The sequence below is a fragment of the Apteryx mantelli genome, chromosome 12 (genome assembly GCF_036417845.1).
Source record: "Apteryx mantelli isolate bAptMan1 chromosome 12, bAptMan1.hap1, whole genome shotgun sequence".
NCBI lineage: Eukaryota > Metazoa > Chordata > Aves > Apterygiformes > Apterygidae > Apteryx > Apteryx mantelli.
The window spans coordinates 9,387,302-9,663,024 of record NC_089989.1 but is presented as its reverse complement, the minus strand read 5'-3'; the positions used below and the strand labels follow the sequence as shown (position 1 = coordinate 9,663,024).

At 37.8% G+C, this 275,723-nt stretch overlaps 2 protein-coding genes and 1 long non-coding RNA gene across 7 annotated transcripts; 2 read left to right on the top strand and 1 right to left on the bottom strand.

Moving 5' to 3' along the window:
* Nucleotides 1-105,046: 105,046 nt before the first annotated feature.
* On the bottom strand, nucleotides 105,047-106,828 carry LOC106486672 (uncharacterized). The gene is made up of 3 exons (XR_001292932.1): nucleotides 106,760-106,828; nucleotides 105,735-105,805; nucleotides 105,047-105,222 (listed from the first exon to the last, which is right to left on the bottom strand). It is a non-coding gene; the product is annotated as an uncharacterized lncRNA (long non-coding RNA).
* Nucleotides 106,829-108,878: 2,050 nt separating this feature from the next.
* HRH1 (histamine receptor H1) lies at nucleotides 108,879-130,041 on the top strand. Of its 2 annotated transcripts, XM_067303863.1 has the most exons (3): nucleotides 108,879-109,140; nucleotides 123,689-123,823; nucleotides 126,119-130,041. In XM_067303863.1, the coding sequence occupies exon 3, from the start codon at nucleotides 126,239-126,241 to the stop codon at nucleotides 127,664-127,666; it is 1,428 nt and encodes a 475-aa protein (XP_067159964.1). In that variant the 5' UTR covers nucleotides 108,879-109,140; nucleotides 123,689-123,823; nucleotides 126,119-126,238; the 3' UTR covers nucleotides 127,667-130,041. The 2 variants fall into 2 exon arrangements, with proteins under 2 accessions (XP_067159964.1, XP_067159965.1); XM_067303864.1 differs by lacking the exon at nucleotides 123,689-123,823.
* Nucleotides 130,042-136,223: 6,182 nt separating this feature from the next.
* On the top strand, nucleotides 136,224-261,728 carry ATG7 (autophagy related 7). 4 transcript variants are annotated; one of them, XM_067303859.1, is made up of 19 exons: nucleotides 136,224-136,260; nucleotides 140,808-141,003; nucleotides 141,258-141,312; nucleotides 143,111-143,228; nucleotides 144,575-144,652; nucleotides 145,194-145,310; nucleotides 147,288-147,437; nucleotides 149,725-149,813; nucleotides 151,011-151,132; nucleotides 152,870-152,960; nucleotides 155,667-155,811; nucleotides 156,436-156,594; nucleotides 162,719-162,913; nucleotides 168,463-168,666; nucleotides 168,920-169,035; nucleotides 169,779-169,854; nucleotides 174,183-174,263; nucleotides 192,664-192,786; nucleotides 259,345-261,728. In XM_067303859.1, the coding sequence occupies exons 2-19, from the start codon at nucleotides 140,826-140,828 to the stop codon at nucleotides 259,375-259,377; spliced, it is 2,130 nt and encodes a 709-aa protein (XP_067159960.1). In that variant the 5' UTR covers nucleotides 136,224-136,260; nucleotides 140,808-140,825; the 3' UTR covers nucleotides 259,378-261,728. The 4 variants fall into 4 exon arrangements, 3 of the variants coding, with proteins under 3 accessions (XP_067159960.1, XP_067159961.1, XP_067159962.1); XM_067303860.1 differs by lacking the exon at nucleotides 192,664-192,786; XM_067303861.1 differs by lacking the exons at nucleotides 192,664-192,786; nucleotides 259,345-261,728 and adding an exon at nucleotides 175,375-175,412.
* Nucleotides 261,729-275,723: the final 13,995 nt, after the last annotated feature.

The following is a 275,723-nucleotide window of genomic DNA, read 5'->3' as shown; positions in this document are numbered from 1 at the left end:
CTTCTTCAAGAGGTGCATGCAGGAGAAAAGAGCGTGCTCTGCTGTGACTACAGGTGTTTACGTTTAGCCACTTTTCCTTCAATAAAAATCAAACTGTCAGGGCCTTTATTTATTTATTTTTACAGAACTTGCTTTGCAACTATCTCTGCTGAGCACAGCACAAACCATTCTTGCTTCTGTTTCTCCTGCCATCTGTCTTACAAGCAGTGACAGCCAGACCTCGTGCCTCGCTTCGGGGCTGGCACTGCTGCAGGAAGCACCAGGGCTGGGGACTGCTGTTCTGTGCAGGAGCGGAGACTCGAGGAGGCAGTCCCAGTTCCCACTGTGGTCCTTTCAGGCCTTCAACCTGGGGGGTGCACCCCACAGAGCATCAGTTACGCTTTGATATTAGAAGGTACCAACAGATTTGGGGGACCTTCCTTTTTGTTGCCTGTCTTGAAATATGTGAGGTTGGAGACACAACATTGATGAGGACTTTGGTACTGAAATGTCTGCGAGCACTTCACAGCTCTTCAAAAAATTAAAACCAACAATCAGCAAAAAAAAGCCTCTTCTTGTCAGCCTCCAGAGGTCTAACAGGGCAAACTGATTTGCAGTCAGCTTTTTTCACACCGTTATCTCATGCTATTTGATGCTTATACTAGAAACACCGTTATTAACAGCTTGTTACAGTGGTACCTAAGAATGAGGCCTGAGCAGGCCAAGCAATATACAGACCTAGAGCAGCACATAAAATACAAATGTACAACACAGACAACGGCACAGACATAATCTGTGATCAAGGCAAACAGCAAAATGGAACAAATGGTTTGTTAGGAACAAAGACAGAGCTAGCTAGTGAGAAGGGAAATAATAAGAAAGGGGCATGCAAGGGGACATGCTGGTAGGAAAAAAACCCTGCAGGCACGCAGTTAGGCTAAGATTCCATATGAAACACGGCACAGCGCTATCTTTTGTAAAGGCACCTACTCTGTCTTGGGTACCAGAAGCAGCAGAGCCACCTCTGCTTCAAAAAAACTGAGCAAGTGGACACAGCAGTGCACTAACATGGCAATACCCCTTCGGGGACCTCAGCTAGCACAAATACTCCGGCATGTCACTGCACACGGTCATGCAATGTACCTGGAGGAGGAAGGGGCTTCAAGGATGCATTCAATCAACAACACTTTTTATGCCAATTGAGACTAAAAAACAAAACTGCCTCCTTCAAAATTCAAATAAAGGCGGGATCAAGCAAAAAATTTCAGAGCAATCTTATTTTATCAGACACAATTCAACGTGAAGAAACCCATAACACAGTGTTGCTTACATAGCCCCTGTCCGTGGTCTCTAGGTGCAAGATTGTTTACACGAATGTGCAGCAGTTCCTCAGGGTTACTGGCAGACAGGAGAATCCCCAGAGATGCTCCTTCTACCCCACTGCTTGCTTGTTTTTCAAGTGGCTTTTTAAGAGAGAACACTCTACTGTGTTTGTATTTAACTGCCATCACCTGCCCACCCAATGGATTGCTGCTTCTCCTGCTTTTTTTTTGTTTTGAAGAGAAAAAAATTCTTACCCTGAATGGGCTAATTTAGGAGTCAATATACATTTGAATTGCTGCTCTTTGCCCTACCCTCAAAAATTCTGTTTAGCACAGGTGCGCTTTTCAGGTTTCAACAAGTTGCCACAAACTTCTGAACTAATCCCTGCCTCTTTTTCTCTCTCTCCACTCGATAACTCTTCCTTTAGCCTCTTTTATTTGAGCACTACTAAGATATTTTATACTCCCAGAGGGACACAGTGTTCTACTAGTGTTTGAAATCAAGAAAATGCTTCTTAATTCACAATTTTATAATACTCATTTCTAAGCGGGGAGGAAAAGCCCATCACTCCATCACAACTGATGACTTACCAGACCATTTTTGTCCCTGATACGCATTTACAGCTTAATAGAGATAAAAAATACTCTCCTTATTAGCATTGCCAAGCTCACTGTATGTGTACTCACCACTTTCTCCAAATGCCACTGCAGCTAACTGCAGTTACTAACTACTTAAAAAACAATTCCCAAGCCCTCTTCCTACTGCTGGAGCCAACCAGAATTTACATGGGCAGAACTGTCAGTGTAATTTCACAAGTTTCCTTTAAGCTAGGTCCAGAAGATGCATTTTTGTACATATGCAGTTTGCAAGCACATATTCCTCATATACATATGAGTTCATATATTTGCACATATGTTTTAGGGTTGTTCACACTTAAACAAGATACATCAAACAGTGTATTTTTTCTAAGAAGATACTTCTACAAATATCTGAACTTGAGATCATAAAAACCACCTTAGTCATGCCCTGTAGAAAAGATGTGCTCCCATGTCCCAAGATGATAGGTAGTACAGCTTGGTACCTCGCAGCACTATGTTCCACTTTTTCAAATAGCAAAAGATTCTTGCCCCAGTTAACCCTTGCTAACTGTGTCCTTTTAGGACTTGACTCAACAAGACATCTGCCACCAGACTGAATGCTAGCACACGCACAGCCTGGCCATTAATCAGTAAAACTGGAACATGTATGTGTCGATTCAAGCCCAGAGACCTCAAGCAAACTTCTGGCTACTGCCCGTATGTTCGAGCCAGATTCCTCTTCATTTGCTTTTCACCTGAGTCAATATTTAGATCATAAACTGCTCAGGTCAGGGGTTGTCCTCTTACAACCCATCTCCAATGCACTTAATATAATGGTGCTTCACTCTCATTTGTGTCTTCCTACTGCTACTGTGGTACTAACAAGCACTGCTTGCAAAGCCAAGACAAGAAACTACTTACTGTTCCTTAACCAAGTAGCCCTGTATTATGGTATTGCTCTTGCTTGTAAGAGGCCATAAGCTTTGTACTGAATTTGCAAGGCCTCAGGAGTGAGGCTCATCAGGCTCCCTGTATGTGAACTTTTCTTGATCTGCCTACAGCTTTGGTTTATTTGGTTTAGCTGTGACAGCAGTTTCTCTAACTGACCAGGTGTCTATGACTAATTCATTTTATTTTTGTTATCTTTGTACGGTACAAGCACAGTTTTATATAGATGGCACTAACAAGCAGTTATTCTACATAGAATGAGATATTTATAACTCTAGCATCATATTGTAGTGTAGAGAAATACAGGTGTGACACAACAGCAGGGGCCTTGAGAAGCGGAGACACAGGATGAGGAGATGTGGAGGAGTACAGGCACGGGATGATAAGAGAAAGGACACAGGGTTGGCATTGGAGACCCCAAGGCTATAAACAGCTCACCAAAGAAACGCAGACCTGGAGCTGGACAAAACTGGTTTGGGGCAAAAGAAAAAAGATAAAAATAGCAAAGAAATAGTATCTAACATACACAAAAGGCTCCATATATAGTAAATTCAGATGTCATATAGAGCTGCAAATCAATGAAAAAAGAGCAAAAATGTAAAAACATGTTAGCAAACATATAAAAAATGACCACAAGTGGATTCTAGAGTGAGGAAGAAAAAAATCATCAAAAACAACATCATCTAGACTCATAATGATTCTTGAATTAGACCATTAAAATTCAGTTATACTAACAATAAATCCTGGGCTTTATATATAAGGTGCATTTCCCCTTCGCCCACAAACAAGATTTTGAGTATACCAGTTCCACCAACCCCTTCTCACCACAACAAAACTGCAAACCAAGGCCAGTGCATCTCAGCGTTCCTCTTCCTTGAGAATCACAGATTATGCTGAAGACTCCCTTAAGTCCTCCTCAGTTCATGCTAAAGCATGGCCACCGTAACATGTCATCTGTTGAAGGACACAGATGAAAAATCCTTTTCTCAAACTACAGTGAGCAGACAAAAGGCCAAGATACTCTCTTCCATGCTCACCCTTCTTAATGATTCAATGAAAATTGAGGGGTGTCTGGATTTAATATTTCAAAATGTGTTATGGGTCCCCATACAACTAAATTTCAGAACAAATTTGGGGGGGGGGTAGGAGGTAGGAATTTGTGAAAAGTATAGGTTTTCTCACATGACAGTCCTCTCCGCATGCTGAGTAAATCCATTTCGCAAAAAGTATGTTAAACCAGCCCCTGCAACACCATAATTTACTACTTTAATCTAAGATCCATCTTGTTTTGCCTACCAATCAAGCTAATAACCATGTCACATGAGTTCTGCAGCTGGGACAAATTTAAGGTCTTGGGAACCAGCTGGAGTTGAAAACCAAACACTACAAAGTTCCTGAGGATACGTGCCTCAGCCCATTTTGTCCTGGAGTTTAAAAAAAGTCCAAGGACTGAAGAATATCCATTTTCTCATAATTTCTCCTAGCCTTCTACAGACGATTAATATACCCAGTTTCATTCACAGCACGCTCTTCAGGGAAACAGAGAATTTGCTTTGACCATCAGATATTTTCTGGAATTCCAGTCAGTCATGTAATTTTTATCCCACCAGTTTCTGCCTTGGATCAAAGACAAGAGGCTGGAGTTAAAACACTTGCTGAGCAAGTATCATAATCAGCTTCAGCAGGACATCTGGACTTTACAAGACCCAAAGTTATTTTCCACAAGGACATTTTGCTGCAATCTCACTCAGATACACGAGGTTAAAGTCATAATCCATTTAGGGAGTAGAGTGAGAGTTCTGCTGTAGACAAACACTAAGTATTTTTCCTATGTTTCTGTTCAATGGTATTTTTGTAGTAGCAACTAATTCAAGTAAACCAATGATACTGCTTTATAGATTTCTACAGCAAAAGCTGGCCCAGTGTTCAAACAAGATGCTGTAGGTCTAATACATCAAAGTGCAGCCACTCATTGATTATCTTGTCTCTACCTTCCTCTTTCTCAGAAACTGTCATTTGGTTTTCATGTAAATGATAGCCTTCTTTCGTAGTGGAAGTGCAGTTATTCAGACAGATAACAGTGTTTTGCTGTATTTCATTGCATTTCATATTTATGACGAGCAATGTGCAATACAGAGTATGAAATACAGAAATATGTTTCCTAGAAAGGTCAAAACTACTGAGGCGGTTAAGGATCAAGTTTTAAAACTGGATATATAAACAAGATTTCTATTTACATGAACGGGTGTATTTTGTGTGTTTCTGAGTGCAAACATGAAATGAGACCATCACTAAAGCTAAGCAATGACAGCTTCATTTTGCTTACATAAATATTTTCTTTAGTGCTTCCTTAACATACCTTCCTCTTATCATTAAAGCATGATTGTGATGATTTGGCATCCAGCTTCTCTTCAGGATTCTCTTTGTTCTTTAGAGATTGTTACTTGATGGGCCTGAGAAAGCAAACACCGAGACTGAGAAAGCATCCACTTGATGTTATTTTCTATGCTGAACACAAAAAACTCCATTAATCTCACTCTATTTGAGATAAAAGTCAGGTTTGAAGTTAAATTTTACATACAGAAATTTTACAGTTAAATTTTACATACAGAAAGGCCCAGATTCATTTGAAAACTTCATGAATCCCAGTAAAATATGAAAATTTTGAATTCCTAACAAAACATGAAACAAGCAAATCTATCAGTGACTTCACTAAATTTACTGATGCTATTTCACATAACTGTTGTTATTTTTTATGTAAAACACTCAGCTTGTAATGACCTGATCCAAGGGTACATAAGAAGAAGCCACTGTAGCTGTATGACTCTCCAGCCGTTGTCTGAATTCCACTAAAATTTTTATATTTGCTAATGTTCATTTATTTCGTTAATCTTTACTTATGTTTCTGAAAACATAAACTCAGTACTTCAAGACATAAGACCAAAAACCCATATAATTACCCACTGTGTTGTCCTAAACCAAAATTCCTGCAGTATAATAATACAAGACTAAAGCAAATGGCCACACAGTTAGAGGACAGAAGGCCCATCTCTTTCTTTCCAAGATCAACTGTGGATAACGGCATAACCACCACACTATATGCTCACAAATCTATCAGAGAAAAATTTCAGTTGGGCAGGACCTCCAAAGGACAGTTAGCCTAACCTGCTCAAAGCAGGGCTCCCTGCAAAGTTAGATCAGGTTGCCTAGGGCTGCATCCGGTCAAGTTTTGAACATCTCTAAGGACAGAGATTCCACAGTGCTGGGTGACCTGCTCGCTCCAGCATTCAACCGTGCTCACTGCAAAGACTTTGATGAGTTCTCAAGGGTGTACCAGCACAAGTTTTCCCTTATATTTCATGATTTATTTAACACTTTTAGACTTTGGGCTTACATCAGCTTTTGCGTTCCTAACCATACAGTTCTCGCCAAAGCCACTGCGGAGCAACTGAGTAGTTGCAGCTATCCAGCTACCTAGACTCAGCATTAGTGAATCAGGAAGGACACCAGGAGAAGCGGTGCACTGGGGGCCATCAGGGTTGAATGAAGAGCAGAGGCCTGTCACAGAGTTCATCAGACAAGCAATAATTTTTGGATCTTCATCCAGTCACCCAGCTCCAATGATATTCATGTTCTTGCACACACATATGTTTATCCACTCTAGATTGCAGCAGTCATTTCTGGCACAGCTTCAGACTGGGTGCTCATGTTTAGTTCCCAGTAATCCAAGCCCTACTTTTGGGTCATTCCCCTCCATGCATAACTTTGGGCTTATATAAATACTTTGTGCTTGAATGGGACCATCTAACCACACAATACAGATTACTCTGCTCAAGTACCCTGTCCTCATCAATATTTAACTCACCACACATCTTTACATCACAGTTCATATTGACCCTTGTAGGACCCCTCTAGAAATAGCTCTAAAATAATGATTATTGCCCATTTTCAACTGCTTTTTGTGCTCTCACACAGCTGCAAAACATCTTAGTGGCCCAGACCACGTTATTTCTAATGCAGACAAAGTTAAACCAGACAAAAGTAAACTGGTGATGTTTCAATAGGCACGCAAACCCTTAAGGGAGTTTTTCTTTCTTTCAATACCAGAGTGAATGTCTGCAGAAATAAGGACTCCCAAATAACGCTTGAATTGTCAGTACCTGTAGAGTGAACTACCTCACTGCTACTGAATATGCAACTCATGGCTCTGTGGAACTTGCACAAACAGCCTCTGCCTCCTGCGGCAATACCCTGCCAGAACACGGTTCCTTTCTCTGATGCATTTAAAATCAATTTTCCCCATTACAAAGTGCTTTACCACTGCACTCAGTGGAAACCCCACTCTAGTATGAATTTTATGGAACATAATCTTACAAAGCATCATCTGGCACCCACAGCTCAGGTCCCAGGGCTCCAGTTTAGAAAGACTCTTCCCTTCCCTCCCCCAGCGAGTGGGTTTCTGCATCAGCTGCAAGTCCTGTGCCAAACACTCTGCACTGTCTGCGTCTGCATCACATCATTACTCTGCACATGGGCAGCACATCCAAGCAATATGCAATAGTGACAACTTCAAATCGCATGTGCACTGAGTCTCTCTGCAAATATGCACGCTGAGCCCCGAGCATCCCTTCTTCTCGCAACAGCCCTGGAACTACACCAATTACACAGACGGTGTTTGCTTCATGTTGGTATCCAGGGCAGCAAAACTGTATGTTGTTGAAAGCCTTGTTCTCTGCTCAGTTTGCTGCTCTTGCCAGCGCCACAAAATTCAAACACATGAATTCTTTTTCACTGTCACTTGCCATCTTGCTCATTAAGAGAGAGGTAATTCCACATAGTTTATCACAAATTAGGGTTTTGGCATTATCAAAATTTGTTTGGATGTTGAAAGGAAAATAATGCAGTTATTTATTAGAAGCTAAACAGAACTGATACCACAGTCAAGCATTAATAAGCACAACCTTCATCTAAATGAAGATGCAATTCCCTAGAAAGCTTAGAGGACAAGCAGGCTGTGTGGGCAGGATACTGCCCATACAGCAGGTCTTAAAGGATCATAAATTCCACATGTTCACACACCACAGGCAGCCTTCATTTGGAATTTGTAAAATCTACTGACTTATGGCTTATGCCTTTGATTTTAAACCAAATTAATCTATTTTTCCTGACAACCCTTTTGCTTTAGGTAGAAACCTTAATATGACAAATCGACATGTATTTAAATAAATAACAGATTTAATTAATCCAAGCTAGGTTTATGAGCAGAGCAGGTCACACTTTTTAGCTCTCATTATTTGATCAGTCAACTTAATCTGAAACAATAACGCTGGCAGCTTCTTACTGCATCTTTTTTTTTTCTTTTTAATCACAAGCCTTTTGTGCTTTACACCCTTTTCTGCTAAGCAAATTATAAATATATGGGTGGTTAATGCCAAGTCCTTTCTTACCAATCTTTTCTCTCACTGTTTCCATTTTGCCACTGATTTCCTCTTTCCTCTCTAAAAAAAAAAATCCAAAACACAGCAACAGAAATTTTTGTTCTTATCAGAAGCAAACATTTCCAGAAAATCCTTTAGAGCAAAATACAAAGTGTCCTGCACCTTTCAAGCCTTCTGGTGTGTAGCTGACATAGTACATACATGGGAGTCTGCACTGACACTAGCCTTCCAGCAATTCAACAACATTTTCAGCAAAGCTTAAGGACACACCAAGGTCATATACACGATACCAGTAAGACTCTCCCTGTTGAAAGATTTAACTGTAGACAAACATTTCTAAAACCTGGACAAAATTATATGTGGATTTTATCAGATGCAGTATGCCTTTTGAGAAAAATTTTCATGCTTAATTATTTTAAATTAAAAAGGCAGTTTTTAGATAAAGCACATCACATCACTGATCTAAATCTTTTAATCACATCAGCTTCAATATTTAAAAAATATCTTTTTAAATAGAAAATACTGGGGATTAAGCTTATGTACTGAAATTATTTTTGAAAATATATTGCGTGAATTGAAATCTAAATTGTTTATATGTAAATCTGGAAAAATACCTCAACAACAAATATAAGCATTAGCCCTTAGTGACATCTGATATCACATCACAGCTTTTAGATAGCCCAGAGTTAACCACTCCATGCATTTAGGCACAGACTGCTTATTAATTATATGTTGAGATAACAGGCCTTAAAAAAAAAAAAATCCCACAAATGACAAAGCAAAATATTCAGGTAAAGCTCTCTTGGAATGACAGTCAGGTACCAACAGCTTCCTTCCACCCGCACTTAAACCCCTCGCAGCCTTTCCAAACTCCACCATTGCCTCTGTTTAGAGCTCCAAAGCAGACAATGAATCAAACGAGAAAATAAAACGGCCGGTAATCACATGCCCTTTTCCACCTTTTGCACCTCTTCCATTCCTCACATACGAACATACAAACACAGTGGTCTTTCTTCTCAGTCCTTGAATTATACAAAAATCTCAGTGAAGAACTAAATACCATTGTGCTTTGTATTGTCTCTGCGGCAAACCCCAAATCCAAGGGTTCCCACCAGGGATAATTTTCTGGTGTCAACTGTGCTTCAAAAATCAGTCTGTAGGAAAAAGTTGTGAGGGAGAGAGAAGAAAAAATGACTTGTCATTGACATCTGGTTGGCATGCCACTCTGGTGCTCTGCCACCGCTCCCCCAGAAAATACAGGAAGGTCACAAGCTCTGCCTGCACTAACCTACAAATACTATTTGCAGACTCTTTCTCCATCCCCTATTTCTGCATATCAAGGTAGAGCACCTGTATTTCAGCATATGCATTTAAATATGGATACGCATTCCAAAAAGCACCGTGCGGGCTGTGCTCCATGGACGGCACTGCCCACATAGCCCCTTGAGAGGAATCTGCTATGCAGGCATCTTCAGGGGCTTTCAAGGTCAGTGGTGTTCTCTGAAATCAGAGGCCAGCTTGAACTTAGTGATTCTGCGTGCACCTATAGAAAAAACAACCCAGAACAGACAACTCCCCTGGCTTTTCTCCTGAACTAATTCATAAGAGGCAAGCCAGACTTTTCCTCTGCCCAGAGAAGCTGGCAGAGTGATACACAACTCCTCTTCTTGGTTCTTAACACAAAACAGAATAGATTGGTGAAGACAAGTTACTGAAATGAAGGTCTGGAGACCATATTTTTAATATGAGACTTCGTTATTAAGATTTGTCTTCTCTAGTATCCTCAAACCTCAAAAGGACTTGTCCCCCACTTCCTCAGTCCGTGTTTTGACTGGAGGGACTTCCTCCCTCGTTGTCCCAATTCATTGCAGATGTTGCAGAGGTCAGCCCAAGCACTCCATGCCCTAACCGCTTGCATTCCAGCAACCAAATTTTCTGCAGAACATCTTTGCATTTTATTCACTCTGGGGATTGTAGATATTTGTTGTTTCCAGGCCAACAAACTCCTTTACCACAAAAAAACATATGCTGGGTGCATCCTGCTTGGTGAAAAAGGCAGAGGGTGCTTGCTTGGGGAAAGAAATGTAGAAGAAGAAAAGAGCCCCATCAAGTGATCTCCTGTCTCACTTCTAAAGCAAGCAACTGCACAAGGGCCGTATATATTCATTTCCCTCCTCTCATCCTGCCGCTATTTCTCTGCACAGGTTGTTCACCTCCAGTTGCTAAGCAACATGCTTGTCTCCCATGCTCTAAATCCTAGTGCACAGCAGAAAAACAGATATTCTGGTGCAAAATTATGCTGACAAGTAAGGAGCATAAACTTTTTCTCCCCTCCCCTCTTTTCTCCTGTGCTAAATGTCTTTCACACTACATTAAATCTCATCTCACCATTTTGCACTAAAGCAAGCAGCACAATCCTTGATTAACCGGAGCATATTCCCAGTAGGGCTCTTAAAAAAAGCAGAAGAAAGGAGATCAGGTCATGAACCATATTCTTTTCTGCTGAAAAGTACTGAGATTTCCTCTGAACAAACAGCCAGACTTCCAATGGATTGCTGCTGTTACAAATATTTAAAATCCTGCATATGCCAGAGTAGTTCAGGGCAGGTTACTGACACGGAATATTGTGTATTCTACAGCAATGTAAAATACGTTTTCTCTACTTCTCTTATTAACAAAGGCTTTAAAATTTGACCATAAAGCATAATTCCTCCAGGCTACAATTTATTTCTAATGCAAGGACTCACTGCTGCCTGAACTCCTTTTTTTCTCCTGTTACCCACCCACAGAGACTGCAAAAATTTTAAGGAAATAATAAAATTCACTTAAGCTATTCAGCAAATACAAAAAGTTAACATTTTTACATGTTATCCTGCCATTCATATGCAATCCAATTATTTGAGGGGACTATCACAGCAGTAAATTTTGAAAAAAAAATTATATATATATATATATATATAAAAATATAGTGATATGTTTGTTTACAGCAAAAAGCATACCTCTGACAGATCAACCCTAATTTTCTACTTTTCTTTATTAATCTAGGATTATGATTCCCACCTTTTTTGGTCCACAGATTACTGACAACCCTCAGCATTTCCCATCAGCTACCTCGGTATCAAGCTTTTATTAAAATAGCATAAAGTCCAATATAGCACTGTACTTTAGTAATATACATTTGCCATCCAGAATTGGTGCCTCGTTTCTGCCAAGTCAATAACAAGAGTCTAAAGAGTCCAAACATTTCATTACAGAATAAAGCCATGAGCATATCTCTGAAACAAAAGATCAGAGACAAATTGAGCTAATTCAAACTGGAATTTTCTAATTAAACTAAAAGATTTTCAAACCTTTTGAAATTCTGAGTCATTCAAGGTGGAATGAAACATTTTATTTGACTCTAAATTATTTTTTCAAGAAAAGAGAAAGAAACGGTACAGCAATGGCAGTCAACCTACCAATACCACAGTGGTTTCAGAGTCTGGACATGTGTGACACCATCATGAGTAAGCACTATTACTACTGCAGAATCTCTAACATCAGACATGCATCCCACCCTCTGAGCCCCTCTCTTTGGCCTAGCATGACCATGGCACACTTTCCTATCACCTTTGCCTCTTCCCAAAACAAACTGTAAGATCTCTCCATCCCAGAAGTGAGGAAAGACAAAAGTAAGTTATGAAGGGATGGGCTCTCTCCCCACTGGTCACATTTTTTCTCCTAAATAAAATGCCAAAAATCAGCAGGCACCTGAGACTCCCTAAACCTAAGCAGGGATCCTGTAGCCCCTGGGGGTTGAAGAGCTGAGGAGCTCACTTCTCCCGACTTCACTTTGCCCTGCAGGGTCTTCTTCAGTCTGAAGTCCCTCAAGAACAAGCCCCAGCGCAGCTATCTAATCCCACTCTGTGCATGCAGGGAAACTATTATCACTGCCTGCCATGCAAATCTTAAACAGATTTACAGTCCATGAGATTTTTAGCTATACTAAAAGTTTTAGCTATGGTAAAAAAAATTTTAGCTTCGCTAAAAGTTCTCCAAGAGATTTCAGTCAGTCCATTCATAATCGTTCCTCTATGAGAAGAGAGGTTTTCTTGTAACACAGTATCATCTTGACAACAAAATGGAGTAATTACAATCTTGTATTGAGTCACAGTATTAAAAAAAAAAATCTAAGTAAAAGGAAATAATAGAACCATATAATGCACAACAACATGAATCACAGGAGACACTTGATTTTCCATGCAACAGGAAACAATGAGGAAAGAAAAAAATCGAGAAAGACTTAGTGTGCTTTGCCCACACTTGTAAAAATAATGTATTTTGTTTTCAATTCTAGCTAGCGCTCTCAGCTTGCAGACCTAGAGAAAGGTCTGGCCGTATAGTAGCCATTGCTCTTCAGTACAAAACTATTTGGTTTCACCTGCACATTCAATGAGAGTGTAACACATAAATCTCGCACGAGAGGGCAGAAATAGGCCTTCAGTTCGGACAGTCTAGCAATTGAAATTGATGTATTTGAAGGAAAAATGAGTTTTCAGAAAAGCCAGACTTTCAAAATAACAGTGCAATGCATTGAGCAATCTTGTTAGAATACTTTTTAAAAGCATCAAAAGAACTCAGCAGAGAAACAAGAGCTTTTGAGCTAATTTAAGGTGATTAGAGGATTAGTGGGTTTAGGCTGAGAGAACTGTGAAATGCAAAAAGCAGATTTTGAGGGGGTGAAAACATATCTTAAAACTGTATTTCCCATACAGCCATTATGAAAACTGAAAATCTTGCCCTAGCTCTGAACTACTCTATAGAATTCTTGAAGAGACCTGTTCCTCCCACAGATCTCTCGCTAACAATGCACACAATTTCGAAGGGTAACAATTGTTCACTGTTAAATTCATTAGGTAAAGCTATTCCTATAGCATTCGGCCTCTACAAGACTTTTCTGTAAGGGTACATCTTCTATAAGAACCGCATCAGAAACTAAATTATCCAGAAAAAGGCAGGCAGGTCTGCTGAAAACATTCACATCACAAAACAGTAATTTAACAGACCAAAAAAGTCAAACCAGAAGGTGTCTTCTATCTAGTATTCTATACCAAAAAACATTGAAGGAATACACCTTTACTTACATAGTAAATTGCCTTCTCTCTACTTATTTCTACAGGAAAACAGCTTATCTTGCCTATCTTGCTTAGCAAAACATCTAATGTGTTCAAAATCCACGATATTTGATCACAGCAAAATGTCTTAGCAATCAATAGCACTTGGGTACAAGCCTGCGAGCCAAAGAGAAACAGAAGAAAACTAGTACCAACCAAGCCTTTCAGACCCCACACCTGCATTTTCACTTGTATAAACAGCAGCAGAGGACACACAAGAAAGTCTCCCAGGAGAGCAGCAGGAAAACTCCAAGCACAGGGACAGGAGGAGGTGTGCTTGCTGTAGCAGCTACTGCCCCCCGGATTAACAAGCATTTGGGTTGCTACAGCACTTGCAGTCAGCTGCAGAAGCCCTTGGAGACAAGAGTGGACAAAATAACCAAAAACCCAGCTTTCTTAGCAGGACAAAATAGTAGCAGCAGGTCAAAGTTACTCTGCACTATATATAGATTTGGATGCTGTTGTGTTCAGCATGAGGCTAGAAGGAGACTATTTGGATGCCAGCCTCCCAGGTCATTCTAGCTGTGACCAATTAAGCTTCCATAGCCAACCTCAGGGTTCAGTTGTCTGCGATGCCCAACACTATGTGATTCAGCACATCTCTAAAGAGAGTATGCAATACGCAGAGTCAGGCAATGCTCATTGCTTCAGTGCTTTGGGGGTTAAGATCAGGACTGTAATTATTATTCTCATATTATTTTATTGCAGCTGCAGTAAGGATATATTTAAATTCTCTTTATTTCACTGAGAAACTAAAAGCTAACTCTCTCTAAATATATGCCTATAACCTTATTTACTTCATATAATATTCAAGAAAATCACATACCAGTCTCTGCATTCTGTATTCCCATGCAATTATCCCATTTATTTGAACAAAACTGCGTGGACATTATATCTATGGAAGTTGCTTCAAGCCCTTTATCTGTGTCCTGTTCTGGTATACTACTCATATTCATTAAAGGCTCAGAAATGGCAAGCAAAGAAATCCTGAGCAAATTTCTCAGCCCCTGAAGCAGAAAGAGGTAGGAGATTTGGCAAGCTCTCCACTCTGCATACAATAATTCTGTCCCAAAAGACTTGGCCTCTGACAACCAGTTGTGGTTCCACAAGAGCTTTTGCGTTCTATCACTTTTTGTAGTAGTGTGGAGAAGAGGGATGTGATGGGGGGGGAGGAAATGAGATACGTCATGATGTCCTGAAAAGAAGCCCTTTATTATTTTTGCTCTTTGTTATTTGCATATTTATAGCAGCCAGGAGCCAAAGGTGCAGACTGGGACCCCATTATGTTAGATGGCTGCTTTATCCTGTGTGCAATCTGAGGAAAGGGTGCTAGGGTCAAGCAAGAGAGAATGAGATCAAAATAGATGAGGCTCATTCCCACATAACAAAAGCCTGTATGGCATTGGTGCATTTTATATTAACTATTCCACAGACCAGCTGTGCATGGGCTTCTTTCCCCCACCCCATCCCTTTTACACTGCCAGAGAAGCACGAAGTGTTCAGCAGTGCTCTGCGAAGTCCCGGGGCATCCTTCTGTTACACCCTAAGTCTACACGTTGGGCCTCCTGAAACAAAGTCCTTCTCAGGTCCTTGCAGGGGGTGATACAAAACTTGAGTACAACATCCCTGCTCAGTCCAGTGGTATATCCAATACAATATTGTATCTCAAACAACAGCTAGGGCCAGAGTCATCTGGGAAAGGAGCAAGAAATAGCCAAATAAAAATCCAAACTAACCATGTCTATAGCAGAAGCTCATTTCAAACATCTTGTTTTATCCTAGGCCCTACAATTGTACATGTTTCTCATCTAGGAAATATAAGAAGAGGTCACCGCCTCTCTGCTTGGCCCCTTGTCTTGATGATTAATACAGCGGAGCAAAACAAGTCCTAATATTTAGCAGATTGCAGCTCTCCAATAAAATATTTTTCCAGATTCTAGGCTATTTTCTAACACAGAATTCTTTTCTAATCTATGATAGGAATTTTCCAGTAACTGCTTAATTTTCTTAACAGCCTGTTGAGCAAAAGCTTCTTGAACATGTACTTAGATACAGGAATCGTTCATTATCATCTAAAAAATCACTGTCATATCCAAAGAATTCTAGACCAGACAGGCATGATTATCCTTTTTAAATTAATACTTAAATGGCATTAATGCTGCCAATATGATTCTGAAAGTCCTGACAAAATAACATTGAAACACTGTGCTTCAAAGATAGGTAGCTCACAGAAACAGACAAAAACTGTTTCCCACTGTATATCCACGTGTAGCTCTGCTACAGGGAAATTAAGTAAAACTGGGAATATCTAACTTTCAAGTATATTCTAATTTCTACATTGGCATCCATTACTTTAGAGACTCCCTTTCGTGATTTTTTCCACATTTACTGCATTACACAGCAACAGAATATTCATATATGTGCATGTGTATATAAAACACATGACTTCATATGGACTGACAGGTTTTGTAGTGAATGTAGACAAGCCAAAAATCTTTGGAAGGAATGTCCCTAACAAACGAATGCCCAGGCATCTGAGGAATAACAGGCCAGGTGAAAAGGACCGAAAAATAATTAAGGTTTGTAAGGCTGGCTAAGACATGTAGCAGCCAAAATATTCGCTAGCCTTTGAGATATTGTGCTGTGGTTTCTAAGACTCTCTTTCCTCTTGAGCTGACTGTACGTCCAAGACAACAGGCTCTGCTCCACAAGTGCAGTGGGAGGATGGGAGTATTTTTATGGTTCCACAGAGCCATGAGATTCCCTCACAGGCAGCACTGGCACCCACCCATCTTAGGTCCCCTGTACTCTCATTCTGGTTTAAAGAAAATAAAAAAGTATGAAAGGCTGCTAAGCAGCTTTTCAGTACATGCATATCTCAGTCTGTTTGGCCTACAACCAGAGGGTATTAACTGAGGTGAAAAGACAATGAAGAAAAACTTTGGAAAAAGTTCTGGTAATAGTCGACACAGACTCCAAACCCAAACTTTTTTTTCCTCCAAAAAAGGATTTTAAATTAGAGCTTTCAGTATCCCAAGGAGCAATCTCACAGCCCAGCCAAGGCTAGGTGATGACAGTACAATATTTAACTGGCAAGAGTTGCCCTTTCATTCGCTGATGTCACTTTATTTAATAACAGCTATTAATACATGCTGGCATTTTATTTCAAAGGTGTCATAAAAAAGGTCAGATTCCATCATCGCAACTTGTGTATGTAAGGACGGGCTCAGCCCTTAGGCAACACTGAAATACTCCTACATGTAGCCTGCTTACTCTCTGCACAACTTCATTTTGCCAAGTACTGCACCCAGGCAGGTTGATGTACCCATCTGAGCCTGTCTGAAATCAACAGCGCGATGGGAGCACCAGGAGCACCCAGCCATCAGGAGTCACTCATGGACCAGATTACATTGACAATGTTTTCTTTTTATATAATCTTTTCTTCTGTAAATAAACATTTGCAACTACCATACATCTCTTATTTCCAGGGTAGGTCCAGATGATCTATCAAAGTCAGTCAAACTATTCCTTAAAACTACTAGTTATAAAAGTCTCTTCTTACATAAAGGACTGTTAAAGGGTTCCTGATATTTGTTTTTGTTAGATTTACCTGCAGATTGTTCAGATGACTAATTCCCAGCCTAAAGGCTGTGGACTGCGTGGTTATCTCATCTCCTTGTTGTTTACTATGAGTTCTTCAGCTGGTCATTTAAAAACCCTCTGTATTAGCCTTGTTCTCTTTCAAAGGCTTTTAAAACAGCAACTTGAAATATTCGAAATTGGTTGTAATGAGTAGCACTTTTGGACTACTATTCCTATTAAATTTAACAAAACATTACATGATTGTGAGTACCAAACTGATGTTTTAATATGTAAATCAGAAACTCTAGAACAGAAACTGAACTCATCATTTTCATGCACATAAATATCCACCAAGGTTTTGGGTTTGAATTAATTTGCTAATAAATATCATGAATAAATACCATTGTACCTCTTCCGACACCTTCCATATTCTTTCGTAATCCCCAGAGTAGGTTTTTTCCCCCCACCTCACCCCGTTAATTCATCTACCAGTAATTTCAGTTTCGTGCTTTGATTTTTTCCAATCAGGTTCTGCTGAGAAGATGATTCTTTACATACCATTGATTAAATAATAAAGTCAAGAAGTTTTATTTTATATTTAAAGAGCAGTTGGATAACCAAGAGTTAGCTAAAGCAAAAGAAAATACTCAAATATTTGTATGCACTGATCTGCAATTTAGTTCACATATGTCTGGTGGTAAATGTAATAGTATTGCAGGGCGGCTGACACTGGTCATAGATACAGCTGAAAAACTTTGCCATAAACTATTTCCCAAAGGACTTACTACAACCTTTGCTTCCCCCACTCACACAGCCCTCAGAGTAGGTACTCAAAAATGGCATGCAGGAAGCAGCAATAAGCGTAATAGCGATAGCTTTCCCTCTTCAGAGGCAGTGTCTGGATAGGGACAGGCTCATACCATCTCTGACACCTCAAAGCAAAACGCAGCATTCAGACACCGCTGTTCCCGCTGTGTTTGAGCGCAACACCCAGGAAAATTATCCTCCCCTTCCCATATGAGAGCCAGGGCAGTCCTCACTCAGCCCTGCCTGAAGCAAAATGCTTCACCTTTAGCATTTGCTACCCCTTGCAGAAATAGTTGAGGAGCACTACATTTTAGGAAACTAAATCAGAAGGAAAACTAACGAAAAATTAAGCATACTAATTACTTAGAAGGATTGGTTAACAATATTATTTCATACATTGTCCGGTTCATAGAGTAGCTAAATTGTTTAGAGTTGAAAAAGCAGCCCACTGAAAAGCATTGTTTCTCGTGACACCGTGGCATTACAGAGACGAAGCACTGCTGAGGTTAGGCATTCTCTGGAAACTAAAATCCATAGGCAAAAAACGATTTTGTCTAAATATGTCCTGGTTTGAACCCTTCAAGAGAGCAAGGAAAGGGCTCTGCAGTTCCACACCAGCTCAGCTAGACGTAAAGGAAGCGGCGTGTGCCACTTCCAAGGGAGAGCCCCAGAGAAGCGGTGGGAACTCAGCAGCCAGTGGAAAGCAGCACAGCAGCTTCAGCAAAAGCAGTCTTGACGGCACTTTATTTCCTCTGATCTGTTTGTTCCACCTTCCTCTGTCAATAACACTTATCCAGGCAATGAAAAGAGGGGGGAAAAAATATGCAAGCAAGCAAACTGCTTATTCTATTCCAAAAAGACATTACATAGATAAGGACGGTAGCTGCACCAACAGGTGAAAACAAACTCTACTGACTATATTAATGCTCTGATTTCATTTGGCAGAAAATCACTTGCAAATCAAGCAAATGTGAATCAAATATTTTCCCCTGCCTTTGGACACCTCCAGAAACTTCAGCCACAGATGTTTTAATTTCAGTGTTGTGTGCCACAAACTACTCCAATACACTGTCAGAGAGAGAAAAAACCCAAACTTCTGTCATTACAGAAGACTAGTTTCTCTTTAAGAGAGGATTTGTTTGAATTTTTCTTCCCTTCAGGCTCAGTTTTCACTGGTCATAATAGCAACAACAACCCTGACCAATGTATCTTCACTACAAAATTTGAAATTGCTGCATGATCTTGCAGTGCAACACGCTGTGCTGTTCATGGTGTCAATTACTCCATTTTAAGCAGTGCTCAGCTAAAGTCTTGATTTGTGAATGACCCATGAATACAGTACATGGTGAAAGGTTGCCACTAACGCGGTCTTTGGCTCATGTTTGAGACACAATTTTTGAAGTGATGGCTCACAAATGATGCTCACAGCTTCTCAGGTTTTAGCAAAACCTTTGACACCTGATGAAGCATTACACTGATTGAGATCCATACATAACATTCAAACTGACTGATGCCCCCATAATTACATGCCAGATGCAACTGTAGGGAGATGATTGAAAAAGCTAGGAGAGATTTATTACTAAGTGTTGATTTTATATATATTTATACTTTTAATAAATGTTTTAAATACCAACCCTCATATCCTTCTTCTGGTTTGTGTGTCACCTTGTGTTTGAACTGTCTTCTGCTTTTGCTCAGCGCTGCAAGTTGACCTTTTATTGCAATGAGAAACAAGGCCTTGGGCAAAGGAAGTACAAAATAAATGGACCAAAGTAAAATCTGATGGATTGCTTGAGTCATAACCTCAAAACTGCTAATGCAAACATTATTCTTTGTAAATTATTTCACTTCCTTAAACTTCCTCCATGTGAAATAGCCTTTACATGTTATAGCATTACATTCACTGATGATTTACATACTCTAAATTAAAATCTCAACCTGACTCTTCTAAAGGATGGTTTAATCCATCCAGAAAAACTGTGAAAGCGTTAAATTCCTTTCTTCAAATAAAAGCTATGCCCTCCTTCTATGAAACTAGAAAGGCAACCCAGAGATGCATGTCATTGATGGGTTTGCATCAGGGTTGAGCTATGATGCAGCCACTTCAAAGTGGGTACTAATGAATGCTGCTAATTGGGCAGTTCCTTGCAACAACAAAAAAACAAAAAACAGAACAAAAAAAATCAAGTGATTTTACCAGCAGACTTGTTTCTGAGCTAGTGAATAAAAACCACCCTGGTCATAAATTCCTGCCAATATTATCTCCCAGGGATTACAGAGGTATTTATCGGACAACATTGATCAGATGTTCTAGGCATTATTTCATCCCTTTGAGACATCAGTTCAAAAAGCTCATGGGATATGTTCAATTTGGCAGGAGCGCCTGTAGGGGAGACTGCATGGCAATAACCAAAAAGGACAGCTCATTCTTTCATATGCTGATCCATAGGCCATGGGGAGGAGGGACTAGTCCTGCTGGTGCAGGTTACATCAACCAGTCAACTCTCTACTTCAGCAAGTCCATAAGCATGTGCTGAATTAAACAGTAATACAGTTTTCATTGATCAAGTTAGGCATCATCTTTTATACTTTGCTAAATTAGGGTGGGAGGAAGAGAGAAGGGGCAGGAACTATGTCAGCATTATGTAAAGCATACTAAGTAATTGCCTGCTGACAATTCAATGAGCTCTAAGAAACTTTTGAGGGGACCATCCCCAGGTCAAATCCTGAGAAAGCAATTTTAAGCAGGCAAAAAACGGAGCAGCAAAGGAGTTCTGTGAATAGGAGTTTCCAGAAAGTGCAGCTCTCCAGAGGGCTCTTCCCTCAGTTCCTTTTGCAGGACTTCACAACACTATTTCCAGTCTTCCGGTAGTATCACAACAGCTCCCTTTATAGCCAGCAGAATTTCTCAGCTGGGAACCTCTGAGTTCAAAAGGCAGCACTGTAACAGATCCAGTGTTGCAAGACTGAATCTTCTTGATCTCAGGAGAGGCGCTTTAATAATGAAGCCTATTCCATGTATATAAAGAATTTCATCATTAGTACCACTGATTGCTTAGTGCTGTGCATGCTCATCAGCCTCCTGTCCCAAAGACTTTGTTATCTAAGTTTGAAACAGCTGTTTTCCACTAACACCACTCAAACTTTTGTTCTCACAGACCAGACTTGTTCTCAAAAATGTTAGTTGATTTGTGTGTCTCCCATGATATAAAAAGGGTTGGGAGCTGGTGTAACCTGCTTGCAACAGGGGTTTTCCCAGCAGCACAACTAAGGGAAAAGGGGCACTATCCTTTCAGGGCCATTGCAGTTCATGGCACCCCGTGCAGAATGCCAACCCACCCACAACCATTGCTCTCTCCTGCTACTGGAGCAGCCACTTCAACTATCACTGGGTGACAACTGCGCTGGAATACTACCAGCTTTCTAATAGTCCTCAAACTTACAATACAACAGTTTAGGACAACGACTGAAGCTTCTGACCCCTTTGGAAAGAAGAAAATTTCATTTTGGACTCCAAGTAAATTCAGTGATGCCACAAGTATATATTCAGTGTCACTTTCAGTTGAAGAATCTCAGTAAAGTAGAGAAATCAACTAGCTGTTCAAATACAACGGAGTTTAGAAATTGTTCCCTTCAGGCCAGCAAAATTCAAATGTAGCTGGGTATATTACTCATTTTAAAATTTAAGTAGGTCCAGAGAGGAGATGCAAAACTAAATTCAAAGTACATTGTGGACATGATTTAGTCAACCTCATCAGCAACTTAAAAATCAGGTCACAATAATAACAGTTGCATTATGAAAAGATCCATTTCCCCCTCCTTTAATATATCAAAACCGCCACAGAGAGAATTCATAAGAAAGTCAGAAGAACTGGGAACAATTCAAAAATTTTTATTTGATACCAAAAGCCAGTGACCCCTTCCCTTTTCTCCTCTGTCAGAAGTGATTTTCATATTATTGCATATGATAAAAAACACATTATTGGGCTCAAAACTGAGTTCTGTGTTTTCTGATTATTTGATCTTTTGTTATATCCCCTTGTGAACACTGCAACAAGAAAACACTCATTGAAACAGAAGGCCCCATTCATTTTTAAGTGGTTAGATTTTTAGGCAGAACAAGGAAGAAGCAAAAACAAGAAGGGATTGAGGAGGAGCAGGAGGCTGGAGTTAGTTCCTGGCGTTGGGAGGGGAAGCAGCAACAGACTGGAAAAGGCGGCAGCTCTGGTATAATCACATCTCACTAAGAAGGTTGGGAATCACTGTCCTAAGACACCATCTCATGGTCAGTGAGACTGACCATCTCAGTTTCACGGCCAATTTGTATTTCTCTCATATTGTCTTTCCCTTGCTTGTCCCAGTTAGATGTACTTGATACCGTTTCTGCTTGACCTGAGAAATCTTACTATTTTCAAGCTGTCCTTTCATGAGTCTGTAAAGGCACTTCCATAGTCTACTGGCTTTGCATTGCATGAGCCAAACCAATGAGGCTTCTACAGCCTGATAACCATGGTAATCATCCTTTACACTGATGAGCAGTGCAATAGTTTATGAACTGTGGGAGACAACTGCAGCACTTTCTCCTCACTGAAATAATTGCTCTTCCCCCGAATTTACTCTGAACAATGAAGACACTAATGGCCTCATTAACCTAATCTTTCCTTAACGCCTATATTATGTTTTTGGCAGACCATGCTTATTTTGTACTCAGTTGAACTCTTTGCTATCGCAAACAGCCATTATCTAACTTGCCACCTTATTATCAGCTCTTGGCATGAACCATGGGAAGAGGAGAGATACCACTATTGAACTACAGAGGAAAGAACTTCGAATTAGAGACAAAATTCCTAGTAAGTCCGAGGCAGAAATGGACAAAAATTGGACTCATTTTTTTCTAGGTTTCTACTCAGATGCCTCTAATTATATTTGGATTAGTGTCTCTCTCTCCACATACAGAGAGGCATATGTGAAAGACTAAGGTACACATCCACAGGTAGCCACAAATTAGAATATCCCCTCCAAAGTTTTAAGGGATTGAACTGATACAGCAAACAAGACAGACAGAAAATGGCCCAGAAATCAGCTGTGGGAAACAGCTAGCTAATCAACTGCTAGCTTGCAGGTACAAAGCAGTAAAGTGTAAAATAATTAAGTTATGGCAACTTTGAATTATTAGCTGATGCCAGAGTTGGTCTAGGTAAAAAAAACTTGATAAGCTCAAACTAGCTCTCAGATAATGCACAGTCAGTAAACTTTCCCTGATGCTGGAAAACCAAAGTACAAAGTTTAACAGAAACTAGATAAAGATTTGGCCTCTGTTTTATACACAGCAGTGCTGCTCAAAAAATGACTGATAAGATGTAACCTCCTTCTATAATGCTGATATAATAAAAGTAATTAAATACATGATGATTTAAGGAATGCAAGGATTTCAGGAAGAGGTAGTATACATCTGTATTATTTATTTTAGACTGATAAAGTTGGGCTAAAGGAAAAAGCTCATTTTGTACACCTAATGCTTTCCTTAGGACTGGAATAGAGGAAGCAGTCTTCAAAGTTAAATACAAATTGAGAATGCTCGTTGAACCTCATAACAGCCAACACAACTCTTATCAAAAACAACCCTTATTTTCCTACTAAAAACATGGTAAGGTGCATAAGATTCAGCCAATAAACTAAGGTTAGGATTATTCATCGGCCTTTACCAGGCTTTCAAACAGAAGATAATCGGCTTCCCCAGAAATCATCAAATAACTTTTCTTCACTAAGATGCTCCTAAAGCCAGAAAAATGTCACTTATGTTAATTTTCCTGGGACTGGTGCAGGAAGCCTAAAGGGCTGAAGTGATCTGCAATGTCATGCCTTCTGCTGCTCTGTCCTAGACACGCTGTGAGTACGAGTTCAATGAATTTTCCTTCTCTCAGTGCATTTAATGGAGAGATTCTTTCAATCAATTGCTTTTACATGCCCTTCCAACTTTCATATCATCCTAAACATGTCCATTTCTATCCTTTTTCTGGATATCTTTGGACTCTGACAAGTCCTGGCATATATAATAAATTCATTTCCTGTGATACTGGAAATTTCCTGAAGCATTTACTTCCAAAGGCATTCAGATGTCTGTCTGTATCTTTGGTGAATTCTTAGGTTATTAAGGTGGAAATACATGTGAGCTGCTGTCAGGGAACAGCAAATGCCCTTAAATTGTAGATTTTCAATGACTAAACCCTATTTAGCTGCTGAACTATCTTGCAAATTGTAGACATTATTTCTGAGTTTCTCTTGCTTGCATGTTTCTGCCAAGATATGTTAACTGATTCACCTCCTGTGTTCCTTTACCTTGGAAAATACTGCTACAGCTGAGGCTTTAAAGTTCTGAATATAATTTTAATACCTTGTCACAAATGATTATAATTCCTATAATTTTTGAAGTGCTAAATATTATTGCTGTTCCTTGTATGTTTAAGCTGTGACACTACGAGCTATCTTGTCCAAAAAATCTCAGTTCCCTAGCAATCTTCAAATGAGCCATACAAAGCACGGGTTGTATGTGTCTTTGCTTTTCCTCATATGAAAGCAACTTCAGTGCCAAAACTGGAGAGGTGAGAGAATGCGTGTGTTTGACATCAGTATTTCTGTTAACATAAATACAGACTGAATATGTGCTTTAACTGCAAAAGCTGCCCCTTTGTATACAGCCCTGATGACAACCAGTTTTGCTGGCATTCCCTAACTTCTCAAAAAAATCCCAGAATTAATTGTAACAGATACTGTCAAAACTCATTAATGTCTATGAAGTTTGTGACAAGACTCCTTTTGCCATTCAAAAAGGTTTTGATTATGCTTCTCAAAGGGGACATTTTTTCTACAGACATTCTGGATTGAAGTCCAGCCTGTTTTTCCCCTTCACTTCACCTTACTGTCCCTTTTGTCCCCCGACAACCCTGCTCAATCAGCTAAAGATTTTCACATCATCTGCCACCATATTTTGCAGTTTCTCAGGGCATACAAAAGTCCTTTCAGTCGACAAATGAACATGGCAAGAAAACACAGAACATTATCTAATTATAATTACCTCATTAAACACAAAAGCAATAGATTTAATATATTACTTTCAATTACCCAAACAATTAAATGGTACTTAATGATTTATCAGGGTAAGTGATTACCAGACAATGATTACTTTACAGCATATACTTTACTGCATTTAATTCCCCTTCTTCAAACCACATTAATATATCATTTGTCTTCCCCTGGAAATTTATCAACTTACCTTCTTAGAAGGATACTTATTCCAGATGTAGGCTTGCTCTAACCCACTTCTACATATACTTTTTCCAAAGTAATATAACTCAGGAATGACTTTTTTTGCAGGAAAAAAAAAGAAAAGCTTTCCCTCCAGAAGCTATGCTGGTCATCATCTCCAACAAACAAATTCATGAACATAGACTAAGAAAGTGGGAGCTCAGAAAACCTGACATCTATTCTTAACCCTACCACAGACGTGCTCCTGTGTGACCTACAGCTAATAAAACTCTCTGCTCTATTCCGCTTCTACAATTCTCACTTTTATGGGGATAAACGTACTCATGGCTATATGCATGGTTATCAGTGACAACAGCAATAGTACATCTATATAATATCTACAGCAATGAAGAAATCTAACTTACTTATACTATGATTTTCTTTTACAGTGCAACTATGTAAAAAAACCAGTCATCATTGCAACATTTCAAAAAACAAAAAACAGAAAAACACTGCAAGAGAGGAAGGAATTTGGGAACTATGCAAAGAATAAAATACATTCAATATTAATGGGCAAAATTATCTGGACAATGTTTTACTATTACTTATAATTAGACACTCATATTTGCTGTTTCTGTAATTCCGTTACCACCAACAACCACAAGGATTGCCTCAGCTGGTTTCCAGTAACTACCTGGAAGGGATAATGGAAGAAGGATGTTTCAAGTGACACCGAAAGTGCTTGTCAAGTGGAGCGGTATGTGAAAGCTGGAGAGGCACATTCTTATCTTTTCTGTTGTCTTTTCTAAGATAACAGAAACAAGAGTGTTTCCTCTCCAGTTTCCCTAGACTAGTCCATTGACTTTGCATTATGTACAGGCTACCTTCCATTTCACTATTTTATAGTTTTTTGGTTTTTTTTTAAACAATGCTTCACAATTACCCCTCTGATGTTTTAGAATAAATCTTCTTCCTTAAAATGTTCTAAAGGACAGAATCCTAGGAAACTCTGCCAAGCACAAAGTCCACATCCCATAATTAAAAGCAAGATATGAAGACAAACCCATGAGTTCTTGCACTCCAGAAAAAAAAGAATCTCAGGAGTTGGGATATACCTCCTCTGCTCAGCCACAAGAATCAGTTTGAGGGTAAATATCACCAAGCACCAGATCTTGGGGGTAAATCCACCATTAGACTTTAACCAGCACGTTTCTGACAAAGAGTAACAGAGGACAGACTGATGACTGAGTAATGTTGTATAATTATATCGTAATCTTTCCCAGCAACCTCTGTGCACATTGTACAATGGTTTTCAGATCTCCAGTGGGATGGTCAAGTGCTTTGTGTAGGCAAAGAACTACCACACACAATTTTAGGCCTCCAAAACTAAATGTTCTCAGAATTTTTCTTTCCTCTGGTCCTCACTGGTTCCACTGAGGATAGCATGTTCAGTGTTCAAGCGTGTGAAGTACAGAACTTTTCTTCTTCACTGTTTCACCTCTTTCTTGAAAGATGGGGGACAAAAGAGGAAATTTAGAATTGATTAAGTCTCTGAAAATTGTCTTCTCCTTTCTGCTCCTTTTAAACACAGACTTTTCTGTGAAGAAACAGTTAGATGCATCTTTCAGGACCAGCTGTGAGAAAAGGGATCTGCCTGCCCAGTTAACAGCACTGGGCTAGTCTATTCCCCTTCTAGGATTTCTGTAAGTCACACTTGAGCTCTGAGACGCCTTTACCTTATTTCTTCTGGTCACCTCCTTTCAGTCCTACATTATTTTTGAATTCTCTTTAGAGAGCTTTTCCTGTAGCCTGGCCTCAGTCTCCCTCCCAAGTGAGATGTGTATTTTTTTCTTCTTCTGTGTTCCACCTTGACCTTGCTCTCTTTATGGAAGTCCTTTAAAACATGTGCATCTTTTAAGATATATTTAACTGAACTCTGTAGGTCTGTTCTCAGAGTCTTATTTCACTATTATGGCTGTTTTCTGCACTGCAGGCAGACTGAACTTTACAGCCCTCATTTTCAAAAAAGCTCCAAGTTCTTAATTAAGCTTACAATATAAGCGGCCAGAATTTCAAAAAGCCATGTATGCTGAGGCCTGAGCTTCCAAAAGTCTAGCCATTGGCTTCAGACTGACAGCTACCAAGTTCGCAGGATTTTTGAAACAGCTAACCCTTATTTTAGTTCTAGAATACCAGTACTACATAACCCTACTATGATCTCTTAGATATTTGTGCAAATCCACGTACCTTTATGAAATCTATGCACAATTTTATTTTACCTTCATCCTCTTCTATATCATTAGCTATGAAGACTGAACTTAAATTCTCTGCTGAAGCAACAGAATTAAAGTTGTGTGCTATAATTGCTCCTGCAATAACATGAAAGGATTATAAAGACTTGACAACATACAACTGGAGGTATTTGGTTATACAATGAGAAACCAGTAACTAGGCATTAACTAAGAATGCAGAATGTGTGAAAAGAGCAAGACTTCTGCTCGAAGCAAAAAACAGAGCATAATAATGAGAAGTCTTCTACAAGAGGAATAATCACAAGGCTAAAAAGAAAGATTATTTTGCCCTAGTGGATTTTAACATTAACTCAGAAGACTTCATTGTAACCCAAGAAACCCAATACTATACTTCAGCTGACCGATAAGCACTGTTTTGCTTTGATACAGAAGTCACATGTCACTGCAGCATCCGTTTCTTGAAAGGTTACTAAATGAATGAAGTTACCTATAGACACTGTTATTTTTGCCTTGTTAAATGAACTATGGAGAGACGCAGTAGTACTGACACCAGTGTCCATTATTGAGTAACAGAAGGAATTCACTGAGTGTACAAATAGCACACACAAATGTATACTGCTTAGCTACAAATGTGGACAAAAGGCAAATTCACATGTAAAAGGAACTCTTGTTGTATACTATGTCACTACTGAAAATGCACCCAGAATGCTCCCTTGCAAAATAAGGAGACTCACCTACTTTACTGGTGAACCATCTACTGCATGGCAGGTCTATACTGTACCCAGAAAAGAAAAAATATAAACCAGGAGTATTCTAGGATGGACAGTTTGCACAATTACATTTTGCAGTATTTATACAAGTCATACTCAACTGACATATTGTTCCTGTAGTGTGTACCAAGAGGAGGCTCAAAGCTTGTATGGCTTAGCTAAAGAAGCTAGATGAGATTTGGTTAGTGATGACTTCATGCTGATCTTGAGGTATTGCAGAGACCTAAACAATGAATAGACTGATTAATATCCAGTAACACTGATGCAGTTTGTTGCAGTATACCCCTGCAGAGTTAAGTGTACATTTTTTCCTTATTAGATCGGGTAGCCGTGGAGAAGAAATTGTTGGCTATCATGTTCATCGGTCATAGACTACGACCACTCACTGTATGTGCTTGAAATTAACATATCAGTGCAAGGCAGCTTAATCAGTACTATTGGGCTTTGGCTGTGAAAGGAAGGTCTACTTCACTGGAGCCAGTTCGACTTTGCTCTTCTGTACAGAGATTCACACTATATGACACTGATCGGGCAGATCTCAGACACTAGAGGAAGCAGATCTCTGACACGGTCCTGGACTTTCTGTTTATGGATCTCCCACCTACGTAGGTCACATTAATCCAATTCCACTTCATATTCTTTGTCAAAAAGGAGTAATATAAAAGAATACAAAAGAAATATAAAATATAAGAGAAATTAATAAAAGAATACCTACCTACTGGTAAATAGTAAAATTTAATTAATGTTTGTAAACTGTTGCTTAATATTCATGTGGAATTAAACAGAGAACAAACTAATATTGCAGAGTACACACAAGTGAAAATGAAGCTGAACGTAAAATGTGGGGCATATAGACATGGACCTCATTTTCCCCTTGTGCATGGTACATGTTAAAATATATTTTTCAGTTTGTCATTTGTGTTGAAGAGAACAAATATCATGCAGCTTGAAATAAATTTCAGTTTTCAAAATATGTACCTGTGAGACTAAATGGCACATTTATCAGAACACAATGGCCCTCTCTACTTTTTCATACCACTTTATTTCTCCATTTTCTGTTTCCATACCACTTTATCTATCTTCTGTTCCTTCTCCCCACAGCCTGTATTGGTGTATCTGCCTGACCAGCTCAGAAACCTTTGCTCAAGCCCACCGCATTCCAGAGGGCTCAGACTGGGCCAGATGGGTTCAACTATTTCTAGTGATCTCATGTGAGAAATGCACACAATGACTATCCAGTGTTCCCAGGTTTTAAACATGGGCATGTCAGGGTAGATACCAAATACAAAAGCAAAGAAACTAAATGTGGGATGCAAGTTGCTAACAGCTGCTTAGCAACACTGCACTGATGTCACAAATCATGACCTTAACATCAGTCAGCACCGCTGGCTTGAGCATGCACTGTAGATGCTCTAATGCCACTTATGGGCAAAGAGCATGTTTGTCTCCTGATAAGTTCTAAGAATATATATGGTAATTAAAGGAATAATCTTAAAGTAATAAATATTAACCTGGAAGAAAGAAACAGAGGCTGAAATGATGTAATTAGGCCATGACTCAATCAGATTTGCATAGCAGATATTACAATTTTATTGAAAAGCAAGTTTGGATAAAGTAGACTGTAATCTGTTTACCTCCTTATGCTTCAAGTCTACTCTTTTCTACTTCTCATACAACAATTATTTCTCATATTCTCAAATTCTATAAATTTACCCTTTAATTATGTTTACGAACTTCCTAAATTATACAGAGCGCAAACCTTCATCTTTTCTTTTTTCAAGAGAATTTCATAGCCTGTTCTCTTCATTAAATAGCAATACATAAGAATCTTTAAGAGACATAAAATTCAATCTATTTTTCCTAGTTTTCCAGCCTATGCAGAACCCAACAATAAATTCATTTGATAAATGTTTCTTTAAATATTTCTTTCCCAAACCTTAACACTGACTCATCACTAGTCTTCCCTTAGGCATACACACCTGAGATTTCTATAGCAGCAAAATACAAATTTGCCTCCAACCAAGCACATGGTGGAAGTCAAGTCTTTAGTTGCCATAATATATAAACATGAAAAATTGGAACAGCTGCTCTCTAGCTGGAACTTCAGCAGATACTGGTGACAAAATGGCCATTTCTGAGTAGTGGTTGCCTGAGTCCGCCAAATTTAAAAGGCTAGCCTCAAGATGACAGCTTAGGAAAAAACTGCTGTCCATGATAGTCTTGCAACAGGAAAAATACTAGAAACTTGTTAGCTATTTCTACTAGAATAATTACCTGAGTTTACTGGTCTTAGATTTTCATGACCACCTACTTCCAAAAGGAAACATTAAGGTTCACCAGAATATCACAGACCACCAAGTTATACCAAGATAACTTAAGCTAAACACCAAAATTGTGGTTAGGTCAAACTTAGTCAAGAAACCAAAGACTAAAACTCCACCAATGCCCAAAGCCCTGTAATGGCAAGAAAATGATTTGATGAATCTTGTTCAAATGGGCTCAGAGGCAAATCACAACCTGTATTGGAGAGGAAGTCCACTGTAAGTGTCTGTCAAACTGATCTGAGAAAAAACAAACAAAAAAACCCCCCAAACAACTTTTTCCCTATCCTCCAATCTAGAGTTCATTAGCAATATGAGTATACGATCCTGGTCCTCCAGCAAGTCATGCATGAGAGAGGATCCATACCAATGGTTCACCCACTCCTGTGCTTCCTTTGCACATGAGAAGGCCAAACACCTCATCCGTTTCTCTAGGATACACTTTCCCAAGATAAACTGGTGAAACATTTATTTCTTGAACCCTAAAGGCCAAGCACAAGAAGTGACGATATACATCAGCTTACTGCAAGTATTACGAGCATGCTGAAGGCATGGTGTTCAATTTACAACAAATAAAACATTTTGTAGAAGTGAGTTTTGTCCCTAAAAAAAAATAGAACAAATAATAAGAGAGAAGAAGAAAAAAGACCAACAGTCAGAGAATGATGGAGTCATAAATAATAAAGCACAATAGAAGATGTGCCAAAAAAGCAACCAAACAAAAAAATTTTGATGACATAATTACAGCCCTTTTGGTCTTCATGTATGTATAGAGAGAGTACTTGACAATGAATCTTATATTTTTAGTGGGAAAAATATTTCACATTGGCTTGAAAAAAAACAAGTTCTATGCACTGATACACCATCAACAGGAAACACCATTCAGAGTAGCTTGCCCCTTCAGTCCTTAGAGAGATCAAACGAGAATCCAAAGGTCTTTGCAACAAAAGACTTGCTTGTCTTCTTTTTCATAGTGCGCTATTTTAGATTTAAATTATGTTTATCAGATCAAAATCTCCCCCTGGAGATTTTGCAGCTCATGACAATGTTTTTAGAAGATAAAACTGAATGAAATAAGAAATACAGATCCTAAGAAAAACAAATGTAATAGTTCTGAAATTACTTACAGTAAGCTGCAATGCATGCATGCTTTAATTTCCAAAAGCATATTTGCTCCAAGACTAAACTATCCCATATGCATCTCTACCCTTCAAAAGAGTTAAGCAAAGAGCACCAGAAGGCCCACTGCCTTAGTTTGTCGCTATTCAGAAAGTCAATATAAGCCAATATTATGTAACATTCCCAGAAGAATCAGAGAAAATTGGGAATTGCCAATAAGAATAATAGTTTTGGTCTCTATACTAAGAAAACTGGCATTATCTCAAGTACTTAGTGGTCACTCTGATGCTTGAACTGATTTGAATGCAAGTACTCTATGACCAAGGTTCTTATCAATGTGGGCAGAGTCCCCAGGATATTTTTAGGAGAAAGTAGGATGTTAATTGTCATCACATTCTCTCTTTAAAGTCTATTTCTTACACCTTTTGGCTTCTCATCTGCAAAAAATACTTCAGTACTGCTGTTTCCTACAAGAAGTGACTGAATGCCATTCTTGAATGATGTAATCTACCTGAGTAATATATATTAGTTTAATTTGCAAAAGTGAAACCTCAGGTTTCTTATGCCACTTCAGTCATTAAGATAACATCTGAGCATCTTAAGTTATTTGACTAACTTCTGTCACAGAAGTACCATTAGGACAAAAAGTATTATGCAAACAGAAGGTATATAGTTACCATAATATGTCTAAGTTGCATGTTTCATTTTAATCTATTGTAATAGTTTCTCTTGATCAGTTTATTCCAAAGTTTAAAAAAAGAGCTAGAAAAATGAATTGTTTCAATGGAATACCTTGTAAACAATCACATTTTTTTTAATTAGAATTCCATTCAGGTGCACAAGTTTCTGAATTTCTGATCTAACACCAGGGATTGTGCACCAAGTCTGAGTCATGTTTCCAAAGAACAAAAGTCCATAATATTAGACTGTACATAGACTGTTCACAAAGGAAATAACAGTGCTGCCAACCCTGACAGTTTATGGTGAGTAACACAATATTTGGTGGTTTTCATAAAGATCAGGCTTCTGAATCAAGATATTAATATAAAAACAGATTTAACCTACAACAAAGTTTGGCTTTGGCCCTCTGGTGTGGAGGTGAGCTTGAAAATTTGATCCAAGCATATCTTGATAGCTTAAATACAGGAACAAGTGAAAACATTATCTTAATAAGAATCTCAGGATTCTCAGATCATGTTTTTAACACTTAAGAGTTGTCAACTGTTAAGCCATTATTTACTTACTATTCATATGAGTATAAAGATTTATACACCACTGTTGTCCTGCTCAAAGCGTTACAGAAAGGGCATCTGAATGTGCCTTTAGAACCACCTTTCAAAAATGTAATATGCTTATGGTTAACTACCACACCTTACTATAACTCATACTAACAGTTCTGGCTCTTCATAAATCTCAGGAAAAAGAGATTGGCTGACAGCATATATCTTTGGCCTCGCTTCCAGCTTAGGACATCTCCCTCCTGCTTTCTAATTCTACTGCCTCTGGGCTACCGGTTCTTTATTGCTCTCTCTTCTGTAGCCATTTTATATCAACTCACCGCTGTATGTACTATGTCTCCCTGTGCTTAGTGCTGTTGAACCCCGGTCTTACCACTGCAGGTGTGGCATACCTCCTTACACTAAGTAATGAGTTCACTGATGCTCTGAAGAACTGAATGAAACTGAAATGTTCTTCCTTCCCAACCTTTCCCTATTCATTACTTTTACTTGGGGCCTTGGATTCTGCAAGCAGCCAAAGCAGCTTTACTCCTTTCTCACATCACTACAAATAGAAGCTTTTCTGCTATTACAACATACTAATCATCCTTTCCATATTGAAATAGGTCATAGCCAGTATCAGTGAGGGATTTCTCCCAAATTACTAATGACATTACATTCTCTGCTGCTTCAAGACTCAAAGACAGCTTCTTCCCTCACCAGTCTACTTCTAAATAACATAAGAAGAAACTCTATATGATTCTACAGTCTCTGACCAAATTTAAAATGTATTGCTGTGATAAATACTGGATGCAATGATGGGACTTAAAATCAACAAACCATCAGAGCAGTCTAAAAATAACCAACTGCAGCTTGCAGCCTCTTAATTTCAATTTATAATTTAAATAACTGAGTCCCAATTATTTCCAGGTGGCATGTCTGATTTCCTTTTTACACTATTGTAGATCTATTGACTTTTTATACCAGAAGAATGGAACACAACTCATCTCTCATTTATCTAAGAGCAGTAAAAGGGGTGCTTCAGATGTTTAAAATAAGTCATGGTTTGCTCTGCCAAAGCAGTCTGCGAGATCTTGGTTAAGGGGGCAGTGAAAAGGGATTCTCATGTTCTCTACTTGCCGCCTTCTTTTCTGCAGTAGTGCAATGGCTTGATTTTGCAGTGGGAAGTGCTAGGCTTTGAAAACATGACAGCACAGACTGAGTTCTGTTTAAACCGCCCCAGCAGTTTGAGGGGAAGATAGCCCAGTGGTTTGAATGCTTGCCTAGGACTCAGAACACCTAGACTCCTATCCCGTACAGCTCTTGTGAGTCCTCGGACACATTTCCATCAGCAGGCCATAGAGGGAACTGGGTTAGCATGATGCATATGAACAAAATTAATATTATCAGTGCATACCACATGCCACTAGTAAGTAAACCCACCATCAGCTAATTCTAATGGTACATTGGGAAAGAGATGTTACCTCATATATAGAAGTACCACATTTTTGTAAATGAGTTTGTCCACTACTTTTTAGAAGAGACAGAAGAAAATCTTAAAACAGACTCTCTCAGCATGTCCTGCAAGGTGCTCTATTCATTTTCCCCAGAACTAGCATTCGTTATAAGAAAGGACATTGCAGAATACCAGCAAAGAGGTTGGATGCACCAGATTGAATGTGATGCATTCCAAAGGCTTTGCTTATTCTATACTGCAAATAACGCATGCTAAAGATACTCCATTTTCCTTTTTTTTTTTTTTTTTTTTTTAAATCATGAGGGTTTGGTTTCTTTGCATGACATTGCTGGTTCCTGACAGTGATGTTTTCCATGCTAGCATGCCTCTCGTCTGTCATAATCAGTGTGGAACTTGCTCATCTCAGTTGTTTGACCTTGAATAGGAATGGCAGCCACAGCCTCATCACGAATTCAAGGGAAGAAATGAACATCTCTCTTATCAGTACTCTTGACAGCTACTGATAAGCTGTCTTCTTCCCCTTGTTGTCTAACAGCACAGTGCTTAAGTTTGGATTATTTTTTCCCCTGTGCTATCAAATGTAGAAATACACTACTTTCTGAGCTTTCAGTTGTGCCTTTTGGCATCACGCTGGCACACTTGCATTTTCCCTCTCCAAATACAAGATGAGTAAAATACATATTATAGCTGAAACTTCATACGAAGGAAAACTTCCACCTCCTCCTTCCTTGTGTTACTGTTAAATATTGGCTTCTCATGCCAATATTTAGATCATCAGGGACCTCCTTCTATCCTACACAGGAAGTATAAGGCAATTAGAAACTGCCTTAATAGGCAACAAAGGAATTATATGCAGTGGAATACAAAGATTGGAGGAAATCAGTGAGATGGTCTCCATCCCACCACTTCTGCATTTCTTCCCACCTCTGCCAGGTAAGTGAGGAGTAGCGACAAAAAGTTTAGGCTTGTGACTGTTCCCTCTCACACCAGGAAACTGATGCTTGATTTTGCTGCCATTGTGTAACATCTCTAGGTACAGGACATGCTTTCTATTTGTCATCCAAATAAACAGAAACATCAACATTCAATGGAGCTTCAGCTTACTACAGAGTCAAGAGTCATACTTCTCATTCACTTAATGAATTTGCCAAAGACTACATCTGTTCATCAAAAGAAGCACAACTTGATCAGCTTGTCTCACAATGGCCAGTTGGTTTTCATGTATTTTGTGGAAAGCTCTTCATAGGCATTGTCTGGTGCGTGATCTCAGTTTTCATTCAAACTTATAGCTGTCCATAGACAGGAATATTCACCAGCAGCTGAAGACCCATCTCAGAATTTACTATCAACGTTCACTCATCTCAGTGCAGGAGTTTAGACAGCATGTTTAGTATCTTTGTTTCTTGGCAGTATAGGAATTTACTTCACTGTATTTCTAGAGATGATGGAGTCCCTGTCCCATATAGGAGAATAGGGCAGCATGAAGGAAGCTGGTTCAGGAACACATCACTATTTCATCCCATCTGAAAAAGCAAACATTTGAGTAGATGACAGTTAACTGTGATTCTGCTGTGCATAGTGAATACACGTAACCAGAAAGTTCTTGGATTTGAGCTTTGTTCCAGAGCCTAAACAGCCTGCTTGTGTTGATAGAGACCTCAGTTTCGTTTTCAGCATTTTCTGAATTTGCCATTCAAGAAAAACACTTTTTGGTGGAATATGGATGGGGCCTTACTGTCACCCTAGGATTTTCACACCCAGCAAGCAAAAGGAAAATGGTTGAAGAGGTTACTTAGAATACTGTCAGCTTTGGACTAATCACTGTTGTGCTGGTGACTCTACTCTCTGCTCCTGCAGGTTTTCAAAGCAGCTGGATTCAGCAAAGAAACTGATTTAAGACCTTATCTAAAATGCTGCAAACCATTTATTTTTTAAAGATCCTTAGGACATCCCTTTAGTATGGATGCTTTTCCACACTTTAGCAATTCCACAACAACTTCCACTTCTTCCAAACTCAGCAGTACCAAAGCCATCAGTTCTCTAACTTTTCTAAAATACAGCACAGCATACTCACCAAAACATTCAAGTCATCACTGAACATTTCCCTAGAGTGGTATACGAATCATTATCCTATACCTTCCCCATTACCATCTCTGCTCTTCCCTTCGTGTGCATAACTCACACTAATGTAATATGTCACATTGCACAGCCATGGTTTTGCATGCTTAGTATCTGCACAAATGACAAACGTACCAAAAACTCACTGAATCAGGACGCAGCTGCAGGGCCAGCATAGATGTGTTTCAGATCTACCATCCTGTCAGAGACTGAGAGAACATCAGGGAGATAGTTCACATTAACAACAACCGACAAGCCATTTTCTAGGGGCTCCTTAAGCGATCCATCATTGGGCTGTGTCATAACTAAATCAAAGCCGAACCTATCAAGATCTTGAGCCTTCTAAATTATTATAATCTCTAATGTGCAAATTGTACATAGGATAGCAAGTGTTGGGACTGTTTTTTTTCCTTCCGTTCTTAAATGTTTGTGGGTGAATGAAGACAACCCCAAAGCATATTTGTAACTGGAGGCCTCTAAGCACAGGCAAAATATGACTTTGCCCTTCAGCCACATCTGCCTTTATGTATTCAAAAAAACCTTGATTTGATGAATCATTACCAAAAGCTCTGCCCCAAGAAAACAGTCTTCCAGGGACTCCAAAAGTCTAACAAGTACTCCTAGAAATCATATCTTCAGAAACTCTCCTGGGAGTACTGCTGTGGGGATGATATTAACTTTAGCTCTGGGCCATGAACAAAGGAAGACAGGAATAGGGAGGAACTTCCTTCTCTCTCCAGGCTAGCAAGCATGTTGCTCCAGCAATCAAAAAGACCAAAATCTTTGTCATGTGCTTCTTGGTTCTCTCCCTCACTCCTCCTCAAGTCTAAGGATCACACTCCTTAAAAACTGAAGTCAGCATTTGTGCAATGCTTACATCTGTGTAAACATCTTTGCTAATTACTCGAGTTATTAGTGTCTAAACAGAGCCTATTAGCTCTAGCAACTGTAGCAAGCTATCAAGGCTGTGTCAGTCACTGAGATAGTCACTTCAAAAGAGGCTGATTATTAGAGAAGACAATCAGTTTTAGAGACTGGTAAGTCACCCATTGTTGTTTGAACACTTTTCCCCTCAATATGCCCTTCTGGATAGCTCAAACTAGTTTATTGTCTCATTCAAGATGCCACAGAACATTCAAACCATTAGAATATAGGAAGCGGAGGTGCTGAATGATGTTTACTTGCCTAGTGTCTGGCAATTATAATACTCCATCAAAAAATGCAAAAATGATTTTTGTATGACATTGCTGGCCTAGTGTTTTTATCTGTGTACAGTCTGCTAGTATAGATTCATTTCAGAATCAAATGGTCACTGCCTAGGCAGAGACAGGTAGATGTTGTCCAAAGGAAATGTCAGACTTCACATACATAAAACCACCATATACAATACAACTTTTGCTTCAGCTCAAAGCAAGATTCTTCCAAGCAGCTGAAGCACAGATCACTGCCAGCAAAACAAAAAAACCCCACAGCCATAAGGTTTAATACAGTATGCAAGAATGAGAACTTTCTATCTTTTTTCATGACTATTACTTGGAGATCAAAATGAAGAAAAAGGCACCTGAATGATAAAGTGAGTTGCAAGAATAATCCTTTCTGTAAGTCTTTTTCCTGATGGTTTCAGGTCATTTTCTGGGTTATATCCCACTTCCCAAAAGCACCATTTTTTGAGAGAAGACTGAGTCTGATTTTTAAAAGCTTTGTACATATTTGACTTGCACAATATTAGGAGTTAGGCATCCTTGAAAGTGTGACTTCTTGTCATTTGGGTAGAGGGTCTCGCTTTCATGCTGCTATTGTGAATGTAGACCCAAGTACCCTGTGATCAAAAACAGCCTCTAGCTCAACCCTGGGGGGGTTGCTTACATGAAGAAAGGCCAAGCAGTGATTCTTTGCCTGCCTTTGTGAAAGAGCTGGCGGCTTCAACCATCTTAAAAATGTGCCCCATTAAAAACAGCATGAACATACATACATGAACATACATAAACAGCATGAACAGTTGTTCTCAGTGGAAAGCTAAAAGGGTATGTGTCACAGAAAATGGGTCTAGGGGAGGAACTATTTCCTGCTACAGAAGTGTCCCTGACAGTTAAGGACTTAGCCATACTGTCAGAACTGTTTAATGTTTCTTTGTCCTCTCTGTCTGGAAAAGTGCTCAACAATTTGGGGAGTCAAGCAATATGAAAACCTGCTGGGATTCACAGAGTTGTATATAGCATACTTGTGTACTTAATGATGAGAAATGTAACCCATTGTGGTGCAGTTTAAGAGAAATGAAGAGACTGGAGAAGTATTACCCTAGGATACCAGTTGTTGTGGATTGAAGCTGTGTAATAATACACCATCCAGTCTTTACAAATGGAAGGACAGCAATGTGAAAAGCACAGAACTGTTCCCCCAGGGCTTTCTCCAATCTAAATAATAAGGTTTTGATATTTGAAGGTGTTCAGCTGTTCTCCTCTTTTTGAGAAAGGAGTCAGCCTAGCCAGGGCAGTGGAAGAAAGTGCAGGTGGGGTGGGGAGTTTGCTCAAGATGCTGCTGTCGCATATGATGAGGCACTTTGAATATGTAGCAGTGACATGAGCTGGAAGCAGCAGTGAATGATAATGAACAAGATGAAGATGGAGTGGAGAAGAGGCCAGAGCAGGGTCTCAGGGAGAGGACTGCATCCTGGGGACCAAAACAAATCAGCAAAACACCGTTGGGGGCTGTTGGGTACCAAGCACTTTGGACCTCAGCTCCTCCATCGGGCATCTGAGTGCGAGCTGAGGTCTTTGGAAGATAAGGTCTCCTTTTCATTTGGGCTCCAGCTTCTATGGAGCAGAGACTTTTTATTCTGTAGTTGTACACCAGCTGGCTGCTACTTCAGGGCAAATATCAAGTAATCATGAATTCCAGGTGCTACTCACAAATCAGTCCCCAAATGCTAACACACTGTCCTACAGGAACTTGGAGAACATTTCAAAATGAATTATTGGACTAGCATTTGCCCTTTTGCATGTTTTATATTTGCATGCCCTGGTTTTATTTGCATGAGTATTTCCCAAAAGAACACACTATATACAGTGAATACACTTACAGGAGCCCTATTTTTCTGGAAGTAAGCCAGGCAGACCATCCAAGAAGGTAATGCCTGATAATTATTATTTAATTGCTACTTTCAGTTCTAGCCCCCTCCAGACTGTAAAAGCAATGCTTATCCAACCAGGCAGCATGCAGCTTCTCTAGCCAATTACTGTTCACCAATGGAGCTGATTATCAAGTACAGATCATCAGATGCTCTTTGTGAAGCATTCATCCCATAGAGCAGCAAGCCCATCATAACTGAAACGGAGAGGCAATATTCATGAAGTTATTTGCTGTTGATGGATTCTAGAGTAATCTGGACAGTTGAGTCCAGTATCTACTTTGATGAACCTGCAGTATAGATTCCAGTAACACTTACTAACATAGATTCAGAAAGTAAAGCATGAGGGAGGAAGAGGAAAAAAATATTAATACACTTTCCCCTCCTTTTCACCTTCCACAAAGGGACCCTCCAATACTTAGGTGACCAAGATCAAATCCCTGATGAGACCATAGACTGCCAGAAGAGCATCCTAGCTGCAAGAATCTCTGTGATTAGTAGTTATGCAGTTAATATTAAGTGGAATAGCATTAACAAGAGAGAATAACTTGTTGGTTAAGGCACTCTCTTGGTAAGAGATATCGGTTCACATGCCCTCAGACAGAAGTAGGAGCTGAATCCAGGTCTCCCACACCATGGCAAAATGAGCTAAGAGTTAGGCTAGTCTCTAAATAGAGAGAAAACTGGAGAGCTAATACTCATTTTTTAAAGCTATACTGAAATCTATCTTGTTCATTTCCTTCCTCCTCAAATTTAAATAAATTGTTCTTTTCAGTACAAAAGCCCAAACATTTTCATTTTTATTTGGATTGACTATTTTCCCCCTTCTCCCCAATATTTTCAGTTCACTCCCTTAAATCAAAAAACAAGTATTTGCAAGCTATGCTTATATCTGTAAGTCAGCACTGCTGGAGAGTTGGAATTGCACTCAATCCAAAGGATACAACACCAAAGCAGTCCTGGATGACGCACAGTAACTTATAAAAGCCATAAATGTATTAAAGCCAGGAACAGTCCCTTTACGGTAAAATATTCCAGCAACAGGTCTATAGTCCTTTGACTTCGAGGAGGCTACATAAGATGACTTTCACGAACAAACCAAAGGTGCATTAAAATGCCGCCGACTCCCCCCCGGGAAGCGATGGGGGCCGCCGCCTCGGCGCAGCCCGGCCCCGGCGCCTGTCTCCATCTGCCACCTGGTGGCCTCAAACTGCAGTGGCAAAGGCCGGAAAGAACAAACCACCGCTAAAACCACAGCCTCTGCCTCCTGCACAAATCACCGGAAAAGCACGGGCAACAGACGAGCATAAGCATACCACTACTGAGAAAAATACGGTTGGCATAGTATTTCTGTTAGCTGCGTGCTTTGCAATAATTGAAAAACACTGTAATTCTGTGTAATTATTGTGGAATGAATTTCTATTCTGTAGCACATTTATTGTGCAACATTATAAGCCATTGGCAAATCACAGTGGCAGTATGAGATATCACAAACAGTCATTTGACTATATAATGCCTTTTCAGAACTTTACTCTGAAGGAAATTTTGTATTAAAGAAAAAAAAAAGAAAAGGCATTTGCTCCATTTTGAAACAGAAGATGCAACGGCACGAGAGAAGTTTCCCCAAAGCAGACCAGGGAGAGCAGCAGGCCACTGCTTTCGAGCAGCACTTAAGCACTTCGCTTGGCACCTGCTGGAGTTCTGCCCACGGGGTGCTTCATGCTTCTGCAGAGCAACCCAGCAACAGCAAGGTATCCCCATCTTCCTCCCCGGGAACATGAAAACACTATGTGCATATTCAGTACCTCAGAAATAACTTACTTCAAAGTTGAGTAGCAAAGGTAAGTGGCTATAACTTGATACTGAAGGAGAAGACACACTGATGGACTCCTCTGGAAGTCCAAGTCTGGGGAGGGGAAAAGAGCTAAAATGTCAAGGACTGAAATACTCTTTATCCTCACATTGATTGAGATGCATCAGAGAGCTGGAAAAAAGCATAACCTCCAGCCACATTGCTGTCACATCTTCAAAGACATTCATTAATTTTAAAGGAAAATAAATTTGCTTAAACATCTTAAATTACGGTATACTTAAGTATGAAATAAGCCAAGCTAGCATTCACCCTCCTTTGCTCGATGCTAACCTTTGGTTATCAACTAGGCCTCACAGACAGACACGGTGTAACAAATGACAACCCTCCTGAGAAGGAAATCAACTAAAACAACAGCTTTTCTACCACTCTGCTCGCAGAGGAAGGGCACTGTGCTCTATGACACACAGCACAGCCATACCATTAGTGCTACATGCATATAAGATTATATATTAATACAATAACAATACTACTAACCTTTTCTTAACAAGTATAGTCCCTAGACCAGGCCTTATCTTCCTATCATTAACTTTCTTAAAAAACAATTTTAAAGTCCTTATTTTTCAGTAAAAACATATTTCTTTAAAACACAGGCATTTATTTCTTCTTAGGTATCAGTATCATTCCATAGCAATATCACATCATGTCATCCACTAGACAGTGCTGGATCAAACTGATGGCTTTTTATTCTAGCTTATCAAGTAAACCTCTTAATCTGGAAGGTATTTCATGTCTGTCCCTGTGTGCTTCCAATCCTTAGCGGTATCTCTGCATCTGCTAAAGCAGCATCTCTCAGCTTGACTGACAAAGGAGGAATTTTGTGAAGAAATTATGGCCAAGTTCTACAAAATAGCTTGAATGCCCCTCTCAGACAAATTTAACTGCGGAAATTTTCCATTAAAGTTTTCTTTCAATTCTTGCAATACTGAAGGGCACATTTTACCCTTATCACTATTAACCTGAAGAGTAGACACCTGAGGCAATATGACTCAATATTACAACTTTTACAACAATGAAGTAGGTGTAAGAAATCCCCATTTTTCCTTCCTTTTCATACCTCCCCCCTCATGTACTTCGCGGCCAAAAAAACCCCCCAAATTTCAGGCATCTAGAAGAGAAAGATGCAAGACTTACCTTCCCAGACTGAGACACCCAGGCATGACCAAACTGTAGTTCAAATTTGCATTTTCTTGGGGAAATGATTAGCCAGATGAGTGAACTGATCTTTTTTCTTAAAAACAACCCTCCAAAATAAAAAACCTGGCCAAAAACTTAAAGTCCTTTTTCTTTTACTGTTGATCATATTCCTGAAAACACAGCCTTACAAACAGTTATGGCAGCAGCACAGTGACCAGCACAGAGGGATAGCAACTTAAGTAATAACCTCTTAACCCTGGCTTTGCTGCCAAGCACAGTAGTACACAGAAGAACAGCGTGGAACAGTTGGACGCAACGTAATCGGTCAGGTAGCACTGCCACCTGTCTTTCCCACAGAAATGGATACCCCAGAAGTTCATTCAACACGTGGTTTATGTTGCACAGAGCATGCACCCCACGGAAAGGCACTCTAGCACATACCTTTCTGCACCGTCTCACAATCCATCCTATGGGCCACCATCAGAGATTTTGCTCAAGGGTTTCACAATTCCCCAGACTGCACTGGACCCGCTGCCTTTCCCCGGTGGGCCTAGAACGATGAACAGGCTGCCAACTGAAGGCCAGTCTCCCTCCAGTATGAGATGAAGGAAAGAAATGAACTCACTACGATTCTTGGCGTTGACACAGTCAGCGTTCAAAATCCAAACCCATCATGAACCACACCACCCTGCCCGGTTCCCACTCATATCTTGCAACCCCAATTTTCCCTCCCAGGAAAGGTGGAATTTTACTGGTTTCTCTGCAAGTGAAAATAAAAGCAGAGTGCAGAAAAATCTTAAGAAAGGCAAAAGCTTTGCTGTTCAGACCAACAGAGGATGTAAACATCACTACATGTTTAAATATAAAGACATAGATTCTCAGGTATTTGTCACATCTCCATTAAGTCCGTAAAGTTATGTCCATTTATCCAAACTAACGACCTTCCCCAAATACTCTTCAAGAGCAAGTCATCTTAGAAAAGATCAGAAAGAGACAGGAACTACTAATGGAATCCAGTTCTGATACAACATTAGTCTAACCTAAGGCAAAACAGCAGTCTCAGAAAGAGGATCAGTTCATTAAGTTTTAAAGCAAATCCATAGGAAGCCAGTTACTGGAATATAATTTCCTGCTGCTTTATTCATCTAGTAAAGCTCAATAATTAGAAATACATCTGATGTTGTATATCTAATTTGTTGTAATAATATTGTTTTGATATTGGCATAAATGACTCTTTAAAGAAAGTACACAACTAAGTAAAATTAAAATCCTTCCAATAAAACAAAAAGATATGCCAGATACTTTAACACATTGGTTTGTAACACAGAGCATGATTGCCAAGAGGAACTTTCCCAAACACCTTCTGGCTGACAAATGGACAAAATCTATTCTCTCTGCAGTGCTTATGAAAGACAGATACAGTTTAGGAGCAACCTGACCTCCAGTGTGTCAGAGACTATATATATCAACCAGCTACATCCATGCAGAATCTAGTAACTGGCATACCTTATTTCTAATTTACATTTATCTGGATTGAGCTTCTATCCGTTGACTCTTGTTCTACACTTTTTTGATAAAGTGTCGCTTAATATTGTCTCCTTGACTTCATAGTAAATTCCTTGGTATACAGCACTTTACAGCAGTGTAAAAACCAAAACACTATGGATTTCAGTGCCAATCCTGTATTCTACATGCATGCTTCAGTTAATGCACTCTCAATAATCTTGTCTACTTCAACAGGCAAAGCTGAGTTTGTAAAATAAGGTACATAAACATTCTGGCAGGGTCAGGGCCATGGAATTCCTTAGTGACAGAAGCAGAACATACATTTTCCAGTTTCTGCATGAAATAGAAATTTATATTTTTAGCTCCTTCCTGAATAACTGCTCTATTATTGAGAGCACGCGAGAGCACACAAGCGCACGCATGTGTGTGTATTATAATCAAGCTGCTACAGAAAAAAGTCTCAGGGAGCATAACTCCTCCAGCCAATTTTAGAAATTTAAAGATTATTTTTGATGCCAGTTCCTGAACTGCCAAATCCTTTCTGTTCAGCATTAATCAAGTGGTATTTTAATCAAGGAGGAGAAATAAAGGACCAAGAAATAAATCTGAAAATCAAGCAATAGCAGTGGATGTAAAATTATTTCATGAAGGGAAATCAAATTAAGTTTGTTGGGTGTCTTGGGGGATGAACTTGTGGGTTTTATGTGTTTTTTGGTACATAAACTAAAGGCTTTTTTCTAGGTAAAGGAGCTCGGTAAATATAGAGTGTATATTTTACAAGTCTACTTATGACCACTTAATTAAAAAGTAATAATGTATATTCATCTTTATTACTCCTAAATTCAGAATGAAAGCCTATTCATAAATTAAACTAAAAGGTAGATGAAAGAATCAACTAGATTGTACTCCATTTTTAGACTACACTGTGGACACAACGCTAATGTGCATGAGGATGGTTCAGCACCTATTGACAGGAACAGTCGGTTTCACTGAAAGAAAACACACGTTTGACATTGTACTCTTACGCAGGTAAAGACAGTTTTATATCATGCACTCAAACTCGCAGAAATGATGGCAAACGAACCAATCATGTGAACACTTCATCTGTCCATAATCACTACTCCTTCCACTGGAGCCACAAGATGAGAGTGTCCCTGGCTTTTCTGTTTTCAGGAAGCATGTAAAAATTACTTCATTTCAGAGCCAGGGCTCTAGATGGTCTTTGAAATCTGCCAAAGAGCATTATTCAGAAGTCACTTGCAATACATGAAGAGTATATCCATTTAGGTGGCTCTCAAAATGCTCATTTTTAAAATACTCCTATCATAAGAAGGAAAACAATAACTACAAAAAAAAAGTGAAATAGGAAACACTATTACCGCATAAAGCTATCTTCCTTATACTGCATACCATTTGGCATTTGTTCTCCACTTTCCATTGCAAGGGAAACAAAGGGAATGCAAGCTTTTAGGGATGAGGGAAGAAGGAAGACAGAGCTCCAAGGGGCAGGCTGAAAAAAATATCACACAGAAAACAAGGGGGCAGCACCCATCTATTCTGTTGTATTCTTCAGGTGTCTATGCTCAAGCAGTCCACAAAACAGCCAAACATCGGGACTTTTATTTATAAACAAGAAAATTGAGACAAGTGTTACAACTGAGATAAAATTAGAAACCAGCTCTCCTACAGCTCAGTCACTTTCCCTATCCATTAGTTACAATGCCTTATAATATGAATTTGATGTAAATGTTACAGACTCTGCTTCATCAGTAGAATTATGCGCACAGTCTGCATATATATACATCCTTACATATTCTCTCCCTGCCACAGATATCCAACAACACTTGGAGCTCCCTACTACTTAGTCTCTAACATGTAGAAACATGAAATATACATGCAAATGTTGGAGTTAGCTCTCTTTTGTGTTTATGATTTTGTTACAGAATTTGGAGATTTGCTGGGACTCAGAGGACTTCCCATTACGTGCTCCAGTCCTGAGGCAACTTTCTAACCTTTTACATACTTCCCCCATGAGTTCTGCTCCCACAACTGCTGATAATTAAGGTAGATGAAGGTACCTAACACAATAAATTGCACACTAACCAAGTTACACTCTCGTTCAAATGGAATGCAACTCTGATTATAATGTACGTGTCAACTGTTCCACGTCCCACCAACAGTACCTCTGACATACTAATACCTATCACAGCTGCCCTCATGCCATCTTTATCATCTTTGTCTAGACTAACTAGTCAGTGAAGCCATATCACTTCTAATACAGAGCAACAGCATATCTGTAATATACATAATTTATGTTTTCAGGTATATTTAGTTCTTTACTAAAATTATTTGGTTGATGTCATGTGAGGTTATTCCTGTTTCAACAGGTAGCCCCTCTCAGACTTCACTTGTCTACTCAAAATTTAATACTAAGTTTAGAAGACTGAGTACTAACCCATAACTCTGATACCTATTTGTAATTCTTTCATAGGATAAAGTTGGTACAGAAGAACAAAATATTATGCTGCATTAAAATATCTGTAATAATACAGCACACATGACAACAGTTACTTTGATAGAAGTCTAAAATACAACACAATATTATTCAACGTAAATGGTCTTGTCAATGGGAGATCTGAAATTATCCAAGTGACTTAATCACACGGATGAGCTATCTGAATGTGACTGGTTTATTAGTATCTTACAGTAGATGCAAGTACTAAATAACTGTAATTCTCTTACTTTAATTTGATGGTACAAATCAGTCAGAGATGCCATTTATCTGTACTGTATTTTCAGCAAGATTGTACCAAAGGAAAGGATGCTGCTAGGAAATATCACCAGGTTAATTACAGAAAATCTCAAAGTATCACTGCTTTCATATTCTTTACCACAGTTGGGAAACACCTCCTCGATTAACTCCTTATTGCTTATAAAATTAGAAGCATTTTGTTCTCAGGCAAAAGTGTGTATTATTGTGTAAAGGAGCATTTTGTTATAAAAAAATGGCAAAGATGAAACAAAAATATACAAAGAAGCTACAGGAAGGAGCCTTTGATAAACCTGTTTAGGCTATTTGACAGCCTGTTCTTCTCAAACTTCCTGAGCCAGAAATACTTATCTATTAAAAAAAGAGATAAATAAATTTATATAAAGCACTTCTAACCAGCATTTTCCACATTGTATAATTATCTGAACCAAAAAATAATTCTGTAATTGCTTGAACTGAGGCAATGAAAACTGCATGCAATTTTGTACACAATGTGAGAGCCACAGGAAGAGTTGGAGAAATCTTTGACCAGAGGAATAGGCAATGGAGTGTTCCATCACATTTTTAAATAATAGTTCTCAACCACAACTGTCATATATCTTTGTGGTTCAGTGACATATATGAAATTAGAGGATATTCTTCAATTCACTAATAAAAAAGAAGCTGTGTTCTATTTTTTTAAACATTGTTACAAGTCTTGAGTGTGTTTCAGCTTTCAGCAGGGCTCCACATGGCCCAACATTCCTACAACTGCCAAGCAAAATATATTCATCAACACCACTATAACTTTTCAGCCAAATCACTGCATTAAAGTGTCTAGAACTTTGGAAAATGAACAGTACTTTGGAAAATGAATAGTGCATATGAATTTTTATGTTTAATATTCAGCACAAAGATCCTGTAAAAGTTTTAGCAGTTGCTTACATGAGAAACAAGAAACACAAAAATATCTGCAATTCACTTAATAACTAGTAGCAAAGAGGCAAACCAGGGGTACAATGTGTCCTGAGACAAATCAGACTTACATTGGAATAACTAGGTCACAATCAAACTTACATTGGAACAACTAGTAGCCCATGAGCCATGAGTCAGTAATTTTTTCATCAACCTCCCTCTTCAAAGCCTCCAATACCTCTATTTGTTTTTTACAGAATTACACAAGCCACTGCTCTGCTTTTCATTTGCCTGGGAAAAGTCCAACTCTCTGATCTACAAGGTACAAAACTGTTTAGAAAAAAATTAGTAAACAGATAAACTCAACCAGGAGGAAGGTGGGTTCCAAATCTAGAAATTCTAGGAATGCAAGGCTAACATATACAACACAGCTTTTGTTCATCATGTATTGCTGTTAATGAAAGCAGGTGACTGGACATCAAACTCTATAGGTCTTCTTTATCTTGCTATGAAATATACTGGTCCATCTGGACCAGTCCAGGACCGGATCTCTATGCCAGGCGATACTCTATTTGCCTCACCCTCATAAAGGCAAAGTCTTCCCTCAGGCATTTGGAGGAAATAAAGTACATAGAGTAGAAGGAGCAATTAGATACATCTGTTGAGTGTTTTCCTCTCTCTTTGTGTTAAATAGGAAAATGCTGCTTGCATTTGTAAAGCTGTAACACTTGTACCATTTTAAATGTCTTTTCTTTTGCCAAGTGAACTCTCAAAAATTAGATATTATTGTAGAAAGCAATGCCTAATGAGCCAGTGTCATTTAGTATATTCAGATTTATATTACTACCATCCAGTTTTCAAGCCCTAAAAATGCCATTAATAGGCTTCAGAAACGCATGGGATGGTCACAAGGACAATAGACCTGGGTTACAGCTGTTCTTGCAGCTGCCATAAGCTTCACATGCTCCAGCGATGACAGTGATTGATAGCCAAATTACATTGCCAGTGCGTTTCTGTGTCAAGCTCATTATTAGACACAATGCCTTGGTTGCTCTTGGGAATTTGCTTCATTTAGCTGTTCCCAAGATGAACTCGCCTGTCTCCATAAAATAACGCAGAATAAGTTCACAAATATATCTCAGAAATAAACACTTGACAAGTTATGAATGATATGACCAACAATATTTAGTAATGGAAGGACAAAATATGATGAGTTGCAACCACTTTTATAGTTAGAGAATCTATTCTTAGGGTGGAGACAAAATGACACACACCTCATCGCTACAGTGTCATCTTTCAAAGACGGCTTTATGTTAACTGAACACTTAACAAGCTTCTTTATTTTTTCCTACATTCATGTCAGTATTGCAAATATCCTTAGTCAATGCTTCTTATTTCACATATAAAGGAAATAAATTCTGTCACCACAACACACATGAATGAACAACTGAGAAGAATCTGGCCCAAGAAATGCAAAATTTCCACAGAATCCTCCCTTCAGATTTTTGCATGCCCACACTGATAATATTTGGTATTTACAGATGACAAGTTTCAAAATATTTGTAACATCAGTAAATCCTCACTATGCTACTGTGATATAAATACTGTGGGAATAGCAAATAGTGACACCTACAGAGATTTCTTAATTAAATATTTCCACTTTAAGGGCTCATAGTCAGCTGTTCACTGTTCTCCATTCTATTTTTCTTGACTGAAATGAAGCAAATTGAGCTTTAACTTAGGAATGAGTCTTCTTTAAAAGCTTCAGAATAAAAAAGGCAGCAATAATTTGTCCCTAATCACCGAGTCTTTACAGATATTCAGAGGTTACAAAGTGGAAGGTTGACAGAGCCCATGGCTCACAGTCATGTTTTTCAGCGGCTTAGTGACAAACGGCCCTATGAAAGTAGCTGGAGTTTGGAGAAGCAGCCTACAACTGTTATATTGCACTGGAGCAGAAAACCAAACACTACTGTGCACATGACAAACTGTTCAAAGCTTTCCCTTCTGGCTTGTCTGTTAAAACCATAACAGAATGCTTTATTTGATTTAAGGAGTACTATTTTTACACCTTCCACCAGCAAAAGTATGCTCCATGTGGACACTGCCCCTATGACTCATGAAAGCAGAGAGATATGAAGTGAGGAAAGTCAAAGAAAAAAAGGCACTCTTATAAAAATAGCCTCCCCAAACACAATCCTACGATCATAAAGTCTGCTACCCATATTAGCCATACCCATAACACTCCCCCAGGTTGGAAGCCTGTAGTACTGCTGACACTATTAAGGCAGAATTCCCAGCTTTGCTGAATAAAGGCAGCGGGCAAGAGAACTCTCAAAAGAAGACACAATGCTGCCGCCCCCAGCACTATCGCTGTGTGCAAAAAGCAATCAGATCCTGCCTCAGCCATTTCCCCATCTCATCTAGTGCTACAAACGTTTGCCAGTGCTCTCCTTTCCTACCCACCCTTCCCAGATTTGCAGCCAAACGGCAGTTAGCTCAGATGCATTGCCAAGAAAAAAAATGAAATAAAAAAGGTCTCTGTGATATTTTGACACCATGGAGGGCACCCACACATATGCAGGCTGCAGGCAACCTAACTTCAAAAATGACACTTCATTGTGCTACAAGTGGCACCTAAACAGAGTAATATTCTGTAAATACTGTGGCCTTTTGATCTTGACAGGCACAAAAAGAAACAGATTAAAATAAATCCAAAGGAATAACATTCCTCTGATCTCCATTAAGGAAACTATAATTAGACTTTTAGAAGTAGTCTTCTCTTCTTTGCTTTATAATTGGAGTAATCTTTGAACATCTTATTCAAATGTCTCCAAAAGTTTCTGTTTACACTGTTAATGCAAGCAAACTTAAAATGGAAATAAAAAGGAATCTGATCCAATTCTCACCAAGTGACCAAAAAAATTAAACTTTAATATTTTACCAAGTACATTTGAACTGCAAAGGATACAGATGTGGATGTATTTAGACAGGATTCACATGAGAAAGTTTCTAGATGTATTAGGTGCATCTGTCAATCACTTAAAACACCTTTCTACCAATTCAATACTATCATCCTTCACGCTACACCTTTCCTATTTCTATTCTTATCCTATTCTAACCATTTCTGATTTCAAACAAGAATGTTGCCTTGGTGTTACAGTAGATAGCAAATAAAAAGCACAAGACTTGTTCTTTCCTTTCTTTCAGTTTCCTATTCCACGTCTCAGCGACTATGCAACAGCTGGGAGAAGCAAACGAAAGCAGCCCATGGCACATGTACATTGGATCATGCTCAGCACAGATGGAGTTTTAAGATAATTTCACTGTCCAACCCTCCCCATCTCTACCGAGACTCATAACTTGGCTGGATTTGAGCAGGTTATTGCAAGGATGTCAAAAGGTCCTGACACCAAGGCAATGTTTTAAATGAAAGACAAGCCCTTGCACTAAAGCACTAAGGTACTAGACCTCCATGGCAATGGGGTACACTAGAGTTTAAATATTCATGAATTGCAGACTTCTCGCATGTATTTTTTGCTACCCAGTCCCCCAGTTCATAACATCTTTGACCTCTCTTTCCTTGGACTCTTAAACTATCTCAGTGCTCACTAGTAACTTCCATTTTTCAATGGCTACAGTCACAATCTGAATCAATCTGCTGTAATACAGTGCAGGGCAAACACCACGTCTTTCTCCCTATTCCATTCTAACTTATTCGAGGAAAGCAAATATAGGCAGCAGAGCCAGTAAGGGGGTAAGCACACTTCCTTATTTGCAGCAATCTTTGCAGTAGGTCAGCACAGCTTACAATCACAGTTCAGAACTGCTGAAACACCATTTCCAAACTCACCATCGTACCACCTCTCCCAATTCAAATTTCTGCCATAACTCCAAGTTTATAATTATAGACTTAATATAAAGTTTATACAAGGTTAGAAGAGGGGATAAAAAAAAATCTTGAAAAAGTAAAGCTTTCAGTGCTTTTACACTGCAATATAAATCCTGAAGCCCCAAATATTCAAAGGGAGAAAAGGAGTCCTGTCCTTCAGTCAAGGACAGGATTTGGACTCAGCATGGGTTTTAATTAGACAGTAATGATTTTAACACAGAACAAGGCTCTTGGGACCTCATCTGAAAGCTAAGACAGTACCAGCTCCATGATTTCAGTTCTGCTGTGCATACAGTGCCTCATGCCTGACAGGACTGGTATTTCCGTGGCACGTAGGAGTACAACTAGAGTGTCTTCCCGAGTCCAAATTCCATCTGTGTGAGCCAAACTAAATGGCCTGTGTTTCATCCTTGAATGTAAGCCAAGTATGTCTAGTTGCTGATTTCAACTGGAAGACCACTGTTTAGAGCATTGGTGAAGAGCTCTTCTCTTTAGAAATATGGCCTGTTAACATAAGTGTGAATTAACCCTCCCTGAATCCAGACAGCTAGCTCCATGCCCTCTAAACTTCTATCTTCCCTTAGAAGCCTCTTTCTTATAAGTTTACAAATATATTTCTATTCTATCTTGTCATTGCTGATGTCAAATACCATCAATAATATTTTATGTCCTTACAGCCAAAAAGGAAAGAAAAAAGCCCCCAGAACTCTGAGGTGAAATGTTGGCTCTTCTGTGCTGACAAAGGTACGATATTATATAATCGGAGAACTATTGCAATGCATTAGGAGGCTTCTTTATTTCTCCGCAGCTTTGAGAAAACAACTCACAGATTACAATTACCACAGCAGGAAAGGAAAAAAGGCCAAGACAACCTCTGTGGATTCACCTATGGGCCCAGCATTGTTGCACTTGAGTGCATTATTCCCCCTTCCTCTGCAGCAACCTGAAATTCTTTCTCACTCTACAATTTCTCTATTTGAGGAGACTAAGCCACCAGCAAAGCTTTTTTATACAATCCTGCAGATAAACATACTTCATGGTTGGCTCTGAATTGAAGGGAAAACACAAGGATATAGGCACATGCCTGTTTTTACAGCCTCTTAGTTAAGAACAGTCACCTACCACAAAAACATAAGGGAAGGAAAGGAGTGTCAAAATGAATTTATTTCTTCAAGAAGTAAAGCCTCACTTATATGGACACTAATAAAATCTTTGAAAAGGCATCCATTTTCAATTACATATAACTATAATGACACTAGCTGAGAACAAGAGCTCCACTTGTTTCTGAAGAGAGAACAAAGGATTGAACCTCCAACTTCTGTTTTTAAGGCCTGAATAAGGAAAAATAATGCTGTGATACATGAAGCAATGATGGGTGCAAAACACACGCAGACAGTAAGAACCTCTGAGCAAAAGAAATTTTGCCATCTTAACATATTACCTCCACTGGGCAAGGGTCGCACCAAGACACAGTAAGGAACCCATGTAAATGAGGTAGAGGAGCAAAGCAGATATGTTCAGTATCCTCAAGCTTATCATGCAGATAAGCATCTGGTCCAGAGGGAATAACAGACCTTTTCATTCCATCTCCAGTGCAATCCATTTTTTTCTTCCACACTGACTACCTTCAAATGAACCAAAGAAAATGTGTTCCTGGGCAGCTATTGACTTGGCACAAAACCTAATGAAAATCCATAGAAATTCTGGCTGGCAAAACAGGACTACATAGATGGGGATTTTTCCAGGTTGCTGACATACTTCATCCTATGCCAGAGGAGGTCCAAAACCCAAAGAAAATTAGGTTTTCCACACAACATGCAAGAGTGCTGAGGAACTCCTCTCTGAAAGAGATTCAAAAAGTTCAAATGAACAAATCAACAATTATGTGGAAGAAAACTTTTTAAATAGGAGAACTCTGCATCTGGTTTACCTAGTCATCTGCAATTAGCTACTATTGGAATAGGATATTAAGTTAAATAAGCCCTTTGTCTCACCTCTTATTAAGTGCTAGCCACAAATTAAACAACCAAAGTTTGAGCAGGAGTAGTTCTACTAACCTGCATTTGTTTCACTTCAATAAAAGAGTCTTGGATGACAAACAACACTTGTAACCTTGCATCACATAAGAAAATAACGTTTTAGGATTCAATACACTTGTGTGATTTGAAGCATAAATACTCATTGCAGCAAAATTCATACACACTAATGATTGAATTGCTTGTTATGGCAAAAGTGATAGATGTTAAAGTGGGTGTTGAAATTATTGCTAAATACACTGAGAATTGTCTGCATACCAACACATAAGCAAAGCAACTGAGCTCAGAGCATAACACACATTAATTTCCACAGAGAGAGAGCATAACAGCATTCATTAAGATGTTACTACTCTTCCCAGGCTTGTTAGTTGAATAAAAAGCTGTGAAATATACTCTGATCTAGTTATATTATCTATTTTCCAGTTCTCATAGTTGGCTGAATCACTGTCCGGATTACAAAGTGCTTCCCAAAGCTTCTTGAAGTTTAACAGAGCAGCCAGAGGGGTTCCCAGTGTTTCATCTCAATTTTCATTCTACTAACAGTAAGAAAACCCCTCACCTCTCATCTTCAGAATTATACTTAGGGTGTTGCTAAATTGTTATATCTTACTCAACATTGTTTACAAACTTTTGCTGCTGTTTCACAGCATGACACATTTTAAATGTAAAGGCACATTTTAAAATAAGCACTTCATTGTAAAGTAATTGCTCTGGTTTAGATTCTAAGTTTCATAATCTTAAGGTGCTTGCTAAAATGAGCTTGGATGCAGTAGAAGTGGTTGAATGCTCATAGACGCGAAATGATATCGCTTATGTTTTCTACAGCATTTAACACATTAAAATTCAGAGCCCAAAAGGTCTCTAAGCCCTATTGGAATAGTAACAGATAGTTAGAGCAAAGACATTTGGTTCAGTGTAATACTACAGTATTTTCCTCCTCTTCAGATTCAAGAAAGGCAAATACTCAAAGGAAGATGTGTACCTCCTCTGCCGATAAAAGAGGGTTTGAGTTTTCTATTTTATTTCCTCATACGCAGTTTTTGGAAGATTTTCTGGTTAAATAGTGCCATCCAGTGTCAGGAAGAATGGTGGTGCAAATGCCAACTAAGTCAGTCTTTTTCTAGCATCATCTGGCCTCAAAATCACATGGGCAAATTAACTTGATTTTGCTTCCTAACACATATGCTTCCAATTTTACACGTGCACATTACTAGACAGGCATCAATGATCAGAAATTCAAGTCATATCTGTATATACAATCTAACAACACGTGTTTGAAGAGCGCATTGAACACTTTTATAGCAATCTCTCATACATGTTTTAGATAACTGATTAAAGTTTCTGTGAAAACCTTCATAATACCGTCATCCTTACTAGAAGACTCGAGAAATGGAACCTCCTGAGAATTCTCCCATGTACTTATATTTCAAACACTGAAATCCCTTAACAAATACTGTTTTCATCAAGCAAAATGTTTTCCTATAGTTCAATGCATTTTTTTCAGAATTAGAAAGATAGGCAGGTTTGTATTTTCTCAAAATAAATTTCAAGTCAACAAATCCTTTGTGGAAAGGAGAATAGGCTTTTGGGAGCAGGAGGAATTCATTCAAAAGATTTTATGCAGCTACATTAAACACTGCTGATGAAGAAAGAACTGTGCCTTACAAAACCCAGTCTGTTTGGTCTGCAAACAGCAAGGTTAATGCTGCATTTCATATCTCTTCAGAACAGAGTCACTACTTGTAAAATCAGTGTTTTGCCCATCATGACAATATATCAGCAACAGATATGTTTAACCAATTCATACTTTTTGCAGACTAAAAATGCTGATAGCATTATAATACTTAAAATGACAGATCTTTAGCGTAAGCTTTCAACTAGATGCAGAGAAGAGCTCAGTTCAATGTGATCATTTAAGAAGTAACCTTTGGCTAGACAGTAATGTACGCTTTTCCATCATCCATGATCCAAAGAACAATATCTGCTTCAATTCTCTCCCCATGATTTTAGGTGGGAAAAAAAATCATTTAGTATACTCCAAAAGCATCAAGAGCTTCATCTACATTTCCATGTGAAGTCCTCAATATTGTGCTTAAGTCCAAGTTTTCAAAGAATGAGTCAGGAGTGCCAAGTCTCAGCAGAAGGACCATGCAGGGATAAAAACTCCTGGCTAGAATCGCCTCATCAGGGCAGATGTCAAGAGCTGAAAGAACACCTTTCACATTTTCCTTGCCTTTTAACTTCAGTTAGCATTTTATGGTACTAGTTGGAGACTTAAGGTAGCTTGCAGTCTGTCCTAGCTTACACTCAAGACTGGGAATATGAAATGAACTTTTCGGTGAGCACTAGAAGCAGACCGAGAATTCCTCCTCCACTTTCTCAAGCCATCCCAGAAAGATCAGGCTCAGCCTGAAGGCTTGGAAAGCACGACCCTTGAAGTTTCAGCTGCTCTGAAACATTTATAATTGTATTCAAGTTTGAACTCTCCTCCAGCCACACTAGTCCTTTTCTTCCCACTGGGGCTTGTTTTTTTCTACTGTTCACAGCCTGAGAAAACAGGACACTATGGGAAACTACCTGCTCTCTTCTTGCTAAGGTCTTGGCCCATTCATTACAGTCAGCTCTGATCACAGAGCCTTGAATCTAGCTGCTTTTAGCACCACCATAGCTACAGAGTGTGCTGAACTTTGGACAACACCAGCACTCACCCCCCTGTAACCTGTAGCAGGAGCCTTCTTTTAAAGTCTCAGTCAAATGCTACAGTTAACTACTCAGCCCACCTTGCCAGTCTACCCATTTCCCAACCGTGGCTGTAGTAACAAGTTCAGTTCAGCTTTTTCCCTACAAGAAACTTTCCTTCAGGACATCTGACCAGCCACTGCTTACAGGGATTCAAAACAGCTTCCTAACAAAATAGAAACAATTAGTTTGTAAGAAAGCTATGCAAGAGTATATATCCTTCTTAAAATATAGTCAGACTCAAAAGATTAGAAATACCAACTCCTGTAGGTACATTTTCAAGGAAAAGACATAGGAGATTAGGTGCTGATATAAAATACACCAAATTCCATGAGCTTTAATATTCCAAAAGGTCCTGCAAGAGTTGCTAACCTCTTACCAAATTCCTCAAAATAATCTCATTATTGCTGTTATGAAAAGATCACAGGGACAGAACACTTTGCATCTAATATCTTACAACAACAGTGCTCCCAATTGTAGTACCAAATTCAAACATTCTCAGAAATACCCAACCTACAAACTATTATAGATGTTGAAGCTCTTTTTGTTTTTACACACATCTTTTGGAATAGTCAGATGCACTGTTTCAGTCCAATAGTTTAAGCTTCATAGTTACCTGACCTTTGCTAGCACACACTTCATCTTTAACAACTTGCATGCATTTTAGAATCCTTAAAATTATTCATTACAAGTTATGAAGAAAGTACTCATAAGCTGCAGATGGAAGGCCTATTTCCTAAGCATTGTACTGCTAAAATGACCACTTGGCAAAGAGCAGTTTTCTTTAAATGGAAGCTATGGCATAAAAGCCAAGGTAAAGGACAGCGAACATTCAGTTCAAGCAGTAAGGGTTTTGGTTTGTTTTCATTTTTCATGAAGCCTCTGTATCCACTGCACATCTCCTACCCCTACGTGGGTTCTGCTCAGTTGTTATAGTACTTCGCAAAAAACAGTTTCCAGAAATTGAACTGGAATTCCAAAAGTAGTAAATATTCTTCTAAATTATGAATAGTTTCTAGCCACAGCATAGCACCCTTGTTTGGAAGCAATTTATCAAAACGTGTAGAAAAATGACCTGCAAATAAGAGTAAAAACATCTACTCTAGAACCACAGTGGAGAGTGTTGTCATAGCAAAGTTTACACTTCTCTCTTGCAGAACCCCAAGTGAAATAACTGATTTGAAAAACAGAAAGAAAAAAAAAGAATTGAAGCTTATTACTTCTTGGGGGGGGGGGGGAGTGGCGCAAAGGAAGAGGAGAAAGGGAAATAGAAGAACATACACTCTGCTCAGTGCTTGTAAAACACTTCCAGTCTTTTACAAGATGCCTGTAGATACAGTGCAACTGCTCAACATATCCGGCAGCCTAGGGTAGTCAGCTGCTTGCTTCAAAAATCTCTAGAGCTCTGTGAGTTGCAGAGCCTGGCAGCTCCACTAACACCAACACCGCCCCACACAGGGTGCCAGGCCAGGCTTTGGAGCAAACGAGGAATGGCTTAATCATGCAGATGAGCTGATGCAAAATGAAGCATTCCAAGACATATTTCATTTGCTTATTGATAGTTTCAGGCCCACTAGTCAATGCTGATAGAGACAGTTTAAAAATAAGTTTTCTAGAGGATTTTTCTTTTGACCAGCAGAGGTTGCTGCTTCCTTTATTTAGCTGAGAAAGCAGAAACAACAGTTGTACAAACACTAAAATACAGAGAATTAAGTACCTGTGGAAACTGTCAGGTCTAAAAGAATTTGTGGCAGGCTAAGCTGACAAACAAGTAGTTTACTCTAAAACCTAGACTCCTCATTCAGCCTCAAATCCTTTTAAACAGGAGCCCGTTATCTCTGTTCACTGTCCATGTATTCTAATCACATCAAAGAAACAATAAGCCTATAGTTGAACCCCATTCAATAAATATTTTACATTGCTGTAATACTTATAGGCTTTTCTATAATATTCATCACTGAAGTATTTATGCACCTCGGGAGAATAAACAGATTTATTTTCTCAGCTCTCCAGCATGGCAAGAATGCTTTCCCACCTTTGCAGATGGGGAAGGTCTCAAAAAACCTGATATGGCTGGGAAGCATGTCCAGATCTCCAGAGTCTCTTCAGTCAGCAACTTAAAGACAAAGCTATTACCCACCCTCCATTCAGGCTTAACATCTAAAGTATTTCCAAGTGCTGTTTAAAGAATGGGTATATTTTACTTCCTATTGTAGCAGGTTTCCTTCTTTCACAGGTTGTAAATCATTGAACAGCCTGACTAATCCAGTTTTAGCTACTCTATTACAATGTAATTTTTACTGCCTCTTGAAGTCCCAACCAAAGATAACAGGTTCAACTGAACCAAGCATTGCACGAACATGAGTGTTACCCAGGAAAATGCTAATCTTGGAATAGGATAAGACAGGTAATATATAGATCAGCTGAAGACAGGGCACAGGAAGGAAAAGAATGAATAAAGTCATTGTACTATACTATGATTTGACTTTACGCAATATCCAAATACACTTGACACAGCTGTACATATAAACCTTAGGCTACAAGAGGGCATCCTAGGCTATGATACTAAGACATCAGCTTGCTAGATTCTTACTGCCCGATAGTTTGGCTGAGCCAAAATCCACTGGTGCCAAAAAGAAGTCTTTCCTTTCATTTTTGATCACCGCTAATATTTTGCGACATAAGAACTTGAACTGCTATAGTTCAGATTTCAAAAATATAGATTGTATTTAGGCAAACCAGAAGAAAGACCTATAACATTTTCATTTCAGTAACAGACAGTCAGTCTAACATTAGAAACAGCTTTGATCTACGGTGGGTTTTGGCTTTTAAAATGCTATTTCCCTAAGACTTGTACATCATATTGTGTATATCATCTTGTGCTAACCACCAGATCAAGATGTAATAAAAACATTAGGGTGTTTTATGGAACAGAAAAAAAAAATTCCCACACTTCCTTCCTTTTCCTTTAATGACAGAGTGCAGATAACCTTTGGAAAGAGGTTTTCCCAAAAAGCTTTCAATGCTTTAACATAGTATTTAGGTGAAAAATAGAAAAATAAAACAAAACAAAACCCACAAAGACTAACAAGAAAAGGGCCTTTTAGCTTCCCTATATGGGAACATCCAGGCTAAGGTAGAATCTGCATGACTACACTTTTAAGAGAACTTCCTTCTATTAACGAAAGCCTCAGAGACTGCTCTTACTTGTTTTTTGCAGCTGTGGACAAGTCCATACAGCAAACAGCAGCTTGACTGTGCCTACAGAGAAAAGTCAGTAGCAAACATAGGTGAAGTCAAGCACAACAGAAAGACAAGCAATGAGTCTAACAGTCTACAAAACGAGACTTTGACCTACTTGACCAGTTTTTCTTGCTTTCTCTGTAGAATTTATCTGCCTTCTCTATTCCCACTAGGCTTTTTACAACCTGTGCATACCCTGCCAGCATATCCTCCACATCAGTGGATAGAAGCAGCTACAAAATAATCATATCCTCCCTCCAGCCTATTAGATTTTCCTGAGCATCCCGGTGAACATGAGGAGCATCTATTACTACTTCCACTGCAGAGGATGCATCAGGCTATGTTCTGCAGACTGGTCCTGCTTCTGGTGTTTGATGAAGAAGAGTTAAAAGTATTCCTCTTTGCTAGTGTGGCATTCAGGAGGTAAGCCAACCACCCGTGCAGAGGGGTGCAGAGTTGTATGCACAAAATGTCATAGAAGAAAACACTCCTGTCAGTCAACAGGAGTTTTCCCAGACTGCTTTTCCGGCCTTAGGATTGACCATAGGAAAAGAAACAAAAACCACTTCAGAAAATGATGACAACACTTAGAAAATAAAATTTTATGAAAAGTCATTTACACTCAAGAACATTTTTTATGATCCAAATATTATGTAGAGAAGAAAGGGGGGAGGGATTACCCTACTATGCACACACACAAGGTAAAATGTGCTTGGAGAACTTGAACAAGAAAGAATTGAGATGGCTCGCTGATGTGTCCAACTTAAAATTGAAAAAATATATATTCACAGGATTTAGATCATAAATTATGTTCACAGGCATTTCATAGGCTGTTCAGCTGAAATGTACAGAAGACTCAGAGTATTGACAATTCCCAACTGCTCAGTTTATTATGCATGGTCTGTGGTCAGATCACCATACAATTCCCAAATCTCAATTATGTTTGGGTTATGGGTTGTTTGTCCTTTATGACTATCAGACCAAAAAATAATCATCACAACCAAATTGGTGAAAGCAGGTAAAACACTAGAACATAGGGCTGTTACACACAGGGTTCTTGACAGCCTGGAGAGTAGGCTGATGGAAACCTCATGAATTTCAGCACCGATAAATGCAGTCTTGCACCTGGAATGAAATAACCTCACACAGTAATACGTGCTGGAGGCCATCTGACTAGGTAGCAACTTTGTGGAAAAGGATCTGGGCTCCAAGAGATAAGCTGAACATCAGGCAGCACCATGTCCTTGAAGCAACAAAAGCTCACCACATACTGGGCAGCATTAGCAAGACTGTAGCCAGCAGGTCAAGGGAAGAGATTACTATCCTCTGTTCAGCACGTGTGTGACCACATCTGGAGTACCATGTCCAGTTTACAGTGCCCTATTACAAGAATGACACTGTCAAACTGCAGCAAACCCAATAGGGCATCACTAAACATAAGATGCCTAAAATGATTAAGGCCTTAAGATGATTAGGGGACTGAAGAATATGACACATGACACAAGGCTGGCAGGGACAAGGGGTTGTTAAGCCTAAAGATAAGAAGGCTAAGGAAAGATGCAATTACTATCTACAACTATCCAACAAGTTGTTACAGAGAAGATAGAGCAAGACTCTCTTTAGAGGTGTTCTACAAAAGGACAAGAGAAAATGGACACCAATTGCAGCAAAGGAAATTTCAGTTAAGTATATGGAAAAATATTTTTCGCCATGAGAGCGGTCAAACACTGGAACAGGTTGCCAGAGAGATAGGGAATCTTTGTCCTTAAAGATATTCAAAACCTGACCAGACAAGAACCTGATCTAACTTCAAAGTTAGATCCAACTTTGACATTGGCCCTGCTTTGATCAAGGGATTAGACTAAACGACCTCCAACAAACTCTTCCAACCTAAATTATTATACAAGTCTATAATATTTATCTTTCACACTCACTGTATGAAGTCAAGGCCTTAAATCCTCAGCAGCAACATTCTTCAGCAAAGCTGTTAAACTGTCCTAGTTAGTGAAAAATCTTGGGCAGCTTAGACAAAAGCAAAACTCTTTACAGTCTCCTGAAAGAAAGATAATAGTCCACATTATCAGTGATTAATATTATATTACACTTAATGAATTATATTTTGGACGATCAATGCACTGCACAATCTTTGTGTAAAATGCAAAAGTGAATCAGAAACTGTCAGGAAGGAACTGGAGAGTTTGGCAGGCACCGTTCAGAATTCTAGCACACGAGAAGGAGGCTGAAAGATTATGGAAAAAACATTCAGCTAGATGTTTATGCTAAGATGACTAGAAGTGACATAGGAAATTATGTTTATAATTACCTTACCACTTGAATTTCAAACAGCACCCTATTGTTTGAAGCAGATAACTGTCATGATTGGAAAATAAGATTATTAATAGGAGTATATTACTGTATGATATATATATAGCAATAATAATAGATTAATCCCTTACCATTTTTGTTTTAGGCTCTCCCTAGACTCACATACAGCTGTCTATGTAGACTTATTGCCTGTTCATGTTTGCAGGGTTCTCGTTCCCAAGCCGTAGGTGTAGATTTGCAAGTCTTCAAAAATATGCCAAATTGAACAATGTTAGGTATAACGCACCTAAAACAGCTCAGTAAAATCCTCATGGGAACAAGGATCTGCTTGTTTTTACACAGATAGTACTACCCATTACAGAATCACAGAATGGTTGAGGTTGGAAGGGACCTCTGGAGATCGTCCAAGTCCAACCCCTCTGCTCAAGCAGGGTCATGTAGAGCACATTTCCCAGGATCACATCCAGGCGGGTGTTGAATATCTTCCAGAGAAGGAGACTCCACAACCTCTCTGGGCAACCTGTGCCAGTGCTCTGTCACCCTCACAGTAAAGAAGTTTTTCCTCATATTCAGATGGAACTTCCTGTGTTTGTTTCTGCCTGTTGCCTTATTACTTATTGACTTATTACTTATTGATTTATTACATAAGTAATAACCATCAATCCATTTCAGTCTAACATTCATTAATGTTAGCAAGAGGAAAAGCAAACTTGTCCCTGCCCACCAGGATTTTACATAAATAAAACCATTTACTATGAGAACAAGGCCTTACAGCCTTCAGCCAAATTCTGGAAAAAGACTCATCCTCATCCCAGGAGGAATGACACTGGAAGTCTTTCTTGAAGAAGATCTGTCACTGAAAAGTCTATTTCTGTTCCAAAACATCTAAAACCAGCATCCTCTGCTTGTTTCTCTGCTTTCCCGAGAGGGATACTACAGAGCTGGACAAAGCATTTCCAGGAGAGGGGGGAGGAGGGGGACACCAAAAACACTTCCTCAGATTTGTAAGAGCTCTTTTAATCAAGCATACAGGCAATAAGAGGGGTTTTTTTGCTCCACCTCATGGCATTCCTGGAAGAACTTAGAGGAAAGACTTACAGGCCAGAGAACTACAGCACAAATAGCCAGTCTTCCCTGTAGGTGGCAGAAGTTTGTAAGTCAAGTTGTGATCCTCGGTAAAACCACAATGTAGCTAGAAATTAAAGTGAGGTATTTGCAAATAGTTCATAAAGATACAGTTGCTCTGTTTTTTTTTCTCTCCGAATAAAACGACATAACTTATCTACTTCATTTCAGAACAGTTCACAAAACATTTTGTTAGACTGACTTTCTTTTCAGTCTTATGCATGTGTGTATTGGGACCTGGACACTTTGTACTGTGTTTTCTAGACTCTGTTGGAACTAATACAAATTAATTTGTACAACAAGCTCATATTTCCACAGAGTCTGCCACATTCTAAGACAAGCAGCACCATGCTTGCTTACACTCAAATTTGTCCATATCGGCTTTCTAGTAATCAAAAAAACAAACAAAAAAAAACATACAAAAAACAACCCCGAAGTTAATTCAAAATAAAGCAGGCTTGAGACATTCCATAATTAAAATAGGGTCACAGATGAATGTAAGTCAACATGTTTTTATGAAAATGGCAAATACCTTCATGCGATGTATAAAGGCAAACACAGCCTGTAAAACGTGCGATTTAACTCCTCACTTTACATGTGATCTCTGTGTTGAGCAAAGCCCTTAGTTTTGGGTACCATAATTTTGCAAAGATGCAAGTCAATTAGTCCAGAGGAAAAAAGAGTGTACCAATGCCTAGAAAATATGACCTAAGATAGAAAAATTGGGTTGTTTAATGATGAAGAGGAGGCAGTACCTCTCTTTTCACAGAAGGCGAGTAACCTTCTCCTGCTGATGATAAACAGGACCGGTAACAGTGTGTTGAACTGACGGAAGACAGAATCTGGTTAGGTCTCGGGGAATATGCCTCTGGTGATTTTGGAAACTCTTTCACGGGATGGCTTCAAGAACATAATAGACCAAACATTCGTTAAAATGATACAGAATGATTGATCTAACTCTGGGCATGGATCTAGATCATTTTAAGCACTACTTCCTATTAAAAAATAAATAAATAAAAAATCACATTTAAATCAAATACTCTCTCATATTCTTATTAATGATGTTATTCCAAAATTTAAAGATACAAATAAGATAGCTATAAAATCTGCTGTTCTCCTATACCATAGGAAAGATCATCTTGTATAATAGCAGTTATGTAGACCATGTTATATGTATTAACACACTAAGATTTGGAAAGCCATAAAAATCAAAGTCGTCATTGCACATACATAAAATAAACTCACTGCCATCAATCCGTACCTGCTTTAAAGACTATTTGAATCCCTGTGTTATGAATAATCCTTGTGATATCAGTTTTCTGTTAAACTGTGCTATGAAGAAACAACACATCTTCCTGTAATGTGTGTCTCAGGAGACTACTACAGAAGGTATTTTAAGGCTTTGTGAATCTATTTACTGATTCTAGGAAAGAACTGGACTAAGTGCTAAAAGCTTAACTGAAACATTTGGTCATGTAACTAGTCACACAGGCTGGAAGGAAAGCACAATACTTTCTACTTTGCTTAGGGTTTCCCGTCAAGGATGGGGGGGGGGATAACATGGCATTAAGGTATCCATCAATTGTTCGGCTTTGACAAGGCCTGACTGCTCTAGAAAACAAGCCAAGTGATATTGTTTATTCATACAAATAACTTTTTATTTTGATATTACAGGATCAGGGCAACTCCAAGTGCATTATCTTGAAAAAGCTTTTGTTTGAGGTAAGGAGAAAAAAAAAGTAGAAAGTGTAGAAAAAGAAAAAAGGAAAAAAAATAAAGCTTTGCATATTGTTTAAATTACTAGGGTCCTTTAAAATGTATAAATAAGAGAGACTGACCCACGCTCAGCATTGACTCTTGTAAAAGCAACTCCCAGAGGAATGCAAGGCTGAATGGGACCAGGCTTGAACGCATCCAGAACACCTCAGTCCTGTTCTGGATTCTTTTCGAGCATAAATTCAGGTTAAAAAAAAAAAATACAGAGCCAAAGTTGTCTGGTAAGACAACTGGAAAGGTATTCATTTTTCCATTTGTAACATTGTTTGATAAACTTTAACAATCAAAACACAGGTCAAGCAGACTACAAAATTGCTTTTAATTCAGCCTGTAATTTTTACCAGATATGTAAGTGACTTCTAAGGAAAACAGACATCCTGCTTCCTTCAGCAGCAATGAACCTTAATACTTCTATGGCATCAGCTCACCTGCCTTAAGGCAGTTCTCCAAATTTGAGTTTTACATTATATATCCTGTTTGGCCACCAAGAAGTGAAGTAGCTCACATTCCCTCTCTTCATATGCATTAAATTCTCCACTACCTGGGTCAGTCACATTATTATACTTTCCCTCAGTGTCTGACTATTTATTTATATTAGACTCACCAATACATAGCATTTGTGATATAAATATTCACACGTTTGATCCAAATTCTATCCATGCTAGCTTACCATTAAAAAGGTACATATCCATGCCGTAGAAACAGGCAGGGGACTCCATGAAAGATTCAACAGATTCAGTTATAAATTGCACCAGGAGGGGTTACTATTCACAGAACTTGAAAGAAGATCAAAGGCAGGAAGAGGAATAAGATGCCATTGTAAACCAGTAGGAGATGACAGAATTGTTTCTTAGTGTCCTATTTAATTACAGGTAACCACGAACACAGAAGAACTTAACCAAACACAAAAAAAAGGCATATGTAGCTACATGAAACAAAGGTCAAGATCCCAATTCTATTTTTCCCACAAAATTCCCTATAATAAACCAGAAAAGTAGTGTGTTTCCGTTGTAAAAGTAAATACAAGCAATTAGCACTAGTTTTCCCTCATGGAAGAGGGAGGGCCAGATTCTGTCATCATTATTCATGCTGGGTATCAGCCAACATCATGAAACTATTGTTTTTGACTGAAAACACTCCCAGCAGAGCTACCTATTCAAAATTCATAGCAGCAGGACCTGGATTCATTATTTCCCATACCGGAAGGAATGTCAGTGTCAAAACTCTTCTCTCTGTTCCCAAGCCAGTGGTGCCTGCAGGAGCAGTTCAGATTTCCCATTTGCAACCTGTCCTAAGGGCAGGCTTGGCATCCCCTACGGCAGCCGTTTCGTAATGGTTTAGGTGAGGAGCTAAAGCAGATGGGGGAAAGGGACAGGAAGCAGCAACAAGGTCCATGTTTCTACACTGACATATTGTTCCAATGTAGGACTCAACCTCCTGAATTTAGGGAGCCTAACTGCCAAACAAGATCTCCTGCAGCAGATCTTCCTTAGATATTTCCCACCCATGTATCAATTTAGTTAATTCTTCAATTTTTAGTGTTTTAAAAGAACAAGACATCTAGTAGAATTAATAAATATGTTCAGACACAGAAATAAAAGTATGCACAAGTTTTCAAAATAACAAGTACCAACAGGCAACACACACACATTGATACATGTACCAGGCTTACATACATCTATTCCCAGGGTATAATCATAATGCATGAAGTCTTAATTGTTTATACTTATTTGAAAATGACATTGTATTTGTCCTTACCTAATCACAGTCCGGGAAACTTGGAAATAGTTTGGACAATATTTCTAGTCTGGAGTATCTTAAACCAACTATCTGCATAAAAGGGTACAGCTTATGATAAGAAACTGCCTATAACTTTACATTTCATAGTTTGTGAATCATTGATATATCTTTTCTACAGTCGCATCGATTCTCTGTGTCTTTGTTGATCTTCTATAAATACTGGTTTGTATAGATAATCTTCACTAGAGTGAATAACTATTCTTTCTAACTGTCCAAGTTAAACAACGTTGGTGTTTCAAGCCACTAACAGCTTTTAAAAGAACAGCACTTTTTAAAATTGTTCTTAAACATCCCACATGCTTTTTCTACTTCACTATAGTAGGTTTTACCATATGACATTCATATTATTTATTACAAATTGCAGAGCAATTTTATCTCCTGACTTAAAGAACTGGTTACACAAGTAAATTTTTCTTCAGGTAAAATGGTGATCAGTGCCCAATGGAATTACTTTCCTTTCCTTACACTTCTGCACCACACCAGTTCAAATATATCCTGTGTAAGGATCACAGACCATTATCATGTCCATATAGGATAAATCCCACAAGATGGGTTTTACCCAAGGGAATTTTAATAACTGCTAGTTGAAAGAACTCCAAATGATTAATTTTCTTTCAGATAACGCAGTCCCACTGAGATGTCTGCAAAATATCAGTTTAATAGAATATTTTCTTTTGGAGAAGATAATAATCAAATATCCTGTTTGAACCACTTATTTTGGAGCAACTCTTACTTACATTACAAAGTTCTTCAAAACAAATGTAAAAGCAAAACATTCTAACTGATTTGAAACAAGATTTTTTTTTCCCCCAGGTTCTCCTTTGGGTTAGTACTATTTCAAAATAAAGCTAGAAAAATCTTTGTGAAACTAAATTTCAGCTTTCTACCCTTTTTAGTTTCCCTAATTTTATATCAAACAGAGTACACAACTCAGCTGTTACAGTTCGATATGTATTTGGAAATCTCCTCCTTCATAAGACATCCACATCTGGATACAGAAAATTCTTGCTCATAGTCTCAGTAAAGAAGAAAAGACTGTCTTTTGCTCAAGGCTGACATGCCTTGTGAGACATACTGCACTAAGATTTCAATTCAATACCTACTCTATAGATAAATGGAGGACTTCTCGCAAGTTATTTCATCCTTGCTCCTTCTCCTAAGTCAAATCTAAATGGCTTTACCACCAAAGATTCATTATTCAGAAAAACAACCTTTTCTTGTCTCCCAAAAGTGTCTACCTCATTTCTCTTCAAAACGTCTTAATATTTTGAATACAAACTCCTATTCCTTTTGTCACAAATGCTCTGCTTGTTGCAGCGTTAAGCTTTAGTTTTAACACGTTTTTCAAAGAACAGTGAAAAATGCTGAGACTTTTCTTATAGCAGAAATACAGTTCCTAATCGCAAGAGTGAAGATGGCATTGTTGAATTACTTACCGCTTTGGAAATGGACACTGGAATTCCCATCGTCTTTTCTTCTTTCACCCGCGATTAAGTACATGACCTCACAAAACAATAGTTAGTACTACTGCTACTCTTAACAATTATCTTGACTATGCAAATGAACACAAAACAAGTAGAGTCTTGTTAGTAGTAAAGGGGCAGAGGTTTACCCACTGGTGCAGTGGGGAAGGAGAGGTATTGTGCATGCAGACAAAGATGAGGGCTAAAATAGTTATCAAAAGAAAGGATGATTTTGGCCTAACTTACCCACTCCTGATATTTCATCTACACCTGTTTCTGAATCCAGCTCCCCTCTCTCTCTCATCACTGTTCACTATTTATCCTCCCAGTACAAATCTCGTTATAAAAGATTTGATTTTGAATGAAATGTTAACCTCCAAACACATATTATCATACTCCTACGCTAGTATCACCATATCCTGGTAGGATATAAATGACACACATCACTGAATCCTGAATTTCCAGAGTGTTGTTTTAATGTACCTTATTGTCAGCTTTGGCTTTGGGATTGTTCTTCTTTTAACACACAGCTAATGGCATTGTTGTCTGAAATTCTAATTCCTACTGCAGTAGGTACACAGGACACTGAAAAAACAGTCTCCTTAAGTACTAAGTAAATTTGAACTTGTCATCCCAGCAAGTTAATTCCAGTTCAAAAGGAGCCCTCTGTCTCTCCATGTACTTCAAAATACAGACTCTTACACTGCAAAAATGTCACATCATGAAGAGTAGCTAATAAACATGAAGGGAAGGGGCAAAAAACTTAGTTTCATGAGAGCAAACCAACCAACAGGAAAAATGCCAAAATGTTCCAACCTTGCATCCTGCAAGAGTCTTTTGAGGGCTTTTTCATGATTGTCTGTTCCTCATGCTTTTCCCCCTTCACTTCCCAGTGGCAACAATAAGAAACAAACATGTATTTCCTCATCTAAGTCCTGAGCTATCTGTATATCTAAAGATGATTAAAAAAAAGTCTTCTCTCTTCCTCATACGCTTTTTTCAAAGCATGGTTCTGCTTTGAAAGTGACTGTATATGGGTGAAAAAAGAATTCTCCTTCCCATCTGGATGGTGCTTATACCTGGATATAGATAATAACAATCTGCCCTAACAAATTGATCCTATAATTTAATCCTATCTGAGAGTGCAGTTAAGTTTTTGTTAACCCCTTATTGGCAAAAGTAGCATATAAATGCAGTGACTTATGAGCCACCCATCCTTCCTCCAGTCTCACTTCCTGTAGGCATTCTGGGATTTAGAAACAGCAGTGGTTGCTACTCAGTCGGCTGAAAACAGAGCATGCAAGTGTGACTAGGTCTTGGCACACAGTGAGAGCTGCTGCTGCCAGCACTCTCGCAGGAACACCGTATTGTCTCTAGAGGTAGCGTGATTGCCTTTAGGATCCTGCTGATAAGGAGAAATACTTAACAGCTTCCTTATTTCTGCCACTGCAAAACAATGAGAACTGAAAGGGCCACAAAACCCTCCTATCTGTCTGTACAGGCATCCTGTCTGCCCGCGCTCCACACCTTTGTAAGCTTCTGCAGTACCTTCCCAGGAAAGAGATGCCAATTTTAGGGCAATCATACCTGTTTCTGTGTTAAGCTGTACTGAGCCTATTACCATCCTAAAAAAAAATAAAATCACTTTTGTATTGAGACTTGAAACACAGAATATTCTAAGTTTCCTTAGATGATTTCTCATTTGTTTGTTAAAATTCATTAGGTAGACTAGCATACTAGTAGCTTATGAAAATGAAACCAAAACTTTTGAAGTAGTTTTCTTTCCATACTTTTCTTATAGATTTCATTTATTCTTAATACAACTGTTAAAGAACTATACACTGATAATTATGGTGAGCAGAATGTCAGCCCTGTGGTCTAAGGGGTAATGAAACATGACCCCGCGGTAGCTTCAAGACAATGTCCTGATCTTAATCTAATAGGTAGGAAGTGGTACAGGAGCACAACGAGAGCTGTAAGCACAAGGAGACAGGAGAATTGGTTTCTAGATACCTACATAAGTCAGTTCAAGACAGAGCCCCCAAAGATGCTCTTGTGCAACTCTATTCTACCATCAGCACCAAAGATATTAATGCCAAAGCACAAAAGAATTTGAGAAAGAGGAAATCAGTAGGTTACTATAGAAATTACTCTGGGAATAAATTAAGCTTAGTCTTACTGCCTCTGTGAAGTCACCTGCACTTATGTAAAGAAGATGTAAAACAAATACCAGAACTAGAAAGATAATTTTAAACTATTACACATCAATATCAGTGTAGTGGCATGAGGCCAAATACTCACTATACCCTAGTTGTGACATACCATACAGTAGTTAAAAGACAAGTTCCCTATTCAGCTCTGTAGGTGTCTACTATAAATCACTGTCAGACGTGGATGGAAAATGAAATAAGAACATCTTACAGAGCCCTTTTGGCTCTTGTGTCAGCTTGATAGGTACAAACCTTCCCAGATCCATCAAAAACATTATTTTTAAAGGAACACGTTTCTTTTTGAATGTGTTACAGAACAGCCTCATGGATAGTCAGCAAGCAATTGAACAACAAGCAAGGAATGAGAAATTTTGAGGGTCACTGAATGCTAGACTTCAGGATATCTTATTTCAAAGTTATTTTGGACATTTTGCAACTGATTCTAAACCGAAAAGTGAACAGTGCTCCTAGAAACACACATTCAATATGCATGACAAACACCATAGTATGTACCATAGTGAGCAATGAACCAATGATAAGCACAGAGGCTTAACCACACTTTCTGTGCCTTTATTCAAGTAGCTTTCACTGGGCTATTTTCTTAGCTCATCTCAGGTTGACATACTGTTTGTTCTCTCATTTTGGGATGCACAACTACAAAACACTTCAGCATTTTGTTTCCAGCCTAGCATGCATGTGCTTTTGCTCATTCATGCAAAATAGCTACAATCATCTGTTATGAGAAAACCCAAGAGCCCTGAGAAAAATTGCTTGGATTTGCAATAAAGAGCTATATTTCCCTAATCGTAAAATAGCCCTTTAAAAAAGCGGGGAAAGAACTCATGCAATGAGCAGAAAAACTTCTGGCCGACAGTCATGCAGGTTAGGTGGATGCAAAGATCAAGGCTCAGCACAAGCTAATATCTGCACATGCTACAGAAGGCTGTTTCAGTGCTGTTTAGCACCTTTCTCGCTTGCAGTTATCTCATTTGCAGATAAATTTTCTAAAGCTAGCTTTGTAAATTTAATCCCAGCAGGCTGCTGTGAAAAGTGGCTGCCCACACAACCAACAGCCTGACAGTTCACTGACATAAGTTAAAAAAGGTGTTGTGGACTTCAATTAGTGATTTTTGATCAGGTCACGGAAACTGCAGATAAAGGCATTCAGATTCCTAAAGGCAAGTCAAGAACTCCAGTGCCGGAGGAGGACTCTCTGGATCCCAGCGACACAGACTCCTCTGAAAATCTCATCTAATATCCTGCCACTACAGATATGTGCAAAGGGAAGAGGCTACACAACAAGGGCTCTGAAGTGAGTCTAGGCTTGCTACCAACTGCCATCAGCTGGGAAACTAAGTTCAAAGTGCACTTATTGCATGATAAGCAACAGCTAGGCATGCTTCGGTCTACAGTCTTGGAGCAAATCTATACAGCAAAAAAGATATAATTGCAACATAAGCACGCATAACCTCACTATCTTTAATCTAGCAAAAACATGGAAGCACTGGGTTCAGCACAGGTCAGCAGCTCAGAGACAAACCCTCTAGCAATGCTTACTGTATGAGCTCCTGCTGAAAGCCCATACAAAAACCAATTTCACTTGGTCTTTTCTGCTTCTAATCTGTATCTGCTAAACTAACACTAGCCTGTATATGTCTATTTGTGCTATTATCTTCATTATGCCATGAAGTCATTCTCTCTGAAAGGAAATACAACATTTAAAACCAAATAACTGTAAGAGGGAAGATAGAAAATAGGTCTGTGCTTTGGGAAAAATTGAAGAGGCTCAAAGAAAGGTTTATAAATCTAACTTATTTGCCAAAATTAAGGTTGTAGAAAAAGATGATGGGAACTTCTGCCCTGTGTCCTCATGGAACCAGGGTCATTGAACTGAGATGTGTTTTTTTTCTGGGGGTGGGGAAGAACCCACAGACAAAGAAACTCCCAAAACAGCTCACCTCCCCTCCCCCCAAACCTGAACTGTTAGGATTTTGTCCCACCTTTCTAAAGTCAAAAGCATTATATCCTGGCCAGTTCCCCTAAAAAATGGTCTAACCAGAATTTGTAAGACACAATTTTGGAATCAGTGGCTTGCACTGCAATAGGATATCCTACTCATCCTCATTTCTTACAAAGTACTGGACTACATTCCTACGCATCATTAAAATACTCTTATGTTTCACTACATAAGTGAATAAAGATCTGGGATGAATAAAGCAAAATAACTTTTAAAACACTTCAAGTTTAAAAACAATGTATTACATCCTAGTTATAGTGAGAGCACCTCTGCCAGTAGTTCTGCAGCCTCATACTTATTTATTGCACTCCTGGGAGCCTAGCTCATATTCAAGCTGCTATTTACTATAAAAAAGCATTATTGTTTCTTTACCTTAACTATGAGCTCCCTACCTGCCTCTTTCACAGACTTTCTATCGTGACAAGAGATATTCACTGAGATTAGAAGAGATGCTAGAAGAGCTATAATAACTAGAAGAGAGAATGCTTTGCATCACACTTACAGAAGAGACGGAAAGGCAGTCTGAGCTGATGGTGCCTGCAAGCAACACCTTTCCTCTACGGGAAGGATCAAAGAAAAGTTTATCCTCCAGACCACTAAAGCCTACAGAGCAATGTGACAAGTTAGTCAGGTGTGAGAAGCCCCTGTCCTAAACTAACTCTCATTTGCAGCACAATGTCACCACGCAGAAATCCGTCTTACACAGCAAATGCCAGTGGACCCGTGGTCAGGGAGGAAGGGTGTCACCCCAGGCTTTTTTTTTTTTTACACAGACTCTTATAGAAGCAAAGTGTTCCCATACTGAATAAACCCTAATAAATGAATTCACCTTTTTGGTCAAAGTGTTTATTTAATGGTTAAATGAAAAAACTGCCTTCAAAAAGCTCTGTCCCAGCTTGAGAAAAAACTAGTAGCAGAGCAACTGTCTCAAACCTGCTGTGCCCAGCCCTTGGGATTGTGGTGGTGGTACAGACAGAGCTCTAAACAGGTTGAAGTTTTCAGAGACAGTCTGTTCTTAGTATTCATGGATAAGCACTAAGTCCTACTGAAGGTCTGTAGTCTGAACTTGATTAATCAATAGCAATGCCTCATTTCTACAGACAGCGTTAGATGATTGAAAGTGTTTTCACATACTGCCAACTTGCTTATATTCCATCTCCTTGAGATCCAAGTTCTCTTCTCCTTCATTACCTTCATGATCCAAAGCCAAAAAGAAAGGCTCAATGAATTAAGCTCATCTACTGGCTTCTCTCCTAAGGTATGCTTAGGCTAGTTAGATTTCAGCTGCAATTTAGAGCTCTCATTTACAGCGCCCTGTGCCCCTCCTAGTAACAGCCACAAGTACGTGTTTATTGGCAACTTTGGAAAGCAGTTTTATTCTTATTTTTTCTTCTAAAGCTTTTATTTGCTAGACAATACCTGCTCATTTTCCCCCTCCATACACTAAAGCCAAGGCATTATTTTCATTCAGTATTAGGCCTTACTTCCATTTCCTGTCCAGGCTGCTGAATTCATCCTGAAAATTAGGCAAGATGGCATGAAGCCAAATGCACTAATGACTATTTCAAAATATTTCCTGACAGAAACCAACAGAGGTATGTAGATTATAAGCACTTCCTTTTAATGTCATCAGTAAGGAGATCAACACCTATGAGGGCATAAAGAAAACACTCCTTGGTTTCAGGAATCAGAAACCAAGTAACTTTATTCCATTTGTAATTCTTGAACTTTCCATTTAAATTCACTGAAAAATATTTGTAAAACCACAAATCAAACAAATATCTCTAGATTATTTTATGTTTCAATTTTTTTTAAATGTTAAAATTTGTTAACATTTTTCTTAAAATAACTTCAATATTACAAAAAGTCAGCTGCCAAGGCAACTGAGATAGTGTATTTGTTACTGTAAATATCTCATTCTAAGTAGCTAATTACTGGATTACAGCTTTGTAATAAGCTGTATTCATCCATGCTGATCACCTTCTCACATTTTCTGCCTGAAACACAGGATTCCTATACAAATTCTTCAAAATGCAAAGAGTGGGAAGATTGATTTTATACAGTAAAATATATACTATATATAATTAAAAAAATATAATACAATACATACTTATATATAATATATTCTCCACCATACCACTAGTGAAAGATACTTGTATATAAAGTAGGCATTAACGTATATTCCAATTCTACCACTGTTGGTGAGAAACTACAATACTACCTGCTCTGTTACTTTCTGGACAGCTACCCAGGGCATCCAGGCGGGCGCTCTGACAGGAAGAAACTCTAAACAAATGCCTGCCCTGCATGTCTGTGAATATGCTGTCTCTCAAAAGCAACAAAACTGACCTATCTCAGGTAAACTGAAATCCCAGTACACAGACAGAAACTACTGTTTTTTGAATGTCCAGTATGGATGACCTTGCATGGATTCAGGATAAGCACTGCAAAATTATTCAATAACATCTGACTGAGTTTAAAAAAAAAATTTCTTTGCCTTTATGCTTTTTTTTTCCCCCCAAACATTTGAGCAATTAATTTATAGGAAGGAAAACTTAACACAATTTGAAATTGTAAGCATCCAAAGAGTAGCATATCATTGTGATGATATATTTTCAAATGACACTTTATTCAGATACTTACAGGCCAGTAGATTATTTGGACTTCTACAATTAATATTACCCTCCTTAAATAAAAGGTACATAGCTGGAATTCAAAATTGCATTGGAGTCAATTTGTTGACATGCATTTATGAGTGACATTGAAGTCAGATCTCAAAACAGTCCCTGAAATAAAAGGGCCAACCTTAACCAGTTCTGGTGGATACTGCTGCTCAGTTCTTCTAGCTATTCCCCCTGGCTTGCCCCAGAAGTGACTGATCTCTGTGGCTAAGGTACCTAGACAGGTATTTCTTATGCAATGATCACACTCCAAAAGAAAGCATCTGTTCCTGATCATATCAGGTTGAGTCATTTCTTTAAGGGTCTGTCCTGTTTCAGTCTTGGTAGTTTTCTTGGACTTCTACCTCAGTCAAGCATGATCAAGTCCTTTCCTCCTCCTCAAAAGCAAAAGCCATTGCATACCTTGACAGGGCTATATTAAATAGGAGCCCACATTCATCTTCTGTTGTAAATTCTTCATCCTGGGGACTTGGTACAGCTAGACTTTCTGCCCATAACAGATCAAAAAACAAAAAACCCAGTCTTCCCAAAATTTTTCTGTGCAGTTCATGTTTCTTTGCCAGCAGAACAGGTTCTCCCTCTATTCATCTTCAGCTATAGTTCAATCATAGCTTTCAAAAGCTTATCAGAGCTCTAACCACGAGTCAGGAACTTCCATTCACCATCATACTTAGCCCATGAGCAAATAGGGTCAACTTAACATTGGTTACCTTTGCCAGATTCATTTTTGATCAAACTATTGATTCTAAGTTGTCACAGGGTCACTTAAATAGAAATTGATTAATTTCCATATTAATTTTAACTTAGTGTCATTTATTTACTTATATTGACAAATCTTCTTAAGCCTGGACTTTTTTTTATTTTGGCTTGCATTTCTGCAAAGCTTGAATTGTTCAGTGTTATTCCTACCCACAGTCTCACCTCAGAGCAGACTTACTTCTTGCATATATCTTCAAGAGACAAGGTTTGATTCTGGGAGCTGACCTGCCATTCCTGATCCCACAGTATCTCTCCTCAAAGGGCCATTTCAACAGGCATGACCACCCTTTTGTAAGATTAGGATCTGCTCCAAAGAATACAGATAGTTCAAGGCCAGGCATCAGTCACTGTACTGAGGTGTTTTATCAATAAAAAGTCATACTATTTTTTTCTTAGATGTTGCAGAGAAAGTAGTTTGTTATTCCTAATACTACCAAGAGATTATATTCAAGAAAAATGAAGTTGCAACTATGACACAGTTAGCAATGCTACATGGATAACAATAGCAGTAAAGATAGAGTGGGCTTCAGAACAAAATAACAGTATAAAGGTGCTTTGACAGCTGATAGCTAGCTTACACTGCTGAAGTTCCAGTCACCACATCTTCAACACTATCCTTATCCTTGGTAGCTTGATTAAAGCTAGTGGGAGTTAGCCAGTGCTACAACTGCATCTTCATTTCATTGTATATACTTAAACTGAAAGAATTACCCTACTCAAGATAGGGATGACTCTTAACAGCATTCCTTAGCCATACTTTCACTGAAATTAATAAATTAGTTCCTCTGGGAAACTAGGCACCTAAATAGAAATTCGGAGCTGAAATACTTTGTTAGTATGAGTCCTAGTCCTAAAGGTCTGATGGGCCTAGGAGCAGTTCCACTCTGTTTTTGCCCACTGAATCGGAGCAATGTAATAACTTTCACATGAGCTTTGGCACAAACCTCTCAGCTCCATCTCAGTACTGTAGATATGAGGCAGCAGGCAAATCCATTCTCATTCAATGCCTGGAGATTATGATATTGTTTTCCATCTTCATTGTGTAAGGCTTTACTAAAATGAAATGTGTCCTTTCCACTTAGCTATGTACAAAAGCCTGACAGCTAGGGCTCTAGCCTGCTGGTTGGAGCCTAGGCTTCAAGCATTGTTCTGCCTGCATGTGGGAATTCAGGTGTTTCACACGCAACTGGAGGTGTTTAAACCTAACAATCTCAGACTGCAACTGCCATGATAATGGTAGGCAAAAACCTACAGCATATAAATGTGTTTCATATTATACCAACATTGTTCTGACAGTATCCTAATGACGACGGAAGTGACATCATGGTTAGCACTCCCATCTTAAACTGGTAAAGAGCTACTCGTACAGCAATTCAAGTGACTTAAGAATCTGGTAAATGTTCACCACCTTTCAGTATCCATCTCCTTGAGAACACAGCACCTTTAACTTCCTTTTCTTGCTCCTCCTAGCAAAGATCTTCTAATATTTTCCCTCTGTAAGAGAAGAAGTAAAGCATATTAAGGCATGTATTACTGTTAATAAGATTAACAGATGTGAGTAGAAAGCACATGGGGAAAAAAAAAAGAGCTTGGGCATTGCTGGGCACTCCCTACATCTAACAAGCCCGTTTGCTGTGAACTCAACACTGTCAGAGATGGAACAGTGCCTGAGGCCAACTCTCACAGTGTAATTACATTGAGTAATTTGGCTGCATTAGATGTAAGTCAATCATTGGAGATATCTAAGTGGACAGTATTGTAATGCTTGTTAGAATGATATAGGTTTTCAGTAGATTCAAGTAAAGGGCATTTTAAAATTACTGATAATGTACTTATCAGGACTAAAAATTGCAGGGTCTTTTTTGTCACAGTTTTATAATAAACTCTGGTGCAAAATAATTAGTATGAAACCTTGCTGATTTCTAGGCAGCTACTCAGCCAATTCCTGTAGCAATGGTACTGTTTGGTTTCTACCATTCTTCAAGAAACAGATTATACACATATTTCTTATTGACCAGCAATATCTATTCTTTATGGACGCTCTTGAAAGATAAAAAGTGATCCTACTTCTCTTGCCCAAAACTAACTGACATAGATGAATCTGCTTATTCTACACTGATACCTGGCATACAGCAGGTCCTACCATTTTATGTGTCTTCTTACTAGTATTTCATTGGATCAGCTGCTTCCTTCAGCTGAAAGAACCTCAATATCAGCTGAACACCATTATAAGATAAGTAAGCACAGAGCTTATATGAAACTCCTGCATCTTACCCAATGCAGCTAAAATATTATGAATTACAATAACAGCTCCCAAGCAAAACCAGACAAGGACTCAAAGGAGGAGATTCTGCAAAGGCTGTATTGCCTCCTATTAGCTAAACTTGAAAGGACCTTATTTTTTTAATTTATTTTATTTTTTAAGCTTTTGGAAGTTTCTCCACCCGCTCTATTTTGGAAGTGATGCTTCTGCTCCTGGAAACTGAAAAGTTCTGATCTGACATTAAATCAATATACATATGATGACTACTTCTAATTCAATTGCATAGATTTCTATTTCATGAATGCACAAGCTGAATCAGCACCAACTGAAGAGTTAGTGACAGTTGTGAATCCATAGCACCCTGAACACTTATTCAGTGGTCTTTTAAGATCTGATAGTAACAAACTAATTAACAATTTAGCATGATCACACTTGTAAAAAAGCCTTACAAAATGCATTCTTTGCCTTATATTCATATATACATTAAATAATTGTCAACAAATAATAACTGTTAACCTATTTGCACTTAAACAGATGCTAGTTCTCTAGAGTTGTCCTGCTGTTGCTTAGTATTTCAGTACAGTTACCAGAGATTCAAATTTGCCTTCTTCAAAGTGCTTACAAAATTCAAATTAAGTTGAGTGCCAATAATTTTAAACAGGAAAGCAAGATAAGTCTGAAAAACGAAACCTGAATAATTCAGTGAGTGTTACTAAAAAAAACCAAAAAAACACAGCACATTTCCTTCCCCTTTGTATGTTATTATGAAGTTGTAAACATCAAAAAGAAATCCCTGTTTTGCTTTTTTCTTGCCTTAAACTTGGTATAGGCCCCTCCTTTTGTTACCTTACTTCTCCAAATGCCAACAACTCTGTTGGTGGACATGCCAGGCTTGCCCTTTTCTGTGCAGTTCATGACCTGCTGACTGAGCCCAGTGAGGGGACAATTAAGTAAGTGATCCTCCAGGCTCTCAGGGCTGTCTGAGCTAAAAGACATACTCAGAGTGCAACTAGCATGTACTAAGGGGTTGGCTGCCCCCCACTCCAGTGCAGTGGACATGGGCTCCTTTTAATATCATAGGCTGTGCATGAATCTTTCCTAACATACGCTTACTCTGGAGGCAGAGACTTGAGCTCAATTTCCTCCTTATTCTGAAGGTTTTTATATTTACCTTTAAAAGACTGCCACGTTGTCAGCATGCCAGCAGACTCCTCTCTCCATAGGACTAATAGCTCTTTGAAGAAGCAGTGACAAGTGAAACTCTCACTGAAACGGTGCTAAGCGACACATCAACAGGAACAGAGGGGGAAGTGAATATCTAAAAGGAACTTACTTGCTCTAGCCCAACATTCAGGCATTTTCCTCAGAGGATGGAGGCATCAGTTCTAGTCCTCACTCAATGGACTGTTTCCAGATTTTACCCAAGGCCTAAGTCTGCTTTCTACATCATTAAAATACTATTAGATATTTTATGTAAAATATTTTACATAAAACTTTCCAGGAAATATGTGAAAGCCAAGTTCCTATTTCTCACTGATTTTTATAGGACTTGAGCCATTTAAGTAATATTTCACCTTTCTAAGTTCTTAAGGTGTTGAGGTTTAAATTTAAAATATCACTTTAAAACCGTATGCAGAAGTGCCAAACATTTCTGAGGAAATCTTGTTGTTTTGTTGAAACATGAATAAGAATACTCTATCTGTGAATTAAGTATTCATCCAGATCCGCAATTAAGAGCATCCCTACACCTGTTTTTGTTTGTTTTCCCTTTTCGTGAATATTTGCAGGGAAACCTTCTGAATCTTATTTCTTCAAACTCTTTTCTTCACTGTTGAATATATGTGTAAACCTACATCATAGAGAAAAAGACCTAAAAGATGCAAAGGTCTTTGCCTTTTTTATGACGTCTTGCCTTCTCTGCAGAGTATGCCAACCTTTTCCTTCATTAGCTTTCCCGTACCTACATGCTGCTTTAGTCCATGACACTTTATATGCCCAACTTTTCATTCTTGACTTTTTGTAGGAACAAAATTCAGTACATTAACTTCTCTGTGCACAGGGGCTGACCTTTCACATACCGTAAATTTGCATGTAACAAATCTTGCAGCAAACAAAAGAATGATGTATACAACCACTGGTTCCTAGTTCCAGCTCTTAACCAGAACAAAGTATACTTAGGAGTTACAGTACTGGATGCGTGCCAGTTCTGCAGGTTTTATTCATTTCTTCCGTTTGATTCAAGTCAGCAGTGGCACACAACAATTCTCCAGAGAGCACGCTGTTTTTGTTTTACTGCTGACAGCTCATTATTTTCTTTTTATACTTATTTCTAGAAATAGCCCTGGAAGTCAGATCATTTCTTCCTATCTTGAAATAAACTTCTCAATAACTCTGCCTTATGGATTTGTTTTCTCGCTTAAACTTTCAGCTACAGAGACTAAAATAACCAGATTAATATTCAAAGATAAATTTTCAGTTACATAAGTTCTATTATCTAAAGCAATTTAACCCAGTCTCTCCTCTTTCTAAATTAAGAGTACACCACAGCTAATTAACATCAGCAGAACCATGAAAGGTGACCAAGGGAGAGCCAAAACACCACCTTCTCTCAGCAACATACGCCTGGCTTTGGAGCAGGAGAGGCAGAGCTTGCCATGGCAAAGCCATGATCATCAGCACACTTGCTAAAGCAGCTCTACCCAAACTGAGGGTCTGCCAACTTGAAGATATAGGGAAGGCACACAGGGCTCGTCTACAGAGGAAGTAATTGTGAAATTGTGTTAGATTAAAATACAATACCCAGTCCATTAGTAATTCTCCAGACAGATCACTGCAAGTGACTGTCTGCCACACAAAGACAGAGCATTCCTGCAGAGCACTGAACTAGGAAAGCAATTTAATTCTATTTATCCATGCATACTAATTCTTAATCTTAGTCTCATTATGTTCAAGACAGATAATTAGCCACTCAAAAGACGAATTTTTTCCCAACCATTGGCTCTGAGGAATGAGATCCAAGAGCACGCTGGCATCTTTTCCCTCTGTCTTCCTGCTTAGAGCGCCTGTACTTGAAGGAACTAATGATACTGCCACAGCCCAAGCAAGCCAGACACTGAAGCCAGACACCCCACAGTCGCACTGGCCAGAAACAAATCTTTTTATGTTAATCTTTTTATTTTAATCTTTTGACCTCAATGAGAATTTGAGTTCATATCTGTTGTTTCAGATTATCAGAAAGCTGTAATTATCTTTGTTCTTACATCCTTGTTTCCTTCTTTCTGTACTCTTTAAAAAGGGCACATTGCTTACTTGCAGGAAAACTACAATTGTATGTTGTAAACAGACTCAGAAAGCTTAATGAACCATCGAGCATTAGTCAAATACATTATTATATTTCTATTCCTTGATGCTTCCTGTAGTCATTTTCTCTGCCTCTAAAAACCACATTTTCTACTTCTACATTCCTATCACTCTCCCTCCCTCTGATTTCTTCACTGTCATTATGGCATGGCAAGTGCACTTTCTTTCATTCTCCATGAAAAAGCAGAAAGTTCCTTCCTTGCCATAACTCAAGACCACTAATTTTCTAATTATTTTACTCACAGTACTCGGAACTAAAGGTATATGCCAGCATCACTGGAAGTTATAGTCAGTTCCCTTCCTTCATGACTGCTTAATATTAACAGGATATTCTTTGTTCAGGGAGAGCAAGCAGGCCAAAAAAAAAAAAAAGATTGCATACAGATTGAAACTTGCTTCACCCCGTGCACTGAAAGTTGCTTGGTGAGAAATACAGCGAAAGCAAGCCCAGACACTCTTCCGGCCTGGAATTACGATAAGGCAACAAATCAAGAAGAGAGGAATGAGGCTTTCTGAGATTATTTCCCAGAATCATCCAAAGGACAGGATCTCATAAAAAGCAAGAGAATTTACCCAGAAATCCATACGGAAAGAAATAAATTGGAGCACAGTCTGGCAAATTCTTGTCAACTTTCATTAACAGAAGCAAGACTTCGCTTTATGCTAGTAAGGTCCTTGACCCCGTCTCCTTTGGCACTCTTACGTGTAAGTGAGGGAATAATGCAAGTAGACTTGATCTTGCCCTGGTGCAGAAATATGGACTAGAAGATTTCTTAAGGTTTCTTGTAATCTTACTTCATACAGTCACAAAACTAACAACATAGTATTTATAAAAATATACAACAGGCATTAGCACCAAATAATCTAAGTGTTCTGTGATGCCTGTATCAGAAACATATTTTAAAAGCAAAATTTCCAAAATTATGCATTTGTTAAGCATATCTCCCAAAAACATAAAGGCTATTCAGAAACAAAACAGAACCAGTTCATTGACATCTTACTAACTCTAAACAAATTGCCGGCTTACACATATGCAAACACTCCTTTTCAGGTTGGACAATGTTAAAATCTCAGATATTTTGTGGCTGGCATCTGCAGTTCACATAATAATATTTTGCAATCATACAGATGAAAACTCATCATAGCTGAGACCAAAAATGACAGTAACCAACAGCTATGATGATGATGAATTTTAAGTCATACACATAGTAGGACATGCACAACCTTTTAGAGACACTGTGAGAAATACTTCAAAGCTGTCAGTGACACTCAGATTTGTAAAATATTTAGATCCTTTAAAATATCCTCCAGAGCCAAAGCAGTGTTTGACTCTTATAGGCTGTTTACTCATCTCTTGTCCCTTTTATCTCCTTTTAAACAAATTTCTCAATTTTCCTTTGCAGTTCCTCCCTACTTAATGGGTTATGACTGTTGTTTATTCTGGATTACAATGTTATTCATTGTAATCCAGATTCCTTAAAGCATAAATTAACATTCATATTACAGACCTACACAGCCAGCAGAATGCATGATTTGATGCTAAAATGTATCTGTCTTTATTACAGTTCTATCATCTCCAGTATCTGTCAAATGTTTATTAAATCATTGTTTCTCAAGATTCTACATTATGATGGTTTTGGAGTGTGCCAGAGAGAAAGCTTGCAAGGAAACTGTAGCAAGGCACCATCCAGGGAGAACAAGAGTTCGCTATCCATATGCAGACCCATCCTGTAGCAGAGAAATTAAAGACTGAACAGAAAATTTCAGCACAAGAACACAGAAGTATTTTTATTCTAGACAAAAGCTCTACTCAGGCACTGTTTGGACTTGGTAGATATGATAAGCATTACTCCCTAAAACGTATTTATTTGGGAGCCAAATTATCTGGAATGGAGCAACATAGACTGTTCCATCTGGATGATTCTCTCCCCATTTAACGGGCTATCTATTCAGCTGTACTTTCCTGTGCATCTGAAATGCCTGACCACTTAAAATTCCTATTATTGCACACCAGATTTATGTGGATTTGGTTTTTTGTTATAGCCAATTAAAAATTTTGCAGTAAGGAATTTCACTAGAAAATGTTAATTGCTGAGACCCAAACTTGTTATGGTACTGTAAGTATTGGTTTCACAAAAGGTGGAACTTCTGGCCTGAAAAAAAAACCTGGCTGAGCTAGCACAATCATCTGGATGTAGAAGACCGAGCTTACGTCCTTACCTCCTGCACAAGTCAAAGCAGAGGCCTGAACGCCTTCTTCTGCCATGCAGAAGGAGCACCCAGCCCACCAAGCTGTTGACTGTTCTGCACTCTCTCCAGAGCTGTCCCACTTAATTATTCAGTCAAGGTAAGCCCTGAACCTGCCAAGCAAGAGATTCAGCCTCTCTCTCTGATCAAAAGCAAGTACCTTATACAGTGTTTAGAATTTTCTTCCTCTAATTATGTAGGCCAAGAACACCTGTGTACAATCCTAAACTTACATGAATAATTCATGTTTCCTGTATTTGAAGACATTTCATCTCTTAAAATACTAGTCCTAGCATTCAGATTGCTTTATAACAACAAGGTTTTGGTGAATATTCTTTGTGTGTTCCCTTTAAGTTAAGGGCTATAGAATAAGAAGAAAGGAATATAGTAAAACTTGTTATATTTTCCTTTCTTTCATATTTATCACTGGCTTGATGTTTTATTTCTCTGAAACGATTTCCTCTTGTTTATATTTAGTAGATCATGTTTGAAACAATCCTCTTTTTGGTCAAAATTTTAGACACTATATTAAAGGAAAGAGCATTGTTATAGCAGCAGATTGGGAGTTAGGAAAAGCACGTGATCTTGAAGGAACAAATGCAATAAGCAAAGAGGATTCAACTAGGCTGTCTGTAGAAGGATTTGACCTGGACTACAGCACCAGCCAGTGCTGAGAGGGAGGACTGAGATGATACAGTTTCATTAAGTCACTTGAAAATCTGTTCCCAGTTTGTTGGCTGATCAGTGCTTATTTGTGCATCCAAAAGTAGCTGAAATTTGCTAATTTTATATATTTCAAATGTGAGAACTTAAACACACAAGACTTCAAGTAACCTATGGTCACTGTCTGTGGACAGTTTCTGAATCTACAGCAACCGTGAGATAACTCTGAGTCAGTGTTTTTATCTTTCACTGAACAGAGTTCCCACTGAATGACAACACCGTCTCTATGCAAGAAACAAGAAAATGTGTATTTTCCTGCCTAAAATTACTTCCAGCTTAGAAGACAGAGCAAGTGGAAAGGAGGAGAAAAAAAAAAATCTCATAGTACTATCTTGTTTAATAGGTTAAATTTTGAGAGGAAAAAAAAATGTCTGTGTGAGTGAGAAGCAGGCTTAGAAGTACTAAACTGAAGCCCTTAAATTCAAGGCTTCTGACTCTCAAACCACATAGAAAAGAGATCAAGTAAATACACTTTTTTGGAAAGGTTATGACCGTATTACATTACTTTTATCAAAATACATTGCTACGGAAATACTGTGTAAATTTACTATGGAATTCTATTCTGGAAAGGCAGTAAAAAGCATGCCAGCTTCTGAATTTCTTCCTAGGAATTCAAGAATAGCTTTTGTTTCAAATTCAAGCTTCAGCAGCTCACGTCTTAAAAATTCAGTATGAGGGTTAGCAAGTGAACTGGAGAGAAGTTCAGCTTTCTCACCAGCTTTGGGTTGAGCTAAATCTGCCTCCTTCCTGGCTTCCCTCAGAAATCATCACACTAAAGTGAGGGATGATTTCTTTACCTTCCTGAAACCCTCATTTTACTGAGACAGCTGATACTATGAGGCTTAACTAAAAACTAGCATATGCTGGAAGATGGGCAATTTTATTCAAACGGAAGTGAAGATAGAGTTTCTTCTATATTGTGATTTATATACAAAATCTGAAATTCTAAGAAATTCTTTTGAGCTAAATGCCTCATCTAAAAAAACAAATTAATTACCTAGACATATTTTTTATCAGAGTGAAGGATTTGGATTATTCCTGAGCTACACCATATTCATCACTATTTTAAGTAGTCTATGATCCCCACTTTTATCTTTTTCAGCAGCACAGCTCTGTTGTAAGCATAACGGCCCAACACCATGCAACACCGTTTGGACGTGGTGGGCCTCACAGTCATCAGGATCTGGGTCTTTATTATTGTCATGCCAACCCTGGTTACAAGCTCACACGCAACCCCAAGCATTGCTTTTGCGCCACACTAGGCAGGAGTGAGTCACCACCCTCCCAGTCAAAAAACAAGGCAGAACATCTTCAGCTCACTCTAATTCATGGAGTTACATATACATATATAATTTATGTAGAAAAAATCTAGTTCTATTAGTTTATACCTGAAGTCCCTATATTAAGGGTGCACAGAGGAAAGATTTATGGTGAACTAAAAATCAATATATTTAAAGCAGATGGGAAAAAACAGATTCAAGCACACAATTATTTCATGGAACCAAGTGACACAAGAACTTAGTGCGATTCCAAAAAAAAGCAACAAAACATTCTTTTGTCAGTGTAAACATTCACATTAGACTGGGGAAAATTTATTTCATGTAAATGTTGGAAATTTAAGACGTGTCAGGATATTATCCATACGGTATTTTTTGTATCTTTCTCTGGAACTACCATCTGTGAGGCCTGACTTAATGGTCAATCTGCCCGACCAGGATTATGACTGCTTATGTTCATCCTGACTAGTTGTATGCTGCACATTGGAATCTATTGCCTTCCACAGATATAATTTACATGTTTATTGCAAAAAAAGTTGCAAACAAGTCATTTGTTCCTATAAATCAGATGTATCTCAATCTGTTACTTGACATTACCAAAGAATTTCTATTCATGGAAAAAATTAAAATGAACCCCCCTTCCTTCCTCTCCAGAAATAGGATGTTCCCTTGATTCAAGAAACCACAGAATCACAGAATCGCTGAGGTTGGAAGGGACCTCTGGAGATCATCTAGTCCAACCCCCCTGCTCAAGCAGGGTCACCTAGAGCACATTGCACAGGATTGCATCCAGGCGCATTTTGAATATCTCCAGAGAAGGAGACTCCACAACCTCTCGGGGCAACCTGTTCCAGTGCTCTGTCACCCTCACAGTGAAAAAGTTTTTCCTCATGTTCAGATGGAAGCGTCTGTGTTTCAGTTTGTGCCCGTTGCCTCGCGTCCTGTTGCTGGGCACCACTGAAAAGAGTCTGGCCCCATCCTCTCGACACCCTCCCTTCAGATACTTGTACACGTTGATAAGATCTCCTCTCAGCCTTCTCTTCTCCAGGCTAAACAGGCCGAGGTCTCTCAGCCTTTCCTCATAAGAGATGCTCCAGTCCCCTAATCATCTTAGTAGCCCTTCGCTGGACTTGCTCCAGTAGTGCCACATCCCTCTTGTACTGGGGAGCCCAGAACTGGACACAGTACTCCAGATGTGGCCTCACCAGGGCTGAGTAGAGGGGGAGAATCACCTCCCTCAACCTGCTGGCAACACTCTTCCTGATGCACCCCAGGATACCATTGGCCTTCTTGGCCACAAGGGCACATTGCTGCCTCATACTTAACTTGGTGTCCACCAGCACTCCCAGGTCCTTCTCTGCAGGGCTGCTTTCCAGCAGGTCAACCCCCAACCTGTACTGGTGCATGGGGTTATTCCTCCCCAGGGGCAGGACCCTGCACTTGCCTTTGTTGAACTTCACGAGGTTCCTCTGCCCACCTCTCCAGCCTGTCCAGGTCTCTCTGAATGGCAGCACAGCCCTCTGGCATATCAGCCACTCCTCCCAGTTTTGTATCGTCAGCAAACTTGCTGAGGGTGCTCTCTGTCCCTTCATCCAGGTCATTGATGAAGAAGTTGAACAAGACTGGACCCAGTACTGACCCCTGGGGGACACCGCTAGCTGCAGGCCTCCAACTAGACTCTGTGCCACTGATCACAACTCTCTGAGCTCTGCCATTCAGCCACTTCTCAATCCACCTCACCTTCCACTCATCTAACCCACACTTCCTGAGCTTGTCTATGAGGATGTTATGGGAGACAGTGTCAAAAGCCTTGCTGAAGTCTAGGTAGACAACATCCACTGCTCTCCCCTCATCTACCCAGCCAGTCATTCCATCATAGAAGGCTATCAGATTGGTTAGGCATGATTTCCCCTTGGTGAAGCCATGCTGACTACTCCTGATCACCTTCTTGTCCTCCACATGCTTGGAGATGGCCTCCAGGATGAGCTGCTCCATCACCTTTCCAGGGATGCAGGTGAGGCTGACTGGCCTGTAGTTCCCTGGGTCCTCCTTCTTGCCCTTTTTGAAGACTGGGGTGACATTGGCTTTCTTCCAGTCTTCAGGCACCTCTCCTGTTCTCCATGACCTTTCAAAGATGATGGAGAGTGGCCTAGCAATGACATCTGCCATCTCCCTCAGCACTCGTGGGTGCATCCCATCAGGGCCCATGGATTTGTGGGTGTCAAGTTTGCTTAAATGGTCTCTAACCCACTCCTCCTCCACCAAGGGAAAGTCTTCCTTCCTCCAGACTTTCTCTCTTGCCTCCAGGGTCTGGGGTTCCTGAGGGCTGGCCTGAGCAGTAAAGACTGAAGCAAAGAAGGCATTCAGTAACTCTGCCTTCTCTGCATCCTTCGTCACCAGGGCACCCACCCCATTCACCAGCGGGCCCACGTTTTCCCTAGTCTTCCTCTTGCTACTGATGTATTTGAAGAAGCCCTTCTTGCTGTCCTTGACATCTCTCGCCAGATTTAACTCCAAACGGGCCTTAGCCTTCCTCGTCGCATCCCTGCATACTCTGACAACGTTCCTATATTCCTCCCAAGTGGCCTGTCTCCCTTTCCACTTTCTGTAGACTTCCTTCTTCTGGTTGAGTTTTGCCAGGAGCTCCTTGCTCATCCATGCAGGTCTCCTGCCTCCTTTGCTTGACTTCCTACTCATAGGGATGCACCGCTCTTGAGCCTGGAGGAAGTGATGTTTGAATATTAACCAGCTCTCTTGAACGCCCTTTCCTTCTAGGGCCCTAACCCATGGGATTCCTAACCAGTTATAAACAAATTATATGCCTGATTTAATTACATTGTAAGAGACTCATCTATGGAGTTTCTTGTTTATCATATGCAACTTTTAATATTTTCTGTTGAAGATGACACTGGCTGTATTAACTGAGTTGTAATGCATTTTTTAAAGAAGAAATGAGACTGATATTGTGATGCAGAGTGCTGCACTACACTGGTACTTAATAAAGGCATGATAGACATCAGTGATCCATTGTTCAAGGCAGTGCACACTTCGTAACATATAGATAACTAATCATTGAATCTTCTAAATTATTAAGAAGCATGACTTCCACACTCCCTGTTATCTACACTGTATGACCCTATAGAATTAATAAACTAATTTAAGTGAAGGATCACAATGATTTCATTAGGAGCAAAATTAGGGTTTGTGTGTTTAGTTCTGCTTCACGTTCTCATTTTGATTCATAGTCATACACTGAGCGCCCAGGAGAAAGGGGTACTGCAGTGCTGCAAGGAAGCCAATAGCTGAGCTTAACAGGGGGACACAAAGCACAGCGGCAGAAGAAAGTAAGGGGATTTATTGCTATCAGCTTGCTGAATGAGGGCAAGGACCACACTGTTATAAACTGTCTTATGGCTTATAATTATTCTGGATTGGGTACGTATTGTCCTTCTTTACAGAGCACTTCATTTTCTAACAAATTCTCTGAGCAGAAGACAGCAACGTTTTATTCCTCAAAGATATTTAAAATGTCACTACAACAACAGAAGCTCACGTTGGCATGCTTACATTAGCGTGGGTACTACCAACACCACCACAGAGGTCGTCATCTACAGATTGTACTGATCTGCAAATGGGATCCTATATTCAATTCCTGCCTCTGTTTTACAAACTACTCTTAACCCTGTGAAAAGTCCACATAATATTTAAAGCCACTGAGGGGTTCTAAGTCCAGACACTTTGCTCAGGCATAAAGAATGGCCTTAATTTTTCCCTTCTATAGAGACACTAACATTATATTACCCCTTTTATTCAAATATTCCCTTACAACACAAAATATTGTAAGCAAGACATACAAAATTAGTACTGCTGGCAAAAGATAGATAGATAAGGTTGCACACAGAGAAAGAAGAGCTGAAGAGAGAATTTGAAGTTTTGATGCATGTAGCCCATGATGCACATTAAATGTAGTAGTGTTCAAGTGCATACCTGTGAGTGACAGATGAAAAGGTTTCTTTAACAACCCTTTTTTCTTGCCATTATTTTTTCTACTTTGTTTCAGATTTACTACACACAATAGCCCAGTTTCCAGGCTAAGCTTATGTATAAATCAACTTATTCTCTTGTATTTCAAAGCGCTCTGCTCTTGGAAGACAGTCATGAAGCTGCTGCTAAACTTGGCTCCAGAGGAAACTCACGTGAGAGCAATCTGTTAACTTCCCTTCAGGCACACAAGTAAAGAAATACCAACGCAGCTTCAGAGAAATACAAGCACTGGTGTAAAGGGAGGGGAAGAAAGATTTGAACACAGTGCCAGTTCATTCCAGCAATCCCCTTCTGTGCACGCTGCTCAGCTAAAGCTGCTCTTAGAAAGCATTTTTCCTGAATTCCCTTCATGTCTGTGCTCAGGAACACATGGCATCCATTAATACTCCCAGTTCTGCCCCCGAGTCATGTGCTGGGCTGGCAGCAATAAAATAAGAACTGCACGAATGAGGCCAATTTTTTTGTGAAAAAAATACCAGGCCTCTCAGCTGTGAAGCAAAACAGTAAACACCACATGCAGCAGCAGCAGAAGAATGGATACAATCTCTGTATCCGTCCCTTAAACTGCCACCAAAAGGTGTATTGTCTGTCTCCTTGAATCCCACTTATAAAGACACCTTTTATCACTTACAAGTATCTATTATTTATATAGGGTTTATACTTATGCCAACATCTTTAAGCAGACTATTAGAAACATCAGTGCAACCTGATGAATTCTACAGATACCACACAGGCTTGTACAAAACTGTATCAAAACACTAACAGTTTCTGAAGCTTTTTTTCTTCAAGAGCATAATGCATTTGTCAGTGCACTGCCCAAGATTTTCCACTCAATTCATTTCCCACAGATTCTCCTGGGTGGCCTAATTGTTTTATGAAGTAAAAAAAAAAGCAAAGAAAAACAAAGTCTGACTAATGATGAGAACATTTTCCAGAAACAGGCCAGATATTTGGATGTTACATATCCCTTTTTATATTACCCTAATGTAAACATTTATTTTACTGGAAAGAGTCCCGAATCACCTTGAGAAGAAGGTTTATATATGTCTGTACTAAAAGAATCTGCGATACATTAAATGTTAACTAAAACCTGTCAAACAGATTTTAGTATCTTCTTCAGTCACACAGACTAGAACCAAATTCACATTTTGGAATATGAGCCCCAGGTGGTATCTTAGCATTCAACTTTCATCCCTGAAAAGCTTATGAGAAGCAGCTAAGAGGAGCTTACTTATCTATGTTAAAAGAATACTGCCAAAGACAACACTTCTAAAAGAAATACTAAATTTACCAAAACCAAACCTTTAAGTGATTCACATTCCTGCTATAATAAAACTGCTTCAAAAACAAAGGGCAAATCCCTCCCTGAAAAAAAATTTGAAAGTAACCTTCATCAAGCTCTTTGAGAATAGCTGGAGCCCATGTTTTTCTCTGAGGTAATTAAGTCCTAATGAAGAGGAATTTGAAGCTTTATCAGCTGTTTTTTACTACACTTCTATATGTCCTCTATACAGTATATGCAAGTAAGACTGGAGAACTGTGCGAGCATGCCCTCCACAGCGGAAGCTGCAGCTTCCGCCAATGTGTCACTGAGGTTCCTTGAGCCATTTCTTGCACAGGTGCCACCCGCATGATGCATTAATGATGTTTTACAGCCACACCTGCAGGAGCACCAGGTAGTCCTTTCCTCTCACTTTGGAGCATTTCTACACCCTAGGAACGTGAGCTTACAGACTCATTTATTCCTCGGACAGGAATGCCATAATGGAAAATGAAAAGGAAGATATTTTGTTCTGGCTACTAGGCTTCCTCTTATTGCTTTTTCAGAGCCAAGATAATAATTAGGAAAAAATGAACTTAACTGGGAGTGTAAATACGTAGGGTCCACCTCAAAGAACTCCAGCTGAAGAGACAGAGCCTTCACTTCTTTATCAAGCAGCTTCTTAAAAAATGAGATGGGTTGTTAAGCCACTGTGAAATTCCCACACTATTATCACATTCCTGGCTTTCTTGTCCCCAGCTGCTTACTATACTGGCAAATATACCTCATACATACATACCCAGCCCTGCTCCGCAAGAAATCCTCAGCAGTTATAAAATTTTTAAATAAATTACTGAATAGAATTAAATGTCTAATGCAATACACTAATGTTTCCATATAAAGAGCAACTAGTCAAAAACAAAAAGTAAAAAACTTATTTCTGGTTAAAATTTTTCATGAAAAGTTTGTCCTTTCATCAAAATTTCAGCTTTCAAGCCACATCTCCTTAGACTTAAATGGTGAAATGTGTTGAAAATAAAATGAAGCAAAGCATAATAGGACATAATTCTTTAAAAATAATTAATCCCATTTTTCATAACAGTTTTCAGCTACAAATATGTGCATTCAGATTACAGTGCTTTAAATTAACGCTTTTTTTGAAATATCTCACCATACTAAAAGAGCTCATTTGCAGGCCAACTGCATGCAAAACATGCAGGAAAAGGCCATGTTCTGGGATCAACATGGTCAGCTCTATGTTAAAAGCCCCCTTATCAACTGCACCATCTCTCATCCTCACTGCTAGAGGCCAGAATTTCACATACAATGTAACCAAGCCTTTTTGTGCAGTTTTGAATAGATTGTGTTCCATACCTGAGTGACACCTAAAAGGGGACAAGAGAGGGGGTAAATCTGAATACAGAGATATTTTCAGGCTCAGGTCTGTCTTTTAATCAAAGAAAAAGAAATCTTTTCCTTAAAGTTTTGATGGAAGATTCTTTACTACCAACGCCAGAGGATAACTTGACTTACTAAACTGAACAACAGAAGTTTTATTCGTCAGCTATAACAAAAACATGTAAAACTATCAAAATAGGATTGATAGATATGAAAGTATAGATTACTATTAGCAACAGATTAAACTAACACAAAAGCTCTGAATTCAAACCTCAAATCAATATCAAGCCAACAAAATAAATTCATTTTAATATTGAAGCTGAAATCACATTAGAAGTTGAAATCAAAATAACTAAACTTATGTTCTAGAAAGAATCTAAGAATTGGGCTTCCCAGTGAGTTGTAAATCCCAATCAGTGCATTTTATAAAATATAATAAATCTTATAATTTGTAACTTCAGAAGTTTTCACTGGAATATGAATTTTCCACCAAGTTAACAGCTGAGCAGCAACCTCAAAGCAACTGGAAACCTCCCTTTTAGACATCCAGTATTACACAATGTCGGCTGTTTTCCCACAGAAAAGTGAGTGTAAACAACTCTTTCTTAACTTAAATCTTAAACAAGAAAAAATCCACATATGACAACGTTGTATCTCCAAAACCTTCTAAAAAACAAACCCTACTTTAACAAGTCACTACAAGATAATCTTGAAGGTTATTTAAACTTGTAAGTTTTCTCTGGTGTCACTGCAGCATGAACTTCCCAGGCGCTCACAAACATGCACACAATTTTGAGGGAAGAACAACCACCCTTCAAAAATATACAGCAAGTTTCAGCTAAAAAAAAATCCTATTTCATCTAGAAAGGATTTTAGAAATGTTGACTAACTAATCTTCAGTGCAATTCTGTGGAGCAAACATTCAGTTATCGCTATTCTGTGCTTTAACAGACAGCCACCACCACAATTACCCTAAAACTATTTGGGCCTATTAGTTTGTCACATCAGCCTCTAAAGAATAAGAATAAACAAAAGGATAAACAGATGCAAAAGGAAAAGGAAACTTAAGGCCTACAATTTTCAAAATATGACAAACATAACTGCAATTCTTCTGACTTCTTAAAAGGAAAGATGAGGACATCTACAAGAATCAGCATTGATATGCTATTTTACATGTAAAAAGGAAACCTTAGACAGGCATATCCTAAACCACGTTTTCCAAATGCCAAGCAGCATTAGCCAGGTTAGTTACATGAGGTTCTCAATTTATCTAAAAATATGGAAATTCTTGAGACAGGCTTTGAAGCTTAATTTGTATATAACAGTTTTTCAAGAGCTGCCTTCTTTACATTATACTATTGACAAAAGCAGCCTCAAAATCATTAAAATTATGTTGTTCCAATCTCTGTGGAATTTAGAGCCAGAAGTACATTTTAAAGGCAGATTTTTTTTGTCCTTACAAACTCCAAACCTGATTATAAGGCCAGGAAACTCTGACTTCCCTAAGTTTTTACCTTTGCCAGAGTTTAGTTTGGAGCTCTGAACAGATGAGGTAGACAACTGTGTGTGCGCACACATTCAGGGCAGGGGGGAAGGAGGGAAGCCATCTCAAGCAGGAAAAAAAAAAACAAAAAACAAGAACAACCCTTGCACATGTGTAAAACTTCTCATGTCCTCATGGTGTGGGAACTCATTCTGAATACTTTTATATGCAGTCAATAGGTTGTGCTACAATGATTCAGCAGTGTAAAAGGTACAGAAAAATTACCCAGTAATATAGGAGAAAAACTTGTTATATCAAATCCAGACAAAATTGCACGAGGATAACCCAGACTACAGGGTAAACTGGAGGCAGGTGGAATGCAAATAACCGAGCTGATATAACACCTGGGCTATTGTTGGAGGGAAATGACAGGAAATTGCTGGCCAGGATCTTAGTTTTTACAACTTATCTACCAGGTGTGATCTAGAAAAGCAGCGTGCCTATGGTCAGGCTGCAATATAAGTTCATCAGTGACTCAGAGATACCATGTATCTGAAACGCCTTCAAGGTCCACACTGAAGCATCCTATCAGAAATATCCTGGCACAGCTATCAAGGATACAGCTTCAGGGAATACATTTACATTGCGTAATTCATGGACCCAGTTCAGGTAGGAATTGCAACCTGACCAAGTACACAACTACTTCTCACTCAAGTCTTCCTAAGAAATCTGGCAAAGACTTTTCATACTAAAATGGAAATGGAACACAATTTTGTTGATAGAAATACTGAAAAGATACAGAGCTAAGTTTATTCTGGAGTGATTCAAGAGAACTCAGTGCAATTACACAGGAATGAAATAATATCCAATCACATCTCTATTTCACTGAACTTAACTTATATCTCTTAACCTCAATGAAAAGAATAATTGTAGTACAGATGGAATGGGATGTCCTTTCCACAGCTGGGATGAAAGGATAAAGTAGTGCTTCAAAATGTGTTTGGCATTAGATTAGATCAAAATATTGAAAAGTGATGTGAATGTGTTCTGTCAGAAGTGCAGACACCCCTGTCAGTCTAGGGATTTCAGTACCCCTCATTACCTTTTCTTCTTTCCATACTAAAATGATTATGTTTATATATTCACAAATTCTAGATCCTCCTCTAAGCCAACAAGATAGATATAAGAGCGTGTCAAGCTTAAGGAAACCCCAAAGAGACAGTGGTCTAGCGCACCTTTAGAAAGGAAGCTCCAGATCAGTCTTCATGAGTAGAGCTAGGCTAGCTTCATCTAGAAAGCACAGATAAGCCCAGCAGCACATGGCAGCACTGCCCTTAGTGACCATGTGCCTCCAGAGGCGTCAGAGAGCTTGCACTCTGCTGCTAGCTTATATTCAAGTGCACCCAGCATGTGATTATCTATCACTAAGTACACTTAATTTAATAACAACTGGTCTTCTCCATAAGAAGTGGCATCAGTAAAGTTTCTTCTGCATAGAACAGTAACTGACATTAAGTACCACATAGTCCCTCCTCTTGGTTTCATTAAACACAATTTCAGTTTAGAGGAATAGTAAAATGTGTAAATGTGAAAGAAATTCTGTCCTAGCACACTATAAAGGGTACATCCAGAGAAGTACACTAATTTGGTATCAAAAACAGAAAAACTTTGTATTTGAATAGGACATTTCAATCAAGAAAAATCTCTTCATGGTTCTCCTTGACTTTCCATTTCAAAATACACCAGCTCCTTTGGCACACAAAAAAGCTGATCAAGTAGATTTAATTATTCAGTGATACAGACTGCTGTTGCAGACACTGCTGCTCCTTAAGATCAGCTGCAATAACTGATTTTCCATGTCTAACCCCTAGTGGAAGATTTGTCTCACCTTCCAAACTGCTCTTCTGCAGTTCTAACAGCTCTCAGTCCAAAGTAGAACAGAGTATATAGCTCGTTTTTACTTTCATTTCATCCTCTATGATACAACTCTATGTTGAGGAGAACATCATGCAAAAGGAAAGGTCCTCCCAAGGAATAACTCTGAGAAAAGGTTTCCCTGACAAAGTAACACTCTTCTCTCAGCAATTCCATAAAGGTAGATGATATGGCTGAAACATTTATTTTGCATGCATCTCTTTCTCTTTACCTACATTCTGGGAAATAGCACATAATTTAGGTAGGGCTGTTCTACACAGCTCCAGAATATGGAAAACACTAAGTAGGGATTAAAGATTCTCTATTCTCTTCTGTATCCAACAACAGACTAAGAATCAGGCCTTCTAATTGACGGAGAAAGCTTGCATATATCACTTTCCAAACCAAGGAAGGACCTAACTTGGAAAGTTAGATTCTGAGTGCTCTGGAGAAACATTGCACACAAGCCAAATAAGCACATTATCAACAGCAAACATAACTACCGAAGGAAAAAGCTGTTGCATTGGTCTAATCAGAAAGCAGTTTGTTGGTAACCAACCTGGAGCTGGAAAAACAAACAACTTTGGGATAGGAGTCTTAGAGATGTTACATCCTGAGAAATGAACAAAGAAAGATGCCAGAAAATGCTCATCATTTATCAGCCTGGAAAGTCAGCATGCAGAGATTCAAAATACATGTTTTCCATTGCAAGGCAAACTCTAGCTGGCCTTTAAAAGTGGATTTTACAGAACCGCCTTAATGCAGTTCACAGTGTTACTCCTCCAAAGGAAGAGGTAAGGTGAGTACTGGACCATGCTAACACTTTTTATTCCCGTTGATCAGCAGTGCCAGCTTCAGGAAGGAGGGGTACTTAAAAAAAACAAAAAACACACACTGCAAAACTTAGTCAAATCTTCTGCTGTGTGCATTCTCCAGATTCCTCCTTCACTTCAGTCAAGGCAAACAAACTTTTCAAGCTACAATCTGGTCAACAAGAAACAGGGGAATGAAATAACAGCCTTGTTTAGAAGATATCTAATAAAAACCAGCTCTTGTTTCATCACTTGGCACTGAATACAAACTTCAGTTCAAAATAAGAACAAATGCAGCAAGAAGCAGACCAGACTTTAGAGACTCAAACTCTTGACTGGAATTCTGCACTTGAACCAAAGCAAAAGCAGAAACAGTGACCAGAAAATCCTGTGAAATGTCTGAAATCAAAGACTTTCTGGTATTTGCAGTTCAGGAGTGTATCTCAGGAAGCTAGAAGAGGGACAAAGCTGAGATTCCTTTAATGACCTTTTTAGTGAAAGAGCATGTTATTATGCATGTTTCCCAGGATTTTAATACAATCTATTATTTTTAAAAGCCCCATTATCAAATTTTTAAAGTTTTTAACTCTCTAGAACATATTCCTTAGGTCACTTCATTGCATTGCATTCAATATTGCTGGAGTGCATGCTTCTGGGGAACTTGATTCTCTCAAAAGAAACTTTTTTGTCATTAATAATGACAAAGAAATTCACTGGCACATTGCCTTGTCCTTAGCCTTTTATACCACCATTACAGAATCGGACTGGTGACCACATTGGATCACAATGTTCTTACTCGGCATCTAACCCTGGAACAGGGGCACAGAGAGGTTGGGGAATCTCCATTATTGAAGATGTTCAACACTTGACTCCTCAAGGTCCTGAGCAACCTGATTCAAGTTGGCCCTACACTGAGAGGGGCCCTTCTTTAACAAGGTGATAGAGAAAGGTCCCTTCCAACCCAAATTGTTCTATGAATCAATTTTGTAAGTGCTCATCGTTCAGGCATAAAAAGGCAATGAAAAGTACCATACATACTTTGCAAGCAGAAACCTGAAAAATGTAAAGGAAAGGTACCTGATAAACACTTCGGTGACATGGTAAAAGGTTAGTTTGATTCCAAACTTTGCCTCAAAATTTTACTAAGAATTGTCATGACATAGATGCACAAATCTCCTGCATACAAGTTAGTAAACAGAGAATAGAACTAGCTTACAATCTATTAATATCATTCTATTATGAAAAGTTGCATTTTGTAATCTTCACTCCAAGTGTCATTCTGCCATTTAATCATTCTGCTATTCCCAGGTTTAGATTAAGAATTTTTCTCAGCATTTTAATGCACAAGACCAGTCCATGAATTACATGCAACTTATAACTCTGCAACAGCATAGTAAAGCACACAGCTTAAAAAAAAATAAAAAAACACAGATTGCACGCATTCGAATGAAAAAAAGAGCAAATGTGAAAATGCAATTAGGAATCAATAAGAGGAGGAAAAATAAGTGAGATAAATCAGTATAGGCAAACTAATTAAGTTAACATCTATGTATGATGTATTCAGTTTGTTTTTTTTTCTTTTTTTACTTATCATAAATTTTATATAATACTTGCTTATTATTCTGTGTATTGAACTTAGGAAGAAATTTAAGTAAGAAAAATAAGATACCATGGGAAAAAAATATAAAAAGACACTGGAAGAATGTCTACATCATTAATATGCATGGAAATAAAAGTGCAATTATATTTTTCTAACATCACATGTATACGAAGTGAGGCATCTAAATAAACACAGATTCATTTAATGTTCAATACTAAATATAAAATTTATTAATATACACCTTCACTGGGCTTTATTTATTATTGCAATGACAATTACATTTTTCTACTTCAAGGTGCGTTTCTCAGCATCAACCAAACAAGCGCGACTAATTATTTTCCTGCACAGAGACCAGAAGAACCTGCCACTGATGTCAACACACCTTTTCCAGGCACTGGGGTAAGAAACTGTGAGCGCAGTTAAGGGCTATCCCTGTAAGAGTCATCATAGCCTAGCAAACAAAAGCATCTCTAGAGTCTTTGCTATACTGATCTCCCTTCAAATAAAATATTTCTCCAAACAATTAGCCACAAAAAACCATCTATTTCAGTAGCTATCCTCTATCCCTGTTCTAGATGGCTTCTTAATGCATATGAAACCAGAGACAGCAGTCCCCTGACGATAGGTACCACATCATTGCTCTGAAGTCAGTAATTTTTTTCCTGTTAGCTGGTGATTTAAACACAATCCCTCTCTGAATCCATATGCAAAAAGCAGTTTTACCTTTCACTCCATTATTTTCGCTAGCAGAAACAGAACTTCATTGTACCAGCCATATTAATTCGGCACAGTCAAGTGGGTATTTGGAGAGGGGCTTCTCAACACATTATGAGTAAAACATTTTCAGAGTATTGTATCCCTCAGGCTACTAAGCTCCAGGCTCATCTCCATGAAGTAAATCCCTGAGGCTTTATGATTTGGCAATATTCCACAGAAAATGCAGTCAGCCAGTGTTTCTACCTACTGAAAACACCTTTAGACTAAAATGCTGCACATCCAGCAATAAGCGAGCTCTCCTGCCAGGCCCAAATAGTTAACTACGTATTTATTGCTGAATACATCGTTACTATACACATGTAGATATCCATCATGTGCTCAGCTTCCTGGGGTAAGAACCTTGCACAGTATTTTTCACACTGGAAATTAATCTGTATCTATTTCTAGTGCCCTTCCATTTCCTCTGCTTCTAGCAAAGCCCAGACTCTTCACCACATTCCCTACATAAAGGCAGTGAATTTATAATACAACACAAACATTCAGAAGGATGCTTTTTTTTGCCACCTTCCAATGTTCCCATTTCACTATCATCTAAGGAATTTTGGAGCATAAAGTCCATATGAACGTATTCAGCATTTGTTCAGTACAGTGGAGGAAAATACAGGAATTATCCTGTGGCCCTATGAGCTTAAATCCAGCAATGAAAGGCCATGAGGGAATCACTGAGCATAATGATAATTATCAGCATGTAGAAAGCTCCAAATGCTTTCCTGCTCCAAAATATTTCACAAGCATGAGCAAATTGAATCCACACCCACAAAGAAAATCTACAAAAAAAACACAAAACAAAGTTGTCCCTTCCCCTCAAAGAGGCAAAAACTGACAGGCTATTTTGACAGCTCTAGGGTTCTGACTACAAGTCTAGTTCATAATCTCAGAAAACATTTAGTTCTGCATGTTCACGATGAGAAAAGAATGGAGAAAAAGAAAGGGTAAATACACTAAACTAAGGTAAAAAAAGCAACAGTCTTCCCTGAAGTATCACTGCTCTTGAGAAGCACTAAAAGCAAAGAAGGGGAAGAAACAGATGGAAGTTGCAGTAGTTTTTCTTGCTCTCTTCTTCACAGAGTAAGTCATCTGTGATCTTGCATGATCCAACTCTGCTTTCACAAGAAGAGGGTGTTTGGTGAAGGCCAGTTTCTACAGCATTTTGCTGTACAAGCTACCTTTTTAAAATACTTCAACTCCACAGAAAATTATTTTCAGTCATGTTGCCACTATCTTGAAATTGTATGTGTGTGTATATATGTATGTATATATATATAAATATATATATATATAAATGGAAGCAAGGATCAGCTCTGAACATTAAATACATGTTAGCTGGCTTCTCTGGAAATACTTTGCAAGTGTTTAATTGTTTAATTTCAAGTCTCTGCGTGTGTCCACCTTCCTCCTCCCAAGTTTCCGAAGATCTCCAGCCTATGTAGGGTATGCAACTGGCCCCTATCAGCACAAGGACAGAAAAACATTCAAGAAGGTAACTTTTTCAGACGCTTTTTCATGAAGACAAAAAAAAAAAACAAAACCCACACACAATCCCAGAAAACCCCCACACAGTGCACCTCCCTAAAAATCCGATTGGGAAAAACAATGTAGTTTCTCTTACTAAGGCAACCTAGCAATAAAACTAAATTCAAGTTTCAGCTCCCCCAAGTGCCTTCAGGAACTAAAATTATTTCCTTTCCTCCTACTACTTTATCTTAAACAGAATCTTCCTTTTTCCTTAGCAAAGCACAGTAACCAAACCTCAAAAGCTTCCCCAAACATCCAAAACCCATTCAATTTGCTTGTTAAAAGTCCTTTCTCAAAATTACATGTTCCTCCAGATTGTTTTTCCGATGCATAAAATATCTTCTAGTGTCAAAAAACAAAGCTATTTTAATTTAAAAACATTTAAGCACCAGATGATTGCCTATGACCACTCTTAAATGATCCTATTGATGGCTTCATGACTAGAAGAGGTTCTGTGTTTCACACACTGAAAAGTACTGCAGTATCTGTTTTTGTTGTGAAACAACCCTCACCTTTCAGCTCCAGCAAAAAAGGACCAAAAAAGTCTCAGATGGTCTGTTGGACTATTGACAGTTTCACAAATATTCTTGCTTATAGATCTGCTTAGAATATATCAAGGTCCTTTCACTGCCTAGGTCACATTGATCCACAGGAACAAGCAACAGGGCCACCAAACAGCAAGTATCATTAAAACTCAGAGTTTTATTAGACACTCCAGTGTGAAGGCAAGAGTATACATAATATTTATATTGCCAATTATACTAATGTAAAGCCAACATCCATTCTGATTCTAAAATCAAACACAGCATTTTTGGAAGTATGTTTCCAGAGGAGCAAGCAGTTAGAAGCTCAAAAGCAGAGAAGCAAATCACTTCCTGCCAATATGCTGGGACAATTCTTAGCAAAAGCAAATTAAGAGTAATCTCTTTATATGGGTAAAAAAAAAAGTTTACATCCTCTGAAACTATGAAAAGAAAGCATGCTGGCAGTTCTGAACTGAATAGTTGCAGATTAAAAAAAGAATTAGATAAAGTTTCAGGAGTTCAACAAATTCTCCTTTCTGATACTTCTACAATGTTCCCAAGTAAAGTATGGGAAATTGTGGGGGGTTTTTTTAATATCTTCCTGCTCAGTCTGAAAAAAGGTTGATCTTATCTCTACTGCAGGAAATGGAACACATCAACTGTGTGTATCTATACATATATGTGTGGAAAACGGATTTCCCTTAGGAAACACTAATTTTAATTATGTTTGAAAATTATAGTGCAATTAGTTTATTTGTCATTAACCATAGATGTGATCTTCTAGTTTTGGATGGTGTTCCTTAACAGCAAGGATGAAGGATCTGAAAGCAAAATTATTTGCTTTTGCACCACAGATTCAGTTCCTACAGTGTTCATCTCTAAGTGATCCTTGTGGGAAAGTTTATAATGAGCTGAAAGCTGCAAAAGAAAAATTAATGACAATCATAAGTTTTGTTCAGTTTTCCAAGATTGACTTGTTCTGTGAATCACTCAATTACATGTGAACATGAAACACGAGTCTACAATAATGTTTCCTGGCTTGCAGCTACCCCCAAGCTATGCAGAGATTTAAAATGCTGTTCAAAAAAGTGAGTTCATAGCGAAAGTATGTTTTTTCAGCACCATATTTGAATACTTAACTACATAAACAAGACAATCAACTGTATACACAAATAAAATATTTTTCAACTCTCTCTCCCTGCCTTCCTCCTCATCTGATTTAAATTTGCTAAAACTTCTTTGCTTTCCAGGGTAGAAGGGACTTACTGCCCCATCACCAGCCAAAAATATCTGCCTTGACAACAAATAAGTCGTTTAAGTGAAAGAATAACTTTGTTGTTGGATTTCAAGATTTTCTTATGCCTAAGAAGTCATGATCTTTGTTAAGGTCCATTCAGCATTTTACCAGGAAATTATTTTGCACCAACTATTCACTACTTCCAAAAGAAAACAGTCTACTTCAACTGAAACACGTGGACTTTGGGTTATCACAGTCTTTGAAAGAAAATTTATCAAGAGCTCACATTACAAAGTTTGAACTAAATATGTACAGCAGGCTCAGTTTCCAAATGCCATGATATTAACAGTACTATTTGGTATTTTTGCTTTTACTTAAAACTGTGAGTCCAAGTTTTCTCACAGGAATGTGATAAAGAAAATAATGAAGGGCTGCAACACTGCCTCTGAATTAGCCTAACAATTTCAGTACAACTCCATTCCAATGGCTAAAGTTCAGCTTTCCATATTTAAACTTAATACTATCAATAATACCATGTTTCTGAACAGCATTTGTAGTGACACTCCCTAACTAAATCTTATTCTTATGGTAAAATGTGCAAGTCCTGTTAAACATATATACTGCTGTAATATATTTATTCTATAATATTAAAAAAAATGTTCAAAGTAAACCAGTTCCAGACTACCTACTTACAATTCCTCTCTTTTTTCCAACATGCCTTCACAGAATGCATCATAACCCTTTTTAGTCTCTTGTATCATACTCACTTTCGCTAAGTGACTGAACATTTGGCTGCTTCTGAAAGTTCACACTAGAATGGTAGCACAGCACTGGAGCAAGCTGCCTAGAGAAGTAGAGGAATGTCTGTCCTTGGAAGCTTTCAAGATGCAGTTAGACAAAGCCATGACTGACCAGACCCAGGACTGGCATTAGTCCTGCTTTGAGTGAAAGGTCAGGCTAGATGACCTCCTTCCAACCACATTTATATGATTCTCTTACCATACAAAGCACAAAAAGCAAACAAGATGTCACATACCCAATTCTGACTGGCAGAAGTTGGTGTTGAGAGACTAGGGTGTAATATCTCAGTCCAGTTAACCTCTACCATCCATTGGGAGGTAGGTGAGAGGGTAAAGGGACAGACAGACTTTTCTGCCTCTAGTAAACTCTATGTCTGGGACTCTTCCAGCTGGAAGATTATACATATCCTTTGCCCTTCAACACAACACCCTTTCCCCTATTCCAGACCCCAAGGACCTTTAAAAGGTCAGTATTCCCTTTCATCTTTTTTCAGTTATGGCTGACATTTCCAGCCCTAGTGACTCAACATAACCCTTTTCAGGGCTAGAAGCCTGAGACATTTCTCATCTAGATTGTTTTATCTTTGCTGCTCAGTTTCTTTGACAGCTTTCTTTTTTGCAGTTCCAGGGTTAATCATCTCCTGTAAGCATAGAGGGACATTCAACATATTTATAAAATAAACTCATTTCTCTTTTTATCATAAGATGTGCCTGTCAAAGATATAGAATCTACAAGACAAAAATCACGTTGTTTCATGGTGATGGCAGCCAAGTTCTCAAGTGTTTTACGAAGAAGACTATTTTCAGATTTCCAGGAAAATTTGTCCACACCACAGAGCTTGAAAGCTGTAAGTGTCCTTACAGCTTTCCCAAGAAAACACAGGCTTAACTGCCCCGTCCCAGAATGCAAACACAGTATTTCCACTTCACAGGCAAGTTGTTTCATGTTTATTGCACTGTCAGCAATAGCCACCATTTGAATCAGTGGATTCATTTGAAGCCAAGGTTATGCTTTATATGTTTATACCTCAAGCATGTCCATACAGATATAAAGAATGAATGAGCAACTTGTGTTAGCTATAGCATCTGCAATCTATGTCTATGATGATTGCTCTATTCTAGGTTAAAATGCTAAAATACATATAGTAAAATTGAGTCCTGTCTAACTAATGGAATTAAGTGCCTTTTCTCAAGTACTACTCACATGATTCATTTCAAACAATGAGTGATGAATATCACCCTAACAAAGCAATCAGAATCTAAAAATCAAATGTAAAATCCAAGAACAGATGCACATTAGGGTTGAAACATATGTCAACAAGTGTTCCAGGGATCTCATGCCATTGCTGGAGCAGCTAACTGTGGTGAGGTCAGCCCTGGAGAAGTGTGACAGCACCAATCTCACCTGCCTGACTCTTGAAAACAACCCAGAAAGCTGTTTTCTATTAGAGTTTTATAACAAAATAGCTATGATGCACTTCTTACTTCACTGAGCTCTCTATCCTCATTCTTTGAAGTTTAATTAACTTGTTAGCTGAAAGTTTATTAACATGAAATAAAATCCTAATAAAGATCATTTGAAGTTTTCACACATTAGCAGATTGCATTAATTCTTACTGGGGAAGCCTGGAGGGCACACTTTCACCTTTTAAATTACTATTTTTTTCAGTTGAGTTTTAAATACAAGCAGAATAAGATATTTTGGCTCTAAGAAAGGCTACTTAGACAATACTCTTGGGCGCAAATTCCCCAAAACATGAAATACAGATATATTCTGCATATATGATGCCAGTGAAGGAGTAAGAGAATCCTGAAATTCCACCATGAAGCAGATTAAGAGTTAAAGCACCAAACCTGGAGGCAAGCACATTCAGAAGCCAGATATGTCTGGAATTATAATAACAAGGCACTAGTTTTATTTACTTAGTTAGGACTTAATGCCATTTTTTAAACATCTACAGAACCTACAGTTTGAGCTGTCCCTTATTTGTACCCACCCTTTTACGCAGCTCCAATGCTTGCCTACCCATTCTGTTCCTCTTTAATAAATTTGAGCTCATCAATGAACTTCAGCCAGAGATGAAAATCTCACAAATATTAAGTACTTACTTACAAATTTAATGAAGCCTAGGGTTTGGGTAGAGAAGATATTCAAATTAGTGTCCTCACTGAGGGAAAGACTGCAGAATGTGGTCAGAAGTTCCTAGATTTGGATGACCTAAGCATGAGCCAAGTAATCAGCACACGTGTAGATAAAAGTTATTCCATCTGCCTCTTGCCCAGGTGGTAACTGTAGATACAAAAGACAGATAGGGATGAAATGGCAAAGGGACTTACACAAGACAACAATTGCTATGTTGAACTTCTGTATCAATGGTACTAAGAAAAACAGAACTATTTTGCATGAGCAATCTATAGTACATTACTTATTTAATGACATATAAGTCTCAAAGTGAAGACTGTCTCTACAGGCTGTTTGTACTTAACACTAAGCAAAGCTTCTTATTCACATTGGAAATGGGAGTTTGCATGCCCACAAGATACCAATTTAATTTAATCTCTTACCACAGATACCAATTTAAATTATGCTGAAACTATGCAAAGCAGGCTTAGTCCTTACAACTCTTACAAAGTCCTATTAAGGGGGTACATCTGAAAGGAGGGTGCAGTTAATTCTAAATTTATCTGTAAAAAGAAATAGCAGGATTCACTGTATTTTCACATTAAACATTAAAATATTTCCAACCAAATTTTGAAGAGACAATCTATATCAGAACAAAATTGGCTTCTAATTTGACTCACCTTGCAAATAAACACAGCAAGGGGAAACTCATCCCAAGTAGTTTGGAGTATTCACTTATGTCCTTGGATAGCTGCAAAGATTGAAATAAACTCTGAATATTTTGAAGCTCATCTTTCAATAGGTTATTTTTCAATGACAAAAAACGTCATTAAGTGACATTAACGATGTTAAGTGATCTTCCAGAATGTCAAGTTCAACAGAATAGAAGCATCTGCAGTCTATGTGCACTGGCAGTGTGAAAAAAATCACAATGTACTACTAACACCATGAAGCTTACAGTAACTTCTAATACTTGCTCATAGCCAGACTGCTTACTGTCAAAAGAATCAACAGTAGAAAAATAGTAAGATAAAACAGAAAGATAAAACAAAGTTAACTGTAAAACAACTCTGGCACAAGAAAATTTAGTCATCAATCACATACCACTACTTTTGACATATCAGACACCAACAAGAATTTCCCAGAAAAGATTACTTGTATGCATGGAAAGATCAGTTTATTTGATCATTATTTTAGGATAAAGTTGAGCCTGTTCTAAGTTACATTACAAATGTAATATCCGAATTGCTTGTAGTACTCTGAAATCTAATAATTTGCAGAATTTAAAACAAAAATAGTGGTCATGTGGCCACCTAACACATTGTGTTAAATAAAATTAAAACAGATAGTGTTAAAAATAATTAAAAACAAATACAGACAGCCACTTACACTATTATTAACCTATTGCTCAGTTTCCCCGAGTTAAAAATTAAGGTGGTGTGAATCAATGACACTCCATATCATAAACCACAATCTTAAGTATAATCCATTTGGTTCATTTGAAATTCTGTCAGATTTTGTTTGAAAGGCTGTCTCTGACAATTCTTTGACAAAAGTAATCTGAGCTGGAAGTTTACAATAACAGGAGGTTTGGAAAGGCTGCCAAGTTTTATATAATGCAGAGTCCTATGAGTACTTTATGGTTTTTTTTTTCCCCAAAGAAACCTTTATCCCTGTCAACTTGTTGATAGACATATTTCAATACCTGTTGCATCTTTTGTCTGCCTAGCAGTATGAGAGTCATAACTTCAAAAGAAATGGGGAGATAATTAGCATGACACAATAGAGACACATCCCCCAAACACCTTCGCTTTAGAATTCCAGCTCTTCCAGGGCTGTAAGCTCAACAGCTTTCCAGTCTCAGTTTTCATCTGCAGCACTAAACATATCAAGGGATAGTTTATTAATATTCAATTTAATTCTGTTCAAATGGAAAACCTGTATTTCACCTTCAACAGTACGAAGCCCCAGACACTCCAAAGAAGGTTACTTAAAGACCGTTTGGAACAAATACATTTAGTGGGAGATAGGAACTTCTCACAGCAATGCTGTGGCACTAGCTTAAATCATGTCTGGCGTTGTCTGCAGAAAAACGTGTTTGTATGGAGAGGTCACAAGGAGAATAAGCACACAGAACCACTGCAACCAGGCATTACAGGGGGAGTTATAAACATTACTGACTTGCAACGTTTTTCCAAAGGGGCCTACATCAAGCCTATTTGCAAATAAATAGGTCAAAACCACAGCAAAGGGTGTCAAACTGCTGCAGAAGCAAAGGTTAACATTATTAACCAGGCAATGGATAAGCATAAGCTGGTAGCACAGAAGCTGTTTGTTATTCAATTAACTTTATAAACAGGTGTGAACCTGAAAGGGGTCTGTTGCAAAAGGATTGTAAAGCACAGCTTTAAAGCCTTTTCTCAGCATGATTCAGGTACTGCCTAATATTAACAAAGAACAGATTCTTGCACAGGATTGCTGTGACCACCTGCAAGAGCAGATTTCTACAGGAAAGAGGGAGATTTAAACAAAACACAAGCACATATTTGTTAAATTGTTTTCATCATAACTGTAATGGGACAGTTCACATTTCATTAAAGAGCAAAATTTCCCTATTTTCCCAGTAGCTGATGGGAAAAAGCTTGTTCAAAGTTTATGCTGCTGTTCACCAGTTCTACAGACACAACAATAACTAAGTGCTTAGCAATGGTCCTTGTGAAAACATCATTACATCAATTCTTTATAACTTATGTAAGATATAAAGAAATATTCTTTTTGAATTCATATACAGCCCTTAAGCATGGGGTTTGTGCAATACATTTCTAAATAGAAACGAATGAGAAGAAAAAAATAAGCATGATTTTAAACACAAGAGGAAAAGGCAGCAAGTTAGTAGCTCTCCTTTGCAAAACAAACAGTGCATATGCTTAATACGGAACAGACGTACCGGACACATGGAAATTATGAAAAAAAATCAATTCAGCTAAGATATACTTTAACATGACATGCATTTGAGATTTTCCAGGTCTTAAACCAATTTCATAGGACTGCTCTGTGAAACACAAACACACAGACCTATTTAAAAACCACATTCTCATTCTCAAAACAAGAGTGATGGTCCTGTGTCTAGAACAAACACCTGGAGACCAGGATGTTTTCCTGACCGCCCCGCAGACTCCTGGCGTTAACTCGGACACATGAATCACTTCACCCCTCAGAGACGCAGCTTCCCTCCTGCAGACGGAAGCAAACCGTATTTCCACGGATATTTCATATACCGGTGTCCAAACCTATCGTAAGGGCTTTGGGACGTTTCCAGAGTGAAGTCATTTACGCATTACAGACTGAAATACAACTGCCAAGGGCTTCGCTTGCCCCGGTGCCGCGCGTGCCGGGGCGCTGAGCCGCCGAGGCCCTGCCGCCCTCGGCCAAGCTGCGCCCTCGGACTGGGATTCCTGTCACCCGGGGGAGAAAAAGCGACCCGCCCTCGACTGATTTTAGCAAGCCGAGCAGAGAGCGCGGCTGGCCGCCCCGGCCAACGCGCCGGCCGCCTGCGAGGGGAGCCGGCAGGCGGCTGCCGCTCCCGGGGCGACCCCGGAGCCGCCCCTCACCGCCTTCTCCTGGCGGCCCGCGGCACGGCACTGACCCGCCCCCCCGCCACGGTCGCTCGGGGTATTTTCGGAGCGCAGGGCCAGGGCGCCAGCGCACTTGGCCCGCGGCGGAGAAAGCCGTAGCGAGCGGGGAGGCAGCGCTTCAGCGGCGGTGGCGGCGGGCACAGCCGAGCTCTGCGCCGGCTGCCCGGGCCCCGAGGCGAGCGCTTGCCGCGGGGGCAGAGCCTCCTGCCGGCAGCCCCGCACCGGTGCGGCGGGGCAGGCGGTGCACGCCCGCCGGCCCTGCCCAGCCACGGGACGCGGATGCCGGCTGCGAAGCGACGGGACGACGACGGGGAGCAGCGAGCAGCGCGGCTGCCTCCGTCCCCCGCAACCCCTGCACTGCCCGCGCCGCCGCCCGGCCCGGCTTCCCGACGGCGCGGCGCTGCCGGGCCCCATGCGGCCCGCTCGCGTCCTCCCTTCGCGCGGCGAGCGGGTGAGTGACGAGCCCGGCGGCGGGGCGTGGGGCGGCGGGGCCGGGCGCGCTCACCTCGGCGGGCGCGGAGGAGCCGCGGCTCCCCGGTCACGGCAGCCTCGACACGCGGCGGTAGCGTTGCGCACAGGTAGGAGGGACTGGGGGGGGGGGAAGCACCTTCATTTTTAACGACTCTTCCCAGGTGCTAATTGCGAGCACTTGGCAGAAGCTGCCTGCTCCCACCCGCCTCCTCCTAGCTAGCACCTGGCCGCGTGCGCCGCCGGCGCCGAACCGCGCGTGGCAGGGTCGGGCTGGCTGCGCTCGCTCCGGTGCCCGGTTCAGCCGGGGTCCGCCACGAGCCCCCGGTGCCAGCTGGAAACCCGGGAGCGGCGGAGGGGGCCGGGGGCGAGCGGGCGGCGGGGAGCCCAGCCCAGCGCATCCAGCGAGCGACAGAGCTCAGAGCAGAAGTTCAGATGAAAGGGGGAACCACACGGATCTGGGAAAGCCGAGGTTCTCCATATAGCTTAACGGCCACACTAGCTACTTCGAATAAAGAGGTTAGGGTGAGTTTCTGTTCTAGCTCTAAAATACTTATGCTTTTATTTTATGCGTCTTTCTTTTGACAAACCCAGAGTATCCATGGAAGAGCACCTGGCTGAGGAAGGGGGGAGATGAGGCAGAGGGTTGTTTGCTTTCAGAAAGGGGAGGGCAGGCAGGGAGTTAAACATTCGGGCAAATCTTCCTCTCCCTCCACTCTAGCCGCTATTTCTTCCTTAAAACAAGCAATCTTACATTTTCAGGTAGTGAAAAATTCTAGATGCATTCATTCCCATATAGACATGGTAGCATTTCTCAAATATGTAAAAAGCCACCCCATCTGGAGGGTGGTGAATGGGAGAAGTGGGTATAGTAGGGACACAACATGCTCTAAAGCCTATACTGTGAGCAATTCCTGATGTAGCCTCTCCAGCCTTTCCTTCACAGACACCAGGCAGGAATGATGGAGAGGAATTAAGTTTCCTGGATAAGCGGCCTCTACACTGTTTACCTGCAAGGCGTCAGGCGCTCTAGCTGTAAGAGAACTTGTGTTCCGCTATTCTGCAGGACTTGTGCTCCGTTTTAGTCATCTGTTTAAAATCCAACAATCAACATCAAACCTGTTTGGAGAGGGGTGGGAAGTGGTCAAATTCAGCACATCAGATATGCATTTAAAAAAAAAAAGATGATGACTTGAAGCGTTAAAAGAGTTATTACTAAAATACGAAGGAACTCATATTACTGCTGTAAGTTTACTAGCTGTTTAAGAGACAGCTCAATGTATATTCCTATTAGAGACAAAGAAGAAATTATTTTGTACATTAATACATTTAAGTGAGCTAGGATTAAGCCTTTCACTAACTGGGGTTTACTTTGATTGATTAACAGTACAAGGACAGGTGAGTTCTCACATCGACTAGGATTTTACACAGAAAGGTTTCTAGACAAATCTGTGCATTTTTGTAATGAAGTCTTGCTTATAGCCTAAAAGCACTGAAAGTTCACTTAGGCAAGTTCACTTCACTGAATTGCTGAAGAAATTTCTCACTGATCAAAACTTCTCTAGCCTTTTTTTAAAGGAAGATTCACAAAGGGTTCAATCTGTTGTTTAAAAACTATTAGAAACACTACTCTATGGCTTAGATTGTTTTATAGATCCTAATAATTATTATAAAGGCATTTCATATTATAAATTACAGTATTAGCATGATTATAAACTAGTTGATGTTTATCCTGACCAGAAACTAGTTCTAAGGAGAGGAGGGCTCTAAGTGCTTTTTTTTTTGGGGGGGGGGGGGTTAGAAGGACAGCAACATTGGATTCTTCAACATGTGTACTAAGAGCTTAGAGAAAAGAGTATCTTGATGGATGTGATTTAGATCCTAAGAAATCCTTCTTTGCTGTTGTTACCTCACTTGTTATAAAACAAAAGCAAGTTGACTCCACGTTTCTAGCATTTCCTCCTCAGAATTCCAAGAAGTTAATCACAGATGAGTTTGTCAGATTTTATAAGTGGTTAATGCATTCTTTATTGGACAATGAAGCTTTCTTTATCTAAACCCAGCTGTTTCTATTGGAAGCAAGTAATGTGCAGAGCAAATAGCAGATAGAATATCAGTATGCAGCCTCAGTGTTTAAAGGACTAACAACCCTTATTTGCACACATTCCTTTTTTGGTTCTCTGACAATGATTCACTGAGTTACTTGGGGAGAAACAGACAAATTTCACTGAGCAATAATATTTAGAAATGAGTGTACTGTAGTTCTGATGCAGAAATATTTAAAAAGCATACAGCTAGATTTACTGTAGGGCAAGGATTGGAATAAGAAGTAACAGAAGATAGAATCCAAAGACTCTGAAGATACCAGGCTATCCTTGCTTGAAATATGTCCTGTGCTTTAGCAAGTTGGAGATTCCAGTTACAGAATAGGTTCCAAGGAAGAAGGCACCACTGTTGCTACTCAGCTTTAGAGACAGGACTGCACTGGGAAATTGCCCGATTTGTAAAAGCTTTTACAGCTTTTACAAATTTACTTTTGCATCACAGCCTTATTACTGTACCAAAGTAAAAAGGAATTTTCATCTGTAACAACAATTACTAAATTATTTAGCTCTTAAAGCAAAAGTCTCTTTTTTATAGACAGCTAATGGAAAAGAAAATACTTGGAAGATGAAACTTCTTCAGCATTTTGCAGTACTTAAGTGCTTAAATAACAGTTTGTCAAGAGATCACACACTGATGAAGATATTTATGCTGAACTAGACTACTACAGCAGTCTGTTTAGGCTAGGAGGGCAATTTAATACCATATCTGGAAGCTTTAAGATTATAGTCATGATGGGAGTTTTCCAAATCTCTGGGAGGAAAAAAAAAAGTCATCCATATATGGGAACCATAGGAACAAGATTGGTCTTTTTGTCATGGAAAAAAAAAAGATATTTAAGAAGACTTTGGGAAGCAGATTGAGCCACTGAAACAAGAGTTTAATAGGATTCTGAGCTTACATTTTAAAGGTCAGAACCTTCTTTGGAATGTGTCTGTCTTCTGTTAGGACTTTTGGTTTTCATGCTCATACAGGTCCAGTTCTGGGTTGATCAAAAAAGCCAGGCAGAGCAGGGGAAAAAGGTACATCTCTCTTGATAATTTCAGGAAAAGACACACAGATGTTAAAAATATATTTTTTTAGGGAACAGATTGTAAATACATTTTTTAGTGCAACAGTGACCAGAAATTTTTTTTTTGGACCAGAAATTTTTTAAGCAGCTGATTATGCTGCTGATGACAACATGTATACATCAGTAGAAAGTGAGACTTGAGAGTACTAACGTATGTAGAAATGAATGGTCAGTCATCAGAAGATGGCAGCACTACTCAGCTTGGAAGATGTCCAGTGAGTTTCTCACTTCATGCAACCAGAAGGTGAAAGATACTGAAGCTACATTTTCAGACTACCCTGGTTTATGTGTCATCATTAAAAATTAAATCTCCCCTTCTTTCCAGTTAAGTAGCTACAGTGCCCATTTGTTTGTTTTTCCTTTTCCTAGATTGCTTTCAAGATGTTCAGCATAGAAGCTTCCATATTCACTGATTCTGCTAATAAATGATGAGCCTGTAACTGCTTTCCTGTAAATTAAGACTATCTAGGTTATGAAATGCATCAGGACTTTTTATAAGAGAGGCAGAAAAAAAAAAGTGTTTCCTAGCCTAGGTTCTGTCAGTAGTTGAATGCCAGGAGACTTTTAATAATTGTTTCCTGATATTATTCCTGTAGATCTCATGCAAATCATACAGGCCAGCTATTACTTTCCCCCCGCCTTCTTCTCTAAACTAAGAACTGAGAATGGATCAGGAAAGATCTGGTGAATCTCAGAGATACTGAAGCACAGGACTGGTAGAGCAGAATATCGTGGCTTTGACACAGAACACAATGTATTGAAATGTATGGGTGCAATACACTTTCATATACCCTTCCTCTGCTTTTCAGGCCTCCTTTCAACTTCTGGTTTATGTCTCTTGTAGCTATGTAACAGGACTGTATAATACATCAGTATCAGAATAATGAAAATTCAGTTAAGCAGAATATGATCTGCAACATATGAACTCGAGTTCACATATGTATCGATTTCAAAGACACAGAAGCTCTGTCCTTACTTATGCATTGAAAATAATGCTCCCAAAAATTCAGTTCTTCCTTTATCAAAAAAGTTAAGAACCCTAAACAGTGTAATGAATTAGTAGATACTGTATAAAACTGCAGAATTCTGTAATTCATTTAGGCTCTCAGCAGTGAGTTCTGTATCTTCTGAAGAGAAGAAATAGAAAAGAGAAAGAGAAGACGTGAAGTCAGTGCCATAAAGACACAAGGAAAAAAAACAGTTTTAAGGGACTTATCCATTAACACTATGTGAAAGCCGAGAGTATTGATGATAAACTGCTTGTAGATAATAGTATGCACAGAGTAAGACTTGCGTACCAAAAGTGATGAAGAAAATATTGAAAAGATTTTTTTCCCCTTCAGTACTACTTATTAACCTTCCACTAGTAATATAAGTTTTAGAAGCTCCACCAGAACCACTACTCATTGCTGTTAATCAAAGACATTTGATTAAAAGCAGAGAAACAAGGCAGGGGGAAATCAGGTACTCTCCCTTCAGTCAGGCCTATTTTCTTTCGATCATCTTTTCAGCAGTCACGCAGAGCAGCTGCAGCTTGCATAAGGGCTGTAAAAAGACTTTGTGTTGTAATGATTTTATACCAAGCCAAACTTCACAGGACTGAATTTGGTCTTGCCCTGGCCTCTTGCTTCCTGTTTTGCCCTGGCCTCTTCATATTTAGAGTAATACATTACTATAGCATTAAATCATATGTTCATCTCTGCAGCTTAATTAAGACATGCATCAGTTTTATGGTGGTACAATTAAATACTACTATTGCCAGTAGTATTGCCATCAGTTTTCTAGTCACAAGAAGATTTCTCTACACAGGAAGGCATATTAAATATACAATAAGCTTCACTTTTGGGGGTATGTCACTTTATTTAAATAGTGAGGGAGAACTTACCTACTTTATTTTTCGAAAGAAGATTTGATATTTTGCAGTGTCTTACATATTAGTTATGTGCACACTTCCTCAGACTAACACGTACTTGTACTTTGGATTCACTTTCCATTTCTGATAGTCAGACTGATACAAGAATATGCCTACCAACCATCGCGCTCCTAGGTTTTTTTTTTTTTTTGTACACTGTAGCACATACTTCTGGGACTCACATACAGTTCTCAGCATCATATTTATGTAAACCATACTGTACAAGTCACATTTCTTGTTATCTGGGGAGAACAAATAATCAAGTTTATTAAAATAGATGAAGAACATGGAGGTATAGGAACACATAGCAAGATCAAAACAGAATAAAGATGTTCCCAGGACAGACTCCACTTTCTCAAGGAAGAGAGCTTTGATGGAGCTCTAGTTATACTAATGACAGCAAGAACCTCCACAGGAGTATTTCTACTATCAGTCTTTGCTCAAGAGCTGGCCCTTCTAGCATGAGTCTAGACTTCAAAACCAACTGGCTGTGTTTGGCTGCGCCCAAGAATAGAAACATAAGACCTGATGAAAGGATCCCAAATCAGTATCAGTTTAGGCTAAATAACTGATTTGGATTAGATTTGTTTCAGAATTTCTTTTACAAGATGTTTCTTGTAAACAAGCCATAAGCAATAAGTAAATCACGCTTTCCATGTCCAGCCGCCTCAGATCAATATCCTTGTGCATACGCAACCGGAGAGAGAAACATCTCACACTTTCAATTGCTTGAGAGTAAAGCTGCATTTGTACCATTAAGTTTCTAGCTCCCATTTTTACCAAATGAATTTGGTTGTAGTAGTTTGTCCAGTTCCCCTGCAGTCACATGCATTCATAAGAGAGAAGATAAACTGTTCGCTACGTTGAAAGGTCAAATACCCCATTGCCATCTCAAGGGAATGCGCTGGGACCAGCTGAATTGCTCCAACGTATGAGCAGCCCAGCACATTATTTTAAAATTAAAAGAGTACAAGATCAGCAAACATAAACTACTATAATATTCTAATACAAATTGCTCACGCCAGTTTTCTTTGTTGGAATGGAAAAGAAATCCAATGCAGAGCACAGTAAACCAGTAAGGGGTGCAAAAGGTCAGGCTGCCAAAAGAGACTAGTTATTTGTGAAGGAGACAAGCCTTTTCACAAGCTGACATGGTACGGCAGCCTAATCAAGATTTGAGCTCAGACAGTGCTGTAGCAACTCATACATCAATACAGTTTCCTTACACAGTTGTGTCCTTGTTATAAAAATTTAGAGGAGTCAAGATGATGTGTCTATAAAAATAACAGGTTACCATGACTGTACATGAGAATTTGTGTTATTCAGCCTAAAACATTAGCTTTTTATTTAAGAAGGTTGTGGAGGTCTAAGCTTTTTGATGGCAGATAGCTGAAACTGTGGATAAATTCATTCTCAGTAAAGCGACCACCCCCAATCAAATAAAAGCATGAAGAACAGCATATCAGAAAAAGCTGTGTGTTGACATCAATGTGCAGGATGTCAATTTGATTGATGCATGTGGCTGTAGCAGCAACTATAGTGATTCTGTAAAAGCTAAAAAATAAAATATCAAGTTCAATCAATTCAAGCATCACCTACAAAGCCGGACTTTCACTTATGTTTTCAAACTATTTCAGCCTGCCCAAACATTCTCTTGCAGTTTGAATGATTTCCTCAGTCAATTTGAGTATTTCCTCAATTAAAAAAAAGCAGAAGTATTTATTTGCAATCCTGACAGTTTATACCCTAATGTACAGCTATAGGAAACAAAAAGGGCAACAGCACAGTAGAACCACTGGACTGAAGGAAAAAAAAAATATATATATATATACATATACACACACATATACAGACACACAAATATTCTTACAGCTTTTCCTACATAAGCAAGTTACAAATTCAGTATATCATACAGTTATATCACAAATACCTTTTTTTCTTGAAAGGCTTCACACAAAGTTAGTAAAAAACTTAAAGTACCCTTCATGATAGGCTCAGCATTTTGTCTTTTGGTTGTTCATAAGGTCTGCTTTATAACATCACTAACCAAGGCTAGAGGAATAAGCATAAATTTGAAGTCACAGACCAGGCAACAGGTAAGCAATACAGTTCCTGTATAACAGGGCAGATATGATGACCTTTTTCTAGTCCCTTTGCAATACTGCATTAAGCAGTCCTCCAGTCACTGCTCTTAGCATGAGAGAATTATGCACGTTCAGAACAGAAGTGGATACACGAGTTCAATGAGCCTCAAGTTGTTGTAGTTTAAAATGCGTTGCCATGTGCACTTACTCTAAACTTCCAGACAGTTTGCCTGTCTGTTCCTAGGGATACTTGTGTAAATATATTTTAAGAGCGTGGAAGTAACTCCATTATTTCTTCTATTCCACTTTGCTCTCGATCTAGTACTATACAACTTACTCACTGCATTATTTAGACAAGTGATTGAACCAGGAGAAAAAGAGCAGAGTGATTAGAGCTATAGAAGTAATAGGTCATTATTACTATTATAGTAATAATAGATCATTCACTCTCTTTGGAAATGCAAGTGTGGAGAAGACTTCCGAAATAGTCTGCTTGTCTTTGCCCTTCCCAAGCGTAGTACTCCTGTCAGTCACCACTGGGATATGACAAGTCTGCACCATTTTCCAAGGTGTCCAGCTCCTCAAATCAATACTCAGATCACCAATTCTGAACTCTTAGTAGTTTTGTCTGTGCGTTCTAAGCTGTAAAGCAGCTTCTGCATCTGCTTCTGCGTAGCTGCGGTAGTGTCCATCCACTATTTTAGTTCTGGTCTCTTTTTTCTTCAAGACAGTGTTTACATCAAGACCTACTAAAAAGCCTCTGCAACCAGATATATACAGCACAAGATTATGCAGAACTAGACAGCCAGGTGTCAAAATCAGTTGGATAAAAGTTTCTTCAAACAAAAGAAGAATCATAATTTAAACATGGAATGAAATATTTACAGGTCAGGTTGGGTTGTTGGTTCATATAATAAAACATTCACTTTTCACTTTCAGTGGCCTTAAGAAAAAAGAAAGTATATTGGGGTAGGAGTTTGGGAAGATTAATAAGATTTGAGTGGCCAAACACTGAGACATCAGATTATTCAGTCCTCTCATTTCAAACTCCAAGAGACACTCAAGTGTAAATGCAATCCAGTCTTTTCTCAATAGTTGTAAACACTTTTTTGAAAAAACATGATCCTTTTTAGACTGAGACAGTGGGTCATCTAAATGGTAACAGCCGACAGGTTATCAAGTTCTTCATTTGCTATTTAGCAAGAATATTCTTGGAATACTGACAAGCATTGCCTAGGGATTATTATGAGAAGGTATTAAGAGCAGAGATCTTTCAACACAGAGGAGTGTTTCCAAGCACTGCTGTGTTTAGTGGTCAGCTGATAGCCTTGTTCAGCCACAGCTCTTTCAGAAGTCCAGAAAGCAGTCAGTCGAATACTTGCTTATTCTGTATGCAGGCAGACATTCAGCAGTGATTTATTCAAAACTAGCATACTGGAGAATTACTGAGCTGTTAAAATAGGTGATGCATGTTCTGCTGTCAGATGAGTACTATTTTAAGAGGCTTCCATGGCAGCAAAACTCAAATGGATGCCTGCCATCTTCCCTGCAGAGTCACACCCAATAAGCACTTAATTTACAAAGGATTTGTTCATTTTTCAATAGTCATTTCTTAATCCTACTTAAAAAGTTTGACTCTTGAGGGCAAAAGTGTAGGCCATAACCTCTGCTGCTGCTGCTGGTAGCTTGGGGTCGTGCTCGTTGGAGATACTGGATACTGCAGGCATAGCACAGGACATAAGGACTGTTTATTTCCCAAGATGACATAGTAGGTCAAGTGCAGTTGTTCCTAGTCCACTTCATAACTCAACTAGCTCTGTTGCTCTGCACTCCCCATCTGTTTGGTCTGAAGACACAAAATTTAATTATATTCTGTAAGGCTAATAACAAGTTCTTTCTCTGCAGATATCCCGTAATATTCTTGCCTAGATTAGAAAGATGACTAGCATTTGGGGGGGAGGGAGGGGGGCAAAGGGAAAACATTTACAGAAGAGCATCTGTGCTATTTTTCATCCTTTTATCCAAGAAAGGGGAGAAAATAATAAGATTCATATTTGTGTTGTGTATCCTGTGGATAAGAAGAAGCCAGTGATAACACAATATGCTAGGGTAGCCAAGTAACAAATGTATTCTGGAGCGTTTCTCTCTTCATGAAGATCAGACAGGCTGCTACAACCAAATATACATTTAAAGGAAGTTGGTGCATCTCTACACAACATTCAGTTTAGATGATGCAAGTCAGTCAATGATCTGTGTGACAACTGCCATTTTGTGCAATTACTTGGAAAATCCTAAAATTCAGAATACTACTGGCTGTTATGGCCAAGGCTCCAAGATTAAATGATACACCATTTCCTTATAGCAGGGCTGGATCCTGACCTAGCCTCTCACCATGCAGCCCCAGCATGAAGCACACATGCTTCACCCCAATTTAGCATCCTCTCCTCCAGTTCAGGGCCCCTGCATGTCAAATGGGGAGCCAGTCCAACTCAACGCATCAGGAAGAACAGGAGAGAACCCACATTATTACATGACAAATGCATATGGAGTAGTGGTCAAAGCAGGAAAGCTAGGGTTGTGGACGTCAAACAAGAAGTGACTTGCATGCAGAATACAAAATTTGACAGATCCTCCCCACTCCCTTCCCCACACATGCACATTTTGAAGGCATGATTATCTTTGTTTTTGGAGAAGGCTTCACATGCTTCCTTTTTCCCTTTACCACCTTTAAAAGGCCATTAAAAAAATCCTTCAGCTACAGCCAGCATTGTGAACAGACCTTTGGCCCCATAGACTCTTATTCACCTGCATGGGTTCTTTTACCATTTTCAGTTAGAAGATTAATTTGAAAAGTACAATTTCCTCTCCTTAAGACTGTCCTATCTTCATCTTTGGTTTGAAGACTGGTTAAGATTTTACATATCTGTGTTAATATGATTATCACAAACACAGAAGGGCTCTTTGAAATAGCTTCAGAAAGTAAAACTCAGACTTTGTTAATCACTTTACAAGCCAGCCATCCCCACCTCTGGTGCTAGGCTACAGTCCTTCAGGCAGGGACTGTCTGGAGAGTGCACAGATGAGACATACCAAGAGAAGGAAAGCCATAAGCATCACTTAATCTTAACATCTTTAGCATAACAAATAACAGTATTCAAGCAGATTTGTAACTAAGTGTATTGTATTTTCTTAATTAAAACCAGCTGGAAGTTTGCATAAAATGATATAGGAGGTCCCTACAAAGAGTCTGAGAAATAAGGCCATTTTGGTCTCAACCCTCAAGAGTTTTCTTACTCTTTCCTTAAACATCCTTTTTTTATCCCCTTCCATCCCCTTCTAGTTAGTAAGCAACACCATGTAGCAACAACACTAAGTATTAAAACTTGATTTTGAAAAATATTTAGACTAATACCAATTCCAGGCTTATTCCCTAGGAATCCACAATCACTGGAATAGAAGGATTTTAAGTCCCAATACGATAACTGTTGCACAATTTTGTTTGAACCATCTATACATTAATGCACTGCTGCTCTGTTGTCTTTCTCCCTGCCATTTCCAGTAAATCTATGTCTTGGCTTGCCCTTTGTGCCATTGAAGTATTGTTTCTGAAATCAGATTAGCAAGTGGCTAAGCAAAAAATTGATGTACATACATACAAACAGTGGAACGCTGCATATGAAGGGATCTGAAGATACAAGTATTACTGCAGACTGACAGAACATCCTACATGGCACAGTTAGAGCAGACTATCCACAGTCATTACTCAGTCTTGTTTCCTTTGTCCATTTTTTCTGAATGACAGTATGCCATTAACTGCTGCAGTCTTTGGGACATCAGGAAGTTTCCCTAGCAATCACAAGCATAAAAAGCTTATAGATCTTCCCCTACCAATGTGGCAACTCTTCAGGAGTTCTTTATATATTGCTGAAACTAAAGTAAACATGAATTTTTCAAACACTACCTCAAAGCGAGTATAGCAGGTCTTAAGGCTTTCCAGATGCATTATTTAATACTTCAATGTTAGAAAAATGCATTTCAATTGCACCTATTATAGCCTGTTTCAGAGGTGTTCATTAGGCATTTTAATCAGCAGAACCACAAAAGGTCCTAGGTGCTCCTCCCAACAGTTTTTCTACAAATCTTGAGACATTTGCTTCTTACACAGTAAGAATGTGAATACTTAGACTACAGCCTGATAGTCTAAATTATTATCAAGATATTTTCTAGGAACCATCATGTATACATCCCAAATTAAAAATAAGAACTTGTTATCGTTTACAGCACTAAACTTATTTGCAAACTAACAGGTGGCTATCATTAAGGAAGGAGTAGCCTGTTAGATCTTGCATATATGAATAATAAGAAAGAGTCAGAGGTAGACATCCCTACCTGCTGTTTACCATTAGAGCAATCAAGGCAGAGAAGCAGCTTGAAGAGCTTGAGGATCCTGTTAGGAAAAGTGTTTCTTGCTCTTTCCACAGATTGCAAGGGGGCCGGGCTGGGGGAGGAGGAAAACCCTGGTGATAGGGGAAGAATCCCTAGTTACTGTTTATCTATCTCCGAGGTATTCTAGTTTTTTCATTGTCATCATAGAACTTACAAAATAATGCTTTACTCAATGAGAAATATGAGACCCAACTTAAGATGACACTCAGGCATTTATACATACAGTTTCACCAAGCTGAAAACAGGTAATACAGGCCATTTCAATACCTAAAACTGAATGATTATTTACTGCTTGAGATGTACAGCACTTCCTTTCCTTTCCACCCCCATCCAAAAAGCTACAGCAACAAGAGAGGCTAAAATACAGATTAACTTAGATATTAAGCTCTTTCTTGGAACACTGACAAAATGCCTTAAAGTTTAAAGAACATCAATACTGTGTCAGCGGTAAACAAGACAACCCAGATTAATGGATCCTTGTGCTTGTATTTGGACTTCTAGAAATTGTGAAATTATTATTTTTTTAATTAAAAAGGTAAGCCTTATATAGCAGCTGTTATAAACTAAAGGAAGCTAAATCTTGTCCAAAACCAGAAAAGAAAACCAAAAAACCAAAACTCACTACCCCAAGCATCTTTAAATGAGATTACTAGATTAGATGACAGACATTTAAATGGAGGGAAAACGATTTCTTGGCATTTTTGTGCCATGTGTTTGAGACGTGATCTAGCTTCCTAGCACTCAGCAACAGCAAGTACATATGGCACACACAAAGACATTACATAACTAGTTTTAGCTTAAGTCCATGATCACGCATTGTTTATCAAGTGACTGCATTTCCTTCAGAGTCCTTCAAGGAGTATCCTTGATCCTTTACTATTTAAAAATTCAGCAGAAACTGGGAAGATGACAGTTTTCAGGTACTATAAGGTTTCAGAAAGAGACTAAGACATAAGTATTTAATAATAGGTAATGCATACAGAACAAGTAACACAAGGAAATAGAAGTCTGTATATACCAAAGTGTCAAACCATATCAAAAACAAACACAGACACCAGAAGCCACTGTAGGAAATGGTAATATAGGAGGAGGAAAAAGAGAGAGCGAGAACTTGAGTCATGGCTAATAATCAAATACATGTTAGCTTCCAGTGTAATTTTCTTCCTTTGCTTTCTTTGTCTTTCATCCAGGGATTTATCTTGTCCTTCTGGTCAGAAAGGGAAAGACAGAGAAACAAGAAACAAAAGATTTACACTGCCATATAAGAGGCTGGGTAGCAAGATGATTTTCTTTCTTGGCATGAGTGGTATTGATGTTGGATTACTACAACTCAGTCTGAAATCCAGAGTTGACATGAGAAGAGACAGGAAGCAGTAAAGGACTGAAAGGTACACTATTACCTCTGAGGTTTCAAGAGCTCTCTTTAGGGCAACCCTCTGTTTTCTTTTTGAAGAGTAAATCACAGCCAATAGAATATCTACATAAGACACAAAAGATAAATAAGGAAGTTCTCCATTCCAACAAGAGTCACTCGTAAGAATTTGAGGCTCAAAAGTAAGGTATGCATTTGTAAACACTAAGGCAAGTTAACCATTGGAGTAACTTAAAAAACAGCTGTGACAAATTCACCATCCTAGAAACATTCTAACGATAGAAAGATCTAGCTGTCTATATGCACAGAGATACACCATATATAATACTTCATAGTTCTTGCCAGCTTATTTCAGTGATTAATACTGCATATATTTGTTACTGGGTACAGTCTCAATCCAGCCAGTAATTAGATGCTATGGTGTAATTGGTCTCATTACAACAGACAATGCCAGAAGGTCAAAGGCAAACTAAGTTGCTTGACTGCATTAAAGGGTTAAAAAATTAAGTATTTGATTTCTAAATCAATATTGCTTGTCTACTGCGTCTGAATGAATATATATCCCCAGCCTGCACAGAAAAAAAGGTCTAGTGGTTAGGACACTGTTTGGGGACCCAAGGAGCCTCAGGTGCTTTTAGCAAACTCTAACATTCCTGTATGTTAAGCAGATCACTTTGACCTGTTTTTCATTTTTACTTTAAAATTGAATAGTACATGACCAATTCCCAATAAAGTAGAGAAGATAAAATCTGTAAGGTACTATGAACTGCTCAAATGCTATGTTGATGAAAATTACATTAGCAGGCAGAGAATGAATATTGAGTGCCTGTTAGCATGTGCACTTGGAAAAGGGCAAATGCCTTATCCAACATTTTTTCTAGTTCTTAGCATTCTGAAGTGATCTGCAGATCATTCTTGTTCTTTATAGCCTGTAAAGCATAATGCTTGATGTTCCACTCTTCTCCATGAGCAAAGTAAGCAAAACTTTGCATTTAATAGAAGTCCAAGAGTGGAAGAAGAAAAGATGAAAAACTAGAACTTCCTGTGCTCTTTGGAGCAGAAGTACTCCTAAAGCCAGACCAAATTCCGCAGATCAGTTCCTAAATCCTACCCTATCTCACTGCAGCAGTGCTAAAGGGAAAGTTTGAGAAGCAGGCAACATACAATTTGACTGTATCCTGCTCTATGATTTATTCCATAAGCAGTTCATAAATAACTGGGTAAAGCTGTCTAATGAGATACATTTAGTTGCTGATATTCTTTCAGTTGAGGATTCAATTAAAGTTGTCTTCTCTCTTTTTATTTTGCCATAAATTTAAAAGAAAATATGTGGGGGTGAAGATCACTAATTTCTCTGTAAAGTCCCTGAGGCAATTGACACCAACTTCTTGACTTGACTGTGCCCCATATACTTAACTCCAGTGGGGAGTTTACAGTGATAGCTGTGGAAAGACAATAACAGACTGGGATATAACCATTTCCTGTCACCAAACATGTTGGTTTAAGACACATGGAATAATTTCTGTTCTCTTTATCAAACAGGAAATGCTTGAAGGATGAATACAAGTCCTCTCTGATCTTTTAACATCTGTGACTAGCTGTCATACCTGGCAGAACCTGAAAGCTGTACAGAATACAGAATTACAGAACCCAGATCTTGAGCTCATACACTACAGAGTATGTATTTTCTCCGCCTGTGCACCCCACTGATACCTACCACACCTCTTTTGTTAGAATAACAGACTCTTATGAGTAAAGCTTATGGAAAAAGGAATTTGATCTCTTGTAAGGGAGAACACAAACATTCCAACTTCAACCAGTGATTACTGGAGTAAGAAAGAGATAAAGTTAGCATAAAGTTAACATAAAATAAAGCATTGCACTGTGTTATTTTGACCATATTTGGAATAATAAGGATAAGAAATCCAATACATATCTTTCAGTTTTAGTTGTGTAAATATTGTGAGCAAATAGGTGGAAAGGTCTCAATTTCCTTTCTTATTAAGAGATTTAGCAGAACTTAAACTTAGACAAGCACTATAAGAGAAAAATGGCATAAAATATGTATCACCCTCACAGTTGATTTTCTCATATATCTTAGAGATAGGATTGGTCAACTGATCATATGCTCCAACACTTAAAATATTATTAATGCTTTTTTGGACTCTAGATCAATTCATGAGGTTAGCTGTTGGGAAGCAGAAGATATCAAAAGCATAGAGAATTTCTGGGTAAGGGAATAGCAGTATCTATCCAACTCTGAAAACATGCTTTTCTTTCCCCTAAATTCCTTCACTGTCTTTTCCTTTCTGTCCTTTCCCCTTTCATTACTAATGTTTGAGATATTATGCTTGTGTTAGAAAATGGTAGAAATAACACATTTTACAATTAAGGCCTATGATCTCAACATATAACCTCTACCTTCATGAGCAAACTATTCACATATAGTTGTTTCCCTATGCAGATCAGGTAAGCACAAAGCTACGCGACACTGGTATCTGTATAAATGAAATCTGCCACTCTTTGGTAACACTTGCAAAATAATATGTAGAAATGAATGTCACTAGAATACAAGCCTAACTGGACAAATGTATACATCACGGTGTGTGTTTACTAGGTTGTCCATGTTCTGTACCTCAGTACATGTTAATTTTTTTTAATTGAGCAATGTACATATCAATCTTTATCTCCAATAGACAGTAAAAAGGAAACTAGTACTGAGGGGAAAAATACTGAGAAGAGGGAATACTGAAAAATGGCTTAATAAAGATGAGCTAGGAATCACATTTTTATTGAAATATGGTACATACTCAGATCTATGAATATTCCATATGTACTGTCATTCTGAAGGCTCTATGCATGACATGCTAAACTTCTATGTAAATAAAAATAGCTCATTTATTCAAGATGAACTATGACAAAAAGTTTCTTAGGCATAAAGTAAAAGTTTTGCTACATATCCAGCCTCACCTCCACTTATTTCCAGTTTTATTTCGGGTTTTAATATCCAGTTAAATATCCGCTTTAATGCAGCAAACAGCAATAGTAAGCATGCAGGAGTGAGGTGGCTTGAAATTGGAGGATAGTTCTTGTATATATTTCTTAGATACCCGAACCACTCCTAAGCTAATAATCCTCAGTCTAAATGACCATATATTTATATACATTTGAGAGGTTGCAAGGTGCTTATTAATCCTCAAAAATCCTATTATTTTCCCTGAACTGTTATTGATTTGTATTTGAAATAAAATAGGGTTGCCATCTTTAAATGTTTGAAATCTTCTGTGTAAGCATAAACTGGGTAGAAAGAGATTATTCATTATTTATAATTTGAACTGCTGCCTACAGATGAAAACATAGGCACTGGCTACAATCTTAGGAGTTATTTGAGAATCTCCGTATCAACTAGATGCATATACTGGCTGTAATCTTTTTATTGAATGGAACACCTTGTCATGTGACACTAGTATCAGTAATTCCCTACTGCTGGTGGATAATTAAACCCAACTGCTGTATTCTCAAACTATTAGATATACTTTGCAAATCATCACTGGTTTGTTTAAAAATATCTAATACAAAACATGTTCATTTTATTAACCAACTTTGAACTGGTTTGCCAGTATATAGGTTATGTTATGGTTCCTGATCAGCTATGTATTTAATGATATATAGGAAGTTCAGACAGTAAGGACTGAAATTTCTTCTCCAGATTCCAGGGTCATAATTATGAGGATCCCCATGAGATAACTCTGTAAACCATTTTGGATTGGTTCATGGAAATTGTTCCAGTACTTTTCATAACACAGCTATAACATTTCACATTTTAAATTATCCATTTGTAAAATGTTGTAAATTTTTTTTTTTATTGAAGGAAGTCCTAAAAGGGAAAGTACTAAGCTGAAGCACAGATTAGTTTTATTAGTTTTATTTTAGTACTACAGTGATTGACCATATTTCTTTTCTTTTCCATAGTTCCTGAAATAAAAATCACAAAGACGTCCAACAACATTCCATCCAGGATTGTTAATGAAGAGCGAATTGCCAAGGCCTGGGCATCTTCTCTGATTTTTGCTCTGTGCTCTTGTGCAAAAGATGTCAGAAAACACAACCAAGAACTCAGCTGACCCTCACTCAGCTCCTCTAGGTTTGTTCCTGGGTAGCATTTCACTGATCACTATTGTCATGAATATATTAGTACTATGTGCTGTGAAAACTGAAAAGAAGCTGCAAACAGTAGGCAACCTATACATTGTCAGCCTCTCTATTGCAGATCTTATAGTTGGTGCAGCTGTTATGCCACTGAATATTGTTTATCTTGTAAATCACACGTGGATTCTGGGCCTACCAGCCTGTTTGTTCTGGCTGTCAATGGACTATGTGGCCAGTACTGCATCCATCTTCAGCCTCTTCATATTGTGCATAGACCGTTATCGTTCAGTTCAGCAACCACTGAAATATCTCAAGTATAGAACAAAAATGAGAGCATCGCTAATGATTTTGGGGGCTTGGTTGCTGTCTTTCATGTGGGTCATCCCAATTCTAGGCTGGCATGTTTTTGCTACTAATGGGGAAAGGACAATGAAGGAAAACAAGTGTGAAACTGAATTCTCTGAAGTCACCTGGTTTAAATTGTTGACAGCCATCATCAATTTCTACATGCCTTCTATCATCATGCTATGGCTTTACTTTAAAATATTCAGGACTGTCCGAAAACATTGTCAACACCGAGAGCTCATCGATGGATCATTTCGGTCTTTCTCAGAAAATAAAAGCATACATCATAGTAAGACAAAGGATGAGCAAAAGACTTGCCCCCAAAAGCAAATCTTAGATGAGAACACCCTTCCCAAAGACCAACACAACTCCCCTCAGTTGAAAAATATGGAGGCAAAGCTTCATTTAGGCAATACCAACAAGTCTTCAAAGGCTTTTGTTAGCAAGAGTAACAACAAAGTTTTGAAATGGAGCTGTTTCCCTCTCACCACTGCCCAGTCTAAGCCAGGCCTGGATAAAGCAGGAAAGAAGTATGCGTGTGTTACAGAGGGGAATCAGAATGAAGAGGAGCCATGCTCACAGGACAGTGACTTAAGCAATGCATCAATCGACGAGAATTCTGCAGAGGAAGTTTCCTGTAGAAAGGACTCTAATCCTAACCCTGAAGGAGCCTGCAGCCCTCAGGGAAAGACTGAGGACAAGGATTTCACAGGACTTACTTACCTGAAGAAAACATGGCGAAGACTGCATAGCCATTCCAAAAGGCACATTCAAGAACTGCATGTGAACAGGGAGAGGAAAGCAGCTAGGCAGTTAGGGGTCATAATGGCAGCCTTTATTTTGTGTTGGATTCCCTATTTTATATTATATATGGTAATAGCTTTCCGTAGTCGTGAACAATTTTCCAAATTACACATGTTCACTATATGGCTTGGCTATGTGAACTCCACTTTAAATCCATTCCTCTATCCTCTTTGTAATGAGAATTTCAAGAAGACATTCAAAAAGATCCTTCACATTCACTGATAGTTTATCTTTGGACTGATTTTTTGAGCAAAAAAAGAGTTCGTAAGTTCAACCAAACAAAATATTCTAGTTTCAAAAGCAAACACCATGGGTAAAGTAGGTGGCTTTGGAAAAATGTAATTTATAAACAAGTGTTGGTAAAAGTAGAAAACATGCATATAATAGATTTAGCATGTTTGAAGAGGAACTATTTCAGATCAGGAATACTTAAAACTTGAGGTCAATCTCAGAACTGTTGCACTGTTGTACACACTTTACAGCTTGAGATTACCTCTTTCATCATGTAGAACAAAAACTGAAAATACAAATAGAGATCTTCAGTGATTATAAAATATTCAACTGTGGAAAAGGAAGAAATAGAATATGGTTTCTGTGACTGGCTAAATAATTATGTTTTTCTTTTTCAACTTACTGCTTTAAACATGGGAACACATTGCTTGTGAAGAGAGATCTCTTGCAAAAGGAGATATGTGGCATAGACAAAAAAATAAGCTTCAACTGTTTGAGACAATCTACCCTATTTATTTATAACTTCCTCCAAATCATACACTTTTTTGAAATGTCAAGTCAGATTGTAATATACCTCTTTGATATCATGTTTCCTTTATTTTCACCAGTACCTGTTAACTTCAATGAAAAACAAGAGAATTTTTATGTCCTGGATATTTTACTAAGACTTCCCAAACTCAACATACTATCACTGTCTATTCAAGAAGGGTATGCTGTTGTTACTAAACTTGTCGTATGTAGTAGGTTATGGACAACATATTTTTTTTTTCTTCCTACAAGTAGATAAATAATTAAGCATGCAGTCACAAACAAATTCATCCTTACAATAGGCACACTCTTCTTACTATAACAAGGCAAACTCATCAGCAGCAACTAAAGCTTGCAAAACAGGAAATAAAATATATGAAGTATGTTTACCTTTTCTATATTTATATTTAATTGCATTTTATAAATCATGATGTAAATGCTGTTACATATTTCAGGAGTCACATAGAATCACAGAATAGTTTAGGTTGGAAGGGACCTCAGGAAGTCATCTAGTACAACCTACTGCTCAAAGCAGGGTTAACTGACATTAGATCAGGTTGCTCAGGGCCTTGTCCACAAATTGAATAACACATATCTGCAGAGAGCTTCACCTGGAAAACGTGGAAGGCAACCTTGACCGAGAGGTTTGCAGCAAAGGTTGATGCTACTAATTTTGAGAATTCACTTGCTCAGCCATTAGTTTAACTGTTTCTAAGGACAAACAATACTACTCAAAAGTAGACATGCTCTGTCATACAATAGGAATCAATCACCACTCTATAAGTGCAGTTAGGTCGCAACCAAAGGAAAAAAACATAGTTCTTTAGCAAGAGAGTACCTCGTGGCATATGTCAAATGGGCTAACTCATCAGCACGCTTACAAGTTACCAGTACAATTACACCAAAATTAAAGGCATACACTGATTGAGGAGGGGGAAGGAAAATTGAGGCAGAACAGGTATCTGGCCCCGTATTAGCTGAATATCTCAACACCAGGTTGTGGCACAACAGCAAAGCATTCCTGTTCTTCTGTGATGGAACTAAGTGAAAGAAACATTTTGAGCAGACACGGTGAAGTTTCTGGCCTTTGGGGAAACTGCTATGGCTGTGCCTTTATGGTGTTAGTTTTAAAAAGAAACACCAGGACCAGAAAACGTCAAGAGCCAAAGTCACATATGTATATAATGGTGAGTTTATGTAAGCTTTTCCATATGTTTGTATGTATGGAAAGATTAGTGAGACATTTTCAAGGTTCAGTGTAAAAATAATGTCCTCCCACTGCCATTCTGTCATGTTGATGAATTTACCACTTCCAGAATGAAGTGTATCCTTGTTTCTGAAACTGCTCAGTTAGCTTAACAACAAAGATCTGTTGGAACTGAAACCCCTTTAACTGAGTACTGTCAAGAGTTTGGTGGGATAAGTTGAAAAGATGTTCTGTGTAATATATTACATCAGAAAGAAAAAACAGTCATTTAATATTTGGAGGAGAAATTCTGAATTCTGTGTTCTTACTTAATGATCTTGAGCTACTTAGAGTCTCTCTGTCCCACATGTGCCTCTTTTGTAGTGACTATGACATGATGTGACACTTAGGATAAGGTTTGCATGATGCTCATAAATTTTGGATATAATATGCTAAGTAAATTTTGGATATAATGTGCAAAGTACTATTATCCTCTGTCAGTTTTCCATCTCTGAATTAAACATCTGAATGTCACTTGCTGTATTTAAAGAATTCAATATTAAATGAAGCCTTAGTATCTTTGCATTTTAATAAATGGATACTTCGATGTTTGGAAAATATGTGGTACAGGAATAAAGTTAAATTCAGTCTATTTGAATGTATCAGAGTTCAGAGATTACTTGATTGTGGTCTGAAGTCGTACACAGGAATAACTGCAATTAGGGAACTCTAATCTAGAAAACATATGGCAAAATACACAGACTATGGAGGCAGCAAAATTCATTCAGGGATTAAAACTACTTTTTCACAGCAGGAGCAGCATCTGCACAAGCAGCAAAATACACCTTCTGTTGGAACCTTTTGACTACAATGCAGCATCTTTTGAAACATATGCTCTAATCCAAGAGCCTCTCACAGGCAATTGCTCAGATTCACAGCTGTTCTGCTCTTTCCATTGTGATACACAGGAGTAATTCTAGCCAAAAGGGATTGTAATTTAGGTGGGTCCTGGCCCTGAGGAAATAAAAAAGCAGCATACTAATTCAGCCATAGTTACCAGTTTACACTGTTTAAGCATGCTTGTCTAGGGGCTACTATAAGTTATCAAGAGTTCTATCCTCTCGATTATGACAGTTGCCTTTTCAGACTTTAAAAAATATTAATATATGAAACAGCAATAAAAAAAATCACTGGAAATTGGTTTAAAAGTGATTAATATCATTACAAAGAATACATCCAGTATGACTGAAGACCATTTTAACACAGAACAGCTAAACCTAGGCAAATAAAGCTGCCTGAACTTTTCCTACCTTCATTTTTATCCATAATCTCAGTGTAACTGTGGCAATAATAAAGACAGGGGAAGTTGTCATAGTAAGTTCCTCTGATGCGATACATACAGGTGATAATAAAATGGGAAAATGGGATACTGCCTATTTTAAACTTCCAATTAGCAAGGTATGTAACAGGCTTTACTGGTATGTTTTACTGGAGTAGGCATTCCAAATGGCTCTGGATGTAAGTGAAGCAGAGAAAGGTAAATTAGGGTCAAGAACGGAGAAGCCTACTACAATGTGGGGCCGAGCCTCAAGAAAATATTCAAGGTGTGGTTTCCTGTAAAATATCTTCAATGTTTTCTAGTTAATAAACGAGGTCAAAGGTCTCACAACTTCAAAAGAACAAAAGAGATTTCTTGGAATATGTTACTTCGTTTAAGGTGTGGTGAAAACAACCAACCTCACTTGTAAGAGGCAGAAAAATATATTCTTACAATTTTTTGTATGTCAGTGGTGACATCTAGTGGCTAATGAGATGAATTCTGGACTTCTACATCAAATACTGTGTATCATACAAGTCACCCACAAAAGAGGGGTGCAATTAGCAAATGGGTGCAATCTATTACATGTTTCTTTTTCCATATTATTTTTAGGAAACACTGCACTCTAATAAAGGAAACATTAGTGTTGGAGCACATTAGATTTGCTGCTGAAGCATATCTTCTGGCTTAATTCCATCATCCAAAAAGACTCCCTTACATGCTCTCTGAGACTTTCTGATGCAAACTATAGTGCAGTAAATAAAAATGACTAGGAGATTCACTTTAAAAGTGTATTGCTTCCCACTGAAGAGATGTACATTTTTATATGGTAATGATAAAAACTTAAATTAAATTCTGTATTCCTTCTTATAATTTTCCTTTATCTACCACGATATCTTATATTTAAACTCCGATGTGTTTCAACTCAAAACAGGCCTTAAATGGAATATGCAGCATCCGTTACTATACATCAACACTGTGCAGTTAAAATTAATGCCTTGAGTAAAATCAAATGCCATAGTTTTGATCAGGACTGAGTCTTATAAAGAGCAAAAGATGTTCAAAGAATTGACTTTTCTTCAGATGTATGCTAAATTCTGGACAAGATGGACAGAGGTCAAAGGACAAAAGCAGTAATTGCAATCTGATCATATAACATATTATGTCATAGTTATGTCACCTGTTATCATGGAGTCACAGAATCATGTAGGTTATAAGGGATCTCCAGAGGTCATCTAGTCTAACCTTCTGCTCAAAGCAGTTTGGGCTAGAGCAGGTTGCTCACAGACCCGTCCAGGTGAATTCTGAGTAACTCCCAGGATGGGGATTCTACAGCCCCTTGGGGCCCCTGTTCTAGTGTTTTACAATTCATATGGTAATTTCCTCAGCCCCAATATACTGAGTTGGAATTTCCTATGTTTCAGCTTGTCCCTTGTCTCTTGGCCTTTCACTGCACACATCTGGGAAGTGGCTGGCTCTGTCTTCTCTTTATTCATAGGCATAGTTAATTACCATTGTCAGGGCCCTGAGTGCCGTAATAGGCCCTAGTGGCCCTGATCAGTCTCACCTAGGGCCCTACCCACCCACACCCCTGACCATGGGCCCAGAAGCTCTATTTAGGCTCAGGCCTGGTCCTTCAGGTCCTGGTCTGAGGTATGTTTTAAGAGTACTAGTCTGCAGCTCAGCCTTGATGATCCAGGCCCTGACCCCACGAACTGACTTCCCAGCTTGCACTTGCCTTGTCCCCATAGACCTGCCCTGTGATCACTGGGCTGCGTCTGACCCTGGTTACTGTCACTGGACCTGATCCTGGCTCTGACTTGCAGATTGACTTCGCAGCTTGACCTCAGACCTGCCTTACCAGCAGGAACTTGCCTGATGATTTGGACTCTTGGTTGCACCTGCCTACTATCTCTGGGTCTGCTCTGCTTACCTCGCCTGGGTAGCTGGGCCCCTGCTGGTGAGGCCTTTGGCCTGCTGGCCAGGTTACAGCTCATGGCTCCTTGTCCATTAGGGAGCAGCCAGCTCTCACTGCCCCCTGACACCCATTAAGTAGTTGTACTCAGACATACAAGAAGAAATATTTTTTTGGTAGTGAGCTCTCTTTGCTCCTGATAAAAGAAAGGCTAACTTTCTAATATTAATTCTAGCTCAACAAAAGTAAAACACCTGCATTGCACAATCCATGCTACTGCCTAACAGCTGCAGGAGTCCTGCAAGAATTGTCAGTGATCTGTCAGTCCAGCCCTCTCTTTGTAAAGTACAAAAATACAAAGTGGGTGATGTATGGTTCAAAATAACATCAATGGGAAATGATGTTTTGATTCGTAATTCCTCTTAACTTTAAGGGAATTTGTGTTGGGTAGAAGTTTTTCTCACCTTCAATTCCAGGATCATTTTCCCTTGTTGCAATATTTTGCTTGGGGAAACTGGAAGTCTAACCTACTAAAATATGTGCCAAAAACACCCAAAAGATCTCTTCCTTGTTTTTAGAGAACCTGTCTTTTAGCTGATTTATTATTTTCAAATATTTATTACAGACTGCTGTTTGTTTATAGAAAGATCTCACAAGGTAAACTATACCTGCGACAATCAATCAACTCCAGTATGAATCTCAGATTAGCCTTGGTTTGTTATAGCCACTTTCCTGTAGATTCCATGCATAGAGAGAACTGTGACTGACACGGTCTCTTTCTCTTACATTATAAGACTCTTCACTGGGGGATGCTCATCTATATAGCAGCAGTTTCATGTGTAAATCTCAACTTGATTTCCCAGGTCAGCTAGCCTGTATAAAAATGATAGTCCAAGAAAACAAGCCTACCAGATACATCTCCCATTTCCCCAAAACTACACTGCTGTGCAGAAACTTGATTCCTAGGGGCTGATTTCTTTTCAGGTGTGAAATAAATAATTGAGATAATATGGGGATGTGGGCTCACTGAATAATGTCCCCTCTGCTGTGTATTGGTATTATTTCTAATGACCTATGTTACATGCTGACAGTTTTTTATACAGTATGTTATGAAACTGAAACTCTGCAAACACTAACAATCTAAGCAAGATTAAAGTACATATTATGGAGACTAGGTGACTTCAATCAAGCTATTTTGGTGGGATGCCATCAATGTTTCCTTTATATTTCATGTAAAAAAAAGAATACAAAGACCAACAAGTATTCTATCAGACTGAGATACAAGAAAAACTTTCTCCTTTCCAGCCATGGGAAAATGGACTAGAGCACCAAGTTATGATGTGTCCAACAGAATAAAAGCGTTACCAATATTGATAAAGTGAGTGGTATGTGGAATAAGAAAGTGTAGAATTTTACAGATGTAATGCAGCTAGATTCAAGGTACAGTATTTATAGCAACCTTCACAAAGTTCATTACAATTTGTTATATTTGTGAGATTCCTAGAAGGTCTACTTTGCCCATACTCCACAGCAAGATCCTCTATCCAAATATCAGGACTAAACTAGCATAACTAGCAGCACTGCAAATTTTCCTTTGACACTGCCTGAACAATTGTCTTTAAAGTCAAGGTCAGACAACAACAATTGCTGTCTAAGGTCAGCTGACCTTAGTTGACCAAATAAGCATGTATCCATGCTTATTTGACTTGTGGCTTTTCCTCTGAGGCTTACTTCCAGTTTTGTTGGCAGCTTCTGTAATATGGATGTTACTGCAGTATTGCATGTTCCAAAATAGGAGGCCACTCTGGCAAATTTAGTTTCTCTATGTAAATTTAATAAAATATGTAAAGAGATACTGCTTGTTTTGTTTCTGCATCCTAGCTCTATAAAAATCAACCATGGGGTCATTGAAAAAATTAGGTTGGAAGGGACCTCTGGAAGCCATTTAGTCCAACCTCCTGCTCAAAGCAGGGCTAACATGAAAGTTAGATCATGTTGCTCAGAGGCCTGTGCAGTCAAGTCTCCAACAGTGGAGATTGCGGAGTCTCTCAGGCAGCCTGTTCCAGTATTTCACCAGTCTCATTTTGAAAATTTTTCCCTCTATACTCATATGTAACTTTCCCTTTTGCAACATATGCCCCTGCCTCTCCTCTTCTGTTCTGCATCTCTAAGAATTTGTCTCTGTCTTCTCCAGAACCCCACCTGAGGTTACGTAAGACAGCAATTAAATCCCCTTTAGCCTTCTTTCCTCCAGGCTAAGCAACCCCAGCCCTCCCAGCCTCTCATATCATATGCTCCAGCCCCCTAACCATTATAGTGACCCTCTACTGTACTCCTCCCAGTTTGTGATCTCTCTCTTGTACTGCAGCAGGGAGAACCGGACACATGACTCCAGATGTGGTCTCAGGACTGCTGAGTGCAGGGGAACGCTGCCTGCTCCCCACCCCCCCACCCCAACCCTGGCCACGCTTTCACTAGCACCGCGGCAGTCAGCCCTCATCCTCACAGAGGGACGCTGCTCACTCACGTCCAACGGGCCTCCTTGGCAAAGCTGCTGCCTGGCAAGCGAGTCCCCGGCACAAACTGATGTGTGGGCGATGTATGGAGTCAGTCTGTCCCAGGCGCAGGACTTCGTATTCGCCTGTGTTGAACTTCACAAGGCTCCTATCAGCTCACTCCTCCAGGATGCTGAGATGCCCCACAGCAGTCCTGCCCTCCAGCGCACCAACTGCTGCCCCCGGTTTGGGGTTGTCCAGGAGCCTGAGCTCATGAGCCATGAGCTCTGACAGCTATCATGGAAGGCAACTGTAAAGATTTCGGGGATGATGCTCATGTTACGTTAGGGATCAAGCAATTATAAAAACATTGGTGACAACTGTAGTACTAAATATCAGTCACCACAACCAGGTTGATGATCTTTGTAGATGTAAAAACTATAAAATCTCCCACACCTTGCATTTTATGTGATCATCTTCAGTATTTTAGCTTATGAAATATGGTTAATAAACTCTGTGAATACTTTATTAGGACATCAGCACCATTTGCTTTTGTTCAGCCCCATGCATCTTGTGTAGATTCATGCAGCAAGATAAGAGGAAAAGGCATTTTATAGACATCGCTTCACTTTTCATTGGTGTCATGAGCTGTCAGACTGAAGTACTTTAGACTTGTCTATTCATACAGTCGTTGCAGCAAATGCAACCAACAGGGCGTAGGAACGGAGAGCAGCAGCTTACACGTGACTCCAGGAGGCAAGGACGGATGGGACGGATGGAGCCAGGCCCCTGGAGGTAGTGCGGGCGCCGAAGCTTCTGCTAAGGTGGGCGCCTGTGTAACGCGCGCACACCTCCCCGCCCCGACACCCGGCGGGCGCCAGACCGGCCCGGCCCGGCCCGAACCGCCCGTGAGCGGCCCCAACCGCCGCCGCGAAGCGCCGACCCGCAGCGCGTGCGCAACGGCCTCTCCACTGCCGCGGCCTCGCGCGGCCTCGAGCGGGGGGGGGGGGGGGGGAGGGGGGCTCGGTCACGTGACCAGAGCATCGCCGTCGCCGTGGAGTTAGCGCTCCCCCTGCCGCCCGGCGGATGACGTCACCCCGCGGGGCCGCCAGGCAATGCCGGAAGTAAACCGCGGCGGAGCGGGTGAGCGGCCGTGCGCGCGCGGGGGCCGTTGGCGACCCGGCCGGAGCCCGGCTCGCTCGCTCCGTCCCTCTCGCTCCTTGCGCGGCCCCAAACGGCCGCTGTCTTCGGGCTCCCGATGTCGGCTCCCCCCCCCCCCGCCCCCTTCTCGAGGGCGGTGTGTCGCGGTGCTCCCGGGCCCCCGGCGGCCGCCCCGGCCCGTTGCGAGAGCCGCCGCCTCTGGGGCGCCGGGCCCCGAGCCGGGTGCGGAGCGAGGCGGCCGGCGGCCCCCGGGGCGCGGCGGGGCTGCCGGGGCTCCGCTGCGGCGGGCAGGGCGGTGCGCGGCGACGGCGCCGAGGTAGCGGCGCAGGCGGCGGAGCGGCGGTGCCGGCCGGGCGCCTCGCCAGGGTGGGACACCCGCAGGGGTCGCTTCTTCGTGGCTTTTTTTAATTTTCTGGTATCCAGCTGTCTCAGGAGTGACTATTCCCCTCTACTTAGCAGTCGTGAGACCGCATCTGGAGTCAGGTATCTAGTTCCCCCCCACCCCGGTACAAGAGAGAGGTCATAAACTGGAGAGGGTCCAACAGAGGGTCACAAAAAATGAGGCCTTCCTGTGTTGACTGTGTTAATAGAAATAGTGAAGACTTTCCTTGCCCCCGAAATAGGCTTGATAGTGCACATCAGATGAGCTTAGTGTTCTGCCAGCCAACAAGCTGCTATTCTGAAAATGTACTTCATGTAGTGCTCAGGAAACTCTAATTTCCTCGACTGGCTATGGAGAGGTCTTCAAAATACTCTTGACTCTGTGGTCCAGAGTTGAGTTTTGTAGAAAATTAATTTTTACAGGTTTTAGGGGGTTATGTTAATTTGGTTTAAAATTTGTTCAAACTTCATGATAAGTTTTGAAGGCCCTTTAATCCATTGTGAAAGTATGATTACCAATTAATTATGTCTGTCAAGGAGAAGACAAGCATTATTAAAAGGCCTTGTGTGTTGTTCATTTCTATTAATTATAGCTTAATATCTTCCTCCATTTAGATTAGTTTTATATGCCTGCGTATTTAAGAGTAAGTGCTATAACTTAGATAGGTAATAGTGCGTTCTTATTTCTGATTATCCTTGCTGATTATGCTTGTTAAAATTCCTTACTGTAATTCCTTACTTAGGAAAATGTCCAATCCAAAGCATACTGGTAAATTCTTTAACTTCAAGCACACTTTTTCAAGTGGGCTTTTCAAAACTTGAGTTTTGTTCTGTATTTAAAAATTGTAATGCCTTTTTTTTTTCTTCGTTCTTCTAGTGACTGTTATTACTATTAGAGACTGTACATTAATATCTGTATGCAAGTTCTATGAAATATATATATTTCATCTTATTTTTCAGTATGCTTGTGTTTGCTGCACAGATTTATCTTGGCTTATAGATCTTGCATTAAGAAAGCATGTAGGTGAATATTTACATTAAAATACTTTGAAGGAAGTTTTCAGTGTAGTCAATACACCAGAAATGATTGTCTCTGTTACTCTGTTTGTATCTGCATAGTACAGTGAGGCCTTCTGTTTGTTCCTTCAGTTTTATCATAATTTGTGTACAGTAATGATGAAAACAAGTAGAGCGTTAAAAGTCCATCCCAACTGGATGTGTTTAGGCTGGTGTTTTCAGTATATAGTATTCAGGTAGCACTAGTTACAGTCAAGTGGCTTCTTGGTCATTTGAAACATTTGACAATATGCTTTAGTTGTTTGGTATGTCGTGTACTTATTTAGAAAAAAATAAAAAATGAAATCAAGCCTTTACCTATTGCAAAGGTTGAAAAAGGACGTCAATGGTTAACTCTCCTGGATGTAGGAGAAGCTTTTGTTACCTACCACATAGTTTTTACACAGGTGAAATGTTTAACTTAAAATTCAGAATGAGTAAACCTCTCGTTACACACACAGCCTCTTGCCTGTGTGTCAAGAAAAGCAATCACTTTACCTTTTGTGATTTTTTTTAACTTTTTTTTTTTTAACTAGTACCTTCCTAAACTTACTTCTAAAACAGAGAAATGAAAAATTTTCATAGATTAGGATTGAGTAGGCAGGTGTTAAACCTCTGAATAAAAGTTTCCTTATGGAAGTCTTGACATGAAGTGCTATGTAATATGACTCCATTATTGCTAATGCTTATATGACACAATTGTTTGCATGTTTTATGATGAGCCTTCTTTGGCATTTAGTTGCAAAAAAATTTCTGTAAGGCCCAAGACCTAGCAGAAAAAGTTAAATGTTTGCTAATTTATGTGACTATTTCTACATGTTACATACTGAAAAAGAGCTTTATAAAAATGTTAAGAAAATTCCATGTAGTTAGCTCTGCTGTTGATAGTTCTAATGCTTTCAAGAAACTCACTGATTTTTCATGTTAATAAAATGTGATGCGAGAGGCTTTTCAAATAAAACAACAGTTCACACTACCATAAATTCCTGCTGCTGCTAAAAATTAAATAAAAAAAGGAGTGAAATGAAATGGCATACTTGCAGTAGGCCAGTTAAAGCAAGACATTATGACACAACTGAAGTCATACACGTTTTTCCATCAAAAATAAGGAAAACATCAAATTTGTACCAAAAAAAACACACTTCACAGTTTACTAGCAAGTAAGGAAACCATTTACACTTGAAAAAGGAGATGGGCTGTATAAACTGAACTTAGAAAGAATAGCATGGCTAACCTGAAAGTCTGTTGGAGAAAGTACCATGTAAGGAAGAGCATAACTGTTTTTTTTAAACTTTGTTTTGACATGTTAGAGAAATTTTTTCAGAGAAGAGCTGGCTCTTTGGCAGTTATTAAGAGATTAGAAACACCTCTCCCTTCCCCACCACCACAACAGAAAAGAATGAACAACAAAAACCATGAAATCTTGCAGAAGCTATGGTACAGCAAAGCTGTAGTGCATCTATCGAAATTGATGCTGGGTTATACAGCTATTCTAGGAATCTTATTTTGATTTTTCAGTATGTAAAATCATACCGTTGAGCCGCGTGTAAAAATCACAGGGATCTTGTGAAAGGTCAGTGACAAAACACAATCTTATGCTGTGCAAACTAAAAAAATTAGTCTTCAAAAATCATTTAATTGAAGGATTCATTTCAAGATTGTTTGAGTTCAAATGGTTTATTTGATAAACAATTTGAATAAAACCTGAAAGATAGTTTTTGACCTACCTTCTGGAGTTAGAAAAGTTACTAGCTGGGTAAAAGGATGTGTTGCCATGAACAGATATGAGTGTATGCTCACATCTTTGTGAGGAGTTTTAAAATTAATTTTTTAGAGTCTTATCTTTTAATATGAAATGCATCTTTGTTTTGCCATGTATATGCGTAATTAGCTAGATAGGCAAAGATGAACGTGTAATATGAGGACCTTCCTTCCCCTGAGCTGTATATTGAAATACTCTGTCGTGTTCTTTCAGATGTCATGGGCTATGTCTCTGAAGCTTGCATCTTAATGTATGTAGGTGTCAGCATGAAGAGGGATACCAGCAGTAAGAAAAGGAAATTCTTGAGGGACTTAATATTTTTATCTGATGAGTTTTCAGGCAAATAAGCAGTTGGGCTGAATTACCTCACAGTCGCATGAATGCTGATGCTAACACAAGAGAGGAGAGATATACACCTAGTTGAAATAGGTATAGGCAGCCCAGTTTAGATGTTATATCCCTCATTCTGGGGTAGAATCTAAAATTCTGAAGTTTGTAATTGCTGTGAAATGAAGACTGGGTGCTTACAGGAATACTGTTCAGCCAGTATTGAATAGGGACTGAGGTTGTAAGAAATAAATGTTGCCCATATACAAAGACTTTCCTTCTTTTAGGAGGAGAAAATCTGTAAGAAAATCTAGACTTATATTGACTTCCTAATGGCTACTGCAATTGTTAGGGAAGTTCTGTGTTCTGTTTCCAGCTTTGCCATTCACTGGCTGCTAGGTTTTGTTTTTAGTTTCCCTTCACTAGCTTTTCATGTTAATCTGTAACTGCTTTGTGACAGTGTCTGACTTTCACCACAGGCTGAGTGGTAGAGAGGACCTAGTTAAATGAAATATGCTATTAGTTTGAATTTTAAATGCCATCAGAATTTAAATAGTACTAATAGATTTTTAATCTGAAACCTAGATACTGGAAGGAGTGCAGATACAGGGCTCAGTATTTTGTTATTTTTGTCTATGGTAGCACAGTACAAGAAGTACCTTAGAATTACACAGTTCAGATGTAATATCCTAAGAAATAGGAGAAATCATGGACTGTCTGTCAGGAAATCAGAAGCTTCTGGGTAGCTTTGCGAAATAGCATATATACTTGCTTTCTGTCATTTTATATACCAGAAATTGGAGGGGCTTGATCATCAAAGGTTCTTTCAATCCAAATAAATTTTTAAAACTTGTAGTTATGTAGACATTTAAGGGAATAAGGCTTTCTACACTTCAGCACAACAAAATGTAATAAAAAGGAGTGTTGAGTAGTCATGAGTAATATGGTCAACTGAACATCGGCTGTACCTGCTTTTATAGAATTCTATTTGTTTGTTTAACAGTAATCATTGAATAAAATCATGGCAACTGCCAGTAATGAGGCACACCATCCTCTAGATCCTGGAATCTCTAAGCTGCAGTTTGCTCCCTTCAGTAGTGCCTTAGATGCAGGATTCTGGCATGAACTAACCCAGAAGAAACTCAATGAGTACCGATTGGATGAGACTCCAAAGGTTATCAAGGGATACTACTATAATGGTAGGTAGAAACTGAACATCTTTCTTAGTAGTTTAGATTTCTCTTGTTATTCCTTTAAGAATTTGTATAACATTTGAAGTATTTTGCTGAAACATTACTGGGATTAGAAAACACTAATGGATGAACTGTGAATTCTGGTGTGTCTGTGGGTAATTTATAACTTGTATTAAAAAAAAGAAAAAGAAAGAAAGAAAAAAAGAAAATTAAGCTGTGCTTTGCTATTTGAAGGACATGTGTTTCTGCTTTTTGTCCAGGTGATCCTTTGGGTTTGCCAGCTCGCTTGACATTGGAGTTTAGTGCTTTTGATATGTAAGTACCTAATGTGGTTTATCTTAATTCATATGTGAAGACACTTTCCATGGATAGTAGTAATGCTTTGACGTGTAATATTACTTGGACACATGTTACAAAAAATAAGTATATGTGTTTATGGGCTTTATAACAGTGGAGAGGCTGCTCTGAATCACAAACATTAAATTAACACCCAGTTTCTGAAGTAGTATATTCATCTAGAGGGCTGAGTTTAAAATATTCTGGTGGGAAGTCTCAAATACACTCATTCTGTTTGTGTATTTGTTTATATAAAATAATATTTTCTTTCCATTTTATAGGCCCTTCTGTGAGTAAGGGAGGATATTTTCAGTCATCTGACTTCTGGTGAAATTCTTCCTTAGATCTTTATTTACTGAAGATTCATAGTTAGAATTAGGAGCTCAAAATAGTTTTTACAATCCTTAGTTTTTACGTGACAATGACTTCCAAAGTAGTTAGCCTTTATGACTGAAATTTTGTATTTTAGCTTTTACCTCCAAAGCCAAAGATCAAGAAAAGCTGTTCGGTATACACACCAAAAAAGAGATGTGAGAGGAGGAGTGTTTTTTCCACATGGTTTTCAATTCCAGCAAATACTTGAGTTAATATAATTAAAATAGAAATAAAAAAGACTTCTTCATAGTCAGGGTCTTGTTTGCTTTAAGTTGGTGGATTACAAAGCTATAAGTCATAGAAGTGACCTGCTCTGTCTTGCCTGGATATCTCCATTGGATGTCAGGAGCTTAGCGAGGCTTTGTGTATTTTGAGATAATTTCATAGGACTTACTCTTCTAGTAATTTTTATGTAAGAACTTGTAAGTATGGTACTGAAAGTATATACAGCAAAGTGCAATCGGAAGAAGGCTGTGGTATTGGTTACAGGAATTTCGGGTTAGTGAAAAATGGGTGATAACATCATATTTGTTCTCTCAAATGTTATGACAAAAATAAAATAATGAAGGTCCATTTATGTAATATATAATAATCCTTCTGCTGTAGGAGTTTTCTGTACTCTGTTACTCTGGAAGTCAATTTAGATGATGATGAAGTTTCCTTTTAGCCTTAAAAATCTCTGGAAACTATACATCACCTATATTTGCAATGTAATTTTAAACTTTGCTGGATTTGCCCTTTAGCAGCAGTCAGAAGCATCAGTTTAAGAGAATGATCTTACGAGAGTCAATGAAACCACTCAGATCTATAAAATTAAGGGAGTACTGTAGTTTTTGACCTAATTTACATTGAAAAAGGAGAAAAAGACATACTATTATCTATAAACAGCAGTGTCTCCAGCTGATGATAAGATATAAAAGCCATTCAATCTTCTGACAGGTTTAGTCTTGCTTTGAAATGCCTTTTTAAATATAAAATTTTAATTGAGTAACTCTACATGTGTGAAAAATTGACTACTAAAATTCAGTCTTAATAATTTGTTCTTAGTGAAGATCGTATTTGTCATGAAGAATTTATATTTGTTTGGAATTGTTAAATCTTCCTTCAATCTGTGATTAAATGCCACGTTGCTAAAGATAATACCCAATGCATTTTTTAAATCACAGTGTATATGTGTATTTACACATGGTGCTTATATTAATCCACATTCAATAAAGCATTAATGATTGTAAAAACGTTTTAAGTAGCGCTGTCATTAACTGTTGTTACTGTGCCTTGTCATGTCACAATTTCAGGACAACCTTGCTTGGAAAATTACACCACAGGAGAGTTACTGTTACCACTGCTGATGGTGTTGAAAGTATAAGTGTACAATTCTCAGAGACTTATTTCTTTTATTCAGGAATGCTTCAATACCAGCACGTTGCTGTCCTGCTTTTGGAACATTATATAATACCAACACTTTTGAGACTTTCAAGTCCTGTGATAAGAAGTCACTTCTGGAAAAAGAAGCAAATGAGGTAAGATTAAAAATCAAATCAACTGGCAGAGAGATAGGGTTTGGAAATAGCCAGTGGAGTGCTTTATTGTCTCTGCTCCAAATGTTGGAGAGGCTGTCCATACATGTTTAGCAGTGCCAAGTCTTAACTGTTTCTGGAGGGAATAGTTTGACAGTTTCTTCACTGCTATTTCCAAGAGAATAGCAAGTAGCTAATGATACTTGCAGGACTTTATTCAGTGTTCTACTAAGCATCGTTTTAAATTTAATGGTGCTATTAGAGCTGCCGGTGACTTGCATTCAGTAGAGCATGGGTTTTTTATTTGTTTTGAAACCTGGAAACCAGCAACTGCCTGGTTTTAGACTTTAGCTTATTGCAACACATCTGTGTGACATAGAGATGGGGAAGTTCCTGAACAGCCAGAAGACTAAGGTAAAGCGAGAACAAGGTGGCTGTCAAAGGGGCTAGGAAAAGTCTTCTTGCACTGTAAGGAACTAACTAAATTAAATGTGGTGGCTGAGGGAGAAGTGAAAATCAAATTAAGATGACCTTTTGCTTTCTGAAACACTTTGACCAATCGTTGATTTCTTTAATTAGATTGATAGTCTGCCTGCAGGCCTTAAGTAGCAAAGTTTTCATGCGTATCTTCACTTGAGGTTATGAATTTTTTGTGTGCCTGTGGCCTAGTATTCCCCTGTCTGTGATAGATACAGTGCAGTAACTTCAATGATATCTTTAGGAAAACTAGAAAACTAGAAAGGTCAGAACACTTTATTGACTCTACTAATTTTTTTTTCTTTTTAAGACAGAAAACTCAAACAGGACTGCCTCATATCCATGTTACAGCTTCTTGTCTCACCTCACCAACATGCAGCAGACTGCTTTCTTAGATGTGTCGTCCTGTCCCCCCACCCATCAAATATTCACATACCTAGTATCTGTAGATTATATGAATAATTATGCGAAAGATAAGAGTGGAAGGAAAGGCTATATTAATATCCACAATATGATGTATATTGTTCTAGTGTTAATAGTCCCTATATCTGAAGGACTGTTGCTGATATTTTTTGTCTTGTTTAATGCTGTATGCCTAATTCATGAATTAATGCCCATCTTGCTCACCAGCATCCATAGTTGTTGTGTTAGAGAACACAGTCCTGTGTGTTGCCTTTAGAATCCTTTCAGCATGGTTAATAGCCTGCATGAGGTTAGATAGGAAAAGGTCACAGTGGATTACTGGGAATATTAATTTTAGTATTTTTAATTTAGCTGGAAGCATTAAAGATTCCTGCAGCCATTCTCATGCTACCTTTGTGTTTTGTTTCTCTGCCTTTTTTCTTCCTCCCTGTGCTGACAATCAACAACAGATATGGGAATCAATAAAATCTGGGGCTGCTCTTGAAAACCCTATGCTCCTGAACAGGTTCCTGCTGCTGACATTCGCAGTGAGTAAAGATAATATACTTAGAACATTGAAATGGAAATGATGAAATAGTTTTCTTTCTAGGAGAAATATTATAGGAGTATTAAGATATTAACATTATCAGGATAGTTTTCAGATATTTAAAAAACTAGTAAGCCATTCTTTTATACAAATATAAAGGACTTTAGGATGTAGCCCATAAAACCAGCTGATGCCACCTCATATTCTCTTCTACTAACAGATTAGATTATCTGATTACAGGTATTAGTAAAAGTAGAACACCTGTTTCAAGTTCAACAGATTGTGTTATCTAAAGCATTATTTATTAAAACTTTCAAACTAAAGCTTTACATGCATATTGTCTCTTTAAATCTTAAAGATTAAAAACTGATCATCTAGTCATCTAGTATTTTTTGTTATTGTTTTAAATCATCACAGTGCCTTAAGGAGCAGAGAGAACTATGGTTAGGATAATCAACCATCAGTTATCAGCAGTACCTCAAACAGTAATTTACATTCTGATTTACATGTTTGTTATCTACTTTTATAAAATTTCTTTCTAGGATTTAAAAAAGTACCACTTCTATTACTGGTTTTGCTACCCTGCTCTCTGCTTCCCAGATGGGATACATATCATTCAGAAACCAGTGTGTCTGGGTGACAGATTCCCTTTAAATCAGGTATATCAAATAAATACCTAATGTTATGAACTTTTTAATACTAAGCTTTTTTTTTTTTGCTTTAAAACTTAATATTTTTGTCTTAGCACATGCTGAATTAATTTGAGGATCTAATTTCTTTTAAAATCATCACTTATTTCCATGTGGTTGTTCTTGTTTACCTCTCTTTTTTTCTTTACTGTATAAAATCTTTCTCCCCTAGCTTAATATCACTTCAGCTTTATCTAGTTAGACACAGAGGTAGCAGACAATTCTTGAAGAGGCAGTTACCTTCATTTTAATTTTTTTATGTATCTTATCGAATATATAAATGAATTTTTAAAACTTTCAAAAAGGTTGTTTGAAAGTCTTTTTATAAGTGGCATCCTCTGGGAGAGCTAAGTCATTACTGAGGTGAGTATAGAGTTAAAGGAGGGCTACCGTAGGTCAGAGAGAAATATGTTCTCCCAAACTTCATGTCATCTTTATTGTGAATAACTTCAAAGCAGTGAGTATTCCTTGTTAGGAAAAGCAGGAAGACATTTAATCTGGTGGAAATAAAAGCTGAGCTGCATCATAATTAGAGAATATATAACCCATGGAAAAAGGTGTGAGACTTGAGGAAAAGTAGTAAACACCATGAAGAAGGTGCAGGGCAGGAGTGAAGGGAAGCTGACTGGAACTCAGAACTTTACAAATGCAGAAGAAAATCTTTTCCCAGAGCAAAGATTAGGATACTGATTCTCCTGATAGACAAACTGAAAGCAATCAAAATGCTTAATAAAATAGTTTAATCTGTGAGAGAAATTAATAGAAAAGTTCTCTACTAATGGAATTTGGAACAACTGTTTTAAATAGAGGATTTTAATAAAGTGAAAGATCTAAGCAGGAGGAAGTTTTCATGCAAGCATATCAAGACTTTTTATAAAACCCTTAGTCTAAGGAGGGCTCCTTCTGACCTTGGCAGGTAGACTGTATGTTTTCAGGACTTCTGTTCCATTCCAGTGAAGGACTCAAGTTGAGCCTTTTTTGTTCATAGATAAAGATGAGAATGCAAGTTTCAGATTTTCTGTTAACTGATGTAAGAGAGTATTCTGTCAGAAGATAGTTTAATGTGTCATTGTTCTTCAAATTTAAGAGATTCCTGGCTTCAGATAACCTGTTCTTTACTAGTATTGTGAAAAGTATTAATAAAATGCATGACTAGACAAGAAAAACACTGGATAGGGAAGAATTTTTGAGAAGAAAAGTTAGATTTTTGTATCTTGTTTCATACTGCTGTGCAAAAGGAGAAAAAAAATAAGTTGCCTGCATATGCTCTTTGGCTTTAACTGGAGTTAATGTGAAACTTTGAATGTCTTTTTAATGTCATAAAAATCAATGAGAAACAGTTTTGCTTTTTCAGTTAAAAAAAATCCTTAGTTCCTTTCCTTTCAGAAGACCCTCGTTAGGTCTGTAATAAAGAAGAATATAAAGATGTAAAAATACCTGTCGTGATCCAAAGACAGATTTTTGACTAAACACTGAAAATACATGCCACAAAATAGATTGAATAGGTGTATAAACCTCCACAGTGTAATACTGTGATTAATGTTTCCCAGTACCTAATCCCATACTACATATTTTTGTAGTTTGGAAACAGAGAACATGGTTCTCTTGCTAAGAGTAGAGGTACAGATTTACTTATCAAGCTATTATGGCTATCAGAATGAGACTTTATTTTGTTTTAGTATTTCTTTTCACATCCATTTGCAGTAACAGTAACAATGCTTCTGTTTAAAATTTGCATTGGCAATTGCTGTTTTAGTAACTGAATTGCTGATTTCAGTTACTGTGATCATAATGGATTTTAAAAATTGTGTATGCTATTTTTAGTGGTAAGAGTATTTGAGAGATGGCAGGAGTGAGCTAGCCATCATTCCCAAGGGTTAATACACCTGCTGTGGCTCTACATAAGATCATTGCAACTGTTGGTTACAGTTGTCTTTTTGATTTTAGATTCAAGCACTTCAGAAAGCATATGATGAACTTTGCCAGGCAGAAGGGGTTACAGCATTGCCTTATTTTTTAATTAAGTATCATGACAATTCTGTGGTGATATCTCTGCTCAAAAAGTGGGATGGTTTCTTCCAAGACCAAGGGGAAAAGGTAAGGAGAATTTTGCATCTTTTTATAACCCACAAATGCTTAATTTACAAATGATTTCAAAGGTGTCTATAATACTGAGCGAGGCACAGTAATTGGCCAATGAATAGACAGGGTTAATAGCCAAATACCAGCAGCTTGGGTTGATTTCTCTCTCAAGAGTTAAGTATCCCTAATGTTTACACAAAAGGCTAGTTGCATCAAATTAATGGTCAGCTTGAAAACAGAGTTCTTCATGCTCTTTTTACTCCCTTATTATTCAAATAGGAATTATACAATTTTATGAGTTAACATAGTAACTTAGTATTTTCCAATCACTCACCTCATATACAACGTTATAGTAATGCAAAGCATTTCTTTTATTGTTTGTGTACTAAAAAGTGGTGTTCATATATTTTATGAAGGTGTTAAACCATATCTTTTTGTTGGTTACAGTAACAGTAAATATACCTGGGAATGCTATATGGGAGTTTTCAACTGTAAAAGTTCATATGCAGTTTCCCACAAAATTTGTCAAGGAAATGTTGGCATGTGTTTTGCCACAAGTGCCTGTTATAGCTTGAGAATTTTGGAAAAAAAACCTGCTGCAAATCTGTATATGAACAATATTCAAGTTAAACACTTCAGAATTTTGGAAGATAGGTGGGTTGTGGTCCAGAATAGTTTAGAATAATTTCTCTGTTAAATGCAGAGATCATGCCTGTCCTTTGAAGAAGCGAGCACTGTCCATTGATTTCAGTTAGGAAAACATTATGATAATACATGAAGCAGATGTCATCACAGTAAGAGTTGACTGGCTTGATTAACTTGTGCTTATGTATTGAATTCTGTTTTGGATCATGTTGCTCAGCGCTGAACTTTGCTAGGCCTTTCTGAATGTTTTGCCGTCTTTATTTCCTTGGAACTTTTTTTTTTCTTGCATGGCATTGAAGTGCTAGGAAACAAAACTCTGAGTTATGGTTAAGAGCTAATAAGTGGGGGGGGGGGGGGGGTGGGGGGAAGAAATCCTTAAAGGAAATTTGTCATACCTAGTGAAAGTCATTTAGTTCTGTTTTATAATACTTGATCTTCAGTGTTTTTTTCTGCTTTTCCAAATTTTTTTTTTTTTTCCTGAAACTGGGCTTGGGTCTGTAGTTCTTGACTGAAATATGAAAGAGAAGATTAAGACTGTAAATGGTAGTATGATGACAGGAATGGATCATAGATAACAGAGTACTTAATTAGATAGGAGCATCCTGAATATGAGAGAAATCTGTAATCATCTGCAATGTATTTCTTCATTAACATTCAGTTTGGAGGGATTTGCCAAAATTTTAGACCTGTTGGATAGGATTGATTGCACCAATGGTGCAGCAAGGGTACAGGGTTTGGAGTTTGTATTTCAGTGAGCCAGCTGAACTTGCTATCCTTGGAGAAAAATGTATTTTTGTTGCTACTGAGTTTCTGCTAGTTTATCAAATTGGATCAGCTTAGTAAGGGGTCTGGTGCCTGCTCAAGTCAGCAGTTGCAAAGCAGCAGCTGGAAGGAGGGATGGGGAGTGGGCCCCTGCTCTGATCTGTAGCCATTAGATTGACTCATCTACCTCTCAGACTCTTCCTATAGACCCTTAAGTGAGGTGGTAAAATTGAGACCAGTCATTTTAAGACCATCCATAGACAAAGAAGCAGGAGGGAAAAGCTCTAGTAGCTGTGAGAGACATGGGTATCACTAGTGATGTCTGAGTTCAGATCTTCAGCGTATCTAGATTTAAGCAGTTGCATCTTTCTAATCTGTGAATGTGTTTTGGTTCTACATTGGCTGTGAAGCAATTAGGTTCGTAGTTTAGATGCCTCAGTTAAGGGAATAATATTACACAGTAGGAACATGAGACAATGTCAAGGTCCTTTACTTAGATCCCTTCTTAAAAATCATCCTTACATGTGATTTTTATGCTATGTTTTTCCTTTGACTTGACATCTTACTAGCCTGTCCCCTTTCACTTTGATTGTCTCACAATCAATACAGAATTTTGTTTCAAGAGCAAGGCTTTAGTTATTGGGTTTCCCCAGGTTTCATAATGCTGTCTTTAGGAAGGTAGACATACTGTAGTGAAATGTGAATGTCCATTAAGTGACTAAAATGAACAAATCTAGAAGCTGTGGCAAGTGTTTGACTGAAAATTAGTGTGATCATGTAGTAAACATTTGTAAATACTTAAAATGCTTATGTAGTCATTCTCTGTCACAAAGTTTTATGTAAAAAATGCCAGATAACCTTTACTGTGAACTGAATACCTGTTATTTTTTTGCAGGTGACAGTTGGAGTTTATGATCCATGTAATTTAACCCACTATCCAGGATGGCCTTTGAGAAATTTCCTCATCCTGGCAGCCCACAAATGGTATCTATTTTGTTATATTTCTCATGGAGATTATTTATTGACTGATACCAAATTAGGTATTTTTCTCCCCTTGGCACTTTACTCGTATCACCCACCTGATCCTTGACTTCAGTGACTGAAATATGCAAAAATATATGTAGAAGCAAAAAGAAATTCCTCCAAAGATTTGAAATGTTACTTTCAACATTGAGATGATTCACTCTCAGTGATTTTGATTTTGCATATTATTCTGGTTTTTGCTTCTGACAGTCACAAGTTTGCATTAGTCACATTCCTCGCATGCAGGCATGTGCATGCAAAGACATGCTTTAGACTCTGCTGCTGGCCTTCTTTAGACTCTAGCTGGTACAAGTGTTGCTTAAAGTATCCTCTGATTCTAGAGGATGAATTAGTGCCCAGTAAAAGTAGACCTGAAGTTTGAAGATCAAATACTCCTATTTTTTTCTTGTAGTGTACCTTCTTCAATTTTTTTTCTTGGGCAGAGGCTGGGGAGAAAGGAGATGGTTTTAGACTCTGGTGTTTTTAAAAGAAAAAGTATCATTCAACTAAAATTAGGCTGTTGTAACAAAAATGTAGTTAAATTGCAGTTTTATAGTTTTGACTTTTACATTTTATTACAAAATTCAAAGAAGGGAAAAGAAATGCTCAACTAAGGTACAGCATTTTCCAAGCTGCCAATTGAACTATAGCACAGAAGGATATGCACATTTCTAGACAACTTTACACATTCTGAGATTTAGAGGATTTTAGTCACTAAAGTGCTAATTCTTGGCTTTTAGAATTGAATCCTAAAGAAGAAAGATGATGTTGCATCAAGAATTGAGAGGCTCTTGCGTGGGCCCTGGGGAAGTACAAGTGTACATCAAGTCACCTGATGTCTGTTCTGAGCCTTCCCTGCTTTTTATTCCCCTAAACACACAATCTGTCCAGTAACATTGTAGAAATGACAGAAGACAGGCTGACAGTGTCATTTTATTGGAGCTGCTTCGCAACAAACTGGGCATTTCCACATTCTAAGCAACTATGTTTATTTATACCTGGTAAAAACAACAGTGTTCCAGGACTAATGGGAAATGCCTTATTAAGAATCTGCAAAAGAGTAAAGATTTGTGATATAGGCAGAGCATTCAAAATAAATTCCTTTCATTTTAAGGAAATTGCATGTCTCTAATTTTTTTCCCCTCCCCCCACTACCAGGGGCAGCAGTCTCCAGTCAATTGAAGTGCTCTGCTTCAGAGACAGGACCATGCAAGGAGTGAGAGACATAACACACAGTATTATCTTTGAAATAAAGCTTCCACAGAGAGCCCTTGGCCCAGGTAATCTCTTTTCAAAAAAATTAATATTTCTTCCCCTTTATTTTTCTCCCTCAATCACTGCGAAGATGGGGAAAAAAAGACATTAATACTATTAAATCATTGCTTAGGCTAAGTTATTTCAAATGGATCTAAAATTGTTTGAGTTTGACAGAAGTCTATAAAGCAAACTGTTCCTTCTTCAAAAAAAGAAAGAGGACAGCTTATTCTCCTTTTTTTTCTTCCCTCCTTAAATCCTGTTTATGGTATTAAAAAAAAAAAAATAAGTATGAGACAGTAGTTTGTAGTGTCTCTTGTGCTATGTATATTGATACTAAATTTTAATTTTTTCTTGTTAAATATGTCTACAGTCCCTCAGCTATTAAAAAAAAAAATACATGCAGTAGTGATTTTATGTAATACACATTTTTAATGCATTTTTAAGACTGTAGAATCCAGAGTGGAATTGTGTCTTCAGCCAAAAGTGAGATAGGCAGATGTAATTTAAAAAATTAACTTGTACAATTAGAACATAAACTCAGACTTCATTTCTATGTACAAGACAGCATCACAAAATTTCACTACCTCACCTTATCCAAGAAGTTCTGAGTGCTTTACATATGATAGGTTTAAATGGTTTAATTATTATATAATTAGGATATCTAATTCTCTACCCAATTTACAGATAGGAGCATGAAGAGATGGTTTAACTTGACTAAATTTAGAGTTCTGAATCCTGTAAGAAATACAGGAATTAATATGAAATGTATGACATGAATTGATGTCTGAGCAAATTATTGGCCAAACTGAAAACAGCGAAGGTTTTTAAACTCATGGTTTTTTCTTACGACATGAATTTCATTGTTATTTGTTGCTTACAACAATATTGTAGAAACTAGCATAAACAGATAATTGCCCATTAGTAGGATTGTATAGTCTATCTGTGTAAGTAAAATAAATATTGACCATTAATTTAACACTAGAGTATTTATTCCTCACTCCTCATTTTTTCTCTTCCCAGTTCTCTTTTCTGTAATGCAGCTAGTCTATTTTAAGTGTGTTGTGTAAGATCTGATACATATATAAATACAAAAGATTTTCATAAAATCAAGTGTGGCATAGAGAAGATTCATAGGGAATGACTGCTCGCTCTCTCCCATTATTCCATGTGATGCCCTACAGTTTTTCTCATTAGTTGGTGGCAAGTTCAAAACAAAGAAAAGTTCCTCATATAGCTCACTGTTAATCTATGACACTCCTTGTTAAAGGTTATTGTTGGTGGCAAAAATTTATATAGATTCAAAAAGAACTTCACACAGTCATACCAGAAAAAACTGCTTTCAGTGCTAGTAAATATTAAGGTGCTACTTTTGGCTCAAGAGATCCCTGAGCCTCAGGGTGCTGGGAGCCAGGAAAGTCCAGGCTTGGCATTCAAGAGCCAAAGGCTTGATGAGGAATGATACCATCTCTGTTCTAGGTTTGAAGCAAGTTGAACAGGACGAAGCAGCACATAAGACACCTGATGTTAAATTCTGCAAGAAGCACTGTTTCAGTAGACATAAAATAAAATAGCTGCATTTATATAGCAATGTATACTAGGATGTTAAGATACGGATTATTTGCTAACAGGTTTAAAATTTGGGATTTTTTTCCAGCAAAGTTAAATCCAAGTTTCTTTTTTCTGTCCTGCAATATTAAGGCTCTTCTTTTTCTCCTTCTTTCTTCCCCTCCTTTTTTTTCTTTTTTTTATGTGTCAAATAGATTGTCCAAAGGCTGTTGGATGGGAGAAGAATCAAAAGGGAGGCATGGGTCCAAGGATGGTGAATCTCAGTGAATGTATGGATCCAAAAAGGTTTGTTCCTTAAATTCTAAATTTCTGTAATTTTCTTTACTTGGGCTTAAGCCAGAACAAGTTAAAATGTGAAACATAAGGACTGTCTCTGTTAGGTAAGACTATACCACGTACACTGTAGAGTCTTTGAACAGTCCTATTGGAGATAGGGACTTTTTAGAGGAGAGTGCATTACATGCAGAAGTGTTTGTGATTTGTGTCTCTAACTTAAAAGTTCAAATGTGTTGTATTCAAACCTGAGTGGGAATATGGCTTATGGTGTTACAGGCCTGTGATTCTTGTTGAATTCTGTAATCTGCTTGTTTAATTTACAGAAAATAAATACAGAGAACAGCTTAGCCTTTCAGAGTTCTTAGTGTGACAGGAAATAGCACAGGAAACATGACCTTTAATGATCTTCATCATTTTGCACATAAAGTATGGTCAGTGGATTGCAAACGGTGTAGTTACAGCGTATCAGCTCATCTGCTTTCACTAACTGTGCATGTGCTCTTTATGTTCCAACACTGAGAATGTGCTGATCTAATGGTTTAGGTTAACATATTTTATGTAACAAGGTAAACCATTTTGTCTTGCAATTATGGCGATTCAGAGGATGTTCATAGTCCTTTGAGAAGTGTCAACTGAGGGCTCCTAATTCTTTAAGTAATTGTAATTGACCTTTATTTGTATGCATGCTCACTTCCCTTAATTCCCTCTCAGATTTTTGGTAATTTGACATCTTTGGCAATTGTGGTCTTGAATCCTTATTGAACAAATAATTTGCTGGAGATTGCAAAAATTACCTTTATGACTTGTAAGGGAATTAATCTGTCGGGAATCTGAGAACATACATGCTTATCTGATCTGAAGACAAGAAAGACAAAAGAATTTTAAGGAGTTATATGAGATGGTGCAGGGGGTAAGCATTAACATTCTATGTGAAGCAATATAGTCTTTACAAAGAGGAAGCAGGACACTGGATGAGATAGTCATGCTCAGAGGAGTATATACTGATGGATTATTTTTTTTCTTCCAGTATTTTCCTGTGCCAGTTATCACCCCATGGGTGCTTTACGATAACCTGACTTGAGAAGAGCTTTAAGACCCTTGTGTTCTGATGACGAGGAAATCTGACACTAGGCTGAATGTGGCTTTCTCGCCTCATTCTCCTTCCAAAACAGCCACAAAGAACTGATTCTTTAGAGGGCAGGTGTAATAATGTTTAGGACTGGTGTAACTGGATGCAGAAAATCAGTCGTTTTGTACAAAAGAAAAAAAAGTTTATGGACAAATGGTCTGTCTTATCACTCAGCTTAACTAGAAAGAAATCTTGACTGAGAAACCATTCTTATTTTTATGTTTGCATCAGATGTTACTCAAACTTTATATTTTGGGTTGTTATCTTATTCAGAAGCCTTTAGAGATCTGTTCCAATGCCTAAGGAAGTATGTGACTTCAGTAGATTTTAGAGGATTCCAGAGTAGATAGTTGATGTTTTCTTCTGGCATTTCATTTTTGTGTATCTTGGCTGTTGAAAGAGAACACTTTCCTAGAGTGAAATCCATGGTTAATGGATCTTTACAAATGTCATCTTTACAAATGTCTACAAACTGTTTTTTTTGAAGCTGTCACTTTCCTAGCTGTCTTGTTACTCTTGTTTCAGTAGTGATTTACTATTCTGTTTCTAAGCACTGCAGTCACAGCTTTTGTAAAAATGTATGTAAGCTGTGTTTGGCCAGCACATTGGTAACAAGAGGAGGTCAAAGAAATTGAATATTTAGAAAGTGCATGTGTGTGCATATGTGTATATATGTAGGATGACTTTTGGCATGATAGTTTTTTCTGTTTGCATATTTTTTTCTTTGTATCTGAATGGCAGAATGGTTAGAAGAATTTGTAATTTGGGTCCTTAAAAACATACTGTGTCATCTCACAAGAGAAAAAGCAGCAGAAAGTTGTTTCAGATCTGCTGGCCGTGCTCTTTATTAGCAGATGGAATTACCCTTGGGTGATCTTGGTTTTTGTGTTATCCATATTTGAAGTTGCTTACAATATATTTATGCTCTAGCTGGCTTGTTATTTTGTTATCTAAGCTGAGATGCGTTCTACTTTGGAGAATGAGGTGCAGGTATCTCTGTATATATTTAGCAGTGTTTTATCTAGACATGTTTGTGGAAGGAGAAGCTTAAATTTGATCTGTCAGCATAATGATTTCTATTTTACATCAATGGTATTCTGATGGCTTCCATCAGGGAACTAGAGTAACCCTTTCTTTCCTATTAGACCATCCTTGTCTTCAGAATACTTGTCTGTAAATAAAATGTTGCACTTGAATACTACCATGTAGTGGAAAGATAGTAAAACAGTAAATCTCCAACCCAGTGAGTTGGAAAAGAGAATAAGAAACAAGAAAAAGAGAAGTAAAGAATAAAAAATGTAAGAGACTGAGGAAAAAAAATGCTTCATCATTATCATCATCAACAACAGCAACAAAGGAAAGCTGAAAGGCAGCTGAGACCAAACATGGAAAAAGGGAAAGATGTCAGGAGAAAGTGTGTGTGGCATATATCTTAAGGAGAGAAAGCACAGTGAATGGGCTATTACACTTTTTTTCTCTCCTAAAAGAGTATGAAACTTCTTCAATAGAAATAAAAGCCATTGCTTGAAACATTTGAAACACTTGAAACATTCAGAAGTGGTGTTGCTGTTTATTTCATGACATAGGTTAGCAGAGTCATCAGTGGATCTTAATTTGAAATTGATGTGCTGGCGGTTGGTCCCTACACTCGATCTGGAGAAAATTGTGTCTGCCAGGTGTCTGCTGCTAGGAGCTGGTACTCTGGGTTGTAGCGTTGCAAGGACCTTGATGGTAAGTCCTGAGTTAATCATAAAATTAATCTGTTGTTTCTGATAAAATCTGTATGAATTTTTTGAGCAGCTGCCATGGCACGTAAGGGAAAAGTTGTATGCTTTTGTATTAATGTATAGATAATACATATTGGTATTATAAATTGCAGGGAAAAGGTAAGATCTGTAGCCAGTAGAAATGACTTGAAGTTCTGCCAATAGTAGAATAGTAACTAGTAAGAGAACTTAGCAGAATAGTAATATGTATTTAATTTATATTAAAAAAAGATGGAACTTTAAGCTCTGGAGTAAATTAGCAAGCTTATAAAATCAAATTCATAGTGAAGCACTTGGAATAAGTAACTGTGCTGATGTTTAATTTCAAGGATGTTTATCATATCTCACTGAATTCAGTAGGATTACAGGGGTTACTGCTAAGTAATGCATTTTGACAGATGAATTTATGTGTCTCCTTAATTCAGTGCAAATATAAGCTTATTGCTGTGAATAGGTTCAAAAGCTTTTTGTAGCTTGATCTTTCTATAAAACTTGAAAAAACTCCTCTTGAGCTTCTGGCATTAGAGACTCAAAAGTGTATAGTTAAACCCATTGTCTTTATCATTACTTAAATTACTTCCTTGTTTAGGGTTGGGGAGTCAGGAAAATTACATTTGTGGACAATGCAAAGATCTCCTACTCCAACCCTGTACGACAGCCGCTGTATGAGTTTGAAGACTGTCTTAGCGGTGGGAAGCCTAAGGCACTTGCAGCAGCAGACAGGCTACAGAAAATCTTCCCGGGAGTGGTAAGATCAGTATTTAAAATGTGCTAATGATTTTTTTGACAGAGTACAACTGGCTTTAAATGACTATACCAAGTTCTGTTACTATTCAAGCAATGTTATGAGCAGATGGTGGCAGCAGGGAATGCTGCAAGCAGGTGTTACGCTAGGGTAACTAATCATTTTCACAGATAGGGAGTACCTGAAGTAAACTTTCTTGGGGCAGTAAAGACACCTAGTAATGAAACATAGTTAAGAATTACCTGAAACTTCTTGCAGCTCATTGATGGTAAAGTAAAATTCTTCTCTAGTCTAGTATGTGACTAATGAGCTTACATTAACAGCTGCTTTTAATGCTGTGTTTTTTCCCCTCTGCTCTTAACGGAGGATTTAGAAACATGTTAGTTGTCTATTATGGGAGCAGAAGGACTTGAAGGTAGGAATAAAAAAATCCTGGAGATTTCCTATTATGTTTAATCCCCAAAATTTGAAACTTTATTTAAGTTTATTTTCAATATAAAAGAGGCAAATACTGAATCTTCATTTGGTTATAGTGCTTTTGGAATGAAATGACCTAATGTTCTCAAGATCGCTATAACCCAACATTGTGCTTCATGAGTGATCAGTAGTGTAGTTCAAGTAAGAGAAATATTTTTTAACTTGTAAATCTGGAAGTTGGTTCCTCTGTTGGCTTTGTCCTTTTTTTATGTTACGAAGAATAACCTAATAGCAGTAAGTATTGATTATAAACTTATTTTACATAGAATTTTAATAAAGAGTATTAAGATGTGTGAGAACTTTTTTGTCTCTTTTTTGTTTAAGAATTAGGCAGATTAAGTCTGATTCAGAACACGATAGTTTAGAAGTGTTGGCCTTTGACCAAAGTACTCCTCTTTTGGGGAACCTGGGGGTAATAACTTATTATCAGAATGAAGTAGCTGAAAGGGAACAAAAAAACAGAATGAATTTTTGTTAGTTGTTTTAGAAGTTTTATGATGAAAAGCCCACCAATGGCAGCCTTTATCGTCCTTGACTCCAGGGCTGTGTATCTTATGCACATTATTTAGTACACAGGTTCAAACACTCTTAATTTTCAATGCTTAAAAAAGTAGATTTTAAAAAAAAACTTGACAGGATAGCTAATATTTGTTGATCTCTTAATTTCATCCTTCATTTGAGGGAAAAATTGATATGGCCTGTAATTTCAGAAAAGACACACTCTCAGCTTGGTCCATCATGAACAAAATTATTTTATGCTCGTTGGGTATGTGATAGAAGTCACTCAAAATGTTTTTAGCTTTTGCTTTGGATTTGAGACCATCTTAGAATTGGTAGCTATAGTTACCAGAGCTCAGCTGACAAGCGGTATCTTAACCTGTTTAGTTTAGGAATAAAATGAGTTAAGGACACTTACAGTTCAATTCTGTATTTTATGCCTCCAATTATATTACTAGTCATAATAATTTTTATTGACCGATATGAACAACGTAACATAGATCTGTGGTGTTGCTAATGACCAGTGCAGTGAATGAGCCTTAGAGAAAGTCCTTTCCACACATTTTTAGGTTTATTTGTTTGACCCAAGGACTGTTCCATGTTCTTGTTCTGCTTTTATCTGTGTTACTATTGTCATTATTTATGAAATTCAGTACTGGTATTCAGCAGTAATTCAGTGAACGTTTGAATATCAAACAGTGATCCCCAGTATGGAAAAACAGTAAAAGTTTCACTTTCACGTCTTTTGATGAAGAAGAAATTAGTTGAAAGTTCCTAGAGTTGTTTTAACCTTGCTGCACTATAATATTATTGTTACTTGGTGTGGTATTCATTTAATAACAGAAACATTAACTAGTAAAACATGTACAGAAGAGATTGCATCTGTACACTGTTACATATTTCTCTTTTTAAAATTGAGAGAATGGAAGCAGGAATATTAGGAAAGAATGAATAGTTTAGTTAAAAGAAATAAAAGCTGTATGTGTAATACTGAATAATATTACAGAACACATGGTTATGTATGATTATTTTGGAAATAAACCCAAAAAACTTGTGGGCTTCCTTGTTAGAAACAACCAAGGAAGCAAAAGACCTGGCATTACTACAGAATCTTTACATTTCGATGAGGCTTAAAAAAAAAAAAAGAAAAAGAAAAAGAAGTTGAATATAATCTGGAGAGAAACTCCCAGTAATAGAAGGGAAGCAATAACATAAAGCTCTAGGGAGCTTTTGTCAAGAAATTGTTAGTACATTTGGTGTGGGTAGAAAAAAAAGCACCATAATGTTCAGTAACAGCATACACAATGTTTAGCCTATACTGTATGTAAGGGATTTTTTCTCTTCCATACCTCAGTTGTTCTGCATCTACCACTGCTTTCTCAATTTATTATCTGCATCAATGTTACGCATTCTCTATTGTTTCTTCATGCCATGGGTGATGCCTGATCAGCCTCCAGCATGACTCAAACCTAGCTTCATAGCTCTGTGGCACAAATGACGAGATACCTATTGCACAGATCCTGCGTACCCCTCCGATGGCATGTTTCTAATATACTTTTTCAGGCAAAACCATATGCACATTAGAATTTGTGAAGAAGTATCATGTTTTACCATCAGTAAATATATAGAGAAACAACGTGGTAGCATTAACAAGATTGAATAGGTCTTTGCTGGAATAAATCTCTCTTATTCAAACAGTTAATGTCATGCTGACAGCATGCGAGAGTGGTGAGGTTTAAGCAGCAGGCTGGGCACATGTACTAACAATAGGTCTTTAATTAGCCTGGGTAGGCTTGGTGCTTTGGGACAGTTTGGACAGTGAATCTACTGTTATCTGGAGATGTTTATAACTCAGCTGATTTTGCTAAACTTCTTAAAATAGAGCTGCATCTGTTACTGCAAACTGCACTGTTGCTTGTTACCAAAATCCATATTCATCAGTATAAATGTCTCTGAATAAAAAGATTAGTTGTCCTGGATTTTGTGCCTGCTCATTTGTCTTGTACTGAAGGAATAGCCAAAGCTGTCTTTTGCTGTTTGGAAATCCAGACAGTCCTTTAAAGTCCTTGGGAAGCCAAGCAGTAATGCTGGGTTCTGAAGACATTTCTGAAACTTTGGTTTTACAATTCCATGTAATTCACTTGCAGTCTAAAATTACTTTATTTCATTTCACGGTGGAAGATATTTTGTACACAAAGTTCCTTTTAATTTTAATAAGCCTTTTTTCCTTCTGATTGGCCTTGAAATGCTTGACTGTTGTGCATGAATTTATTTTCTTGTTTTTAATTACATCTGTTCTAATTGGAAAAGAAGAATAACAACCTTATCATTGCAAGTGAAACAAGAAAGAATGTTTTGGCAAAGAGCTTTGACTTGTTTCATTCAACTTCTAAGATTATCATTAACTGTAGCTTAGAGTTCTATAATAAAACAGAAGGGAGTACTCAGTAATAGCAGAATTTACAGATTTACAACCTTTTATTACAAGTAGGTAGTGCACTGAGTTATTCCTATAGCTGTTGAATCTGCAACTACTGACTATTACTGGCCACAATATATAGCTTTTATGTATTCCTTTCCCTAAGTATTCAGGCATGAAACTTGTACAGTGTTTTATCACCCTTTCTACCATATTGGATGAGGGGTCACTTTATTTGGGTACTTTCAGTAGAACAATTTAATGATGGTAGCATCTCGTTTCTTTTAATTTTTGTGTGCCTGACAGTGGCACACTCCTGGTCAGGTTTAATATATGAGCACAGACATCTTTTAAATGGTCTTGAGCCAAGGTTTAACAAAAAATGCAGAAAGTTAGTAGAAATGTTAGTAAAAGTGTGAGAGAAGGTTATGACTACACCACAAATTGCAGTAATTTGACATACATTTGCTTTAAAAAAAAACAAATAAAACCACTGGAGCCTCAAGCACCACTTTGGTCAGCTATCAACAGAAGTGTTGGAGATTGCATTGTCTCTTACAGTATTGCATCTGTCAACATACAGTCCCATTTTTTGTAAAAGAATTCAATTTTTCAATAAGTACATGGTTCTAAAATTGTATGGGCTGATAACTAAGTATTTTTTATTTTGGATAGTTTGGAGGCATTTTAAATCCTTTTTTAGTATGAAAGCTTTAATGTTATAACCTAATACATTTTGTGAGCAATCTAGCAGAATTGTTTTTGTCATGTAGAGACTCCGTAAGATTTTGGAATTCTGTGGAATGGGCAAGATACATTTTTGGGGATATATACACAATTACTCCTCCTCTAAAATAATACACATGTGCCATCATCAGGTGCTGTTTTAGCTGTTTTTTCCAGTGTTCTGCTACAGAAGCAGATCTCAACTGCTTTTGCTAATGACTGCGCTCTTTTTTCAGGGGACAGTTATTCAAATTCAATTGAACTATTGAAGCTGCTAGACTTGCATGTACTTCTACAGCTATCACATTAGTCACTGGAGAGGCTCTTTTTGTGAATCCTGGGAAAATTTTTGTATTTCTTGTTAACATATTGCTATGCAGCTAGTGTTCAAGTGTTGTTCACTAGTTCATTTTGTTTTCAAACAACAAATCAACCTCCTAAATGCCAACAGCGTCAATTATACTTACCTAACAAATCAGCGCTTGTCTGCAGTACAGAGGGCTATATAAGTTATCCATATATACTTTATTCACATGCAGCGTGAATTAAGTTGTATGTTCCTGCCACAGCTCTTTGGAGGAGGTAATGACACTGAAGCTAAAACCTTCTCCGGTTACTGCCTAGTGTCTGTGCTGGTGATGCAGAATCCTGGTTGCCCTCACTGGGGCACAGTGGAACTGCCCTGTTAACAGCATACGAAATCACCTTGAAGTCTACATTTTTTTCCTTAGCAGATTTAAAAAATATATATATCCTTTGGTGTGGTTGATTCATGTTCCAAATTCATTCTCCCAAACTACTGTATGTGTTGGTGGTTTGGCTGATGTTTTTTTTTCTTTCTTCAGGGGTCTTTATGATGAAAATAGTGTATATTTGGCTTTTCTGGATTTATGAGTTATGCATGCAACTGGTCTATACAAAACTCTTTCCACTGACCTTCCCTACATCTCCTTCTGAGTAATTTTATGTTTGGTTCATCCAGCTTTTATAATCTGACTTTAAATTGTAAATTACTTGCAGCACAGTGACAAGGAAGGAGACTTTGGCCAGGCTTATGCTTCTGTAACATATATGAAGAATCTGTTATTCTCTGATAGCAGATGGCTGACAGATTGTGTTAGCATGTTTCCAAATGAGTGAGTTAATTGTTTGCATTGTATATGCTTATTTGGCTCTTTAGCCATTTTCTGCTCAATATGCCTTGCCCAAATATGGAATTGGAAGAGACATATGTTTCTGCAATAGGAACAACCTCTTTCAGCGTCTGTGCAGTGGAAGCTGTAGACATCCAAGGGCTGGAGTCACAAGTTTCAGAAGTGATTTTCTTTTCTATACCAAGTTCACATATGGCTGGTCAAATTACACAGAAATCACTCAAGACTATTGTTCTTCTCATAAAGAATTTAAAACAAAGGAGAGAATGTGCGATACTTTGCATATGTCTTACTGTAATTGGGTCAATATTCACTCTCAGAAATGTATTCTAACAGAGGGTGTACATCCCCTTAACACTGCATGTGAAGTGACCTTAAAGATAATCCAGGACAAAGGTTTTATGTGAATACTGCATGATCATGCTCATGCATAAGATCCGCTTGCTTGCTTTTGCAGTCATGTTTGTTACTTCTGGGACTAGAAGCAGTCCAGCTATCTTCTCATAGTGATTTGCCAGAGTCAATAAGCCCTTCTGAGAGACAGGGCTTGTTAGCTTGGGCACAGAGCCATCTGAACATGGTTGGTGCGCTCTCATGACCCAAACTAGTATGTTTACAATGAACTGCTCCGGTCTGGGTAAATATAGCAACTGAGACTGCCACCTGCTCAAAAACTTTTGCACTGTGCTTTAGTGCACAGCATTGACATAGAGATGAAAAAGATAAAGTTGCCATTCTGCCAAACAGTATTTGAATTTGTACTCTACAATTTGCATTGCGTTGTATAATAATTCCCTTAAGTCACAAGTTCATCTTTTTAATGTGGTGGTGTTTTCTGTCGATCTCCATCCAGAACGCAGAAGGATATAACATGAGCATCCCTATGCCAGGCCACCCAGTGAATTTTTCTGAAGTAACAATGGCACAGGCTCGGAAGGATGTGGCTAAACTTGAACAGCTTATTGATGCTCATGATGTTGTTTTCCTTCTAATGGACACTAGAGAGAGTCGATGGCTTCCTGCTGTCATTGCAGCCAGCAAGAGAAAGGTATTGTACGCGTGCCTTGCTTATATCCTTGTAGTTGTATTTTAGCGCTGGCATACTAACCAGCTCCATGTACCAAAAAAAAAAAAAAAATCTTTATGGGAAATTGAAATGCTTGACCAATTCATTGTGCTTGTGCAGAAACTTTGTTTTGTTTTCCAGTAGCCTCAAAGATTCTATATACTCCAAAAAGAGAATTTTGAAGAGGAAATAGAAACATGAATCATAAAATGATATGGGTTGGAAGGGACCTCTGGAGATCAACTGGTCCAGACCCTCTGTTCAGAATGGGGCCAACTTTGAGCATGTTTCTCAGGGCCTTGTTCAGTCAGGTTTTGAGTATTTCTAAGGGTTAGTAATATTAAAAGAAGTAATTTCACAGTAAGACAATCATATTAAGGAGGACTAAAGATATTACAATAATGGTTGACTGATAAGGGATATGAATTTTAGTAACTTGTTTGAAACCACATTTTCAAAATAGATCTCAAATGCTAAAAACATGGAGGTGGATTGTGAACTTAGAGTGTTAGTACTTTTTTGGTTGAAAATTAACTCTGGGCTTTTATCACTGCCTCACTGGAAACCATACTGTTCTGTTGACCTGATGAATCCAAACTCAGCCTGTGACTTATATTTCAGGTAGTGTTGAATGCTTCTTGGATTTTTATGACATAAAAGTGAAATCCTCATGTTACAGGTAAAAAGAAATGAAAGGAGAGGGCTGCAGTATGTGGAATTAAAAATTCTGAATTATATGTGTTTCTTATATTGCAAATAAAATTCAGGTTAGTATCTAAACTTTATAGATTATACTCTTTACCTGAGATCAAGGAGACTGTATGCATAAATGTTTATGTAGTCAAAATGTGTCAAAAAGTCTTTCGTGGTCAGTTTACATGAACCAAATTGAGAAATAAAGCATAAACTTAATAAAGTTTTTCCAGGAAAGTCAGAAAAATATATGGGGAGAAGACTTGGAGCAATTTTTGGCCTTTTCTGCAAATTGTATCTCTTACTGAGAGTATTGTTTCCCAAATACCTCCTTATTTAGGATTGGATATGAATGATGGAACCTTTAGCTTTGTGTGAATGTTGTTCTTGAGCTCAGTGTGACATCCAAAATTCCCTGTGGAAGAACATTCTAAATCACACAGTGTTCTGGAAGCATCATCTTTCTCCAAATTAATATGGTGTTGCAAATAGGGTTTTCTAGAAGAATCCAAGTAAATTATCCTGAGTAGTTATTTCCCTAGGTAGTGAGATGTAAACTTTGGTAAAGTTGTCTCCAGCAATCTTGAAGTTTCTTATTTCTTTTAAGAACTTTTCAGTGTCATGTTTGTGCAGTTAAAATTATACCAAATCAGGAAGTGCAAGTATTAAGCTTCTGACACGTCAGCTTAACCACAGTGCGCATCTTGTATATTTTGTGGTATAAACTAAATGATGTCCGTAACAATTTATTAAGTTGTGAACTTAACACAAGAGAGTAAAAGAAAGTAGCGCGTGTGACACAGCTGAGTCAGTGTTGTTGTTGGATCTTTAACTTATGTACATCCTGACTTCTGCAGTATTTCAGCTATGACACCTTTAATTTCCTAATTGTTGTTGGTTGTCTGGTTTCTCTTATTAGTTTTTATATGCATTTCCAAAAAAGCCTGGACAGTAGGAAGAAGAGAGAATCCAGATTTCTTTGTGAAATTTCTGGCTATTTTTATCTTATTCTAAGTGTATTCCCCTTCTGATGTTTATTTTGATGTAAACTTAACTAATTTTCCTCTGTGCCTGCTTTGTAAACAAGTTATTTTGAAGTCTGACAGTCCTCTCATCTTTTTTTTTTTTTTTTTAAAGCCAAGGTCTTAAATTTCATCCACTTTTCTGTATGTTTAAAAAATAAAACAGAAAACCCCAACAATACCAATACTTTAATTAGAATTCTGCTTTTCATTTTTGTATTACAAAAGCTAAGTATGTATGCCATTCTGTCATAACTGAAACTGCTTATGGTATATTATATGTCAACTTGAAATGATATTCTATTTCCTGATAGATATAAAGCATAAAAGAAGTATCCACTAAAATTAGTTAATGGATACTAATTAGTTAAAATTAGTAAAACTAATTTTTTTAAAATAGATTTCTGATCATAAGCAGTAGGCTTGTGTGCCTAAATTGGTAGCTCCAGTGAACTTCCTTTTGCCGGTGAACCTCTGTCTATGTATATGTATATGTATTCACATCGATTCTTAAATTTTTTTCAGTCCTTTCATGCACAGCTTCCAGTTATGGTGTGGCCATGGTGAATACATGTTTGGGGCCTTAGTTTCTGGACCCACATAAAATCAATGTAACTGGTGCTTACTGAAGTTTTTGGAGAGTCTGAAAGAATGTAAAGGCTGAGCATGAACTGTGGCTCCTGCCAGCTCTGAAGCCTGTCTGCTCCCGAGCCTCCTGGAAGGGGAGTGGAGACTGGGTCAAGTGGACTCTGTCATTTCCCTGTAGCCAGAAATGAAACTTCCATCTGAACCTGAATCTCTCTGCATGTTCAGAAATATTTCTTCCTCAAAGTCAACTAACCAGCTGACAACAGTAGTTCTAATTAGAAGTAATTTAACTATCATGGGGATTCAGAGGTGTGTGAATCCCCCTTTTCCCCTCCCATCTCCTTCCTTCTTTCTATATTTCTAGAATACATGGCCATTGATGGTCAAACAGTTCCTTCTTCTTGGCTTTTGTTTCCAGATTAAGGGGAGAGGAGGAATATTTGTCCATGTTTAAAAATAACTTTAATCTGCTGCACTGCGAAAAACCTTTTTTATACATTGATAGAGATGAAAAAGAAAGGGTAATATAACGTGAGGAAATTTTGTCAATATGACGCTCAAAGTCATGTTTTCCTTTCAAATGAGTGTTATTTACCTGTTCTGTCTAATGTAGGGAGAGATAAGCATCTGAAAACTAGTAACTGAGGACCTCTGTATGGAATTCCTTCTTCGGTATTCTCAAGAAAAGGTGTGTCAATGGGCAAGTTAGAGCATACTTACTCATAAGTCTTCAGATGTGTCTCTGAACCATAATTCATGGTTCAGGCTGTAGAAAGACCAGTGTGTCCCTTTCATGTGGACTTGCAGAACTTCAGGTATAACTGAATGAGTATACAGAACTTAATAAATTCCTGCTTAATCTGGCTGCCTTTTCTGCAATTGGCACTGTGCTTTTTCAGCATTCTTTTAGCTGTTTAAAAGTAGCACAAAAATGACATTAGAATAATATTAAGTTTGTAAAGCCAAGCACTAAAAGCTAAAAAATGCCAGCCTCTTATTATGCATGATGGTAGTCTTAAGCTAAATGATCCATTTGCAGTTTTATACGCAGACCCCCTGCCTTGTTCAGTCAGGGTAGGGCTTTTCAGTGATTCCTGACACTTCTTTTTTTCTTCCTCTCTCCATGTTTCTTTAGCTAGCAGTCCCCTACTATATTTGCTACACACTATTCAAATCATGCTTTCAGGACAAATTTTGTAATTTCTTTGTGGCTGTTTTCTGGTATTCAACAGCATAGTATCTGACTGCATCATAGTTACTTTATCTTCATAAGATCAATCTGATATAAGGAGACAGTATTATCTATTGCTGAATAAGCACAGGACTGGAACCTTAAGGTATCCAAACTGAAATGCTCAGCATCTACTTTTCAATGTACTTCATGTTGTTAAACATTTAATGAGAGCTCTAATTCAAATGTGTGAATTTGAATGACAGCTGCAAATCTGAAGTACTGCTGCAGTTTGGATCCCAAGGTCTCAAGACAAGCACCTAGAAAATGAAGAACATACAGTGAGTAATAATCTATGCAAAGTTCTCTATAAGGGATACATGGATAGAAATATAAGCCACTTTCTCCAGGTCATCATTCAGCTACCTTAATGATCTTCCATCTTCCTGCAGTCTCCTGTTCTCCCTCCCAAAATAAATACCTTTGACAAACACAGTACTCTGTGTTAAATGTTAAATCACTGTTCCCACTGAGCACTAGAGCTTTTCAAACAAAGGTTTGCTAGAAGTTTTTTAATGCATGCCAAGAGTATAATTTTCCTTATCCTTTATTATCGAAACAGCTGATTATTTTTTTTAATTTTTTATTTATTTATTTATTTTGACTAAGCCTCAAGCAGTTAGGCTGAAATAGTTGATGGACAGGAAACGGAAAACAGGTTATTACAATGGAAGATAAACAATCTATTGCAGTGGGAAGTGTTTAGCAATATTAGTAATAGCTGATAATACCAGTCCTATCATGTCACACCTATTTTGAAAATGAAATACCATCTTCAGGTTCTCTAGGTATATACAGTGATAAGATGCAGTCCTGTAATTGTTTGCTGTGGACCTGACTGTGCTATCACAGATTCAACAGCATGATGCTACTTTAGGTTTGAGGAAAGAAGTACAACGAGGTTAAATGTGCATATCCAGAAATGATTTGGAATACCTAGAATGATCATGAAACTCACAGTCTTACTAGTTTATTTTTCATACATAGCTTCAGATTACTCTAAACTCTTGTCACGAACTGAGGAGAAAGAGGAAAATGATGACAATGTAATTTTAGACCATAGCTGCTTGTGCTCCTCATGTGGGTACATGAATGAATATGAAGATGATACATAATAACTCATTACTTTCCTCACTGAGCAGAATTTTTTTTGCATAACATAGACTTGTGTTTCATTGCTTTGTCACATAGGAGTGTTTAATGAGTTACATTTCAGACCACAGTGAACTGAAAAGACTGCAAATAGAATTTCAGATGACATGAAGGCCTGTTTATGGTAGCAATTGTTGTACTTACATGGCATTTGAGATATTTTGGCGCTCGGAGCTTCCATGTACAGAACTTGCAGTGTACTTGAAAACTAATTGAGCTGTAACCAAAATAAGTTGATCCAATAATACCAGTAATTGTACCTATATTGGGCCAAATTTGGAGATATGAATGTTGTTCCATATCAGCGCATAGTAAATTCAGTGTGATACTGTTTGTTATTGTGAAACTAGAGCTTATCTTCAAATGTAACCTAGCACAACACATTTAAGGAATTCCTGTTTTTCTCCTGGGATTTTTTGCATGTGAGAGTGTGTAGGTTTGTGTAACAATAAGAGGAAGTTGTTCATTTGTATCAAATTTCCATGAAAGACACAGCAAAAGTTATGTTTTTGTGGACTTCTGAAACAAAGGGGTTTTTTTGTTTGATTGGTTGGTTGGGGTTTTTTTAATGCAAGTCTGGAATTTTGCACCTATCAGAAAATCTGTTGTTTATGGCCGGGATGATAGATATGCAATTAATAGGTCATTCATCCATCTGCAGAATGTGTTTCTGGAAAAGTATTTTAAGCATGGCTTATTAAATATATAAAAGATGATTTTGGCGCTGTGTTTTTTGTTGGAAATAAATTTTGTTTTAAGTTTACAGTGAATAAAACTTGGAGGCCTTTTTTCCCCTCCCCTTTTGGCTCCCTTTGAGTATGTTGTTCTGTCCTTATTTTTCATAGTTGGTCATCAATGCTGCTTTGGGATTTGACACATTTGTTGTTATGAGACATGGACTAAAGAAACCAAAACAGCAAGAATCTGGTGATTCATATTTCAGCAATGCCTCTGGGTCTTCTGATCTTCTGGGATCATCACTTTTTTCAAATATCCCTGGCTATAAACTGGGTTGCTACTTCTGCAATGATGTTGTGGCACCAGGGGATGTGAGTAGAACCTTATGCAAATGGTGAATATATCTCTTTTTTGCTGTGACTTGAATTTTTATTGCCTTTAGATATTATTTCATAAAAGAATTCCCTTTATGTTGATGTACATGGCATTAAGAAATAGCTCATCTTCTATTAAGAAGATCAAAGAAATTGACTTGCACGTAATTAGAGATGTTTTGTGTAGTAGGGCAGCTAGTTACTTTTGAGTTACTTTTTTCTTTTCTTTAGAATTGTCTGTCTTTTGTAGTCCACCAGGGATCGGACATTGGACCAGCAGTGTACAGTCAGTCGACCTGGATTAGCCATGATAGCTGGAGCTCTTGCAGTGGAATTAATGGTTTCTGTTTTGCAGCATCCAGAAGGGTGAGTCATTTCTGAGACAAGGAGTGGTGTTCAAAGGATGGTTTCTAAGAAATGAGAATAACTTATGTAATCTTGGGAGAAGCAGCAGGAAGTACATGTTAAATATGACAATTTTGTGAGGTTTAATATTGCATTCATGTAATGCATAGATCCTTCCTACAACATTATTGTAATTTTGCAGTGTCTAAGAGGTAACTGAATGATCAAATCTTAAGTTCTTGTCTTGGAGAGTGGCAATTTTTCCTCTTTCTGAGCTTAAAAGTAGAAAGTACTGAAAATATTTTAAAGGAAAGTTTCTCGTTAATGGATCTTGTCACTCCTTTGCTCAAGAGAGTATTGGGGTGTAATGAGGAGCTATCCTAGGTACTTTTGTCACAGGAAGGGCTTCAGGATAAGCCACATATTGCAAAATCTTAATTTAAAGTTAGTGGGCTTGATACAGAAATTATTCTGTGAAATTCTCTAACTTGCAATTTAGACTTGTTTTCTGGCTTTAAAATCTGAAAGAAAAGGTATGTTATCATTTAGACATGAGTAAGTTGCAAGTCTCTGAGACTTTAATTCTGAAAAAGGATTCTTGTATTCCCATGTTGAATCTTAGTGACCATAAAACAAACTTTCCAGATAGGTTCCTTTCCAGATTCTAAACTCTAAGCTGTAATGAAATGTCTTGAAGCTTACTGGAAATTTTGACTATTTAGTGTGTTGTCCTGTTCTAATTTTCCTTCTTGAATTTTTGGCAGTGGTTATGCTGTGGCCAGCAGTAGTGATGATAGAATGAATGAACCACCTACTTCTCTTGGACTTGTCCCTCATCAGGTAAGTAATCTGTGAGTAAATGCTTTTGTTTATCCACCGAGCTGCTGGGGGCTAATATCAGGTAAACATCACAGACTTTGCATACTTAAAAAAAAAATCATACTGCATGCTGGTACCATACCCCTGAGGAAGTGAAAGGGAGAGAAGGATATAAATTAACTCTGTTTGTGAGAGTTGGAAGAATGAAGGAAGTAGTCTACAAAAGGAAATAAGTTTGTTTCTTTAAGAGATTGATTTACTCAAGAAATTGCACAGTGTAGTCTGATGTAATTCATTTTTTATTTTATTATGACAAGAATGAGAATAATATCGATTTTTACGTACTTGGCCATTTCAGGCAGAGGACCAAGAGAACTCTTTGTCATAACTATTTTGCGATAGTAAATTATGGCTGAGAAGTAACTATGTGGGAAATATAAATAATGAGCGTAATAGAAGTTCAGTATAAGTGTGTGTTTAGGTTCTTGCTTATACCATTGGAATTTGACTTCATTTATGCCAGCTCATGTTCATTCTGTTCGGTTTTACTATTCTTCCAAGGCTGTTGATTTGGCAGATTTTGCCCACTCTTTTTTTCGAAGTAGGGACTTAGGTGCACTGTCTGCTATTTTTGTTGTTCATTCTTTGATATGCTAATTGTCTGATGTCTTTATTCCTTATAGCTCTGTTTACATAGCGCTGCACTTGAAATAGCGTGTAAAGCATGTAGAAATCCTGCTTGCTGAAAGGCAGTCAGGCACTTATATACAGCTCTGATTGCACATGGTGATACACAGAATACTGAAGGGCATGTACAGTGCCTTGTAATCCAAAGTTTACGAAGAAAATAAAGCCCAGAATAAAACATAAAGTTAGAATTTAAGACAGTACGTGAAGGCAGATAAAAGAAGCATTTACCCAGGTGGTTTACAAACTAACTAGGGCTTAAACAGGAATTGTGAAGTGACAGCAAGCTGGCCAGAGGTTTGAGATGGATCTTCCTAACCATTTTCTTTATAATGTATTTCCCAAGAAGACTAAAAAGTCTGCTAAATTCAAAACACGTTTTGTTAGAATGTAAACTAGAATGAGTTCTCGCTTTCTGAAAAGTTAAAGGTACCAGTTTGGACAGAATAGAAATAAGAAGGGTGTATCAACAGTCCCCCCCCCCCTTCTTCCCAGAGTGAAACATTATTGCTTTAGGGCTTGGTTTCAGTAGTCTCAGTGACTCTCCGAGCTGTAACAAACTCTGCACAGTCCCTTTTAGTCTGTAGAAAGTTTCCTTCAGGCTTGGTAAAGTGTTTTCTCCCTGTTTTTTTAGTAGTCGTTCCATCTGTCTGCTGTACAAAAGGCTGTCTGCCTTTGACTCTTCCTCTGCCTGTCCCAGTTTGTAGTTTGGAAGCTTCTCTCCCTTTAATATGCTCATTCCCCACCTAGTGGGAGGGAGGCTCTTGCTTCAGAGAGGTCACCCCAGTCCAGCCTCTGTCCTTTTAAAAGGATCATAATATGAAAATTGAGCTTAAAAAATAAAGGAGATAAGGTATGTTATATAAGGAGATACACTTTTGTTTCCTTGTATCCTCCAGTATTCTGGGATGCAAACTCAGCGGTGTCTTGCTGTTCTCATTTGCACATGATTTTTTTTTTCTTCTGGCATCTCTGTTTCTTCAGTTTCAGCCTGCAGGTTCACAGATGCTGAATAAGTAATCTTTTAACAGCACAACTGTGGGCAATTGAGACCTTCCGTTTTATATCAAGTGCTAAAGATTTCTGTCCTGGATTGAGTTTTTCATCTCCAGGAAATGAGAAGGACAAAACTTAGAAGTCTGGGGGAAGAAATCAAACAAACACAGTTTATGTTGCCTGGTATCTGGTTGGTTTTGACTTTGGTATTTTTAAGCTGTATGTAGTTCAGTGTTGCAAGTATCATATATCATGATTATGGTCTTAGGAAATTATTATTTAATTCCTAGTAGACAGTTTCTCCTGAACCAGTCTGCAGCTGAAGTGAAGCTTCTAGTTCAAGCATCTCTCCTGAAAATTGGTACCCTGTATGAATTGTTGTATGGTCCTTTGAGACTTAACCACCATTTGAGGCTGTCAATTTGTACTTCTGAAAAATTTGAAATGGAGTATAGTTATGTTGAAATAGGTGTTTTATATGAAAGATATTTTACTACTTTTTTATATAGCCTTACTATAAAGACTCTGTACTGCACTGTTATTTTTAATATAGTTCCTCTAAATAAATTGAATTGCTTTGCTTGTAACGCTTAAGAGGAGTTTGAACGTAGAGGCAGGTTTTGATTCCCTCTTCCTCCCCTCCATACGGTTTGCCTCATTAAATAATTTCTGCTGTCTGGCTACTGCTGTCTCTTCTACTGTTACTTGTTGTGGATGTTCATTTTAAAGTGCTTCTTACAAGAAATGGGATGATTCATATCTACTTGTTTTTTTTACTTCAAATTAGAGCATTCTTATAAGAGTTCTGCATACGTAATACATATTCACTGTGAAGATGGTTTGACTGAGTAAAGCTATTTTTTCATGAGTCTTGGGATTATGCTGTCACATGGCTAGTTCAGATGTATTGTTACTGCAGCCATCAAACTTATGGCAGAGGTCATTTTCACTTTATTAAAATGGTATTCCTTAATGGATAATGTGTTATACAGTCTTAGTCTTTGTCATAAATGGACTGAACATACTTGCTGGGAGTGTCTTGGAGTTCCCGGGATAACAGAACTACAAAATGATTACCAGATAGTGGTGAAAGACTCTGCTCATGTCTGTTGTCTCTCAAAGTATTTCAGATGCTTCTATAATATGAATGGATTCTGAGTAATGTATTAATATAAGTTGTGTTTTCATGGTTTTGATGAGCACATTTGGTAAAACTATTATTTCAGTCTTTGGTAAAATTGTAAAGACCTAAAGTAAACTTTGAAAACAACTGGATTTTTTTAACATTACTAATTTTTAGTTGTCTTTGCCTCCATATGTAATTATGTTTTATCCTCATCTGTGCTATGATGAATATGCACTTTTTGATACTTCATATTAAAACCAGTATATTAAAACTGCAAAATTGTGACAGACAGTATTGAAGGGATGAAGTGACTTGTATATGACAAGCCAAATTTAATCTCTATTCAGTAGCCTTGAATTTTTCCATTGGGTAGAGAGATGGATAAGACAAAGAATAAATGACTAAGGTTCTTCAGTCTTATGTCTTACAACATATCGCAGTCTACTAGATTTGGAATATATGACTGAATTGAAAAAAATCTGGCATTGATTCCGTCAAGGCCTTTTTGCTCAGTCCTTGTTCCATGTAAAGAGCATACAGTTAAGAAGGAGGTGCATTTTTATGCATGTGTCTGTGTATGTATGCATGTGTGTGTCTACACACACACGGGTTATTTTGTCTTTTGACCACTCATGTTTATTTATTTATTTATTTTTTAAACAGAAGAGACTCTTTGTAAATGTGGAATCAGAATGACTTGATTTCGTTGTTTTCCTTTCTTTTCCTGGTGCTGGGTTTGTTTGAGAATAGCTGTGTTTTTGCATTTTACTGTTGTGTATTCTGCTAAAATACCATAGCATTAATACCATTTAAATTACTGTTGGCTTCCAAGGTTTATGCCATTTGCACTGTATTAAATGTGTGGAGTGCATGTTGAAAGTTTTCCATAATAGATTCAATGTTAATTTAGTCATTATTATTTGTTTTGCAGTACTGCTTAAGATCTGTTCTTAAGGAGGTCTCTTTATTGTGGTAAAGCCTGTAAAGCACAGAATAAAAAAGAAGGATCAATACTTCAAAGAGTTCATAGTCTAAATAATCAAACCCTGCTCCAAAGTGTTTGCAGAACTATTCCTCTTACCAGAAACAATGGTCTGGAATTTTAAAATTTTGCATCAGTAGTATATTAACAATGTGGTTTAGGGATCCACAACAGTTAAATTTTCAGGTTATTTGTAATAGAAGTGGGAAACAAAAAATGTATTAACTGTTTATACCATTAGTTTTTATTTTAACTTAATTTTGCAATCGAAAAACTTAAACTCCAGGTGGTGCTGTGCCTCTATTTATGTTTAAACAGTGATGTGTTTAGATAGTTTTGCCATTATTTGTATATAGAAAAACAGCACTCCCTTGCGTATAAATTTAGTACAAAATAACAGCTGTAAATTTAGTACAGCCGCTGCCTTAGAACAATATTTCCCTAATTATAGCTTTTTCTTATCTTTTTACTGGATGTATGTTGTCCAGTTCATTTGGAATTTTGGAAGTAAGGTTTTTGTAATTACAAAATAATATTGTAATTTTTTTCCCTTTCTAGATACGTGGGTTTTTATCAAGATTTGATAATGTTCTTCCAGTCAGCCTGGCATTTGATAAGTGCACAGCCTGTTCACCCAAAGTAAGTCCATGTTTGACTGTACTTTATTTCTGTTTACAGAATGGTCTTGCTGTAGGTCAGTTTTGGGGATGCCAAGGACTGGTTTGTATTTGACATTTTCTCTCATTTCCTTAGGGCCTGGAATCTGACGTATGTCTGATTCAGTCCTGTGTTCTTGCTTCAGCTAAATTCTTTTTTCATACCCTTCCTATCTGGATGTTTCCTGAATCTCTTTGGTACAATGTGTGTGTGCTATCTCCACACAATGTTTTGCTCGCAGCTGAAGAAACCAAGCAGAGATTAGGGCCAACACTTTACTGAAAATTTTTGTCATAAAAGTACTAACAAATACCTTTAGCTTTATGGAAAGCAGTAAAATTGGCATTGTTTTAGCTGTTTAAGAAGTGATTTCTGATGTGTGATGAGTAAATGTATGTTGTTAGCTCTTTTAAACTGAGTATCTTTACAAATATATGAAGTTGTCCAGATTTCTGTTTCATGGTACAAAATAGGGTATAATAATTGTGTTTAAGAAAAAAAATTGCTTCCATAGCGTTGCTTTATTGCACAGACTTTCATTTTGATGCTAGTGTTGACAGTCCTGAGTCACCTAATGGATTTACAGTTGTTGCTGGGATCTGAGCTGTGTCTTGCCAGAACACTAGGTCAGCCCAGTAATGTGTCTGCGTGAGGCCTCTTCTGCAGGCTTGGATTGGTTTCCTGTATTGTGGCCTTGAAAAGTTTTTCTGGCAAGTTTTCTATGGCCATGTAGTATAAGTTCAAGAAGTTTTGACTGAGATATCTCAATATATGAAGATTCTGAAGTTTGACTCATAATTTGGCCTGCTTGGGTGTGCCATTAATTCAGTCAAGTTTTATGTACTTAGGGACTCATTGCAAGAATTTCTTTCGATTCTTTTCACAGCACTTATCCTTCTTCTTTCCAATAGTTATCCAAAACTCTTGAGGGACTCTGCATTTTTTTTGAGAACTTAGATGGCTTGCAAAAGGTCTTCTGTTACAGTATTTCTGTTATTTCACTAGTCTGTCTGGGCACATTTTACATAACATTTTTATGTCTGTTTTCTCCTCAAGAGTTGAAGCACTAAACTTAAACTGCTATTAATTTTAGGAGCGTGTATCTACACTCTTGAATAGCTGAAAGCTCAGCAGTAGTTAAAGCAACTATATTCTCATCTTTTTTGGAGGTATGGTTTATATTACCTAAAGTGTTCTGATTCAAAAAATATTAATCTATATCTAAAAAAAGTAAAATTTGATTAGTTCTACCTTATGATTGTGGAGCCTGAGAATTTAAATTGTTAGAATAAGCTTTTATTTATTTATTTATTTATTATCTCTCTGATCCAGGACATATTGATATGTAAAAACATACACTGATGTAGATAAATTAAATGCAGATATCAATTTTTTGTTAGCAAGTCATTTCCTCTTGGTGGTCATTTTAAAAGAACTCTGTTTTACACAAACGGACTTGATGATTTAATAAAAACTGACTTGGATTTTAGCAGCTGTGCTATTCCCAGAGAGATCACTTTTCATGTGGTTTGAGTATTAAATTACTTTTGTGCTGAAAAGGTTGCTTCATTGGCGCACGTATTTCCTTACAGTAGAAACACAGCGTTTGTTTACTTGGCTAACATTCAGTTTATTAGCATAAGAGTATGTCACCCTGTATTATTTGGAAATCTGATGCTAATACTTTGAGATGACAAATCCAATTATACTTTAGTTGTACTCTGTATGTTGGGGGCGGGTTTTAATGCAGGAATTTAGCATAATTTCACCCTGGTTTATGTCAGATTTGCTCTAGAGTCAAACTTCTAGCACAGGAGAGAAGTGCTTTTTCTAATATAATTAAATTTGCTTGTACCTTATTCCTTTTCATCTTTCAGCATTCCTATTCTTGAGCTCTTAAAAGGAATCTTTTAAGATTTTAAGGGAATTAAAAAAAAAAAAAAAGGCTGTACAGCTAGATGAGTTAGAAGCTGCTAACGATCTGCCCATTTAGAGATTAGATTCCATGTCTTTTTGTCTCACAGTCATGACTTCATTTTTCTGTTTTTGAAGCAGAAGAATCCAGACATCCAAGCAGCCAGCTATTCCTTACCCAGAGCTGTCCTAAACAAGCTGCATGCCAGAGAGGCTTCCCACAGGCAGTTGTTCAGGAATTTTGGGATGGTCACAGCAGGAAACCAATCTATTTTTATTCTGGGCCAAATTTCCCGTGTATGATTTCCCCCTCTGTCTCTTACTGGGTTCTACAGAAGCATGTGCTAGAAAGGAGAGAATCCTTTCTCAGAACTAATGACTGCACTGCCAGTTTAGTAGCAGGTCGGAGGAGCACTTCTGAACTTGCACTTCCTCCTCCATGTAGGACTTATTCTGTTACTGAAGAGGGAAAGTCCAGTGTTCTTTAGTATAGATGTTTGTTTTTAATAACTGAATTTCTTGTCGAATAAAGACAGTAGGCTTATTACATATTGTACTAATTAAAGTTCTGTTTACCCTGTTCATCTTTTATGGAAAGTTGGGAGCAAAATAAGGCTATTCTCTTACAATATGATGGTGAGAAGCATTATAATCCTATAGAAAAGTAGACCGGTCTGGATCCTGCTGATATCTGATCCTGCTGATAACTGATCCTTGTAGGCATCTGGCTAAAGCCTTGAAACATGAATGCTAAATATAATCTTTCGTAATGCAAAATTGCTAGTATATTTTATAAGGTAATGAAAAAATTCTTGTTATCACTCGTCCTTGTGCATTATGGAATGAATCAGAAGACCTCATAGAATCACAGAATTTAATGTCAGAAAAGATTATTGCTGCTAACCAAGCTGGATGTACCTGTCCCCTCTTTTTTCACATATAGCTTACAAATTGTATTTTCTCCAGAGTCTGGATTTGAAGTCATGTTTCAGAAAGATATCATATTTTCCTTAAAGACATGCATTACTTTCTCTACTGACATTGTTCTGACATGTGACTGTCTCCACTATTAAATAATAAGAAAAAAAAAGAAATCATAAGTATCTCTATTAATATTCAAGTTCCTTCTCAACTTTCTATTCAGTATGCTGAAAATTTGAGCTGTGTAAGTCAGTTTTTCAACTGCTGAGTATTATTATTGACTTCCCTTTAAATGTTTTTCAATTTTACTGCTTTTCCATGAAGGGGCAGACATCAGAGTTGGAGATGGTATTCTAACCACTGTATTACCATTTCTGTTTAGAGTCAAGGTATCTCCCTACTATTACAGATGTTTTCCCTTTTTAACATCCCGGGAATACATTAAACACTTTTGCTGCAGCATTCATTGAGTGCTTGTGTTGCATAAGTTATTTATGACTATTTCAGTTTTGGAATCTATCATCATGCAGGCATAACAATGCTTTTATTGTTCTCATCTGCTAACTCCATTGCATGCATTTTTACTTTAAATGGTTCAGATTTATGATTGTAACCTGCACTATTCAGTAACTTACTGATTTTTTTCCTCTTCAAATATTGCCAGTTGAGAATTCTAATCTTGATTCCAGCAAGACCCTTTACATTTGCCACAGCTGCATTCAGAAATGGCTTTCATGTTTGCTTTCTCCCAGTAATAACATATTATAAGACCAGCAAGACTGTTTTTAATCAATCTATATTATGTATTTCTCAATTCAAGTATTGTGTTGGTGTTCAATAGAAATGTATAAGTCATGAGGGAAAAAGATTTGGTCTTTTTCTTACTTAAAAAAAGTTAATTGTTGCATAGCTTGCAGAAATGATGGAGGAATTGGGGAGAAATGTTTGTCCTTCAAGAACGAACAATGAGAAAATGTAAAAGAATGTTTAAAATGAGTTATTTCTGTAGCTGTGTTGTAACATTAAATGTCTGTAATTGAGCCCCTTTATAAATTTCCTTATTTCCTGAATTAACCTGTGCAAACATGTGACTTTTCCATGTACAGTGCAGCTTCTGCATTTGTAGAGCTAGATTTCATTCAGACCTAAAGAATGCATCATAAATATACCTAAGCATATATTCAGCAGACTGAGTTAAATGTAACATTTTTATCATTCTTAAGGTAGCATACAGAATTACTTTTTGATAAGTGACTTACACAAATTTGTCACTTTTTTTTCCCCCTCAAAGAAAAATTCATTATAACTGGAGAACAAGAGGCAGGGTTATTTTACCCATAACTTGCAAAACTCCAGGACATCTTTTCCACCCTATATATGAATTTTAAAATCAATGGGAAAAACAAATATTTTCAAAGTTAATGGTGATGAGGATGGTTTTATGGCTGGTTGGCTGAAAGACTCACATTCTTGAGAATAATGCCTGGTCTTAGTATTTTAAAAATAGTGAATTTTTATATTAAAGACAGGTATTAACAAAATATAATGTAGTTTGTCCCAAGTAAAAGCATACCAACAGAGGGAAGCTGTAAGGCATTCTGAGAATGCCACTTTCCACACAGAAAAAATGGCAATTGTAATGTGAACATTATGTTGGAATTTTATTCTCTTAGAGGAGGGCAGATGTGGTCAAGAACCAAAAAAAAAATTTACAAACAACGTTGACTTTGAACATTACCCTATTCTGTGAATAGAAACAAGGGTGAGGAATCAGTGGTGTGGGTTTTTTGTTTGTTTTTGTTTTTTATTTTGTGCAGTGGGGAAGGAGGGCAGGCTTCTGTACAGACAGGACAGATGAGAACTGGAAAACTTCTTTAAAATAAAAAAACTCTGAAATGTAATAAGATAGTAGAAAGCTCCTTGTCTATATCCTTTATGTGTATGTGTATATATATATATATATATATATATATATATGTAGTTCAGTGGGGAAGTTATGTCTTGCTACTCCTTGCTTAGTCTATCATGATGATTGGAAACAGTGTAGCGCTAATCCTAAGTGAAGACAGGAATGCCAAATAAACTACCTTGCATGTGAAAGCTCCACAGTAAATGATATAAACAGAACGAATAGGTGGAAAGGAAGAACATTTTTATGTTTAATCTGAAATCTTAGAATTTTCCAAAATTCAGAAACCAGGTTGACATTCTCACATGTCAGCACTTTTGTGGCCACATCCTAGCAGTTAGAGACTGTTAATGTTTTGCACTCTAGTTATTCAGGGTTGTGAGATGCAGTTTATTGACGTCTAATAGATAACACAAGCTCTTGACACCAAACAGCCTCCCAGAGTCAACAGAAGAGAGAGGATTAAAAAAACCCAAACTTGTTATCTTATGGTAGTAAAGAAAATCACATTGTTTAAAAATTCAGTCAGATCACAAGGAGGACTGTCCACAACTTTAACCAGTACTGCTGCCGGCAGTGTCTTCCTTGACCTCTCCTACCCTCTCCCAGACAAAATGATGCTAGAAGTCTTTAATGAGCAAGTGCTCTTAAGCCATTCTATTTTGTCTTCACTTTACCTTTTAACATATCTGTGAAAAGGCTTCTTCATCCATGTACTGTTTCCATTAGGTTTTCTTCAACTAAAATAAAATATATAATAATTCAGTAGACAAATTTCAAATTATAAAACTCTAGTTGGAGAAATTTTTTAAATATCTTTGGTTTTGGAAACTATCCTGTCACTCTTTTTTTGGTTTAGACTACTTTCTCTTGCTCCGTTTAAAAATCTTACAGTTTGAAAAACAAATTAATCCCTCTTGTAAATTTGTTGGAGTTACAGCAGGAATTAATTTGTTGCTCTTATTATTTATTATTATAATTTCTCCTAAGGAGAGAAAACTAGTGGGCTTCTCCAATATGAATCTGTAAGACATCATTATTCCATTTATGTTGTTAGCATATTAATCTGATACTTAGAATTGAGATGGTCTATGAAAAACTAAAGCTCATTTGGTATCTTGTGAGACTAAACCACCCATCAACATTTTTCACATGGTTAGGACTTGCTTTAGGTTCATGGACTCTGAGCTCTGAGAGTCATGGGCTCTGGCCAGTCTATTTGTCTTCACCATGTAAGACTCTTTTTCTTCCTGGATGGCAGATACAACCCTTAGATAACCTAGAGAATTTAAATACGACTTGACATAGAAAACACGTTTAAATAACAAAGCAAAACAACATTCCTCACAAAATGGTTATGGTTTGGGGTCTTTTCTTGTTTTTATTGCCCAAGGAAAAAGATAGCTAATGTTTCCTACAAAGCATATTTAGGAGCTGCTTTTCAGTATTTTGTGCTTTGCAATGGAAGTTTGGGACTCTGCTAATCAAATGCTTACGAAGCTTCCTTGAGAGGGAGAGGAGGAAGAAAAAAAGAACAGAGAGAACATATAACTCTCAGCAGCTTGTCTCCTTCCCTCTTCCTTTTGCTTAAGAACATCAGCAATCATATTGTTATTACTGTTGGTTTCGGAATAGTAAAATTGCTAGATTAAGAATCCCTTTCTAGTAATAAGTAACACACTTTTGCCCTTCAGAGCAGAAAACAGACAGTTTTGTTTTTCTGTCTTTCTTTTATTTGGTGAATTTGTTAACTGTTTCCTGATGCTTAAGTGAAATGGCACGTTGATTTGTGCAGATGAAGCAACGTAATACATTTGATAGTACAATCAAAGCCATGTTGCAGAGAATCTCAGATTTTGGTCCAAGAAGCAGCTGGTTCTGCTGACTGGTTACATGGTTTTAACTAGTTTCTGTATTATATGGCATTTAAAAGTCCAAATATGTTGCAGTAGTTGTTCTGTGATCTTAAAGGGATGTAGGAGATCCTTCTAAGAAATTGTAAGTGGGAGAGAGAATGGTTTCTGAAGTTTGTCTTGAATAGAAATCTGCATAATGAACAAAAAGAGAAAACAGGATTAATTGAAATATCTAAGTGAAATTCCTACAATCATCTAGTACAGTTTCTGCACCTGGATTAAGGTGGGTCTTTCCTCCAAAGCTAAGCAACTTTACAATACCATTTTTAAAGGTAAGAAGAAACCCACCCCTGTTAAAAAGAATTGATTCATATTTCTGATGGGTTGTCTGTTGCATTAAGTTAAGTTCTGTGGGTCTTGGGAGTGGGAGAGTTGTTTTCAATTTTTCTTCAGCCTCCAATTCAATTAAATTTTAATTAAAATTAATACAAAGTAAAGGACTATAAATCAGTAGGGGAGAGATCTCACACCACAGTTTTCTGGTGTTGATACGTTTTTCAGTTTCTAACTGCATCTGGAATAACCTTGTAAATTATTTATTCTCGTGGTATCTTAATGTTGACCTGTCACCTCTCTATGAAGCTGTTACGGAATTCATTTTGAGTCATAAAATACACAACTGAACTAAAATCCTTTGAGTAAAAATGTATACTTGCTGGATGACTCATAAGATACATAAAATAAAGTTGAAGAATACTGAACTGGATATAAACTAGGAACATACACTGTGTAGTGATGAAGTTGTGGTAATGTTGATCCTCTTACCATTGCCAAATATAGAAGAAATAGTTTGAATAATTCTGTAGATTTCTTTCTGGAACTCAAAAGGTCAGTTGTTCATTTTGCTCGGTATGAGTAATTCATAATTGTTCTTTTTATTTCCATTAGGCTTTTGCATACTTACAACCTAATGCTTTCTATTCCCTTATTTATTCTTCACTTATACCAAGGATTCAGTTCATGCCTATCAAAGAAAATATGAGCATGGTATGCTTCAATATATCTGCCATTTATGCATGTTTTTTATTTTTGTAAGCTAAGGAATCACTTTTTAAGTAAAAAGAGCCCACATGTTCCCAGCTGGAACATATATTATTTTTTAATATTAGTGACTATTATGAAAATCCTGTAATATGTTGCCATATTTAGTGCAATAAGTCAGAGAAAATACTTCTTCATATCAATCATGCACAGAGTGGTGCTTATCAATTGTTAGTGTATATAAAAAATGGAACTAATGTGGAACATTGACAAGCATACAGGAAGACTGTAGTCTAAATCACAAGAATGAGAATTTTCACATACACAAGGCTCTTTTTGTGGTCATGCTCTTTCGCATTGATAATTTTGATATACTTTGTATTTCAGGTTTATACAGTACAGCACTGTGTGCATTTCACAATTTGGGCCAAAATTCTACTGTTACAGATTCTTAAAATTGATTGGGAAAATGTTTTGAGGAAAGAATGGATGTATATCTGTATGCATCTCCTCTGTGGTTAAATCTTCCAACATTCGTCTACTGGAATTGGGTGAAAATGTCAGAGTCTGGTGGTCTTCTTCATTTATTTATTTATTTTTAAAGTAATTTTCTAATCTTACTGCTGATCGAACAAGATTATGTATTATGATCTCATATTTAAGTTATTTTTAAATATAGTTTGTAATATTTAAATGATTTATAGTTTACTTGTACTTCAACTATATATTTTAATCTCATGCAATTAAAGGGGTGAGTACTACATCTTTTCCCAGATCATTTTTAAAACTTTCCTATTTTTAACTGTTTTTTAATTTTTTTCTTGTACATTCTTCTCATTACGACAGAAGTCTGTTTACATCCATAACTATTTTCTGTGAGCCTCACTTTATTGGGCAGTTGTTCTTTAGTTTTTAAACATGCCTAAATGTGCATTTGCACAGTTTAAGTTTATTAAATTATTTACATTTTTACAAGATTGCCTAAATCTGTGTCTCTACAGAAGTGGACTGTTGAAGTTATGCTTCCAACACATATTTTCCTATTTTCTTTTAAACTGGAAAAGAGTGAAGGAAACTGAATTTAAAATGATGGTAAAATGACATTATGAATCTGACTGAAACTGATGAAATCCAGTAAAAATGTGTGGTTTTGGTTGAAATGCTGTTGTTCCCCCAGTGCTGTTTTGCATAGGTGTTGTAACACATCCAGATAATAAAATCTTCTACTCTGTAATTGTTTGTGAAATATGAATTTTTAAGCCAGAGGCCTAGTTTTAGGAGCTGCTGAGCAGCCACAACTTCTGTTTAAGGTAGTGATAGTTTGAGGTACATAGTCTCTAACAAATCATGCCTTACTGTTGGGCTGGTGGCAGGGGGAGCTGGAGGGAGGAGATAACTTTGCATGCAGTACCCAGTCAGCATTGGCTTTTTGGTTCTTTAATTCTTAATAAAACTGTGTAGAGAGCCGAAACTGTGTTCAGCATAACCTAGCTTCCTTTTCAGTGGAAGAGGCATTTTATTAGATAAATGTTGTGTTTGGGGAAGTGTCCTTGTCTCACTTTGAGCTTCAGGAGTCATCTAGGGAAAATGGATACTGTTTCTGGACAGTTTAGTAAATGCAAAAATGAGAATTGTGCTATAGATATTTTTTCCTGTATATGGGTAACAGAAATCGATAATCAATATTTGATCATATTGGTGATCAGACAGATCATCAATACCTCAGATATGGCTGGGGAAAAAGAAAGGCTTTTGCAGTTGCTGTACACTAGACAGTGACTAACATCAATATGAACTTGAGCCAAAAATGTTGTAACTGCTGATGAGCTAATCAGTACAGTGTAAATTTTGGACAGGAAACAGGATGGGGATAAATAAAGTTGTAAATATCCATCAAGTGTAAAATATGGTGCAAATGAGAGATGGCTATTAGGTGACTGAAGGATATACCCATGTATTAAAAGAGGTCAGGACAGATGATCTAATGATATTTGTCTACTTGAAAACTCTTCTGTCCCTCTATTCTCGGTCTGTAAAATGGATATATTTGTATTCTACTCTGTCTCTTTCTTTCTTTTCATTTCTATTTACTAATGCCTCTGGGCAGGGAATGCCTTAACTTGTGCTTGTACACTGTCCAGTAGAAAGACCTTGTATCAACTATAATCTGAAGATACCATTATTTTTAAAATAACTTGTAAGAAATATTTTAGGAAGGGAAAAAGTAGTTAAAAATTTAATTGTTTTGTCTGTTTGTATTATTAGTCTATCGAGTCATGTCATGAAAAAGGTTGCGTGTATATAAAAGGTGTCAGGACTATTTCAGAAAAGTTCAGAAAGCATGCAGTTCCAGAGAACTTAAGGTAGACAAGACCACGCTTAAACTGAGACCTATTAAATTTCTAAGAATTCTACTTTCTTCCTCTCCATTCCTCTAAAGAAGAAACTAAGTTTAAAAAAATCATGTCAAGACCTTTCAGGGCCTATTCTTCAGTAACTTAATACTCATTTTTTTGTCATCCACCATTAAAAACTAATTTGTGTAGGTAGTAGCAACAGACAAAACACATTCAACTCTAAGTTAAAACAGCAATCTCTTAATTAGGTGAATTTTCTACATAGAATTACATTTGTATTAATTAGGGTGGTTTTGTACTGATTTGCTTTCATTCTAAAACCAGTTATGGGAAAGTAAGGAGAAAACCATGTTTGCAGAGGGTGTTGTAGTTATTTGGACATTAGTTAAAGATGATGCCATTTTTGGCTTTGGTTTATAACCTTCCAAGTTTTTCAGGATAGCACTCTTCAGCTTGCACCTGTAATATGCCTTCTTCTGAGCTTTAAGTTTTAAGAACAAGAAGTCATGTATGGATGTACAAGTGTGGATGACTGTTCATACACATATTAAGATAATACTGTGTAACCTCAAAAGATGAAGTGTTTTTAGAGTCATCTTTGTGCTCCTGTAACATTGTTGGTCTTTTCTGTTCCCATATCATGAGTCTGAGTCTCTCAAAAATCAGGACATTATCTTCAGAAAGGTTCGTTTTTTGTTGCAGTCTCTTTAATAGATGTATTGCAGAATTACCTTATCAGGCTTTTCTCTGCAAATTTTTAGGGCCAAATGGCAATAATAATTGAAAAACTCATGAAATGACAAGAGTCTAGGAGATGAGGATTTTAGAAAGAAAACAGTTTTTATGGGTCTGATGCTAAAATTTTGAAAGTTAACAGTGCTGCCTATGCAGCTGCCTAGGCTGGAGACCGCAGTGCATCAAGTGCTGCTTCTTTCTTCTCACTTAGGAGGATTTTTCGGGGTCTTGTAGTCTTTCACTAAACTTTTTGTTGCACTGGTAGGTACATAGAGCTCTAAAGAGTTTAACTAGCAAGGCTTTTACATGTTTCTCTGAATTGATAAGCAGTTGTTGAAACTGAAATGTCTCTTTAGCACAGTAATGCTTACAGTAGTTGTCATTCTACAGCATCTGTGATAACTGCATAGCTATCAGTCCGCAAAACATAAATGGGCACACACATTTTCTAGGTGGAACACTAAATTCTGTGATTTATTCTTACTATAAAATTTTTAGTGAAGTATCTGTCTCCGCTGTAGTTTGGGGGGGGTGTCATTTTTTGAGTGGAAGGTGCTGAAAGCTAAGAAGAGTGTAATACAAGTTCTTTACCAAAACACAGTGCCTGTATGGTTTTTGGAGATAAGCTACCCATATATCTAATTTACTGTAAAAAATAAATCCAGAAGCACTAATCTCATATTTGATTTCTTCCTGAAGAGTAAGGAAGAGTTCCACTTGGGGGGAGGGGAGGGAAGTAAGTAATAGTAAAAAAATTTTAAATTATATGATAGAAATGTGTAATAAAATTTGAGTCAATTTTAAATCAGTAGCCAGGTTGTTGAGATTAGGAGTTTGTATTTGTACTCAACCATATAGTAACTTTTATGCTATAATGTGATCCTGGAGACAGATTGTCCTTCTGAATATCTTTCTATCTAAAAATTCATGGTGAAGCATGGTATTAAAAAGGATACAACACCAAGGCTGCGCATGTGTTTCTTATTTCAAAAAAGGTCTTTTACATTAAGCCTTCTATTTTATTCTCTTTCCATGAGATTCAGTTTTTTCTTTAGTAAACAGGCTAAAATAAAAAAGATTGCTAATAAAATGGGTTGCTGTTTATCATTTAACCCAAAAGGCTTTAGCAATGCTTTAATTTGTCCCTGTGGTCATAATGTGTATCCACAGAGTTCTTCATTGTATTTAAACGCCATCATGTGAAGAAATGTTTTTGTAGCCCTGGCTCTGTAAAATGGAGACTGGAACCAAGGATATAGTGTCAACCTGAGAGTTTTACAAATGTGTCCAAAAAGAGCGTGGTTTTAAAATGAGATGAGTTGTCACAGCAGTGTTTGTAACAGACATGAAACACAAAGTATGCTACTTTCTGATTCTCCCTCTAAGCTCTGAAAAGTGACTGGCAAGTGAGAGAAAGATAAGAATTCCCTAATAAATCTGTACTTCTCCAGCTTGCCTTGCTGGACAGAAGAGTTATATCCCTCTGGTACATTTTGTTGCTGCTTTGCTGTTTTTTCTGCTTGAGAAGATTAATTGCTGCATAGTGACATGTCGCTATGAGTGACTGGACAGTGACACGTTTCTTCCCTAAAAAAGTTCACAAGAGGCTTTTTAGGTCTGTGCTTATATAGTAATTAATTTGATATTAAAAATAATAATAGTAATAAGAATTGTAACACCTCGCATATATTTGTCCACCTGAAAAGCTGTTATTCAGAATAATCACACTGGGTGCCAGGTATGGTGTTAGCAGCAAAGATAGTTGTTAAGAGCTAAAAAAACAAACTAATGGCAACCATGGGACTTCAGACTCTGCTGGACATGATTAAATAGGAGAGAATTTCTTTTCCACACAGCAACAAATTGAGCACTTATTAAATCTGGAAACATTTTTAGTGTTATTTTGTGGCTACTTGATGTCTAGACTGGCTTTATTCCTGATGACCTGAAGAGTATGTGTGTGTGGTCTCCTGACACTGGAATTTCAGATGAGTTTTATTTTGCCTTATTCTTTCTTCTTTTTCAAGTATGTTCAGTGGCTACTGAACAAATGTATGCCATGTTATATTTAGTAGAGGGCAGCTGTCATTGAATTTGTATAGTAAAGCACAGACATGGGCAAGTTAATGCTGTTCTTCTCTTCTGTAGAGTTTTATTGTAAAGTGTTAATTGCCTGAATTGGGAAATAAAGTCCCTGAAGGTGATGAAATGTCAAGTTTCAATTACAGCCTAAGTAAGAGGAAACTTTATTTGGAAGGAGAAAGCTCTTCAGTGTTTGAAATCAGTCTGATTGCTAGCAAAAGAATTAAAATCACAGAATCATAGAATAGTTGGGGTTGGCAGGGACCTCTGGAGATTGTCTGATCCAATCCCCCTGCACAAGCAGGATGACCTAGAGCAGGTTGCCCAGGACCGTGTCCAGGCAGGTTTTGAATATCTCCAAGGATGGAGCCTACACAGCCTCTCTGGGCAACCTGCTCCAACATTCAACCATCCTCACAGTGATGAAGTGTTTTTCTGTGTTCAGACGGAGCTTCCTGTGTTTCAGTTTGTGCCCGTTGCCTCGCATCCAGTCCCTGGGCACCACTGAGAAAAGTCTGATCCCGTCTTCTTGACACCCTCCCATCATATATTTTTACACATTGATAGGATCAACCCTAAGCCTTCTCTCCTTCAGTCTAAAAAACCCCCAGCTCTCTCAGCTTCTGCTTGTATCCAAGGTACTCCGGTCCCTTAATCATCTTTGTGGCCCTTTGCTCGACTCGCTCCAGCAGTACTGGGAAGCCCAGCACTGGACTCAGCTCTCCAGGTGTGGCCTCACCAGGGCTGAGTAGAGGAGGAGGATCACCTCCCTCAGCCTGCTGGCTGCGCTCTTCCTAATGCAGCCCAGGCTACCGTTGGCCTTTTTTGCCATGAGGGCGCGTTGCTGGGCCATGTTCAACTTGTCCACGAGGACTCCCAGGTCCTTCTCTGCAAAGCTGCTCTCAAGCTGGCTGGCCCCCAGCTTGTACTGGTGCATGGGGTTATTTCTAATGTCAGGTAACTTATTTTTCTTTTGGTGACTTTTCTCTTACAAAGTACACCATCGTTCAACATCATCTTTAATGGTACTGTCACTGCTTAGGTAGCAAACTGAGTGATGCTGCCAGGTCATTTGGTTCTCTGACACCTTGTTCTCTGGGCCATGTGCCTGAAATTTTTGTTTTAAAACTCATTAACAGATATTTCTAACCAGCAGGCTGTTCACATTATTAAAATAGCTAACAGCAAGTGCACCTTTTAATAATGTTTTTCAGGCTTCTGAGCATCCTAATACAAGAAAAATATTCTGTATTGTTATACTTTAGGCTTTAGGGTTGTTTAGGATTGTGGGGGTTTTTTTGTTTGTTTGTTTGTTTTTAAGATACTATCTCTCTGTGCTATACCCTAATCCAAATTTGCCATCATAATGCCATGGAAAGTCTAGCAGAATGACATGACAGAGTTTCCACCAGGGGAAAGTAAACTTTCAAATCTTTCCATAGCGATAGCAGATTCGGTTGTATTAATGTGTATCATTTCTACACAAATTAAAAGAACGATAAGAATTTATTAGATCCAAAAATAATACACCCTCAACTTATTGTTCTGTGGTTTAACCTACCTTATTTTATTAATATTAACATTTTGCTAACATATATTTTAGAAGGCACTTAGTAGGAACTTCCTGGTCTCTTCTGTGCTAATCCAGGGGGCCATTTGGATTAAAAAATAAAATTATTCTAGGTGAAGAGCTCATCCAAAACTAACACTAGACATTGTAAATGTCAGTGTAGACATGCAGTCTGCTTTGTGTGAGTACAGGTAATGCAAGCATAATCATTCATTTATAGCTATAGTAGGAATATAAAAAGGCTGAACACATCTTTGAAATAAGCCAGGGCAGTTTATGCAGAGGACTCTAGCAGCCTGCAGTAACACGCTGACCGAGGAAGCAACACCGAGAAATCATCACTTCAGTCATGAGTCACAGTTCTTTGGAAATGAAGATCATGGCATTTTTAGCTGCGTGCAAATACATAAAAAACAATAGATGAGAGCAGTAACCTGGTAGAGAGAAAATGGGGGTAGCATTGTAATTCTAAGCAAGTTAAGGGATAAGCGTATGAGAAAGAGCAATAAATACATATTTGACATTTCCAAGCTACTGCTAGTAACAAAATTAACTAGATTTAAATGCTGTTTGATATTTAATTGTATATTGTGAGGTTGCTCTTTGCTCCAAGCCCCATTCATAGTATTTGAATATCCCAAGGTAGTATATATCTTTTTGCAGTGTTTAAGTCTGGGAAGGGACCAAACCCATTTTGTTGTTGTCCCTGCATTTCTTTGATAAACTCCAAAGTTTCAGTATAAGGTTACAGTTTCATTGCATGTGGGCTGTATATTGTTTTAAATACCATGAACTAGAATCTGGCATACATCATTAAAAAGATGTCTCACAAACTCTATATTGTGGTTCCAGCAAATTAAAGTAATAGCAACACTGTTTGATAATGCTGATAGCTTTTCAGATTGTATACAGGCAGGGCTCTGAACATAATCCAAGTTTCTAAGTTGATTTCTGTATACAGCATTTCACAAAGAGCCAGATGAGAGAAACTTCTGCACATCTGTTTTTTTTAATGGAATTTAGGAACACAGAATAGCCGTTAAAATATATATAAATATCCTCAGTGCAATTTGAAAATATCTCACAATATATATACTGTGTAATATTAAGAGAACACCTCTCAAATGGAGTTTTCCAATACTCTGCTTATGCATTGTGAACAGTTAGCTTAGCTTTTCTTCATGTATTTATTTCAGGAATAAACAATTGCCCCCACTTCTTACCCCCCCACACACACACTTAAGAAATGCTCCTAAGCAGGGTTTTCTTTTTTTTTTTTTTTCCTTTAGTCTCAGAATATGTTTATGTGTTTTTGTGGAAATACACAACCCCTTATACTCTTTAGAGTATTAGAAACAAGTTCCCTAGATTTTCTAAGAGAACATGAAGTGCTTTTATTGGTTTTTGTGTTTTTTTGTTTTTTGTTTTTTTTTTGCTTTGTTTTATTATAAAACATGGTTAAGAACATGCCAAATGTTTGTCATAGACATTTGATTTCTTTAAATTTTTAAAATGCTGTTGGTGGCAGTGTTTTAAGATTACCGTTTTAATTCAGTTCTAAAAGTGACTTACCCAGAACTGCTTAACTGTTTATTTTGCATCTGACTTCTTCCTCTTCATAGCTGTGTTTCAGTCATTCCTATTGGTTTTTTTGGAAGTATGCAGTAGATAATTTTGCTGCTAAATGGGCATTTTGCATTAGGATTTGACTGAAGAGTCCAGTGTGCTTCACCATCAAACTTACGGTTCTGTCAGCTAAATGTCAATTTTTTGAGACAAGCCGGAAGTCTTGTCGGACTGAATGTAAAAGCTCACTGAACGTATTTTCCTGAAGAATGCTGGGATGCGCCATGCAAGTTACCACGGTTTTGAAATTTAGCAAAGCAAGGATTATCTAAGTCCTTTAGGAGTGGTTAAACTTGGATAGAGTGAAGTTGTTGAGAGTAAGTTGCGATTTTGGTTGAGTTGGATGGAATTCATGATGAAACAGTTGTCTTCCTTTTTTTTGTTTTTTTTTGTTTTCCCCTGTTGTCTGAAGAATGGTGAATGGATGATTTGGGGGAGGGGGGCATTGCTTTTTTTGCTTGTTTGTTTTTAAAGCTTGTAATGAAGCTCACTTATTTGAATCCCTTCATTTAGTAATAGAACAAACCATAGGGCTTCCAGCTTCTGCCCCCTCCCTTTCCCCCTGGAGGAAATGAAGGCTCCTTGTTGCAGGGAAGGCTACTTGTCCTTCCAGAAAGAGTGGATATGTTTAAGTAGTACCTAAACTGTACAACTCCCCATACTGCTTCTCTCTAAAAATAATAAAAATGGGATGTGTACTGGAAAAGAATGGTTGTGCTCACCTCCTGCAGCGGTAAACTGTCTACACGAAAATGCTTGGCGTTCTGTTTAGAATTGTGCTGCAGGACCTGTACCAAAATGAGAAAAAGAATGTAATGCATATAATTTGCACAGATAAGCTGTAAGAAGACATAGATGGGCACAATACTGCAATTTACACATCAAGGCATCAAAAATCAGGTATTTCTTTAGCACAGGAGTCCTAGAGCTGTATCTCATTGGCTAATTTTGGTGCTTAAAAGACAGATTCTGAAGCTTTTCCTGTGGCTGGGCAGTTCTAGAGATGTAGTTGTTTGTGGGTTCTCTGGTTTCTAGTAAGTGTTGAGCTTGCTCTGGAGGTTTTCTCCAGAACAGATATACCTCACTGTTTGTAGAGCATGTGTTTCTGAAAAGTTTTGCTTGCAAAATTTAATGTAAGGAGAGATTCATGCAGGGACTTCAGATATGCACAGAGTTTAAATATACAGAAACAGAATAGATGGTGTGGAGGGAGGAGAGGTAGGAGCGTAGCATCAGAATCATCAACTGGACGAGGCATTTTCAGAGGCTGGCTTTCAGAAAAAGGATCGTTCTAAAAAAAATCAGCCATTTCATCTGTGAAACTGAATGCTGCCTCATTACTGCCTTTTTTGGTCCCTTACTCTTGATTGATCTTGATTTATCTGGGGAAGATGAGGATTGAGATGAAAATATATCTGTTGAGAAGGGCAACAAAAATGCTCGCAGTAGAAGATCTATGGCAAGCACTCAGTTTTGTGGATTCTGTTCCCTGATCTGTCCTGTAAAGCCTGCATCTTCTCCGGTTGGTGATCCTGATAATCCTGCCCATGCCTCTCCATCTTTTGTGTCACATATATGGCCTTTGTGTATTTCTCAAGTCCCCGGCACGCATCCCCTCCTATTACATGAATTCCTATAGGAAAAGTTGGTTTGTGGACTGCCAGACTCCTTCCTTTATCTTGCTAGCTGCTTTAACAAAACTTGTAAAATCTTGCTCATCTTTGACATTTATCCTTTCTTTTCTCAATCTCCATCATACTTGGTTGAAATCAGCCTGCAGAACAGTCATATAAGCTAGAGCTGCATGGAATGAAATTCCTCAGGGTTGTTGTGTTGGGGAGAGGGTTCAAAACATAGGCTAAACACAATTCTCGTAGGAGTTTATAATATTATTAAAATAAAAGGTAAACTGGGCAGATTAGAGTAGAGGAATACACTGAGGGCTTTAAGATATAATAATCCCAGAACTATGAATCTCTGGAGGCTGGGAGGATGTCAGACTTGGCCACTTGATTGGAAAATTCCTTAGTCTGTCCCAGCATGGTACTTTCCCTTAACTGATACCCTGAAACAAAGTCTTCTGCTGTGTTTTTTGTAGCTCATAAATCCTCTTTTCATGACTTCGCAACTGTTTTTCTTCTTGCCTTCTTAAACCTCGTTTTTCTTCCCTCTTCCCTCTACCTTCCTCCCTTAGAAACTGAGGTAGGAAAAGTGATCATTCTTTCTCCTCTGTTTTTTTTTCCGTTTACAATATGCAGTAATTTTCTGAGTGTTCAGAAAGATTGTCCTTTTATTTTGTGAGATAAATATGATGAAGAATCACATTATGGATAGATTATTTTAAATCCTTTTCTGTTTGTTTATTTGGCAGGTCCTTGACCAGTATGAACGAGAAGGGTTTAATTTCCTAGCTAAAGTTTTTAATTCCTCACATTCCTTCTTAGAAGATTTGACGGGTCTAACTTTATTACACCAGGAGACTCAGGCTGCTGAGGTAAGAGAATACACTTTGGGTGCTAAAGACTAAACCCGTGGTAGTTAAGGGTGTCTTGATTTTATATTCAGCTTTATAACCATGGGAGTAAATTAATCACTGATAGAATTGAGCAGTGGTGTTTGATTTACAGGATAATTTACATGAGCCACATGCATATTTCATACAGTGAGATAAAAGGGGTCCTCTTACTGTTATAGCTTAAGAAATATTATTGAATGTGAGAGAACATTGTTTCACAAGTAGATGATATACAGTGTTTTATGCATGTTGACAGTCAGTTAGAAATGTGTATATATATATATTTTTTTTTCTGGTTGTCATATTTTGTGAAATTACAGAAATATTTTAAGTGACGGTTGTTGCTGCACAGTTCTGAATTTATATCAAGTAAAGTTCCTGTCGTCTTTTATAATGTGTTTCACCAGTAGGTAGTATGTGTTAAACTGCAGTTTGTGCAGGCATTACCAGGCAAGCTTTAAGTTACAGTATTCAAGTACTGATATTAGGTGACAGCACAGAGTCCAGTTTGGGCTAATGACCGGAGTATTTACACAGGTTCCTAGACAGGTTTTGGTACTGGTTTTGACTGTAGATTAGGCATACTCCTAGAAAAAATTTAATCGTATCTGTTTATATCTGAGTTTTCAAGTATTTCTTTTAAAGAAAACAAGCTACTTGCATTATCTGGTGTAAGGAAATCATTTTTCATTTTAGGTCAATCTAATGTATAATTATGATACTGCTTGATGAAATATAGTATGTGGATAATAATGCTGTTTATTGGTCTAGTGACAGAAGTCTTAACGCAGAATAAAATAGGGGTATATTTTTTTTCTCATGGGAAATACCCTGGCTAAAGAGTTGTGCTATTGAGTCTGTCCCATCTAAAATGAAACAGGTATCTGTCCTGATGTTGCGTTTCAATAACGATTTGTAATCCTCACCCACTCTGTAAATGTCTATGTTGTTCTACATCTATAACTTAATTTTGCATTGTGGTGTAGTAGTATCACACAGATGTTTCCAGAGTTGACTTTAAGAAGTGGTTATTCAGTTATTGTAGCCTGTGTAAATGGTTTAGCTGTTTTTTCAGCTGGAAATGGCTCAACAGCTTTGCTAACAATGTTTACTGGGATAATGATGCCTTGGCTCTCTGCTTCATGTTTCAACCTTTTAAAATAATTGGAGCAGATGCTGGAGATACTAAACTGTAAAATACCTGATGCATTCTTAAATCAGCCTGGTGATACCTAGAAGAACTTTGTATTTATGAGAGTGATCCAACAAAGCAAAACAAATACCCTTTACCAGCTGCTACTCATCAGCAAAGAGAGTAATTGTAGTCTAATTGTGATACCTAAATGACTTTTAGGTTGCTCAGAACTCTTTAATCTGCTAGTGACAGCATTAAAAGAAATTATAACTTCCCTAGTTAGTAATCTATTATTCTGCAGATATTAATTCATGAATTTCTTCTTCAATTTATTTGTAAAGTTCTACAGTTTTAGGATCTGGTACAGTTTACTGCAACTTGCTGTGGTTCAAAGTTTAACATAAAATATGGAATCTGCGTGCTTTCAAAAATGCTAGCAGAAGGGTAGGTTCAACAGTGAGATTTATCCGGTGAAGTCATTGCTCATAGAAACAAAAAACTGAGCAGTTCTCTGTAGAAAATAGTAACATAATTTTGGTTTTTTGATAGAGTTAGAAAACTGCCCAGTAGAATGTTGATTCCTCAGAATCTGGGATATTTTCACATTTTCTCACATACTTAATATATAAAATGGTATTAATTTTTTACTCGACACTTACCTAATAATTTTAGATATACAAGAAACATTAAGTTGGCATGTAAGTTTTCACAGGAATAGGAAACTGTATCATGATAATTAAATCCAGATAAAATGTTTTCATATAGAAGAATTTTTTATTTTATTTTATTTTTTTACAAAAAAGACTTTGCACAAGGAAAAAAAAATGCATTGTCTCAGAGTGATTCAGACTTAGCTGAGGCAACAGTTTTTCATTTTCATCTCTAATTTTTGGTGGAGTTACAGTACTAGCTTCAATTTTTATTAAGTTTATTTTCATTAAATCCAATATTATCACAGATACACAGATTTTCTGCCAGGAAAATCTGTGTATGTAGCTCACAGGTAATTGTTGTTCATGACTAAAACAGTGACATACAAAGTATTTGCAAAGCTGCAAATATGCATTCGAGTTAGGCCAACCACCATAGAACTAATGACTTTTCTGGATTGCTTTCCTGTAGCTTTACTGTATTTTTGTAAGAACTCATCCAATTTACCAAAGTTAGCTATTTCCATAGTCTTGATTAAGTTGTATTAATGAATGGTAAGGTCCAACCAGCAGATGATTTGCAGAAGCTGGAGCTTGCTTGCTTGGTTTCTTAGAATTAAAAGACTCACTCTTCCGTTACCGCTGTTGACTCTTCAAAAAATAGGTTTTTTTGGTCCTCCTCAGTACATAAAATTTTTTAAAACTGCCCAAGATTTGGTGCACAAAGGAGTGCTTATAGTACCTTTTCTATTGATTTGTTCTTGTATTTTGAGGTCAGTTTTATTATACCATGCAGGTGGTGCAATTTATAAGGTATAATTTATAAGGTATTCCTGATACATGACATTCTAAAGACTGCAGCAAGAGTAGTTAAAAATTGTCTACCAAAAAATACCATGTATTTTGTAGTAGACAATATAGTAGTCTACTACTAGTAGTCAGTGTCATATGCAGTTTGGTTTTTAATCTTTAGGTGAGAGACGTTTCATAAGACTTGCATGGCCTGTTTTGTTAATTAGAAGGTACGGTTGTTCTGTTGAGAAGTTAGCTTGCCTTTCAGCATTCACTCTCTTCAAAGAGATTTTGTAGATGATAATTGGGTTTGGAGACCATAAAAATGAAATTTGACTGTTGCCATCATTTCAACACAATGAAAATAAACTTTTAAAGTTAAATATCATCCAACCCTAAATTTACTGCAGTGAATCCATAACTGTTGTAGTTTCGTATACAGAATCACTGTTACAATCAAATGATTTGTTGCTTCCTTTAGGTTAATAAACTATGGAAATATATCCAATCTTGCCCTTTTTTAAACAGGATGTTTTAAAATTTCAACTCATTAAGAGCACTTAATTGAATGATTTCCCCAGTTTATGTTCAGAAGACTTGGGCTATGCAGTCACATGCTGTGCTTTTTGTCATTATGGTCTTATGCTTCAGCATATTGCATCTTAAGTTAAATCACATACCTACTGGAATTCTTTCTTTAATTCTCCTAAGCAAGTACTTAGCTGCTCTCATAATGTGTGTATGAATATACACAGTCCTTAAGTCGTTATTGAGCTATATGCAAAACTAATTTTAAGAACTTGCTTCTAAGTTTTGAGGTATTCAGAGAGCTTCTGGATAGGACATGTCTGTGCCATAAGAGAGGCCATCCACATTAAGCAAAACATTTTTGGATGGCATTTAGTTTTCATTAAAACCTTACCTTACATGTTGAGCATAGATCTGTATTTGCCCAAACTAAAGTATACAATTTGCAGTAAGATATGCAAGACCTTCCATTTGCTAAATATGTTATCTTTTTAACTTGCATTGTTCAATATCCTCTTTCAGTACTGTGGACCTAAGTATTAATACCATGTTGAAAAACTTTACTGTATCTTTTTAAGATGACTGATAAGAGTATAACCTTAATTCCTTAAGTATGCAACAGGAGTATGAATCATAACATAGATTTACTTTATGATTCAAATTTCATACTAATTGAAGGAGTTTGGGGCAATAGAACGCCTACTTCTTTAACATGAGATACATTAGGAAATTATAAACCTGTTATATGACTTCATTAGTATGACAATTTACTCAGTAAAGAAAATAATAAAATTTGCAAGTGTTTTGTTGTGTCTTGAAATGGCAGTGAACTTCTGGCATCTGCTTTTTCCACATCTGGCCCTAATTTAGATACTGTGGAACTGTTGTGTTTTTTTTAATAGCAGTTAGATATTTATGTACGACTTCATCAAGAGACTCTGATGACACACAGGGCTTTGAAGGCCAGTAGAAGCTGTGGGAAACTCCCACATCAGCACTTAGACCTTGTTTCACTGGAGACAGTTCACTTTGGGAGCTGCCCAAGCTCACTTAAAAATTGCATTTCTGTTTTCGAGATCACTTTGTCTCCTTACTCCTAACTTGAACTTGTTTACTTGACACGTGTTCAACATGCATTTAAGTTCAATAGTTGGGTTTAAAGTAGAAGAAGCCTGTGCATCTCTTGACTTATTCATCCAGACCAGGAGGCATTGATTTAGAGACAGAACAATAACCGGCTGAACCACTTTCAGTTCAGAGCTTGGCTGGGCTGCGCAGTGATGCTCGTGTATCACAGTGCACAGTGCTAAAACCTGCTGTTCGACTTGTCACACGCTCCAGGCTTACCCCTGCAAAGTGGATAGTTGTTCTGCTGGTGTGGAAAGCTCCAGCAGTTCACTGACTGTGCTAAATGATTCTCTGTGGTATGTACAGTTGAATTTCTATACGAGACCGTTGTAGCTACATCCAGCAGTACAGAAACTTAATTTCTCTCTTTTCTTAATGAGACTCAGCTCTCAACTGTAAAGATATGTTCTTACTTAAGATTTAAATTCCTAAATTACTTGGATGCTTTGGGAAGCTTTACTTTGTATGCTATACTTTCTGCTTTCATAAGTATGAAAGTAAACGATTAAATACATGTTAAAAAAAAATTCACTTTAGTGTATGACTGATTAAACCCCCGAAAGTGGTAGAACTCATGCAATCTAAGAGAATCATGAAGAATTTCTGAAACAAATTAGATCTGGACCAGAGTTCATATTTCTGAATGAAAGGGGTTGTGTTTATAAAGGTCAGACATTGGTGCCAGCAGGTCATAATGTCTATGTGATATTGCTTTAGTCACTTTGTAATTCAGTTTTTATGTCTCCTATAATGTGGTCCGTAATATTTAAAGTTTCTTTCACAAGTTCTTTCGGTCAATGAATGAACCCTACTTGGTATTTGGAAAATCCCCTTGCTGTGCCAGTTCATCATAACAAAAAGAAGTGATGCAGTTTAGAGCTCTTACCCCATAGAAGTGTCATAAAATTTAACAAAAAAATCATGTTAGTAAAATAGTTTCAGATCATTGAATAGGAGAAAATATAGAACCCCCCCTTTTTTTTAAATATGATTACGTGCTTTTTTGAAGTTTGTTCCTGACCACATTTCAACTATTGCTTGGGAGATAGGGCTAAGGCATATAATAGGTAGTGGGTATTAAAAGTGAACTTTGTGCTTATCCAAATTTGGAAGAAAACTCAGAAAATAAGTTTGCCTCTGGTGCATTTCCAATGTACGTTGTTATTAAAAATATCCTGCTTGTTTCTGATGCATCATGTTATCATGGAACATATTCAATACTGAAACAGTCTCATATGAATAGCGGGAAAAAAAAAAAAGAACAAAAACCCCGCAACTTCAGGACTATTATAATAGTAAGTTATATGACATACTGATTTTTTTCTGTTAACCAAACAGCATTTAGAATGGAATTTTACTTGATGTTATGAAATTTTACTGCAAATAACACTACTTATTCTTAGAACAGAATGACTATTTCAGACTTTTCTTTTTGTTTGTTTGTTTGTTTTTTAATTTGTTGTGTTCCAGGAGAAATTTACTTTGACTGATTCAGGCCTGCCCTGGAATATTTCTGTTAATCTGTTTTCTTTTGGGAGGTGGGTTTTGAGGTTTGGGGGGGGAGGGGTAAGTTTTCTTATACTGTCAGTTAATGTTATCACTTTTATTCATCTAGCAAGACTTTCCAGACATTCAAATAATAGTAACATCGTTTCTGCAAAAGTCCTGTTGAACATAGTCCAACTGAGAAAAGACTTATTTAATTTATTTAGGCATGTAATAGCAAAACAAAATAACCAGAATGCATTGGAAATTTACATACATTTTAAAATCCATCTGAACTAAGACTAAGTCTGTCCTTCACCACTATGTTTTGGTAAATCTATGGTATTTCTACTGTTGAAATTTTGCCAAGGAGGGGAAATTGCCCCATCAACACAAGACAGTTTGAATTTTATAGCCTTTGAACAAAAATCCTGCCCTAGAATGTTCTTTATACTGATACCTTAATCTGCTGCTTGAAGACTCTCTGAAGAATTTAGACATACCTGTGAAGCCTTTCATCTGTTTTATACTAAAACGTGATCTCTTTATCTTTCCCCTGATAACTTTTGTGTAAGGCTTAACTAGAACTCAAATGTTCTTCCTAAGACTTAAGTTACATCAACAACTGATATGCACAAATACTCATGTTTCAATAAATATTTGAAAAAACACATATTTGCCCCTTCAGGTCAAGGAGGGATGTGCAGTTGTTTCACTTAGTTGGCTGCCAGTTGAGAGAAAGGGGAAGGACAGGTCGTTCTAGGGATGTGCAGAATGGAAAGATTTCTTTGAGGGGAGGCTCGGGCTTGAAGGAAGATCTCAAAGATGAGAGCCTGCCAAACATTTCAGGTAAGGTTCCAGTAATACCAGAGCTTGGAATATTATAGTTACAGACAGATTTTCAACAGTCAAGCCTCATTAATGTTTAAGTTCCAAAGAGAGATTTTAAAAGTGAGGACAGCTATAGTAATTCTATACAGACAGAAAGCATCTTACTTCAAGTGAAAAAAATCTGCATCATCATAAACATCATATGTGACCTTGTCTCAGAAATGTGAAGCACCCTTATACTATATTTTTACTTACAAATGTTGACTTGTAGGTACTGACATCCTTCAATAAAAGGAATTACTGAGCAATTGCCTAGTTTGACAGGTTTATTAAACTTGCCTACTTGTTAGTCAAATTAATTGGACCTCTTTGCAAATTCTAAGGTAAGAATTGTTTGGGGGACAGAGATATGGAAATAATGAATATTAAATATAAGGACTTTTTAATATAAGTCACAGTTCATACCAAAAGCTGTCTTTTTAGATGAAATTTCAAATATATGGAGAAAAATTTGAGAATAAAACAACTAAAAGAAATGAAATACTTGATGGTAGACTAATAATGGCATATACCTTAGCAGCAGGTGGTAATTTGTTTTATTTTTTCATGAATTTGTGCTAAAACTGTGAATTGCTGTCATAGTGCCAAAAATTGATAGTGTTTAAATCTATCTCTACATAAAATTTCACAGTAAATCTTAAATAGCTATAGAATGGAAAGTACTTCTATAAGTAAATTTATAATCTCATCAGTTTTTATATGAAGGGAAAAAGCTATGCTGCAAATGGCAGTCACTGCCTCCTTTTATATAAGCTATAAAAAAAATTAGCCTTAGTAAGTGTAACACCTTTCCAGGTGCTATGAAACTGTTCTAGAATGAAGATTCCTCTGTAGTTAATATTTAGTCTATGTTCTTCATAGTGCATGTGTAGTTTTTGACTACTGGTTTGTTTAGATAATAATTTGGTATTGTTTGTCCTCTTCATAACGGTATTAATCAGTGGAGGTTAGTACTGTACAGTATGAGACATTCTCTACCAGTAGGGATCAAAGTGTTTGTCTTTTCTGATGTTTCCAAATTTAACAATAACAAAGACCTCATGTACAGTTGCAAAGGTACACTAAATTTCTTTTTCAATTAATTATTTTAATTACTTTCGTTAGGAACAATATTTAAACTTGTATCTGCAGAGCACTTGAACTGATGAAGTAACACTTGTATTTATGCCATAATAGTAAATTGTACTTACTTTAAGATTTTAGCATCTTTTTAGTTAATGATGACTATAACACCAAAAATTTTGAAATGAATGCTATAATGATGCTGTAGAAGTCAAAAAAGAACGGATTTTTTGATGTCTATAGAAACTAATCATACCTCTGATGAACTTACTACACTTAGTCACACTTTTACTCGTGTTCCATAAGACAGGGGAAGATGTACCTCCAGTTTGCACTTGTAATGGTCCATCTCAACAAATTAGCATTAATATGATTGAACATGTTCAATATTCTGACATTGTTTCTTTACCAGTTTCTGATATTACTAGGCAAAAAAAGTTACAAGTGGCTTCTGCAACTGGAATGGATAATAGAGCTAGCAGGGTCTCAGTACTTCTAAAGCAAGTCCACAATCTAGGCCTACCCTCCTGTGGCACCAAGGACTTTTATGATTTGAAGTATGTGAAGGATTCATAAAAATGATTAACAACCTTCATTAGGTAGTTAAATGAGAAAGCAGTGAGGCCCCATCTGTCAGATGTGGCAGATGAAGACTGAAAAAGGGTGGTTTCTTTGAATTAACTTAGAAATAGGTCATGAAGTGTCTGCAAGTGTAGCATAATACTATGACAGTGTGAAATTCCCTCCACCTCCTCTTTTTTTTTTTTTTTTGCTTTGGACAAGAAGTTCATTTTTCTATATGTAATAAAGGTAAAACTCTTTCTCCAGGAACCATCCCAACTTTCTGATATTTGACTGAGGCATCAGTGCACATCTCTGTTGTCTTGGTCTCGTTTCCCACGTTTCCATTTCACCTGCCCTGTAGTTAGATAAGGAAATACTGTCCGAGTGTTTTAACTGCTCCCGTCAGCAGGCACAGACACAAAATCCAGGCACAAAATGTAATGATGTGTCATCTTTCCTGATGAAAGGAAATTTAAAAAATCTACTGATATTTTGTCATTTTTCAACCAGATTGCCCATGAATATAGAATTTTGCAAAGTGCTTTTACTCTGTATCACTGAAGATTATGCAGATTTTTAGGATAAAGCAATATTGAACAGCCATGTCTAAAGGCTGGCATGGAGTCATCAGAGACATATCACTTCGAAGCTGTAAAGTTATGGACATTGATTTGCTGTAAATTTGGACTAATTTTCTAGGACTCTGGCACCTTGAAATTTGTAGGGAATTAAACACTGAGATTCTAAATAATTCTATGATTCTATGGATTTTCTTCAAAACCAGGCCCAAATGCTTTTGGCCTGTAATCTGTTCTCTCCTTGTGCTCTATTTCCTCTTTTCCCTGCCTTGACAGGGACTATTACTTTACAACATTAACCATATGTTTGAGATAAATTGTTGTTATCTGGCTAGTGAGAGCCACTGATAACTTCAGACCTGTAATAGATTTAATACTCAATCTTTTTATCTTACTTAAAATGGTAAAGTAACTTCTGCACATTCCCAGCTACGCATTTCAGCAGTCAGAGTTGTATCATTCAGCCACGGAGAAGTTAAGAGTGCTACTGGTAGCTTTTATATTGAATACAGGATCAAAGTTTGCACCAGGGAGAAAGGTATCAAAAATGTGCTGACGGGCAATAGCAATAAGAGTAGTAGTGTGCAATCTCCGTCTGTCTCTCTCTCTCCGTCTGTCTCTCTCTCTCCGTCTGTCTCTCTCTCCGTCTGTCTCTCTCTCCGTCTGTCTCTCTCTCCGTCTGTCTCTCTCTCCGTCTGTCTCTCTCTCCGTCTGTCTCTCTCTCCGTCTGTCTCTCTCTCCGTCTGTCTCTCTCTCCGTCTGTCTCTCTCTCCGTCTGTCTCTCTCTCCGTCTGTCTCTCTCTCCGTCTGTCTCTCTCTCCGTCTGTCTCTCTCTCCGTCTGTCTCTCTCTCCGTCTGTCTCTCTCTCCGTCTGTCTCTCTCTCCGTCTGTCTCTCTCTCCGTCTGTCTCTCTCTCCGTCTGTCTCTCTCTCCGTCTGTCTCTCTCTCCGTCTGTCTCTCTCTCCGTCTGTCTCTCTCTCCGTCTGTCTCTCTCTCCGTCTGTCTCTCTCTCCGTCTGTCTCTCTCTCCGTCTGTCTCTCTCTTTCATTACAGAGAAGAGTACCCTGTTGTATGTAAAGGGTTCACAATGTATGTTGTAATTTATCAGCATCATTCCACAATATTTTTATTATCCTAATATTGAGCTGTCCAACTGTCTTGGCATAGAAACTATGTTACAGATTTTGTATTTGTGTTATTTGGAGTATTCACTCAAGCCTGTTTTTCCATCACTTGCCTTTGTTATCCTGCTGCATCTGACTGAGAGAGAATATTCTAGCTAGTTCAAATGGCTTTTGAACAGTACTGTTGTGAAATTCTTATATCCCTCTTACGTTAAATTAAGATACCATCTATTCCCCTTTTGAATACCATGATAACATTTGGTATTTTCCACAGATGTGGGGCCGCAGTCTAGGCAATGGTAAGCAGGTAGTACATAAGGTACTGTACCTAGTCCTCTCACGTTGCATCTTCAAAGATCCACATAGCCCTTGATTTCTGTCAGTGCCTACTATGCAAGAGGAATAATCAAGACCTGAGTGTAATCATAAGTAGATTTAATGAAATTAAATGCCACTGAGGTCACACTATTTAGTGAAGACAGTAACAGTAACATTTGGATGAGAACAAAAAGCTGGGATTTGTCAGTATTCTGTGGCTCATGATAACTGGGTTCAAAAATCCCTGCAGTAAACTTTTAGGGAGTAACTTTCTAACATTTTTCATAATCTGCGCTAATTAGAGGTTAGTTTTGTTGTTCAATTGTAAAAATTTAATTATTTGACTGTGATTGGAATCAATTTTTTTCTGTGACTGCAGTACCAACTTTAGATATGTGATATGGCCAAGGAGAAGTAGCAAGTGGTTTTGACCTTGTTCCTGTAGAAAGCGTGTTGTAGTGAGTCCCTCTGCTCTCAGCTTGTTTGCTTCTCCAAATAGTGGTGTTACTGAAGTAGGACATTTTTATGTCCACAAATAATTTTTGTTACATAAAATTTAAGGTAACAAAACATAAGGTGCTTAAACTTTGAGAGATCTAAAATCATGTTGCAAATACCACCAATGTGATAGAAGTAAAAGTCATCATGCATATTATTTAAAAAAAAAAATGTCAGCCAGCTAAATGTTGGACCCTTCTCTAAGCATCTAAAAATTCAACTCTCTTCTGAATCCCCTCACACTTCCCCTTGGTTGGAATAAAGGTTAGAAAATTGTCAGCTTTCCCTCTCTCCTTTTGCATAAGGTCTACCAGAAAGTTTCCAGGTCTTTTTTACGTTTTGGATCAAACCAAATGATTATATATGCATCCAGATACGTCACACATTGCAATGACTAAATGTTCCTAAAAATTACTATATATTTGAACTCTTCCTTCTGCTAATCTAACTCTTCATGCCTTGCTGTGAGGAAGACCAGAAGGGCTCCAGGCCTATGTCAGTTTAGGTCCCAGCAGGAAAAAAAAAAGTTTGTAATGCCTGAATTTCAGAAAATTCCTCTACTGGAAGTCTAGCAAAGGCAGGATAGTCACAGTGAGCAAGAAATTGAAGCTCCCAAATAAACGTTTAAAATACTGAGAGAGAGCAAGTGCATATTTGGAGGGGAAACAGGGGCTCCTTTGCAGGGCTTTCAGCCTCCTCTTTTTTTCCTTCCCCAGGATACACACTTTTCTTTGCCCTCCCTCTAATCAGCTTTCCTTTCCTATGGGGCTGAGGGTTAGGCAGCTGGTGAGAACAAGAATTGCATTTTCTAAAATATCTAGCTAGTTTACGCAGAGGAAGATCTATATAAATACAACTGACTTTTGGATTAGGCCGCAGTTTTGAACTAGGTATGTCAGGGACAAATTGGGACAATGACTGCGGTGGGGGCGGAAAGGGGATGCAATTCTAGCTAGATTTTTCAAAATATAAATATATATATATATATATATTTTTTTTTTCTCTAAGGGAAAAACCTCCAGTGCAGAAATAAGTATAAAAGGGAGGTAAAATAATTTAGGGATTAAATCTATTCCATTTCGGTATATTTTGTTACAATGAAGAATGAGTAGCTTGTTCAAGATGCATTCTATTATTCTCATGGGAAGAATAAGAAATTACACAGCACAGAGAAACATGTTGATGAACTTTGTTTTATAATTAAGAACATAAATTATACAATGTGCATCTGAGTGCAAATGAACAGTTGCAGAGTATATGAGCCCCTGTAGATTATTTAAGTAAAAAAAGAAAGAAAAAAGTTTGCTGCTGGACAAATTGCTGCCAGATGCAGATTTCAGTAAACACATACTGTTGTTGCCTTGCCCAAAGGTGCTATGAATTTCTTGCGGCCAGTCTATATTCAGTAAACTGCTGAATGTTTGAATGTTAATGGAGTTACTGTATTATGTATGAATATACCCCATCCCCCAGTGTTTAATGTACTTCGGTATTTAAAAATTTTGTTCGTCTCGTAAACCTTTAAATGTTGTCCTTAAGAGTATTTAATTGTTAACAACCATGTTTGCATTATTCTGACCATCTATATTTCCTCTGGAAATATCTCAAAAACCATTCTTTGGGAGTTTGTGTTAAAAGTTGTGTAAGAGATCTTGTGTTATCAATCCCCTTATAACTGATACAAACTGCACTTGTATTTTATTACTGCCAGCATCTAATTTTGACTACAAGACTTGTCTGTACAAAGAGTAGTGGCTTTTTTCAACTTTATAAACTACCGATTTTATAAGGCCAAGAATTGTTGAAAAATCACAGAGATTTATCAGTATCTCCCTTTAATGCCAGCAATTGCTAATTCACATAACAACAATCAGACAGAAAATCAAGCATCAAAAACATTAATAGCAAACCATCAGCATTAAGAAAAAGCTACTCCTTTGCGGAAATCTCATTTGGAAAAATCCTTGTACTACTTCATGATTTAAATTTTTATGTGTTCGGGGGTTTTTTGTTTTGAAGTATGGAATAATTTTACCAGGAGGATTGTTTAAAGATTTACGTCCATACTGCCACTAGAAAGCAAACACTTTCAGTTAAAATTGGCACCAATTTTGCGGAGATTTATGAAACAGCCATGGATCAGTAACAGCAAATTTGAGTAGGCTTGGAAGTGAGTACTAACCACACTACCTTTACTGTGTTGGCATCTTTCTATTTGATTCTGAATATTTTCCTGGTATTTTACCCTTTAATGAATGTCTCTAGAGGGTGTTGGTGTTTCCTTTGCCTTATTCTAGTCCAGGTTCTCCTAAAGTTTCCTTTTTAGAAGCTTTTCTTCTTGAATACATTCTAACCTGATTTGAAAAAAAACTGGCTTCTAGCAGAAATTTGCTGTGCAACATAGTTGTTTTGTTTTAGTAGAATTGGCTGGATACCTGGAGAGCCCACCTGATAGCATAGCACTGATAAAAATAAATGACCAGTTCCGTAGTTGACACCCAAATTTCATTCCAAGATTAGCCTTTTTGTTCCCGAGAAGATAAGGGTCACTTCAGTGATCAAATTTTTCACAGCAACAACTTCTGTTAGTTGGCTTAAGTGCAGGCTGCTCCAAGGAAAGTCCTTTGCTTGTTAGTGAAAGATGTCTGACTTCTTGAAGAGACATTAAAAAAAAGTTAATGTATGCCCAAAATAAAAATCCTGCCCAGAGAAAAAGGCTTCATTGTTAAGTTTGGGGAACATAATGTCAAAAAAAATTAAAAAAAAAAGTTAGGATGAGTTTGTCTGTGTTCCTGGTCTTTCAGCCTTTAAAAACACTCTTCATATTATGGAAGCCATACAAGTCTAAACTTAATGTTTTTATTTCTCAAAGTCTTCAAGTAGCCAAGCAGTTAAATCTTGACAGTCATCCACTATATTTGCAGAGTATATTGCTCCATCTCCCCCATTGGCTGCTTCCCACCTCCCAGCCCAAGTTAGTACTTTTTAATGATACCACAGTGATTGACAGAACTCACTGATAAAATGCATGATTTTTATTACTTCTGCAAGTTGTAAACTGGCTAGTGACTGTTGATTAATGTGTCCAGAATAACTGGTAGCGTGCTTCAAATCGACTATGAGTTGTTGCATTCTCTAGCTATTAAGTGAGCCTGGGACACTGAAACAACAAATCAGAACTGTACTTCATATATAATATTTCATTCATAAGAGGTGCTGGTGAGATATTGAATTTATTTATTATATTGTTTTCATATCCTGATAATATGAAGGTGCTGTAGAGGTGTGATGATAATTTTTGAAGTCATTTGATTTTTATACAGCAACCTTAAAACACTGTAGTTTACTGGCTTTGTAAATGTACATGTAAATGGCTTTGGTAAGGGGAAAATGTAAGATACCTTGAAATCTAACAACATATTCTAACAAAGTTAGGTTGAGGTGCAAGTTTCAGTATGATTTGAAAACCGTGACTAAACATCAGTAAAAAGGATATTCCTATCAGTGGAGAAGAACTATGTATGTCTGGATGATTTAATTGGAGTTGGAGATTGGACCAGAAGCTCTTAACACACAAAAGCACAGACAAGTAATTAAAATGACTGTTGCATGTCCCTCTGTAAGCAAAGCAAGATAGATATACGAAGCAAGTATTATCAGTTGTGTCTAACTTTCTCAGCTTTTTAGCACTTTGTTATCAATGGCAGGAGGGCCAAATGCAGATCCTTAGACTTTGATGTTGGTAATTTTGATACTCTTTAGCACATTAAAAAAAATTAAACTTCGCATATAGTCGCTGATTTTCAGTAGAAAATGAATACTGATATAATAGAGACTTTGGGTTGCCTATCTTGAATGTCACAGAACCAAGAATAATAATCTTTGTGCAGATGTGAAACAAATAGAGCAATCAAATTAATTTTATAACTACATAACCAAACAGGTCATCACTTAGTCTTACATGTGACATTATTGCCGACGGGAACAGTTAGACTGCTTGTGCGTTCTGCCGCATTATGCAGATTGAACATACTAAGCAGATATGCCAGGGTTCAGCAATTTGGAAGGAACAATTATTATGGACTCCAAAAAGTGGGACTTGGAGAAATCACTCCTTGAATCCCCCAGGGAGGAGGGGAACACGCTGTTCTGTGCGGGCGGAGTGCATCTGTGCGCCTCACTGCAGAAAGCCTGGGAGGGTGCTGAAACGTTCTTGTAAGGTGAAAGGAATAATAGTATGATTCTCTAATGCATAAAAAGAAAACGAAATAAACCTCAGATAATTTTAGTATAACAAATTTACTAAAAACAGTCCTCAATTTGTGCCTAAATATCCCTTTCAAAATTATCTCAATTAGGTGTTCAGGTAAGTGTTGTCCTCAGTTAAAGCACCACGTACTCAGTGTATGTTTCTGTCCTTCTGTGAATTCAGGGAGCTCTAAGATTATGCATAGCTGTTATGCTGAAATCTCTGTATATGAAGAGATACATGTAGATACAATATTTTATGCTTCAATAATAAAACAATTGTTTAATGGTACATGATTCTTTTATAGCAAACTAAGAAGTGAATTGACCCCATTCCAGTTAAAATGCAGGAGTAAGTAAACATAATAAAACTAGTGCATGTGGGATTAAAGCATTGAGATTATAGAAATGATTTTTGAAAAATATTCTAAGATATGTAAATTGTGAGCATGTTAATACTTTGTCATCTTAAAGTGTGGGCTCTGTTTAAATACTTATTATACGTGAAATAATTTTCCAAAAAAGCTTTTAAGTACCGATACAAACCTTCCTGACAGTGAATATGATCCCTTGCAAGATAAATGTGAAATTATTTAGGTGAATCAATAAATACAAAAATGCATACATAGTTAAGGAAAAGATGTAAACTGTAATTTAGATGGAGATAGCCTCTAAGACGCTCTTTTATTTTGTCACTAACCAAAGCAGGAAGAAAAGTGACAGAAATAGAGAAGGGGATGCACATGTAAACCTGAGAAGATTTAAGTCATAACTTCCCTTCCAACTTCTCAAGGGATTGGGGTTAAGAGATACAGTTTTAAAAGGGTTTATGTTGTTGAAAAGTTTATTTATCTAGTGTCTACTGAAACAATGTGCCAACAATAGCAAACCCAAAATGAAAGTTAAAAAGAAAAAACTACTGGGAAAGAATATGAAGGCATAACAAAGCTATTTAAAATTATTACAACAGCTGTTTTTGCTAATGTTTCTTGGTGATTTTAAAAAAATCTAAGTTCTGATTCCCTTTGTCTTCTCACTTTAAGCAACTATAGTATATGAAGTTTGCTATCCTATGACTCATTCTTCCCACAAATACTATCTCTTTGAATAACCCTTGTAAAAACATGTATTCCATATTAATTGTGTTAGCTGGCAATTATCTAGCCTTTTTTTTTTTTTAAATGGGTGAGTGATTTATATGTACTAATTTCTGGATCTGCCTCTACCGCACACAGCGCATACCAAAATAATGGCAATACTGCACTGTACTGCTGCACCTATGATTGCTATACTGATATTTTTATAAGAATAGAGATGGCTGGTAGAGTATATCAGTCACTGAAATTCGTTTTATCCTTTTCTCCACAGGCAAATAACTTTATCTGTAATAAATTCTGATATCTTACACATGTTTTCAAGGAAAGGCACTTATCTGATGATTGTCTTGAAGATTATGAGGCTTGATTATAATTCTGAGTAGTATTAAAAAAGGCAATGGACAAAGGAAGGGCAAATACAAAATGAGATGTTCTTTCTGACCTCCAAAAGAACCTTCTTTTCATGAGCTTGGCTTGCTGTAAGAAATATTAAAAAGAATTATGAAAGATAAATGAAGTCATTCAGGTAAAAGGATTAAAGATCATCTGTTGTAGCTTTCCTATGCGAATGGCTGCTGGGCAGTTTGTGTTAACTGAAGAGCAGCCAGGGTAATAGGCTTTCTTGCTGCTTTCACAATACTTCTGATTTCCTCTCGTAGCATAATGTACCAGGCAAGCTCCTGTGAGAGCCTTGCATACCGAATCGTCCATACTGAGTGCATTTGGCCAACTGTGCTAGCACGCATACATGCCAGCAGCATGCATGGGTATGGATATGGTTGTCATCCTCTCCAGCTGTCTTTGCTTCCCCAAAGGGTGGGGTGGATTAAGTGGGGACAACCTTTGGAATGAGTCCAAATTGTGAAACTCAAGCTCACACTTTTAGATGGATGATGAAATACTTTAAACACTCAGCTACCGTGTACTCCCTGGTAATTGCCTTTCCTGGAGTTTTTTTTACTGGTGGTTGGGGCTACCTTATTGATGGTGCTCCTTTCTGGATTTAATCCAGAATTTAGAAATTGGGCTAATTATTTAAGGTATAGTATGTGGTTTAATATTGTTTAGTATGTATTTAGAAGGTAGATTTATGCATTTTTATCTTTTACCTTTTGCTTTCAGAGGAAAGTGATGTTCACCATCTCTAGCATAAAATCTGCTGTCCTTGATCTTGCTTGTAGTGTGGGATTTCACTTCTGCCTCTTCTGTTTAAAATAAAAAGCAAAGAACTCTTGTAATAGCAGAAATTGCTTATGGAATAAAGTGCCTGTTTAGGAATGTTACTTTAATATGAAGGGAAGAGTGAGGAGAGTAAAACAATAACCAGAAAGTTTCAATGTTTGATTCTGATTTTGAAAACAACTTCACAGTCTAGATCTATTGTACTTTTTTTTTTTTTTTTTTTAATTTTGCGGGGGGTTCTGATTAGTATATCTGTGTCGGAGGAAGTATCATGAGTACTCTAATTTCATATTTAAATATGTGATCTGATTAATACTTCAGGCATGCAAGAGAGCCATAACACTAAGACTGTTGTTACTATAGTGAGATGCTATTACAGATATCACAAGACTTGTTATACAAGGAAACATGATTACTTTGGATTAAAGAAGTTGCCAAAGGCTTGAAGGATTTATGGGTGCTGCTGCTTTGAGTTATATATAGCTACATTGTTTTGGTGAAAACATGTTTAGATTTAGACTTAAAGAAGCTCAGTAAATGCTGATAAAATGAATCAGCAGGTTTGACAGCCTTCAACTGATGCTGAACTGATGATGAATTTCGTTGTAGTATTCTTTAAGCCTCAATTGCTAGATGATTTACAGAAAGTAGGAAATTAGGCGTTTGCACAGAGAGACAAAATCAATACAGTTTTTAACTGGCATGGCATGCATCAGAATTGATGTGATCGAGACATGGGCTTAAGCATGTTTCTTAATTGACTTACTGTTCCTACGCACATGAGAGAGAAACTGGTCTGTTGACTTCTTGGGGAGAGGTGTCTGTGGTCTGGGTCTTGGAGGGAAGAGATGGTGAGAGTAGTCAGTATCTGGAAAGATATAGGAGAAGGCATGAGGATGAGTGATGAGAATGGCAGTGGGCTGGTCATTGGTGATGCTTTGAACCTAGGAGAGCAAGGCGAGAATTGACTAGCACTGCAAATCTAAACTGAACTGTCCCGGGAACAGGAAAAGGAATTGGCAGTTGTAGTTTGAAGGGAGTCTGAAGCTGGTTGAAATACTAGGTAGGCTGAGTGAGCAAGCTATCAATGTTTGTATTTGAGAGAGACATAGAGTCTAGAAGACCAGAGACTGCAAGTCTCAGGCAAAGAGGCAGTGTATAACCTGAGAAAATGTGGCTGTAGAAACAAAGGAATTAATTTTGTCTTTTTTTCTGCAGCATCTCCAAGATTTAGTCACAGTTAGGAATTAGAAGAGCCGATGAAATATGAATTTGTAACAGTATTGTGATGGGCTGGGTTGCTGCAAGGTCTCTTTTTGATGTGAATTAAGAGTTTAGTGTACGCATATCACATCAATTTGACCGTTCCATTAATCTTGGCTCTTCTACAAGATTGGCTGTATTTTAACATTGCTTCCTTAAAGCAGCTCAGAAGCTAGTCTGACATCCAGTAACTTCTAACAGTATCAAGCAGTTGCATTCCTTTCCATAATATGAAGTCTGTAGTACTGTAGAGATGTTTCAAAATGATTATTGTTTTAGCATCGGGTTAATTACTTATTGGGATTTTAGATTTACTTGATCAGTCATCATTTGCTCTTGTGTTACCATGCTGCAGAATTAGTGTTATGTGTCTAAGTGTGACTGTTAGTATATGAATGAGAAATGAGCAATAATTGATGATGAAAGGGATTTAAGTTTTGAAATGCAGTCTTACTGCATTTGTTTCTTACAGGCAAGACTATAAAAAGAAGATATTTAATGGCAGAAATTGTTCTTCAGTTTCATTTGATTCTCCCTCTGTAATGTGACTCAGGAATTTAGCTATGTAAAAATATGACTAAGTCCCTTTTGCCTTTGAGGTAGAGACCTGGATGAAATCCAGTATGAAATTGGATTTCAGTAAATTGGGAAAAGCTCTTTCCCAGTGTTTTTGACTTTCTGCATTTAGGACAAAACTACATCAAGAGCAGTAATAGTTTTCTCATCTAACTATTCCGTGATATTTTTTTTTCTTTCCAAATAGTGTTTGATTATTAAATTAAGCCCTCAACATTGTTAAAATGTTCCCTGCAAAGTAAACACTGTCATTTTTGATCTATGCTTTTGGGGTTTTTTTGTACCTTTTAACAGTTGTGGCGTGAGTCTCTGGGTAGATATAGCAAGGGAAAGTAGAGAGTAAGGAATAATCCAGGTGCATATTGTATAGTTTCTTAAGGTAATGTGCTTAATGTATGCCAGAGTGTTTGAAAGTGATGTATTAACTGCAGTTGAGAGTATGCTAATTTTTTTTTAATGTCATGAAAAGACAGTGTGCTTTCTGTCACAACCTGCCTATGTTTTTCAAACGCTCTTATACACTACGTGGTTTTGAGACACACTGGTGCAGTGTATGTGTTTATACTCACAGTAGATGTAAGTAAATAGGTAGAGAAGCATAGAGGAGCATCATTCTGAACTGCATGAGCACTGTTTGAAAAACAAACAAACAAAACGCACCTGACTGCCCTGAACATTTTGTTCTTCCTGGAAATACCTGTGCCTTACCATTTAGGCAGTCATGGGCTGTCTGCAGAAGCAATGTGGAAAATATTTTCTAATCTGAAACGCTGCATGCTGACTTGCAAAATCCGTGTTTCAAATTGCATTGGGATATATTAACTTTTCATTTCTTGCTCCACGCTATACAAGACTTTACAGAATCAAAATCTAAAAGTACTAGCAGTCCTCTCTGTATGTCTCTAGAGATGGAGGAAAGAAGGAAGAATGAGAATGATCTCCTACCATATTATATGCTAGTGACAACTAGGAAAAATCTGTTAGTCCACAAAGAAGAACAGCTGGAATCTGTCTTGTCTTGCAAGCTTTCAGCTAATTTTTCTCAGTGTATCCCACCCAAAGGTATTTTAAGACTGTTTGGACTAAGATGACTCGTTTTCTCCCTTGTGCCTAAACTGACATAGTCACTGAGGTTGATATTATGCAAACCACTAAAATTATATATAATTTTTTCTTAGATACTTTCCCAGTTTCTCTTTTACTGTGACTTTTTCGGTAGAGGGGGGACTGGGGAGGAGGATATGGGACTATTTCATTCATGGGCCACAAATGTTTTCTTTTAACTATTCAAAAGGTCTTATCCTTCTGTTGTGTTTTTCCATTTTACTATAAAATACTCAAGTCCTATTCCAGTATAGTTTTGTCTAAACCTTCATTACAGTTATTTTTTGTTCTCAGTATTGATTTAGCTTTTGAAGATGTCATCGCTGTCATTTCAGCGATGCAATTGCACTTTCTCATCCATTTACTCAGTCCTAGCAGTTGTTAACTGTGTTCAGTTATTTCACCACACTTTCTCTCATCTCCCGTGGCATCCATACTTTCTCTTGTACCTCTCTGTATTAGCTTTGAATTTCTGCTTTACATCGTCTGTTTGTTTTATTTTCAGTGTGCATATGGATTCACATTGCGTGATTTGAAATTAAAATGTCAGTCTTTTCCACTTCCAGATTTACAAACCTGCTCCATATATTTAATGGTGAACTCTTTGAATAAACAGTTCTAGATATTTGTTACGTTTGTATTATTGTGTTATAACAGTAGCGCTGAAGTTGACACAGGAATGCTTCCAAGCAATTTACTTTTCAGTAGTGGACTTTTTTTATCAGAAAACCATGCAACATTTCGTTCATAAATTGTTCTTACTTTGCAGTGTTTTGTGAGAAGGTTGTCATGTTAAAAAAAAATTTAGAAATTTTCTTCCTTTTTTCTTTCACCCTAAATCCAGGTAAGTAACTAATATGACATACTATTTATGCTTGCAAACCCTTTCATTTTCAACAAATACTTGAGAACATAGGTGAAATACATTAGTGGTTACTGTGAAGCTGTTGTCTGATTATGTAGCAGAAACAATTATTTAAATTTTTTCTTTACAAAGACCAACACTTCGGATGAGGATCAAGTGCTGCATTGGTATTTCGTTTGTTTTCTTAGGTTACTCTGTGTGTGAGATGGACCGTATGCCATTTTAAGGATTCGCAGCATAATTGACTTGCCTCAGTGCTTATCCTCTTTGTACTTGTGAAGTCAATTTAGTCATCTGAAAGACAGGTTAATTTCCAATTCTTCTTGTACAAACATGCATCTTCCAATAATTATATTCTGGCTGAGAAATAAGAAATTGTCAGTACCTGTTTTTCTTGAATGTTAAGTATCAAGTGTAATTTAACAGTCATTTGGGGGAAATGTTCTTTCAATGCCTTGCTCCTTCTCAGCAACCTTCCTTTCCTGAGCTCCTTTGTGGGACAGTTTGTACCTGAAGTATTGTTCTAATGTACATCTGCCATTAAGTCCTGTTACTTCACAGATGTAACAATTAAACATCAAAAGTTACATTTTAAACAATAACTGAAATTGATAGAGAGGTTTTTTTCCCTTTTCTTTCTTTATCTTGCTTCTCTTGCCCTGAGTCTAATATTTGATTTAATGTAATTTCCATGCTCCTCCTAAAGGAAAACTATACGTACTTACTGCCCTAAAAACAAAGCAACCACTATCTTTCCCCTTAAATGTTATATATGCATTGTCAAGAACCAGGTACCTGCCCTCACATGCTGACCAGTAGTGAGTTCAGACATGAGTTCCTCTGTTTTCAGCTCATACATTTTTCTGTCAGGCTTTTATATTGGGAATTTCTGTATTTTATATCGGTTTTTATGTATTTTATACTTTCTCACCTAAGTATTACTATCATTCTAGCAGAATTCCATGAAACAATGAAGCACACGGAAAAGCTGGACTGAATCTGTTGTACTGTGATTTGGAGTCTTTTATAGTAAAGCTGTTGTCAGCTTCTTAGGTTGCATGCTTTGTTCTTTTGTTCCTAGCTCGAGCGTGTTTACATTACTAACAATTCCCATATACATCTTCACCCCCCACACAGTAGGCAAAAGGAATAAGGCCCCTTTTTGTTATTTAATGTTGTTGCCACTCAGATCTCTGCATATCTTCATACGCTAATCAGAATAGCCAATAAGTGAAATACCAGCGAGAAATTTGTCATTGTTCTTCTCACCATTGATTTGAGCACATTCTATGTCTGCTTTTTATCTCTGGCGAGTGAGTATCTCTTCACAGAAAAATACTGGAAGTTCTTGGAATTACAAAGATATCAAGTTGCTAGCCAAATTTTTCTTGGCTAAACACTGACAAATGCTGCCAGTTGGTCTGAGTTTTATGTGGTGTTTTTTCTGATGACAACTACTGTTCACTCTGAGATCAACAAAACTTATTTCAACAAGGATTCAACATTAGATTTTAATTGCTGTTTCCAGAGTTAGAATATGAATTTGCAGTTATGGAACAGTGATCTGATCAGAGCTAAAGTTGTCCTCCTTGAAATCTTACAATTAAATTAAATCCCAGTATATTAGTAATTTTAGCAGAATGTTCTAATCCAAAATGAAAAGCAGATGTTCTTCATGGAAATAGGAAAGTCCAGACAATGGGTATTGTATTTAGATTACAAGACTTGTGGTCTTTATTTTTTTAAATTTTCATTGTTTATGTTTTAGGCAAGTTTTTTGCTCATTTTAAGGAATAAAACTATTAGTTTAAAAACATTTTTTCTTAATTTGTATCCAAAAATATTTCTCTTGAGTTGCATAAAAAATCAGGTCCTCTGGAAATTCATTGCCTTCATGAATGGACTCCTAGTGAGTCAGGAATTTTTATGACTCCCTTAAAAACAATTGCAAGCATTGCACAAATAAACAAGACAAAGATTTGGGGGGACATTTTTGTGCACATTTTATAAAAATTTGTTCTCCAATATTTATTTCAGTATGGTATTTTATAATTTTTAACTTATAGTAAGAATAGTCTTGTATCAGTAGGGAGAGCTTTGGCACATGAATAAATGCTATTTGGACTAGCAAGTGTGGATACAGGACTAAGCCTGGTATCCTTTCATTGATCTCCGTAGGTTCTGGAAGAAGAGCCTGAATAGCTCAGTACCATAGGGCAGCTGCTTGCTTTCTGCTTCCTTTTGCATTTTGTAATTTTTTTGGCAAGTCTGAATTTTTCTCCTGCATTAATTTTTCCTTCTGTATTTTTCATTAATAAATTCACACATGTAGTTTTATCTGTTTTTCTTTCTTGCTTCTTTCTGGACTGTTTTTGATGTTTAGTCTGCCATAATAATATTTATGTTAATACTGGCTTTTCCAGTCCTGTGTGTAAACTACTGCAAGTGACAGTTCATATTTTACTGCCACAATAAACTAGTGCAGCATTAATGCAACACCAGCAGCTGTTGGTACAGCAGAAACCCTAGTATTGTTGATATTGTAGAAGAGTTTTGTATTAAAAATTGGGAGGCAGGAAGAATTAACATCACAGGATTGCTTGTTGCCCAAGGGATAGCACTTGCACACCCATAACAGCTCTGTCTGTTGCTTTTGGACAAGGTTTACTTTCTACTGCTCAATCTGCAGACAATCCAGGAGATCTTGTTATCATCAGAAGGATAATTTATAATTCAAATCAAGTTGAGCTGATGCATTATTTTTTCTGATTTTGATTCATTTCAATAACATTTCACTAACCCTGAGCTAGCTCACACAGGAAATTATGATATTTAAAAATGGAAAAATATTATGCGGCCAGTATGAACCTGTTGCCTGGGGTTTCGGACAGACACTCGAGCCTCAGTTTCCCGCTCTGCTGCCAAACCCGTGTATCATGCATGTTCTCAGCAAATTTAATCTGACACTGTGAAGTGACACTACTCTGTAGATGTTGAGAGTTACACACTATCTATGCTAAATAGATCCTCACCAAAGATCTTTACTTATTTTTGTCTGAACCGGTTTTCCTGACTTGTAACTGTGAGGGAATGATGTAAATCATGGTTCAGTGCTGGCTTGGCCTCAGCAAAAACATCAAAGAAATGGGTGTAAGCTTCAGACTAAGAATAGTAGGTGTACAAACTGAGTCGTTGTTTGCATATTTTGAGGGGTAGGAGAGTTACTGTTTTTGTGCAAGTTAGCCTTGTTTGGATTCCTTGATTTCTAGTTTGTTGAAAAATACTACAGAAGTTCTACTTCAACAACATAAAAACCCCTGCAAAAGATACAAATTTTTATTACAAAGGAGCTGAGAAATCATCATCTCTGTGTACTTCTCTGCTGTGGTGTTTGTATGAAACTCATGGAAACAGAAAGCAAGCCATTAAAAAACAAAATCTTACTGCTGTCTTGCTCAATAAAACAAAGTGGTATCTTCACTTCCTAGTTGCTGAAGAATGATGCTAGTTTTAGAGATTCAGAACTACTCAACAATTTGCAGGCTAACTGGCCTCGATTGCAGACGGGGCTGTTCAGGCTCGTCGAATGCAATGCTTTCAGAAGCCGTACTGAAAGCTGCCTGCTAACGCACATCCAGCGACAAGTCTGTAATGATGAACAGTCTTTTTACAGTGGGGTTTATACAAAACAGAAAATCTCACGTCCTCTCGGCTGACTTAGAGATGAGTCTGGGAGAGCTAGTGTTACTAAATAGTGTGTCAGCAGCTCCAAGTGACTTAAAGGAGAGGTGCCCAAATTGAAACTTGGATTTCTTCAATATTAATAATACAATACTGAAGTTATGTTTAAATCAAAAACCCTTCTAACCTGCTGTTGCAGCAGCTGTAATTTACTCAGCTGTATCTTAAAATTATACTTATCTGGAATAATTTGTGACGCATTTTGCAAACTCCTTTACATTTTTTTAATGGAATTCTCAAAGTAATTCCCCAAATAAACAACAGCAAGTAGATTTTGTGCTGTTCAACAATTCTGAGCTTTTTGTCCAAAAAGTTAGCAGATAAGTAAATTATTAGAGAAAGTAACACATTCATATTATGTCTTCCTCAGAGTTCTTCCTGATGCAAAATGAACATGCAACCTATATTTGAAATAATTAGCAGCAGTTTACTGGGGGAATTTTGTTACTTTCATGTTGTACTAACTTTTGATCAAAATTTGACTGCACTGCCTTTTTAATTCTGGCCATCTGGATTAAAAGCATCTCTTAATCTTAAATGCAGATTATAACTCTTTCTTTTTGAGCACACTGCAATAAAACTCTGGCCAGTTGACAGCATTCTTCATTAAAGCTTGCTTTATTATGTTTTTTCAGCCATTATATGATTGTTATGCACAATGGGTACTTGATTATAATTTGCTGAAACTGGGAATCAGTTACAGCAGTAATCCAGTTCTGTAATTAAAAGAGAGCATGTTTATACCTGCTAGGATCTTCTTAGAGCTATTGGAAGAGGAGAAATCAAAGAGTTGAAAGGCAAAGTATTTATGCTAATGAGAAATTTAAGGCTTCTAATCTGACGGTATTTTGTGCCGTGTTGTGGAAGTGTGACTTTTATCATAATAACTAGATTTGAACTGAGAATTGCAGCTGTGACAGGGATACAGTTCCATTTGTCATTAAACTTCTCACATCTTTTGTTTTTGTTTTGGTTTTAGAATGCAATGTGCATTACCAGCAGAAAAGGAGCAATCAGGATTCCTTGAATCCAATCCCAGTTTTGTTTCTGCCCTTGTATGGCTTTTTGTCAGGAAGTTCAACCTAATTTTCATCATTTTCCTACCTGTAAAATTTAGAAAAATAGTGGGAAAATTACTAGCATTAAAATGATTTTAAAAGGGAGTATTTCATAGGTGTGTGCAACATTTACCTTTGATGCTTGCAAAGTCAAAAGAAATGTAAACTTGTCTTAACTGGATAGTGTGGGGTAAGGAACAGCATGAAATAGCTGATGATATTTAAAATTATATATATTTAATCTGATTCTTAGGAGTACATTAATGATAATATGAAATGATAATTTAATGATAATATAAATGATAATTTTGACATTTGACATTAATATAAAAATATACATCATGAGTAGAATACATTTTAGAAAATATTTAGAATAGTGAAATTATGTAGCAGCTTTACAGTACGTTTTCTCCCTAACCTGTGTCTGCCTTATCTGCTAACACCTCCATTTTTGAGATTCCTTTTAGAAATTCTGCACCTACAGAAATTCTCTAAGGACAGAATTTGTGGAAGTTTTGTATGTTTAGATTTTTTCCGTTTAAATTTTACAAGCATATATTTGCTTGAAAACAATTTTCTTCCCTAGCTGAAAACTAAAGGAATGCAAACACAGTTAGTGTGACAAATTCCTGTCTTGAAGTTAACTCTTAGGCTGCAATGAATCATACATACTGTCTGTCTGAGATTTGTTTTTTAAATATATACTCTCTCTTGATCCCTGAAATTAAGGCAATAGAATATCTTACCAGACCAGGATATATTATTAGCATAGGCTGTGGACAAAGCAGGGTCAAATAAAAACTAATGAAAGCCACGGACTATAAAAAATCGTTCCGTAAGATCTAACCAGAATTTTAATGGGGTAATTAGGAGATTTCACTCTTGCTAAACAAGTGAAAAATACAGTCTTTAATTTATCAAACCTACTTGAATAAAAATATTAATTCATAACTTTCTGTCTTTATATCAGTGTAGTGACTCTAGTGTTTTGGTGTACATACAATTGAAATAGGTCTTTCAAAGATAATTTAAAGAACTTGGACATTCAGAATTATCTGAAAAATCTCTTTTCCTTTCATACTTTTTTTTCTTTTTAATAATTTTTAAAGTTTGTTTATTTTGGAAAAAGTAAAAGGCGTTTCTTGTGAATCTAATTTTCTCAATGGCAAGCTCTTGTGTTTCCTTTGCCAATAGTTTATATCATATGTATTCAGTCCAGTTTTCTTTTCACATATGTGAAATAACAGTTTGGCTTGTGGTAAACAAAATATATGCAGTGAAGGAGAAAAAAAATTTTTTTAATGAAAAGATTTATTTTATGAACCAATGCTTTAATGCGAGTGAATTATTAAAGTTAAAATAAATAAGATCTTATAAGAGATTGCACAGTAATTATGTAACTTTTAAGAAACCAGTTCATGGTAATGAAGTATTTTCATTTTACTAGGTTTTTCTTGGAAAAGCACAGTATCATGTGATGATATACCACAGTGTGTGTGAGTAGTTTGCCGGTACAAAATCCAAACATCACAAAGTCTTTTCCAAAGACCAGATGTTTATCAGTTCCCTCGTATGGACGAGGGCAGCAAGGTTCTTATTCCGATTGTGTGCTGGGACTCCAGCGTGGCTTCGCAGCAGGCTTTCGCCCAGAGCACCTCTGAGCATTGCTGCGGGAGCCCCAAGAGGTTTGCTTTTGAAGAGAGAAAGCTGCTCATATGGCTATACCTTCAATAAGCAGAACATTACCTATGCGAATAGCGAGAAAGTAAATAGAGATATTTCCGTGTTCAGTAAATATTTTGTATGGCTGTGATTCACTATGGCCCAAGCTAGACTTCTTTAACTCCTGTAAATTGAGAACTAACGCACCTTTGGTTTTACAGTAGTGGTGACGAGACCGACTCCCTCCTCCTTCTTCCTAACTCTGTGCACTTGTTCTCTTCCCAGAATTTTTAAGAAGCATTAGGGGTAGAGGAGAGAGGGAGTTTCCTTTTGTTTAAGACAGTAGTTTAAATTTATATCAAAGACATGTGAAATAAATTTTTCAAGAAGAAAAGAGTGTAGACAGTGGACCCGGTAGTTAAAAGTCTGTATTGTGACACTGGACAAGCTACCTCTGTTTCCCATGTCTTCTTTATTTGTCTCTATGTCTCTTAGCTGAGAAGTTCCTCAGAGAGTCCATTTTAGTTCATTATTATTGTGCACAAGGCAGAGTGGGATTCCAGCCTTTTCTAAAACAAGATGTAGGATGCAGCCATGCTGAAAAAAGAAAGCCTCTCTCTGCAGTACCTTTCCTCTAGAGCTACGCCTTGTAAGCAGGGGAGGATCTCGGAGATTGTTCTGAATGGGGCTCCAGAGGAAAATGGAGGTCTCTTGCTGGAAGTATGTTGAAAGGGCTGTTGCTGGGGAAAGAAAACAGATTCTTGTAGGACTCTCAGATAGTACTACCCTGAAAACATGTCTACGCGAAATGTTGATTGCACCGAGTTCACTCTATGAGGAGTGCTTTTAATGAGTGCCTTGCTTCCAGCATACAGCATTTTGAGCAGGAAGGCATTGATTCGGTTGATGTGACATAGGAAAAGACTCATCTCAGGTAGTGAAAATCCATTTCATATCACTTCATATTTTTTTTATTTTAGCTGATAGACACAAGCAGGAGCAAAATGGAAAAAAACAACTCCTAAAATAGGATTCAGAAAACATTTGAAACAGGTGAGCCACCTTAGTGTTATGCTGATTTTTTCTGAATACTCTGGTCATACATAAATCACTTCCACTTAATAGGGAGGTGACAAAGCTAGGTGTCCTGAAGGCTGCACACAAAAAACAGGGTTGCAACCTGGTAGCCAACACCAGAGAGAAAAAAAAGAATTTCTCTTGGCTGCTGATTTGACAACGTCTTCCAAAAGCAATTGAAGCTGGAGAAGAAATGTTCAGGCTGCAAAACTGCAGCTAGTAAATGGTATTCGTGCTTCCCCAAGCAATCTAGGCAGTCATCTCAACCAAAATAACTTTTTGTTAATTCAGGTTCTTGCAACTGAACAGTGTTACTTTAATCAGCTTTGGTTTATCCCCAAATGTCTGTTGCTATTAAGTGATATATCAATTATTGACCTCTATTCATAGATCACATGAAATATAATTGGATGTTTTGCATGAATATAAAAGCACCAAAACTCAACTGTCACATGCTAATATAGCCTTGTTTCACCAGTTAAAGTTTAATAATTTTTAACACTTATACACAAAATTAAATTTTAGTTGGCAGTCTTTTCATGTTTTTCTTGTTTTCTTTGCATACAGATAATATTTTTTGGTTGGTGATTTATTTCATCATTTGTATCTGTTTTGCCTTCGTAGGCAAAGGCTTGGAACAAACAAGTACTTATGTCAGTGTGACTTATGCAAACTGAACTTGTCTTTAATTAGAGATTAATAATTCAAATAACTTTAAGATTTTTCATAATCTGTTTTCTAATCTTGGGAATGCTTTTTTCAACTGGATACTATTCAAACAGCCTTTCACTAAAGTTAGAGTAAATGCGAGATAAATATTTTATGTAAAGAACATGAAATCTTCTGATTTTAGTTCAATAGGAAATGGCAGAGGAGCCAATGATTCAGGGCCAATGACATCAGATTGTGTCGTGGATGCAAAAAAGCAGTTGTAGCAGCAGATCCAAGAGTACCTGAGCAGTCATGCCTTGCCAGCAGTATGTCATGCTCTCATGGTATATACATTCATCTCTGTCACGTAATTTTTTTCTGGTTGCTCTTCAGGTTTCACTGTACGTTATTCAAACTCTTAGTTTTTTGCCTTTTTACACTCCTGGGCTTTTCTTCATTAGATTATGATTTGAAAAATAAAATGTTCTGCTCATCTCATCTAGCTAACTAGTATGATTGGCTAGCATAAGTGAAAACAGTGAGACATTGGGTTTTTATCTTTTTTGAACCTCATTAAGAATTTGACCACACTCTCTAAAATTCTTTTTTTTATATTATATTGAATACAGACTGAATCAAATCATAATGCTTCCTGAGTATTAATTTGCCACCCACACATAATCTCAAGTGATGATTATTATAGTAGGTGTGGGTATACCGTACTGTTCAGCAGCAAAAGTGTCATACTTGCCACTGGTTTTGATGCAACTGTATTGTTCTGTGATAATTTTCTGTAAGGCTACATTGATATTCTCTATCCCATGTCTGTGGATGGATTTTTTGCATGCAAAAATAATTTTAATCTAGTATATACCAAAACTAGTTAATATATGCATTATGACATAATTGAAGGGCAGTTTGTACTGAAAAAGCAAAACTACAGTTTTGAACCTGTTTGGCCTGTTTCCATGTCATTTATCTGATTCTTTGCTGTCACACAGTGTTCTTTGCTTCTGTACTATGGTTTTCTGTGATACCACTATACTTCTGCAAAGCTTAAATGAACTATTCCTTTCTGGGTTTGTTGTTGTGGTAGCAATTATAACTAGAGGATACAGTTAAAGATATTTTTCATCATGTATTTGTCTGACTACCTCCACAAGATAACCAAGATATTCTTCTTGATTCAGATTCCTTATGGTAGCACCTAACATAATAATGGAGGGTGGGGGGCATGGCTGGGAAGGACCTAGGGAAAAACCGAGAGAAGCAAAACTGAGTGCTCATTTTGATTTCTGTCTGTGATAGTTCTCATTACAAAACAGCAAGCTTCTGACATTGAAATTACATTTTCTTACCCAGACGTGTTCTTTTTTGATTTATTTTTGTAGTCCAGCAAAAGAGATGTATTTTTCCAATGAGTTTATTTACCATCTATTTCATCGTTGCTCTGTGTTCCATGCCCCATTATAAATGCATATGTACTTGATTTGACACTGGTAGTTGTATTCTGACAATAACAACAGAAAATTCATGGTGAATTAAGTTATATTTTGATTCATTTTAATTCTGAAAAAGGATATCTCAATTCATAATTTTAGCAAATAGCAGGGATGTTTTTATATTAACATACTGTTGCTAATCAGATTGTTAAGGTCATTCCTATGCAAATACAGTGTGGTTTTGCACAAAACTTTTTGCCACAAACCCTTTTCTCTTGAAAAGCATTACCGAGTGACTATCTGAAGAATGTTAGCTCAAACTCTGTTGTTATGATGCATTGATAACTCACTCAGGTTTTTAGGCATGGTCTTTTCACAGTTGTTATAGCAATGCTAATTTATTCCTGTAGTTCTTTCTGAAGGGCAGATACGGTTTTCTGCTTCCTGTTATTTATATTAAATTTAGATATTTCTATTTAAATTCAAATGTTTAAATTAAAATTTAACAGTATTTAGTGATATTCTTGTTTCATGTCGTCAGTTACAGTTATTGTGGAACTTACCATTTTAAGAGCTACATTTATAATTCATAATTAAAAATACACATTTCTTGCAGGTGTTTTTACAAATATAGCTCCAGATGCCTTGCTCTGTTAAAATGGGAAGGAAATTAGGGTAGGTTTCACCTGAATAATGTATATGATGATTGTAGTGCTACTGTTTATTTTCAGAGATGAGGGATTTTTTTAAAAAGTGAACTCCCTGAGGAATTTCTCAACATCTATCAGAGTTCTTGCATGCGATGATCTCTTGAGATCTTCAACTCCTTGAAGTTGCTCAATGCCAGTCAACATCTCCGGGTTATAAATTAATTTGTAATTAACATAATTGAATTTTGAAAAAAAAATTGCATTTTCACATTTTGAAAGCTTTTGCTTATGTAGCAGACTTTTTTCAGCTGTCTTCAGTAACTTTTCCTTGGGAAAATAAGAGAAATTCAAGCTTAATAAATGAGCACGCAGGTATTGCAAAACTTCTAATTGCATTGTCTTCAGCTTCTTGGCACTTTCACAGTCATCATGTCTCAATTGAAACTGGTTTCTTTGTGAAAAGTTCTCACGCTTTTCCCTCTGCCCTGATATAAAAATAAATAAATAAGTAAATTGTACCTTCAGCAAATTAGACCCCTACATTACCATTTCAGTTCTAGGTCATTGACTAATACTATTTCTTATAATGAACTCTGACACATTTAGATGACTAGTAGAGAAAATAAGAAGCTCAAGCAATGAAGTAAAGTAGATAATAAATTAACTTTGTATTTATGCTTTGTTGTGTTTTGTTGCTAAGGAAGGGATTTAAAAGAATACAAAAATTGTCCTGGAAGTGGCTTAAATCATTTTTTTTCTCATTTCAGCAGTCAAATTTCATTCCAATGTATTAAAATACTCATTTTTAGATATTTGAACAGTGGGATAAAAATAACACTAAGTGCAAATTTGAACAGTGACTTTTGCATGCACTTAGCTCCTAAAATACGCTAATATGTAGGGCTATGTCTAACATTTTTTTGCTAGTTATTATTTGAAGGGAGTTTTTGTTGTTAATCTGGGAGCTGAGCTGGTACGGGTTAATGTTTGCAGAGTGTTATATCATGATTTAAACAATGTATTGTGATTCTTTGGAAATGTTAGGCAAATAAACTGAACCTGCAAGAAGCAGGTTATCTTGCCCTCTGAGTGGTTGGTTGATACAAGGGAATGGCATTTTCTGAGTACTGATGTTATTATTCCTCAAATATTTGAATAAGAGAAGAGGAGGGACTTGGTTTGAATTTCAGATGTTCGTGCCTTCACAGATGTCTCCCAGCTCTTCAGCAGAACAGTAGCCCTAGCTTGTCTTTGTTTCCATGGGTGCCTAAGAGTCATACAAAAGCAACTTTAAAAGATCAATCAAGTAAGAACATACAACTGAAAAGTAAACTTACTTGCAAGACTTGCAATTAAGTTATGAAAAGATTTCGTAGCTGTATCTGGCTAGCACTCCCGGTAAAGCAATAGTGTTGAATAGTCTTCCGAGATAACTTGAAGCTAATGTCCCCTTCCCCGTTCCCCCCTGCCCCGTATCCTCCCCCACTGTTTTTTCCATAGCGCGTTCCTAGGTGTGCAATTCCAGGCAACCAAGAGAACCCCAAAGCCTGGGCCTGGCCATGCTATGATCAGGCTGGGCGTCATCAAGGTTTTTTCCATTTTGCTTAGTTAACTGGCTAGCTAACTATAAATCGAAATTGTAGCTGTGGCAGGATGGTGCGGAGGAAAGTGCTATGAAGACGGAATGCTTTGTTGGAGGGGTTGGTTTTATTGTTATGTGGACAGCTGTTGAGAAACTTGTCTAGCTGTGTGCAAATGTAGTCCCCTGAGTTAGATAAGGTGCTGACTAAGATCTGGTATATTCGAATATATTTGCACATGGAAAGTCAGGCCTCTGTTGTCTGTGGTGTTTTGAAAAATAAGAAAGAGGTTAAAATGTCTTTTAAAAGGCTCAGTAAGTGTTGATATTTGGAAATATTTGTGCTTTCGTGCTGTTTTTATTTTAGTTGTTTAAATAGAACAAAATTTAGCAATCAGAGGATAGTTGTTTACTGTGTGCAAGTTTTCTTTTGGGGGTTTTTCCTAATTAAATGTGTTGGATATTTTAGTATTTGGAGCAAAAAAACAGATGTCATTTGGTTTTAAAGATATTCTTTTTCCTGCTTAGAGGAAAATAATCTTAAATTCAGAGCTCGCCTTTGCTTGTTTGGCCTTGATCTTAACTAAGTTAAACAACCTCTTAAGTGTTTGTTTTGACTGAATTTTGCCTTGCAGTCAAAAAAGTAAGATCATACCTGTCCTTTGTTTCATTTACGATAGTGTTTATTGTGGTATTGTTTATAGGGAAGTCACATCTTTGAATAGGTATCAAAACCTAGTTTCTAATTAAGATAAAGGTTAACTTACAGAAAAGGGTGAATTTAGGCAGTGGGCCACAAAATCCTTAATTTCATACTGTTAGGGTACATGTATAACATTTAACTGGTGGATTTAAAGATTTTTTCCTTACTTAAATAGATCTTTACTTTGCACCTCAGCAACTAGCTTCTAAGTCGTTTTCTGTGTTCGTGCAGGAAGCAAAGACACCTCACGGTATGAATATGTCATCTTTCCTCTCTCATTACAGTTGACACCATCTCTAATGGAAACACCTAGTCTCAGTTACCTCTTGGCAAGTAGCCCACATAATCTTAATTCATAGAGGATGGGTGCTCTGATTTGCCACAAATTGAAAATCTTGATACTACCTCTGAATATTAGGTAGTACCTTCTCAAGCCCACACCTTTTACTAGGGGTTGGCTCCACAGTGCCGTAAGGAAAATGAGAAGCCTTCACGGCCAGGTAGTTTGGCCTGGTGGCAGGGGCGGGCAGGGCAGATCCTTTCTGATCTCCAAAACAGATAATTCCAAAAGACTTCTCTCCAGCAGCCTGAAAAAGCACTAGGAAGGAACACAGTTAAAAAAATAAAAAAATAAAAATTGTCTTCAGTTTTTTTAACCTTCATGAAAAGAAGGGTGGATTCTCCCAATCCACCACGCTGGCTACTAGAAAAATGCATCTGTTTCAGCTCTATCTTTAGTTTTTTTCAGGGCCCAGCTCCAATATTGCCAGGCTCTTGCTCTTGCAACTCTTATTTCCAAGAGATTAGTTTTCATGTCTTTGTATGCATCAGGAAGTTTCAGTTTCCAGCAGAGCAAAACTGTACTTTGTGCTTACAAATAATAGGAACGGTAGTCGTAGGGAAAAGTGTTAGACACTCATTCTCTACCGTTTCTTGTAGAGCTCTTTTTTCCAATGTCTTCCTTAAATACTGGGACATTCATAACAGGCATGTGTTCAGTCAGCATTGCTGGGCTCGAGGGCCATTCAGGACTATTAAATGTAAAATACTTGAAGTATGTGAAAAATATTAGTTTAAACTTCAGAAATTCTCTGAAAATATTCCTGGTTAGTCATCAACCAGTGATTATGGGTTTTATTGTTAGTGAGATCTCTCTAATGCCTTTATAGCAACAGGAAATAATTTTTTTTGATAATCATTACATATGCATACATAAAGTGGTTAAAACCTTTATAGCTGCTATTTTGATTCTTCCCCAGACTACTGAGATTTTTTAAAAGGCGCCAAAGCATGACAACTGGAACTCCTTAAAAGTCAGATTTAACTTTAAAGAAATCTTTCCTAATAAAGGAATCTGTCCAGCACTGATAGCTTTTGCTTTCCTTTGAACTATGAATTTCCTCTGAATTTTCCAGATTGTTGTTATCTTCTTAATATAAATACAAAATAAAATGCAGTAGTAAAGGAAAGTAGTAAAGTAGTCAATATGACCTGTCTACCAAAAGCGTGATACGTTACAGCTAGCATCTAGGAAGTATTGGGCACTTTACATGCAAGAGGTAAATTTTCATTTCTTTTACCTTGATTTGTTTCTTGATGTGTCAAATGATGTCAGAGCTTGCAACAGAGCAGTATCCAGAAAAATTTTCCTCCTAAATGTCATAAATGCCTTATTTGCAACTCAGTCTCATTGCACACATCTGTCTGCTTTCTGTGTGTTCATCAAGAAGTCTATTCCAATGTTTAATCTTTCCCTTCCTAGGCTTCACCACCTGTGAGGGCACAGTACATGTTTGGAAAGAGTTTTGCCCAGATATATAAACAACTTCTTCCCAGGCAACGTCTGTTTGGTTTTTCACTTCTGTTTAGGGGTCTCTTTGTGTCCGGTTTCTCCATGTTTTTTTGAACACCATCCATATGACATTTAGGTCTCTCTTCTGCTTGGCTAAGAAAGAAATTCAGTTGCAATAAATGGGCAGATTTGCCTGACCCATCTATGCTCTTTGCAAGAAATGAATTGGTTAAACATAGAATTACTGGGTCCTGGGTTCTCTGCTGTACCTGGTTCCTTGCAAGCAGGAGTAATTCTTTAGAGAGTGAAGACAGTGACATTAATCAATATAGGCTGATGAGAAGGTTTAGAATGGGAGAAGTTTCCTTTACAGTTGCTTGCAAACTATTTTTGCAGCTCTCAGGTAAAGGAGACAAGAAGAGAGAATCTTATATTTCAGCAGACACCAATAGATTGCTCAAGATGCTTAGGGTTGATTGGGATTGCCTCAAGGCGAGTCAGTTTTATCTGTTCTGATACCCTGACAGATCTGCCCATCTTAACACCAGGTACTGTAATGCTTCTGTAGCCATCTTCTTCCATCTCAACATATTGCTATTTCTCATTAAAAAGAAAAAAAGGTTTCCAGATACAGTTGTCTCCATAGCAGTTGACTGAAAGTCATTCTTACATGCTTTACTACAATCTCCCATTCATGTTTACTAGTTTTATTTCATTGTTCTTAACATTCAAATGTCTGCTTCAAGATACATGCTGGTGACCAGCTAATTGAACAGCAGTATGTCCTTGTGGTGAAGACAGCTAAGTGCATACTGAGCTGCTGTAGCAAGAGCATAGCCAGCAGGCTGAGGGAAGCGAGACTTCATTTAGAGTGCTGTATCCAGTTCTAGGCTCCCCACTGCAGAAGAGACGTTGACATACTGTAGTGAGTCTAGCTGAGGTCCAGTGAAATGATTAGAGGGTTGGGGCACATGACGTACAAGGAGATGTTGAGGGAACTGGGTGCATTCAACCTTGAGAAGAGAAAGGAAGAGAAGAAAAGAGATCTTGCTGCTCTCTTGAGCCACCTGAGGGGAGTGTACAGAGCAAGTAGAGCCAGATAGTTCTTGGAAGTATGTGGTGATAGGACAAGAGGCAGCTGACAAAAGTTGCAACATGGGAAATTCTGATTTGAAAAGGAAAAAGCTTTTCATCATGAGGATGGTCAAACACTGGACCCAGGACGCAGAGATTGTGGGATCTCCGTTCGTAGAGATACTCAGAACTCAAGTGGACAAAGCAGTTGAGCAGCATGATCTTGTCAGCCCTGCTTTGAGTGGATGCCTACCCTAACCTGCTCTGTGATTCTAAGCAGAAGTGTAATAATTCTTATAGAACAGTGCACAGGCATTGCAGTTCTTGTATAAATCTATTGTTGTGTTCAGTTCTTGTATTTCAATAAGACCGCGCTTCTGAATGTTTTAGTCATTCACAATTTGAGCTACACTGAGACCTTATATCAAGCTTTCCTGTTCAGTACTTGCTGACACAACCACTCTGATAAGAATGTTAAGCATTTGGCCATGGTTTTTTAGTTAGCAGAAATAGAAGTTGCCATTGATTATATTGATTAATTTTTTTTTTAATATCAACTTCATAAAATCATTTGAACAATGTTTTTAATTCATGGATTCACATGATGGCAAGGAAGGGTAAGTGATCTCACCACAGTACAAACGAGAGGGCTAATTTTGCAGATAGCTAAATGTACTCAGAAACTTTCCAACTTAGTTGTTTTTAAATATAGGACACCTGAGTAGAAGACATGTATTATCATCCGCATCAGTTATTCATGAATACTGCTTCTGAAATTGGAGAGTGCATTCACACCAAAAAAGGTACTTTTGCTAAAGTTTGGTTTCGTAATAATTAGAGCTTTCTCTGGTCTGACAGATCTACTGTTTTCCCCTGTAGTGAAGCTACTGTTTCTGTTTTGTCAAGACAAGCAGTTTTGGAAAATAATTGCAGTTCCAAGAAGAGTTTTCTACTATACAATATTGTTCCCATCTCTCTGTCTTCTTCTTGCAGCTATTTCCCTTTTGAATAAGTAGTTTATGCTCATAATTCGAGTGGGTTCTTCTGCTAGGAAGTGACCAAGAATTTTTATAACTCTTGCAGTTACTCGTTAATGTAAAATTTTATGTATCAAGTTGAGGCCAATGTTTGGGCATGACAGGACTTCCCTGTGCCTAAATCTCTGGAAGTAGCCAGTAGCTGGCCGTAATCCTTCTGTTCTTGCTGGTCTTCAATTTTTATGTAGGTTAACTACCAAGCATAACCACATAGGTTTTGCAAAGATTTGCGTTAAAAATAATTGTGCTAAACTACATGGCTGGATTTAGACTGCTTCTTCACGTGTTGTTGGTTTCTGCACTTAGGCATGGTATAGCTTATAACTGTGTTGAACATGTCTAAACTGTGTTAAAACCATGTTTAATAATAAACATTTGAAAATAATTTTGAACAAGTTGAAAATCTTTGAAGGAAGCCAAAGGCAATTTTGCTATTGACTTTCATGTAGAGTAATAAGGTCAAAGCCTTCTTTGATTGGTTTGAAAACTGACTCATATCTTGTGATTTTTAAGATAAATGCAAAAGGGTATCTTGATTGAGTGGTAGCAATTTTGGTGAACTCTATAATTGTGTAATTTCATATGTGATCTACCTGTTTTTCATAAAGTCATATACTTCAAAGCAAAAAGAATTAAGTTGTATTGAAAAACTTTTTATGAAAAGGTCGTGACTTAACATCTGCAGCTAAACTAACGATTTCAGCAATTTATAGTATACACTTCTGATATTTTCTTTTTTCTTATGTTCTAAAACATTGTATTTTACAGAGTAAATTCCAAGTTCTGCTCTTTGAATTAATGGTGAAACACATTGAAAATGTGACAATTTATTCTCTAAGTGATTAATGTACAGCATTATTTTGTTCAGTAAGATGTTTTGCAGAGTTAAACAATCCATTTAATTTATGAATGCTTTGGGAGCATAATTGAATTTCCCTTTCTCAGTCTCACAACATGAATAATTGAAAATTGGTCTTAGCTAAGCCTCACGGAAACAGAATATGAATTTGATTATTTTTTCTAGCCTGTGAGTAAGTTTTTAAAAATATAGTTGGGAGTACGCTATGCAAGACTTGTTTAAGCTGCAGTGTTTTTAATCGTACACAGTGCAGTAAACATAAAAAGCATGGGTAATGTGTGCTGACAAATCAGTTTGGGGGGTTTCGGTATGAAATGGTTTTCAATTTACTTGTAATTCTATTTGACACTTAATTTGAGCATCTAAATTCTGTATGTATGCATATGTTAATTCAAGAATGATGGAAGATTCTTACTTTTCTCACCTAATTTTCAGTAGTAGTCCTTTAATGTCAATTTGCAAAGTTTAAAAACAGTGCTGAAAACAGTTATTTATGCTTTCTCTGGTCTTGCTCAGCCTAGCAATGGAGGCACTATTTTGTAGAACCAAATATAATTGATTTCAGCTACTTTTAGCTATTTGCCTCAAGCTGCTAAATTAACTTTTCCATTCTGTGAATAGTAACCCTGACAAGAAGTCCCTGTTTCCTGTTCTTAATTCTTGCCTGACTCTGTCGATTGAACTGTGTGACTTGACATTAAAATGAGGTGGTGTGTGTTCCTTCCCAGTCATAAGACATATCGCCCTATTCCAGGAAGCACCACCCACCATTGTTTCCAAGACTTTGCAGATCTTAGGTACATTAGATAATTTAATTGTGATACAGTAATTAAAACCAGAAGTCCTTTTGCTCCCCACAAAAACTGTATTATGGCTTTGATAATATATATTCAAAATTTTAAAACTAATTAAAATATTCATATGTTTATCATTGATAGAAGTAGACAAACAGGTATACTTTAAAGCTATATAGGCGTAAAGCTGTGTGGAAATTTTAACGTAAAAACTATATTGCTGACAGCTCAACAAAGAATGCTTGCTTCCCCTTGTTGGGTGACGGTTGCACTGGGGCTATTAACACTAAATATTCTGAGAGAGAATAAACACACATTTGTTATCTTAAGTTAGCAATTCCTCTTCTTTATCAATGCAGCCATCCCTGCAGCTTTTCAGAATAATGAGTATTACTCACTGATTTCCTACTAACCATGGATTTACAGATGGTAAGTCTTTTTTCAGAGCAGTTTACACATCTGACAACTTGTTTTTAATTCTCCGTTTTCAGGCAAAAGCTGGTCTGGTTTGTTCTGAAATTAAAAAAACCTTGCCGTAATGGAGAGGAGATATTAAAAGGGCTATAATATTAAAGAGTAGAGAGTGTATGCTGAACTGTCATCTCTGTGCTTGCAATGGAAATAGCAAGGTGTGGAAATAGACATTTGTAGATAATTTGTGCTTTCAAAAGACTATAGAAATTGCATGTAAATATTCCAATGAGATATAAACAAGATTACAAGGAATTCAGGACTTTCATCTTTTATAAACTTTTTCACAGAAGAATTCTAAGAACTGTAAATTGGTAGCAGTAGGGATCTGCTTTCAGTTGATCAATACACTCTATGAATGCATCAAATTGGATATATATGAGAAATGTTTGCTGCCTTTCCTCTTCTCCCTGGAAGCCTCCAGACCTCATTACATCTCAGCTTCTAATTCTGTGTCTGTCATTCTAAAAAACTTTGAAAATAGCAAATTGTTATAATATGTTGTTTACTGAGAATATAAGAACTTGATGATAACAAGCCACAGTGGAAAAAGAGTCTTATTTTCTGGGTTAATTATTATTTAGTACTTTAAGAGAGTAGCAGTAATAATACCCTCAGCAGTTATTTTGCCTCCTTGTTTCTCATTGAAGCGACAGAACTAGTTTTTGAAAAATAAATACTATAGCTTATCTTAAAGTAGAAAAGGATTCTTTTCTCAAGGGGAAAACCTTAGTGAGTTCATGAACTTCTTCCAACAGTAGGATTAAGATCTAGATGTGTCTGATTTATCAAAGGCATTATCCCATTACTGAAGATGAGAAAGAAAATGTGAATAGCATTTTGGTACTGCTAAGTCTTTACAAGCTTCTGATTCGAATGCTTGCATTAACAAGAATATTTTATTATAAAAATCTGTAGAACATGTTGCAGCCTTGTATTACCACTGCCAAGGAGCATCACTGTGTATTTCAGCTGAAAAGACATGCCAAATACTGAGATGAGACTGAGAATAAATATTTTGATTGGCCATGTCTTTAAAATATGTTTTAATTGATTTTATTAAGACTGGCATTCTTCCAAAGCTCCTGCGCAAGCAGTTTGGGATCTGATCCTTCATCGTTTAAATAAATGCCAAAATTCCAGTTGACTTCAAAGAGAGCAGAATTAAGATCTTAGTCACCAAAGACACATTCTGATTTTATCTCATGAACCAGAAGGGTCATGCATGATATAGTTTGCGTGGAAGACAGAAACAAGTACCTGAGGGGAAGTGGTAAGTGAGGCTTCTTCATTTGAATCAACATTGAAGCCATATATTAATTTTCTCTGAGAAGTTAGACTGGTGTTAAAGATGTCTCTCATTAGACATATTATTGAGCCATTAAGTACTGTCAGCTTGTCTTTAACAAGCAAACAAACTCTGGTGTTCAATTGTCCAAATTACTGATTGCTCCTATCTTTTAAAATTGTTGCAGCAGAGCTTTCTTGAATTCATGATGTGGAACAGTTAGCTAGTGTTGATATAGATGTGGCAGTCTAAGGAATAAGCACAGCAAGGTTTGTAGAGAAGGTATGAGACATACTGACATAGTTGGAAAAGTGGAGTATCTTTTGACATACAAGCTATTTACATTTGAAAGAAAAGCTGCAAAACTGCGGCTTGGCTGAAGCTGAAACATTTGCTCCAAGACTGGTTAAATATTACTTTCTCCTTTGCCTCTCTCTGATCTATTTGTTTCCATTTCCTCTTTTTTTTTTTTTTTTTTTTTTTATTAGGAACTTTTTTGAGGTTCTATTTGTTTGTTCTTCAAGGCAGGTCAATTTCTGAAGTCATTTCACAGTGCAAATTCATAAACAGTTGTATTGGCCATCCCTGAAAACGTGATATTCTGCAGCAGTAGGCAAGAGTGAGCAAGCAGCGAGCTTGTTAGGCTGATTTCTCTGCCAAAGCGTACATCTCATCAAGTCCACTGCTGGAGTTTAAATTGGTTATATTTATCACTTAGATGACTAGAGAGAATTATGTGGCCAGGACTAAATCAGGATTGTGAGCTCAGAGATGGAGTGGTGATCTTATGAAAATTGTTTTCTTGTTGATAACTAGATGCTTGTTATATTCTAGACAGCTTTGGGTGCTTTTCATTGGTCTTACAAATACTGACTATAAAATGTTTTCTGGAAACTTTGTGATGAAAGAATTGCCTAAATATAGATCTTTATTCACAGAATCACAGAATAGTTGGGGTTGGAAAGGACCTCTGTAGATCATCTGATCCAATCCCCCCACTCAAGCAGGATGACCTAGAGCAGATTGCCCAGAACGGTGTCCAGGCGTGTTTTGAATATCTCCAAGGATGGAGACTTCACAACCTCTCTGGGCAGCCTGCTGCAGTGCTCAGTCACCCTCACAGTGAAGAAGTGTTTTCTTGTGTTCAGATGGAGCTTCCTGTGTTTCAGTTTGTGCCTGTTGCCTCTTGTTCTGTCACTGGGCACCACTGAGAAGTCTGGCCCCATCCTCTTGACACCCTCCCATCAGATATTTATACACATTGATAAGATCCCCCTGAGCCTCCTCTTCTGCAAGCTGTACAGCCCCAGCTCTCTCAGCCTCTCCTCATGTGAGAGATGCTTCGGTCCCTTGCTCATCTTTGTGGCCCCTCACTGGAATTGCTCCAGTAAATCCATGTCTTGTACTGGAAAGCCCAGAACTGGACACAGTGCTCCAGATGTGGCCTCCCCAGTGCTGAGTAGAAGGACCACCTCCCTCCACCTGCTAGTGGTGCTCTTCCTAATGCAGCCCAGGATACTGTTGGCCTTTTTTGCCACCGGGGTGCATTGCTGGCCCCATGTTCAACTTGTTGTCTACCAGGACCCCCAGGTCCTTCTCTGCAAAGCTGCTCTCCAACTGGTTGGCCCCTAGCCTGTACTGATGAAAGGTGTGATTCCTCCCCAGGTGCAGGACTCTGCACTTCCATTTGCTGAACTTCGTGAGGTTCCTGTCTGCCCACCTCTCCAGCCTGTCAAGGTCCTTCTGAATAGCAGCGCAACCATCTGGTATATTTGCCACTCATCCCAGTTTTGTATCATCTGCAAACTTGCTGAGGGTATATTTAGACCCATCATCCAGGTCATTAATGAAGATACTAAACAGGACTGGCCCCAGAGTCAACCCCTGGGGGATACCACTAGTGGCTGGTCTCCAGCTGGACGTTATGTCACTGATCACAACTCTCTGATCCTGGCAGTTCAGCCAGTTTTCAGCCCACCTCACTGACCACTTACCTAGCCTGCACTTCATCAGGCTTGTGGGATGTTGTGGGAGACAGGGTCAAAAGCCTTTAAGTGACATCCACTGCTCTCCCCTGATCTCCTTTATGATGAGCCAGTCATCTCATTGTAGAAGGCTGTCAGGTTGGTTATTAATCAAACTCCTTCCTTCCAAGTGCTCTGCGTCCCCTGTCACTTCCTGTGTCTCACCTTCTCTTTTGAGTCAATGATGGCAACTTTATCCATTTAAAATTTTCTAGTTTAAACATAATTTTCCTGTATCATTCCAAGCCATGCACCTTTTTTTTTTATATTAGACTGATTTATAAAGTCACTGCCTTTGCTTCCTTCATATTACTGTTCACAACCCCAGTTAATAATGGTATCTATAAGAAATTATCTGATTAAGAAATTCAGGAGAGTTGATACTTTATTGATTGACACACTGCTCAAAATAGTTTGAATGTAGAGCTGTATCAATAAATAGACCAGAATGTTTTGTTTACAGGAAGATGGGTAGCCAAAAGGAGCGCTGGTGACATCAGTGAGGCTTTATAAAGGCACACTAATTCCACCCACAGGCAGTATACAGGCCTTGGACTGCAACACCATGGACTCAAGAAACAAATTTCTGATTAGCTTGAGCATGTCTTAGGAAATGATGACATCATGACAGGAGTCCTGGAGCGCTGCTATAATATAGCTGTTTAATACTAATAAGCACTGAAAAAGAAGTCAGTAATGAATAATGCTGATTTTAATGATTTTACTTTCTGCTGACAGTTCATGTGTAGTTACGTGATTGCTAGATCTAGTGCAGAAGAGAGGAGTAGCACAGCATCTGTTGAAGACTATCCAATATTTGCAGTAACATGAAACTGTAAAGTGTAATGTTATGAAGTACTAATGGGGACTGCACTCAAAGTTTGCTACTGAGTCGCAGCTAACAGATGGTAACTTCTTACTGTCATAAGCAATAGTCAAGACATAAGAACACACTTATTTTGTTCAGAAGCTTAGTTAAGTGCAAGCTATCTGCAAAACAGAAATTAGCTCCAGTAATTGCCTCTTTTGGTTACAAAGTGTTTAGGAGAAGGCCTAGTGTTTGTAGAGATTTTTAAGACAGCCTCAAAAACATGGTTTGGTAGACAAGTTTATTTTCCTTTATTTCCAAGTGAGAGTATGCAGGTATTTGTGGGGAGAATGTTCTTAGCATCCCAAAACCCAGGTTATAGGCAAAGGTTCCTACTTGTTGATGACTGGCTTCTTTATAGTTAAACATAAAAAGAAATGTTTTCCTTTGAGCCAGAGGATGGAATTTCATTCAGCTGTGAAGACAGCTGATTTGCCTTGGGTCAAGATGTATGTAGAAGCAGATGTCCAAAAAAGGAGAAGCACTAGGGAATAAAATAATTGAAATTGCCCATTAAGAATTTATAAATATAGCATGTGAAAGCCTACTGTACATATCATAAATTCAAATTTAAAATTACTGCACGCTTTCTAGTATCTTAAAGGACTCATCAAGCTAACTAATTGCTTTTGCTATTCACAGTCTTGTTCAGGCTTTATACTATGACAGAAAATCTTTGTCATTTTGAGTAAGCATGTGCACACCATGTTTATGTATTTAAATATAAAGTATCAAATATTAAATTGAATATTATCTGGATTTTTCTTGAGGATATTTTGACTGCATTCTTTAAAGTGTTTTCTGTTCATCAAAAATCATGTCACCAGAGTCAAACATTTAAAAATTCAAACTGGCACTGTAGTGTTATGAACTGTCTTTGAATTTAGAAAATTCCTGAAGCGCATTCCCCATAGATCTTATAATGTCTCCAATTGTAAAATATTTCTTCATAGCTAGTGGAATAATTTTGCAATCCACAACTAAATAAGTTACTGTTTGTACTTTAGATTCTGGCTTTTGGTGAACTCTCATGTACATCTTGCTGATGATTTTAAAAATTATATTTGAAAATTCTTATTTGGGCATAATGTGGATATTCTTAAGTGCCAGTGCTCAACTAGAGAGTCGGTTGGGGTTATGTGTAGTGTGTCTGTCTCTAATTCAAATTTAGCTGCTGTGAAAAATCCCATTAACATGAACTTTACAGCTATCTGTATATATGAGACATCTCTCCAGTTCATATATACTTACCTGTTTTAAAAATTATAAGGGTTTTTTTTTGTGTGTGTGTGTGTATTATGAAGTGAAAAGAAACAGTATTCTGCTGTTGAAATTGAACACACTTGTTCACTCTAACTTAGTGGGAGGAAAAAAATGTCATTAGCTTATATATGTAAGTGAGCATAAAGCATAGGATTTGAGTTTTGTCTCAAGAAAATGTCTGTCTTTGTTTTCTTGTTGCTTATTTTCTTTCACTGCTTCTGGGAAAAAAAAAAAGGAAAAGCTCTGATTAGATTAGCATTGAAAGCATATCAAAGACTTAAAATTATTTCCAGGGACATTTCTTCATCTTTATGTTGTAAGAATAATTATAATGAATTTGGTTTGTAATTAATGCCAGAGCAACTATTCTGAGTCTAGTCGACATACAGAAAGTAAAAAATAGGGTGGGATAAGTCTGGGCATCCATTGGAGAGAAAAATTCTGTTCCTACTTGCCTAATGTTAACTGCATTCTCCATGGCCCCCCATTCCTGCTTCCTCCCCCTGCTCCTATAGCCATCAGCGCTTTGTCATGTTGACACTGGCAATCAAACTGTCTTGCCTTGAGTATGAAAGAACTACTTTTATCATTTCTAATATGCAGCCTGGGGCCAAAACAGACAAAGCAATTTTAAAGGACTAGGTTCAGAAGGAGGCTGGAATTCCCATTGCACAGCCCTTGGGAATATGACTTCAGTAACCAACTCTGAAGCAGTTATTTATCGTAGTGACAGCTGCTGATCTTTCCATACTTGGTCAGCTGAGTTCCACACTATTTGGTGATAACTAACTCTTTGCCATCCATCCTTAAAACAGGAAAATGGATTGTTATCATCAAAGGTCTCAGGAGACATCTATATTGTTTAATCTGCTTTTTAAACTTCAAAAATTATTTTATTCCATATTTCTTAAAAAAAGTTGGACTGGATCATTATCTGGACGCTTCCAGAGAAAAAACTGATTCTTCAGGCAAAAGTAACACCAATACTGAAACTTGCTTTCCATCAGGGGACATCTTTGTGTGGCACTTTTATCCTTTCCTGTCCAGGGTTTTTTGTTTCATTAAGTCCCGTATGGCCCTGTCTCTTTGGACCATGTGTACTTCATTCAATGATTTGCCTATGTTTTGGCTTCATGTTTGTTTTCTGCATTCTAGCATGTCTGTGTCCCTTCTACTGGCAGTTGCTGTAAGTTTTTGATGTGCATTCATCCATATATCTTGTGACTTCTTTCTTGATCATTTTACTTTATTTCTATCTTCTTTTGAACTCTCATCACCACTGCTGTCAGCTGACACCTTTCTTTTGCTGCAAATTGTTTCCTGTCTGTAGTGTTATTAGAAACCTACTTAACACCTGTGCACTTTAACAGTAAATATAATGTTTCTAATCTCACAATTTCTATGAAGCATTTCTGATACATCTGCTTAACTCATTTTTCACACGTTGCCATCAACAATAATCGGACATCCTAGATATGTTTACTCTTCAGTCTTGATTTCACCAGTTTAGCTACTGCCCTTTCTTGACATGCATCTAATTTGCCTTTTTGATATGCATTATAAATCCAAGTTACTACAACACTTTCTCAAAGTAACAAAGATTACCATAATTAATATAAGCATATCATACTGTATAAGCTGAGGAGCATAACTCTATCTCCAGTATTATATTGTCCAGCTCATCTGATATTCCTCACAAACATGAAAAAGTGCAATAATTATCCCATTCCCCATTGTCTTTTAATAAACCTGGACTTTTAACCTAACTTTTTATAAGTTTTTATGGCATTTTTAATCCTTGTACATAAACTTTTATAGTTGGAATAACTTAGAACTTGTTCTGGCTTTTGAATGATTTTTTTGCTGTTTGACTTCTTTCTTGTTTTTAACAGCAATGCCATGATTTTAAAAAATGCACCCTAGATGTGGTGTGCCTGCCCAGCTTTGTAGTTGGTCTCCATATGAATTTAGTTTTTCTCTGTGTGGGAACAATACTAGTCTAGAGACAAATCCCCTTTTGTTTGGCTAATCTAACTAAAGCAAACAGCAATTGTTTCTAAGCTAATATCACTGATGTTATCATTACCCCACATTAGAATTTGACTGCTGCTTGGTGACATCAATGGAGATATATTATGCCTTCTATTGCACCTAATATTCTGGAGTTTTTTCCTCATGAAAGCCAAATCCTACACAGTTGTTTAATGGGACATGAAGCCTAGATAGGATTTTCTCTTTTGAAGGGTTGAAATTTAAAATAAGCTTAAATAATTTATTAGGTTTATTTATATTTATTAATTTATAAATTATTAAAATACATATAAATAACTTCCACTGCCACCTGGCATGGTGTCTTTCTCGCCTGTAAGGCTGAAGATTCTCCAGAGTGGAAAATGCAGGGGAAGGGATAGAATATATATATTTCCATGCAAGTGTTTTTCCTCATGGTTCCACCCTGGCCCTTCCCTGTAGGCAATGGAATCAATAGACCTTTAGGCTCTGTGAGCCCTACCACACCACAGGAGAGAGAGGAAGATCCAAGTGGAGTGAGATTTGTCTATGGATTTGTATAATCTTTTTGCTGGTTGCCTGGGCCATCACACATTCCAGTTCTGTGGAGCAAGATTGACCCATGTTGGAAAGGTCATCATGATGCTGCTCTCCACAGCGCTGACACTTCCCATACCATTTCATAATCAGTACACAAATACATTAATTCTATTGTAAAGCTCTTCTCCTTACAGCATGGGAATATACTGAAAAGAAAGTATATGTTGAAAAATCGAGGTACCACTGCCAAAGTAGGGAAACAATGTTTGGTTGTTTGCAGAGCACAAGACTGCACTTACTCCTTGCCCAGCTGATTTGCATGAGCTCCACCTCAAATGCAGTTTTGAGTATCTATTGTGTCATGCAGTGTGTTCTGTGGAAGAATAGCTTTGGGCCATTTTGAAACAGGGATAGAAAACTTGCTAGGATAGCTCAGAAAGAATTCTGTTACCTGCCCCATCCTTTCTAAATGAAGAAACCAATTTGGATTCATCTGCCAGTTTCAGATGTTGCCTGTTCTGTTCGCCATGGTGTGGTTCACTGTGCATTTTAAATACATTATTGCTGCCCTCAGTGGGGACTCAAACATTGAATGTGCTTGTTTTGAAATCTCACTGAGGCATGCTTAGACTCTTACAAAATCCATCGCAGACATTAGTATAAAAGTGTTGCCACTGCCTGGCTAGTAGGACTCTGAGATTGTTTCTTTGATTACTCATTCATGAGCTTCCATTAAAAGATTATTTGTCTGTTAGCCAGGTGTATGGCCAGCCTGCGTAATGTTGTCTGTATGTGTGTTGTTCTGGCTGGAGGGAAGTGGTTTAAACAAGTTTCAGGAACTGATTGACCTATGTGGAAACGGACTGCATAGATATGTTTTAATATCCTTCCTACTTTAACAGACGTGACTAAACAGACTTTGACTGTTCTGAACAATTAAGATACTTGCCAGTGTGTGCAGGGCCCCATGCATGTTCCAGCTTGTTCCCAACTGGTAGAGGAGTTTTTCAAATTGTGCAAAAATATTTTAGCTGTTTGTGTTTTCTTCATCTTACAGTTTATTCAAGAACTTTTCAAGGAGCACCTTAGACTTTGCATGAAGAAAAACATTTCCAGTCTTCTAATTTTTCTAATTCTCTGAGAGCAGTATTTACGTGGTCAACAAAGCAAACTTTGCCTTATATGAAAATAAAGCAAGAAAACCCAGTGATGCTTATTCATGACCATGATAGTTTTCCTGCCATCATGGCTCAGAAAGAATCTGAGAATCTCTGCTTAGACTTTTGCTTTAGTGTGGAGGTTGTTGAATATAAGGTTAGAGCTCTCAAGTGATAGTCCACAGGGTGTAAACGGAACTGAGGGTTGATGCTCTGTAACTGATGTCAGCAGGAACTTTTTGCTATCAAATTAAATAACATAAGGAACAGAAGAGTCATTAATATAAAGGAAATAAGATATGTTTACCATGCTAAAGAGTGCATTCACTGAGGCTCATGGACCTGTGATAAGTAGTTATAGAATATATATATATATATTCTATATTGTGTGTGTGTGTGTATATATATATAATTGGACCATCTACCTCCTCTAGTGGCTTCTAGTGGGAGAAAACTGTGTTGTCCTGAGAGTGGCTGAATAGTGATTTATCTGTTGAGATAGGCTGCCAAGCTGGATACATACAGTGTTTTTCTCCAACGAACCTGTTTGCTTTTGGTTGGGCTACCCTCTCTCATGTCTATCTGTTTATTTAATGGATAGTGGTAATTGGAAAAATGTTGTGAAGCTATTGGGTTTAAAGTATTGAACACTCTCAGAAGAAACTACTTTAGACAGTTAAGCATAAGGATCCAAACCTGATATACGATTGTTAATTTTGGGGGGGGGGGGTTTAACCCTCAATATTGCTTGTTAATTTTCTGGACCTTTTGTTGTTGTTGAAATTGTAATTTAGCTGTATTACCACAAAGGCAAAGGAATACAGAGGGTCACTAAAGTCACCCAGAGTGACAGTATTTAGACATCGAATTGCCAGGAAATGACTACAACACACTATGGGAGCTAATCATTCAGTCTTTCAGAAACAGTTATTAAATACATTACAGAATCATAGAAAATTTAGAGTGAAAAGGAGCCTCTGGAGGTCATCTAGTCCATCTTCCTCCTCAGTGCAAGGCTGAATCTCTGGGCAACTTGCTCCAGTGCTTAACCACCCTTACTTGACAGGTTTTTCTTATGTCTGATCAGAATTTCCCTATTGCAACTCCTGCCCGTTGCCTTTTGTCCTTTCTGTGTGTTCTCCTCAGAGGAGCCTGGTACCTGATTCCACAGTCAGTCACTTGCTGGAACAGGGAGAGAGAAAATACTTTACCTAGAAGTTGTCTAAGTATCTAACACGATGGTCTTTTATGCTGTATACTCCCTAAATTTCTTGTTAAACTTTTATCCTCAATTCTACAAGATAGTTTAAATCAAAATCAAGCAAAACAAATTTAAAAAAAAGTTTTCATGAAGGCTTTTCTTGTATACTTTACTGTTGGATACTTGGTCTTCTGTTTATTTCAGCCTTGGATCCTTTCATGCATTTATTTATATGTAAAAAATTAAATCCTTTTTGAATTAAAAAAATCACATCTAGCTTGAGTTTGAAGCATCTGATCTAATATGCTTTTTATTTGTTTAAATCATTGGGGTTTTGTATGTTTTTTGACTTGAGGTGTAATTATAAGAAATTTATAATTCCAATAGAAAAAGTTTTATAAGATACTTTTAAAAAAATTCAAAGCAACACTAAACATTAAATTTCCCTAAAGGGACTTATTGAATTGACATTTTATACTGGAGAAAGAAGAAATTACTTTTTTTTTCAGCTGATCGAAAAAGACCTAATTCTTAAAATAGTTCCTTTATATGAACTATCTGTGAGTAGGAAGATTTTTTTTTTTCCTTTCAAAACTTTTATGTACCTGGAGAATGTCCTCTTGATATAGAGTACTGATTTATAAAAATCACTATTCAGAACCAGCTTATCCTTGCAGTTACAGCTGTACAGATCTAGAATGATTTATAAAGGTTTGCTATGCTTGGTTTTGTTGACTACATAGTCTTAGCAGTGCAAGAAACAGCTTGTGACTTGAAGACAAAAGATAATTTTGCTTCATCTTCAGAACGAAACTAGACCATGGCTCAACCAGGAATCATTGTATTAAATGTTGTGTGGAAGGGTAACAAAAAAAAAAAACAGTTCCTATTTTTAAGTTCCTGCTTTGTTGTGTTTTAATGCCAAAAGAAATGAAATTCATTTCTTATACAGTTTGAAGCTGTACTAACAAATTGTGTTCTGCTTCAACAGCAAAACTTATTCTAGCCTATCACTTGTTTCTTTGATACCTGAGCACGATGAATCAAGTTGTGAGGACTATAAAAGAACAAGCTATCAACTGTATGCCTTTTGGTTGAGGGTTTGTCCCCTGTGGATAGGGCAGTGTGGGAGAAAGTTCTGTGGTAACTGATAAAAATAGATGAGTGCACAGCTGAAGCTTTCCCTAATTGCAGGATGAGATGTAGTCTGAAGCTTGAGCTGGGAGAGGGCTTGGGCTTCACAGAGAAAAAACATACAGTCAAAGACAAGGAGTTTGAGATACATGAGGGAATATATTGTCATCAGACAAATGCAAGCAAACGAACAAAAGATTTGTAGTTGGAATAACAAATAACAGACCTAAATGGTAAATCTGTGCTTTGAATGGCGTTGATGCAATTATCATAACTCTCAGCACAATGAGAAAATTCGAGGGAATTTAATGCATAAGATGATGTGGGCTTTAACAAGGACCTCTGGACAGACAGGACGATGTTAAAAATGTTTGTGACACAGTATAAAATTGTCTGGATATGTGGCTCAAGGAAAGGCAGAATCTAATCCAATATCCAGGATGGTTTAAATTACCAGGATGGAGAAAAAAGGAGGTGATTTCAAAGGGAGAATTGACTACTTGGTGCTTAACTAATACTTTCCCACTCACAGTTGCGGAGACACCAAACTCCATTTTTGTCTTCTGAAAGCCTTTTTCCTCAATGCTATTTTCATAGTGTCTCAGACCCACAAACTTGGCATGATATGACTGTAATTCCCACATAGCTTTTTAGAAAATCTCTCTTGTTACCAGTAATAAGAAGTGGGGAAGAATATTAGTTCGGATTTTGAGGAAATCAAAAGCTTAGTTTTGAGTTACAACAGATTTTTGTTATTCCATTATGGAGATGTTGGAAATGTTTCAATAGAATTGTAACTTGTTCGTTTATCACACTAGAAGAGAAATACCAGAATTACAGAAGAGCTTTCAAATAAATTTAGTGATAAAGTAGCAGACATTTGAAAGGCTAACCCAAGAGGTGTGCTCTGCTTTATAGAAACTAGAAAATTATATCACTTTTCTGAGTTCCCAGCGAGGATGTTTTGGAAAAATAATCATCTGGGAAAAAATCTACAATGTGCTAGTTTTTTTGTTTTGTTTCGTCTTCTCCTTTACGCAATAAATGACTATAGCACAGACTTTCTGTAAGGATATTCCTTGGAGCCAAAATATGTTATAAAAAAATTGGTGCTAGTCAGAGGGGTTAAGAATGGCATGAACATATATGGAGCTGCAGGCCAGAATACAGCTTTTTAATGGGCACAGTGCAGCAAAAGTACACCCATTTACACAAAGCAAGAGCCAGGAGGTGGGTCATATATTGCCAAAGTAAAGACATAGGTGATCAGAGTAGTTCTTGTAAGACATTTATTTTGGATAGTGTCATTTGCCTGCCTGAAGCCAACATCGTAGTTGTTCAAGACAATCTTCTGTTTCTCAAATTTAAACCCAAACATTTAAATTAACATTTGGAGAGAGCTCATCAGAAATTTCATCATTTTAAAAGGAGGAGTTGCAAACAATAGCTTAAAATTTTGATTATTTACGGAGTACCTTTTGTGTTTTGGTTTATATCAAGTCTTCAATTTTCCTCTGCCCAGTAGATGGAATCACCTGATCCTTCCAATTTCTGTTTATTATAAGTTCTGTAAGGAACTGAAGAGCTTTATAAACTGAGTAAAATAAGAGAATCACCTTATTCACTACTGAAAAGCAAACTATTTTTAAAGTATGGGATGATCTTAAGTATTTATAAATGAGCATAAGTTTTGAATATTGCCTGAAAGGAAGCATCACTCACAGCATATCATCAAATTGCTGCTTGAACCTGTCCCTCTTGGCACAACAGGAGAAGTGCAGGCTGGTGAAATGCCAACACTGCTTTCTACTGCAGTTTGTTTTCTGGGGATTTTTCTCAGCTGAATGCTGTTGTAACCTGACATCTCTTGGCTTGTGCAACCTGCTGGGTATCACAGCATGAGAAGATATGCCTGAGGGCCCTGCCGTATATTACACTTTTATGTTTGAACTAAAACACTTTATTATTCAAAATGAGGCAAAATAATTTTGTATGTATTTTTTCGTTCATTCTTTGGAAGAGGAGGTGGTGGTGAAGTGAAAAAATGTGATATTTAAGATAATGTAAATGTAGTGCAACAAAGAAGAAAAGAGTGTGTTAATAGTGCAGGACATCTGTTGCCTGTTTTAAGATGAATTTTATGGAAAATTCATTTAGCAGCCTTGGTCTATATTCCCATTTCAAAAACATCCTAACTATATTCACAGCCCTGCAATCAAACTTTTAAAAGTAGCTTCTCACACTGTTGCTCACAGTGGGATTAATGTGTTCTTTCTGCAGTCCCTGTTGATCCCATAACTGAATATAATTGCATTCATATAGTAGGCAGAAAGATCAAAGTAGTCCCATATGGGGGGGAGAGAGCATTTGGAGCCAAAACAAGCTGTTTGGCTTGTAAGCAATTTGGAAGCCTTTACTACAGCACATCTGCAATGTACTGTGCATTACAGAGCGTGGCATGTTGCATCGTTCGTGTTACTATGATACTGTAGAAATGTTGTAAGTAACGGTGCTTTTCTAAGCTTGTCTAGACTAAATAGACTTTTAATAAAAAGATTGTTTTGTGCCAGATAGATTACACTGGAGGGGCTGAGTTTATTTCCCTTTTTTTCAGAGAACGCTTCCCATTGGGTGCCAAATAATGAAGTACAGCAGAATGGATTTGATTTTGAATGGGTGAACAAGTTGCTATACTCAGAGAAACAAATCACTTGACATGGTCATGCCATCTTTGAACACTTTTGTGCCATCAGGTTTGAATAAGGTTCGCCTACAGAGTCGACAGCTAATTAGAATATTGTTTTCTTACTGCACTCTGGGAATGAAAAAGAACAATAGGAGAGCAAGTGGGTTTCCACTTTCTTGAAACAGGCCTAGCAAGACATCTAGAAAAAAAAGGGGGGGAGGGATATTAAATACTGAGATTTGCTAGCTAAGATGCATACAAGTATATGCAGAAGACCTGTTAGCCCAACAGATATTAAAATTAACTGGTTAGAAAGTCAAAAGCAATTCTGAAAAGTATGACCGAATCCTAAGAGTCATGTAAGACCCTCCTAGTCCAAAATCTGAGCACAGTATACTCAAAATTCTTGTTTGTTCAGTTGTTTCCATATTAATGGCAGTGGTTAGCATAAAAATAAGTCTGACAGTTGCACAAACTTTCAGTTGAATCTAGGCTGGACTTGTGGCTTCAGAACTGTTACCTGAGTCACTAAAGAGGATTCTAAGTAAACTTGAGGCTACCTATATTATGTAGAAAACTGTGTAATGCATGGGCATAGGAAATACTTTGAGTGAGGTAATGTGCTTGGAGAAGTCTGTTTTTGCTGATACACCTTCTGTTTTCTCATGTTAATTTTCTATCCATTTGAAACAGTAGGGTTTTAGTAGGTCTCAGCTGCCTGTTATATCTAGAACGTCTCTCCCTTTATATCTAACTGTTTTACTAGTTGTGCTCTTTTACTGATTTTGCAGTTTTCTGTGTAATTTATTTTTATCCTATTTGACAAATGGAGGAAGATAAATTTGGAGGAAAACTGACATATAAGATTTTAATACGTATGCATTTATCTTCTCTAAGATTTTGAACTGCATTAAATGAAATAAAAATCTGGCTATTACAGTATTATTTATGTGTTCTGAGACTGCAAACCATCTTCCTTTATTTACTCAGTTTCAACTGGTGTCTTCAGAAATCATTTTAGATTGTACCTGTATAACGAGTATCCTTTCTCCATAAGGGAAGGAAGGGGAACGTTTACAATAGTTTCTTGATGCTTCCTCCTCAAGATAGCAATGTTGTGTAAACAGTGCATGGGTCTCCTCAGAAGCAATGATGAGGTCAGTGAGGTCACTGCATAACTCAAATTTCAATAAAACAACATTTTGATACTTTTTCAAGTTTTCTATTTGTTACGTGTTATATACACTGCACTAGAGGAAATACGTTTACACTAAAGATGCATGCAAAAAGTCCATATAAGATGACATAACAGAAGGTGGGAAGTCTGTGTCAGTTTTTCTGCTAAATATTATTTTCTGGTGGTGGGATTTGAGGTGAAAAGGATCGTTATTATTGATTCAGAAATATTTAGAGTAATGCATTTTGCTTGTTTCCATGCTTCACTTTCAAAGATAGAATACTATTGGTCAAATAAAAAACTGCCTTAGGCATAGAATTGAGACATGGCTCAGAGGTGAGTTAGGCAATCTTCCAGTAATGCTTTTTATTATTACAGAGTTCCCTGTCTCATCTGAAAATGGCATATGCACTTTTTAATCAGTCGTCAGAACTTCATGGATTTCTGTGGGTATCTTTTTATGTGTTGGGTTTTTTGAAAGTAAAGAGGAGGGAGACTTTTCCAGTACAGAAGGGTCTTCATAGCAGTTGGCATTCCCCCCTCCTGACACATGACATGGTTTGAGTGTGTCAATCTTAGTTCCTCCCTCCATCCCAGATCTGTGTCACCATGAAGAATGGTGGGAAGATGATTGGTCTTCACACAGGCTGTCAGGATGCATATCCAGAAATGTGTTCCCTGCTGACTAGCCATCCACTTAGGATCTGAATTTGTTTTGAATGTGAGGGCTGTCTGGTTTATTGGGTGAATAGAGGTGTACCTTTAAAACTTAGACTCTTCAAGCTGCTTAAAAGATTGGAAGCAGATGTTGCCCTGTCAACCATGCTAGTGCTATAAAGAAGCAGTGATGATAAAGATACAGGGCACATCCAAAAATACGCAGCGGTTGTGGGTAAATTTGACAAAGATGGTCTTTGTTTAAAGAGATGATTAATCTTATGTTCAGAGGTAAAGGAGAGCTACCAGCAGTAGACAATTCTTGAGGATTTGCCTTTCACTGTGTAATGCAAAAAGCGGGCTTAAAGACAGGCAAGTTACTGCATATGGGCATAAGCTATGGAGACAGTTGCATCGTGTGAAGATTTTTGGAAGAGGTCAATAAGTAGCTGTAGGAAAACTGCTAACAAGGAAACTAGGTGGGAGATACTGATAAACAGGATGGAGGAGAATGGAAGTTGAAAAAGAGGATGGAAGAAGAGTTATAAAGAACTTTCTAGATCAAAGAAGACATCCATTTCAGTCACTTATTACTGGCTTGTATGTATGTACCTGACTTGGAATTAATATGGTGAGTTTCCTGGACCAGTTTGAGTCTAGACGTCAGCCATTTACAGGCAGAAAGATTAGAGCTAGGTAAGTGCTATAAGTATTAAACAACTATGATTACCCTCTTTGACCATGGATCCCCTGGTTGAATGGTCTGTCCATCTTCAGTTGGTTAGGGACTGAGGTGGTGGTTCTGTTTATACACTGTCTCTTTTTGATAAGAACCTGAAAGTTCAAAGCCTTTTGCTACTGCTTTCTATTTATTCCTCTACTAACCAGCACGTATACCAATTGATGCTTTACAGAACCTTGTTCTTATCCTTTATCCCCATACCTCACCCCACCTGCTCATTCAACATGTTAAATTTTCCTAACTCTAAATCACCTTAATTCCAGCTGAGTTGTGTAACTGTGTTCACACCAAGCTAGTGGAAACGTATACAAATGTAAGGGTGTTTTTTGTTAGTTACCTGTCAGTGTACGTTATCTGAAGTTTCTGTGTGTATCCAAACAGAAACACACAAAAAAAACCCTTTACAAACTCTAAAATTTCCATATAGTCTAGCCAGACATATGGTGGGATTACATGCTAGTGAAAATTGCATTGGTATTTGTCTCTGTGTATTTTCTCATATGATCTGTAAGTCTTGTTTATTAAGATAATATTTACATTTTCTTCTCAAATTTAGGATCTTTCAAATAAGAAATTATTATACATGGATATATCATTTCACATTTCCCTATTTTTATGAAGAATGTCTGTTTACAGTTGGTAGAGTTACAAACTTTACTAAATGTTTTTGAGTCTTCCAGATGTCAGGTAAGTGAATAAAGTTGACATACTGCAATGAGTCTGGTGTAGAGCCACCAAGATGATTAGGGGCCTAGACTGTATGATGTACAAGGAGAGGCTGAGAGAACTGAATTTGTTAAGTCTCAAGAAGAGAAGGCTAAGAGGAGAATATATAATTGTGTTCCTCTGCTACTTATTGGGACTGTACGGAGAAAATGGAGCTCATTCTCAGAGGTGCACAGTGAAAGTGTGAGAGGTAACAGCCTAAAGCTGCAACATGGAAAATTCCAGTTAGATAGAAGGGAAAGAAATTTCAGCATGAGCGTGGTCAAACACTGGAACAAGTTGCCCAGAGAGCTCATGAAATCTCACAGATACCCCTGATCTAGCCGGCCCTGCTTTGACTGGAGGGCTGGACTAAGTGACCTCCAGAGGTGCCTGCCCTCCAACCTAGCTCAGCCCATGATTCTGTGATCCCATATTAGCCTGTTGAGTGTACCTTAAGTGTACCTATGTTTTATACTCCCTTGATTGTTTGTCTGAATTGTTTATTTCTGAAACTCAATTGAATAGGTTGTGTAGTTAAACTTCTGCTCTTTTTTAATCATTAACTGTCAAAGTATGATTCTGTATGACCTGAAAGCCCGTTTACAAGGTTTAGACAAGAATTATGCATTTCCATGAATTAAAAAGATGTAGTGGAACAAGGCAAGCTATTGATTTACAGCAAAACAAATAAAGTCTGTGTCGTTGGAATGGCAAAGCCTCAGATGTATAGATGGTGATAATTCTTCTGAGAGATCAATTTATGCATATGATCTAGATATCCTGTATAAGTCTGTGGAACCCTTGAAAGCAAATGTATTTTTACATCTACATTGTGAATTTTTTTCCAGGATTTAGAAATATAATGAATATAGACCTGTATATATTTTTATTTTTAATGTAAATTCTGGGAGCATCAAAGAAGGAAGATGACTGAAAATTTTGAATATTTACTTTCATATCCTACCTGTTTTCAGTGAGTTATAACATCTTTCCATTCTGTTTGTCTGTGTTTTTCTTATATATTCATTTTGTAATTGTTCAAATCTCATGAGGATTTGAATTTGAACACAAGAAGTTCTCGTTGACTCTGTAAAGGTAATGCTTCTTGTATAAAGTATCATTTGTCATCTATACTAGAAATAGACTTTCAGTTTTTTTTCCAGGGCTAAGAGTCAGTGGCAGAAGTGTATAACCTTTGGCTATTTTAACATTTCCATTTCTGAAAGATTATATGAAGTGAAATACAATCCTGTGAGATATGATCCTGGGAGTACAGAAACCGTATTTGATGACCAGGGAGTCATTCCCTTACTCTATTTCTGTTTTCTCTTCCTTTTTCTTTTACTAAATGGATCCACTATAGTTTCTGCTAATAAATTCAAAGGGTTTATATCAGAGGTAATTGTTACTCTGACAATATTTACATTGATTTGACTTAGTTCAAACACATGTTCTGATTAGGTAGTTGGCTCTTGGTAGTAGTAAAATGAAGTATAAAGTCTGGCACAAAATAGGAAAATTAGCAATCATCAAATCTACTTGGTGTGCGTGTGTGTGTGTGGGGGGGGGGGGTTGTTTGTTTTCAGTTTTTAAAAGCCTGAAGAAAAGACTTTCACAGTAGATACTATGCTGTTAGGGAAACCTTATTCCAACAACTGAGGTATTACGCCCAGAAAAATGGCCTTTTCAGCCCTAAGGTACTTTTAAAGGATACTTACTCTGGAGGGGGTGAGAAACTGGTTTTGTATTTGCCTGCTTCTGTCTGTAGTTTTTTCATGGTACAACAAGAAACAATAGAAGGAAACGTGTCTGTGGCATTTTTACAGCAGAAAAAGCAGTATGCATTTTTTTTGTTTCTTTTATTGGATTGTTAGAGTATATTTGAGACATGTAAAAAAAAGAAAAAAAAATTTAATCTTTCTATGAGTGTTTTTTTTGATACAATAATCCAATGAAGCACATAAGAATACTGTAAAACAAAAAGGGACTAATTACTGTTGAGTGCTACTGTTTGTATATCTCTGGAACATATCGTTAGATAGCATTTGTCTATCCAAAAATTTACAGTGTAAACAGAAAAAATCTTTCTGTACTGTTTACTTGCCGTTTTCCCTTTTGGAATTTAAATATATCTTTCAAAGTATTTAGAGCCTTCAGGCTGCAGTTCTGCAAGTTATTTAGAAAATGCCTGGCTTCAAGTGTATGAGCTGACTAAGACTGCATCTGAAGGAGCTTGCTGACTCTGCATGTGAACCAACTGCTGCACTAATAGCTCAAGTGTAAGTAGGTCAGTCAGAGTAGAAAGCCCCTCTTGGAAGAGGATGTTTTCCAAAAGAATTTGTGATCCCCAGGTCTCAGGGTCCCAGACTCACAGAAACCTAGGCTCTGGATAAAAAGGTTACAAATATAAATAAATAAGTCAAAGACGGAAAATACAACACTAGACATCTGTATCTTTGACAGAAAGAAGAGCATTACAGGAACAAGAAGAGATGTCCTGAAAGGGCATGACAAGATTCTTAAACATATCACAGCAGACAAGGTGGAAATCAGTGCAGTGATTGAGAGAGGTACTTTTTGCAGTTCACATGGAAGGGGAGGTGGCTCGTTTGCATGAGAAGGATTATGGATATATTGAAGAGTACTGTGTATAAGAGAAGCTCAAAGAATAATAGTTGCTGTTGGCTGTGATCAAGATGAGAATACCTCATGACCTCAACCTGGATTTTACTATGATTATGGGCTGAATTTTGGAAAGGCTGTAAAGGGAAAACAGGCATCAGTGGGTGACACCATCATTGTAAAAAATAAAAAGTTGAAGGGATTGGATTGGATTGGATTGCAAGGTAGTGAACCATTAGGAGAGGAAAGGCTCTGAAGTTTTCAGCAGAGGCAGAAAATAAGAACTTGTTTAGATACTAGGGGTTCCAGGAATTTGTCAGCAGTGTGAGCTAGCAGGCAATAGTTGAGTCTCTAACATGATACAGCTAGGATAAGACCGTTATATACAGGGTTCTAGAAAAAATATCCACTACTTCCCTACCTGGTATTTAAATAAACCCTTGGCTTTGATTTTTTTTTTAATTAATTTCTTTATAACCCTGATTTTTTTGTGTTTAGGTATATAATTTTTGTATCAACTTGAAGTCAGAAGTGTCTCATACCATAGTCTGTAGTTAATCTTTTACATAAATGTGCAGTTCTGAGATAAGAGAGTATAACTGTGTGCTTTTGTCAGAAGTATGCGTAAATCCCTGACTCACTACTTGAAACAGTTTCCTTTGGGGTGGCTGTAATGATTCCTGACTCCCAGCTATCCTTTCTTGTAGGGATTCCTGTCCTAGTTGCAGGGACATCTCACTTTCTGAAGTACAAGGTACTGAATCTCTGCGGTTTAAGCTGTGAGGTAAAACAAACCTGGTTTTGGCTATAATGTCATTACAGCAAGTAAGCAGCCACTTCAGAAAAATTTAGCTGTGTCCTGCACCAGAACTAGCAATCTGTTGGAAAAGAACAGTGGGGGTGTGGACTGGGTGACCACGGCAGTTACCGTAGGATAAGCTCTTGCCGCTGGGAGCAAGAGTGAATACTTACTTAGATGTGTTACCTTGCTTTCTTAGATAGCAAAGAAGATACTTTATTGTACTATGCAGGCTCTGTCATGCATCTAGGTATAAATTTAGAAGAAAGCTAAATGCTCCCATCATTGTAGAATACTATTCATGTTGCTTGTTCATTTATGTCTCTTTTCCTGTGGGAAAGGTGGAAGGGTAAGAAATTAAGTGTGTGAAGTGTTTGAGATATTTTCAACTTCAGTAAGATAAAGCGTGGTGCTCACTGTACAGGAAGTATCCAAGATGAAAGGTGGGTGCTGAACTTTATAGTTATTGTCCCTCGGTCCAAACCATGAAATTTAGGAGTTGCTGTTTAGAACTTGTGTGCATTTAATGAATTCCAAACTGCAATTTCTTTCCTGTTGCTGTTCCTGAAAGATATGGTCAGTGGACCAGGAAGACTATTGAAAGAATCGCACCAGGATTGTTAATACAGCCTGTTATGGCTAGCTCATTGGAATGCGCAGTGTATTTAGATACACAAATTTTGTAAAGCAAGTTAGACTGCCAGAAGTTCTGATGTATTCTCTCTCTAGCTGAGCATAGAACAAAAGCACATGCTTAACCTAGTATCTATCAAAAAGCTTACATTTTATAACTATAAAATAATTTAGTTGCCTTAAACATATGCTTGAATGCTTACTTTTTTCATTTATTTGCTTTCCTGAGTAAGGATGCATTTCTAAATCAAGGGCTAGGGTTATGTTAAGTCTTTATTGATTTTAGAAGCTGTATGTTCGTACATGATACTCAGCTATGCTGTTTCATATAGATAGTGTCTAATTTTCAGCCTTACCTCTGCCTGTAGAATTTTACTCTTTACCATATTTGGAGCATTTGTAATACAGGAAATACTGTGATTTGCATAATAGAACTGTTTTTCTAAGGAGAGTGTTTTGGTACATGTGTATGTAAATTTATCTCAGTTATGTGTGGAAAAATAGTGAGGGTCAGGTTTGGGGGGGGGGGTTTCTTTCTTTTTTCCAGTGGGGTAACCGTTTTTGTGGTGATTGTTGCTAGATTCATGCCAGCAAGAAACTTTCTAAAATCCTCTAAGGATACATTTATGTTGTTGCAAGTTTATTTGTAAGATAAACAGTAGTTATCTATTTGAATTACATACGTTAATCCTAAGATGTAAAGCCACTACAGTATGTGAACTCTGATTTTGGAACCATTGTCATGGAAGTCAAATTTCAGGTGCCAGGTATTCTTGTTGTAGGAAGGAAATGGAAAACTCACTATTCAGTAGGTTTTATTGAACGTGCAATCTGGAGCTGTGTAAAATCAGTGACTGGAAACTTGTGAGCAGTTAAGTTTAATACACAGGTCTTTTTTCCCATCCTCCCTATTTATGTAAGAAAATAATACTTGTCATTTCAAGAAAACAAGTGCAAAAATTGTTCTGTTATCCTGAATAGACATAATTAGCACCTGAATTTTAAGGACTACTACACAGAAGTTTGAATATACAAGAGATACTTGAAGAAACGTGCACTTGGATAGTCTGTCCAGGTTTGTACAAACTCTGTTAGTTTTGACAGCTGGTTTATTATCTTCCTATTTTATGACCTCCCCTGTCATTACCTGTAGCTGCATTTAGATTGACTCACCCAGGTGTATTATAAGATGGAAGAGAACTGAAAACAAAATCTGAATTCACAGCTTTAATTGGACATCAGATGCTTGGCAAAATAAGCAGTCATTTTAGACATTGTCTTTTATGGCTTTCTGTATTTCATGATTTCTGCTCTTAAAAATTTCACTCTTTTAAGTAATAACTACAGTTTGCATGGTTATAGACTATATAGTTTAAATGTCTTTTCATGGTAAGATTTATCGCTATTATTGCCTGTGATGTATTATAGTTTAGTTATCAGCATTGGCATTTAACACATTACAACTTCTTATCCTCACTATATGTAGCTTGTTCTCTTTAAGCTCAGGTGCAATCGTTAACTTTGGTATCAAATTTTCCCTTTCTGTTTCATGTTCTTCTCTCCCCTCCATGTGTGTCATTTAGCAAGGCAGCTCTTAGTAAGCTTCAATGTTCAGAGCTGTGGTGGTGATTGCTTGGAAAGCGTGTCTCTGAGGTTGCTTATGCTATTTGAAGGATGGTTATGCACATAAAACCACCTTATACTACTTGCTTAGTTGCCCTGTCATTGCAGTAGGGGAAAGTCTGTTCTGGAAATAAGATGATAGGGTAATTTTCAAATGTTAAAAAGAAAAGCTCAGTCCAGGATGTTTGCATAGTGTTTAAATACCTGCGAACCCCAGTTCAGTCTTTTTGCAGATATTTTTGTTAAAGGATTCCTAGAAAAGAGGCATAGTTTAGATAGGAGAATATTTAATTTAAATATAATTCTTTCATCCACTTTTGTCCTATTGTTAACAGTATTGTATATCTAGCGTCTTAATTCCATGGAGGTTGCTCAGAGAGGTTGTGAAGTCTCCATCCTTGGAGATATTCAAAACCCAACTGGACATGGTCCTGGGCAGCCTGCTCTAGGTGACCCTGCTGGAGCAGGGGGGTTAGGCTGGATGGTCTCCAGAGGTCCCTGCCAACCTCAACCATTCTGTGATTCTGTGATTAGCAGAGGTTACTCAGATAACAAGATATATTTCACAAATAAGGAGTAGTATTTATCAGACCCTTCACATTATTGCTATGTAAAGCTAGATACAGTTCAAGACAATATAAAAAAATTCTTACTAGTGTTAAGATGGAGAGGGCCTCAAATAACTTGAGGACTAAGTGTTGCCTGTCCCTGACTGTTAGAGCGCTGCATTCTTCCCTTTGGTTGCAACAGAAAGAAATGACAGTGTAGTCAGGGTCGCTGTTTGTACTGTGTGGGAGGTAGAGTAGTGCAGACACGCACACATGGATGTGTTTATTTGCTTTACAGAAATTAAGGAATTACTAGGCAGTTCCTGGGTGAAAGCGTTTTCATATCACAAAATTACCAGTGTAACTGGCACCCTGACCAGCCTTTTTTTGTCAAACACACACACAAAACCAGCAAGTGCACTTGCCTTCTCGCCCACCCTGGCAACGAGGGGCTGACACGGGAAAGCCCAGAGCCGGGGAACGCTGGCAAAGCTCCTGGCTTCTCTCTTCAGGAGCTAAAGATGACTGTCAGGACTGCTGGTTGGCTTCTTTCCCTTTGCCCTTTGAATCCCTTCATGGTGCGTCTTCAAAAGTATTTATTGTGCCTCTCTGTCAGAGAGGAGGATGTGCGAGGGTTAAATCTATGGGTTTTTTGGTTTTTTGTTTTGTTTTGGTTTTGTTTTTTTCCAAAAATTAGAGTGGGCTAGTCAAAGATGGATTATCAGTCTGAACTTTGGATTTCTTGCTTTTTGCCAGTTTGAATCATACCGTAAACTCTATTTAAAGGTTTTGTTTTTTGTATTTATTTTCCACATCCTTGACCCTGACTGGTGAGCTGGACATTTCTATTTGCCTTGGCAAGCTCCGAACTGCTCATCTAGGCAGGATGAAAACTCTCTTTTCCTTTTGTAAACAAGCTGTTCCTTCAGTATTTTCCATAAGGATGTGCACCACCATTTTGCAACGCTTCTAGGAATTGAGAAAATCTTGCTGTTCAGAGTTTTCATTTCATGTAGCTTGTAGCACCGCATAAGAATATTTGATTTAATGTGAGTAATAATTTTCTGGAGTCAGATATGAAGTGCTTTTTTCAGAACATTTCCAAATTCAAGAAATACAAACTTTGTTATAATAAAATTTATTAAAGTTATAGGTAAATATTCATTATTGCCTGTATGGAAATGTTATGGTTTGTGTTTATTATTTGCCTAACAGTAGTGCTTGCAGACCAGCCAGGGACACTGCCCCGTTGCGCTGGGCACTGTACACATGTAAAGTGCTACTTTGTGCCCTGAAGATTTTACAGCCTAAAAATATGCTGGCATTCTGTCTGTCTTTTGGTAGGTGTTTTCTTAGTGGTCAGGATGTGAAATGAGGGAAGAACTTAGTGGGCCACTTTATGCCAACACACAACGTACCTTCTGGGACAGACAGACTGAATGTGATTTTCCACCAGGACAACAAGACTGATATTGCTCCTTTTTGCTGGGCCGTCTCCAGCGAGGAGCCCACCCTTTAGAGCAGCGTCTGCCGCGGGAACGGCCTTGCTGCTCTCGCAGGCAGAAAGGTCGGGGGCTCCCCCGGTGATGCTGCTAGCTTAGGCAAATCTGAAACGCGCCACGTCAGAGAGAAGTCTTAGGTACGACTGTAAAATCAATAGTATGATAATGTCAAGCAGTAGATCACCTCGGTATATCTCGTTTTTCATTTTTAATTGATAAACGTAATGCTATTAAGTACAGCAAATTTGTCTTGTTTATAATTTGGAAAAAGAGAAGGGAAAAGTTACCCATATTCCTTTCAATCCCAGAAATATGAGATATAATGCAAATTTAAAGATTTGGAAAGGAATTATTTGGATGTTGTTTTCTGTTCTCATGTAGCAAAATGACTTCACACATCTTTGTATTTTTTTTATTGGGGAGGAGAATGCACATTTGTTAAAGCAAGCTAACTTTACAAACAGAATTAGTTTATCTCATGTAAAAAATTTAAAATATTGCCAAGACTTGCTGTACCCTGATTATCTCTATATTCTCCATTGTAAAGTTTTCTACTAAATATACAATTTTTGTTGTGTTGAACTCTGAATGTTTTAAAAATGGTTCAAATGACATTCAGGAGGTGTTTACGTACTGTTGGCGTTTTGCTGGCAGCCATGAGCTTGCTGTACAAGTGGTCAGGACCAAACAGTTCTGAGCCAAATCCAGCTTAAAGTTATGTAGCCAGGTTAGTTAGTCCTGATCCCAAACTAATACAGTCCTGCCAAGTGGAAGAAGAGTATTTGCCATTAGTGTAACAATGAGCTAAGCTTCCAAAAAGTCATTTAAAAAAAAAAACTTTTAAGAGCACCTGCATTACTTTGGAAGAAAAAGCTTTTAGGGTGTGTACAGAATATGCTCATATTTTGTTTTTTCTAGTTGTGCTTGCTAGTCCATGTAATTTTTTTTTACCATCATGCATTCTCTTCCCTCGTAATGGGTATGAATTTATAACATTCATCTTAGTATGATCAGGATTTTAGGATTCCTTGGTGCTCTGTGAAAATCACTTTTCTCCCCCCCCCCCCCCCAATCTAGGAACACCTAATGTACTTAAAGTAAAAGTACAATTATATCCTACTGCAGAAATAATCCACGTGGTTTTTGAATGTATCAAACAACAAGAAAGAGCAAGTTTGCACATAACTTTTCATCTTTATGCTGCTGGTTATGAGATTTTAATATTTGACCGGGTGCAAAATCAAGTATTGGAGAACTGTTAGTTCCTCATGGATGTCTTGAAAATTTTCTGCACTTCTAGTAGAAGTGTGCTATTTAAGTTATTTTCCAGATTAAATATGTGCCAATAAATCAGCAAGCGAAAACAAAATAGCTACTTGCTCTACTGAAAACTGTAAATAATAATGAATAGCAAATAGTCAAACTGACAGTTCAGGAACAAATGCTGAAATGTATACTTTAAAATAAGCCAGAAAGATTACAAATAGTGATTGGTGAGCAGATCGTTAACTGACTGGGAAAAAACACTGAATTGGTTTGAATGTTAAGCTCCATTGGTCCTAGTCAACAGTCTATAAATGATATTCTTCCTTTTAAATAGTAAAATTGATTTCATAAGGGTGTATTGAAAACATATTTAAACTCCAAAGTGAAATTAAACTTCCTTTTTTGTTGCAGATCTGGGACATGAGTGATGATGAAACAGTCTGAAAGCCAGCTGAATAAGGTGGAAGATGACCTACTTTGGACTGCAGTGCTGTCTTTATCTGTTATTTGACAAGTTAATGATTGCTTACCTATTCTGACTGTTAGAAATACAAACAAATATAATCCATATTCTGACATGAATATCTTCACCATAAAAGCAGTCTGCTGTGGGTGTAATTCTCCACATTTTCATTTTTATGATGTAAATAACTAAAGCAATGTGGTTATGCTTAAATCTCCTCTTGCTTTTTTTTTTCTTTTAGTTTCTAAATATGGCTTACATATAAAATATGCTGCTTAAGTAGACTTCAGTGTTTTATTTGTCCCAGATTTTATTTTGTTTGTTGATAGACATGTTTAAGCAGCATGTCTCACTGTCTTTTTTTTTATCTCTACAAGATTTGGACCTCTTTAGTTAGAATTTATTATTAAGGCTAAGAATATTTTGCTATTGGGAGTTAAACTGCGTTCTTATTTAAAGGAGACTGGGAGTGGGTAATTAAAGAACCTGTACCTACAGCCTACACCACATTGCTTGCTCTTTCAAAGTACATATTTGTAGTACAATTGATTCCCTTTTCTTTGTTACAGTGAGTGTTCTTGCCTGTGTCAATGGAGATGGTATTCTCTGTAAAGAACTCCTAATTTCATGCTATAGATAAAATGTGGTTTGACTTATATTTACACAGGAAAGACCAAAATGTGTTGGTATCATGGTTAGGCTCCCCTGAAGCTTAGAGAAAGACCTGTTACACAGTCAAAATCACTTTAAGGGTGGATCACTGATTCCGTCACAGCTTATAGAGAAGTGCATCACTGGAGTAAAAAATTGTTTCTCTAACTTTGCCATTCTTAGATGCTGTCATGCAGTATTTTATGGGTGTTAAAAAAAACACTAATTCTATTTTCCTTTGGTAGGATTTTAAGTATTTCAGTTTTTGCAGCATCAGAAATGGCTTCACAGATTATGCACAAGCAATAGTTTGAGAATCCCCGAGTTTAAAAGATAACTGGAAAAAAAAGAATTTGTAAAATATCAACTACAATTCTGTCAAATTGAAAATGAGTCTATTGGGTTTTATCTTTAAATAGATTTTAGAAATATTTAATCATATTTGAAATCCTTTTTATGGCTTTATATTGTGGGGGTTGAGGACTAATTTGCTCCGAAAAAAATGCAAAATATTTAAACTGACAAACAATCTTTATTTCCCATATATATAAATGAGTTGGTCAGTCCAATTATTTTAGTTTCTTCCTTAACATAAGCTCTGAATATCTGGTTCAGATAATTTCACAGCTTTTCTCTTATGCAGCATCTGAGGAAGTTCTATCAGGTCAAATTTGCCTGAAAGCAAGGATATCTTCAACTCCCATATTCTGATCATAAAAGAAGATTTATTGAAACATGCTGAGGTTTGCATGAAGTGTCTAAAAATAGTTATTTTTTGTATTTTTTTAGTTATCATATTAATCATGTCTACATTTATTAAGTAATCCTAAGGGAATGTCTTATATAACTAACTTCATTGTAATATAGAAATATATATGAGTCAAATATATTTTTAAAAGGACTAGTAATCATATAGGAAACATCTTTAAATGGGCTGGTAATGAACAATAGGGCTGATAACATGCAGTGTCCATTTTAAAAGACTGTGTTAATGTACATAACTACTTATGATCTCAAATGATTTGCATTTTGCTAGCCATGCTGTAGTCCAACTGGAATCATGAGCCAGTACCATGGTAGTTTAATGAGAGATCTGCATTTATATCTTCTGGAGTTGCTGAGAGTGGAATGCAAAAGTCTGCAGTTTTTGCAGGTTTGGTTATCTGAAACCTCAAAACTAAACATCTTTCCTGAAATTTGATAAACATTAATAATTATTTTAAATATGTGAAATCTTGATATTCTGTTAAAGTTGCATTGTATCTTTACATTGAAAGTATCTATTTAACTGCAGAAGTATACAAGACCTAAAGGTTCAAAACTCAGGGTTAATATGATGTTTCCTTACCTCTGTAATTTCAGTAACATACAACTCTCTCAGGCTGAGCTGTTTCCTGTACATATGCTTCCCAGATGTCTCTGATGTTCAGAAACACTTCAGTTTGACTTGGAATAACTTCCGTTGTCTAACTTCAATATTATTTTCTTTCTCCTTGCAAAACAGAATTGTTCTTATTTTGCTTTTACAATGATTTCTAAGCATTTACTGAGTGAGAAATCACGAGAATACTTTTAAATGAATAGAAGCACACTCAATTACCATTAACAGCTAAACGCTTTTATTTCCTGGCTTGTATGCACTTAAAGGCAGGAATTCAGCACAGTCCTTTCATCTGCTGTTATTGTGGTTTAATGGAAGAAGCTAAACTTTGAGCTTCCTTCATGACGGAGGTAGAAGTTAAGTTTTATTTGTGCTGCCATGACCTCCTAGGCATCAGTGAAAAGCCAGAACTCATCTTTTTGTTGTAAAACCTAACAGCTACCTTGGCTTTTCAGGGATTTACCCAATCCATCAGGAAGAGGGAATGAGCAGCCTCAGAGGAAGCAACTCTTCTTCCTAAACTAACAAATGTAATGGCATTATATGGCAGTGTGGGTGGGATGGGTGGCACTGTATGTCACAGACGGCAACTTTGCTACCTATATATCGCATCTGGGGAGTCATTTGATACTGTCCGAAAACCACAGTTCTCGATGGAGAACTATGGACATAATTTTTGTTCCTGAGTGTTTTGAAAGTTCATGGCATGGTGGCCTCTCTTTGGCTTTCATACATCTACTGACTCTACTTGCTGTTCTGTGCTGTCCCTACTGTGTGCTTGCTGGTCAAAGGCAAAAGTTATAGTGGACACCGCATTCATGAAAATGAGGGACTTGAGATTCTGTTTCAGGGGGTTTTTTTCTTCTTCTTTTTCTTTAAAGCCCTCACTCGCTCTCACCCTTGCTTTCACAATCTGCTCTTAAGTACTCTTCACCTGTGTTATCGTCTGTCCATCTGGAATATATTTCACTCAGGGCAGGCCCTTTATATCAGGCATAAATTATCATTCCTCCATTAAAGCCAGCAGAAATGAAATTTCATTTTTGTCATCTTTGATACTCTTGTTCCACTTCCTGTATAGTGTTCTTTCTAACTGTGTTCCTTTGTATAGGATTTGGCTAGTTACCGTGAATATATGCAACAAGAAGTATTAGCAAAATGGAATAATTTCTCCATATACTAAAAAATTGCTTTAAATTTCTTATTTGTACTCCCCTAGAAAACTCTTCCTGATATGGGTTTCATGCATTACTAAGTTTTTTAATATGCGCTGTAGAATCTTCTCTTGGCACTCTTTTTCTCCCTCTTACTGAACAGATCCTTCTAAACGTACATTTATTAGTCTAATTGGAATTGCTGATAGCTAATTCATCATTTAGTACTCTAGAACAGTGCGGGCCATCTGTCTGAAGAATCCACCCAGCTCCCAACTTTTCTTTGAGCATTCTTCCTCTTTTTCAAGTCAGACTGTAAAACCAATGAGACTGCCCAAATGTGATGTGGCGTGGAGCAGAATTTAGTTTGCATGTTTCCTGTTAATGGCAGTCATGTGTGAAAAGATCTCTAAGCTTCTGATAAAGTCTTTGAGCTGCTGATCAGGAAGAACTCCATGCATGTTTATTTTGACATTAAGAGCCATGACAGTGATCCAGCAAGGTATTTTTATATAGTTACTCTTCAGAGTATAACCACAGCCACATCTTAAGAGTTCAAGGAAAGACCTAACTCTCTATCCTATGGGAATAGGAGGGATAGCTCACACTCTCAAAAGTAAGCATGTTGCAATATGTTGCAAGCGACACATAACTAACCTTTCTTGTCATTCTGCCAGCTGCAGAGACATTTCTGCAGTGCAAGTTCAGCCAGTTCTCTAATATAGTGCAAATAGCCACTTTCATGCAGTCCGTTGATTCAATGTTAGCTGTACTGTAACTTTGCATTAAAAGCACACAAAAGCTGAAGAGAGCATAAACAGCTGTATGGTGTGATTTTTGCCCTGCTGCTTTTCCAAACTTTAATACCCAATATTTTAATTATTTTTTAAGTGGTAATGCAATACTTTCCTTAGAAAAAAATACGCAGTTATACTCCAAAGAAAGCCATTAAATAAACATTTGTAACGTGGTAAACTTTAGCAGACTTCCTAAGAAACATAGTCTGGAAGATGTCCCAAGCCTGTTATCGTTTCTGTCCAAATCTTTTGACATGGCTTCTTCAACTGTTTTTCTGGTTTTTTTCTTTCTCTCTCTCTCTTTTTTTTTTTCCTCCAATTTCAGTGCGGATGTTTTCATACAAATCCTGCCAAAATGAAGCTTTTCCTGCAAAAGGGTTTTGTGCACCTTTTCTCTTTCAGAGCACCTGGGTTGGCTGGTGTAAAAGATAAAAAGACCAGATCAAGATGGACTCGGGATTGTCCCAGTCAGGCAATGTGTAAATTCCTAATTTAAGAAGAATCTTCTGACCTGTCCCATTCCAATAGCAGGTTTCTTGCCCTTGCAGCTGCCTGGACTTTCCCTGCAATGATAACAATGTTTAAAAATATTGTGGCACCACACAGGTAATGCTTTAAGGTTTAAAATTAATATACCTTTCCCTCTCTGTTATCATTTCAGCTATTCAGTGTAATCATTTAAGAAAGAAGTTCATTTTCTCATCTGTGCAGGATATCACAGGTCTTGAAAGAAAAAACAATTTACTGGCGAAGACTGTTTTCAGTCTCATGTTACTTTTATTGGTACTCTTTGGTCTGCTAGCACTGACAGCAGTGACTCTTCCTAGTGAGTTCATACTGATTAGTATAGGGACTGCAGGGCACCCTGTTTTGTGACAGCACCGCCACTGAGTTGGCACAGGGAGGTTAACAGTCCCTGCTTTTTGTACTTCTTAATTCCTCAGCTGTCAAATGTATAGAAGTAGGATATACCTACTTGGCAAGGAGTAAATAATTTTGCTTTCCATAATCAGTTTTCCCAGGTCAAAGGAACTAATCTGTTGCTCTGACCCAGTATTGTTTGAAGTCAAGTAGTGTTGGCCAAAATAGGCTGTGGTTTGGGCTCATTTGTAGCCACTTTCCTTTTAAGTATGGTAGCTGAAATTCAGCACTCCGTATGCTTCCACCAACCAATGATTAGTGTTCAGTCCAAGTTGTAGTGAAATCTTTTGAGTGAGTCACTTGAGGATTATTTTAACCTGGCCAAAGAAATTGGCACTGCAGAAGGATGACTGAAGCTACTTCCAGTAAAATTAATAGCAATATGCTTGAGTAGCGACACTGCTAAGTACCTTAAGGTATCTTGTACCTTAGGGCATCACATTTTTCTTCTCATTTCTCAGTTCAAATGATCTCACCCCAGGACAGGGATGCAGATGAGTATCCTAACCAACTATAATTTCAAGTTCTAATTGTTGCCCTCAATAATTGTGAATACAGTCTCTCCCTGTTGTGGCTTAACCGCAGCTTGTTTCAGTTCAGGTGACATTTTTTCGACATTCTCTGGCAGTCTTGTCAGGTGCCCCATAACTGTTTGCCTGAACTTCACGTGTATCATGTGTTTTTCTGTTTAGTCAGACCAGTGCTCCCTGGTGGTTGCAGCATCTTGCAGGCACTTCCCTGGGCTTGGGGATAATAAGGGAGCTCTAAAAACAAACGTGCCGTGTTTCCTGGCTGGCCTGCAGTACATGCTGTCTTTGCATTGACTATAGCTGTCTAAATGGCTGTTTCCTACTGTTGTTTTTTGAATAGATGTTTATATAGGACATTGATATAAAGCACAATGGACTTTGCCTCTGGAAGTGCAGGTCACATGCACACCCACACACGTTTCATTTTAAATGCTAAATATTTCAAATTATTTGTTAATAAAATATTTTAGTAAGCTAACAGAAAAAAAGCAGTAGCATACATAGTGTTATACTGCTGCTAATCGAAAGCATGATTTTTTTAGATGATTCTTGGTAATTTTTCTCCTAAACCGTTACTTGCTGTTCTTACACCCCTTGGCTGTGGAATGTTGCTTCGTTAGTCTTTGAGCCTCCAAAACTTGAGGAGACTAAATGTAACTACTTTAACATTTTAGCATCAGGACATTTGATTTTGTAAGCTCCCTGCAGAATGATTCATTGTTTGGTTGGTTAGTGAAGTGCTGCTACGCACTACATGGATGAAAAGGGGGAGAGCAAGGCCCCGTTTCGTTCTCGCAGAGCAGGCCGGTGATGGTTTTTGCTCTCTGTGCCCTTGGCTAAGAAACTGCAGCTTACACGTCGCTGTCAAGGTGAGGCAGCAGTGCAGGAGGCTGGTGGGTACATTTGAAATGCAAGCTGGCTTCTCATTTCTGGAATGAATTTGCTTTCTAAATCCGAACCAGTATGGGCTGAAAGTATGTGCAGAGAAATGCTGCTGAAATTGTTTCCGCTTGGTGTCGGCAGGCCTGGAAGGAAGGCTAGGACAGCGGCGGTTCCAGTCTGGTTCACTCCGAGTGCGTCTGAACCATTAGTTTTTGACTGCTAGTAAATTGGTGTCCTTCTCTTTCTTTTTTTTCCGGAGTTTCTTGTCCCTTCCCACGATCCTCGGTGCCTCACCAATAGGGAGCGACAGGGATGAACATCAGAGTGTGGAGGATGGTGGCCTTTTTTGCCAAGCAAATTAATTTCTAGTGACAGACTTCATTCAAATTAGTGTAAGAGGAGAGAAAAATCTATAAAGTAGTCATGAATTTGCTTTGCGGGGGGGTTGTCTTTAAAAGTCTTTTATTTTCATCTAATGTTTTGAAGTCTGCCATTTATACAGTAATTCTGTAGGTGTTACCACTTCCTCAGGAACCTGTGACTCAGTGAACATATAAATGAAATGACATCACTGGCAGCTTTGGTTTGAATTGCCTCTTCCCTAAATAGGGATTGTTGGTTTTTCTTGTAATACTTGCTTCAACTTTTTTTTTCTTTTTTTTCTTTTTTTTTCCTTCTTTTCGTGAGGGGGGATGGGATGAGGGTTTTGAATTATCTGAGGCAGCCTTGCTATTATGGGTAGCCACACTGAATGTGTTTTATCCTTTGGAATTGTTGAAATCACCATTGTTGAAGTTTACTTAAAACAGGAGATCCACATTTCTATTCAAGCTATTTATGAATGAAATAATTGTAAGTAGATGTTACCAGAGCAGCTATTGTAATAAAGCACTCTTAATCCACTGCTGATATGCTGAGGGAGGGGGGAGGGGAAAAAGGAAAAGGCCTGAGCATAAGCTTCCATTATTATTTTGGAAGTAATGCAAACAAAAGAAATATGTTTTTGTACTACTGGGCAGATGGCTGTACTTCAGCTTTAAACAGATCTCCCTCCTTACTCTCAGTAGCATGCATTGGCATGACAGAAGATTCCTGGCAGATTTCAGTGATTCCTTTCCTGTAAGCGGTATTCTTCAATTATATCAGCTATAAATACGTGGTTGAAATGGGTGGATCCAGGGCAAGGTTTGCTTCTTTGCAGGGTGTCTCCGAGCCTGCCGGAGCGCTGGCTGCAGCAGATAGGCACGGTGCAGGAGAGCCTTCAGCTGCTGCATCTGCAATTCTGTCTTGGGCAAAACTCCCACTGACGTCGCCACAGGACTTGGCTGCTAAACTGTTAGGAGTAATGTCAGGAATTCTCGTCATCCGATGAATGTGAAAAGTCGGATGTCTGTCTAGGTCTTATTCACAGTGTTATGGGACAGACTATAAAAGCGTTGCATTTATTTATTACTGTCGTACACAAAGAATCACTGTCCTTTTGTTTGACTAGTAACAGCTGCGAGACTCTGTAAACCTTAGCACAGTAGAGACTTTAGATGGGTCCTGTTGGCTATACTCTGCGTCAGTTCTCACCGAGGAGACAGGGCCGTTGTGTTGCACTTTAAGGGAAAATTCAAAGAAAGGCCATGTATTCAGGGAGGTGGTGTCGGTGACTGCCATAAGCTATGGTCTTTCTTCCAATTACGTTAGTCTGTGTCAAACTTCAGCACTATTAAGAACCACATAATTAAAGGAATTTTTTAGATGAGACACTAAGCCAAAGTCCTAAAAAGGTTCTGTATCTCTTTTTAGGTTTTTGTTTTGTTTTTAGTAATGTAGGTGGCCTGATAATTTCAGTTTTATTAGTTTCATCCTGCCTATCTAAAGTTGCTGTTGCATTTCCTTTGGATCCTTTATTTTCTAAAAGACCATTATGTGGGGGTCCTGCATACTATTAATGAAAAATTCTTAATAAACTCAAGTGCCACCCAATGGCTATTAAAGCAGTAGTTGAATATTGTTATTGGTACTAAGTCTGGTATCCTTTGAGATGATAGATGGGACAAATGTAATAACATTACAATATTTCAGTCACACAGATGTGAAAAGTTTTTTTTTTTCCATTTTAATTAAACAAAATGTTACTGTTGTATGTTTCTTACATGCTGAGTTAGGCAGTACTTATGATTTTCTCTAGGGTAGTAGTTAGGAGCAAGTGAGCTATGCATATTCTGCCCCGTGAACCCTGCAGGACGGCAGCTGACGTGTGGAACGTAGCTGGCTCGTTCTTGCCAACAGCCTGATACGCCTGTGTGACTCGCGCTCGCAAAAATCCCAGGGGTAAGCTGTTTCAGTTTCTTGCTAACTGTGTTTTATTGAATAGGAATTCAGTTGTCTTTAGCAGTCAAACGTTACAAACTTATAATAGGCTTCTTTGTAAGTGCTTGCTCATATTTGTATGGGAGAAACAGGGAGCAAGTCAGCTGATGTGTGTAGAGAGTTTCTCTGTTGCAGGGGATATTCTAGCTGCATTGCCAGCAATGATGGTATCTGTTACTTAATTTAGCTTCCTGATGTTAGTATTTGGAAATGTCCTTAAGAGATCCGGATAGATAATGTCAAGTGTTGTGATGCTTAAAAATCAGCTAGGGACAGAGAATGAGGACGTACCTGTTGATCTGAGATACTCAAAAAGAATGTGATGTAAATGTCAGGGGCAGGAGGAGGTTTTCTTTTCGGCCTCTAGGACATGCAGCACTGTACATTGTTTCAGAATATGATCAAGTTACAGTTTTTAAATTGTTTTGTTGTTATATATGTGAGTGACACTGGCTCCAGAAATTTTCTAAACCAAAATGTCATGTTCTGGCTTTCACAGTTTTGAGATTATTTTTTGTGATTAATGATTAAGTACTGTGATTTTTAAAAACATCTTGTATTTAAAGCAACTTTGTCCTCTCCATAATAATCATGGATTTGGGAAGATGAACTGAGGCAGGAAACTTGAGCTGTGCTACTGACCTCCAGTGTCACCAAAGAAAGTCACAGCTCTGTCTCCCATCCCAGACATCCAAAGAAAGTCTGAGCTTTCTTTGGTTGAATCTCTCTCTTGCTGTGCAAGTGCCTGGTACAGCAAGACCAATCACGATTGAGTCAGCTAGGCAAATAGAAGTAATAGCAGAAGGATTACAGATGACACAGATCTGTCTTATCTCTAACACTGCCTATTAATGCCTTTTAATGTATTCAGTTTGGTCAAGATGTTCAGAAGTGGTTAGTGAAATTCACTTGCCTCCATTTTTGGATGCCCAACTTTGGATGCTCCAAGCTAGACGACTTTGATGATGTCTTAAACTGGGTTTCAGGATTCTAAAAGGACTCCGATTTAAAATCTAAAGACAATCTTATATTAAGCATGTATTTTAAAAATTGTATGTGTGTAAAAGAGGATGAAATAAATAAATCTGCTGTTAACTTTTAATTGGTTGCAGTTTCAGTTTTGCTCTTTCTTGCATGTGTTTACTGGAAGATATGATTACCAGCGTGAACATTAAACTGTGTGTAGCAAAACATTGAGGGTTTGCAACCAAGTTATTGTTGCGTAAGGGAAAAGGAAGGAGTTAGTTGGGTGCACTTTTTTAAAATATGTATTGGTTTGAGAGTCTTGTATTTGTTGTTACCAACCTGACTGCTACAATTTAACTGTTTGTGTCGCAGTAAGTGCATGCTAGTCTCTGAGGGATTCAAATCCACATTAAGCCTGGGTTGTTAGCTCAGTTGGAAAGGAGGGTAATATAACTTAGTGATCCAGTCTGTGTGCGGTTGGAAATAAAATCAGTTTTGTTCCCCAAGGCCTGCACTCCTGTTTAAAGTTTCTGTTCCCTTGAATGGCAATTTGGATTCATCTGCAAAAGGAAGGCGCACGTTGACGTTAGAACTGAAGAATTAAGATGCCAGAGTAGCTCTTATAAATGGAGAGCTGGGGTAAGAGCTGGACTTGTCTTTTTTGTATTTGCCCTCATGCTTATTGTCAATGTGTCTCCAGACCAAGTCTCTCTTCTGCTTAAGTCAGAGCATCAGTTTTTCCACCTGTCAACTAAACAACCTCCTATGTTCCTGAACAGTGTATTACATATGTGGTGCCTACTGGAAAGAGGGATCTAGACAGGCTGAGGGAATGGCCTGACAGGAACCCTTTAAAGTTCAACAAATGGGCATGCAAAGCTCTGCACCTGGGACAGACCAACCCCTCCATCAGTATGGCTGGGGCCCGACTGCCAGGGCACCAGCGCCGCTGGGAAGGGCCTGGGGGCCCTGGTGCACAGCAAGCGAAACGCAGCGTGCCCTGGCAGGGAGGAAGGCTCGCAGCACACCGGGCTGTATCAACAGGAGCAGGGGACACTACAGAGAGAAGTGCCTTTACTTGACACTTATTAGACCACGTCTGGAGTCATGTGTCCAGTCTTGGGCCCCCAGCGTAAGAAAAATGTTGGTAAATTGGAGTGAGTGCAGCAGAGAGCCAGCAAGATGGTCAGGATTGGCTCACATAAACTATGAGGAGAGACTGAAGGAACTGGACTTGTTTGGCTTGGAGAAGAGAAGGTTTCAGGTGAGGGCCTAACAGCAGCCTTCCAGTGTTTGCAGGGATGTTACTGAGACGGAGGCAGGCTCTTTCCTGAAGTGCGTGGTGGGAGAATGAGATACTGGAGAACTGGAGTCCTGACTGGATGTAAAGAAAAGAAATTCACTGTGAGGATAATTAAGCGCTGGAACGGGGCCCAGATTGCTGGGGGAATCTCTGTCCATGGAGGTTTTCAAGACCCAACTGGAAAAGGACCTGAACAACCTGGTTTGATTTTGGTGTTGACCCTACTTTGGGCAGGAGGTTGGACTAGAGACTGCCTGAAGCCCCTTCTGACATGAATGGTTTTGTGAGTCTATAGTCTGTCACCTCATACGGATCTATGAGTTGCATTTAGAGATTTTATTCATTTGCTTTTTTAACAAACTCTTCTTTATTAGTTCTGAGTGTATATTATATATGTACTTATTCCAGAGGAGAAAAAAAAAACTTGTTTCACCCATTTCCTTAGTGAAACTGAGTACTGCTCATGAAGCAAGTACAAGGTATAAATGAGTTGCCATCACCTGTAATTTGTTGGACTTTACAATGGTGTTAGTGACACATTTGCATTTTACTAAATTTTCACAGTGTAGTCATTGGCTGTTTTCCACAGTTAAACTTTCCACAAATAAAGCACAAAATAAATCTAGCCTCATATATACAATCACTTACTTAACAGCAAAGAAGCTTCAATTGTAAGAGAAGAGCTAATAAAATGAAATCCTTTGAAATCATTCCTCACTGCCCCAAATCTCTGCTGTAATACATCTCCAGTCATTCGTGTCCTACCATGCTAATATTTCCTTTTCCTCCCCTGCTTCCATTCTAGTTGGGAAATATGAAAGAGCAGAAGAAAAACAGAAGTGCCACAAGAAAGCACTCAGAGAAAGCCAGGAGAGACAGCTGTAAGGAGATTCTCTTCTTTCTTTGAGGCTTCAGAAGCAATGGATCAGGGAGGCGCCGGGTTGGGAGCTTTCCCGCCCGAGGTATCATCACTGGCTTTGAGTAGCTCACAGTCCTCCAAAGAGCTCCAGTTCTTCATTTCTTTGGCTATTGACCGATCGTAGCACATTCTTTTTTCTGGTCAGGGTCTGTCTACGCAGAAGAAATCTCTTGAGACAGTGTCAATTTTCTTCTATTCTGTGAATCCCTCTTGGGTTGCTCTAACTGTAAAGTTTCAAAGAACCCCAGACAGTATAGGTTAGCCAGCCAGCTTTCTGCTTCTCCCGCTCTCTGTTGCAGAAATAGAGTGCTGTCTTGCCACCCGCCTTCTCCAGCGCTCTCAGGAGAGAGACTTGTGCCCTGACTTAACTTGTGCCTGTGGAGGAATTAGACCAATGTACTTGCTTGACTAGACCTCTCACAAAACAAACCAAAACAAGACAAACACAAAGAGCCTAAAAATCTTGGAGCTTAAAGCTGTCATGTGCAGCTTAATGGGTGTCCCATGTGCTCCCCAAACACAATCCTACACTGAAAATCTTAAGGTGTTTTGGTTTGAGGTTATGTTATAGCTAATTCCCTGCGTTTTCAAATATCAGGCTTGCAAAGCTCGAGGTTTTCTATGGAGATAATCTTTGCTTTTCATCAGGGTGACTAATTGGGTAGGTTATACTTTTCTCAACTCCCAAGATGTTGTTGCTGGTCTCCCAACATTAGGGGTTTTGTTTTGTTTTTTAAGGTCTCAATTCCTAAGAATCTGTTTTCTTCTCTTTAATATTAGAATGAACACATCTATTTTGTGGCCGTTTAGAAAAACTCAAAATGTGAAGCTAAATGGCTCAAGAACAGAATTAACTTGAATTGTAATAATTTAGAATAATCTGATTTTAACTTTAATTTTGCTTCTGAAAATTTCTGGTGAAGTATTTTCTTATACAGTGATTCTGACAAGTTCTATTAACAAGTAACACATGCCATGAGAGAGCAATGTTAGGGATAATTTTGTTAGTGCACCTTACAATTTTTCACGTAATTTATAACCAAAATAACTAACTGGCAAGTAAACTTTCTAACCAGTGAAACACTCTGAATACTGTTCTGTTCCTTATGACTTCATATCTATATAGCAGCATTAGATGTTGAATTCTGGGCAGCTAATCAAATTGGATATACTCACAGTTTTCTTTCTGAACTCTGGAAATCAGTATTCTGACTATAGATTGCTATGCTATTAATAGCTCAAAGGAAGAACCTATTTATAATTTTAAAAAGTCAGTTCAAAGAACTGTCTGAAAAGTTGCAGATTTTGGCTACAGAGCATGTCAGGGAGTTTTAAAAATGAGAAAAATATTTGTATCTGATTGCAATGTGAGTAATTCTGTAGTGGTGGGAGGTAGTAAAAAGTTTGGTGTCTATGTGGTCCTATACTGTATCCTTTTGCTTCTAGGAATCTTAGGCAGATTTTGCTTTTATGGTCACTGGCAAGTCACTAAAGCTTTATGTTTAATCTCTGAAGATACCTATCCTCACCTTCTGCAAGGGTTGTGTGAAGAGGGTCCCAGTGCTGCAGCTGAGTACTGCACTTTTCTGGAGAAAAGGGAAGGACCTCGGTGAATATACAAAGAGAGGAAAGGTGAACTGATGTGGTGGGAGCTGTATTCAGCTGTGCTGGTGCAATTACCACTTCTTGTGAGGGGAAAATGCATATAATTTGCTCTAGGAGTATGTTGTGGAAAGGCAGGATGGAGAAAAGATGGGAATCTGTCGTGAGGCAACCGTTAAAAGGAAAAAACCTTTCATATAAATAAGAAAATATTTCTTCTTCCCTTCTTTAACTTCTCTTTCTTTAATGATTTATTATGGGTGGATCTGCTATTGACTTTAATCCTCAGCCTTTGCCAGGCATTTTTCACATTTCCTGTGAGAATTGGTAGGACCAAAGCTGCCTCCAGAGTTCAGCTGTAACAGGGCAGAGCAGGAGGAAAATCCCACACTCCTCTTTCCTCTATTTCCAAGCAAAAATTGTTTATTTGTTGGATTAATCATTAAAGTTACAGACATGTCAGCAAAGGCACCATTTGATTTATTGCTGCTGATTTTGCATCATCCTGAAAGGTCACAGCCTGACTCAAATTACAGAGCGCATGTGTAAGCCTGGCAAGAGCAAAAGCGTTATTTGCTGTTACGAGCGAAGCTCATCTAGCCACGAAAACCTTTCAGGCAAGAGCCCCAGAATGTTCTGTGCGGTGGCGGCTTTGCAGGGCTTGGGGGGCTGCCCCCCACCCCCACCCCCCCCAAAGCCCCCCGACGCTTGAGCTCCTGAGTTCGCATCGGAGCTAGGGAAGCTCCGCAGGGATGAGGGCTGCTGCGGGCTATATCAGCAGAAGCCTGGAGTGACGGAGGAGGCTCTGAACGGAGATCTTGGAAACAGTCTGTTTTAGAGGACACCTATAGTGCGGTCTTTCAAAGTTAACGTGCATTTTACATTTATTTAGCTGATCATTCAGAAACGTGTTCTAAGCCGATATTCAGACTGCCACATCTTTATTATGACAAAGAAAAGGTTTTGCATACTCTTATTTTTTCCTGGACTAGCTATTTCTACTTTCTTGATTTGCAATGAAGGATTTCTCAAAGCAGAGGGGAAATTATACTCCATATACATACATACGCTTGTGTTCAGATTTGTCGGAGGAAAAAATAAGAATTTTGTTTACCTTAAAACAAATAGCATTACTGGTTTCTGTTGCTATTTTACTTAGTTGGCTCTGCAGGTGAAGAAATGGCTTCTTGATTTTCAAATTCCTGGGGGAGATGAGAGCCGCTAGAAAGGAGACACTTGCAACTAAGTGACAAAAGGTGAAAGATAGAAAAGGTGCTCACAACACCTGGTGACTTTAATTATTTTGAGTAACTGAATAATCAGCAGAAATGTTCTTCAAATAGATATTTGTAGATATCTGTTTTGGTGAATCTCTCTTCTTTCCCGCATGTTCACTGGTAGGGGAGGTCAGATAGGTGGCAGGAGCTTTTCACCTGTTTTGTTTTGGGCTTTTTTTTTGTTTTTTTTTTTTTTTGCCTTACCTATTTGAATCATGTCCTAGTTTGTGGTTATTTGTGAAAGCAGCTCACTGGGTTAAGTCTGTAGTTCATACCATGAAGTGGCCACTGGTGAAGGCAGCTGGCACCTCTGAGCACGGCAGCGGGGAGGGAGCCGGGTGCCTCGGGCGCTCGGGCGGCCCCTGCTCGGCTTCCCTTCCCCCCCTTCCCCCCCTTCCCCCCCTTCCCCCCCTTCCCCTTCTCCCCTTCCCCCCCTTCCCCCCCTTCCCCCCCTTCCTCTTCCCCCCCGCAGGCGGCTGGTTTGCAGGAGCAGAGCCTGGCTGCTGCTCTCCTATCCCTGATCCCATACTGAAAGCCAGGGTGATCCTGTTGACTGCTTGTATTTCAGAAGCGTCAAGAGGTAAGACCTGAATTTAAAGTTTTCTTAACCCTCTGTGATTCTGTTACTTACTTTTGTTTTCGAAATAGATGTTTGTGTTTACACCAGTTAAAGCAGAACAACACACCCTACCAGCAAGAACAATGTCCGTTACTATTAACACCCTGAGAAAATGTTTGATGAATACAAATAATGTTGGGTTAAACAAAGGATTGACAAAAAAAGCAAGACAAAAGGCCTTTGCTGGTGTGACCCCGCAACAATGTTGTATTGCCTTTGGTGCTATTTGAGTACGTGCCTTTGCTTCTGAAGAAGTCAATAGTCTGAGATTTTCAGTACCTTAGCAGGAGCCCAAGAACTTGCCATTTGGAAGGAAAAGGAAAAGGAAAGGACCATGCTTTAATCTCAAAGTATTGTTAGTTCCTTCCATTATTTCAAAAAAATAAAAATAAAAAAACCCCAAAGTGTCGTATACTGTAGTGAATCAGCAAAGAACAAAGGTTTAATTTTAGGCTGATTTTTTTAACTGGTTGAAACATTTTTTTCTGAAAACAAAAAGCCCTGTATTTTTTACACTTAGTTTTAAGTAACTAGATACAAGATAACCATAGCGGTATATCATTTGTATATATTAGGTTTAATACGTGACCCATGTGTCATTAATACAGATTAAAAACTCAAATCATTTTAATACTTCCAGAAGCAGGAGATTTTAGCTTTGTGTTTTCCTGGATTCAAAAAGTAATGTTGATTCCAGCACGAATAGCAGACTCTAGCAGAAGTATTCTGCTTGCATAGTATTTGCCCAAACTGAGCAAACACTTTTAAGATAAGCAGCTTTTTGACTTGGCATGTGGCTGACACAGCTTCATGTTGACAGATGCCTTTGCATCTGTCTTTGTGATAGAAAGAAGACAGATGTTCTCCTTGGCATTATGCAATGCCTGCTGCTGCTTCACAAAATAAGATGTAAAATCAGAACGAATAGTCCAACAATGAACAGTGTTAGCAGTTTGCCTACGAG

Bases quoted from the DNA above. Each gene is read 5' to 3' on its own strand.
- ATG7 (XM_067303859.1), top strand. From the start codon at position 140,826: ATGGCAACTGCCAGTAATGAGGCACACCATCCTCTAGATCCTGGAATC. The intron at 152,961-155,666 runs GTTTGTTCCTTA...TTCATGACATAG, and splicing joins GAATGTATGGATCCAAAAAG to GTTAGCAGAGTCATCAGTGG. The intron at 169,036-169,778 runs GTGAGTCATTTC...AATTTTTGGCAG, and splicing joins GTTTTGCAGCATCCAGAAGG to TGGTTATGCTGTGGCCAGCA.
- HRH1 (XM_067303864.1), top strand. From the start codon at position 126,239: ATGTCAGAAAACACAACCAAGAACTCAGCTGACCCTCACTCAGCTCCT.